The sequence below is a fragment of the Esox lucius genome, chromosome 10 (assembly GCF_011004845.1).
Source record: "Esox lucius isolate fEsoLuc1 chromosome 10, fEsoLuc1.pri, whole genome shotgun sequence".
Taxonomy (NCBI): Eukaryota; Metazoa; Chordata; class Actinopteri; order Esociformes; family Esocidae; genus Esox; species Esox lucius.
The window spans coordinates 10,310,077-10,545,323 of NC_047578.1; the positions used below are offsets into that span (position 1 = coordinate 10,310,077).

General features: G+C 44.1%; 9 protein-coding genes and 2 long non-coding RNA genes across 22 annotated transcripts; 5 read left to right on the forward strand and 6 right to left on the reverse strand.

Moving 5' to 3' along the window:
• Window positions 1-9,908: 9,908 nt before the first annotated feature.
• On the reverse strand, window positions 9,909-15,964 carry fam8a1a (family with sequence similarity 8 member A1a). The gene is made up of 5 exons (XM_013135540.4): window positions 15,423-15,964; window positions 13,346-13,466; window positions 12,815-12,938; window positions 12,185-12,324; window positions 9,909-11,914 (listed from the first exon to the last, which is right to left on the reverse strand). The coding sequence occupies exons 1-5, from the start codon at window positions 15,838-15,840 to the stop codon at window positions 11,770-11,772; spliced, it is 948 nt and encodes a 315-aa protein (XP_012990994.1). The 5' UTR covers window positions 15,841-15,964; the 3' UTR covers window positions 9,909-11,769.
• LOC105012489 lies at window positions 14,963-19,788 on the forward strand. 2 transcript variants are annotated; one of them, XR_828161.4, is made up of 3 exons: window positions 14,963-15,105; window positions 18,464-18,567; window positions 18,785-19,788. It is a non-coding gene; the product is annotated as an uncharacterized LOC105012489 (long non-coding RNA). The 2 variants fall into 2 exon arrangements; XR_002197287.2 differs by lacking the exon at window positions 14,963-15,105 and adding an exon at window positions 17,889-17,941.
• Window positions 19,789-28,573: 8,785 nt separating this feature from the next.
• On the reverse strand, window positions 28,574-30,021 carry fabp4a (fatty acid binding protein 4a). The gene is made up of 4 exons (NM_001303662.1): window positions 29,884-30,021; window positions 29,511-29,686; window positions 29,314-29,418; window positions 28,574-28,827 (listed from the first exon to the last, which is right to left on the reverse strand). Exons 1-4 carry the CDS (start codon window positions 29,954-29,956, stop codon window positions 28,774-28,776), a joined length of 408 nt encoding a protein of 135 aa, NP_001290591.1. The 5' UTR covers window positions 29,957-30,021; the 3' UTR covers window positions 28,574-28,773.
• Window positions 30,022-31,480: 1,459 nt separating this feature from the next.
• mrpl53 (mitochondrial ribosomal protein L53) lies at window positions 31,481-33,080 on the reverse strand. Its single transcript, XM_010873373.5, has 3 exons — window positions 32,946-33,080; window positions 32,171-32,283; window positions 31,481-31,673 (listed from the first exon to the last, which is right to left on the reverse strand). Exons 1-3 carry the CDS (start codon window positions 33,038-33,040, stop codon window positions 31,555-31,557), a joined length of 327 nt encoding a protein of 108 aa, XP_010871675.1. The 5' UTR covers window positions 33,041-33,080; the 3' UTR covers window positions 31,481-31,554.
• Window positions 33,081-42,925: 9,845 nt separating this feature from the next.
• pag1 (phosphoprotein membrane anchor with glycosphingolipid microdomains 1) lies at window positions 42,926-82,484 on the forward strand. 8 transcript variants are annotated; one of them, XM_010873375.5, is made up of 11 exons: window positions 42,926-43,183; window positions 64,998-65,125; window positions 67,850-67,994; window positions 69,304-69,351; window positions 73,206-73,440; window positions 73,653-73,704; window positions 75,566-75,665; window positions 77,622-77,809; window positions 77,957-78,400; window positions 81,551-81,610; window positions 81,916-82,484. In XM_010873375.5, exons 5-11 carry the CDS (start codon window positions 73,274-73,276, stop codon window positions 82,261-82,263), a joined length of 1,359 nt encoding a protein of 452 aa, XP_010871677.1. In that variant the 5' UTR covers window positions 42,926-43,183; window positions 64,998-65,125; window positions 67,850-67,994; window positions 69,304-69,351; window positions 73,206-73,273; the 3' UTR covers window positions 82,264-82,484. The 8 variants fall into 8 exon arrangements, with proteins under 8 accessions (XP_010871677.1, XP_010871678.1, XP_010871680.1 ...); XM_010873374.5 differs by lacking the exon at window positions 42,926-43,183 and adding an exon at window positions 59,662-59,970; XM_010873376.5 differs by lacking the exon at window positions 64,998-65,125.
• Window positions 82,485-87,143: 4,659 nt separating this feature from the next.
• On the reverse strand, window positions 87,144-98,546 carry LOC109616189. The gene is made up of 3 exons (XR_002197288.3): window positions 98,400-98,546; window positions 87,998-88,125; window positions 87,144-87,240 (listed from the first exon to the last, which is right to left on the reverse strand). It is a non-coding gene; the product is annotated as an uncharacterized LOC109616189 (long non-coding RNA).
• znf704 (zinc finger protein 704) lies at window positions 88,736-139,331 on the forward strand. Its single transcript, XM_034294732.1, has 10 exons — window positions 88,736-89,556; window positions 94,619-94,857; window positions 119,873-119,976; window positions 120,505-120,758; window positions 125,837-125,937; window positions 127,595-127,768; window positions 127,806-127,887; window positions 128,231-128,416; window positions 128,614-128,711; window positions 128,920-139,331. Exons 1-10 carry the CDS (start codon window positions 89,296-89,298, stop codon window positions 129,032-129,034), a joined length of 1,614 nt encoding a protein of 537 aa, XP_034150623.1. The 5' UTR covers window positions 88,736-89,295; the 3' UTR covers window positions 129,035-139,331.
• A 2,966-nt stretch (window positions 139,332-142,297) lies between these two features.
• Window positions 142,298-149,952, reverse strand: tpd52 (tumor protein D52). Of its 3 annotated transcripts, XM_010873384.5 has the most exons (8): window positions 149,033-149,952; window positions 146,034-146,152; window positions 145,681-145,829; window positions 145,465-145,566; window positions 144,980-145,006; window positions 144,413-144,454; window positions 143,727-143,775; window positions 142,298-143,635 (listed from the first exon to the last, which is right to left on the reverse strand). In XM_010873384.5, the coding sequence occupies exons 1-8, from the start codon at window positions 149,163-149,165 to the stop codon at window positions 143,501-143,503; spliced, it is 756 nt and encodes a 251-aa protein (XP_010871686.1). In that variant the 5' UTR covers window positions 149,166-149,952; the 3' UTR covers window positions 142,298-143,500. The 3 variants fall into 3 exon arrangements, with proteins under 3 accessions (XP_010871686.1, XP_034150669.1, XP_019905975.1); XM_034294778.1 differs by lacking the exon at window positions 144,980-145,006 and having other exon boundaries at window positions 149,033-149,948; XM_020050416.3 differs by lacking the exons at window positions 144,413-144,454; window positions 144,980-145,006 and having other exon boundaries at window positions 149,033-149,934.
• Window positions 149,953-163,295: 13,343 nt separating this feature from the next.
• Window positions 163,296-182,493, forward strand: zbtb10 (zinc finger and BTB domain containing 10). The gene is made up of 5 exons (XM_010873385.5): window positions 163,296-164,285; window positions 172,674-173,724; window positions 176,728-176,793; window positions 177,888-178,063; window positions 179,371-182,493. Exons 1-5 carry the CDS (start codon window positions 163,557-163,559, stop codon window positions 179,662-179,664), a joined length of 2,316 nt encoding a protein of 771 aa, XP_010871687.1. The 5' UTR covers window positions 163,296-163,556; the 3' UTR covers window positions 179,665-182,493.
• A 33,028-nt stretch (window positions 182,494-215,521) lies between these two features.
• Window positions 215,522-219,048, forward strand: hey1 (hes-related family bHLH transcription factor with YRPW motif 1). The gene is made up of 5 exons (XM_010873386.5): window positions 215,522-215,738; window positions 215,936-216,011; window positions 216,144-216,227; window positions 216,407-216,488; window positions 216,780-219,048. The coding sequence occupies exons 1-5, from the start codon at window positions 215,653-215,655 to the stop codon at window positions 217,520-217,522; spliced, it is 1,071 nt and encodes a 356-aa protein (XP_010871688.2). The 5' UTR covers window positions 215,522-215,652; the 3' UTR covers window positions 217,523-219,048.
• A 3,664-nt stretch (window positions 219,049-222,712) lies between these two features.
• On the reverse strand, window positions 222,713-232,561 carry stmn2b (stathmin 2b). 2 transcript variants are annotated; one of them, XM_010873387.5, is made up of 5 exons: window positions 232,333-232,561; window positions 227,005-227,112; window positions 226,654-226,832; window positions 224,611-224,802; window positions 222,713-224,363 (listed from the first exon to the last, which is right to left on the reverse strand). In XM_010873387.5, the coding sequence occupies exons 1-5, from the start codon at window positions 232,349-232,351 to the stop codon at window positions 224,304-224,306; spliced, it is 558 nt and encodes a 185-aa protein (XP_010871689.1). In that variant the 5' UTR covers window positions 232,352-232,561; the 3' UTR covers window positions 222,713-224,303. The 2 variants fall into 2 exon arrangements, with proteins under 2 accessions (XP_010871689.1, XP_010871690.1); XM_010873388.4 differs by having other exon boundaries at window positions 227,017-227,112; window positions 232,333-232,556.
• Window positions 232,562-235,247: the final 2,686 nt, after the last annotated feature.

A 235,247-nucleotide genomic window follows, 5' to 3' on the forward strand; every position in this document is an offset into this window, starting at 1 on the left:
CAATGGTATTGGCCCTTTAAACAGGAATCGGAGAGAACCTGTGTGAAGAACATGTGTGAAGACAAGCACCAAACAATCAAAAGAAACGCACATACCGAAGCATTGAGCATTTTGAACAACACTTAAATCAGTAGAAACGTTGGGTCAAGGGAGAGTTGTACCCAGGCAAATGTGCTACCACCGTCAATGTGCTTACTTGATTCCTTTCCTTATCTCCTTATCAACTACTACATATTTGATTACCGCTGACATGTACGTTCACATTAATAACAATATCACAAAAAAGGCCTTATTGTGTTGTTCTCTTCCTTTCCCCACTTTGTGTTTGTGTGCATGTGTGTGTGTGTGTGTGTGTGTGTATGACTATACTGACGAGGACCAGATGTCCTCACTTTTTGAATTGCTTTTTTAAGCTTGGTGTTGAAATTAGTGTTCTAATGACATTTAGGGTTAGAATTAGGGATCTGGTTAGGTATTAATGGATACGTTTAGTTTTAGGTTCAAGAGAAAAGTTTACATTTACATTTGTAAAAACCGCCTCATTCTATAAGATTTTTAATGGCAATACATTTTGGTCCCAAGAAAGTCCTCACAAGCCTAGTAAAACAAGAGTGTGTGTATGTAGGGAAGACAAATAAGAACTTTATTTTGCTGTGGAAAAGGAAAGATAGAGAACAACAGAGAAAGGGAGAGATAGAAAAAGAGACAAAGAGGAGAAAGAGAGCGAGGGAGAAAAGAGTGAGACCGAGAGAAAAAGAGAGTGAGAGGTAGAGACAGAAAAAAACGGAAGACAGAGATGTAGCTGAGCTAACAGTAAGATGATATGGCCGGCATGTTCCGGAAAGGTCCCTCCAACATACTGTTACGCTTGAACACACACGAGCACATTCCATCCCTAATCAACTCCCCTCAGTGGTGAAGAATGTCTACGCTGGCAGCCAGCTGTTCTTAACTAGACTCCTACTTGTGTAGTGCCCTACATTTTGTTTGTTTTTTTACCACACATATAGGGGCTGTAGTCATATGTAGCATACTAATACAGGGCATAGGGTGTCATTTCAGACACGACCTGGGAGTTCCAGGGAGTTCACGAACAGCGCCTTCTCTTTGGTTCAGTCGGGGTTCGAGACGAAGTGTGCGCCCGCTATTGAGCCCAGGGCCAGTCACTGGGTGGCAGTAGGAGCACTAGGAGAAGCCGAGAATAAAGTCGGAAACACGCACAACTACAGCTCTGTCATCACCTGCTTAGTGGGTTCCCTCTCTCCCTCTGTCCACTCCTCCTTCCTGCTCTCAACCCGGCCCGACTGGCTGCTGGTACTACACTGACTCTGCAGCTACAGAAGTGGTGCTGACAGCAGCACATGCCGACCCAGCACATTCCAAATTATTACTACTTCAGATGTTTGTGGCCCCTGTGTGCTCTGATTGGCCAGGGAGCCTTTGACTCTAGGGACAGGGACAGCCAATGAGGAGCAGGCTTTGGGGAGCAGCCAGGAAATAAATAGTACACTGCTGGAGAATGACTCCTTCTGCCGAAGCAAAGCAAAGGCAGAAAAGATGCTTCTTCCTCTAGAGTAAAGTACTGGCTAAAGGCAGAAGGAGGCTTGTTGTGCTCATCAAGTTTAACTCTGCTTAAATAAAACCGCCTAATTCTTTCAGCCTACAGTGTGATGTTCTAGTTTTTTGTGGACACTGGGTTTTAAAAGTATTTATTTCAGTGAAGTATACGCTCTGACTCTGTTAATCATTTTGCCTCTCTTGGCTAATGACTGGCTCTCTCTCGGTTCCTTTTTATCTCAGTCAGCTGAGCAAAACCGATGCATACAGTTATACTTACAAACATGTATAACATACAGACAGAAGGACAGACAGACCAAGACAGAAACATAGAACAGAGACAGCCCTCCCACCCCGCTGCAGTCAATAGGAATGCAGCCCGCTCAACACTGTGTTTTGAGGTTGCTCCAGTACTATGGAGAACCTGGTTGCGTGCAGACCTGAGAGCATAGAAATTCCATGCTTTGTTCAAACAGCTCACAGACCAGTCAGATCAAAGTCAACTGCCTAACTCAGCCATTTTAGGTCTGCCACGGAACACAAAAATCAGCTGTTGCTCCATTCAGGCCAGGGTACCTCTTCACCATGGAGAGAAGTTGTATGTATGGGGGGATTGGCATTTGCTGTGGCAATCATTTGTTTAGTAACATGAGCAGTGTTTTCTGTGTTGAAGTTGGTGTCATAGCAAGCTCAAGAGGTTCCTGAAGAAACCTGCACCACACAGCATTAAAACAAGCCTGTCGGATACTGCCGGTTCAAAGGGTTCACAGTAATCAACATGCTTTGTCATCGCAGTTTTAACACCAGTGTCACCACCCACAGGAGGGACCATAAGGGGCCGGTGCGAAGAGGATCGGGCGGCAGTCGAAGGCAGGGGCCTAGACAACCCGATCTCTGGACACGGAAACTAGCTCTAGGGACGTGGAATGTCACCTCGCTGGCGGGGAAGGAGCCTGAGCTAGTGCGTGAGGTTGAGAGGTTCCGATTAGAGGTAGTCGGGATCACCTCTACGCACGGCTTGGGCTCTGGAACCACACTCCTTGAGAGAGGATGGACTCTTCACCACTCTGGAGTTGCCCATGGTGAGAGGCGGCGGGCTGGTGTGGGTTTGCTTATAGCTCCCCAGCTCTGCCGCCATGTGTTGGAGTTTACCCCGGTGAACGAGAGGGTCGTTTCCCTGCGCCTACGGGTCGGGGATAGGTCTCTCACTGTTGTTTGTGCCTACGGGCCGAACGGCAGTGCAGAGTACCCGACCTTCTTGGAGTCTCTGGGAGGGGTGCTGGAAAGTGCTCCGACTGGGGACTCTATTGTTCTACTGGGGGACTTCAACGCCCACGTGGGCAACGACAGTGACACCTGGAGGGGCGTGATTGGGAGGAACGGCCCCCCTGATCTGAACCCGAGTGGTGTTCAGTTATTGGACTTCTGTGCTAGTCACAGTTTGTCCATAACGAACACCATGTTCAAGCATAAGGGTGTCCATCAGTGCACGTGGCACCAGGACACCCTAGGCCGCAGGTCGATGATCGACTTTGTTGTCGTCTCATCTGACCTGCGGCCGTATGTCTTGGACACTCGGGTGAAGAGAGGGGCGGAGCTGTCAACTGATCACCACCTGGTGGTGAGTTGGATCCGATGGCGGGGGAGAAAGCTGGACAGACTCGGCAGGCCCAAGCGTACTGTAAGGGTCTGCTGGGAACGTCTGGCCGAGTCTCCTGTCAGAGAGATCTTTAACTCCCACCTCCGGCAGAGCTTCGACTGGATCCCGAGGGAGGTTGGAGATATTGAGTCCGAGTGGACCATGTTCTCCACCGCCATTGTCGAAGCGGCCGCTCGGAGCTGTGGCCGTAAGGTCTCCGGTGCCTGTCGAGGCGGCAATCCCCGAACCCGGTGGTGGACACCGGAAGTAAGGGATGCCGTCAAGCTGAAGAAGGAGTCCTATCAGGCCTGGTTGGCTTGTGGGACTCCTGACGCAGCTGACGGGTACCGACAGGCCAAGCGGGCTGCAGCCCGGGTGGTTGTGGAGGCAAAAACTCGGGCCTGGGAGGAGTTCGGTGAGGCCATGGAGAAGGACTATCGGCTGGCCTCGAAGAGATTCTGGCAAACCATCCGGCGCCTCAGGAGAGGGAAACAGTGCCCTACCAACGCTGTTTACAGTAGAGGTGGGCAGCTGTTGACCTCAACTGAGGATGTCGTCGGGCGGTGGAAGGAATACTTCGAGGATCTCCTCAATCCCGCCGTCACGTCTTCCATTGAGGAAGCAGAGGATGAGGGCTCAGAGGTGGACTCGTCCATCACCCGGGCTGAAGTCACCGAGGTGGTTAAGAAACTCCTCGGTGGCAAGGCACCGGGGGTGGATGAGATCCGCCCTGAGTACCTCAAGTCTCTGGATGTTGTGGGGCTGTCTTGGCTGACACGCCTGTGCAACATCGCGTGGCAGTCGGGGACAGTGCCTCTGGGATGGCAGACCGGGGTGGTGGTCCCTCTTTATAAGAAGGGGGACCGGAGGGTGTGTTCCAACTATAGGGGGATCACACTTCTCAGCCTCCCCGGGAAAGTCTATGCCAGGGTTCTGGAGAGGAGAATACGGCCGATAGTAGAACCTCGGATTCAGGAGGAACAGTGTGGTTTTCGTCCAGGCCGCGGAACACTGGACCAGCTCTATACCCTCTACAGGGTGATGGAGGGTTCATGGGAGTTTGCCCAACCAGTCCACATGTGTTTTGTGGATTTGGAGAAGGCATTCGACTGTGTCCCTCGTGGCATCCTGTGGAGGGTGCTTCGGGAATATGGGGTCCTGGGTCCTTTGCTAAGGGCTGTCAGGTCCCTGTACGACCGAAGCAGGAGCTTGGTCCGCATTGCCGGCAGTAAGTCAGACTTGTTCCCTGTGCATGTTGGACTCCGGCAGGGCTGCCCTTTGTCACCGGTTCTGTTCGTAATTTTTATGGACAGAATTTCTAGGCGCAGCCAGGGGCCGGAGGGTGTCAGGTTTGGGGACCACACGATTTCGTCTCTGCTCTTTGCGGATGATGTTGTCGTGTTGGCCCCTTCAAGCCAGGACCTTCAGCATGCACTTGGACGGTTTGCAGCCGAGTGTGAAGCGGTGGGGATGAAAATCAGTACCTCCAAATCCGAGGCCATGGTCATCAGTCGGAAAAGGGTGGCTTGCCCACTTCAGGTTGGTGGAGAGTGCCTGCCTCAAGTGGAGGAGTTTAAGTATCTAGGGGTCTTGTTCACGATTGAGGGAAGGATGGAACGGGAGATTGACAGACGGATCGGTGCAGCTTCTGCAGTAATGCGGTCGATGTATCGGTCTGTCGTGGTGAAGAAAGAGCTGAGCCGTAAGGCGAAGCTCTCGATTTACCGGTCAATCTACGTTCCTACTCTCACCTATGGTCATGAGCTTTGGGTCATGACCGAAAGGACAAGATCCCGGATACAGGCGGCCGAAATGAGCTTTCTCCGCAGGGTGGCTGGGCGATCCCTTAGAGATAGGGTGAGAAGCTCGGTCACCCGGGAGGAGCTCAGAGTAGAGCCGCTGCTCCTCCACATCGAGAGGGGTCAGCTGAGGTGGCTTGGGCATCTGTTTCGGATGCCTCCGGGACGCCTTCCTGGGAAGGTGTTCCGGTCCCGTCCCACCGGGAAGAGACCCCGGGGAAGACCTAGGACACGCTGGAGGGACTATGTCTCCCGGCTGGCCTGGGAACGCCTCGGTGTCCCCCCGGAAGAGCTGGAGGAAGTGTCTGGGGAGAGGGAAGTCTGGGCATCCCTGCTTAGACTGCTGCCCCCGCGACCCGGCCCCGGATTAAGCGGAAGATGATGCGATGCGTGTGTTAAGAGTGTTTTCTATTATACCCCAAACCATATTATACACCAGGCGGCTTGCTGAACACAGATTAGCTGAACTCCATAACATGTAAGACAGTATACCGTGGGTACAACGTTACTTTTTATTGTCGTAATTGAGTTGGAAACTGGTTTATAATAGACACAAGGCACCTCCGGAGTTTATGGTAAATGGCCAATATATCACAGCATACTGTAAGTCAGCCTTGTGATGATGAATGAGGCCTCCTACTGGCCTTAGACAGAATGACAGAAAGGTGACCTGCTGATGCAGCCACTGGCTTCTGAGCAGTGGCAAGCTCTCTTGTAAAAACAAATAACATCTGACCTATTACACAAAACCTCAGTTATGGGTCAACCGAGGGGATATGACTCAGCAGTTATGCTTGTTTGGCTTTTCGGATCACCACTGAAATATAGCATAGGAGACAACAGAGAAAAAAAATCTCATGTCTGCATACTTCCTCACAGAACTATACTTATATACTATACTAATAATTGACGAATAGAGCAGTGTGAGTTAGCACCAGCTATAGGAGAGCAGTGAGAGTTAGCACCAGCTATAGGAGAGCAGTGAGAGTTAGCACCAGCTACTGGAGAGCAGTGTGAGTTAGTACCAGCTACTGGAGAGCAGTGTGAGTTAGTACCAGCTACTGGAGAGCATTGAGAGTTAGTACCAGCTACTGGAGAGCAGTGAGAGTTAGCACCAGCTACAGGAGAGCAGTGTGAGTTAGCACCAGCTGTTGATGTGCGGAGTATGATTTAGCACCAGCTATTGAAAAAAATAGCACCTGAACACAGATGTGCTGCTGCAAAACTGTAATAGGCTCATCCAGTATAATAACTAATCCTGAGTGCTGGTAAGACGTGATGAATTTTAATTGAGTTCTGCGGCGTCGTCCACAGCCTCCAGTCCCTCTGGTGAGAGATCTGAAAGAATTTACAAGCAGGGTCTCACTCTCTCACTTTCATTCTCCCCATGTCCCCCTCTCCTCCTAGTTCTCCCTTACCTCTTCCTTTCTTTCCCTATCCCCCCCCCCCCCCCGTACATCTCTCTCCCACCCCCTTGACGCTCTCTCTTTCAACACAATGGATTCGATTCACTCGGGTATAATTATTGCTTAGGCCGTCTCAGTACTTTGGCGTAGAGGACAACTTTCTCTACCCAGCAACACATTTGGAAAGTGAGACAGTACAGCTGTGAACCCTCTCCACCTACCAAGTAGAGCTGTGCCATGTTTGAAAAACATCCCGACTTTGTTTTGTAGAAGTAATTGTGGATAAGTGCATCGAGGCTTGCCCAACTTTTTACTAATTGCTTGAAGGATCCTGTTGTTTAGAGACAATGTATAACTTCTCTGAGTCGTGCTTCTCAGGCATAGCGGATGCTTCTGAAAATAGTTCTGCAGTGGTCAGAGGAAGGCAGTGAAAGAAACACACAGAAACACACACACACACACACACACACACACACACACAATACAAAATCCCTTGATACTGTACTTCAGTCATCATGTCCTACATTATGTCATCACACTCCGCTGTTCTTACCAGTCTTTGGACTCCACACCCAGGAAGTATCAAAATACCACTGTCAGTCAGTCAGACAGAGACACAACCAGTTATATGCTAAGCAAGCAGAGATAATTGGCTTATTTTCAGGGCAGGGAATTAGTTATAATGATGGCAGGAGACCAGTGACAACTGATGCATCAAGCTGAATACAGTTTCAGCTTAGGGAACTGATAGAGTGATACAGAACCATACAAACACAAAGAGGCATCATCAATACTGTGTTCTGGTCAGAGTTGCTTTCATCTCTTGCAGTGTACATAAGGGATTAAGTTGACATAGTTATGAATTATGCAGGTTTAGTTCAATTTACAATTTTCTCAAGAAAGGAAACCTAAAAGTCATTTTGTAACTTGGCAACGTTTATTTTTAAGGCATGCACTTTACCTTAAAAATAAATGTAGTAAATGCTTTTGAGTTTTTTCTTTTTTACTAGAACACAAATGTACTAAAATAAACAGAACAGCAAGTGCTCAAGTGCACGACACATTCCTCACTTTGCCAGCCTAGGGATTTAAACCAGCAACCCTTTCAGTACTGCCTCAACACACTAACCACTACTCAATCTGCTGCCCATGGAAACCAACCAAACGCTGTCCAAAGCGAGATTTTTTCTTCACACCCCCCACCCTCCCCTTCCTAATTTTCTCAGCGTTCCCATTCACACCAACTGTACTGTACATTAGTCTACACATTTCAATTAGCTCAGCATAACAAGGGGGAAAATGCAACGATATCAAGACTAATAGCGCACATTCATAATTTATCATAAGGTGGGGTCATTTCTGCCTAACACTCCGTTGCTTCGAAATTACGGCGCATGTACCAAATGTGCTCCATGTAGACAACCTCACCAGTCCCATTCAGCACATGTAGACAGAACCTCCACGCAGAGTACACGACGGGACTACGACCAGTGCCACCTGGACTGACTCAGCAGAGCAGAGTTCCAAAAGAATAACGGAAGGCCCACGTCGTAGTCAAATGCACATTTTCCAAGACGACGGGGGATGTCTGCGTCGTGGCAGAAGCTATTTGTGTTTGAGTGATGCAGGCTGGAGGGGGAAAAAACTGCTGGTGAACGCGACTGGGCTACAGTCAGACACACTTTGGTCAAAGCAACACAGACAGTAGGCATGTGTCTGCCAGCTCAACGTGAGACGTCCACACGGTTCCTAGGAATCAACAGCCTGAAAACCACACGGTTCCAGCCCTGAATGAGGACGGTCCGAAAGCTTTGGGATATCCTACTGTGTATCACCGTCACGACCCTAAGATAACTAGAAGAGTAAAGTTATGTTGTCACATCAGCTGGTAATTATGTAATACAGCTATTATAAAGCTATAGCAATGGAGTTATGGATGCATCTACATGATTCCACAGCAGCAGGCAACCTACTTGTTATTGACACTTCACACAACATCTAAATATGCTTTCAGTGCTGGTAATGACATCATCAGGAAAACAAGCCAATCAGGTTGGGGTGTTTCTAATCATATTCTGGAGGCTCATTCCCACCCTAATCTAAACTGACCAATAACCCTTACTTAAAACTTACCTTTGGGGGTGGAGGGTAACCTAGCAGTACAGCATCCAACCAACTAAAAGGTTTATAGATGGAATCCCAGAACCAGCAAGACATACTTTATTCTGTTCTTGACCAAGGCAGTTACCTGAAATTGCTTGCCAAGTCATGCAGTAAAAAAATACATGGTCTCAAGCAACTTACCTGCTAAAAAAAAAAGAAAAAAAAAGGATTACATTCTTTATGTATATATTAAAACCTTAACAGGGAGTTATGCCAATATTGATGGTTTTACGATGTTGTGTCACACTTCAATTGGGAGATTTTTGAGTTGGTATGTAAGCCCTTCTGTCATCATGTAGTCAACCAATCACATCATGACTTCAGGGCAGATCATTGTGCACTCAACCAATCACATCATGACTTCAGGGCAGATCTGCCTCCAGAACAAGATGAATTGCAAAAAAATGACAGAGGAAAAATTCCAGTATTGACATTAGCCTGCTTTGTGTCCTGTCAGAAAATAGAAGGGGAAAATAAAAATAAAACCAATAAGGGAGCGAGCGGGAGAGAAAGGGGGAGGGCACCTGCTCAACCAAAGGTGTATAGCTCAACAAAATTCACATGGTCAAGCATCAGACAAAAAAAAATACAGAAAGGACGAAAGAGGAAAGGGCTGATAGATGGCGTAGGTAAATAATTTGTGGCAAATTTTCTTTTACTCAGAGTAAAGTCAAACAAGTCAAGTGAGCAGAGGAATCTGATGAGGATTTGGGTCAGTGTCTCTGAGGTGAAGTGGTCAAGCAGTTGTTTTCAGTTAACTGGTCCATGTGTGTGTCCTCGCTTGACCGTGGGACTCCTGCTCCAGTCACTCATTCACTCCAACCAGCTTTTATTAGAAGGAATTCCACAGGACTGATTGGCTTCCAGAGGGACTCCAGGGGCCAAGGGGAGGGGTAGGATAGGATAGGGGTTGACGGGTTTGGACTGAAGGAGCCAGGACGAGGCTCCTTGAGCCCAAACTTCGAAATGACGTGCTCTCAACCCAATCCCCCCCGATGGATGACTAGGGTTTCCATCTCCCCCCAATGGATAGTTGCTGTAACTGTTTCAAGTCTGAATGATCACTAAAAAAGGATTCTAGGACTCTAGATCCTACAGTGTTTGTGGGGGCAGTTACAAAATATGACAAATGTACATTAGAAACCTTGGTGAATTTACAACATCTTAAGACCAACTCACCAGCTGTAATAAAACCTGTGCAGTATCGGAATGCAGTTTTAGAAAAGGAGGGTGTTTGGAAAGATTGAAATAACTTTAATGACATTCAAGTCATGTTCTAAGCATATTTTAGATGAAAGTAGTGACTATGAATCAAATATAAAATGACACCATTGTCACTTCACATTCCAGTCCATTAGATGGAAAGTTGAACTTTTATTTTGTAACTAGCTGAAAGTACTGAGCGGACAAAAGAAAAGTACTGAAACATTTTCAATACTGTGACGTCTGTAAAAGGCCTATTTTCATACAGAAAACCAAAGACTGTTATGATGAGTCAGGAGTGAGACAGTATAATTTGTAGAGTGAACAATGACATAACTCCCATCACTAGTCACTAGTACACTCACCAGAGAGGTCAGCCTTGGCTGTCAGCCTCTTTAAGGAGAGGGTACATCATCATACACTATACCCTGAATGATGGTATTGGAGGCATGACATTCCTGCACATACATACATGCATGCATTAGTCTACCCAGACACAACCAGCACATCTCATGACGAGGATGAGGGGCCTACCCAGACACAACCAGCACCTCTCATGGCGAGGATGAGGGGCCTACCCAGACACAACCAGCACCTCTCATGGCGAGGATGAGGGGCCTACCCAGACACAACCAGCACCTCTCATGGCGAGGATGAGGGGCCTACCCAGACACAACCAGCACCTCTCATGGCGAGGATGAGGGGCCTACCCAGACACAACCAGCACCTCTCATGGCGAGGATGAGGGGCCTACCCAGACACAACCAGCACCTCTCATGGCGAGGATGAGGGGCCTACCCAGACACAACCAGCACCTCTCATGGCGAGGATGAGGGGCCTACCCAGACACAACCAGCACCTCTCATGGCGAGGATGAGGGGCCTACCCAGACACAACCAGCACCTCTCATGGCGAGGATGAGGGGCCTACCCAGACACAACCAGCACATCTCATGACGAGGAGGAGGAGTCTACCCAGACACAACCAGCACCTCTCATGACGAGGATGAGGAGTCTACCCAGACACAACCAGCACATCTCATGACGAGGATGAGGGGCCTACCCAGACACAACCAGCACCTCTCATGACGAGGATGAGGGGCCTACCCAGACACAACCAGCACCTCTCATGACGAGGATGAGGGGCCTACCCAGACACAACCAGCACCTCTCATGACGAGGATGAGGGGCCTACCCAGACACAACCAGCACCTCTCATGACGAGGATGAGGGGCCTACCCAGACACAACCAGCACCTCTCATGGCGAGGATGAGGGGTCTACCCAGACACAACCAGCACATCTCATGACGAGGATGAGGGGGGACTTTTTGTATGACGGAAATATTCTAATCTGTGTTACTGTGAGACCTTTCTCAGCCTGGTTGCGTGGAACAACAGACTGAGAAGTATTATGAAAACCTGCTGTTGAATGCGGCTCAGACATACACACATCATTGGCTCGACAGGCAGCCTTGACACAGAATCCAGAGTAAATCAGTACAACACATCAAATAGACCCACGTAAAATTTAGTATGCAGAATGGCCATTATGCACACAATCCCATCACGTTTCACCTTTCTTCCTGACCTGCAAAATGACTTCATCCATAAAACTAAACAGAATATAAACTAATACATGTTCCCTAACATTCCTTTCTGCTCTGCTTGACTAGATACAGGGAGCAGTAAGTAATCCTCCCTATGACACTTCTATTTCACCTCGTATCAGGCTTTCTCTGTCCTGACTGGGTTTCAATCCAATCCATATGAATTCACTGGCAGAGTTCTTTAGGGTCTTAAAGGCCTAGTTCTGTACTACAGGCCTTCTGTTCAGTCCAAGAAGCCTGCGGTCTGGGTTGTTTTCAATCAAGATTAAAAGGTTTTCAAACACGATACTAATATCTGAACTTGTCCTATTACAATATAGATTTTAATTTCCTGTAGCAAAGTGTTTTGCTACGATATGCCCTACTCAACATAGCCCGTCCATCAGGGTCATCTGCTATCTGGCTCCTCTGCGTTGAACCACAATGGTTCCAGCTACGATGTCATACACAGTCCTGTTGTGTTGGAAGAAGAGGAGGGTGATGAAGACAGGAAACAGGAATGCGATGGAGAAGTTCTTGTTCAACGCCCGTACTGTTGAACTGGGAGGAAAGAGAAAAGGTTTGATATGAATAGATTGTTACCAAGCATAAACCTAACAGTGTAATACCAAGTAAACACGAGGGGAAACAACGTCATTAGATCATTTGCTAGCAAAACAAGAGCTAAACATCAAATCCCCACTGAATCCCGCCTCAATGACCGCGGTCCTTCCTCTCAGGAGTACCCTGTAACGAAAGATGTCTGTCGCCAACTGAGCCAAGTAATCAAACCAGTCAGGCAGGACCTGAGACATGCGGTCGGTGACTTACGCTGAAAGGGAGACGTTGGATGCTGGTACCACCAGGACCCGGTTGGGTCGGACCAGAACTGAGCTGTCACATGTCACAACCCGGAGGCCCATGAGGAACTTCCCAGGTGTGGCACCGCCAGCCCCCCAGATACAAATGATCTGAGACGAGGAGTAGGAGAACATGTGCAAGCCAAGGGTTACAGTCAGCACGGGGTTACAGTCAGCACGGGGTTACAGTCAGCACGGGGTTACAGTCAGCACGGGGTTACAGTCAGCACAGGGTTACAGTCAGCACGGGGTTACAGTCAGCACGGGGCAAGTGTGACAAAGAGCAAGTGTGACATACATTAGAGCAACAGTAAAGATATTCTTGCAACTCAAAGTTTCCTCCAAAACAATAAAGGTTGATTAACTCCCTATGTATCATCACAGAAGGGAAATTACTTGTGTTTTCTATTGTGAAAACAGGGTTTTGGCCGTAACTCAAAAGCAATGCTGAGCATGGTTAACACATTCACCACATCTTTGTGTCAGCACCTGAAAGGTAAAACACCTCTCTTAACCTTTTCAGTAAGCTGCTCTGAGAATCACAAGTGGAATCCGTAGCCTATTCTCTGAACTGTGAGAAGGGAAAAACTCAAACGCCCACCTCATAAAAACAGACCAGCACCCGGTACAGAAGAGCTACCGCCATCATCTTCTGTAGGTCCTCCAAGGACGTATTCTCATCGATCTCCTCAACTATGAAGTGGGTGACAAACTTAGTGATGTCCCTGTGGGGGTAAACAGAATAGAACATAGAGTAGAACAGAATAATGTAGAATATAATGAAACAGAAGGCAATACAACAGAATAACCATGGCCTACTAGAAACACTCACACAACCACAGTCAACATTGACCCACGGGCATACTTCACAAACTGCTGTCTCTTGTTCAGTGGGTTCACCTGTGCTGAATCCTGGTCACTTTCCATTTGCTTTTTTCTGTTTGAGTTGACTTTAAGTGTTTGTGATAGTGCTTCTTCAAGTTTCATTTGCAATTGAATCAGGATACACAAGTCACAGAGGCTTCGAAGGAATTCTCGCTTGTCAGTTAACTTACAAAAGCGCAACAACAACAGAAATAATAGAATATTGGAATAATATAAAACGGCGAGAGGTCTTGACTGATTGACTCACTTTATGCCACTAAGGTGCATGATCCACAGGACGATGGTCGCCTTGACACAAAACAGGATGAAGAAGTCCACTGTCTCAGCTACGAATCTGTGGAGGGGAGAGGGGATGGTGTATTCCCGGCCTAAACGGACAGAACACAATTTCAGGTAGTATATTTTTAAAAGGTGCCACTCCCATTACATAATCAACCCTCTGAAATTGCCAAGCTACTCCGAAGAAAGAAAAAAAACAGATCCCGGCCAATCGCAGTCCTAACCGAAATGAGGTTCAGTTGAACACTGTGTAGTTTTGCAGAGGGCTGTGCACTGCTGTAGGTTATTAATAGGCTAGAAACAGTTTTCACTCTTGATGTGTCTTCTAAACCAATAATATATTGGCAAGGTGGAATATATAAGCTGCAAAGAGATTTCAGATGGATGATCATGTGCAATAAGTTGGATGTGGAATGGGGCAAATACACTCACCTAAAGGATTATTAGGAACACCACACTAATACTGTGTTGACCCCCTTTTGCCTTCAGAACTGCCTTAATTCTATGTGGCATTGATTCAACAAGATGCTGAAAACATTCTTGAGAAATGTTGGCCCATATTGATAGGATAGCATCTTGCAGTTGATGGAGATTTGTGGGATGCACATCCAGGGCACGAAGCTCCCGTTCCACCACATCCCAAAGATGCTCTATTGGGTTGAGATCTGATGACTGTGGGGGCCATTCCAGTACAGTGAACTCATTGTCATGTTCAGTAACAATGCTCAGGTAGGCCGTGGCATTTAAACTATGCCCAATTGGCACTAAGGGGCCTAAAGTGTGCCAAGAAAACATCCCCCAAACCATTACACCACCACCACCAGCCTGCACAGTGGTAAAAATGCATGATGGATCCATGTTCTCATTCTGTTTATGCCAAATTCTGACTCCACCATCTGAATGTCTCAACAGAAATCGAGACTCATCAGACCAGGCAACATTCTTCCAGTCTTCAACTGTCCAATTTTGGTGAGCTCGTGCAAACTGTAGCCTCTTTTTCCTATTTGTAGTGGAGATGAGTGGTGCCCGGTGGGGTCTTCTGCTGTTGTAGCCCACCCGCCTCAAGGTTGTGCGTGTTGTGGCTTCACAAATGCTTTGCTGCATACCTCGGTTGTAACGAGTGGTTATTTCAGTCAAAGTTGCTCTTCTATCAGCTTGAATCATTCGGCCCATTCTCCTCTGACCTCTAGCATCAACAAGGCATTTTCGCCCACAGAACTGCTGCATACTGGATGTTTTTCCCTTTTCACACCATTCTTTGTAAACCCTAGAAATGGTTGTGTGTGAAAATCCCAGAAACTGAGCAGATTGTGAAATACTCAGACCGGCCCGTCTGGCACCAACAACCATGCCACGCTCAAAATTGCTTAAATCACCTTTCTTTCCCATTCTGACATTCAGTTTGGAGTTCAGGAGATTGTCTTGACCAGGACCACACCCCTAAATGCATTGAAGCAACTGCCATGTGATTGGTTGATTAGATAATTGCATTAATGAGAAATTGAACAGGTGTTCCTAATAATCCTTTACCTGAGTGTATACTGTGGCCTGTTCTCATGTACAACACATCACAGACAGCCTGGATATAGTCTTTTGCAGAGATATGTTGGCCATATACCACAATTGGAACAGTATGAATATTTTCCGCAATACCTGTGGTCATCAGCCTTTAGCCCACACAATTTAGAAAGTACTCACTAACCTAGATTATACAAACTTCAAGAGAAGGTAATGTAAGCATTATGTTAATGTGCTAGGACATGCAAGTGGGTTCAAGATTAAACACCCAATGTTGTATTTAGACCAGGGCCTGACTAAAGATATGCAGGAGCAGGCACACATCATTGTTGGCCTGCTGCTTGCAAAAAAGCTAAATAAACAGTGGAAAGTTGACTTTGTTTGAACACGTTTGAGATTTTTGATTTCATGTAGCTACCTGACTAAGCGGCCATAATGTTGTTGACACAAAAACGACCTACAGTCAGTTGGTGTATGCTGTAATAGGTATTGCAATTGCTGTCATCATCTTGTTGTAATTAGTGTACCTGCTTGAGGTGCGTTTCCGTTCTGTTGTTGCACTGGCCTTGCATCATGAGGCGGTGTCCCAGCTGTCATCTGTTGCCCCATCTGAGCACCTGTAGTCGGTGGCGCAGGGGATGAAAAAGGATACCCCATTCCAGCATAGTTGTACCCATATCTGGAATCTACATTCTGTTGTCCGGCTGGCCATGGAGTTCCAGTCGGTGGTTGAAAGCTTCCAGGTACGGGGAAATTGCACGAAGAAAAGGGAAACGAAGTCATAGTCATCCAGGTTTGCCAACTTGAATAGCCCCAATAATACTGCCACATCCATTCTTGCAACTTTGCGCAATACTCTTTTGTTGCGTTAACGTTTGTTTGCTCTTCTTGGCTCTCCTCAGAACTTGAACTCGGCCTGTTATCTGTAGTAGTAGATGTGGCCATGGTCAAAACACTTTTAATTCTCACTTAAATCCTTTAAAACGTCTTCCCCAGCAGCTAATCTCATGCTACAGTGATCCATGCTAACATACGATGATTTGGAAAGTTCCATAGTGGGTGCAACAAACAGGGATACCCGGAACAATTTATTCACAAATGTATCCAGTATACAAATGCAATGAAGATCTTACTCATGTAAAATAGTTTTTAAATCAATTCAAGTTAAACGAAAGTAAATGTATTATTATATTAATAATAATAGCAAGTACTGTCCAATTATATTTTTATACTAGAAAAATAGTGGTATAGACCATATCCTGTATGTTATTTCTGTCTTAAAGGGACAGTGAAAAATAATTACAGTACATCGCAATGTGGGATTACTTCGATTTATAAACCGGGTACTTTGAATCCTATGCTTATTGTCTGATAGCCTTGTTATATGTAAGCAATAAGGTACAAGGAGTTGTGGTATATGGCCAATATACCACGGCTGAACGCTGTTATTAGGAACCGCGGAAGTCATTAGTTATTTGTGAGAATATTTGTTATTAATTTCAGTAAGGGGAAGAGGAGACGTGTTGTTTAAAATTATAAATTGGCTTGTAAACGGTAGAGGCAGGATTCTACATATTGTCCCTTTTACGTATTACAATGTATATGTATGTGCTATGGTCTTTATATGCAAGCCAATATAAGACCAGAACACGAGAATTACATCTAACTTCTTCATCTCATTTGAATAGGCCCAGTGATCAACAACAAACTACTAGAGAACATACCCTGTACTTTTCAGACATGCTTGGCAGACATGTACCACAAGAGGGCAGCAGTGTCTTTCAAACGTTTGATAAAATTGCAGTTAGCAATCTGCTTTCGCTTCAGCCACAACCATCTCTTGACGTATCTTTAAAAGCTAACCCACAACCATCAGATACAGTTAATTTACCAATACCGGACCTATATTACATTCCACGCATGTGTTTTTAAAGATGCCTAAAAGAATGATGTACATACAATAAGACAACATTCAACGGGCAAACGGGCTAACACTTTGGTTGTGGTTTAGTGTTAACATCAGTGGTGTTAAATGGATGCACCGTGGGTGTCTCATCCTTTGTGATGCTAACCGGATGCTGCAATAAGAAAGATGATGATGTTTTTACACAGGTCAGAGCACCCACCCTCACCGAAGGTGTTTCCGCAAGGATTCTGGGTCTCTGTTCCAGTGCCACTTATATCGGACAGACGGGCCTTGAGGGTCACACACACACACACCGGCCGACAGTATATGTTCCGGAAACGGCTTGAATTCGGGGCTCCCTGGCCAATGGTCAGCTGTTATGGTCAGCTGTTGTCGATGAGCTGTGTTAGTGTATATTTACAGTAGTTCTTTTTACCTTTGCGTCTCTTACCCGACCTCCATCCCACGCTCCCTCTATCTCTCGGCTGTCTAGTGGAGGTTTGTGCTGACTGGGCTGCAGCAGGCTGGCAGGCCTGTGGTTGTGAGTGGGGTCTGGCTGGCCTTAATGACAGTGCTGCTCTCCTGAATGGAGTCAGTCAGGCAGACAGAGATGGCACGGCCGTGACGTTGATCCCCACTGACAGACCCATAGGGTGACTGGTCCAAAAATAATCGACGACAAATAAAAGCCAGGTTCTGCAAACGCTGACCCCCGTGGAACCCAACGACATGGGGATTACAGAATGGAGTTGTGCGCGGCTGTGTGTGTCTCTGTGGGTGTTTGTGGGTGAATAGACTAGTTGGAACTGACTTTAGCACACAGTTAGCAGTCACCAGCACGCCAGTCACTCATTCACCTGCCAGTCTGACCAATCCAAATTGTTATGTGTGCTATGCACGTATAAGGCCCCTTTCTTTAACGACAAAGGTATTTTCCCACCTGACCGAACACTAGAGACCCTGAGGCCCTAACAAACTAGGAAGCCTATCAAAACATATAAGTAGAGTGCAGGACGTGTGTGTGTGTGTGTGTGTGTGTGTGTGTGTGTGTGTGTGAGTGTGTAAACTTTGCACCTTTTTGTGTCAACAGAGGTTACCTGTGCGGGGATATGAACCTGCTGTGATGGTGTATACATATTGGTGGGCGTGGTTCTGTCCGGCAGCTTTCTTTTGCCCTTGGGTGACCACCAGTGGAGTAGTGGGCATAGGACTTGACAGAGGAATTTTAGATTAGACTCAACTTTGTCATTGAACAGTACAAGTGCAGTACAATGAAATGCAGCTAGCAGCTAACCACAAGTGCAAATAGAAGAGAAAATGTACAAGTATTTACAAGTATTAAGTATATGTATATTACAAGCGGAATTAATAGATGTCTAGTGTAGGCAAATGCAGTACAAAGGGCAATACTAAATGTGCAATTAAGGGAAATAGAGGAGTTGAACTTCTATTCTTTTTGCTCAGTGCCAACATGTATGTGCAGTGATTTTCCAAATGTTCCTCTCCCCATGGTCTGATACATTGTATTTGATTCACCATACAACTTTACAGACTGTTCTCTTCCTGAAAAACTGGTATATTCTTTCGGAGACATTCCAACACAATGTTTTTATTGGCTTCAGTCAGACAATGAACAACTTATTCATTTTGCTGAATTTGCAGAAGTAATGGAAAAAAGGCGGACTTACTGCGACTGCCAATCAGAGGTTTATCCAATCGTTGGACCACTGTTGACCTTGTGTCCCATCACTGCCATTGACTGAAAGGTGAGGGGAGATCATGCTGTAGTATCGATTATTATTTTTATTTTTTTGTCATTGTACATCTCTCACATAGTTACTCGAATAAGCACCTCATGTTCTAGGAAAAAAGTAAATCAGTCAACAACATTTATTTTGTTATAATTCTGTTTTTAAATCAGCAGTTGTCACAAAGGGCTTACCCACAATGTTCGTCAATGTATTATTTTATTTTTAAATACAGATGGGGTGTGGTTAGCAGCAGCAGGAGTCTTCAGCAACAAGACCAGTTGGGTTCTGGACAGGGACCGGTGAGAAACGTTTGGCCAAGTATTCTTGAGATGGGGTTCTTTGGCTCATGTTGTTCTGAGATGGGGTTCTTTGGCTCATGTTATTCTGAGATGGGGTTCTTTGGCTCATGTTGTTCTGAGATGGGGTTCTTTGGCTCATGTTGTTCTTGGAACCAACAGGACACCAGAGATATTAGAGGCACTCTACCTAGGAACCAACATTATATACAAGATGGCCACTATCAATGTAAATTAGTTAATGTAAATGTTTTAGAAAACTTTTTATTTTATGTATGCGTTCTTAACAATGTGGGAGATGGTGTGAGTGGATTTTTCCCATGTTTTCCTGTTAAATTCCCACTTGTGAGCTGCCAGTACCTCTTACAGGGACTGATAATGAAGTTATTCTTACAATAAATAATTGTGATAACCCAGTCGAAAAGGTTATACATTATTTTGAATGGCTGAGAATTGTTTCTGTGGTATTTTGTCAAATATAATGAATGCATTATAAATAAGAGGTCTAATGGCTGTCTGCTAAAATGGGGTACTAATTCTGGAATATAGAAGGATAAGTAAAGAATACATATATATATTTTTTTTTTACTCTATTAACATAAATTTTTTACTATATTCACACTCTATTAACATCTATTTTAACAGGTATTTGAATCTTTGAGTCTTTTTTGTGGCATGCTGACTAGTTTTGCTTGATGCAGTGACACCTGACCTTCTAACTCTACTACAGTCAGGCTATTTCCCTATGCTGACCTGGTGCTGAGTCATAACCTAGACACAGGCATACTTCGCGTTATTGGAACTTTGCGTTATTGGAACAGATTCAACTGGAATTTTCTTTTGAAAAAAGGGAACAAAACATTTCTGAATTCAGCCCAAATAGATTTTGATTGGGGGGGGGGGGGGGTTGCTGACTGTTTTCCACCTGAGTCAGATGATGCATTAGAATAATTCAGATCCTTTCTCCCAACAAGAATAAATGTTTTAAATGAATATTAGGAGAATGCTTTATTTTGCTGCATGTTTATATCTTTTATAAAATGTCAGGCTGTACTATTTTTAAGCTGTGTAAACAACATGCATTAAAAAAGATGACTTTTACTTTTCCCATCTGCCAATTGATTGAGTTAACTTTGTAATTTCTCTTCATTTTTTGACTTAAAGGATGTTGTTTCATTAAATATTAAAATGGCAAAAACCACTTTAAGACCTCAAATTAACTTGAGGCTAATTTGATTTAGTTATGTTTATTTGAAACAACTAAGTAGTAAGAAGTATTTTGATACAGTACTCTACTATGGAGTATTTGAAACAATACTGATCAACCGTCTGAGGTCATAAGTAAAGCAGGCACTCTGCTGATTTATCAGAAGTTCATGTGACATGACCAGGAAAGTCTCTGGTCCTGTGTAGTGCAATTATTTTTCCAGCAATGTACATACAGGACTTATAGTTTTTTGTGGTTAGGTCATGTGGTCAGGGATAACTCTGGCCCTCCTCTTTGGGCAGTCTACCTTTAGCCCTTTGAACAAATCCTTCCTGGGAGATCTGGAACCACATCCCAGACAGAGCCCAATTAGCTGAATTATGTCTGCTGTCTTAAATCTCATGGACAGGAACACACATGACTTGATACGAAATTAAAGGAGAATTTAATTTATTTTTTTAACTTGATGTTAGAGGGTTTCCTGCCTTGAAAGAAGTCTATTGAGTAATACTAACTGTATAATGCATGATTACAATCAATGATTCTGTGAACCGCCATTAAACCTAAACATCAGTGAAAGTGTTCATGGCATGTGAGGATGGAATAAAATATGCATTTCAAAATCCACTGAATTAACTATTAATTTAGTCTGATGTTGCTTAAAGGTTAATTTGATTCAAGTTCGGTCAACTTCAATTGATTTATTCCCACAGACAAGCAAGTGTTATGAAGCATTTTAATTAATTTCAAAGTAGGATTTTAATCCCAGGTCTGCAAAAAATAGTAATTTCCACAGTAATCTATAATTTTTCCATCCATGTCCCACCTACCTCATCCAGCTCCAAACACACCCATTTCTTCTTTCACTTTTTATAAATAAAATGAATAAAGATATCAGCTCTTTTAACCACAGTGTTAGATCGACCACACATCATTTGACCTGTCCCATTATGGTGCCTGTGAAAGCATCAGCAGAAAAGTCTCTTTTACCTAAATTCCCAATTTACTGCAGCCCACAGTTATGGGATGTTTTTTAGAATCTGTTCCATCCTTAACCTATAAAAAGTCCTGCCCGGTTCACCACTTTCAAACAGTGAAAGTTCGCAATGGTAAAACTTGCTTTTGTGCTCTGAATTGCTCTATCTATCTCTATATTTTCAGCTCAGTGTGAAGCCTTTTCATCCTCTGAGTCACATGGCTCCCTTCTGCTTTTCTGGATCAAAAGGGCCTCATGAGAAGAAAAGCCAAAGACATACAGTAACCTCAGACCCACTAAGGGTGTTTGTTTGCTTTACGTGCAGCTGTGTAGTAAGGGGAAAGGGAGTGTAGCTGTATGTTGTTTCAGTAAAGGCCGAACAGATGATCAAAAAGCCTTTACAGTCCAGAGAAAGGAAGTTAGCTATAGCTTTGTTTGTATGTACTTGTGTGTGTGTTCAACAAGTTATGGTCATTGTAGACTCAAACATATTGTGACATCTCACTCGGTTCTGTCATGTGGGATAGTGGTCTCCAGCAGTCTAAACCACTTCCTCCAACGCACATGTACCGCTGCAGCATGATTGTAATTCCAGCACACTGCTATTTCACACTGCAAAGTGAACTGTGTCAGGGGTTTTCAAATGTGGCTTTGCACGGAGTTCATTCTTTTTAAAATACATTTTCCTTTGAAACAATTTAATTTTTTAGAAATGCTTTTTCATTTAAATTCCAATTTACTCTCCACCCACAATTTTATAGTACAGTCTACAGCTCTGGAAAAAATTAAGAGACCACTGCACCTTTTTCTTTCCTTTTCCAAAAAAGTTGAAAAAGAAAGTTTTGAATGAGGAACAGAAGCCTTCAATTAGCAGTGGTCTCTTAATTTGCAGTGATCTCTTCTGATCCTCACTCAAAACCTTCCTTTCCAACTTTTTTGGAAAAGGAAAGAAAAAAAGTACAGCGGTCTCTTAATTTTTTCCAGAGCTGTAGACCATACTATAAAATTGGGGGTGGTGACAGTCTGACAGACCAGCGATTGACTTCTCTCACGTATGAAAAGAGTATCAAACAGGGCAAATAGGAAACAGCAACAAACGCCAACAAATTATCTGTTCTTTCACTTAGTCCAGAGAGGGTTAACGCAAGGAGGACTGTTTTGCTTCAGCTGGGTGACGGCAGCTAACCAAGCTACTCAGAGAAAGGTCAGCTAATGACAGATGGTTTCCTTTTTCCTCTGGACTATCAGTGGCTCCGTTAAAGCACCTTGTTATCTTCCCCTCAATGTGGGGAAGTGCATGTAGTGTACAGCGCTTTGTGCTTGAAAGGGAGTTCAGATGCCTATTGTTTTTTTGTTTACGAACAGTCAAGAGAAAACCGTAGGCTGTATGATCAATCAATGACAATATTTAAAGTGTGGCAATATTTAAATCTGTAAAACAAGTTCATGTTGTATGGATTCTGTACTGGAGTTTAACTTCTATTATTTTTGCTCAGTGTCAGCCTGAAAAGATTTGAAGTGATTTTCTGTATGTTCCTCTCTCCATTGATGAATTGTATTTGATTCAACATGTGACTTTACAGTGTTCTCTTCCTGAAGAAGAGGTACATTCTTTCAGAGATATTCCATCACTGTTTTTACTGGCCTCAGTCAAACAATGAACATTTACCTCTTTTTGTCTCTGACATCACAAATCCCCTTCTTTTGGACATTATGGACCGGTTTCACAGATACGGACTAAGCCTAGTCTGCGACAAATAAATCTAGTTCAAGAGAAAACTCCACTGAGCTTGTTGTTTTAATCCTAGACTAGTCTTAATCTGGGTCTGTGAAACTGGCCCTACGTGAGGGAGTAGTTCTGTAGGGTATAGTTTAAGGAAATCAGTAAACACTCCTATAACAGAATCGCCTTACGTGTGACAACACCCATGTTGCCTGCATTAGAGAAGGACGCGGTGGCTTCACGGAGCATAGATGTAAACAAAGTACATCTCCATAATTTTGCATCGCACATCTAAGGGACTCCAGTAATTCCCACTAGGCAGTAATTCCCACTCTTTGCACTTTTGTTGGTGAACAGGAGTCAGGACAGACACAACTTATTACCGTTTACCCAACATAGTCCATCTCACTGGAGACGTGGCACAGACCATTCTGGCTTTATTCTAGACCATTCTGGCTTTATTCTAGACAATAGTCTCCCCGAAATTCCATCCATGGTAAGAACTTCGCAACAAACCCTATATTTCTATAAGGGCCTTTTTTCCCAGACAGGAACTCTACCTCTCGCGTGTAACTGTGAGCAGTTGGCGACAGAAATTTCACAAAATGAGATGGGCAAGGGTAGCAGATGAATGATCCAATCCAAAACACACCAGGTAAACCTTGTGAAGATCGGTGTGAGCGATGTCAAGTGATGAGAATATAGACATGGTCTAGAACACAAACCCAGCGTGGAAAGGCTCAGAGAACTCAGATTCTAACCCGTGCGTGTTAAAAGGGCCCAATGAAATGGGATTCACACATATCTTCAGTGTTAGGTCTCACCTAGATATCACACACATCCATCCTACAGACACCTTTTTCATTCACATTTCTCCCTCTCATTACTTCATAAAGGATTATAGATCACATGCCTTGTTGAGAAGCAACATCCCTCCTGTGGGACTAAGGACTCGCTGAAGTGAGAAACGAGGGCACCTTCTGTGAGAGGTCCCAGCCAAAAATCCTCAAGCATTGTGATTAACCCTCAACCCTAGCTCAAAATGTCTAACCTATATTTTCTAAATTACATGTTTTGTACATTTTGATGCAGTATGTGACTGTTGGCAGATTAGACTATTACTTTCCTCCATCAGTTGTTCAACACTGAATCCTTGATAATTTCCTAGAAATACAACACACTGAAAAACACAAAAGAATCCAAACAAACTTTCTGTGAGGTGTTGCTTCTGCAGTGCATTCATACCAGACCAGACTGTCCTTTTCAGCCTTGCGTAGCATAACATAATGCTTATGTCCAGAGCTGTTGTTGCTGAAATCAGAGAGAGTTCATCCTATCTCTGCTCAGTATAACTGGATTTTGGGAGTTGTTCATTGAAACCCCTGTTGCATGGCAACAAGCCTCCCTGCAGTTCTGCTGGGGCCAGGGCTGACATACCTAACCTTCCTACCCAGCAACCCTCTCTCTACCCAGCAGGCCGCAGGACCAGGCTGATCCCAAGGTCCACTTCACTCCAAAGTAGACCGTGTTCAAATCATATTCAACATTTTTCCGAGGCCTTACATTGGTTTGATTAAACTTTCCTGACACAAATATACCAAAGGGATACTCCCAAAAGTCCAAACTCTGCCCCATCTGGCGCATAAAGAGGGCTCAAGCATATTGTCATGTACTTGATTGATTTTGGACCCAATTTGAAACTGTCAGCTTCAGAGCTCCTGTTACAACATGAGTAGAGCAATAACAAGGCACAGAGGATAAAAGACAAGTATAAAGGAGTCCAGATGATGTTATTGTCACTACTTCTTCCTGAGTGGAGAACATTCATTTTGATAAGGTCACAGTGGAACTGCCAGGGGTACTATGAAGGACCATAAGTATCAGATAGTTATTGTTTCCAGGTAAAAACTATATTTACCAGATCTGATACACATGTTCTCAGAACACAATGGGTGAGGCAGAGGAAAACAAAGTCATTTGACGGACTGCTGTAAACCGCGCTGAACGTGTACATTTGTGCACGGATGTGTGTGTCAGTTGAGCCAGCTTGTCTGCACTGGGCTACCGTGACCTTGGTGGCTGCGGTCGTGCGAGTGTCGAGCGGGACAGCGGAAGGGTGCGAACGGCAGCAGGCTGCTAGTGGAGCTTTCCAGATGTGACACAGAGGATGTGATTTCATTCACTGGAATCAGGCAGTAACTCGATTACATTTAAAATTAGCTGTGGCTTACTTTTGCTTCAATGTTTTTTCACTTGAAGTAAAATGAATATAAGTTCAGTCAAAATATTATTTTTTTTAAACTACAGGTAGAAGCTATTTGAGGAAGATACAGTATTTCTGTATTTCTTTTTTTTACCCGTGATACACACACAGCCTCAAAAATGTCCCTGTGAGTGGTGAATGGAGATGCAATTATGTCCATTGTAAGGGCTGAGGGGGACTTTCCAGACACATATTATGTAAACCTTTAGTGAATTGCTTGATCCAGAACCTAACACCTAACAATTTAACAGATGACACTTTTCTGTACATTTATCTCACTTTTGTATGTGTTACAGCAGTTGTCATGAAGTGTTTCTATTGACACCCCAAAACAACCCAAAACCCTGAAAATCAAGCAACAACAAGACATTGAAGTACAGTGGCTAGTAAAAACAGTTTTAAAGCGAGGAAGGAAGCTAGAAGGGACCCAGACTCTGAGGTGTGTCCAGTCCTTTTCTGTTGTGTAAGGTGGAGATTATAAGGCCACAATGTCAATCAATATACTCACACATTTACGGTATCTCACAGAAGTTACATTTGGTGTCATCGCTCTCACACTCCCTCATACTGGTCACTGGAAGTTCAACATGGCACCTCATGGCAAAGAAATCTCTGAGGATCTGAAAAAAAGAATTGTTGCTCTACATAAAGATGGCCTAGGCTATAGGAAGATTGCCAAGAACCGTGCTGCAGCACGGTGGCCAAGACCATACAGCGGTTTAACAGGACAGGTTACATTCAGAACAGGTCTCGCCATGGTCGACCAAAGAAGTTGAGTGCACGTGTTCAGCGTCATATCCAGAGGTTGTCTTTGGGAAATAGACGTATGAGTGCTGCCAGCATTGCTGCAGAGGTTGAAGGGGTGGGGGGTCAGCCTGTCAGTGCTCAGACCGTACACCGCACACTGCATCAAATTGGTCTGCATGGCTGTTGTCCCAGAAGGAAGCCTCTTCTAAAGATGATGCACAAGAAAGCCTGCAAACAGTTTGCTGAAGACAAGCAGACTAAGGGCATGGATTACTGGAATCATGTCCTGTGGTCTGATGCGATCAAATACACTTATTTGGTTCATATGGTGTCAAGCGTGTCTGGGGGCAACCAGGTTAGGAGTAAAAAGACAAGTGTGTCTTGCCTACAGTCAAGCATGGTGGTGGGAGTGTCATGGTCTGGGGCTGCATGAGTGCTGCCGGCTCTGGGGAGCTACAGTTGATTGAGGGAACCATGAATGCCAACATGTACTGTGGCATAATAAAGCAGAGCATGATCCCCTCCTTTCGGAGACTGGGCCACAGGGCAGTATTCCAACATGATAACAACCCCAAATACACCTCCAAGATGACCACTGCCTTGTTAAAGAATCTGAGGGTAAAGGTGATGGACTGGCCAAGCATGTCTCCAGACCTAAACCCTATTGAGCATCTGTGGAGCATCCTAAAATGGAAGGTGGGGGAGCGCAAGGCCTCTAAAATCCACCAGCTCCGTGATGTCGTCATTCCAGTGGCAAACTGTGAAGCTCTGGTAAACACCATGCCCAACATGGTTAAGGCAGTGCTGGAAAATAATGGTGGCCACACAAAATATTGACAATTTGGGCCCAATTTTGACATTTTCACTTAGGGGTGTACTCACTTTTGTTGCCAGCGGTTAAGACATTAATGGCTGTGTGTTGTGTTATTTTGAGGGGACAGCAAATTACACTGTTATACAAGCTGTACACTCACTACTTCACATTGTAGCAAAGTGTCATTTCTTCAGTGTTGTCACTTGAACAGATATAATCAAATATTTGCAAAAATGCGAGGGGTATACTCACTTTTGTGAGATACTGTAGATGAACAACGCATCAACATGTGGAGTGTTTTTAACGTACTCCTACTTGAGTGTGATCATCAGTTGGTGCACAGATACTAGCCCCACAACACACCGTCCAGCAGAATCTGGCCTCCCATTCAGGGAATGACCAGGGCTGACCCGGATCAGCTTCAGAGACAAGTCAGTGACACACTGCTATCCCTATTGGAATTTAAAGTATTTTCCGATTCATAATCTTAATTTACCCCTACAGTACACATACCCATTAACCTTATGCTAATCCCTAAACAAAAAACCCAATCCTTAGCCCCAATTCTAACCATAGGCCCAATTCAAAATGTTCTTCTATGACCATCACCTTACTGTTGATATCACATAAACCTTCAGCTGTCAACTGTCATCAGTGTAAATATTCAAATATCATGAAAGTTCTCATGAATAGCCACTGATAAGTGCGTTTTACATTTAATTGAACCATTCCCAGATGTGATATATAAAAGTTTGTACGTTGAACTGGGTTGGGTCTACTACAGTGTATCCAACTGTCCATACCTCAGTTAATGTTCTTTACAGTGTTTTATCCTACCAGCATTTACAGCCATGATGAGCTTTGTTTTCCACCCACTGTGCAAACTTCACACAGCGTAGACAGTGGCATTGTCCTGCCTAAATGGGATATTGGTGGAGAGTTGGCCCACAGTTCCACCTGTTTCTGCTGTTTTTCCCATTAACCCCAATCAGTGTTATCAGCTTTCTTTCCTGCAATGGGAAAAGTGGCTCTCGACCGAAAAAAGAATGTCTAACTGTCGCTTGCTGGAACAATCTCAGCTTGAGTCCCACAATGCCCTGGGTTTCCTAAATTACTAATGCTGCAAATATGTGGCCCACAGAACGGGACATGTTTGAAAGAAAAAAAAGAAAAGGAATACACATCCTCTGTGACCTCTATCACTGGTCCCCTCTGACCATCTGAAAGCATCCACATTCCAACAGAGAAGGCCTGGTGGTCCCCCCGCCAACAACGAACGTACATCATGCAGTGTCAGCTACTTGACCCCTCAGAGTTAGCCTGAAGTACATAGCTTCCATGTGTCATATCCTGTCCCATGTTAGGGGAGTTGTGTTATCGGATAAAGGATCAAATTCGTTTAGATTAGCCAGGGTTTAAATGGAAACCCTCTCGAGTGACCCGAACTGTTGACTGGCAGAGACACTCGCTGTACTTGCAGTACCTTTAATCTGTGCAAATGTTTAATACATGAGACATTAATTACATATGAATTTGGCATGCGAAGTATCAAAGGACTGTGACCTATCAGTTTTCCATCCACTCTATCAATGTTTTTTTTTTCAGATGATAGGGCACTTCTATGATAACAACAAAGCCTAACCCTTCTAGGATATTATAAGTAAAGTGTGTTTAAATCTTTATAAACACTTATTATTGGTATAGCCCAAAGAAATGTCAAAAATCCCAAAAATGTATTAATAGATTTGTGAATACCCTAGCTATATTGCAAACAATTAAGAAAAACATATGAATAAATGTAGCTATATGATGTACTGCAAAAGTATACAATTTCACATTCTATGAAAAAGTGACTTTTCTTGTTACGTTATAATTTGGCTATTTAGAAATAAATAGTAAAATATAGCATATTATTTTTTACCTGTTAATATTGTTTACACTGTAAAAACACCTGGAGAATGCAAACAAAACAAATCAATACAGAAGAGAACAGGGGGAATTGTAAGGTTTTTATTCAAATCAAAACAATATTTATAACCAAATGTATCATACTCGAGTAGTACAATGCATACATTTGCTTTGGCAAAACAATGAAGAATATGAGCAATACGTGCTGTAACTTTAGCTTTGTTGCTCATTGAACTGAGCCTGTCGTCATCCAATCCATCCATCGAAAAAAATGGTCTTGAGTCCCATTATGCCTCCTTCACATACGTCCTCACTGCTACCACATCCCCCATTATGCATTTCTGCAAGAATTAAGAGTTATAAGGGGGGGGGGGGGGGAACAGGAGGAGAGGACAAGTGGTGTTAGGTCAGAATTTAGACATTTCTGGTGCAGACAAGGAGCCAATAATAGGGTTCACATTATGACAGATTTCAGGGTTTTGTTGAAGAGAGTAAAACACTTGCACAATCAAAAATCCATGATGTTTTGCATGTGAAATTTAACTTTCCCCACAAGTTTTTGTTGTAATTATCGGAATTTAATTGTGATTATAATATTAAAGAAAATAGCTTTTTTAATAGGATACATAATTTGTGAAGTTCATAGGTTATTAATAAATTAACAAACATTACAAATAACAGAAACTAAAACTATATGCATTATACGTTTTTGGGGAGGTTTCTAAATTTTTTTCCCCAAATCAGAGAGTAATAAGCAGGAATCAGCCCAGTATTCAATCATGACTTTTTTATGGGCAGATACGTTTTAAATTAAAATAATTTCTTACCGCTATCAACTTTCCATCACCAGTCACTTCTCTCTCTATTGTTGTCTCTTTGCCATCCCAGGTCTGTTTTTGCACAAGTTTGCCATTTTCAAGAGTAAAAACAGTCTGAAGATGAAAGGGAAAAAATTGAAAGTTATTTCCAACGACACCGTAACCCAAGTCAAATGACTCTGAAACAGATATTAATCCCAACCAACCATTGTTTTTCTGTCGTCGGCAGTTGTTTCCTCGAAAGGCTCGTTGAGTTTGAATTTAATCTCAACGGTTTTGAATGTACTCTGAGATTTTACGCAGATCATTCCTACATCGTCCAAGTTGATGATCAGACTCGGCTTGGTACGGTTTCCTACCTGCCGGGTCGCGAAGCCAACACCTGGACAACGGAAAACAAATTGTAATTGGGATATTGGCAGTGTGGCGGTTTTTTTCTATAAAAACTTCATCAAATAAAACGGATTAACAGAATATAATATGTTTATTATATTTAGACCACTAAAGTCTATGTAATATATGTTTTTAACATAATTTTTTCAATAAAATCATATATATATATACACATATATATCATACCCAAAGCTTTCATGTAGTCATCAAAATTCTCGCTGGAAATCATTTTCCAGGTCCCCACGAAGTTGTCAACCATCCTCCCAGTTGCTTGTAATAACAATACGATGAACCCTTCCAAACTCGACTACTCCCTCTAATGACAACGATCCTCGGCTTTAAAGGGATTTATCTGGCACGCGCTTTCTAATATTGGCCAATCACAGAAACGAACGTCAAGGCATGTAGGCTAGTTTACCCATTTTCGATGGATGGAATAATGTTGGAATGGGTGAAAGGTTTTGGAGTCCCATATCTACTGTGCCAAGTTATATTTAGCTTACCGTGTCAAAGGCTATGCGTTTCACAATGTCCTTTCAAAAGCAGAAAAGAGTGTATCTGCAAATAGTTGACTGATCAACCAAAACTATGACAGAGCTACTTAATGTGTCATCACGACTGACTTTAAGGCCATGTGATGTCAAAAACCGAATTTTGGCATTTTTTCTTGGAGTCAAGAATCTTGTTCTGGAGGCAGAAATTATCTGATTGGTTTTCTGACTGTTAAAGGCGGAGATTGCATTTGAAACATGCACTCTGAGGCATTTGATTAACCTCCCGAAACCCTGTGTCCACGTATGTGGACATTTTAGGCTTCCTGCACCAAAACACTACTTCTACCACTCCAACCATTTAATTAACGCTTTGACAAACTTACAATGTGCAGATTGTGTATTTGTTTACAGTTGAAGAACTATATAAAACTAAAGTTAAATGCTGTAAACGCTCAATTATTGATGGTTAGTTCTTTTGCAGAAAAAACAGACTGACAGACCCTCTTTGTTCAATCAGATTTGACTGTGCAGTGATCGGGTGGGAAAATGATATTTTCCCAGAACACCCCATTCACCAACTAGTTGTGTTCATTTTTTCTTCTAAGGTTTACAATATCAAAATGGACCAAAGAGACCAAGGTCAATGACCACACAGTGTTAATCCCAAACCAGACACTTGTCCCAACCAACTTACTAAGAGTGTCCTTATGTGTTGCTGACCAAACTGTGTGTGAGAGTGGCAAGGAAATCGGCAAATATCCAGAAATACGTATGACATTCATGTTCCTCACTTGAAATAATCATGACATTCAAATGAACTATTCCCGACGCTCAACTGTAAAAAAAATAAACGTAACACTTGACATTTAAAAGTTCATATTTGGATGTACCCAGTTTCGATATGTACATATCCAATATTTCCACATGCCTGGCCATTATTGTTTGAAATTGTGTGAGCACATAACATGGTGATAAATAGGATTCCAAGTTTGCTTTTGGAGTTTGCATAATTGAACACTCACTAAGAGTCTAATTAGGGTTTTGTGAACCCATGAATGGAGGGAAGAGGGCATTATTTGATTAGTGATAAATCTGAAAACAAAAATAAAAACATTGTAAATGGAAAAACTGCATAGGGTCTTTCAACAAACTTGTCAGAGAATTAAAAAAACCTATTTCACTTTAAATACACATATGCCATCTAACCTACAGTAACTTCAAAATGTGAATGTGAACACAATAGAAAAACCCATTCAGTAGAGAGGAATCTCAATGTCTATGATAACACAGAACTTTCAATAAGGTATTTTATTATACAAATTCACAGATATACATAGCTACATAAATATGACTATAGGACAGGCTAGTTCTTGGCTCCAGGTTTGGCTTGGGGATCCTTGGTTACACAGTGAGACTGCAGTGTGGTCAGCATCTCCTTGCTGGTCAGTCTCGCTCCCTTCATCATTAGCCTTTCCCCATTCACTGTTGGGAAGGAAGGGTGAAACGTGGGCCAGGTTACAACTATGCAAGCTAATTATAGTTTAAGCAAACGTCCTGTCGTTTACAAACAGCACATCAAAAATAGAAGTTAGTCAATCTTACATTCGCCAATACAATATTCTCTAGTCAATGTATCAAAAGGTTTATTTTAAGAACCTCACCTCTGACTGCCCCAGACATTTAACTATTTAGTTTTTAAACCAGCCTGGTCCAGATTTAGCCAATCAAAAGCTTGATAATAAATTGGTATCAGATTATGTAACTCAGAGTAACTCTTAAAGAGATGAAATACACCAAAGAGCCAACAGCTAAGTGTCCCAGAGCAGAGGTTTGATTTAAAAAAAAAATAATCTCAGTCACAATGGTCATTGACCCTAGGCCTGGAGCATGGCAGAGCGTGTGGGGCAGACTATTATCATCAGTGAGTTAAGTCGGCATACTCAACCTCATATGCTCACATTAGACTTTATTGTACTTACTGAATGTGATGTCCACTACTGGTTCAGACTGGTCATGTTTCACTTCTGTTATCACTTCACAGTTCATATTGGTAGATCTGGCCTTCTCAGAGCCAACCATGACCAGGAACTCCCTGCAGGACACAAACATGGTGCATCACATTATTGACCTACAAGGGCTGCATCCGTGTGAATCACCAGAATAAGATCAACTTCGCCCAGCTGAGGAATCAAGAAATCTGTCAAATACATAATGCAAAGAAAGGATTATTTATTGGAATGCACATTTGTGGCTTTAAGAATACTCTGTGTGTGTAAAGGCCAAACAATTAATGACTGCTACAGGCTTGCCAAATCATGTTATGAAGAATTGTATACTTACATGATTTGTTAAATTATTTTTAATAACTGACAAAAATTAAGTAAACACCCGAATGCCAATCTTAATATTGGCCAATTACAACGTTTATTAGGCTAACATTAACTAACTAAAGAATTAAGAAAGTTGACGAGGCATGGTAAACAATATAAAACACTTTACAATAGCCTACGTGTCTCGCTTCAGCACTACCATTTTGCTAAATGAATGACTGCTTGTACAGAAAACATTACACGATAAGATGATCGCATGTATGCACGCATCTCTGTCAGGAATTATTTGGATAAGTTGTCAAACAGGACCAGACATACCCAATATCAATAACGGGGGGGGGCTTCCCTTTCATACTAAATAAAAGCAAATGTTTCCTAGAAAATTAATACCCACAACATGCAGGGAGACATGTAAAGTCCTTACCGTGTGGAACGAACATTAGATTCAAACGGACAAAACTGAACAACAATCTTCTTGACGGCCTTAAGCACTACCGCGGACTTGCTGGAAGTCGCCATTTTTTGCGACTATAACCTTTCAACCAGGGTGACGTATAAGAACGTCTCGAACGCAGATCGGCGCATTCGACTGTGGAGCTTGTGTTCTCTACAAACGCATTAGACCTACTGAAACATGACGGGTGTTATGTTCACCACCAGGGGGAAGTGGAGGATAACAAAAGTCCAAATGATGTCCGTATGCAGCTATTAGGAAGTTCTCATTCTACACAAGCGTAAATAGCAACCGCAACGCGCGACCGATCTGTCCTAGTCCAGTAAGTTTATTTTTGACTGAGTGGGATGTGCAGACGTGATCCTTCCGATGGATGACAGTGAAGAAAAATTCACATTAAGGTTTTGCGCCATAGCTGAAGATCTACATCTTTTGGTTGTGGGAGCCGACAGATTATATGACACTGCGACTTTAAAAGGCGAATTATCAATATATAACTTTTGAAAACTCGTTTATTGTATGAAGCGGAATGGATCTAGTAGGTTTTAAAACTTTGAATGAGGACCACAATATTTTCCGTGTGTTCCAGAGGTTGCATGCCAGAATCAATTAAAAGATTGATTGTTAGTTAATTAAGAAGTTCGTTCGGGTGTGCTAGTTCTGGAATATATTTGCTCCTGTAAGTCAAAGTGAATAAGGTCTGTTCAATTACTAAAATGTCATATGAAATCATTTAGCCCCTAATACATGGCTTTGGCTCCACAGGAAGAGTTTGAGGACCGCTGTACCCGGTATATGTATCTTAGCTCAAGAATTTGATATTTTCATTAATGTAATGCTGGTCTAATTGCATTGGCTAATGACAGATTGGTGGTGTCCAATAAAATGTATATCAGTGTTTTGCATGAATCTAAATTGTCGAAAGACTGACAACCATCATAGACGTTAACGTCACAACAGGTAATTAGCTACTGTAAAAAAACTAATTGTATGGGCTATATTCTAATATTATTTCAGTGTTTATTAATGTTTTTGTTTAACTGGCCATTTGGCATAGGATCCCACAGCTGCAACTTTCAATGAGCATTCAAGTCTTACAGACAACTTTTTGCTATTCACAATAGCTTAACAAATAAATGGCCCATTATATAATAAAAGCTAGTGGTCAGTAGTTCCCAACTCCGATACTCGGGTACCCCCAACAGTACACAGTTTTACTTTAGCCCCACCTATTCACAGCTGATTAAATTTTTTGAGTAATTATCAGGCCCTCGTTGAGTTGAATTGGGTAAGCTTGTCTAGGTTTAAAAATCTTTGCCGTTGGGGGCACTCGAGGACCGGAGCTGGGAGCCACTGGACTCTAATTTACTCATTAACAACACTTTAGCTGTTCATTTATGCAGTGCTGGCAATGATGGGGATGAATGTAGCCTACAATATAATTTTATTTACAATGCCCTGCACAACTGCCCGTATATTCAGCCTTGCAACAAAAAAAAGACTCTAATCAGGCAAAACTCAATTATAATTATACTATCCAGTATTTGCACATATCCTGGCACGCAGGCCAATGAAAGACATTTAAGGAATGTACATTAAACTCAGGAATATATGTAGGCCTGATTAATTAACCATTACAAGGCCTTCACAGTTTGTGAACTCTACAAATACTGTTGACACTATTGCATTTTTTATTAGGGTAGTGAACAGAAATTTCCATAACCAAACAATCTATAAAATAATAGGGAAATAGCAGTACATGACAGTAGGTAACTACACTCAGGAATACATTTTACGGGGGCTATAGAATTATATTGATTGCTCTGTAGCGCCTTGACCATTTTCACATTTTAAAATGATATTTTAAAAATTGAAAAAATGCTTTGGAGGGTGTAGAAATAGTCGCTCTTAGGAAACCTGTAATTGGGAAGCACGTGCCATAAATATCTAAGATAATTTTCCCTAAGCACTGTTTTATTGTTCTGTGCTTTAATTGGTTGCAGTTAAGACCGGATGTTTTATTGATGTTAGTATGACTGACTCCCCTGTCATTTGTCTGTTAGCCTATTAAAAAATGCATTCAGTTGTAAATTAAGAAAATGCTTTTTTCCTTAGACCACAAATATGCAATGCTTAACTTTTTTAATGTATCCCCATCGTCCCTGTAATCCAGGCTAGAGCCCCATATGGTCGGAAACATTCAGAACATGTTTTCTGAAAAATCTTACATTCAGCCCCTTTAAGCGAGCCGTTTGTCAGAAGAGGTAGCTCTAGCTTTTAACTTTTGTCAGTAAAACCATCAGCTTCCCTGGTAGATGTCTGTATTGTTTGTTTGAACACTGGGTCAAAGCATCCTTTGATTTCTGTACCATAAGGGGCCTTGTGTTAGATTTGTACTGTACTATTACATAAATACAATACTAGCAGACATCTACAGTTAATGTTTAAAGATATTGTTTCAAATAGTCTTTCTCAAATAGATATTGTTTCAAATAGTTCAGAGTATTCCTCATTAAACATTTCTCGCCGATCCTCCTATCAGTTTGAATTGACTTGTAGTCTCAGTACTCATACTGGCTTTAGAGACTCCCTGAGACCAAAATAGAACTTTATGGTCACAACCATAAGCGTTATGTTTTGAGAGGGTCTATATTGAACAGAATACCATCCCCACTGTGAGGCATGGTGGTGGCTCACTGATGTTTTTGGGGTGTGTGAGCTCAAAGGCAAAGGGAATCTTGTGAAAATGTATGGCAAGATGAATGCAGCATGTTATCAGAAAATACTGGAATACAATTTGCATTCTCCTGCAGGAAAGCACAGCGACATACTGTGGTTTTAATGCAGTGCTGCCTGAGGGCCCAGAAGATCATGGCCATCCAATATTGGTTTTCGGCCTTGTCCCTTGCATACAGAGATTTCTCTGGATTCTCTGAATCTTTTAATGTTATGTACCATATATGAAGAAATTCCCAAACTCTTTTAAATTTAACATTGAGAAACATTATTTTAAAACTGTTGCACTATTTGCACGTTCAGTCTTTCACAGTGTTGAGCCCCGCCCCATCCTCACTTCTGACAAACCCATCCTCTCTGGAATCTTCTTTTAATACCCAATCATGTTACTGATATGTTGCCAATTGACCTAATCAATTGGGTGATATTCCACCAGGTTTAGTGTTTTAGCATTACACAACTTTTCCAGTCTTTTTTTAAACGTGGGCATATATTTTTCAAGAAACTATAAAATGGCTCAGTATCAACATTTGATATGCTGTCTTGTACTAGTTTCTATTGAATATATGGTTTTAATGATTTGCACATCATTGCATTCTGTTTTATTTATATTTTACGCAGCGTCACAACCTTTTTGGAAACGGGTTTGTATATCTTTAATCAAAACTCGTAAAAAGCTAACAAGCAGATAACATAACAAAAAAAGGTGTAGGAGTGCCCTGGTTCTCATTCATATCTGGGTAAAACATTTAAGAAATGTCTGTTTTGTTTCAAATCCAAATCTCTCACGTATGAGATATGAGATTTTATCATTAAGCTTTTTCCATCTAAGATTATGCCTCTGTCCTTTCCTTAGTTACTGAACAAACCATGTAAATCTGTATATGTCAGTCATTAACCTATATTTTGTATGCACTGTTATGTTTTTCTTTGTCTTTGATGTATAAAAAAAAAGGCTTTATAAAATTGGATTGATTTTTAGTAGGGTACTCGACAGGTTCACCTTTATACACTTTTTGTTTTTGTCATTTAGCTTTAAATATTCCGAGTGTTCAGCCATTTTTACATGAACAGGGTGAAACTGTGATGTAACACCAAGGACAGGAATCTCTTTCGCAAGCTGAACTGGAGGCATAGGTCAGACCATGTAGGAAGTGAATAAACAAGTAAAATACAACACACAAGTTTCAAAAGGATGATATCATTTTGCATGCTATATGACTTTGGAAAAAAATGACCTGCTAAAATGACAACTTTATAAGTGGGTGATTTCAGATGTGAATGGGAGATGCTAATTCTTTCGTTGTTTTAGTATCCTTGTGGAGTTTGTTTTAGTGTTTGGAAAAAAGACTTTTATGTAATTCCTTTTATATCTATTGCACTGCATTATATTAGCTGGCTATAGAGCAATGAACAGTGCTTTCTCCTGGCTGGGTAGAGAACTGCAAACACTCAAGAAGAGCTGCCGCTCCTTCCTCACTCCTAGGCCACACAGGGTTAAATTGGGCTAGAATATCACAACAACAAGGCTACCAAAACATAAAAACGATTGTAGTATTACTACGGCTGTTCGCCAATGGGATAAATGTCAGTATCTATTTGCATTTTACGCAGCGTCCCAACTTTACTGGAAACAGGGTTGTACTTCAGATTCGCAAAAGTAACTAACCCGAACCCTTACTGCGCAGATTGTCGATATGGATAAAACTTTTCAGACACCCAAGCCACCCGAGAGAGTCGCAAGAGCGTGATGTGTTCAGAAAATCCCTGCTTACAATGACTCCCAGTTCCCCATGCTGGCTAATTTGTATGGCCCATGTAGCTTCCCTGCATGTCCTTCAAAACAAGACTGTGGTGGTCTTCTTGGTACATAGAACGAAAGAGCACCTTAGACCTCTGCGTCATAATGGAGATCACGGTTACAGAATTCCCTGAAAACCAGTGTGCAAGGACACACAAATAAAAGTGTGAAAGTATTGCATATAATGAAAAGGTTTTTGAACAACATGACATTGTAGATTTGTGGTAACCGAGAGAAAACCACATCTGACATCCCAGTAATCTAATGACTCATGATATGGGTATGTTAAATCATTTTAGGGTGGAGAGGGCCGACCGACCTGGGCAATCTGTCTGGCGCTCGGGCAAAAGCAGAGCCAACACACATATACACCCTGTCATGCTCAATATTAAAGATGTTTCTCTTAAAAATCTCTCTCACACCCACCCTGTCACGCTGAGTCAATATGGCAGAGGTTTCTCTTTACATTTTCTCTCTCACATACACGCTGAGTACTGAGCATGTACATACACGCTGAGTACATGCTCTGAGTCAGTATAGCAGAGGTGTCTCTTTAAATACACAAAGACACTCACATACACACACACCTGTTATGCTCTAAGTCAATATAGCAAAGGTGCCTTTTTAAACAAACGGACCGACAGGTCACATTATTAATTGGACAGGAATCATGGAAGTATAAGGCAAAGCTACAGCTTGTTGTGTTGGAATACACAAGCAGAATGCAACATTGTGTCAATAATTTGTTTATTATAATTCTACTGAGTTGGCAATTACGTCTTACGGTGAAGCCTCTGTGTCCTCTCGACCATGAGCAGAGCTGCAGGCTTCTTCTGGTCTTGCATGGTGGCTCAAACATCAACGTGTCTATCCTCGAGACAGTGTGCCTGCGCAGTTTCTCTGCAGTGATCGTCAGTGGAACGTGAGGTGTTGCAGTACAACGCACTGAGCTGCGTGGATCGATACCATCAGGTCCGGCCACAGGATGAAATGACCGAGGGGGCCCGATGAAATCAGCAAGGGGGATACATTTTCTTCAGTTCTCGCATTGAAATTGTCTTGAATTATCGTCACCGCTAATCATCACTCTACTCCGAAGAAGAATGGTTCCAATGCTGAGAACATTTAGTGATTTTGAGGTGACACGTTGGTGTAAAACGTATAGCTCTCGGATATGCACCATGGACAGCAAACACACTAATAGGACGTCATTGCCAATATAGGCTACTGTAAAAGATGGTATTCATCTGTTAAAAAGAATGTGAATACAGCTGGCTCAGCTGACTTACCAAACAATAGTTTTACTAAATATGGTATGTTTATATGCAAACAAAAATACTAAATAGCATGTTATGCTGAAGAATGACAAGTGAGCAGAACAACACTGTGAAAACAAAATATTTGATGAATGCAAAAATCTATATTTATATTAGGTTAACAGCAAAGTAACGCAAGTATGAAGTTCTTAATAACCACCACATAATGGCCTACTAAAATGCCTATAAATCCAGCTGTGTTATACTAGAGCACATGCAACACCCTAGTCCCTGCATCACACCAATGGAACTTTGAAGAGAAACCTGGGAAGACAGCATCATGTTCCCTTGTAGCCAGGGCCGGCTATAGCCTTTTGGGGGGCCCTAAGCAAAATTCTATTTGGGGCCCCCTCCCCTAGCTGTCCCTAGTGATGGTGATATAGAACCCTGCCATTCCACTGCATTGCTTGAGTTTTCTCGACAGTGCCCTTTACGCATTCAAACATTACGGCACATACTGTAGTGCAAACACAATGACATATAACTTATTATTCACTGTATTCTATGGCAATGGAAACGCAACCCATAAACACATATGATATCTTAAATCCAATGGAAAGCATGGAAAGTCATGCCACTCACAGTAGCTATAGTAATCTGTGACATGGCACAGTTCACTGAGAGTAAAATTCAACTAGCTACGTAATAAATAAATGAAGCAATAGCAGTGCTTTGAATCAGTTACCATTGGTTGAAACATATGGACAGAAAGCCTGCATCTGTGAGCGGTTTATAGACCAACTTTGTAGGGTACCTGGGCTGGCTACTCTATTACAAGTTTATTAGTAGCATTCAGAGATTGGGGAGCTGTGCAGCCATTATCCCACCAAAGCTTGTAGAAGAGCGGTCGACTGTATGTGGACCTATCTGGAGTTCCTCAACATTATCGCTTGTGGAGTTCCACAACATTATCGCTTGTTGATCAGGCTGCAGCCTCAATCATGGTGGTTTGATGGTGCAGTAGCTGCTCATTGCTCTTCTCTTGACAGGCACTTTGGAAAAGCCAATTTCTGATATCCATCATCATGGAGGCATACTGCCTACCAGAGATCAACACAATTTCTTCCATTTTATTTTTTTCTAAAATTCTGTATAGTTTTTAGTTAGGTTTTTTGGTATCAGATGTCCACTGGCAAACTTCAGACAGGCCTGTACCTGTACTTTCTTGAGCAGGGGGTCATTGCGGGCACTGCAGGATTTCAGTCCTTCACGGCGTAATGTGTTACAAATAGTTTTTTGGGTGAATATAGTACCAGCTGCCTTGAGATCATTGACAAGATCCTCCCGTGTAGTTCTGGGCTGATTCCTCACTGTTCTCATGATCATTGCAACTCCACAAGGTGAGGCCTTGCATGTAGCCCCAGACCGAGGGAGATTGACAGTTCTTTTGTGTTTCTTCCATTTGCGAATAATCGCACCAACTGTTGTCACTTTCTCACCAAGCTGCTTGGCGATGGTCTTGTAGCCCATTCCAGCCTTGTATAGGTCTACAATCTTGTCCCTGACATCCTTGGACAGCTCTTTGTTCTTGGCCTTGGTGGAGAGTTTGGAATCTGATTGATTGATTGCTTCTGTGGACAGGTGTCTTTTATACAGGTAACAAACTGAGATTAGGAGTGTGCTCCTAATCTTAGCTCATTACCTGTATAAAAGACACCTGGGAGCCAGAAATCTTTCTGATTGGGAGGGGATCAAATACTTATTTCACAAATTAAAATGCAAATCAATAAAAAAAAAATTTGACTTGCGTTTATTTGGATTTTTTTTGTTGTTATTCTGTCTCTCACTGTTCAAAGTAACCTACCATTACAATTATAGACTGATAATTTCTTTGTCAGTGGGCTAACGTACAAAATCAGTAGGGGATCAAATAATATTTTCCCTCACTGTATGTGTATTGGAGTGAATAACCAGAGGAAGTCAGATTAAGAAGTCCTTCCGCTCCATATACTGTATTAACAAATCCGAAAGTCGAGCTTTTTCCAACCTAAATAAGAAGCTCCATATCTATGGTTTCAAATGTCCTACTTCATACCAAAAAACTAAAAACTAAACAGAATTATAGAAATGAATAGACCTTGAGGGCTTTTGCAGGACAATAGATTTAGATGAATGTGACTTGATGACATATTTGGGTGGCATATAAATGTTTTTATAATATAAACTGATTAAAATCGCATTTGTGAAAGAAAGTGTGCCCTGCTCCATATTTTGGACTCAGCCAAGATTATGGGAGTTTATTTATGCACTGGGTGAGTTGCGCCACAGACCACATTCCCTTTATCAAGTCGCCGTCACCAAGTGCTCCCCATCTCCTGAGTTAGATCTCTAAAATCTGCAGTTTGAACATGAAAACGGAGTACTGAGGTGTGCAACGTCACCTGTTTATGTGACTCCATAACTATCAGTCAATCACCCAGAGAGGCCAATACTCTGAACGCCTTGCACATCATTGGCTTCCACAACCACATAGGGTGTGAGGAAATAGGCGGTGTGAAAGGGAGAAACTTGCATGTTACAGCCTCAAAATTGAATTTTATAAATGTTGTACTGGGGGAGAATTGGAATTATGTATCTTTCAGATTGATTGTTGTAAACCAACCGTTAAGTCTGTGAGCATCTTGAATTTCTAGACAGAGATACACTTTGAGGGCCAGTAAGTCAAAACGTACTGGCTGTTACCACTTGAACTGCCTCTTTCTGAAGGAAAACCTCCCCGTCAGGGCACCTCTGAAGCCACTGTATTGAGATAGCTGGATCATGATTTCTATGGTTCGAAAAATTATTTTTTTAAATGTGGTATGGGTTTTTCTTAATGTTAAACATATGTTGAACTTATACACCCATGGCATTTAGTTGTTGGGTATCACACCATTCCTACACATTAACTAGCCAACTACTTTTTATGTAAATAAAATTGTTTGGAAGGAAACCTTTAACTTGTGTCGTGAGTAATATTATTATAATTCATATTTCTTAGAAAACTGTCAGGACTGGTCTGTTAACGTCAAATGAACAGTCTGTTAAGCTATTCTGTATCTATTCTGTGAAAACGTTTGTTTTCTCACTTCCTGATGTGGTACTAAACTTAGAACCTCACCTAATGTTCCGTCAGTTTACAAAGTCATCAGCCCTTTTCCTGAGTCGCTGCTGGCGATGCCCTCTGATGGATTATTTGACAGTAGGCTCGAAGAAAGAATGGTCATAATCTATATTTAACCAACAGGCTTAAGGCCAGCATTTCCTGGCCATATCAACCCCCTCTCCCATTCTGCAATCTGGTTCCTTTTTGTCTTCTTTACTCTGACCATGACAATAAGCCCTGTTGGGACTGGTCTCAATAATGTCCAATTTTAGGTACGCAGAGAAAGAGCTTGGCTCGTGGGAACAATGTAGAGGAATTGACCAGGGAGTGGTCAATTCCTAAGAATAAAGGTTAAATAACAGTAAGGGGTGTTTGTATTTTATTTTCCATGTTTAGTTCAATCTCTGACTGGCTTCATATAATCAGTGGCCATGCTGAATCATTCTTTCAATGAGCCTTTGAGGGGATAGGCAGGAAGCCAGAGATGGCAGTCATTGTCTTATTTCATTTTAGCACATTCCCAAAATAACAATTTGGCTCACGAAAACAGTCCCTTTATAGCTATTTGTGTAGGTTACGTGTTGTTCTAAAATAAAGGCGGTGTTTTAAAATGTTGTAGTAAAATTTTATTAATAAACAAATCAAGTCAAACATACTAGCCTATAAAATACATGTAAATACATTGCCTTCAATACTGTACACTATTAAGCATAGTCTAGCTCAATGGAGTTTTCAATTGAACTAGATTTCTTGGTCCTATATTAGGCTTAATAGGCTATGTGTCATGCGAAACCGATCCTATATACATACAAATACATTTTATTATAATTTACACATGTAAATGCACTTTCCATAGCCTATATTTCACATCGATTGAGAAACTGTATTGTTATTGTCTTATAAGCTTATTCACATTCTGAGTGCACTACATGTCCCAGAGACCGTAGCGCCCCTGCTTGATAATCGTTGTGATATGTCACTCCTCCCCAACATTACCGGAGAATAGCAGTAGGCTGGGTCTGGGTGCATAGTCTGAATAGCAGCACCATACTACGTCAGGGAATATTTGTGCCCTGTAGACAACGCGCCTCAAAGCTCCTCTTTGAATAGGGGGGCTTTTCTATAGGGTTGATTAATACTTTGTGGTTTTAATTTTCATTCTTAATTCAATGCGGGATTTTCTGAGGTGTTGGTGCAGCACTGAACAAATCCAACGAGTTTCAATTCAGCAACATCCTAACCGACTGCTATTCATGGATGTTCTTCTCTGGTGAGTGGTCTCCAGACTCCTTCATCTGCAAATCTAGAAAGTTGCATTTTCTTTTCAGACTGCTCCGTCTTTTATAATGCAAACGAGGTCTGAGTTTAGGCTGCTATATGCAAATCAAAACTTCGGGGAATTCTGTTATTAGTATTTTTATGCCGCAGTACCACCCGGTGAGGAATGCGGGCTTCGAACGGTCGCATTGAATAAACCAAATATGTTAGGAATATTGATGAGGGAGATGGGGAACTTCAGTTGCTTGAAGTGTTAAACGTTTTGGATTATAGATGTATGCTGCTTAAACTTTCGAGTTATGAATCAGAGTTTCCGCTAAATAAGTAGCCTTCGACCATTTGATACACTGAGCAATGCTGCAGTTTTCCAAATCATTTTTGGATTAAATTTGAAATTCCTCGTTTGCTGCACTGTCCTCTCATGACTTCTCCGTTTCTAATGATAAATAAATAAATTTGTCTCAACATACACACCTATAAATTCAGGTTCTGCTATTTTGCAAAGCCAGTAATTACATTTCGCATGCTTGGTATACTGTAATTAACCATGTGTAGATATCTGAGCGTTGCCCTCCATTAAATATAATTATTTTCATACTTCATACTCCATACTTCACTTTATATTCAGTCAGATGAACGTTATTTAGTACCTGTCACTCAATCTTCATTAGTGACATCACACCGGTTTTGGAACACAAATGTTCTTGTTGCATGTGCACGGAGATGAACAGGTCGTACTCGCACGCATGCTCGGCCAGCAGGTTACGTTAGCATTACGTCTCATTTTATTTCATATTGCAGCATTTTGGTGGCATTGCGATAGACAGTGTTAGCGTTCACTGGCCTCCGTAACGTAAATATCCGATAACATAAACATAGAAGGAGGATTGCGGTCAGATGGATGACTGAGCCACTAGTTACTGAGCCAGAGACTATGTGTACACTGTAATTAAATGGACAAATAGCATTGTCTGGCTTAGAGTTAGAGGTTTCTTCCCACCATTGACTTGGCAAGCTGGCAGTTTTTCTTTACCGATGCCAAGAGAAACGCCTTCACTTGGTCTGTGTATTTCTTCTGTGTGTGTGTGTGTGTGTGTGTGTGTAGTCAGTGTAGTCAGGATTAAAGAAAGTGTCCCGTCTTCTCTGAACAATTGAGGAGACAAGCACAACCACCGGAACAACAATTATTATTATTGATCCAGTCTAGTTTGCTAATCTGAAAAACGTGTTGTAGACAAGCCCCTGTCAGTCAAGTTTCAACTGGTTACTGACTTAGCAAGATGACGGCATCCACTACTCCATTAATACCAGGGTATTACACATTCAGGCCATTGCGTTGGACTGAATCAGTTTCTTGCTAAATGTAACAGGATGGTGTTTTTGTTTTGACGACATCGAGCGGACAGCTGTGCACACGGCACACGTCTTGGATACATGTGACTCCCGTTAGTGGTATGCCATGTCTGTGTCAGGGATCAGCCATACTTGCAGCTGTTGTTGGGAGAAGTGTAGTTGTTGGGAGAACACCCAGCCATTGTATACATTAAACGCTTGCTTTCACCAACATACCTTACTTGGTGAAGGTGGAGGCTTTATTTCACACACCCTCTGAGTGACACTACACGTTGTGTTGTCTCAGTGTTTGCACAGATGTGACTCGCAACAATTTAAATAATGCTTTGGGCCTGGCAACCCAGACGTTACAGATACCTATGTCTAGATTTTGTGTTATTTGTTTGACATTCCCAATAGGCCGGCCTAATCCGGGCTGCCATAAATCCCTCACACACCTGACTGGAATCCACTTCAGGAAGCATTAAACTGGTTTATTTCCATCCCAGGAATGTGAGCAGTGAGGTGTCTGGTTCTACCCGCTGACTCTCGGGAATAACGCCACCAAACGCTCCCTTTGACACCTGTGATGGTTGAGCCGATTTGAACCCGTTTTCTCTTGGGATTAAATGGTAATTTGCAGTTTTATTACAAGCTTTCTGGTTCATAGTAAACTCATTTAAAAATCAAACATTGTTTGATGAGCATCTTTTGCGGATCACCATATAAAATAAACAGACTTTTGGTTTTGTTGGAACCCATAAACTTAACTTTTATTACAATAGGTCTTTCTTTTTAGCCCCTATCTTTCCCAATCAGATTATCCGTAAAGTCTGAGCCACTTTAGACACGATCTTTGCCTTACAGAAAACAGCAGTTAAGCAGCAGTTTAAAAATACAGAGTGTATTTAGATTTTATAACCTTTAATCCCATTTATTTAATGTTAGACCAGATTGAGCTCTCTATTTATGTTTCTGCAGATGGTACTCACCATTTTCATCAAATGTAGATGAAATTAGAGAGCCAAATGAATAACTTTCTACATTCACCTGAAAAGATCTGGTAAACAAGAGCTGTTCTGTCACAAACAATGTAGTCTATGCAGACTAGTCACTGGCAAATCATCCAGATATTGGTTTCATATCACAGGGCAGTTTAACCATTTTTAATTACTCAATGAAACATTTCCAGGGGATTTGCAAATTCCCTGGAGGAAGGGACATCATGGTCTTCTGACTGGAGCCAAGTATGGCATACTGGATGGGCAGAGAGAAGCATGTTTTCCCTGTCTTTATGACTGGCATATGTGTGTCCTACCAATAGATCACCAATAGAAGATGAATATCATTCCTTCTAGATGGACAGGGCTCATCTTGTTTTTTTATGGGAAATTAAAAAGTAGCCTACATTGCAAATTGTGGCAATCCGAAAATAAATCACTTCCCTTAATGTTTAACTAATATCTGGAACTAAAGCAAGCAAGTTTATTTATACATCGAAGCAATTCAATGTGCTTTACAAAGAAAAATATATGAAAGTACAATAACATAAAGACAAATACTCAAATTAAAACATCAAAACAAATGAATACATCATAATAATAAAAAATACAAAAATATCAAAAATGGGATAAAAACATAGGAAGCTATGAGGTTGAACAGTGTGGTTAAGTTTAAGTGCTCAATCATAGGCACGTGAGAAGAGAAGTGTTTTTAACCTGGATTTAAAAATGGATACGTTTGGGGCATGTCTAAGATCTTCTGGTAGTTTATTCCAGTTTTGTACAGTGTAAGTGCTAAACGCAGCTTCTCCATGTGTAGTTTTGATTCTGGGCTCTACTAGCTGAACTGTTTTCATGGATCTAAGAGCCCTGCTCGGTTTATATTCTTCAAAAATATCAGAAATGTTTTCGGGTCCTAAACCATTCAGAGATTTATAAACTCAAAGCACCACTTTGAAATCTATTCTGTAACTGACTGTAAGCCAATGCAAAGATTTAAGAACCGGAGTGATGTGCTCTGTTCTCTTGGTCCTGGTTAACAGTCTAGCAGCAGTATTCTGAAAAGGGACCCTCAGCTGGGTGTGAATGCTAATGGGTTAAAATAGTTTATTCTGTCAACCACATGGATGTTTACAAGTGATGTAGATATTGACCATGCAGTCTGAAATTCTAGGAAGATCTACGAAAAAGGAAGTACTCTTGAGCCACCTCAAAGCCATTCCCCTCTCTCAGTTGCACTGTCAGCAAGTTTCTGTCAGCAGGTTATCACATTTGGCAGCTATAGTCATAGTGAAAGAGCTTGGTTGGCACTTTAACTTTGTGCTTCTCCTCACCTACTCCATTTCCTGTCTTAAAACCCAAATTATAAATGGTGTATAGCTGTCTACTGATTATTTGTAAAACCTTCTTCTAAGTATTCTCCCTAAGGTTTTAGCGGTGGCGTCCCTGCCTGTCCTGTTACAACCTCAATACTCCCAGTGGTTTACTTTCTGTCAAGATACACACAGTGCTTGCTTATGATTGGGCAATGAAACGAACTGTGATCGGTCTGATTATGTTGAATCATGGTGTCCACATCCTGTTTCTCACGCTACTGTTCACCACAACCAGTACTCCCTGTGGATAGGCCACGTACCCTCAGGGGGTGTAGGACCCCTGGTTGGGAACCGCTGACTTGCATTAATGAAGCCGTACACGGAGATCCGTCTTTACTGACTGCTGACTAGCTTTCGTGTATCGTCGCCCCTCTGCTTGTCACCGTGGAACGTTGGATGACGACTGTGGGAAAGCAGGTGTCGGGCGTGTGTTCACTACAGGCGATTCGTCCTGGGGGTTACTGGGGGTTACTGGGGGTTACTGGGGGTTACTGGGGGTTACTGGGGTCGGTGTTTGTCTGGACTCCTGACACAGATCACTACACGTCTAAACCTGCCCGTGAACATTACCCGCACACTCACGCTGTAATCAACCAGGAGCAATTCTCCCTGGCTAACAAGTTTGTGACTGGTTGTTGGGAGGAGGAGCAGTTAGGGACTGAGACGAGGTGCTGGCTGTGGGTGTGGCTTCTGACTGCAGTATGGTGCGTGATAGGACAGGAGAATGCCGTGTGTGTGTGTGTGTGTCTGGGTGTGTTGTCTGGTTTTGGTCATCCTGCCGCCCTAGGAAAGACCGAAAATTGCCCTCGTCTTCTGTCCCTACAAAAAATAGAATAGTAGCCTTAACAGTGTCAACAGGCAATGTTATGAAGGCCCATAGTTTATGGGTTGGACCTACATTGAGTCAAAGAGCATTTGTGTGATTACAGGTTCTGTTGAATTTATCTCTCTACTGTGTTGTCTGTCATCAGCTGTTGACTTGCGTCAACTAGTCTCAGACCTTCTTCTGAAATTCTCTGTTGCTGAGCAAAGTGTTCAGGTATTTATGATGTTTCCGCACATTGTGGGATTGTCATCATTATATTTTGCTCTTTAACAGTGGAGCTCAGTACTGAGGGGGAGACTGTGGTTCATCATGTTTAAAATGTACCTGAAGTAAGGGCTGTTGGGCTATTGTCATCTGCAAAACTTATGAATTAGTTTTTTGCATACAGACTTTGTTGACGTTCTGTGCAAATGCGAAGAAAAAAGGGCTTTGAGAAGCTCTGCTCATTATGGTGGTGAGTTATTTGTCAGACAGAAATGTTGTCAAACAGAAATTGCAGTGTGGGCAGATTATACAATGAGATGGCTTTAGCTCTCACCCTAACTGTCACCATTATTGTGATTGCGTGAGAGAACCTTTAATTGTTTCAGGGCAGAATAATGTGAGGTGTGTCCAATGATGTGTTGTTGGTCAGTTTAGCTCAGAAAGTGCTGCCATCACCAAATCCTCCTACACTGTCCGTGCCATTCCTGTGTGTGTGTGTGTTTGAGTGCGTTTGAGTGTGTTTGTGTATTTGAGTGTGTGTGCATGTGTGTCTGTGTGTGTGTTTGAGTGTGTGTGTGTGTGTGTGTGTGTATGTGTCTCCCAGTCTCACTGCAGTGATGTTATCCAGTGAAGTGTGAGATGAGGTTCTTCCCTCTGTCTGTGTCCCATTATACAGGGGCAGCATCAACACACTCAAACACACACACACACGCACACATGCACACTGCGGTGATGACTGGGGGCGACACACACACACACACAGACACACTGCATGTCTGACTAGATATCACAGAGAAAAAAGGCTTTCCATACAGGTAGGATTTATCGCTGTTTTAAAATCCGGTATTCGGGTTGTGGATTCAGTTTTCAGTAAACACGTCTTCCCCCACTTTTGCTGTTTAACCCATAGTACTAACCTATCCTTCATTTAGGCCTAAACAGTTTAAAGTCAGGTGTTAGTGTTGTAGGGTTGTTGAGTCAGTTTGAAGTCAGGTGTTAGTGTTGTTGGGTTGTTGAATCAGTTGTTTTTGTCATGTGTTTATTGAAAACAAGACCTCCATTCTACAGTGACAACCCCAACAAGCTGAAGGACGTCACTATCAGACTCATCAAAATAAAAAATAGATAATACAAAAATAGATTATATTTATCTGAAAACAAACAACTGCTTGTCCTTTGTATGTCGAGTTGAGAGTTGTCGATGGCCTTTGGGTACTCGAAGAGCAACGATGGCCTTTATGTAACCTCATCTGTTATTTAGAGACGTTCTGATGCTTCTCATGTTTCACATATGCAGGTTGCCTTAATGTATGTTTAAATCTGGACCAGGGCAAATACCAGGTTGCCTTAATGTATGCATAAATCTGGACCAGGTGTGATTTTTTCATCAACCTGCATTGCAGTGGGGGTTTTGTGTAACGTCTTATTTTTATGATCTTGTGCAATCAGATGAGAATTGTGATGTTAACTGTGAAGTCGCCTGGCGTCGTTGGGAAGGTTGGGTCTTTTGGCAGAGAGAAGTTGGAGGCCTCTGGCAAAGAAAGACCATATCTACCACAGACCCTGGCTTCCAACCTCATCGTTCCCCCTCCCAGAGCTGTGTGTGTGTGTGTGATATATTTACATTTTTCCCCCTAATTTACCCACAGTGCACCACAACACGTACTGTAGCTCTTGTACTTCTCACAATTAAGGGGGACCTCCCTCTTCCTCTTCCTAATGGCTCGTCTGGCTGGGAGTCAGGTCTGTTATCTAGCTGGGACATATTCATAAAAAAACAGTCGAAAATACAACATTTGGGTACATTACAAAGGCCCACTCTCAACTCAGATCACTGTTCAGCGAACAATGGGCACATTAGTCCACCTCTTACTTTTTAAGTAGATTTTTTTTTCAGGGGGGGGGTTGATTTTCTAAGTTTAATCATTTGAAAACAGAAGGGGGGGACAAGGCGGGTGGGAACCCAGCTGGAAGAGACCACCCTGGGTTCGAACCCTGGTCTCCGGTATGGAGCTGTATTGGTGACTTCTGGTGGTTCTTCACATCCACCCCGTGATATAGTTGGACTCAGGCTCAATATCACATACTGAATCAAGAAGCTGGTTATCAGTGGCGGAAAGAAAATCAATGTCATGATATTGACCACATTACAGTATGTCCAGAATCAGATTTGAAGCAAGTCTTGAACAACCAACTGCCTGTATCTGTATCATATATTATTCATTGGTTGTTTCACGTCTTTGTGTGTTCCTGGTTTAGCCTGAGCCGATGCAAGCCTGCGAGAGACAAACAGTCTTGCCTCTTGTGTGAGAACGACAATGAAACTGCAGTACAACGAAATGGTCAGACGGTTTCCCATCCCATAAGAGCAGTGGCTGACGCTGACAAGAAATGGACAGAGAGATGGAGGAAGTGAGCGTCTAATTTGTCAGATCCTCAGTTTCTCTCAGTCACTCCCACCCGGAGGCCAGGCCAGGCTGTTCTTCGCTGTCCATTTGTGGCTAAATGCTGTCCTTCCAATGAGCCCCTGGCCGGCATGGATGATTAGTAATAATATTACTGGTATACAACCGGCTTCCATCTTGATAATGCCCACTATTCCTGTTACTGTCTTGCATAGAGACTGCCTGAGGCCAGATCATGCTGATTAGAAATTACACAAACTGTATTCTGTACGCAGGCAAACAGGCCTTCATAATGATAATGGGTCTGGTAATAGGATGCAGCCCGTCGTTGGTCTCTGTGTTTCCCTGTAACACGATGACTATAGCGGGGAATGGATGATGAATGGATGATGCAATTACGTCCATTATCTGCTGTTAGTGTATTATGGTTGTGTTTGGCTTTCTCTTTTGCCTCCCTCCCTCCCTCCACTGGGCAGATTGTTTACTGACATTAGCCATCCAAGGAATTTACTCCCGACTCTCCCTCGCTCTTCACAGACATTGGGCTCATTGAGTAAATCCTTGGTTGTTCGTTTGCCAATGTCGACAATCAGTCAATATGCTGCACTATCCTAAGCCAGACAATAACCCTCAAAGAGGACAGGGTCACGGGTGTTGACACGGAACGAGGGAGAGAGAAATGGCAGGGACCCCTGAAGGAACGAGTAAATAGTAAGATATTGAAATATCTTGGACATAGGGATATGTAATATTAGGCAGATTATTTTTGTTCACCTGAATACCTCTTTACACAATCCTTCTAGCCTTGCTTTAGGAACTCCAGTTTCCTTGGAAACTTCCGTTAGTTTATTTCAGATAAATCTTGAACCACCCCCGCAATAGCTCTTTGTAGCAGACATTTGGTTGATTTTATTCTTACCCCCTAGTTGAAAAGCACTAGAGAAAAGTATTCCATTGTTGAGCATGAGCTAGGCTCACATTTGTAGAATAAAATGTTTTAACTGTTTTAACAGTAAAAAGGCTTTCATGACAAACCACATGGGAACTTTTGTATCTGTGGAATGTATGTATATCTCTGACCATAACCATGGGGTCAGAGAGGAGAAGATGAATATGGACCAGAAAGGAGGCAGTGGAAGGAAGTTAAATGAAAGATAGCGCGTGTGCGTGTCTGGTGATAATGGTAGTGATCTCTCAAGACTGGATGTGGAGGGAGTGCTGGAACGAGAGAGAGATTGAAATAGAGCCGAGAGGAGGGGATTGAAAAAGAGCAGAGAGGGGGAGAACGAAAAAGAGCAGAGTGGGGGAGAACGAAAAAGGAGACTCGCACAGCGGGGAGGAGTGCTGCAGTGAGCAGCAACAAAAGGTTCTGAACTGAAGCTGGGCCAGACAACCTGTTCAGAATACTGAACGACGGGAGCGGAGGAGAGGCCAGTCCACAGCTGAAGAATAGGGGATTAGTGTGTTCTAATGAATTTTAGTGCATTTCAGAGCGTTCTTTACAAGTTCACTGGCCTTTAGAAGGGAGGAAAAGGGTGGCTGTTCGCTAATCTGTAATGCAATAAAAAACTAAAACACAGTGACAATGGGGATGAATGTACTGTGCTTTATTTCAAGACGCATCCTTGGAATGAAAATGAAATGTGGAACAGAAAGACATTGGAGAAGAGCGTATAGGGAGATGGAATGAGAGTTGGGGTTCAGGAATAGGGATCGGAAGACAAGCATTGGTTTATGGGATAGGAACGTTTTTGTGTTGAAACCCAAGATCTTTCCTGAACAAAGGTTATGATAAAGACAGTGGGAAAGCATCCAATGGGAACTACTCAGACAGGAAGTGAGCCGAGGAAATCCCAGTTGTAATCAAACGTGTGGGATGATGATTGCCCTGAGACTGCCTTGTCTGCAACACATGCTTGGGAATGTGAAACAGAGCTGTACAGTACATTGGTCGCATTAACTTTGACTGCAGCTACTGACCGGTCTCCTTGCTGGTTACCTGATCTTTTTGTGCATCGTTCCCAAAGCTGAGACGAGAGATAAACGTAGTCGGGCTCAGCTAAAACAAGTCCTCATTTACTGTACTTTCCAGTCTTTGGGTTTGAATGTGTCCTTCACTATCAATACACCTATTATACAAATCTGTTTTTCCGCCAGTTTCGCCTCAAATTAATCCAAGTTCCTTTAGAAGGGGCTCAGTGCTGCCCCCCGTGGTCAGGAAAGAAAGGGAGATATTTGAACGCATTTGAGTGCGACTGCCTGAGGGAAAGCAGATGTTTAATATGTTTGCTGATGACGAGGCGCAGATTCAGACCCCCGACTGGTGATTAGCGTCCATAAGGGTTATACATATGACTTCGTTGAGGAGAAGTGTGTTTTTGCCTTGCCAGACTACGTTTCCTTATGCAAACTAAGCTGCCATGTTTTAAAATTACATTAAGAACATGGCAGCTTAGTTTGTTCATTAGGTTGTTGAATGATTGGGGTGTCTTGCCCCTTTTGCCCTTTGGATGTTTGTCTCCCTTCAGATCACCAGATCCCTCTTCGACTCAATGATCCCATCATGTTCGGTCTCTGAATCAGTTTTCCACAGGACCCCTGTGAGTTTTTTTTTACAAGACCAGATGTGTGGGAATCCAGGCCACGTCAGTAATCACATAGTCAGAACAGACCAGGTCTCTCATTAACAAGCCACTAAGCAACTAAAAAAGCTGCTCAACAAATGAGTTGATTCCTCTCTTCTGGACGCTCTACATTAATAAACTCTCCGTCGCTCTTCAGAATGAAACTCTGTGGCGGATAGAAGAGCGAGACGGAGAGAAAGAGAGAGCGAAAATAGGAACTGCATTCCACCCCAGCTGTTTCAGCTGCTCCAGTGCCTTGAACTCTAATTAATTAACACAGAAAACTCCAGAGGGAGTGCCCGTAACCCGTATAGAGGAAGATATGAGGGCTGGGATTGGGTTGTACACTGTGTTGGTGGAAGTGATTCTGAAGGCTGGGTCCCTCACCAACCATTTGCAGTAGAGGCCTGTCGTACTGTTTCGGTACTCTGACTGTTTCTGGGGGTGGGTGGCAATGGCGGTTGGTTTTCTTGGCCAGTGGAGTGTTGAAAACGAGTCAGGGCGTTTCCTTTATGTGTGCGATGCCGATGAGCAGCTCCCCCCATGGTCCGCTGTCCTCTCCTCTCCCCCAGCCAGGCGGCTGACATGGGTGCCATAGGGGGGAGGATGTTTGTGTGTGAACCCCGTGTGCGAAAACGTGTGTAGAGTGATTGTGTGATCAATTGCTTGTGTAACTACATCAGCATCGATCCCGCCATCTTCTCTGTAGCGAGTCGTCTTATTGACTGACTGTCTGCTCGCAACTCTCGACTCGGATAATCACATATGGTATTGGCAGGGCCGTGCGTGTCTGCCTGCCTCTCTGTCTCTCTCTCCTCGCGTGAACCTGGGGTTTACAGTCCTTGGCGGTTTCTTGGCGAGGAGGGGGAGGTTGTGGTCGGCCCCATTTCTACTTCCTCCCGTCTCCGTCTCCAGGGGTGACAGGTTGCTAGGTGATGGACGGGCTAGTTGGCATGGTGGCCCTGTTGAGGAACAGGGCACACGGCATCACTGCATCACGTCTCAGAGAGAGGGAGACGGGGGAGGGAGAGGAAGACAGAGTGAAGGGGAATGACCGAGAGAGGAGAGGAGAAAGAGAGGGATGGAGAGAGGAAGAGAGAGAAAGAGCCTGAGAGGGATGGAGTGTGGCGTTTCCTTTCGCCGTCGTGCAAAATCATTCATTATGCTGGATAGAAGACAGTATCCATAAAACCAGCTATGTTTCTCTTCCTGTTTGAAGATACAAATGTCAGATGATCAGATGATAAATTGACATGATTAGATGCTTCCTGTCTGTTTGGAGTTAAGTGAATATTCCTGAACAGCTCTTTGTATTCCTGTGTACTCCACAGGACATACAGTTCTGTTGATCCTGTAAAGTTTAATAGGGTTGACTTGATTATTTTGTTAAATGTTATGTGAGATCCTTGCTTTTTTATTTGACATACATTTTGCTCTTATGGGAGTTATAGAAACTGAGAGAGAGGGAGGAGAGAGGGAGGAGAGAGAGAGGAGAGAGAGAGGAGAGGGAGAGGAGAGAGGGAGGAGAGAGGGAGGAGAGAGGGAGGAGAGAGAGAGGAGAGAGGGAGGAGAGAGGGAGGAGAGAGAGAGGAGAGGGAGAGGAGAGAGAGAGGAGAGAGAGAGGAGAGGGAGAGGAGAGAGAGAGGAGAGGGAGAGGAGAGGGAGAGGAGAGAGGGAGGAGAGAGGGAGGAGAGAGGGAGGAGAGAGAGAGGAGAGGGAGAGGAGAGAGAGAGGAGAGAGAGAGGAGAGAGAGAGGAGAGAGGGAGGAGAGAGGGAGGTAAAGAGACAGTGCAGTCCAGGACATGTCAGCCCCTGGGATATCCACAGCAGCTGTCGTGTTGACAGAGCAAAGTATTATGGGAGCAGTACCCCAATCCTCCGCTTTCCCAATAGACATTGGGAAGTATGTGTATGTGTGTGTGTGTGTGTGTGTGCGTACGTGCTTGACCACACAGCTGTGGCATCTACAACAGCTGGGGCATGGTTAACCACACAGCCACAGTACAGTACTGTACATACACACACACACACGCACTTACATGCTCACACAAACACTCGCAGTTCACACGTACAAACTGACTGTGATCCGTATGTGACAGCAGATGGCCGGGTGGCTTTTTAAAGCAACAGGATATTACATTTGAGCAATACAACGGCTCCTCTTTGGCTCTGGGAAATGGCCAGCCGCTCTGCCCCATTGGGCTGCGTGTTTCCCCTCCACCCGTGTTAACTGGACACAGCTCGGGGACGGCTGGGCTGGGTGTCCCCCCGCATCGCACCCCGCTGTCCGGGGATACGCAGACTGGTCGCCGTGAGTCCCTCATCAGTGGTTGGTTTTGTCTTCTTCTCTGCTGGCCTTGATGTCATAACGCCCTTCCAAGGCTTCTTTCTGTCTTGACGTCTTTACTGCCAATTACCCTGACAGAATCCTGGCCCACCACACATATTGTTGCAGACTGTGTGTGTGTGAGTGTGTGTGTGTCAGGGACAGTGTTTCTTTGTGTATGTTACCAAGAAGCCTTGATGTTGACGTGTAAAAGCAACATATCATTCCCCCGGAACATGATGCCTGTCTCAGTTTAATGGCTGCCCTACTTCCTTTTTTCTGTGTCTCCAGAGAAACGCATCGGGCAGAGGTATATTCTTTTAAACTAACTACTTGTTAGAGGAAAGCGTTACATAGAGAACAAATAGAAATCACTTGGGGATCGTTCAAAGATCACATAGAGATTAAATTGAGATTATATTAAGAGAAACCAGACATCTGTAGCTCAGTGCAGTCATATTCTGCAGTTTCACATCTGTTATTTTTAATCTTCTGTGCTCTTTGGTTTCCTGTGAAACGCTGCACCAAATCTTGGGGACTAACGGCAGGGGCTCTGGCTGAATCCCTGCCATGTTGAGTAATGTTCCCCTGTCATCTTCTCTCCATTTTAGGAACAGAACAGAAGCAGGCAAAGGGAAGTCCTCATTACGGCAGTGGTATTTTTAGAAAACAAGGCGACAAGATGATGACTTTCTTTGTTTCCCTTTCATTGTTTCCCTCTCTTCCTCCAGTCTTTTCTCCCTATGTCTGCCTTCCATTCCACCTGCTCGATACCACTGTACAGCAGCCTACATCAAACACCAGTGTTGTAGTGTTTTTTTTTTACTGACACTTTGATATCCACCGAGGCTTCCTATACCTGTTGGGTGTCAGACAGTCTTCAAAGCAGCCCAGTTCAGGACTTCATTTTGTTGTTGCATTTGCATTGCAAAGCACCATGGGGATGTAAAAGAAAAAGGAACTAATGTCGTTGAGACTGAAAAGCGGGTTTTGTCAATACAGGGTTAGGGTTAGATTTTCATAAAAATAAAAAAAACAAAGGATTATTCATAGTAATAACCAAAGAGAGAAACAATTTGTCCGGACAGAATGATTCTCTAGGAGATTTTTTGATAATGGATAACTGTGATGAGCCTTCTCTGAAGGAATTAGTCTGATGTCTCTGTGTGGAAAACATTAGGTCTGCTGGCCTGAGTTGAGGGTGAAGTTGTCTGTGTGTGTGTGTGTGTGTGTGTGTATGAGAGAGTGAGAGAGAGAGAGAGAGAGAAGGAAGCTGCTACCCCTGGTTTGGATCCCACCTATTTCAATGGCCTCATAATCTCTGATCTCAAAACAATGGGAAACCAAAAAAACAGCACTAACAAAGGTCCGTGATGGTGCCGGTCACATCAAACAGTGTGTGGGCTCTCTGTGGCGTTGCTGGTCGGCAGAGGATATAGTTACAGTGACTAGGAAAACATGTGGGGACCCAGCTGGGTTGAAAATAAATGTGTCCTCTAAAACAATAGCAGTGACAAGGTCATGAGCGGGGAAACCCCACCACAAGGCCCGTTAAAATGACTCGCTCCACACCAAACCAATGGGCTGCTGGTAAGAATGACACATATACATCCCAGTTATGTAGCCTCGCTCCACACCAAACCAATGGGCTGCTGGTAAGAATGACACATATACATCCCAGTTATGTAGCCTCGCTCCACACCAAACCAATGGGCTGCTGGTAAGAATGACACATATACATCCCAGTTATGTAGCCTCGCTCCACACCAAACCAATGGGCTGCTGGTAAGAATGACACATATACATCCCAGTTATGTAGCCTCGCTCCACACCAAACCAATGGGCTGCTGGTAAGAATGACACATATACATCCCAGTTATGTAGCCTCGCTCCACACCAAACCAATGGGCTGCTGGTAAGAATGACCCATTTGAGCCCCCAAATGAGGCTGACGTGTAGCGATCGTAATCCTTCAGCGACCTAGAAAGGCATGTATCTCATGAGCAGGTGGTGAAATGGGGTGTAATAGTGCCATCACAATGGTGTCATCTGTCGTGTGTCCTCAGAAAGTGTGTCCATGCATGGCTGATGTTTTGGCTTTCTGATAGCAGAAGAGAAGCAGATTGACTAATAGTGTTAGATTACACCAGAGTACCTGACCAGTAGGGTGTTAGATTAGACCAGAGTACCTGACCAGTAGGGTGTTAGATTAGACCAGAGTACCTGACCAGTAGGGTGTTAGATTAGACCAGAGTACCTGACCAGTAGGGTGTTAGATTAGACCAGAGTACCTGACCAGTAGGGTGTTAGATTAGACCAGAGTACCTGACCAGTAGGGTGTTAGATTAGACCAGAGTACCTGACCAGTAGGGTGTTAGATTAGACCAGAGTACCTGACCAGTAGGGTGTTAGATTAGACCAGAGTACCTGACCAGTAGGGTGTTAGATTAGACCAGAGTTTCTGACCAGCAGGGTGTTAGATTAGACCATCGTTTGTGTGCCTCTGTCCTGCTGGATTTCATCTAATATGATGGACAATATGTATCATCCCATCTGACTTTCCTTTTTAATCCATCCAAGCACCTCGAGCTCAACTCACTGTTAATCATTTGGCTCAGAGCTGATTAGTTTTTTACCACCATTGCATAACATGGAGCTCTGTTTACTTTACTTTAGACCTAAGCATGTGTCCAAAGAAACACACACACACCCATGCACACATCCCCAGACCTTCTGTAACTGACTGTCTCAGGGTTGTAGCTGATGTCTTTCTCAGGGCTTGGCTACATTCCTCACCCCCGACCCTGGGGCTTTGGGTTAAAGGAGTAAACGGAGTTCACCCACTGTAAACAGTCCCCCCTCTCTGGGGCATCTTCGTCCAGATGAGCCCCCCACCTCACCCCAACGTCTGGCCCTGACATCTGACATTTGTCCCACATCCCAAAACAAAACCTCTAACACTAGGATTACATAGTCGTCGTCGTCGTCCCCCGACCTCCAGCTTCATCCCCTGGAGGACAATTTACTCTGAGGTTATTTTTAGTATCTTAGGCACGCTGTTGCTGAGCAGTGCATCCCCTGGCCTGTGGCCCCCAGTCCTCTGCCTGGTCTTGCCCTCATCTCGGGCCTTCACCCTGTGGCCCCCAGTCCCTTTCCTGGACCTCCCCCCAACCCTCCTGTTCATTTAATTTCATACCTGTTTCCAAGTCTCCTCGCTCCATGGCTGTAACCCCGGACCGATTCCTTGTTAATACTGTTGTGTGTGTTTTTGTGTGTATCGTGTGAGTGTGTTATATGTGTGTTAGGTGTGTCCACCTCCACCATGCGGAGAACCTGTTGTTCTGTTGGCAGGAAGAGCTAGCGTTGGAATGTATCTATCATCCTGTTTGCCTGTACACATTGAGTCAAGTCGTTTTCCTCAGGGAATCCTAATGGGAATTCTGCAGAACAGCAGCTGGACTCTCTGTGCAGAAGACCTAATCAATATCGTAATGTCACTGGGATTTTGGAGGAATGGATGGTGTTACCAGAGCTCTGCGTTTGTGTGTGTGTGTGTGTATGTGTGTGTGTGTGTGCGCCTTAGTCTGCCTGTGAGTGTGTTTGTCTTCACATGTGTATTGTGTGTCCGTGTTTGTGTTTTCTTTTTAGTCCCTTCTGCAGCACTCTAGATGTTTCTAGGAACTCAGAGAATTCTAAGACGCTTTGTAGTCTAATATGAATCTGTGGATGATTACACATGTTTGCTGGGGGCAAGCAGCTTACCAAGACATGAAATCTCCCTGGCCACCCTGGCCTTAATTCCTCTTCACAGGATAAATCTTTTGCTCCAGTTTGGGCTCAGAATAGAAGCCCCAGCCACAGAGATTATGGCGAATCCAAAAATGCTTTATGATATTTATTTTTATATATTACTTATATTTATAGATTTTTTGAACTCATAAAATGTTCAGCTACGCCTGCTACTAATGCTCCTGTAATCTGTTTTTAATGATCCGTTGAAATCATTAATTATTACAAATGAAATTCAAATTCCTTCCACCACCAGGGGCCTGGTTGAAACTGAGAAATACAGCACCTGCTACTGTTCCGTGAACGGTTGTCCTCTTTCACATGATTTGGATGGCTGAGTGTTTGGCCCGCAAACTGGTATGTGTGTGTAAATAAAGCGATCGGCTTCACTAGCATCGTATGTGATGTCCGTGAGTACAGGTGGAGTACTAACGCATAGCGGTAGTCGTGTAGTGGAGTGAGGATTCCCTCAATTTGGCTGTACAGTAGCACTTTCTGTGTTGGTAGCGACTTCCTGTTTATTTGACAGTGACCACCGCGCTAAAAATAATCTGCTGTTATAAGGCATTTGCACATTGTGTTGGAGGTGTCCGCGATGAACAATGTTCTCTCAGCGAAACTCACATGGTTTAGACAGTTAAATCTATTTTTAAAGCCCTGTTTTAGCGAGCCACATGTAAGTGTGACCTGGTGCATGACGGTTGGGAGTCTAGGGTTCAAGAGGCTGCTGACTTGTGACTTTCGCACACGTTGTGAGATCAGATTTCATTAAGGGACTGCCCTGCCACACGTGGATTCTCACAAAACCAACTGTGACAATACACTGCTACTCCTACTACACTGACCTACTGACACATTTCGGCGAGAAACAGAAGATTCTGAGGAGTCAGTTGAAGGTAGGCACGTCCTTCTGTTTTTTTAAAATGGTCTGAAACAGAGTGAACATATGAATGTTTGAAGATTGATATGTTATATATATATGCCTTTTACAAGTGCCTTCTATAAAATGTTTCAATTGGCAATAGCATTAAAATACCAATTTAAATTGAAGTGATCATTATAATGGACTATGTTAAACCAATTGTATATATTAGCTTAGTGCAAAACAGAAATGAAGGGAAAATACATTTGAGGCTTAAGTGCAGTACGATAGTAAAAGTTTCTAACTTAAACCACCACAGTGTGAAGTGTCAGTGGGATTAATGGCTTAATGACCGAGACGAAGCAGGAGATTGAAAGCTAATTGACTCTAATGGAGGCTGGGGTTTTAAAGAGACACTCTGGTGGTACATGGGACAAGCTGTCCGGCGCGGTGAGTAGATGCTGGAATAACAGAGAGCAGGGACATAACGCTGGGATGAGGAGCCGCTGGAAGCCATATCTAGTGTGTGTATGTGTGGTGGTCTGTTAGCCACTTTGACCTCCAGTCAGGATGCTCAGGTTGAGGGATAACCACCTCCCTTCTCCACACCAATTAGCACTGAGACAATATGGATCTGCCTTTAGTGAGCACATACACGCATGTTCACGTGTTCATACACTCACTCACACACACATACACACACACGCACACACACACGCGCACACACACGCGCACACACACAGAGACACACACGCACATACCCACATCCACACACCACCTCTTTGGCTCATTCCTATTCTGAATCCAGTCGAATCCCTCGGTGATTTTCCACAGATTTGCCAGCGGCTCTACATCGGCTGCTCCGATGCGCACGGTTGGCTCACTCAGACTTGACAGTTATTCTTCCCTGTTGAATATCATTTCCTCTTATCTAATATTATGGGATGCATTTCCCCTGTATCCCGTCTGCATCACAAATGCATTCCCAGGAACCTCCGTCCGTACCCCTCCTTGTAATATTTAAATGTATAACCTTCAGTGGGATCTCGCTGTGCTGCCAACCGTGCCTGTTTCAGATGTACGGGCAGACTGATTTAAACAAGCCCGGCGTCTTCCTGTGTTCCTTTCTTTCCGGCCGAGGCTTCCTCCTGCCTTACGGTCCCTGCCGATCCCTCTCGGGGCGCTGCTCCATAATTTACCATATCTTTATGTCTGACAAAATGGGCTGCATTTGCACCGGTCCAACCTGGAGGTGGGCGAGATGGAGGGGAGGGTGGGGGTGGAAATGGGGAAGACGGGAAGAAAAGGGGCCAGAAACACACACACACACACACACGTACACACAACCACACACACACGTACACACAACCACACACACACACAGAGGAATCCTGACAAAGGACCGGCTGTAGGGGGGACGGACTAGACAAGATATGGGAGAAAGAGGAGACAGGAGAGGAGCGGAAGGAGAGGGATGGGGAGGCAAGGTGAGAAGGGAGGAGAGAGGCTGTGTCCTACACAACCCCGCGGAGCTCCAGCCGGGCTGATAAATGCTGCTATGACAAAGGTCAACCGCAGCGTCGGCAGAGCAGCTCTCCTAATGCGAGGCTTCCTCCACCTGCCTCCACCTCTTACTCCACCTGCCCTCCACCTCTTCGACCCCTTCACGGCGAATCAGACTCGTACCCTTGGGGAGCTCTGCACCGTGCCTCCAGTTTTTATCATCCACCCCCCCCCCCCCCCAGCTCAGTCTCATGCATCAGGTTGGGTGTAGGTGGATGTGTGGAGGGAGGGGAGGGGCACATACAGAGACTCACGGATGTAATAAATCACCCCAGGGATAAGAGCTGAGGGGGTCTGGGAAAGAGGTATCACATTTCCATTTCCACTTGTATTGCCACTCCCTGCGTTTTGTGTGTGTGTGTGTGTCTGTGTGTGTGTGTGTGTGTGTGTGTATATTAATAGAAAATATCTTAGTGGATGGTTTGACCACCAGGCTATTAACAGAGGAGACCTGTGATGAATGGGTTGTCAACTAGAAATGGGGCCCATTGTTTGCCAAATGTGTTTGTTATGATTAAGATGTTGAAGATTTGCTTTGTGTGAGTGAGTGAGTGAGTGAGTGAGTGAGTGAGTGAGAGAGGAAGAGGAGATAATGTCTCAACGGCATTTGTTCCATCTCATTTAAGGGCTGGCATTATGAATCAAACGGCCTTGTGTACAGTCTACCTGAGATTGAAGACGGAAGGATGGGGATTAAAGGGGAACACGACAGACAGACAAAGGGGAAAGCGACTGAGAGACAGAGATAAGCATCAAAAAGGAGAGAGGAGATTAAGCCTTTTCATCTCCCCTCTTCTGCAGCACATCAGAATGGTTCCAGTTGAATAAAGACCTGCTCTGCTCTACTTTAGATACTCCTAATCTGCGTCTCTCGTTTGCAAAAGACACAGGAGCAAGACCCAGCATGTAGCCACAGCGTCTGACTCAGAATCAAAGACGACTCATTGCTTCTGACTCAGAATCAGACACGATTCAGTGCTTTTCAGTGTTGTTTACTGTTGTATCATATTTGGGACTGTTGGGAGTTGTGGTATTTGTGGCTCTAGTGCGGGGGATTTTTTTTTTTAAATGTGGAGGATTGGAAGGCTGGAATTTAATCACATTAATTACATTCCAAACCATTTTTGTACACTGTTAATTGAAAGCCAACAAAGAGAAAACAACGACAATAGTACGAGGCCAAGAGGTGAAATCCATTTGGACAAGTGGGAGTCACACATGGCGTGGTGGAAATTGGCTCAGACCTGCCTGGGGTTGATTTAAGTCCCTGACAATTAGTTACCTGGTATCTAACATGGCGCCCTCTGTGTGACAAGGGCTGTCGCTGGTGAGAGCATAATTGTTTCAGTGCCAGTGGGAGATGTTTTTAGTTGCATTCCAGAAATGATTGTGTTCATGGACACGGGACGGGCCTACAGAACCAGTCTTCATACATCACTGCTTGGTCCGCTGAAACACACACAGAGCGGGCGTCATCTGTGGGGAGTATTTGTTGGAAAATTGACCCGCGTCACCTCGGGAGGTGACATTTTCACCCGTTTACCGTGTCATTGTATCTCCGATGCGAATCTAGCGTCGGTGTAAAAACGACACGGGAGAGCTAAAACTACACCAATGTTTGTCTGAAACCCCTCCCCATCCCTCTCTGTGGGACAGTAGGCCTCTTATTGGGCCATGGGTTTTAAGAGGCTTCGAGATATGATCAGCACGTGTGTGCATTCACCTGAGAGTCTTAGATGTCACAGGAAGACAAACCACGTCCCGAGCCCCGTCAGAAACGCACACAGGATTTGTTTGGAGGCGTTGCGTTGCCATCTATCCCCCAACCTCGGTGCGGTTCACTGAGAAGGTCCCCCCACAATTTGGGACAATTACCAAACTGTGAAAATGTTCATATCCTCTTTCTCTCTATTTAGAGATACATTTTTAGGTTTCCATATTTAAATGACCACTCATTTAAAATATTTAAATGAGCATATTTAAATGACCGCGCATACATTTTGTCACTGGGAAGTAAACATTATCATTTCTCACCATAGTTACCGGGTAAACAACAGCCCTGGTTGCATGGAGAGCACCATAGTTACCGGGTAAACAACAGTCTGGGAGTTTATACTCATTCCAGGTCAGGGTTCTTACGTACCTGTGGCACAGTGAGAGTTTCTCCTTGCTAGTGGGCATAGAAAAGTGTTCTAACATATTATATTAATTCTGTTTAAAAATTTAGGTTGATATTGTTGCAGTCTAAATAAGCTCTTTTACACTTGTTATATTATCTACGAAGCACTACATACACCACATTATATGTGCAGTTTATTTAAGCTACATAAATATATTTCTGTCTTAAATCATACTGTACATGACAAACAAAGCCTCCTCCTTGACTGTGTGAACGGATAGACAGAACAAGAAGGATGGCTGAGAAAAAGAGTGTGAAATAGAGAGAAAAAAAGAAATGGACAGCACAAAAGAAAAGATGAGAAAACTGGAGGGAGAAGTCTCGCTTGACTAGTGTGTTAATGGTTGACACTGACAGCATTGTTTGTCTGCTGGCTGAACCAAGGACACAGTAGACAGAGCAGAGCAACATGCTCTGAATGCCGAGCGAGAGCCCCAGGCCTCAACCCATGAGGAACGTCTGAGCGAAAGCAGAGAGAGTGAGCGGAAGAGAGAGACAAACAAGAAAGGGCAAAATAGCACTCCTTTAGTAACCTGCCAGACATCCAAAGCCCCGTTCTGAGCCCTAGAATGGTTGCTTCAGCTTCTGCTGTGTGAGTGAACTAGAGTTACATGTGGTTTGTTTTACTTCCTCCACTGGTGGCTTTATAGAAAAAGGACGACGAGGCAGGCGTTGCGGTGCCCTCCACATATCCTCTTGTGTTTTCCAAGATGTGGTTCGATGGGTTATTTCTACGGGCAGTTACTGGCATGGCCTGCTAAGCTTCCTGCACTGTTAATCATTATCCCTGTGTAGACTTCCTCGTGGGACATTTCTATACACGGTTTTGCATTTATTTATTTTGAGCAGGTACTGGTCCAGTGGTTAGATGAGGAAGAAGCAACAAGGTGTTTGTTCATTCGTGCAGCACTCTGTGGCACTGCATGTGTGTGGTACTGTGTGTGTTTGTGTGTGTGTGTGTGTGTGTGCTGGCAGGCCTATATGGAACATTGGGGGGACAGTGGGTTTTGCAGTGGCCTGTGGGTTGGATGGATGGACAGTCAGACACAGATGTCTTGTTTTAATCATGGTGACTGGAATGGGTGACATTAACTACAGGCAGAGTTCCACGCTAATCAGTAACACACCTTTATTGCAGGTCAAAGCTGTGTGTGTGTGTGTGTGTGTGTATGGTGGGTGGGGTGGAGCCCTGTCCTCAAGGGACCCATAGGGTTAGATAAGAGTGTTGTGGTCTTCGATTTTCTCATTTCAGAGAAGAATCTCTCAGCGGAAGTGGAAATACATCATCAAGTTTCATTTCTTTAATGCCTTGTTTATAGGAAACTTGAAAAGCGTTAGAAAAATGGAGCGGGGGACTTAAAAGAGAAGCGAGACAAGATATGAAGAGAGAGATCCCTGTAGGGATCTGAAGTCTGAAGAGAAAGACAGATGCCATTCAAACGAAGAGGTAAGAAAGGGTCCCAGCGGCCTTGAGTCCCACCTTTTTATAGGTGAGAAGTAGAGGAAAATGGAAATCCAAACTACCCTCCTAAATTATGCAGTTGTCCTTCAGACTGATTCCCATCTAGGAGAAAAATAAGTCATATATATGTTTCTCCCGGGCCATTAACATTGACCCGCAGGACCTAAATCATCTCCATGGCAACATCACGCGTATTCCATTGATTAACCCTGACAGTTTTAATTGGAAGGTTTCCCTCTCGCAATGTCCCCTTGAGACAGACACTGATTGGTTGGAATTAGACATTTCTCTGAGGTCTGCAGAACATCAGACAGTGACCCATGGTTGACTCTACTGCCTTTCCCTCTGACCGGTCGGGGGAATATTCTAAACTAGATTAGTCACAGTTGGTTTATCAGTGGCGTTAGCTAGCTGATGGTATTGTCTTAGACAGGGCAGTTGGTTTATCAGTGGCGTTAGCTAGCTGATGGTTTTGTCTTAGATAGGGCAGTTGGTTTATCAGTGGCGTTAGCTAGCTGATGGTTTTGTCTTCGATAGGGCAGTTGGTTTATCAGTGGCGTTAGCTAGCTGATGGTTTTGTCTTAGACAGGGCAGTTGGTTTATCTGTGGCGTTAGCTAGCTGATGGTATTGTCTTAGACAGGGCAGTTGGTTTATCAGTGGCATTAGCTAGCTGTTGGTATTGTCTTAGACAGGGCAGTTGGTTTATCTGTGGCGTTAGCTAGCTGATGGTATTGTCTTAGACAGGGCAGTTGGTTTATCAGTGGCATTAGCTAGCTGTTGGTATTGTCTTAGACAGGGCAGTTGGTTTATCTGTGGCGTTAGCTAGCTGATGGTATTGTCTTAGACAGGGCAGTTGGTTTATCAGTGGCATTAGCTAGCTGATGGTATTGTCTTAGACAGGGCAGCGGGGGCCAGTGCAAGCGTGAATGGGGGGCCTTATGGAAAGCTGCTGTATTGTATTAATGACCCTCAGACCATTCTTAAACAGGGATGTGTCTCACTGTGTCAGTGGTTCTCTGTGTGTGTGCCCCATCAAAGGTGGATGTGTTAGTGTGTGCCTGTGTGTGTGTGTCTCTATGTGTGTGTGCGTGTGTCTGTGTGTGCGTGTGTCCGTGTGTGTCTGTGAATTTATTTCCATCAGCAATTGTCATCCCCATTGCGTTTTTTAATTGTGTTTTAAAAGCAGAATCGAGAGTGTCTTTTCTTTCTGTGTTGTGTCCTCTCCTGGCCCCTTAGAGGGCTGTGGCCAGAACACTAGATGGTGAGCGTTGTCAGGAGGAGGCGTGGTCTGGAGGACATGGGACAGAGGTGTGAGCACTTGCCCAGAGGGATCATGGGTTAGAGTGTCATTGAGTATCATTAGGTTTGTCCCACTGGTACTTAGACACACACATTGAGCAACATATGCTGCATGGCGTGAAATCACGACCAGAGGCGGAGATGAATCTGTTGAAAATGTTTTTTCTGCACTCTGTCAGGACAGAGCTTATCGTAGTGTGGCATAGAGGACTGTGTCTCCAATACACAGAACTCTTGAATTGGATAAAACATTTCCTTCCAGAACCAAGAAGGCCGCTCTGCGAAAGAGCAATGAAAGTGGAATGTTGCAAAAGCGCCATAGGATATCTTTCGTTATTACATCAGAATCTTTTTTACTCCCCTTTTTTCTCCCTTTGACATTTTTTCTGTTTTATTTGAAATGCACTTTTGAGGATACTTCCTCTTCCCCCGATCATTCAGTCGCAAAAGCCAAATAGTCTGTGAGTTTGTGCCCCTGCGTGCGTGTGGCTCCTTCTGGTGTATCTCTGATGCAGCGAGATATCATTGCTAGTGTGAATAGATTGTCTTTACATGTTATTTAAATGAAATTGTTGTCACCACAATTGCTGTAGTGTAAATAGGCTCTAACCTACTGACCTAAGGAAATGGAGGCTGTTTACTTGGCTTGACTGAGACCAGAGAATCAAGAGACCTCTACTCGCCAGTCCAAACACACTCCTCCTTCAAATGGCTTTTCCATTTTGTTCTTTTCCATGGCAGGGAATGGAACACTATCCTCAGTCTTCCAATACTGTTTTTCTTTTATTAAGACTGAACTGTGGATTGCTTTCTGGTTTCAGGCAGGCGAGGAGGGCTCTCTCTCTCCCTGTCTTTCTCTGGCTCTGTTTGACTTAGAATATCTGTAGCCGTACACAGAGGAACCAAAGGGGGGGGGGGGGGGGGGGGGGTTCACAGTGGAAAAAGTACTAGAAGAATGTATGTGTGAGTTATTTCTTTCTGGAGGGAAAGGTTTTCTGAGCAGACTGGGAAGTAGGTGAGATGTCGGCTTCGGATTGAGCCTAACATAGGCTGCCTTCTTGATTGCTTTTCTAAACAAGATATGAAAGAATGGATGTCTTTGCTGTTGTGGACTTAAGGTATTGGGGTTCAGGGAACGAGATTAGCTATGATCCCCGGTCTCTACTGATTTATTTAGGTGGAGCAGATGGAGTTGAGTCCTCATTATCATCATTCATCCACCTGTGTCCTTCAACTCATTCCTGCTCAGGGAAGCGCGTCTAAAACATTTCTATAATTGTTGTCGTGGAACCATAAATAATCATGAAGGGGTCGGGGGAGAATGCAGAGTTGCCATGGTGACACGGCGGCGTCCGTGCCAGTCATTCAGTCAGTCTGTAATTATCTGCTGTGTGTCTGTCTGTCAACAGGCTTTCTTACAAGCCGACAGAGAGAGAAGCGTGTTCTGACTGGCAGTTGTAGAGAGTCGTCGACTGGAAGTTCCCCCGGAGACTATGAAATAAGTACAAGTCGTATGGACTACTGTGCCGCTTAGGCCACACCCAGAAAGAAAGGGTAATTTCTTTTGTTGACCAACAAAAAAAACATTTATGAAGGAAGCATTGTGTAACTGACTAAGACCTATAATTCCCTGTAAGTCCCTGGAGAAACCAAACTTCAGCAGCCACAGTACCCTAAATGTTTACTTTATCCAGTTTTTGATGTCTTTCTCCCTGGTTGTGAATGAATTGAGAAGTTGTGTCGTGAGTCACTGAGTATGGAGAAAGTCTGGAGAGAGTTATCAGTCACCACAGCCGACCTCGCCAGGCAGGGTCATGGACAGTTTGCTGGCCTGCGTGTTGTGCTTATAGCTGTCCTCCCCTCAATAATTCCATGTCAACTTATTCCCAGAATCAGAAGCAGGATTTGGGGAATTCTTCAAACATGATTTCCCGAAAAACCAGGAGTTTTTGGCATTGTCGTTTTAATGTTTACCCTGTAAAGAACGCATCTAAAAATGACACACCAAATGCAGCTAGGTGATGCTATGCTGTCATACAGTAATCCTCTCAGTGACTGTGTACATTATCAATATGTCCCACCATAAGGTCGTCCTCTCATTGACTGTGTACATTATCAATACGTCCCACCCTAAGGTCGTCCTCTCAGTGACTGTGTACATTATCAATATGTCCCACCCTAAGGTCGTCCCCTCAGTGACTGTGTACATTATCAATATGTCCCACCATAAGGTCGTCCTCTCATTGACTGTGTACATTATCAATATGTCCCACCCTAAGGTCGTCCTCTCAGTGACTGTGTACATTATCAATATGTCCCACCATAAGGTCGTCCTCTCAGTGACTGTGTACATTATCAATATGTCCCACCATAAGGTCGTCCTCTCAGTGACTGTGTACATTATCAATATTTCCCACCATAAGGTCGTCCTCTCAGTGACTGTGTACATTATCAATATGTCCCACCATAAGGTCGTCTTCTCAGTGACTGTGTACATTATCAATATGTCCCACCCTAAGGTCGTCCTCTCAGGGACTGTGTACATTATCAATATGTCCCACCCTAAGGTCGTCCTCTCAGGGACTGTGTACATTATCAATATGTCCCACACTAAGGTCGTCCTCTCAGGGACTGTGTACATTATCAATATGTCCCACCCTAAGGTTGTCCTCTCAGGGACTGTGTACATTATCAATCTGTCCCACCCTAAGGTTGTCCTCTCAGGGACTGTGTACATTATCAATATGTCCCACTCTAAGGTCGTCCTCTCAGTGACTGTGTCCCACCCTACTGTGCTCTTCGCAGTACTCCAGTCTAATGTCTCACCGCTAGTAACTCCTCTTATCTACTCTCCTCTCTGCAGGCAAGGACGGTCTACTGAATAACCAGTCAGAGGAGACAAGGTATCAAGGTGAGGTTGTGTTTACTCTCTGTCCGTTTACGTCCCGTTGGCAAGTTGACTCACAGGACTGATAAAGGTGTTGCCTGTCTATCTCTGTGGTGTAGCATGTTTAAAGCATGTTACCATAATTCATCCGTGTCACTTTTCAGCACTAGTTTGTCATTCACACCGCTGACAGCGTTTGACGCGTCTCACTGTGCTACAGGGTGGTGTCACCACAGTATTTTTCACATGACTGCATATGCACACACCACTATTACTGTGGTGACAATAGTGGGAGTCTCATGTGTGTTTGTGTGTCTGTGTGTGTGCATATACAGTCATCTACACAAGTAAGTACACTCTCTGAAAAGTAGTTTTTCATATTTTTTTTTTCTTTTTACAAATATGGATGCATGGATATGTAGCCTTCACTGCAATACTACTGACAGATGAAGGTAACCTCATTTATCAAATATCACTTTCAATAATGTATTAATCAAAAGAGACCTTTTTTGTCAACTCTTATACAATACTGCTTCAACTGTGTCATGTTCAGGGTTTTATTTTATGCACAGCCCACTTCAGGTTTCCCCGAGGCGTGTGCAGAGCACATTGCTACACCGTTTTGGTTGTAACCTCCGTATTGTCTGGCAAACGTCATTTGTCTTGATAATTTTTTTTTTTGAGAGCTTGAGACTTTGCCATTAAAGGGGCCTTTAGATCCCTTGATGTTTTAGAGACGTCTATGAGCTCTTGGGCTGAATGTGTAGCGGTCTGAGCGGTGAATTAGCAAGTGTCCATTTCTAAAGTCCATCCAGCTCCATCTATGAACCGAATCGGAAAAACCAACTACAAACATCTCACACTGGCACCTCACTAATAACCAGGAACAGCACTTGTTCGACAAAGAGCGGCATGCTAGTTACCAGGTAAATACATATGCAAATGTGAATGGAAATTAGTTTTGACATATTTTGTAAATGTTCTTTAAATTAATTCATGGTCATGACCATTGTTGTAGTCTTCTTAGGCTTTAAACACACACAGCTACTGAAGACGTCCCTTGTAAACACACACGTCACAATTGTCATTTGTCTGTTTAGCTGAGAATGCAACTCATATATTGTCAGAGTTCCTCTTCCTCTGTTATAGCTGTCAGATTGAATAAGAAGGTTTGAATGCATTCGGACAGTGCTGCTAGTACTGAACTGTCCTGTCTATATTGTCTCCATTGCCCTCCTTCTGTTATCTGTCTATCTGGGTTTTATTTGCATGGGAAACATTTGTTTACGCTACCAAAGCCAGACCTTGTTAGTCTACACAAATATTTATCAAAAGGATTGCTATTGTGGCTATGTGAAGCAGGACAGATAAGTGAACTATGAATGGCAGTAAATAGATAATAGATTAGTCAACAGATATGATGTAATATTGGTTATGCTGGCAATGTTGCTACTCCACTTGTTGGCCTTTTCCCATGCCAACATGTCACATGTCTTGTTGTTAACTATATTAAAAGGATCCTTTTGAATATTACACATTTACTTCCAGAGGTTTGTTTCATACCACTCAACTCTGACATAAACGTGGAGAGAGACAAACAAAATGGAAAGAGAAGGGGGGAGAGATATACAATAGACATAGAATGAGAAGGGGGGAGAGATATACAGTAGACATAGAGTGAGAATGAGGGAGAGATATATGGAGATGGAGGGGGGAGGGAGTGGGGAGGGAGGCTAAGGTGGAGAGATAGAAAGGGCAGAGAGAAAGAGGAGGAAGGGGGGAGGGGGGACGAAGAGGGAAGGCAAAGTGAGATGAGGGGGAGAGAGAGGGGGGTGAGAGGAGAGTGCGAGGAGAGGGAGGAAGTAGGGGTGAGGCGTATAGGAAGAGTGATGCAGGGCCCATAGTAACACTGTGCCGCCATCTGATTGTAATCTCTCCATTCGTTGTCTTGTGGACGGTCACACCCTCCCTCCTAAAATCATTTAACCCCCCTGGGTTCCTCCTGGCCCTCCTGCGCAGCCCTCAGGCAGACACAGCTGACGTGGGGAGGGTACTTAGTACATGCGTAGCACGCAGGTTCTCTGGTATTCTCAGTGCTGAGGGTACTGCAGCATGTCTCTAGTGGATGGATGAGAACCCTGAATGGCTGCATAGCAGTCTGTGTCTGCACTGGCCTGCCCACTAGTGGCTGGTCTGTAATAGCACAACAGTGACAAGATTCGAGGGCTACGAGAGTTTTGTTTTGTAATTAAAAGATTATTTTTAGGAATGTCTATAACTGGTGATTTCTTCTCAGTCCTCAAATAACTAGGCAATGAACAGTTTCATATAAAGCCATAGAACTCCCCGCCTTCTTAAATCACTCATGCAAAAAGTTTAAGTCTTAAAGTAATACGTGAAACAGCTCATCGCAGCACTGTAAGTTGCAGATGAGGTGTGTCTCTGTCTGTGTGTGTTTGAGAGACTGGTAGATACTGCTGGGTGTAAATGTGGTGTAGGGAATATTCAAGGAACTCTGAGGAGATAAGACTAAGTAATACTCTGATTGGTCCGGTACTCTATCAGCTAAAAAGCTTCCCTTTGGTTGTGTGAATAGTTTTATGCTGATTTTAATGCCAACGATACCGGCACCTTACCAGTACAATAACAGCTCCAACCAGTCTGTTCTGACCATGCTACACATTACCAGTCTGCGCTAACACTTTACCAGTCAGCTCCAACCATGTTACACCTTACCAGTGAACTCTATGTTTCACGGACAGAATAACCAAGGAGACATTGTAAGATCTGGTGTTTACAACTGGTGCTGTTAGATAATATAACAGGACCTGCATAGACAAAGAAATTAAAACAGTATCACAATGTACTGCATGAGGGAAATAATGAATTAGTGTCTGCACTTAACATTGATGATTATAACAGAAAATGAATGAAAAGCTGCACCTAACATTGAGGATGATTATCAATGTAATAAAGTGTGCATTCATTTAAAGAATAATGCAGTGTTTTTTATTTTTGTTTTTAAATCATAACATAATGTGCAGTAAATCAGAGGGCGTTTTCGTATTTCTATTTCAAATATATGTTTATTTATGGATTTCCTTGCGCCCAAAATCCTTAGTCTGATCGTGTGGGCATTGAGAAAGATGTTTTCAAGCACAGATTTAATTGACTGATAGGATGGTCTGGAGCCCACCACTTAACCAAGTTAACAGGGATTTGTCAATGATGTCATCAATCCTGGGTGTGACATCAGCCAAAGGTACCAGGCCACCCAAACAGACTGATATTACATTTTTGGAATTTAGAACTATTATTATTATCTGTTTGTTTTTTACAGCTTTTACACTGACATAACCATTCATTATCTACATTTAATATCAGAACATTTCGGGCTGTAAAATTCTCAGAGGATGATGATTTGGAAAGTGGCAACACAACTGTCATCTAGAATGTCTGACACAACTGTACTGTGTATCTGATTAGCATAGATTCGGCGAGTCTTGGCAGAGCACGTTACGTTTATGTCCCCTAGAGAAGTGTGTGTCATTTTAGAATTTAGTGGTTACATATAGTGAATAAATAATAGAGAACCCATACAAATCAAGTGAGAGAATACATTTAGTATTTATTGGAATAATGCAGCAGAGTTGTCCTATTAGTTGAACGCCAGATTGTGACCTACAGAGAGAGTATCTGTTCTTCTCATTATCTAATTCCCCAGGCAGGAGAATGAACCAGTCAGATAAAAATCAGAGGTGGAACATTCATTGTTCTCCTGACTGACCTTGTCCGCTGTTATTTTCTCTCTCCCCCCCCGCCCCCATGTGTCTCTCTCTCTGTCTCTCTCTCTGTGTCTCGGTCTCTCTTTTCTATAGTGGCCTTCCTAGGTTTGTGTGTGTGATGTGTCTTTCGTAGCGGGTCCCCTCCCAGTGTGTGATGCATCATGGCTCCGGTCCTGAGTGCCTTGTGGGGGGCGGGGGTCGCAGGCTCAGGGGTCGCCGCGGCGACGTCTCTAGGCAACGATCACCTGGTTGTAGTTGGCACCTTCACGGCCGTCTCTGCCTTCATCCTGCTGTCACTGCTTCTGCTGCTGTGTACCAGCTGCCAGGGGTGAGTGGAGACACACAAGGACACACACACGGTAACATTAAGGTGAACGTAGAAGTGTATGAAGTGGTCGTCCTGTCAGTCAATTCCATCTCTAGGATTTCCCCTCCTTTCTGTCATCATGGTCTTTAATCGCCATGCTTTAGTTCAGAGTTTGAATCACAGCTTCTTCTTCTTCTGCTTGTTTCTCTTCTACTTCCTCCTCCTACTTCCAGGCAGAAGAAAGCCAATGTCCACCCAGGAGACCAGGAGAACCTCATGAATGGGGTGAGTCTCAGACTGTACAAAACCATATTGTCTTACCTATCTTGAAGATTCTGTCACTTCCTCTGCTTAGTAAGGGATTTTACATAGTGGGAGGGAGCCAGGGAGAGTGTCTGGGGCGGGGGGTTAGCAGGAGGGCGAGAGGGAGGGGTGGCGGGCAAGAAAGAGAAAGGGAGTGAGAGAGTAAGGGAGGGAGGGAGGGAAAGAGAGATAGACAGGGAGTTAACCATATGCAGCCACTCACCCCACTGTCTAAGTGATGTTGTAGGGAGTCTTTTAGAGGAATCGCCTGGGTCACAAGTTCAAAGGTCAAAATTATCCTGAAAGGAATGGACATCAGGGACATGAATTTTACACACAAACATGCACACAAATGGACTCCAGATGTGCAGAATTTCTTTCACTCCGTTGTGCAGTCTTTGTGTATCTATGATGTTCTTAGAAGTAGTATCAGAACCACATTCACTTGTTCCTTTACTGGGTCATGAGTTAACACGTTCATTGAATAGTTTACTTACATAGGATACTGAGTGTGAAATATTAATTATCACCGATGACCAGCCATCCTGATAGGCCCAGAGAAGCTTTAGCTATGGTAAAGACCAAATTATACTTACAATTGGGGGTTTTCTTTTCATTATAATCACATGCTGTCTCACTCTTTCTCTTGCTCTCTCTCACACACACGCACGCACGCCCGCACACACACACACGCACGCATAAACCTCCAGGGACATGGAAACCTTTTAATAGATATCTGGAGAGTAACCTTTGCATGTTAATGTCAGCTTCGTATATGTGAAAATATTGCAGAGGACTTCACTTAAAACAGCTTCAGAGACAGGTTAAACAATGAGGTATCTGTCATAAAGACACGTTAAATGTGTTATCTGTCTTCTCATGGACAGCCTGAGTGATGCTCTGGTAAGCTCTACTCTTACTCAAGACATCTTTCCTCCGTTCCCCACCTCCTAACTCCTTCAGCCTTTTCCCCTTACCCGAAGCGGTCAAATCCCTCACGATGTTAGGGTACTAATTGCTATTACAGCGTGTCTGTGTTGTTAGTTGGTCTCATGACGAGGTTAAATAGTCTCTTTGTCTATGACGTGTCGTCAACTCGCCATCAGATTCAGCCTAGCAACAGTCATTATCAGACACAGCCAGTAGTGGGCGCTGCAGATTCAGCCTAGCAACAGTCATTACCAGACACAGCCAGTAGTGGGCGCTGCAGATTCAGCCTAGCAACAGTCATTACCAGACACAGCCAGTAGTGGGCACTGTAGAGCTGTAGCTCACTGTTTCTTGGTTTTATGTCAGTCAACAGACTGAAAAACAACACAAAGAAAAACCTGCAGTGGCCAGAACACTTCCAGTGACTTCCTTCACATTGTCATGATATTCATATTCATTTAAATACAACACGTTATATTTGAGCGTGAGGAGTTGGGTGACATAAATCCGCAGTAATGAATGTATAATGTATATGATTCCAATTGGCTGACGCTTTTATCCAAGAGTGATTTATAGTACTGTAAGTGCCTGTGTTAGTGTGTGTACTAACTGAGCCTAACAGGACCACACATGTACAGATGCAGTTTCAACAGCAGTAGACTAATCATTCAGCAACCGGAAATGTGAATTGTGAATTGTATATTGTAATAAATAAATACATGTTATGTTTTGTTGCACTAATTTATTTTTCTTGAGGGCAAATCATATCTAACATTTTATAGTATAAATTACAAATATTCAGTGCTTATAAAAAATGAATGCAGCAACAGGATGGACAAATATATATGTGATCTGCAGGTTAGGGGAATCTGATCCTAGAACTGTGCCTAACCCAGGCTGTGTCTGTGTCCAGGTGTCGGAGAGGGAGACAGTTGGGAGTCAGTCTGTGGACAGCCCGGGAACTGACCTGGCAGTCAGCAGTTCACACAATGGGCCACTGACCAGTGGTACAGGTATAACACACAACTTTTCTGGCTGTGATTTTTACTTTTTTGTTGCGGTTCCATTGAACTTAGAGTGCCATATTCATTCAGGATATATAACATTTACATTAAACCTAACTTGATTATTAATTTGGCTTCCACACCTTTGGCCATCTAATGCTCTGTAGTTCATCATGACAAGTTAGTGTTGTGACTCCACTGTTAGCTGTCTTGCCAAACATGTAGAACCTACATCATAACAACCAGACAACATGTCATGAAAACCAGACAATATGTCATAACAACCAGACAACATGTCATAAAAACCAGAGAATATGTCATAACAACCAGACAACATGTCATGAAAACCAGAGAATATGTCATAACAACCAGACAACATGTCATAAAAACCAGAGAATATGTCATAACAACCAGACAACATGTCATAAAAACCAGAGAATATGTCATAACAACCAGACAACATGTCATAAAAACCAGAGAATATGTCATAACAACCAGACAACATGTCATGAAAACCAGACAATATGTCATAACAACCAGACAACATGTCATGAAAACCAGACAATATGTCATAACAACCAGACAACATGTCATAAAAACCAGAGAATATGTCATAACAACCAGACAACATGTCATAAAAACCAGAGAATATGTCATAACAACCAGACAACATGTCATGAAAACCAGACAATATGTCATAACAACCAGACAACATGTCATAACAACCAGACAACATGTCATAAAAACCAGACAATATGTCATAACAACCAGATTATATGTCATTAACAATCAGACAATACGTCATGACAACCAGACTATATGTCATGACAATCCAACAATATGTCATGACAACCAGACTATATGTCATGACAACCAGACTATACATTATGACAACCAGACTATACATCATGACAACCAGACTATACATAATGACAACCAGACTATACGTCATGACAACCAGACTTTACGTCATGGCAACCAGACTATACGTCATGACAACCAGACTATATGTCATGACAACCAGACAATCCGTCATGACAACCAGACTATACGTCATGACAACCAGACAATACGTCATGACAACCAGACATAGCTGTCTTGCCACAAATGTAGAACCTACGTCATAATAACCAGACAACATGTCATAAAAACCTGACAATATGTCATAACAACCAGATTATATGTCATTAACAATCAGACAATACGTCATGACAACCAGACTATATGTCATGACAATCCAACAATATGTCATGACAACCAGACTATACATCATGACAACCAGACTATACATCATGACAACCAGACTATACGTCATGACAACCAGACTTTACGTCATGGCAACCAGACTATACGTCATGACAACCAGACAATCCGTCATGACAACCAGACTATACGTCATGACAACCAGACTTAGCTGTCTTGCCACACATGTAGAACCTACGTCATAATAACCAGACAACATGGCATGACAACCAGAATATACGTCTGCCCAACGGTTGTCTGGTACTTCATGACAACCAGACTATACGTCATATCAACCAGACTATATCGTGACAACCAGACTATACGTCATGACAACCATACTATATGTCATGACAGCCAGACTTTAGGTCATGACAACCAGACTGTACATCATGACAACCAGAATCTATGAAATGACAATCAAGCTCAATTGCACTTGAATCTATTGAATCTAATCAATTTGAATCTATTATATGACAACCAGAAACTATGTAATGGCAACCAGTGACATGGTTGCCATGCATTAGCTAAAGTTTGACAAATTCTGTGAAGAAACAGGCCAGCTAGTCCACTGCTGCTTTCAGCTATGCCATATTGTTAAGTAGAAGACCTTGATACTAAAACGGTCTCTGTTAACTCAGCACAACATACATTTTCACTTTTCTTCTGTCCAATTCAACGGAATTAAAAAGAACACCACTTCACTCATCCATCTTTCCCCAGTGCTGACCGACACCCAGGACAACAGTCCCCAGCCTTCTGAGGAGATGCTGTCCAGCCAGTCAGAGCTGCGGAGCTCCAAGTGTCCCCAGGACCGCGAGCTACCAAGCATCCCACCCAACAGCGCTCTGGACGGGGTGGGAATCTCCAACGGACTCCCTCCCCCTCCCTCTGGAGACGGCACCTATGAGGTACTAGAGACAGTTGTTATATATGTTTGCTGGAATGAGGCGCCTTGTGTCTGTTGTGTCTGTTGCGTTATTGTGTTGTCTGTTTGATATTGACCCAGACAGATTGGTCCTAAAGTGCTTCTAATGCTGTCAACCGAACTCAACTAGGTGGTGAAAGAGAGAGGCGCTGTGTCGACGGCATCCCGGGACGTGAGTGCTGAAGACTCCCTGTACGAGACAGTGAAAGAGCTGAAGGACCACCCGGGGAGCCTGGGTCTGCCCAACGGTACCACGTCGCCCCTCAGCCCCGATGACAGCCACCGCCACCTCAGCCGCCTCCCCCCCGCCCTTCACAACGGCCACCTCAGTCCCGGGACCCCGGAGCGGGGGCCCCTGTGCGCCGGGGTGGAGTACGCCTCGGTGGATCTGAACAAGAAGAGCCGTTTCAGCGCCGACCTGGAGGCCAGGCGCTCGGCCACCGTCGCTGCTGCCGGGGGCCCCGCCGAGGAACACGAAGAGGAGGACAGGCCCCCTCCGGTGCCTGAAAAGGTCCTGGATGAGAATGACAACCACCCGACCATGCTGGACGGAGAGGCACTGCACAACGGCCAGGTGAGTGTGGTTATTAGTGTCTCTGTCAGTGAGGTGGGTCGTACGGTGGACCAGGAGTACCGCAGTACCCAACTACACACCGCACGGAGCATCTTAGTTGATGAGTTCAGGTTGGCTAAATCCAAAGGGAGATTTGTGGAGCTCCTGTACCAAGGTGTCCTACGACTGATCAGTGTTTCCTCACAATATGTAATGATTTGTTCCTGAGCCAGAAGTGAAGGTAGAGGGCGAAAAACTGGAAACAGCTTTTTTCTGTCATTGTCTTTAATCTACATGGAGGGAGAGAAGGGAGGGAGTTGCAGGGGGAGTCAGAGACTGAGGAAGAAAGAGATGCATGAGGAAATCCAGATGAGGCCTCTGTGGAGGAAAAGGGAAAAAACGCAGAGCTCACAGGGCGTTGTTGTGAGGATAGGAGAGGTACTCTACCAGCATGCCTCTTCTACACACAGCCATGTATCAGAGCTGGCTGACACACACACACACACACATACAAACATGTATCAGAGCTGGCTGACACACACACACACACACACACATACAAACATGTATCAGAGCTGGCTGACACACACACACACACACACACAACCATTATCAGAGCTGACAGATATACACACACACACACACACATGCAAACATGTATCAGAGCTGGCTGACACACACACACACAACTATGTATCAGAGCTGGCTGACACACACACACACACACACAGCCATGTATCAGAGCTGGCTGACACACACACACACATCCATGTATCAGAGTTGGCTGACACACAAACACACACACACACAGAACCATGTAACAAAGCTTGATGACACACACACATAGACACCCACACACACACAGCAATGTATCAGAGCTGGCTGACACAGACACCCACACACACACACACGCACACACGCACACACAGCAATGTATCAGAGCCGGCTGACACACACACACACAGACACCCACACACACACACACGCACACACAGCAATGTATCAGAGCCGGCTGACACACCAACACACAGTCTTGTCTGGCTGACCATCCTGTTTTCCTCTTCTAGTGTCCTTCCTCATATCTACTGTCTCTGAATCTCCAGCCAATTAGCTCGTCTTTAATAAAAGTGTAGTGTAGCTGGAACACAAGCGGCGCCTATCCCAGCTTGACCCGCTGACCTCCCGGTTTATGATGAAATATTGAGCTAAGCGCTGGACCGGGCCGGCCTGAACCCCCAGAGCCTGTCCCCCATCCTCAGTGCTCTGTGTTGGAACGCGGACTCGGCATAAATCCCCCTCCACATCTCCAACCCTGTTTTTTAACAATCACCATATTACACACGCATGAACGGAATCATATGGAGACACACACACACACACACACACACACAAGCTCGCCTGCGCACACACCTTCACATGAGCACACACACATTTTGCAGACACCCTGGGGCTGATTTAAGGTTCACGCAGTACATTCTTTATACCCCGTGGTGACACGTTGGTGTGACTAGAGCTGGCTGGTGATCTGTCTTGTCAGGATAGACAGGGTAACGTGTGTGGTAATTTATGCAGAGTGGAGGGGAGGGGAGGCAAATTGTCTTCCTGTTTCTCTTGTAGCCTGACATTTGAGGACGGGAGCTCCAGCTGTCTACCATCAGTATGACAGACAAGGCAGGTGATAGATGATGCTCGGTATGGCTGTTTTAGTGTGCGTAATGTCTCCCTCTGGTCATCCGCCCTCTTTAGCAAACGCACAAACACACGACTCCGTTCAACGTATTGCCATCTCCCTCTCTGTGATGCAACCTGTCTGTCAGTCCGTAACTTCACCTGCCTTCTTATCTAAAACATATCTAAGTCATAATCATTCGAACTGTTCTTCATTTCTCTACAGGTTTTCCTGACCATAAATGGTCTACATAAAATATAACTCTGGGCCCTTGCTTTCATCAGAGCTGCCTGTCCCGGCAGCTACAGTATACACTTCTAACAATTAGTTTTCACATGTGGTTGAGAAACACCACTAGCTTAGACAAACACAACTCGGTACATTTCAAGGACAAGCATTATTTCATGCAAGACAGTGGTGTTAGTTGTTTGTGTGTGTGTGTGTGTGTGTGTGTTGAGGGGGTGGGGCGGGTTCATGACTCTACTTACCTAATTGGACCTGCACTTTAATTTGTAAAGCTTTACGGACAGACACTTTAGGGTCACTAAATTAGAACAAAAATAATATTATAAGAGACACAGAGTTTTGTTTATAATTGGGTCAAGTGCCTGTCTTTATGATTTCACCTCACTGGGCTCCAAGACAATCAAATGAATTGGCTATCTAATTAAGCCAAAATAAAAATGGCAGCTACAAACATAATATTGAATGAATGCTGTGTGAAAATAAAAATAGACTGAATATAGATGTTGGTGTTTCAAATTGTACATTAATTTAGCACACCACCATCCTCCCCAGTCTCTTTACGTTATTGGTTAACCTTGAGTTGTCCAGCCCAAGATAAGTATCTTTTGAGTCCTTTTATGTCCTTGGGAACCCTTTTTAAACAGCCTTCATCCAAGCGTATTTCGTAGTTAGCTACCAGCTCTAGACACCCCGGGAGAACTGTTTTGAGTCTGTCAGCCATGTATTGTTGAATAATGACTCTCCCCAAAGTCTCTCTAGGTCCCTTTCAAAGAGTGCTGCAAAAGGGCTGTGCAGAGGGAGTTGTCAAAGATTGCCAGCAAAACAAAGCCTCCATTTACATGTTGCTTGTGAACACATTTCACAGATCTTTTGGATCATAATTGGATTTTAAGGATTGTATGAATGTCATATAAAAATCACTGCATTATACTTAAAAACAACATCAGCTTCAACTAGTGAAACAGCTCTTTGGCCAGCTTGTGCTAAAGCCCTTAATGACCACTGAAATTGGTGTTTTGTAAAAATGACAACCAACTAAAATCAGTAAATAGTAAACCGATAATAAGTAAACCGACTAGAAAACCGAATTTTTTCAAACAATAATTCAATTAATTAATTAGGAGCATTTATTGAATGGGAAGTGCGTCCAAACGTTTTACTGGTTGTGTATATTGGCCATATAGCACTGAAGATTCGAAGCACCTGGTTTATAATATAGAATAACACATCTGTCACTGGTTTTTATTTTCTTCTAGTTCCGATCTTCGCTGTCTCCCTCACCCGGGCTGAACAACCATCTGCTGTCAGAGAGGGAGGTAGGATGGTGACTTTCTGCTGAACTCACTATACTATTCCCATTGCCCTATTGTTGCCTGGTGTTTTTACAGATTTCACTTGAGAAAGAATTTCATTCCCACTGTGACTTCCTTTGTTAGAATACATAAATAAATGGTAATTTGATGCTCACACTGACCAAATACTTTCCTCCCTAATTCTCTCTCCTTCCTGTATCCCGCTCTACCTTTACTACCTGTACTCTTTCTACCCTTCATATTTCTCTCCTCCTCTTTCTCTCTCTCTCTCTCTCTTTCCTTCTGTCTGTCTTCCCTGTTCTCTGCAGCTGTCAGACTTGTATTCCACAGTGGAAAAGACCAGTGTAGATGTGGATGAGAAGGAGAGTGACTACAGTAGCATTGCTGAGATCAAAGGCTTGGTCCCAGAGTCTTCATCTAGCGACCTGTATGCCACTGTCAGGGAAATCTACCCCCAACCTGAGGAAGAAGAGTCAGACCTCCGGGGACCCCCCAGGGACCTCCAGGAGCCCACGGTGGAGAGCACTGACCCTGGCTACGAGACCATCCGCATCCCAAAGCAAGGAAGCGGAGAGGAGTTGGGGGCGGGGAGTCGGGTTCGGCCGGAGTCAGACTATGAGGAGTTGGGGATGAACGGAGAGAGCTCCCGTCTTTGAGGCCTAAAGCCCCCCTTCAGCCTAAAGCCTGACTCTCTGGGGGCCCACACTCAACCACAGTCATCCCCCTCACTCCATGCTGCCCTCTTGCCCAGCAGCCTTCATGGCAGTGAGAGCACCACAGCGCTCCAAACAGCATCCATAAACCCCATCGTCCATCACCAATTCAGGTTCTCTGTCCATCGCCCCCCCCGTCCGTCCGTCCCCCCCCCCGTCCGTCCCCCCCCATCCGTCCCCCCGTCCGTGAAGTTTGGGTGTGGCCATCGCCCAGCAGTATCTAATTGAGTTATAATGTTATCTCTCCATCATTGATTTACGGTGCCCTTCAATTACATTTTCATATCACAGAAATCCTGAACTATGACCTTTGGTATGGCTCTGGCATCCGTCCTCTTCTGATTCCTAATTCACCCTCTGCAGACATATCTGTCATGTTGGTGCACGGTCAGTGCCGTTGATTATCCATCAGTATCATTTTCACTTTATCAGAAGATGGAAGGATCCCTCGCTGGGCGTTTATAAATCATTAGAAATTGAGTTAATGTTTCAATGCTGGTGACAAGCTGACTGGCCAGTGACACTTTGTCAGTGCCTTGTGATTGAAAACCAATGAGTCTGTGTGCCATAATGTTGTTTTATAAGGCATAAAGGTGTAAGTAGACATGAAGGTTTCCCTACAAGGTTGTGTACCTTTTTTTGTATGCGTTCTCCCTCCGCATTGGCTTGATTCGTTTATAAAATCTAAATAGATGAGAGCTATGGTAGTTATGTTTGTGAAGTGGCAGCAATTCTGGCAGTTTCGATATTTAAACTCAAAATATAACAGCTTTCGTTTTGGTTTCTAAAGCATTGTAAAGCATTTTTACATCAGATGAATTGATCAAAATAATATTTATATTAAGATGGTGAATCGTTGTGCTATTCGAAGGGGAAATCAGGAAGTATGTTTGTTTATCGTGGTAATAAAGTAGCAACAAAGGTACTCAAAAAGAAGTCCCACTTTAAAAAGTATGTATTCGTAAAAAAAAAAAAGGCAAACAGTGATGACACCATATCTATTAATGTTCTTGTAATTTCTTCTTAAATCTTTTGTGATTTTTTTTTTTAATATATATTTCTGCACACAATTCAAAATGTATTTCAAGTACTTGTATTCTGTCAATGTGATAATATGCAACAGCAAAACGGTGTGTTAATGCAGCTGTATATGTCAAGGTGTGTAACGTGTCTTTGTCCGGGGAGTTCATGTTTAGGCTCACCCTTATGTTGGTACACAAATGTTGTTAATATGGTAGAAATGTATTTTAAAGCACAAAGTGTGAACAAATGTTACGGTACGGCTTCTGCACAAAGCTTACAGAGCAAAGATCTCATAGAAACAACATCATCATCCTGCACATAGGCCCCGTTATGCACACGTACGCTTTTAACTGTGAGACTTCTCTGCTAAAATGAATTACTCACCTATTTTAACTAGCACTATTACAGTTGCATGTGCTGACGACATGCCCAGCGTGGCTTGTATATAGTTTTGAAGTACTATTTTAAACAATTGTTACTCAGTTAATGTATGAATTTGCATATGGTAAAGTATATTTTCTATTATGTATGCCTGTGAAGTGAACTGGTTAATGGTGGCTGTGAAAGCACACTAAGCCCATTGTGTCAATTTGAAGGGAATTCCCAAGGAAAAGTGTTGTTATCCAAACTGCAGGTGGTAGCTGTGATACGCTGTTCACTCAAACTGATCCAATGGAAATAGCATGATTTGATTGAATGGTGGCTTTAGAGCAGGGGTATCAACTCTTAACCCACGAGATCCAGAGCCTGCTGGTTTTCTGTTCTAGCTGATCATTAACTGCACCCACCTGGTGTCTTAAATCTGAATAAGCCCCTGATAAGAAGGTGGCGATGGAAAAATGGAACTGGGTTCGAGGTCCAGAGCTGAATACCCCTGTTCTAGAGGTTCTGTATAACAAGACACCACCCCAATAGTCCTTTTGTTCTGTCATTTTATTTGATTACGGTACACTGTGTTGGTACAGGTTTTTTCTACAAGATGAAGGTCAATGCTGGTACTTTTATTTAAAAAGAAAAATAATTATTGTCTGTCTGAAAATGGTTGTGTGGTGTTTATTTTGAAACTGAACACGTAAAATCAGATAAATATTTTTTTATGTATATTTCAGGCATTCGTATGCTTTTTTTTTAGGGACAGTAGGAGCGATGGAGAGCTGAAATAGCAGCAGGCCTGACTGGAACCCATAGGGCAGCAGTATGTGTATTCTGGACACAGCAGCTTAGACTGGTGGACCAACCTAGGCCCCATAACCAAGTGAATCCTGCAAGCTAGTGGAATAATATAAATCAATGGAATTAGCTTATTCTTCCTCCCATTTTTGTGTTCTCCCTGCGTTGCTCAGTATTCGGGTACGTGGAGTGAGTGCATATTTCAAGGCACATGAATGAGATGTGTAAGTTTGTTGACAGTAAATCCAGCCCCCAAGTTGACTGATTGGATTCATAAATGATATCGAATAAGGGAAGAAAGGACAGGTTCCCTTTAATTAGCCACAGTTAATAAACATACAATGAAACCTACACATTTCATTTTCCAAGTTAGCGACAAAAGCACATGAGATCTTGCACAGATTTTATAGAGGGTAATAGATTTTCTGATTAAAATAGAGGAAAACATGACCTTTTTATGACGATTTTTCTTCCCCTCAAGATAAGTTCATAGAGCAATGCTATCATTTTAACCTAACGGTGTCCATGGAAATGCCATAAAAAGCCTTGAACAAATGCTGTGTCAAAGTGGAATGTTAGTGCCAAATCTCATAACCAATGGTACCGCATACAGTCGTGTGTGTACACACACACACACACACATGCTCTCACAGAGGGGAGTAGGGAGGACCAAGCATGAAGGGCAGGTTTATCACAGCACCCTGTCATTTAGTCCATTCTAATATTGAGAAAATATATTCTCAACAACCAGCAGCAGAGAATTCCATACCATTCTCTTTCATTTTAGCACTGTAACCCCATGACTTATGTAGTGCATCACTTAGGCCTCTGGTCAAAAGTAATGCTCTATGTAGATTTAGGGAATGGCATGCCATACTGCAGCCATAGCAATGCTTGTATTGGCAGTTATGTATATATCTGTCATAGGGTTCTATCTGGCTTCCGGTGTATGCATGTAAATATTTGATTACCGTAAATGGAAAATATTAAAAGATATATGACGTGAAAGTGTGTTTTTATTTATGAAGAAAACTTGCTGCAGAAAAAAAGAATTATATGTTTAATATTCTATACATTGACTGTCTCTTTGCTACAACACTTTTTTGAAAGTCAAGTTTGTTAAGTTAAAAGTAAAATATCTAGCATTAGTACATGCTTAATTTGATTTATTGGGGAGAAATGGTATTGGGTATCCCCTCTGACATAAAGCGGAAACATTTTAGGTGGCACTTTAATTTTACAGGGGGTCTACTCATACTAGTGAATTACATACTAAAATAACAAAAGAGACACTTGGTGAATATTCTTTGCAGTTTATTTTTCACATTGAGACCAACAGTAATGTATCTTAGAAATATACAAAAATAATACAAATACAATGAGAATACATTTAAAATAGTAAAGTACAACTACACTGTTTGTTCCTAAAAATCCAGGAACAATGCTTTATCATACTGCCTTCTAGAACTGATCCTAGAACTGTATGTAAGCTAAGCTAAGTGTGCAGAATAATAGAATGCTTAGAATTGCTTTTAGCTATACACATCATGCACAAATATTAACACCAACTTCTACAAGGTCAGTGTGGTTATACTTTTCTTTGCTTTTTATCTTTGTCCCTCTTTCACAACGACTTCCTCCATTAATCCATCAATACTTTGCACAAGAACATTTGCAAAAAAATTGAAATGTACATTTGATAATACATTTAGTACTGACAATTTATCCAAACAATATTCCACAAGGATTGTATGAGATCCTCACAACAATTATTGTGACTCCTTCAGACTGACAATCTTTGCCTGGTTGATCCCCTTCAGGGACAGAGAGGAGGAACCATCACCTTATCTCATCAAATCCTTCAGTCTCTGGAGGGGATAGAAGACCTTGCTCGATATGCACCAAATACAGCCCATGTGCTGCACAGCAGAACAAACACATTAAAAACAAAACACAACAAATCCATAAATGCTTAATCTCTTTAATATTAATTTATTTTGTTTTATTTCCCAAAAGAAAACAGATTGTTATAATTTTGTTTAAAACTTCCTGACAAGCCTTGGAATATGATGAGGTGAACTGATGGATAGCAGGCCAGCAGCAGTCAGTATGTAACCTTTGGGCATTTCTGTAGAGATGTAAGCAAGTGTAGATAATGTATGGAAAATAATGTAGCTAGGATCAGACTAGCCTATAGTCGACTGTACATCATCATTAACATGACCATATCCCTGGCAGTAGCTCAGACAGTTCTGTCCTCTTCACTGTCTTTTCTTTTCAGGGAAGACAAAACTACAGTGGGGAGAACAAGTATTTGATACACTGCCGATTTTGCAGGTTTTCCTACTTGTAGAAGTCTGTAATTTTTATCATAGGTACTCTTCAACTGTGAGTGGCGGAATCTAAAACAAAAATCCAGAAAATCTCATTGTATGATGTTTAAGTAATTAATTAGCATTTTATTGAATGACATAAGTATTTGATAACATCAGGGATGTAAGGACATCAGGGATAAAATTGTCGACCTGTCTCTCACAGTTGAAGTGTACCTATGATAAAAATGACAGACCTCTACATGCTTTGTAAGTAGGAAAACCTGCTAAATTGGCAGTGTATCAAATACTTGTTCTCCCCACTGTATGTGCTACAGACAGGAAGCCCATCATGGAGCCTTCACTGGTGGCCCTTGATGATGTTCTGTGGGCCTCTTGCAGAGGGATCCCTGCACTGAAAAGAGGACAAAAGAGACAGTGAATATATTTAAAATCCTCATGACTTGCCCAAAGACGAATGGCATCCAAAATCATACAGGGGATCTCAAAAGTATTCACCCCCCTTTGGACTAAATCACATTTTATTTAAAACTTGAAATTGAATTGGATTTAATTGGGAGCTTACACCTGTCTCTGGTTGGTCTGAATCAATCAATTAAATGTATTTATAGAGCCCTTTTTACATCAGCAGTTCTCACAAAGTTATTTTACAAAAACCCAGCCTGAAACCCCAAGAAGCAAGCAACAATAATGTTGAAGCACAGTGGCTAGGTAAAACTCCCTAAAAGGGGCCGAAATTTTGGAAGAAACCTAGAGAGGAACCAGGCTCCGAGGGGTTGTTTAAAGTGCCAATTTTACAAAATTAAACATTGAGCATCAGAAGATATCTTGGCTATTTGCCCTCGTCTGCAGACTCAGATTTCCATAGGTAAGTTATATTGACCAATTCCACATTTTTCAGTAGCAGCTCAGACACCCTACAATGACAGTGAGATCACACAGAGCAAATTTTTATAACACTGATAATTCCACTTACTTTCTGAATTTATTGCGAAGCAAAATTTTCAAAGATAAATATGTATTCAGTCAATACAGAACTAAAGCTGACTTAAAGACAGAAAGGCCATATCAGTAATACAGTGTAATAGTCTAACAAATACCAAACTGTAACATGTAGAATATGAAATAGAGAATCTGTTAATTTCACCCACCAGGATCTTAGTACTGATTTTCATCATATTGTTCACCTCAGATCCTCTCTCTGCTCAGCAAAGGTGTTGGAACTTTGTCTGGTGTCCTCAATGGCATGCTGCTACTGTACATTGTAGTCCACTATGATCTGCATGTGACACAAAAAGTGAATACATTTGTCTGTGAGTGAAAGAAAAGGCCTCTAGAATTTATGGAGAAATTATTGGAAAAAATCTAATGTATTTTTTACGTGATAAATAATTAAATGTGTTTGTTTGGGAATTTTTAAAATGTTTTATACATGAGAGATTATACTAGAATGTAATTTTTTTGGGCTGGACTGCAGTAAAGCCCTCTTGCAATGCTTCCACACCGGAAACCCTTGCCCCTTGGTTGAGAACCCCTGATCTAGAGCTTCCTTTGCCTTGTTGAGATCTCAATAAAATCCTCTTTGTGACCTCTCTCCTCGTCTGCTTAAAACGAACTGGATGGTAAGTCTCGCCTCTTTGGAGTTTTCTACCAATAGAACGTAAGAAAGGGACGAGTAGCGAGGACCGCAAGAGTTGAGATATTCCTCTTCAGTTGGAGGGAAACTGACACAGAGAAAAAGAGCGTAGCCAGTGGAGGCGTGTGCTCTGCTGACCAATGAGAGCTTGAGTGGGCGGCGAGACCGCACATGTTTACAGGCAGCACTCCGCCGGTGGAAGCAATGGTTCTAGGATTCGGCTACGGACTGGAGTTATTTCCATTTGGATCCGGAGTCGCTTTCTGCCGCTCTATCATCTTATTTCACATTGTCAGAGAGACAATCGTGTAAAATCTTTGTAAACATGTATTACATTTTTATGCCGGTCACAATAAATCGTTTTGATTGATGTTTGGTGAAGCTCTTTTTGTCTGTTTAAAGATTGCTGTACAAATGTCATTGTCGGTCCGAGAGCGATAAGCATTCCGTTTTTTTTTACTGTCTCGCGAGCTTAGAGAGAACAGTCAGGAAAACAAACAGGTCGACGAAGAAATATCTCTAGCCGGTCTGTTGAAGGGATTGTTTAACGGGAGCGGGGATATTTGGGGAGTTTAATCGGTGCTTGTGTTTTGGATTTTTTAATGTGCATTCGTGCTTTCGAGTATAATTCCTTTTGAACTGTGCAGAGTATGTTGCTGCTTTCTAACATTTGGTTAGGGTTTATGGCGCGTAAAGTCTATCAGCTGCGGTTTCGTGTTTTTCTTGTCAGTGTTTATCAATTGTAATTCGACGTCCAGATTGCTTGATTTTGACCCCATTCCGGTTCACATTTGATGCCAAACATTTGTCGCTATGCATACAAGACGTTTGGTCAAGCGTTCGATCCTGGGGAGCCGAGTGTATGCGCCGAGTCCGACGGGGGACGGAGCTCCGTTGACAGGAGTGGTCCAGGCTGTCAAGCAGCAGGAAAACAGAGATGTTTCAACCGGACCCCGGCGTAATGTCTACACCGTGTTAATGCAAGACGGAAGCTTGAAAGAATTCTCTGAGGACGAGATAGCCGTGGGCTTCAACCAAACTACGGGGAAAGGACCTCTCAAATCGAGCTTAAAGGTGTGTGTGTGATTGTTTATATATATACGTGTGTGTGTGTGGCTGGGAGCCTGTTGTTATTGTTGTGCGGCGGTGTTTTGCAGCGTTTAACCAATTCGTGCACTGATAAGAGAGAGCCCGTACACCCAATGCCAACCGCTGCAACCGGCTTTTGCAAGATATTTCAATGATAGGCAGACAGAAACATTAAGTCTATATATATATATATATTTATACATACATATAATGTATGCTGCAGAAAGTGCGTATTGAATCATAACAATCGCCAAGGACTGTCATGATATTTTGCATCAAATACCGGAGGACAAAGGGGTTCCCGTTGAGTTATTATGATAAGGAGGACCATGCGCAGTGTCTATCAGACCTTGCTAGTGGGTGGGTAGCGGAGGCAGGCAAAACGGTCTGCAGCATTTTGGACAGATAATTAATGTAATAAGCCGGTCAAAGATGGTCGGTGTCATAGTCTGTATGACATAGGCAATTCATGTATATTTACTGGTAGTTGCATTTAATTATGGTCTACGAGAAAGTCATAATGTATTTAATTTAATTACAGGTTGCATACATGTTTGTTTGTTTTTTATACATAGGGGAGGGGACAGTCTATGTAATATTTGTTTAATTAATTTACAGGTATAACACATTTTGTAGGTATTTACCGAGACGTAAAATTGTGACGTTAATGAAGTTACCTAACATATAATAGGAAAAATATTTGTTATATTGTTTAAGCCACAGCGGTACATTGTGTTTCTAAATATTATAGAATGTGTTACTTTCTGTTATAAGAGGGTATGACTGCATTTGAAAGTTCCAGCATGATGGTGTCACATGGTTTCACAACAAAGATGCTCAGATGAAGCTGGCCGCCTGGCGGTCCGTCACGAAAAAAATCTCCTACTGAGAGTAATGCATGTGACTCTTTACGTAACATTATGTTGATTTAATATGTGTGTGTTATTACAATAATCTTGCGTGTTATCCTTAAAAAAGATTTATGGAAAGCAATGTTTCCAATGCCTTGTGTTATTGTACATGTAGCCTAATACGTATTTGGTGGATTTTTCCAAGTGACTGGAATGCGGAGTTAACCGATGAGGCATATGGACACTGTTTTATCTATATCTTCACAAGACAGGAAGTCAAAACGTCATAGCCAGGCCTAGCCATTCCATTTATAGGTACGGTCTTACACTTTAAATGAACTGGTCTAAAACAGCGAATTGCAGATTATGTCGGCAGAGTTCCGAATCTCTGGAAGGCCAAACGTAGATAGAATCTGGGTTGGAGGAAGTAAGAGGGATGTGTAACTAAAGAGGGTCCCATCGGCGCACGAGGCAGCAGCTGGAGCAGCAGTAGCAACAAAGCCCAGCCAGTCCGTTGGAGAGGCATGGCTGGGAGACCAGTCTGGGACTCTGGCAAGGTGTCAAATAAGTGCCATTCTTTCTGGGTGGAGGGTGGAACCTAGGGCTGTGAGAATGCCACTTGTTGTGAGGGAAGGAGGTGTGGTCACGGTGTTGACCAAGCGAATGCGCGCCGCTCCCACACAGACAAAGGCTTGTGTTTTTTTTTTTGCAGTTGTTGTTCAGTTGATTGATATCAGATAAACTAGAGCAAACTGGCTGCCAGGCTGGAGTCACTGACTGTCTTTGTTCGACTGCAGGCTGGTCGTCATTGGTCGGTTGGCCACCGTGTGCCTACACATGGCGGGGCCAAGTTTAAATTCCCTCCTGACGGATGGGTGAGGAATCGGATGGGAGAGAGGCTGGTTTGGTTGAGATTCTGCTTGTGGTCTGCCCAAAGCATCCACCAGGCTCTGCCACCAAGACAAACCCCTGCCCACCCCACCCCCACCTGGGCCAGGGAGCCACAGAAGCATGTGTTGATCAGATTTTAGGCCACCGTCGGAGGCTGGCAGTCCAATCAGTGCACTGTATGGGAGACTGTTGCATTTGAGTGTCGTAAGCCACAGCGATGTGATGGCTTGGAGAACAAGATTAAAATGATTAGGTAACTAGGCTACATCTCCAGACACATTCGGTGTTTTAAATACATCTGTTACTGCTGCATAGTTCCTGCCTTTTTCAGTGTAGGGTACTATGTAGCAATAAATAGCTTTGGAAGTTAAACTCTATTTGTTTTTTTCACTCTGGAGCAGATCTGTCCCCATTAGGTTAATTCATTAAGGTGACTGAATGACTTGTCTTAACAGATACTCCAGCCTAATCCATCATATAAATGTACTATCTACAAATATAGCTTTTTAGAAAGTTTAACTCCATGAATAGCATGCTTCAGGCTATTGGATACAAATACAGTCTGGAAACATTTTAGTAAATAAAATTGTAATTTTTTAACAATAACAGGTTGAATGGGGCAAATTTTAACAATAAAATTGTAAGGTTGAATGGGGCAAAGTTATGGGGGAATGCAGTATACCATGACTCCTGAACTATTGACCATTCATTTTACAGTACATTAAATCATATTTACTTTTGGCATATGCCTGAAGCATTACCGAAGCACGGACATCACTGAAGCACGGACATCGCTGAAGCACGGACATCACTAAAGCGCGGACATTACTAAAGCGCGGACGATACTAAAGCAGGGACGATACTAAAGCACGGACGATACTTTTGTACAAAACTGGATGTCTGGAAAGGAGGCAGTTGCTACACATTCCTGTTATGATATTAGTTTTGGGCTGTATTGTTTTGACAGTATTGCAGTATAATATTTGTGCTAGTTTGCTCTACCTGCACCAAAACTCTGCTATCTCTCCTTCCATGTTCTTTCTGAATCGGCAGCCAATTTGTTTTCAACACTTGTATTCCCATGACTTTTCCTCCTCATGACTCTCGCTCGTTCCTCAGCAGCAGACATATGCTGAGCAATATGTTCAGAATATCAGATTGCAACAGAAAAGCCCAGTATGGAATCTCAGTACATATAGAATGGTGAGAATTGTAGTATGTGTCATATCGGGGAAGCCCCCAGCAGTTTGTGTGCCAGAGTCTGTATTGTGTTAACAGCTTGGTAGCTTGTTACATTTCTTACATAATGAATCTACTGAATATAGGGACTGCGAGAGAGTTGACCTTAACGAAACCCTTATGACACATGCAACACACCTCTCATGGAGGATTTTTGTTCGCTCTGCAATATCCTGCTATCAGGGAGAATCTGTCATACAGCTGTGAAAGTAAGCGATGGGGATTGGTTTGGTTGAAGTATAATAACTGGTCAAAATAACAGTTAACATTTCTCTCCATTCGGATCATCCATCTTGCTATTCGCAAGTTTGATCAGGCAGGTATTTATAGAGAATAATTCATCTTTCACCTCATTAATATAGAAACGGGAAAGTGTTCAAAGGTGTGCGTGTGTGATCAGCTAACTGATGCCTGTATGTTTCTCTTCAACTAATTATCACTCCCTCCCACTCTCACTCCCTCCCGCTCTCACTCCCTCCCACTCTCACTCCTTGGCTCTCACTCCCTTTGGCTCTCACTCCCTCTGACTCCTCGGCTCTGACTCCTCGGCTCTGACTCCTCGGCTCTGACTCCTCAGCTCTGACTCCTCGGCTCTGACTCCTCGGCTCTGACTCCTTGGCTCTCACTCCCTCTGACTCCTTGGCTCTGACTCCTCGGCTCTGACTCCTCAGCTCTGACTCCTCGGCTCTGACTCCTTGGCTCTCACTCCCTCTGACTCCTTGGCTCTCACTCCCTCTGACTCCTCGGCTCTGACTCCTCGGCTCTGACTCCTCGGCTCTGACTCCTCGGCTCTGACTCCTTGGCTCTCACTCCCTCTGACTCCTTGGCTCTGACTCCTTGGCTCTGACTCCTTGGCTCTGACTCCTTGGCTCTCACTCCCTTTGGCTCTCACTCCCTTTGGCTCTCACTCCCTTTGGCTCTCACTCCCTTTGGCACTCACTCCCTTTGGCACTCACTCCCCCTGCCTCTCATCTGCCCTTTCTGGTGTGCTTTTAGATGGTACGAGTGCACAACTAGATCGTTTACGAGTGCACAACTCAGGACTGCACTCTTAACACACACACACACACACTCTGTTGCCGTGCCATATCAAGATGTTGTTTAGGAGGAAGTGTGTGTACCGCTTTGTGCGTCACCTCACATCATTGTTGCCAGGGGTGGTGGTGTCTAGAATAATGTCGGGGATATGCTTGCCTGTGTGAAAAGGGAATGGCTGTCACCACCACCGCCACCGGATAGCAGTGAAGCAGCCAGACAGGAGCCACCTTCAGGGGGCTTAGTCACACAAACGCAGAGAGACCGGATTGACTCGGTCTAGATTTTGTTTACCGCCTCGCGGTGAATAGACCTTCCTCCTAGGCTTTAAGATGTAATCAGTCTCTTCTGACGTAGAGAGTCGACACGTCAGGCAGTGGCCCAGACCCAGGGACCCGTCCTGGGTGGCGCGCTGGTTGTGTAGGAGCATTGCGGCTCCACACCAGTCATTTTGTCCCAAAACGGCACATAGGCATCCTTCCCCACACGGGCCTGTGATTCCAAATAAGCCACACCCACAACCGGCGAGACTGTATGGACGAGGTGATGTTCTGGAGGCTCGCACCCGACACTAAACCCGCAAATGTCACACAGTGTTTTATGACCCTAAACCTGCCCGCACAGTGGATATAACTGGGGACGCAGGGTTATGAGTAGTCCAACCCAGGCAGGTAGACTTGTCGGAGCGAGCTCTCGGTTTCTGGCATATTTTGCGTGAGCCTCCGCACACACCACAACGGCATGGTAAACTTAAACCCCGCGGTTCATGTAGGTCCAACGGTGGGGCGGTTCTGCGTTTTTCCCCACAGAAACGTTATGCAGCGTGTCCCTCACAAAGTTTCACACATCCGTGTCTGTATGTTTTGGTCTCGTTGAATTCGGGATCCTGTGACTGCGTCCGCTGGCGCTCTTAGCTACGCTGAATTTGTCCGGCCCTTCGATTCTGAGGTAATGTCTGTGTTTCTCTCAGGCGACTTGGCACTGTTGGTTTGTCAACGTTGACCCAGTCATATTTTCCCTCTCTGTCACAGAGCTCTTGTAACAGCCGGGGGGACGGCGCTGCCCAGCACGGCCAGACCGTTGAGGCCCAGAAGGGGGAGGCCGACTCTCTGAGCCCAGAGGCGGTAGAGGGGGAGCGGGCAGCAGACGGCAGGAGGACTGGGCGCTCCCTGGAGGGTCCGGAAAGGGAGAGAGACCACACCCGCTCTGTCTCCCTGCTGGAGCAGAAACGCAAGGTGGTGTCCTCCAGCATTGACGTGCCCCATGCCAGGTAACGGTCTGAACCAACGTGTGTGTGTGTGTGTTTGTGTCTGGCGTGTGTGTGCGTGTGTGTTGAGCGTTATGAGATTGTCTTTAAATCTTTTCAACAGGAGCTCATGCCTTCTCTATGTGTGTTGAGTTTCCCTAAGGCTTCTCACAGAACTGACCCAGTGGATGTATGACGCTGGATTGAAATGGGAAATTACATTGCCATCAGTGAAACTGTAAAATCCTTTAAGGTGCTTTTAAACATTAAAGCGTTTGCTGGACTGCGCATGATCTATGTGTATTAGACTATGCAGTAATTCCACAGAGATAATATACATCAAATAGATTTGGAACACTACACTGCACTAATATTTTGTTCTGAATGTCAGTCAATCTGAACTGTCATTATAGGTTATCGATGCATTTTAAATGTCTCTACCACATCTACTGCAGTTGCATGAATCTGCTAGCGATTTAGCAGAGGCCCTGTTGAGTTAGGATCCTTCCGACAGAGAAGGTTCCGGTACAGCTTGAGTAGTGGTGTGTGGGCACTGCTGTGTCTGTAGGTCATAGGATCGGCTTGCTCCAACACACGCGTGCACGTACACACTTGTTTCACTCTACCCGTGAGGATGTTTTCCAACCCTTAACCTTGACCTTTACCCCGCAAACTCCATTAACTCTAACCTTAACCCCAAACCTAAAAAAAAAAGCAATCAGTGGGGACCAGCGAAATGTCCTTACTAGTCAGGGTTTGCCATGGGTTAATATTCTAGTGAGGACATCTGGACCTAACAGGTAAAGTAGCGCACACACATACACACACACACAAACCCACACAATAAGGAATCCCTGTAGACCAACAACATAAGCCTCATCAGCTAGGCTCAGCATTCTAACTCCATTTAGATTATAAAACCATTGAACCCTGAGAGGTGACCTACGCTCCATGGATATGCACAGAATAAGCACTATTACCTTTTCTTAAAGAACGGGGATATACCCAAGGTAAGCTAACCGCTATGTTGATAATATAAAAACTGTGTCCTACTGTACAGGCCCACAGTTACACATTAACCAATTCAACAGACCCTTAACCAATACAACCGTGTCCTACTGTACAGGCCTACAGTTACACATTAACCAATACAACCGTGTCCTACTGTACAGGCCTACAGTTACACATTAACCAATACAACCGTGTCCTACTGTACAGGCCTACAGTTACACATTAACCAATACAACCGTGTCCTACTGTACAGGCCTACAGTTATACATTAACCAATACAACCGTGTCCTACTGTACTGGCCTACAGTTACACATTAACCAATACAACCGTGTCCTACTGTACAGGCCTACAGTTACACATTAACCAATACAACCGTGTCCTACTGTACAGGCCTACAGTTACACATTAACCAATACAACCGTGTCCTACTGTACAGGCCTACAGTTACACATTAACCAATACAACCGTGTCCTACTGTACTGGCCTACAGTTACACATTAACCAATACAACCGTGTCCCAAGTGGAAGCCTGCTCCCTGTGTAGTGTGCTGTGGTTAAACAGGCCACAGGGCTTTATACAGGAAATGGGTGCATTCGGAACTTACTGAATTATTGATTTGATTCTCTCAATACTTGTCTCTTGTCAACCATTAAAGTGAACATATCCCTGTTAGGTTAAATTTATTATGTGGATAAGCCAAGGAAAGTCTACATCTCATGAGATAATTGGCCTTTTGCAGAGGAACAGCAATGATATTCATATTTCTATTGACATCACTGGGTGGCTTGTGAATCATCTGGATGTATCTGCATCTCCTCAGCTCATTATTCTCACTGCTGTATGAGGAGACAGTGGGGAACTCTGTGTATCTACAAAACTATTTAGCATCCTGAATTAGAGCAGAATATTTTACAGATGGGGATTGATCTTTTATTGGTTGACACACAAACTGACAGACACACACACACACGTGGCATCTGCTCTGCCAGCATTAGGTATTTTGTTTTCATCTAGTTTCATTTAGGATTGATTTATTTCTTGACGGGGACAAGGAACAAAGTGGATATAAGAAGATGAAGTGTGAGAGCAGATCCTGACATTCTGGCTCGGAGCTTGGTTGCCCTTCAATAGTCAGAAAGTATTTGAAAGTAAAAGTGTCTGTAAAAATCTCCCTCTTTGTTCTCTGAGTAATTTGACACACAACATTTTGGGTGGACTCTGTAGTGCGCGTAATGTGGCTTTCTGTGGGTCGTGGTTTCGTCAGACAGCTAGACAACCGTAGACAGATCTGGTCAGGTAGGTCTCTGTGCTGTGGTCTCCTTTTCCCACAGAGCACGTTTACTTTTCCAAAGGGAAACCGATCAACAACAGGCTAGTTGGAATACTGCATTTGTTCTAGTTTTCTGTATTCAGGCTCCCATCCACCAGCCGAGGGCCCTACATCCAGTGGTCAACAGTTTCATTTACGAGGGACATTCTAGAGGTCATACTATGAGACCATGCCCCAAAATGTGTAACTCAAAAGAAGAAATTGTCCGCTCCTGCTTCTAGGGTGTAGGCCATAGGGACTCAGACGTAAGCATAAGCACACGCTCAGACTAAAATTAATGAACGTGGAGCCTTATTCTTCTGGGGAACCGGTTTAACTTTGTGTTTCTCTCGCTGGGGCCCCGCGGTGACCTCTCTCCCAATGCACGGTCATTATTGCCTTCAGATTAAGATCCATTGTACTCGGCCACACACCTGTGACTGATTTCTGCTGGGAACGCTGAACGCTTTCTGGAGAATAAATGGTTCTGCCACCGCCACATAGGAGCCACTCCTAACAGTCATCCTGTAATTGGGACTGCAGAGAGGTGGAGAAAGGGAGCGAGAGAATGGGGAAGGAGGAGGCGGGGTGGGGATCAAGAGTGAACGAATGAGAAAAGAGACGTGGATGGGAAGAACCAGAGACGGAGAGACTGCCTGGGGATTTTTGTGAAATCAACTCCCTATAGGAGTATGACCTTGAGGTTTTTAATTGTTTCTTTTGATGCAGAATGGTGGCACTTAGTGATGGTTTACTGAAATCCAAAGTAACCTACATAAGAGAGTAACCTTGACGGAGTATAGAGCTACCTGTGAGTACTGTAGCAGAGTCTTTAAGTTTGTTAAATTAGTGTGGAGATAAACATGTGTGAGCTAGGTTGGGATGACCCAAGGGGCTCGGAAAGGTCTGGGAGTTTTGCAATCACACACTTGCGCCTCAGCTATTCTGTGAATGTCATTATTATATTGAATAGCTTTGCTGGTCATATATCTCGCAGATTGCACCGAAAATCAATACGCTCCTATTTGATGATTGACCGGTTTTACCTCCTCACTACGAAGTGCCCCCCTCTCGATATAGTTCTTCTGTCTGGAGGTTTTAAGTGCTGCGTGTCACTACATACAACTGTTCACAAAGCAGGATTTAGCCGTCCATTTTTGTTTAATTTCACGTGTGCTTTAAATCAACTTCTCTAGCACTCTGTTCCACCGAAGGTGCTGAATGCGTAATGTAAGCCTTCCTACCCGTATGGTTTTCAAGCAGCTGCTCTTTTGTTGGGCTTGTAGTTTCCCTGTTGCAGGAAAAGTCCAGTTGTAATGCAAGCTAGGTGGCGGGTGATGCAAGTGGATGGCCAGTCAAATCTGACAAATAGCCTTCTGGAGACTAATTGCTAGCAGGGGAAGTGGATAATAGTTTTGGGGAAATCAAGAGTGCAATTCCGCTTTTTACTGAAAACAGAAAATATGCATCAGTAAGCCGGTGATCGGGAAGTTCAAGGCATGGTCTCCTGATCTGGGTTCAGCTAGAATGTGAAGTCTTTCAGTTTCTTTAGGTGTTTGCATGAGTCTGCCTGGAACCCGGTTTGCTACTGTTTAGTACATTGCAACAGTCAAGCTTAATTAAACACAGGTAAAGTATTTGATACCATATTTAATATTTTCCTGTTTCGTTATTAAGTTTGGATGAATGTATGTACATCGGTGCATTTTCAGCCATTCGGACTATTGATAAACGCTAGCATGTGCTGAGCACAACCATAGGAGGCTCATCCAAGATCGTGAGAATCAGCCTAGCTTCCAGCAGCTTGTTTCTAAGTCCAAACAAATCTGTTTCTTTAGTTTTGTTGTTTTCTGTCTGTGTTTGTGTAAGTGTGGGTTCTGGAATGGTACCGCATTGCGTTCACAGTGTTCCGCCAGAAGCCATGTGTTCTATCCACAGTACAGGCCCAGTGCTCCAGCTTTCAGCAGGGACCACAGCCAACGCTATCCTTTCAGCAGGGACCATGGCCAACCCTATCCTTTCAGCAGGGACCGGGGCCAATGTTGTTCTTTCCTTCTGAAAAAAGACTGCCTTCAGGGACAGTGGCATTATGGTTTGTTTTGATGAAGTGACTTTGCTTTCTCTTCCTCTTGTAGTTTTCTTTCTCTGGCACATTGATAGAGTTGCCGGATATGTGCGGATTACAAAAAGGCCTGGCTGGATGAAATGGAGAAGGAGTGGTTTGAGGTTTGTTGCATTGGAACAAAATGGTTTCTCAGCCGCAGAGCTGGGCCGCTTCAGCTAGCGTTTGCCAAAGTAAACAGTTTTGCTCCAGCGAGAGTTGATGGTGGTTGGACTGCTAGTTTTTAGGGACCTTGTGATTACAAGGGAGACTCCTCTATTTTCTGTCTCTGCACAAGAGCACTGTACTGACAGGACGGAACCATTCCTAACGGACGCTTGTCCGCAGAGAGAAAGGGATCTTATCTAATTGGACTAGGATAGATTTAATCGGATGACAGAGGTCCTCCAACATACTGTGTGATGATGTAACATTTCTTCAAACCATATCAGTTGGCAGTAGAATCCTCCTAAAAGCACAATTCCAGTCATCTCACAACAACGACTAGTGCCCCTTTGTTTAGTGCACATTCAAACAAACGAGCAAACGAAATAACAACTACACAGCAGCTGAATGTGAACTGGCAAATTCTGTAACCCTGACAGAGTACTGTCATACTGTAGTAATGACACAGCACTGACACAGTGTAGTACTGACACAGCACTGACATACTGTAGTAATAACACAGCACTGACACAGTGTAGTACTGACACAGCACTGACATACTGTAGTAATGACACAGCACTGACACAGTGTAGTACTGACACAGCACTGACATACTGTAGTAATAACACAGCACTGACACAGTGTAGTAATAACACAGCACTGACACAGTGTAGTACTGACACAGCACTGACACAGTGTAGTACTGACACAGCACTGACACAGTGTAGTACTGACACAGCACTGACATTCTGTGTTAATGCTCGAAAGCAACCGTTGAAAAATGGAAGCAACAAAACCTGTTGATGTGTAATGATACCATGAGTGTGTATGGCAGGCTTCTTCTGGAGTTAGATGGATTTTCATGGCGCTCAGGAGAGGCCAGATGAATGTGAGTAGCTTGGGTTAAAGGATTTAGACGAGACGTGGTAAGTCCATGGAGGAATAAGTCAGTGACGCATATGCAGGCCTTCTTGCTAAGGAAATTGATCCCTGTTATAAGGATCATGTGGCCCTTTCTCAGTGTTGAATGTGTACCACTTGTGTGTGTGTGTGTGCTAAGTCTAGCTAATCCATACCAGGACTGATAGCCACACTGCTAGCCAAGCCACAGAGAACACTGATTGATTATATTGACGGAAATGCATTCATCCGCTGTTACCGATCAGTTATTTGGATAAACAAATAAGGTGGTAGACGAACAGTGTCACAAAGTTTCTTTGTTTTCTGACTCTGTTTTTGCTGACTTTAGATCTGTTAGAGCTGTAGAAGCCAGTACCTCTTTCTCCTTTGAAGTCAAACTGAATTCTGATCAGGGAAGTGTAGATGTGTGTTTAGCTGGAATGAAAAAAGAATTACTAACTAAAATGTTTCCATACACAAAGTTAATGTAAGTAATCTTATATGAGAACATATCTGGAATGGAAGATGGAAGTGTCTGGAAAATGTTGTCAATGTAAACTGTTTGTTTGTTCTTTGTGGGATTCTTTTGTGTCGGTAAAATTATTTATATGTGAGAAATGGCAGAGGAAATGCCTTTTATGCAGGAACATTAATTAAAATACTTATGGATTTAAACTTGGAAGTCAAGTTGTAATTATGGTCTGTTCTCCTCAAACTACAAACTGGGAAAGGGTGCCATTTTTTGGCTGCAGATTAAATAACTTATGATGAACTAACATGAGTTCACAGGGTGGTGAAAGTGACTGGTGATCAGCTTAAACCTCTGTGCTTTCAATTTGAAGAATGGAAACCTGGATACTTTCAATTGGATGGAAACCTAGGTACTTTCTATTGGATGGAAACCTAGGTACTTTCAATTAGATGGAAACCTGGGTACTTTCTATTGGATGGAAACCTGGGTACTTTCTATTGGATGGAAACCTGGGTACTTTTATTGGATGGAAACCTGGGTACTTTAATTAGATGGAAACCTGGGTACTTTCTATTGGATGGAAACCTGGGTACTTTTATTGGATGGAAACCTGGGTACTTTAATTAGATGGAAACCTGGGTACTTTCTATTGGATGGAAACCTGGGTACTTTAATTAGATGGAAACCTGGGTACTTTCTATTGGATGGAAACCTTCTTCTTCTTCTCCTTCTTCTGCCCTCCGTGGCCTGTCTCTGACAACAAGGTAGTAGTCAGCGTCCTGGTTAAGGGCAAAGGCACGCGTGTGTGTCCTCGTCAAGTGTGTCCCATTGAAACAACTCCTGTGTCACATTTCCGTTTCACGTTTTCTCTAATCACACCCTCAAATTGACTACGCGTGTGTGTGTGTGTGTGTGTGTGTGCGTGCGTGTGTGCGCGTGCGTGCGTGTGTGTGCGAGGCACCGTCGGATATTTAAATTATTGATCTGTGTGACGATGACAGCGTTTGTCAATTAAAATGGAGATGTACTAATTAGGAGCCCAGCGTGCGGGTGTCATAATTGTCCCTGATTTAATTTGGGACACCAAAGCTCATCGCTTTTATCACGGTTTAGCAGAGCGGGCTCGGCGAGAGTGTTATGACTGTGACAAGGCCGGGGGGATTCTTTCAGGGGGGGAAACATCTACACACATCCAAATGGTATCATTCTAATGCAAGCTGTTTAGTCACTTGTCCTTCTTTCACCAAAACGTGCAGAAAGAAGATATGGAAGCTCCCCAGACTCACCAGTCGCTCTCAACATTTCACTCGAGACACTTAGTTGCAACCATTGCAAATTTTGCAGACCCACAAATAGTGTAGAGCGAAAGCATGCACTGCAGAACCAATGACTTTGGGGTGAACCTTCTTAGTTAGCTTGTAATTTTGGCCCACAAGTAAAGGGTGTATCTTTCCACTGCAGTGAGCATAGGTTCATGGGCACTTTTTGGAAAATAGCTGGCAATCTCAATAGTTTAGTAGTGCCTGCTTCCTAACGTCTAACTAATTTCAGCCTACTCCAGGGCACAACAGTTCTCTGAGCAGTAGGATCTGTTTGACCTTTTAAATAACATTCAGTGGATGGGAAATACCTGAACCTTGATCAGCTTTATGAAATAGGCTTCTGAATATTCTTTTTCATAATTAGGAGGAGGAAGTGGGATTGATTGAAGATGACAGTTGATTCTGGAAGAACTCCCAAAGACTCTCATCCATATTTCAAAATGAAATGGGGGTCTTTATACTCTCCTCCTCCACATCTTTCCCAAAAGATAAAGCTCAGCTGGCTTGATGACAGAATGAAGGGAATCTGGATGACAGACTATGGCAAGTGGACAGAGAGAGTCGGTATTTGTGACTAACTAGTTATAAGACACAACAGGACTGGATCTGGTGTGTTTGACTCTCTCTGTCTTGGTGTGTTACTGTACTTGTGACAGTCTGTCCCCATGATAATCCATGTCAAATCTGGAAATGTGAGGAACCTTTTCTAAAACAACATTTTAGTCTTGGTTAAGTTTAGGGTTATATGCTTAAATATGGAAGTGAATGCATTAAAGTAAAATGCCCGTAGAGCATTTTATGGGATAAAACAGAAATTATTTCAAATCAAATTCTACCAATACCAATAGCCAAGGAAGTGAGGTTTGGGGACCGCTCAAAAGACTGGACTTTAAAAAGTGGGACAATCATCCAGTTGAAGCCCTACATGCAGAATTCTATAGAATTACCTTACAAGTCCCAAGGAAAACCCCAACAAAGGCATGTAGGGCAGAATGAGGCCGTGTCCCAATGCTAGTGAAGATACAAAAAAGAGGATTACAATTCTGGATTCACCTAAAACAAAGCCCAAATTCAAGTCTCCAATTCAAAGCACTTCAAACCCAAGAGCTGAAACCCGAAAAGAGTTCCCTGAGTCAGCTGGTTCTGGAACAATCAAACTGTTACCAGCACTGGTTCAAAAGAAGAAACAAAAATATGAACACGATCATTAAACAATCTATGGACTTTCATCTACAACATTGGATAATGAAACAAAAACATAAAGCAGACTGAACTCTCACCCTAAACAGAGCATATGCATTTGTAGAATATCTCCACTCTGTCAGAGAGCTGCAGCAGAGAACAATACAGGCTGAGTGAACACCACTTGGCAATACAAACCGGCAGACATAAAAACATAAAATGTGGCTACCCAAACAGGATGTTAATGTGGTCAGTGTTTGACTGGGGGAGATAGAGGCAGAGATGCACTTTTTGCTTTACTGTTAGAAATATCCTTCACCAAAAAACTCAATATTTTAAAAAACGGTCCAAATGTATTCCAGATTTTAGATCATTACAGCCACCGAAAAAAAATAAAAATGCTAATCTGGGAAGGACCAACTGCTATTGCAACTGCTATTTCAGCCAAATTAGTATTTTCCTGCCATGGCCTGAGGGACACTCACTACACCTTTATCCCTTAGAAATAACCTCTGATTACAATAGATTTAGTAGGAGGGTTGGGATTGACAGTGGTTGTGGGTTAATGATGATGATAGTGTGTTATTATTGATTGTTGTCTTTCCTGATTATTCAGTCAAATGTATTTATTTGCATTGGTATTAACAGCTATCATTCTATTATTCTTATTTCTACTATGACATATTTTGTTAGTATTTGTTATTATCTCAGAAGAGTATTGGTTTATTTTAGATTTTTTTTTATAGTGTACATTGATGCTTTGGCAATACTTACGCAATGTTCTTCCTGCCAATAAAGCAATTGGATTGAATTTAAATTGTTATATTGAGGTTTCTGGTTAAAGTTTGGATCCTTGTCTGACTTGGGCATGAAGAACTCCGTTGAGGATGATTTTTTTTGGGGGGGGGCTTACATTAGGCTTAATCTGTGTCTGGGAAAATTGTCTGTGTGGGTTTAGAAGTTAGGGTCAGGTTTAGTTTTTTGGATCAAGGTTAGGTTTTGAGATAGGGTTTAGGGAAAATAGGATTTTTAATGGGAATAGTTTAGTCTCAAAAGAAACGTCATCACAAGTAAAGTAAAATGTGTGTTAGAGTGACATCAGTGTGTAAAGTGCTCACCTGGGTTTCTCATAACAAAAAACTGTTCAGTTCAGTGCAGTCGGTTTTAACCACCTGTAACAGTGATCTGTATTATTCCAAAGCGCCTAGGTTAGTATCACTCACATCTCACATTCCAAGAAGGACAATAAAAAATGACAGCCATTAGCTGTTGAAATTGGAAGACGCGTGAAGTGTGTAAATGAGCATACAATGGTCAGTAATCAAGGCCAGGTTTTTTTAAGTGTCGACCACAGCCTAGTAACTGTGTAGCCAATTAGTGGTGTGTATACTTGTACGCTACGAGTGTCTCTGTGGACAGCAGCATGAACGTGTTTTACACACACACACACATACAGTGAAATGATGTAAAGGCAAGATCATGTGATCCAACCTTATTAAATAAATACCGTTTTAAAACAAACTGCCTGCAGACTAGTCCCAAACACCGATGTTGCCTAAGGACCTACAGACATACGTTTGTTTTTCTGTCCTTGTTGGTGCCCCGTAACATTATTCCCTATTTTCCTTGGCCCCTAATCCTAACCCTAATGCCTAAACCTAATCCTAACCCTAATGCCTAAACCTAATCCTAACCCTAATGCCTAAACCTAATCCTAACCCTAATGCCTAAACCTAATCCTAACCCCACACTATATTAAAATTAAACCCTAAACCAAACCGTCAATGTCTACATTTAAATGTAACCCATATTATGCCGAATTCAATCTAAAACTAGCCCCTTACACACTACTAACGAAAATTTGGAAACCAACGCTAGCATCACCCAGAGTGCCTCACTTGTGTCAGGTCCTGGCTGGGGGCATCTTTATGCGCCTGGGGGTCACAGCCAGGGCCTGACCACAGAGGTACCTCTAGGCATCTCTGCGCTGCTGTTTTTGATTGTCCCCAGTTAGAGGCAGTTGCTCCACGTTGCCTCTAATTCAGGACCCTTTTTAAGTTGGTCTTGTTGGCCTTCGTTTGTGGATCATTGTTTGTGCCAGTTGTGTTTGTGCCTCAGTTTGCAGTTGTGCCTTTCCTTGTGTTGGTTTGGTTTACGAAAAACTTTAAAAGGATGTCACTCAACTCTCGCCTTGCACCTCGTGTCCTGCCTGCCCTAAACTGCTTGTGGGTGTGTTTGTGGGCATGCTAGCATCATAACATCAGTTACATTTTGTATCAAGGCGTGATAGAAAACCAGCTAGCTAGAATCAGCTAACATAGCTAGCTAGCTAATATTGACATTCTATTTAATACAAGTGAAGAAGGAATTTATTACATTTCAATGCATCATGATCGCATGAGGCGTCTTTTTTGGGAGCTCTCATCTCAGGATTCCATGTCAACAAGTGACATTTTGTGATCACACCAAATCAGTTTTTTTTCTCTCACAGCATGTTGCTCATACAGATCAGTGATCAGTGGGATCCAACCAGATGAAGGAAAACACTTTATCACGTTTCAGTTGCCCACTAATGCCGTATCTTTTCCACCACATGTGTTTTAGGTATATGACACATCAACCGTGGGACTACCTACACCTGTCTGAACTGAGCCCCACAGAGCCACATGAACTACCCCTGCTGTGTCCAAACTAAGCATCAGTCCCAATCATGAAGAACAGTGTCTGTTTAAGTAGGCCAAAAGCGGCTCTACAACCCATAGATCCTGTGTTTTCTGACGAGTATCTACACACTCGCACCTAATATTCAGCTTAACGTGAAGTGGCAAACTTGACAGCATGTTTTTCTTTGCTAATCCTCAGGTCAGACAGAAAGTTGAAGAGGAAAAGGTTAACGCACAGTTGAAACCCTGCTGTGTCACAAGTTCAGTTCTCCCCAAAGCCGATTATGTGCAGGCTTCTATAACGTGCAGTTGCACCCGTGCGCGCGCACACACAGCCCTGTCTGGCGGTAACAACAACAAAAACTTGCAGCGTTAAAGCGTGGACTCAGCAGAGTGGGCCATTAGTGTCCCAGTCAGATGGAGGTTTCTTCCAGGGAAGTGGTGACAGTGGTGTTATGTGGGCCTGGCAGGACTGGGTCTTCCCCCTTCTTCTTGCCTTTAAACAAATGAAAATCAGGGCTGTGTACTGTACATACCTTGAAAAACTGTTTCTACACTCACACGTCACAGGGATCACCATTCATGATTCTGTGAAAAAAAACTCCAACATCTGTGAAGAAAATGAAATATCAACCAAAATACCCAGAGACTTATTATTTTACTAGGAGCCAGAGATCAAGATGAGAAGACCTGACCTTTCACAGAACATGAACACGCATACACACACGCATACACAAAAACGGCTAAAATATAGCCTGTAATTTGGCTGCCCATAAAAGGTAATGTGTTTGTAGTATCGTTGGCATTACTTTACTCTGCACATTGAGGCCTTGTTGGTTGCCAACTGGGTAGGCCCCCTTTGCTTTCTACGAATTATGAAAGACGTTCCCCAGAAGATGTAACAGATTTCTCCGTCCCTTATTGCTGAACACAGTGCATCATCGACACAGCGAGAAAAATCCATTAAATCGAATCACCTATTATTGTTCTGGCAAAGAGACGTCTTGATATTCATATTCTGAATTTTATATGCATAACATAAATGTATTTATAATTTAAAAAATTGTCAAGCCAGACCGGGGAAATGACACTGGTGGTTCTGTTCTCTAGTCTGGATATCGCTGATGACTGGTCAAGACACGCAACATTTCCATTCTGAACAGGCACATAGACAATATACAGTATTTGAGATAGATAGCCTATTGAATTATGTATGACATTATTCTATTTTAATTAATAGTGTCACAGAAAACTGTCTTGCAAGCCCCTTACAGCGAATGGCTGAAAGGTGCTGTACAGTGCAGGCCAGACTTTCTCAAAGATCTCAACTGTTGAGTCAAACCGCTGAAGTTTTATGCTGAGCTCCTCATGATCAGTTCTGCTGACCCGAAACTGAAACAAAACATGTAAAGCAGCGGCGAAGCCATTTAATACTGAAACATAGCGCATATTGTTCACGTTCAAAAGGAGTGAAATAAAATAGGCTACGTATGTAAAAGGTTTGTAATATTTTTATATCAAATACAGCAATTTTGATAGCACCCTCTGACCAAAAGGCCCAGTGTACTGAATTCTTGAGCCCTGAGAAGAGACAGATATGAAATATCAGTTTGTTTACGAAGTCAAATGTTGAAAATGTAAAACATATGGACTTTTGAAAGCTAATGCAACCCCTACAATCAGTGGCAAAGAAGGCTCGGTTTTATTTTTGTCCCAAGGTAAACACCCACTTAGATTTTTCAGATAATCACAAAGACTGCATGCGGCCTTTAAGACTACATTCAGAAGGAGCAAAACGTTTGCAACACGCTGCTTTTCCTCTTGCAAAAAAACATGTTGGTCATGTGACTTAGCCAGCGCTAGCAGCCTGGCAGCATCTGATGAGGAGGTTGTTCTTAAATGCTCTGAACTTTGTTCCCTGTTGAAAGAGAGTTGAGTGGAGAGGAGATGGGAGTGGTTGTGGCTGGGGCGCTTTTTGCCACACTCACGGCAGCCTGCCACGGCCTGCTGTTCTCCATGAAGACTACAGTAAAAACTGGTGAGAGGAGGAGGAGGGATGAGGAGGGAAAGTGGATGGATTTGTCATTACCTCATTGCAAGCTGCTTATGAAAGTGTTTACTAGTCTGAGCTGCTATGATGTGTCTCGCTCTCTCTCCCCCTCTCTCTCTCTATCTCTGTCTATCTCTCTCTGTCTCTCTCTGTCTCTCTCTCGTCAGCACCATTTCTCCTGGTTGGCTCCACCTCCCCTCACTCCTATAGACTTTTGTCTCCTTCTCTCTTTCAGACAGCTGTGTCTACCTAGCGCTTTTGCCACAGGAAATCCGTCGTTCCTTCTCCCAAAACTCTGACGGATTATTACAGTACATACAGCCCCGTAAAAAATTAAGAGTCCACTGCACCTTTTTCTTTCCTTTCCAAAAAAAGTTGAAAAGGAAGGTTTTGAGTGAGGAACAGAAGGGTTAAAATTAAGAGACCACTGCAAATTGAACGCTTCTGTTCCTCACTCAATACTTTCCTTTTCAACTTTTTTGGAAAAAGGTGCAGTGGGCTCTTAATTTTTTCCGGGGCTGTATATCCATGTCTTCCCCGTCCTTCTGGAACTTTCATATGGAGTGTGTGTGTGGTAGAAGAGCACAGCTGCCTTGTTGTTTAGGCCGGGCCCGGGGTTAACACAGTGATTTAACCATGCTGGGTCCTTCCCCTTAGGGAATCGCCTCCGTCCCCAAATAACCCCCTCGTACCGCACACACACGCACACTAATACACACAAACTAAAACACACACAAACATGCTGACTCTCATCCTTGTAGACGAAGGGGTCAGGACCTGCTGCTTGTGAACAACACTGCTGGTCCTCTGGAAAACCACAGGAGATGCACCATCTTTCCCCTTCCCTCCCCTGTCCCTGCCTTCCCCTTTTCCTTACTGCCCCCCCCCCCCCCACTCTTTTCTTCTCTATCCCGCTTTTGTCTTCCTGTTTTCCTCCCTCTCTCGATTCACTCCTCTTCCCTGAGTTTTCTGTGTTTGTCTTGTCACATGTTTCTGCCCTGTAACAGTGGTGGCTCTGCCACTGTGGTGGACTCACGAGAAGCGAAGACCACTTTGTGTTTCCCTTCCTGTCTGGGCTGGAGGCATTATCCTACAATGTCATTATCACCAGGAGGCCAGTGAAGACCACTCTCTGTTTCCCTTCCTGCCTGGGCTGGAGGCATTATCCTACAGTGTCATTATCACGAGGAGGCCAGTGAAGACCACTCTCTGTTTCCCTTCCTGCCTGGGCTGGAGGCATCTGGTGTTGTTTGCCATCTGAAGAAACGTGCTGAGCATCTGACAACACACACACCAAAAACAACCTCCCACCTGTTCAAACACATCATGCTCACACACACGCACCCGCACAGTCACACACAAGCACACAGTCGCGCACAAACACACAGTCACACGTGAATTGTCTTTTTAAGCGGGTATAATAAGAAGTAAGGACAGTTTAATCATAGTATGTTGAGAGGTAAAATAATTTGGTTTTATCCAGATAAAACCAAGACAAGATAACCATTCCAGGCAGTAATTTACTCACACAGTCTTTCAGCAGATGGAGACAGGAAGGAATCCTGGGATAAAGAATCAACAGTGACAAATGACAGACTAATTAGCTTCTGGAATCTGTCGATCATTTTTCCATCCGTTGCATGCAGTCCGCGGAGAGTTGGCTCAATGGATGTGAAAAACATACAGATGCAGAAGGGGATGGTTTTAGCCCCAGGCTATTATTGTTTTTCGTGTCTGTATCTGTCAATGGTAGCTTTCATTTGTTGAAAGTTTTTATTATTAACAGCTGAATTGACGTGTTTTTGGAGCAGTTGGGGGGCTTTGTCTGCCTGTGGTGTTTTAATGAGAGATCTCGTTGTGGTCTTCGAGACCAACTCTCCCAAAGGTCTTGCGGGTCTTTCTGTGTGCGTGTGTCTGTGGGTCTCCATAGGCCCGCAGGCTTTGTTGATCACTGATGGGCTCCTATATAACACCCCTCCGTCACCTCCCTCTGCAGGGAGTGACAAGCACCTCCATCCCCCTCCGAGGTGGAGCAAGGGAAAAGCCCCCCATCTCTGTTTGTCGGTCTGTAGCTCTCCCCTGGGAGAGTCTGTCAGCCTGCATATGTGTGTTCTTATTTTGTAAGTACGTCCACACTGTTTTGATCAGTATACGTATGCGTGTGTGTGTTCTTATTTTGTAAGTACGTCCTCACTGTTTTGATCAGTATACGTATGCGTGTGTGTGGTTTTTGTGTTTATCAGATCTGTGGTTATAGTTTCATCATCTTTCAGTACCTCAGAACCTGGCAGGCACGGCTGGTTCCAGGCATAAGAGACCGTAACGGTCTGACCATTAGGGGAGAGGGGGCCCCAAATAAAATGTTGCTTAGTGCCCCCAAAAGGCTGGAACCGGCACTGCTGGAGGGTCCAGGGTAACTGGGTCAGATAGTCCAGGGTAACTGGGCCAGATAGTCCAGGGTAACAGGGTCAGAGAGTCCAGGGTAACTGGGCCAGATAGTCCAGGGTAACAGGGTCAGAGGGTCCAGGGTAACTGGGCCAGATAGTCCAGGGTAACTGGGCCAGATAGTCCAGGGTAACTGGGTCAGAGATTCTGATCTATAGGCTTTGCATTAGAAGATTATTTTAGTGATAATCTCAGCAACTCTGAACAAACATTGTAGCCTTATTTGAATCCATCTAAAAAGGTATTTAAGCCTAATAAGAAGTGATTTCAGGCTCTTGTGCACTTGTAGAACCTGTAGCCAACTAGCAATGGGTTTTTTCCCTCTGTGACCAAACTACTTTTAGTTGATTGGAGTGAATATCAAATTGGGATCAGTTAATACAACAATCCTAATATTTCTTCATAATGAATCTGATGATTTACCATGGGGATGCCTGAAGCGACAAAGGATAGCTCAATTAGCTAGCTATGTCACGCTAGAAAAGGTTGTTTTGCTTTCACAACAAACGAGAAATTAAAATCCAACAAACTCTGCGTTCTGCCCTGGTAAAGGGGAGGGGAGCCCGCAGCGGTTATTACACCACCAATGGTTCTGTGCCTGGTGAACTCTGAGGCCTTCAGGGAGTCTACATTCTTCTCCTTCACCACCCGGAGCCCAACAGCGTCATTTTACTCCCTGTTCCTGCCCAGCCGCAGCCAGCGAGTAGCATGTCTGACCTCAAGACAGCCGCTGCTCTTTAACTGGCTCTGTTGGCCCTCATAATGGGCATGAATTCACTCTGTTATTGTTATCTGGGGTCAGGGGTCATGAGGGTGTGGGGGGGGGGTGAGCGCGTGGTCCTTCAAGCTATATGCCGCATAGGTCATTATGACTCGCTCAGACGCTGCCTTTGTTCGCCCCACCCACCCCCAGCTCCCCTCTCCCCTGCTCTCTCCCGCAACCCTCCCCCCTCCCTCCCTCACCTCCCCCCTCCCTCACCTCGTCACGATTGCTGTCTGCAGCCGGCTCCTGTGTTCCCCGTGCTCATTAGACGGAACAGGACCATCCGTTCAGTCAGAGGCCTTCACAACGCAGGAGACGGCACGAGAGACTACCGCACGTACGCACGCACATGCACACGCACACACGCACACACACACACGCCTCTACCTCCCATCCTACTGTACCAGGGGAATGCTTTGTTCACCCTCCTCAGGTGCTTTGTCATTAGCCGGGCCGGTGATCGTCCTTCTCCGGGCCCGGGGGCCAACCTATAGACCAGACAGTGGGGGGGAGCTCTGACTGGGTGCCAGGCTCTATACTGTGATGACATGCTGTGCAGACCTACAGGCAGAATCTGGGACAGTTGGACGTGAAGGCCCTCGGTGGCGCGACTGAGTGGCTGTGGGATGATTGTATCTACTGCAGTGGGAGGGGCTGTGTAGCCGCGGTGGTTGGAGGGTGTAGCGGTGTGGGGGCCGAGGCAGGGTGAAGGAGGGTACACTTCAGCCTGAGGGGAAGCATTTAACCCCCCCTTCCCTGTCCCTGAACGGCTGATCACCCATGTATACTGAGATCAGGATTCATGTGCATTAATCTATCTATCTCTCTCTCTCGCTCTCTCTCTCTCTCTCTCTCTCGCTCTCTCTCTCTCTCGCTCTCTCTCTCTCTAAATCTCTCTCGCTCTCTTTTTGTCTTGCTTTCTTTCCCCTCCATCCTTCCTGACCCTTAACATTCCATGTGCTCTCGCTGGCTCTTTATTCTCTTGGGTTTCTGTGGTACTTGTGATGATGTCATCGCCTACTTCCTGCCCACAGAACAGACACGGCCTTCACAACATTCACTCTTCAGGGGAAGATGTATTATCACATTTTCATTAATGCGCGCTCTCACGTAGTGACTCGAGATTATTTTCCTTTTAGTCTGTAAATGCATCTTTAATTCTGCGGAACTTTCGAACTGTGTTAGTTTGTCTTTAACTCTCTTAGTTTTGTGTTTAACTGTCTTAGTCTGTCATTAACTGTATTAGTTGGCCTTTAAACTTATTAGTCTGATATCACGTCACAGTCCTGCCTGTCCCCCTGCAACAGCAGTCTGGTCTAGTGGGATTAATCAGTGGAATTTGTATTTTCTGTTTTTCTTTCTTGATCTCTCTGTGCGTCCCCTCTCTCCCTCAGAGTTGGAATATTTGGGTCAAAGAGCACAGTTGGCTTGTGTGGTGCCTTGGCCCAATTTTCCGTGGTTTCTGTGGCGTAGAGGCTGTAAAGAAACACAGAAAGAAAATCCATCCAGAGAGACGGGTGAATGGCAAGAGACTGAAACACACACACAGAAAAATAGACAGCTAGAGAGAGAACTATATAGGCCAGAGAAAAAGAACAACATATGGGTTAGCAGGCAGTCACGTGTTCTATATATAGCCTAGCCTTGCACCAGACAGACAAACTCAGGCTACTATACCTCAGTGTGGCTGTACTGCCTAATCTCTCGTCTAGTCAGCGCTTTATAATAACTACAAATAATGAAGCATTTGTAAATGGCTCATAGTTTGTTAATCCTCCCTTAGTACTACTCCCACTTTTGTAAATGTTAATAACCTTGTCATCCACTCACAAACAACTTGTGAAGTGTATTGAGGTTTTTAAAAGATCTCCCCATAAACCATCTACTAATAGAGTGTGAGGCCTCAAAGACAATTGTGGGCTATTTATACTTCATGTTTGCCCAGTGTGACAAAAAGGTGATTAGTATACACTTGAATGTTCCCTCAGAACGATCCGTTGGACATATCAACAGACAATGTCTTACGATACAGAGAATGTTGAAGAAAACGCATTAAAAAGTCTAACGCAAATGAGTTACACTGTTGTAACTGTGCGATGTGGCACTATGCAGAATAAAAGGAAAATGCTCTAAACCTCTAAGATTCTAAAGTCGGGGGCTTTTTTAAACCACTGTGGATTGCACTCACAAATGATGATTGTTCTTTGGTGTGCTGTGTGATTGTGTTCTGGCCGTGTAAGTGTTAGATGTGGGGAGTTTCAGTTTCTGAAGCCTTTATACAGACTACGTAGCCCACACTTTGTGACGAGGCTACACAAGGCTTCACTAATGGTTTATAAGGACCTTTATTAAACTTAATGATTTATAACGTATCAATAAGTGATTTACCATCCCTAAACATGCTTTCTTGGCTTAGTTATTTTTAAGGGTTGCATCCCAAATCGTTCACTACATTGGAGGCTGCGTGTGGACCAGGACAGGGCACTGTTTAGGGGAGAGTGTTCCATTTGAAGTGCGCTGTGGGTAGATTAGTACATAAATAAGGTGATCCAGTGTTGGAGTAGAATCACTGTTGGACTCTACAGCCTCACCATGCCTGTCCTGCTTTCTGCACAGAGCCGTCTACAGCTGGGTGTGTTGACTGTGTGTGTATGCGTGTGTTAACTGTATCAGTATTGTGTGTGTGTGTGTGTGCCTGGAAGCGCATGCTCGAGGGGTTCGAGGGCGGGAAGCCGGAGGACCTGGCTGGCTGACAGCGTTTCTGTGTGTGGTGGTCGGGCCTCCTGCTGATCCGAAGCAAACCTTCAGGTCTGAGCCCCAGTGGTGCTGAGAGGCAGTGGGCTTCCTGTGTGGAGAGCAGCCCAACACCACTACACACACACACACACACACACACACACACACACACCCCAGACTAGGAGGACACCGACAGACCAGTCAGGGGAGCGGAGAGGTACAAGTTCTGAACATAGAACATGCGTGTGTTCACGTGAAGGGACAGAGAGCACTGAGAAGAGGCAGTGATTGGCCGAGAGGGGCGGGAAGGCGGGGCCTGGTTTGGTTTTAATCGTGTGGGTTCAAAGGTAATGAGTTGATTCATCTTTTAGTGAACGGACCTGACAGAGGTGGGACACGCCAGATCAGAACTTTAATAATACAGCCCCTGGGTGTCAGACCGTAGACACACAAACAGACACGGCTGCTTTTCCGTCCTAGCGGGGACATACATCCTAGAAATCCATTTTCACAGACATGGGTCACACACACAGTGATTAGTTATTCCACTACTAAAACAGCGATTTGTACGTTTGCGTAATCTCTCAGTTGTCCTCTCTTGGAAAAGGAAATGTACTCATGTTAATTCTTTGATTAGATTTCCCAGCCAGAGTATAAATGACGCATTACCATGGCATTAATCGCTCTAGACTGCAGTCATTTCATTGAGGAGGAAAGGGCTTAACATACTTACGGTGAGTTTCTTTGGGACATCATTAAAGCAGGATTTCTGCCCGCTAGTTGTAAATGTGGCGCTATGGAGAAAAAACTGATCCCAGTTGTACTGTACTTTAGTGAACCTGTCACCAAAAACACTCGCTTTCAAACTTGGAATTTCATTGCTGTCTGAAGTATGAAAGGGATTCGACACAAATAAACAACATATAACAAACAACCAATAACATATTCAGCCTGTGAGATTTCTGTTTTTTCTTTTAGTTATTCACCAAAGTCCTATATGTATGATTAACAGCAGTTACAGAACCCCCCCCCCCTCTCTTACAAAGTGTGTTTAAATGTAATAGTGGCACTGAGGCTCACATTTCAGCCAGCCATGAATACACACGTCAGGGATGTTGGGAGAAAGACTGGGAGGCCTAAAAGATGCCTTGCTACTCTGGGATTTGCATAGTCTTTATGGCTGGTCGACGGGACCACGTGTGTCTGTGTGTGTGTGAGTGAGCGCATGTGTGTGTTCCTGTTGTGTGTACGTGTGTGTTTACGTGTGTGTGATATTGTTCCTTGGGGACAGGGAAGCATAGGAACAGACTGATGATATTGTTGAGTTGTGACACCTAAACCACACACACACACAAACACGCACATTGTGTGCTTATACATTCCGTGTCAGCTCAGTTGGGCTGTATGTCATTTTGTGGTGTGCTAGCTAGCCAGGAGTCTTCCAGTAGGAATGACCCTTGACAGGATGTTTTGAGACTTACATTATTGGACATGAAAGATATTTAAGTCAAACCTCCTGTGACATAAGATTCACTTCTATTCTGAGGTTTATGTGTGGGCTGGGAAAGTGTTCGGTCCACTACGTGCAGCACAGATCATTACACTTCTGTAAACACTAGTGTGTAAGTACACACACAAACACACACACACACACACACACACAAACGCATTCTTGAGACTCAGCCAAACACTCTCTATAAATTAAAGGAAAAGATCTGATGTGGAAATCACACAGTAACTTCTAGTTTAAAACATGGCCAATGTTTCTTCTGGGCGACTCAGAATGCACCACTGTCTTTGTCTCCCCCTCTCTCTCTCTCTCTCTCTCTCTCACCTGTTTGTCTGTCTGTCTGCATTTCTCCGTCGTTCTGTGTCTCACTCTCCCTTTCACTCTCCCAATCACTATCTCTGTCTCTTTTCATTTTCCATGGTCTCCTGTGAGATGAACGCATGGTTTTATCTGGAGCACACATCTCTGCCACTCTCTAGAGAGAAAAAATGTGTGTGTGTGTGTGTGTGTGCGTGCGTGCGTGCCCCACTGTCACTAGTATCCCCGGGATCAGGGTTTGTGTGTGTGTGTGTGTGTGTGTGCGCGAACAGTGTCTTTGGAGTAGAGAGAGGCAGGGAATTGTGGATTGGAGGGTGCTTAGCATTTAGCCTGCCAGGCACGAGGTGTCAGGTTTCTAGTTCATTATTCAGGAGGAAATGAGCGTCACAGCCCAGTGACTGTAATAAACGATGAGCCATCCCGCGGGGGCGCCCCCTCTTCCCCATTAATACAGCCCCCTACTCTGCTCCCCTGTCCATTTTACTACCAGCTCAAAACAGACGCCACAGAGAGGGAAAACAACTGACTCTCAGAGTTCAAGGGGAGGAGGGAAGGAAGCTGTGCTCCCTCAGCAGAGTTTTGGGGGAATTCCAGGCAGATGGTTCTTTTGCCTGATTGGTCTGGTGAAGTTTCCACATATTACTACTGTGTTTAAGTAGGATGGGATGAAGGACATTTATTTGTTTTATGTAATTTCCTAAGAATTGTGTGTGTGTGAAGTGTGTGTACTACAACAAACCTGGAATGTCTGTTGCATATCAAATTTCCCACGTAATGTCTTTATCTACGATGTGACATTTTTGTTTGTTCTTGATTAAAACCTGTTTTCTAACTGTGATGATTAGTTGGCAGAACTACTTTAGTAAGGTTCACTGTTGAAACATTGTCAAAATGAATCCAAATATTAATTATTGAGTTAGCAGTCATTTTAGAGTATGTGCTTTGAATGAAGGTTAAAATATTCTCTGGGAAGAGACCTTTTATTTGCTGAGGACATACGCAGTACCATAAACTACTGCTCGCATACCATCAAACTTTATCATCTCTCTCACTCTGTCTGTTTGGGATTCCTGAGGTAAAAACTCACCTCATCACCCATAAATATTGTGTCGCCCACAAAAGATTCAGAAACAGGGCATTGAAACAGTTCATTGAAACAGTTCATTGAAACGGCATTGAAACAGTTCACTGAAACAGGGCATTGAAACAGGGCATTGAAACAGTTCATTGAAACAGTTCATTGAAACAGTTCACTGAAACAGTTCATTGAAACAGTTCATTGAAACAGCATTGAAACAGTTCACTGAAACAGGGCATTGAAAAGTTCATTGAAACAGGGCATTGAAATGTTCATTGAAACAGGGCGTATGAAACAGTTCACTGAAACAGGGCGTATGAAACAGTTCACTGAAACAGGGCATTGGCCAACGACAGCTGTCAAGATAAATCTTCTGTAATTCAGTCCATCAGTTCTTTTACACCCGGCATTGTTGTTACAAACTTGAAACATCACTGGCTTGGACAGGTGGCCGAGTATGAATGAGGGGGATGAGCTGGGTCTGGGGGATGAGTAGAATGTGGTGGATGAGCAGGGTTTGGGCGATGAGGGGATGATCAGGGTGTGGTGGATGAGCTGGGTGTGGTGGATGAGCATGGTGTGGGAGATGAGGGGATGAGCAGGGTGTGGTGGATGAGCAGGGTGCGGGAGATGAGGGGATGAGCAGGGTGTGGTGGATGAGCAGGGTGTGGGAGGTGGGGGATGAGGGGGACGAGCAGGGTGTGGTGGATGAGCAGGGTGTGGTGAATGAGGGGATGAGCAGGGTGTGGTGGATGAGCAGGGTGTGGGAGATGAGGGGATGAGCAGGGTGTGGGGGATGAGCAGGTTGTGGTGGATGAGCAGGGTGTGGGAGATGAGGGGACAAGCATGGTGTGGGGGATGAGGGTGGCGCGAAGGGTGTTGGTTGCCAGATGATTCCTCAAGAGGCTGGTTAATTGTTTTGCAACAAAACCCCTGTGTGGTTGGCTAAGACTGTTGACGACATCAGTAGTTTTGCAAAGTTACCACCTGTTGTCCGTCAAATATACTGATACCATTGTTGGTTAGCTAGTTATTTCATTTTATACCTCAGAACAAGACAAGGTTTCACTAACAAGTTAGAACCAGCTGAAATGAGACGCCAACAATTCTCCCCGTCCCAGCTCCTTGTCATTGTTGCCTTAGCTGTCCGACCGTTTAGTGTACTCAGCCTTCTGACCCCTCCATGCGCACAAATCATCTTCATGACATAGTCAGCAAACCGGTCTATAGGGTCATTAAAGACAAAGGAACAGATGTCTGGGTGTGAGGGGGAACCGTGTCAGTCTTTCTTTCTCTCTCGCTCTCTCGCTCTTTCCCTTCTCTCTCTCTCTCCTCAGATTGCCTTTCTCTCACCACTTCTTTGTTGCCACTTAAGCCATTTGTCTTTCTGAGTTTGGTCAGTCAGCCACAGGAATGGCTAGCACGCCTGTCTGCCTGCCTGTCTGCCTGCCTGTCTGTCTGTCTGGTGCAGTACAGTCAGCAGACAAAAGACAGACGGCTTCTTTCTAGTTGACATCCTTCTCCCATGTACCCTCCTGCTGGTAAACCCTTACTGGTCCTTCATTGATCCAGCTGAGGCCAGAAACAAGGAAATGATCAGAAGATGTTTTGGCAGAGCCTCCATGTCAACAACACATGCTAGTTACAGTACAAGGCTGGCTAGCTAACACACCTCTCAAAACAGTAAAGGGCCCGGAAGCTACTTTAAGCCCTGCTCTACCTTCAGAGAAAAATCTTTTTAATCTCTCTCCCACCCTCTGTCTCCACTCTCCCACCCTCTCTCTCCCCTTCCCCACCTCCTCCTCGGTCTCCTCGCTTCCATCTCCTCCCCTCTTCTTAATTTAAATGAACAAGGTGTAAGCACTGAAGGATCAGTATGAAGTGTCCTATCATACAGTTGCTCATATTCTGTAGAAGTTTAACTTGTATGTTCATGAGTCTTCATCGTATTAGTACAGTAACATCCATACCATATTAAACCAGGCTATTTCATCCGCTTGGCAGTCACTCATAGTCTACGCTGTCATGTGCATCATGTTAACCCTGTCATCCCTCCTTCTCATCCATCTCATCCCCTAATCCTCTCCTCAGCCTTCCCATTGCTTGTATTACCTATCTATGTATATGATAACCACTGGAGTGTGTGTCTGTGTCTGTGCGTCTGTGCGTGCGTGCTTGTGCGTCAAAGCATGCTCCAGTTCTTCTGGCATGATCAGGCTGCTAATGACCAATGTGATTTGAGGCTGTTCTTCTGTTCTCTCTCTCTCGCTCTCTGTGAACGTGTGTGGCTGTACGTGCCTGTAATAATGTATTTTCACCAAATCTACAATATATCGTCCATGTAAAGAGATGAGGGATCGCAATTATGAGCTGTCAAGTGAGAAGCAGGCATTTTTTATGTATTTACACACACACACACACACACACACACACACAAACACACGTACTCCAAGGTGAACAGAGAGCTGGGGATCTAGAAAAGCAGAGGCTGGGTAGTTCCCTGTGACATCTGGGGAACCCGAATCAGTGATTTATTTGTAATCCAGTAATGACATCATATTAACTGTCATCGGGATAATAAATCTGGATCTGCTTAATTGATCCTGAGGTACTTTCCATCAACCTCCATGCGCCCTCTACCTTAAGGGATTCCCTGTTTCTCTCCATCTAACTCTGGCTCTTTTTTTAAACCACTCCCCTGTTAGCCCTCAGAACTAAGTCCTATCCCTTCACCGCAGTGGGCTCACAGTCCAAGCGGACCTGAGTTTGTTGTCTGGGAGGGGGGGAGGGGGGGGGGGTTGGGGTGTTTGCACAGCCAGGCAGATTAAGACATTCCTATGCCTATTAAAAGAGACAAATACCTACCGGGCTGACCGCTGTCTCACAGTCACACGGGCCAAGTTTGAGGCCGGCACGATGAATGGTGCCGGAGATGCGAAGCCGACACACAGCCTCAGTGTCTGTCACCCGTGTCAAGCCCGTTCCTAGCGTCTGTTGGTTCTGCTCTTACAGGAAGTCTGAGGAGGAAGTGGATATGGACAAGGTGACGGCCGCCATGGTTCTGACGAGCCTGTCCACCAGCCCGCTGGTTAGGAGTCCACCCGTCAAAGGCACTGGTGAGTTCAACTCAAACGCTTTCTTTCTTTACTCATCTTCTTTTTATAAAGGTTATCACCTTGCCATTGAGAGTCTCTCTTACAAAGGGGATTTAAGGTGCACGACGGAAACAACTCTCACTGAGTGGTGGTCGTGACAGCAACTATCTGTACGTGTCGCTTTTGCTGCGCACCGAACGAACTGACAGAGGAACTGTACCATTTCCTGTTTGCTATACATCTCCCTTGGCTGAGGTCAGGTCACGGTGAGGTTGTAGACCAGCCGGAGAGAGCTCTGCTGTAGTGTACATTATATGGGTACTGCATCACAAGGCCCCCAAGCTAAGTCCCTGGGGGTGAAAACCTGGACCTGAGGTGTTGTTTGTCTACTGCGTACAGTCAAAGTCTGTGTCACTGGATGGCAACACAGTGTCTGTCATTGGGGTCAATGAAACATACACAGTTGTTGCTCCAAATTTTTTTTGTAATTTATACAAATGCATTTGTGTTTCTTGTATGACATTGTCTGTGCCCCCCCCCTTCCTCCAGAGGGTCTGAATGGATGGTGGAAGGACAGCGGCGGGGGCTGCTTCACCCCCTCCAGTTACAGCAGTAGTGGTTACTGGAGCTGGAGCGGCCCCAGTGACCAGTCCAACCCGTCCACACCCTCCCCGCCCCTCTCAGCGGACAGCTTCAAGCCCTTCCGCACGCCCGGCGCCAACGGCCCCGCCCCCGACGACGCCATCGACGACCAGGACGGCAGCAGCCTGCTCTTCGACGAGCCCATCCCGCGCAAGCGCAAGGTGGGCGGCCCCCCCGGATTTAACAGAAAACACAGTTCCTCGTACAGGCAGTCGGGCCCCCCGGATTTAACAGAGATGACAGGAATTAGCTCGACAATGTCACCGTTGATTGTGGTCTTTTTCCGAGGAACCGCGCAAACATTTCATTTCGATCTGGGTTTTTTTTTTTTTTTTTTCGGTTCATTTGGAAATGGTACTGAATTGATTTAGATGCTAGCTAGCTACTGTAACTCCTGTGTTCCACTGACCTCCATGACACTGGGCGGTGACGTGCTGACCAAGGTAGTGTTGGAGACGACGCGCGTCAGGTCGCCACACACAGTGGCCGGACGTCATTGTCACAGGAACGCGATGAGGTAAAAGGCCAGCGGAGGAACCACACGACTTAAGGGGGCGAAAACGGGATGATGCAACACGTCATCCCCACTTACAGCAGCCGAAATGCTTGCCCCCGCCCAGTGTTTCATCTCTCCATTATTCACGCTGTTGACAGCCGCCGTTCTGCCGTCAAATGAATAGATAGTCGCTGCTTTATCTGTCCGACTCAAGCCCTCATCCCTGTTATATGAGAGAGCATAAATTCCATGCAGGCTAGGCGAGGGCTAAGACTCTGTTTTGTGGTGTTTAGCTGTCAATGCGCACACTTCTGCCTCTCAACATGCTAAACACACACACACATGCCCATGAGTCTCTAGCCATTTGTCCTGCTTAATTACTGTACAGCCACACATAGTCCCACCTGGCATTGGAATGAAGGAATTTAAATATCATCACCGGCAAACATGAAGGGGAAGCAGCCGGCCTTTTGTCCCATCAGATCAATAGGATCTCTCAGCTGAGACGCGCCTGGCACCGCTCATCTCTTAATGGGATAGGGATTCTAAATGAGAAGATGGATGGGGGGGGGTAAAGGAAGTGTACAGAGAGATGAAGACGGACAAAGAGAGAGAACGGTTGAGGGGAGATATACAGAGAAAGAGATGAGGACTGGAGGAGTTTACATCTGGGTCGTCCCACAAATAGATTCAGTTGTATCCCTTTGAAATTTTTACTAGAAAGTATGGACTAGCATTTTAGAAGCCTATTACTTTAAATGTAGTTAGTTCACTATATCTGTGTAATATGAATAAAGACATACTCAAGTGCATAAAATTGACATTTTTACTACTTCTACTTCTAGGAATAGTTTAACCCACTCAACCACAAAGTCTTTTCTCATCATTGTAAAGCTCTAGCTTCAAATAATGCCAATTTATTTTTGATTTGACATTATTTCAATAAATTATCTTTTCATTGACATGCACCAGAACCAAGTTAGTTTGAAAGTGCTAGTGTAGTTTTTAAAGTGTAAAATCGTTTTTAAAATAAACATCTGACATAATATTGTTCTGTAGTGAAACACTTCAACTAGTTCTGGCCATTTTATGGTGGAGCAACTGAATAATAAGTCAACCCTATTACCCATAGATACTTAAGCTGTGGCCATTTGTATAGTCCCTATAAAATCAGTTTATGTTTAGAGCGATTCCGTTACATTTTTTTTGTAAATTCAGTGATATCCAATTAATTTTTTTGTGATTCCGTTCTTAATATCACACCTCCATATAAACACCCAAGGCAATAGTGGCGCGCGGGGCCGTTTTTTTCTTCATCCACACAGGCTCGTAATTCCAAATATGCCATCCGCAACCAGACAGATTTTATAGATGAAATTAAATAGTGAGGCTCGCACCCGACACTAAACCAGTAAATATAGAAATTGCTGCAGTAACATGTAGTTTGCGTAGCGTTGTTTGATCATGGGTTTGAGTGACGAAGGCGCGGGCTGGAAGCTGAAATGAATAATATGGCCTAGTTCACTCACAGGTTATTGCAAAAATGTTAGGCTTATCAATGTTTTTCAACATTCAGTCTGGCCGCAACCCTTACGCCCTTAATCTAAACAATGTTTATTTATTTATTTTTTACCTTAAACATGCCTGCACAGTGGATATTACCTACCGCCTCTCTACTGTGCATGTAGACCTGTTCGAGCGAGCTCTCGGTTTCTGACAGCGCGCTTCTGTGCCTTCAGTGCGTGAGCATATTTTGTGTGGAATGAGCTTCTGCAAACACTGCAACGAAATAATACACCTAAACATAAACTCGGTTAATGTAGATTGAATAGCGAGGGCGAATCGGCGTTTTTCACGCCGATAAGTTCCACGTAGTGTTCCACGTGACTCTGAGCGACACAACTGCAAGCAGATACCCAGTGTTCTTTCAGAATCGGTGCACTTTTAGAGTTTACAAAATATGGTGTTAATTATTATTAATATTACGGGACTGTATTGGAATTATATTTTCTTATGACAAGATATTTAAAAACATATATTTTGTTGAATTCCCTGTTTATGTTCCGTAATTCCGTACGCGTTCCCCTCAGCGTGGAAATTATAGGGCCCTAATGTGGAGGTCCTTTGGAGGCTGGCTTCACCCGGATTGCAAGTCTGATTCCAACACTGGGCAGAAGTACAAAAACGTATTCACTCAGTACTGCATGTCGCGATGATAAATGTAATACTATAAATTTTTTTACTTTAAAAAATTTTTTTTGAATCAACCATTACCCTGTCACAACCAGATTTACAGCTGAAGATATTCTTTTATTTTTCATTTTTTAAATCCAAATTAGAAAACACATTTCTTTGAATTAAGTAAAACATGTGTCCTTTCACATAATGTGAAAAAGTGAATGTTTAATTTGATTTTATTGAAAGTAATACATTCAGCTTGATTACATTTATTAAAATATCTCATTCGTGTTTTTTTCAGTTGTCAAGTCTCAAACTCTCAATATTGGCTTTAGGGACAAGTCAGCCTTTTTCAAGGTCCCCCATCTTTTCAAAACAGGTCCCCCAAGCCAACTAATGGTGCCGGGTTGCAAATGAAATCCTCACCCACGCCAACCTGAGCCTAGGGCTGCTTGTCTTCCTCCTCTGAGCCAAACATGATGCCGCCTGCTTTCCAGCCTATTTTAATTAACTGTGTGCAGCCTTCATGGAGTACTGCACCGGGATTTTGTTACCTCAGAACCAACACACACACACATTCAAAAGCAGTGGATAGCGACTAATGCTTGATAGGATTAAATTGGGATTTATTAGTCTTAGTTTGGTCATCGCCATTTAATAAAATAAGAATGAAGTCTTCTAAGAGTATACTTATTTAAAATGCTTAAGCTGCATATGTGTGCAATAGTGCAATAGTCTAATACATAGTTATCCATCATTTTAGGTGTGTCTGACCTTAATTGTTTGCTACAAAGACGATTTCTCAGCTGTGGTGAGATGGATAATTAGCTTCGTAATTGTTCTCATAATATTGTCTAATGAACAAAGTAGAGGTGAGCTACGTTAATGTACAATCTCATTGGTTAATATCATTACGGGTGGGTTTTAAGGATGAATGTGTGCATGTTTTTCACCTTCTTTAAACTGGCTCCATAGAAGTTTGCACAGAAAGATGATGTGATCTCTGCTAGACTCTTTAGTTCTGGTAACTGGGTGAGCTCAGTTTGGATGAAAGTTAGAAAAGGGTAAAATCCCTAGATGTCCTGTTTAGCATTTAGACCTAGTGTTTGTTGCAGTAGGAAGCCTAATTGATAAGCTGAGGTTTTGGTTCAAAGTCGTTAGTCATTTGTGAGTCCTTGCCTCCTGAATGGTGCTGTTATTTCAGATTGTTTTTCAGACCAGACATATTTGCTGAACATCCTTCAATAAATCAGGCAGTAAATTATGGACTATTTTACAGTTATGGGACCTCATCCTTTTTACTCTTGGTGTGCTACTTTTTTTTTATCTACTGATTTGACATTGTGGGGCAAATAGTTGTATGCTCCGAAGAAAGTTGGATTGACTCAATCGTTTATGACGCTAGCCAGCTTCATAAAATGTTCAGTAAAATATTGAATTAGCCCCCTTCCTCAAATGAAGGGGATGATGACTAAATCTCCAAGAGGGTGAGAGTCTGATTTCATTGGTCCTCAAGTCAAAAACTCTGTGCAGTTGACCATGCCCGGAGCACAAAGTTAATTAAAGAGAGTCTGATGAACGAACAGCATTGCCTTTGGCTAAGGAGATGAGCCCCATCCGTACGGTGTGCTACAAAACAAGGGCAGTAGATGGCCTTGTGGTTAAGAGCGCTGGTCCGAATCCCAGAGCTGACAAGGTGAAACATCTGTTGTTCTTCCCCGGAGCAAGACACTTACTCCCAATTAGCCCCGAAATTACTCTGAATCAGAAAATAAAAAAAAGGTTGTGGGTTAACTTAACCTGTTAACCTGTTATCTTTTAGCCAGGTAAATCACAATAGCAACCTATCTGTAAAAAGGAACCTGCTCAACATTTACCCTTAATTAAACAATGTTGAATGTAATGACTTTGTTACAAGGACTGAGTTGTGGGGCAAATAGGTGCACATGACATCCATAATATAGGACTCTGATGAGGGAGCAGAACATTAAGATACTGGTCTTCTCATAAAGCTTTCAACTGGAGACACACACACACACACACACACAAACTATCTGAAAGGCTGTTGCTTGGAAGTAATTGCTCTCGTAGGGCCGTGCTGTAATTAGAGGACAGATTGTGTGAGAAATGGCACAGTGTGTGTGTGTGTGTACATATGTGTGAAAAATAACACTGCAGATTGCAGGACTCTTGAAGGAATCCTTGTAGAGCGTCGCTCTCCTCTTTCCACCCTCCTCTTTCACAATCCACCAGCCTTTACACTGACTCAGTGAGACAGACAGCTGGTCAGGTCAGTGAGTCAGTCATACAGCCAGGTCAGTCAGTGAGTGAGTTAGCCAGCCAGCCAGCCAGGTCAGTCAGTGAGTCAGACAGCCAGCCAGGTCAGTCAGTGAGTCAGACAGCCAGCCAGGTTAGTCAGTGAGTGAGTCAGACAGCCAGGTCAGTGAGGGAGTCAGCCAGCCAGCCAGGTCAGTCAGTGAGTCAGACAGCCAGCCAGGTCAGTCAGTGAGTGAATTGATGATGTGCCTGATGTTAAACAGGTCTTCTCTCCCTTCTGACATACAGAACTCAATGAAGGTAATGTTCAAATGTCTGTGGAAGAACTGCGGGAAGGTTCTGAGCACGGCTGCCGGGATCCAGAGGCACATCCGGACCATCCACCTGGGGTAACACACTGTTATATATATACACATCCGGACCATCCACTTGGGGTAACACACTGTTATATATATACATCTGGACCATCCACCTGGGGTAACACACTGTTATATATACACATCCGGACCATTCACCTGGAGTAACACACTGTTATATATACACATCCAGACCATTCACCTGGGGTAACACACTGTTATATATACACATCCGGACCATTCACCTGGGGTAACACACTGTTATATATACACATCCAGACCATTCACCTGGGGTAACACACTGTTATATATACACATCCGGACCATTCACCTGGGGTAACACACTGTTATATATACACATCCGGACCATTCACCTGGAGTAACACACTGTTATATATACACATCCAGACCATTCACCTGGGGTAACACACTGTTATATATACACATCCGGACCATTCACCTGGGGTAACACACTGTTATATATACACATCCGGACCATTCACCTGGGGTAACACACTGTTATATATACACATCCGGACCATTCACCTGGGGTAACACACTGTTATATATACACATCCGGACCATTCACCTGGAGTAACACACTGTTATATATACACATCCAGACCATTCACCTGGGGTAGCACACTGTTATATATACACATCCGGACCATTCACCTGGGGTAACACACTGTTATATATACACATCCAGACCATTCACCTGGGGTAACACACTGTTATATATACACATCCGGACCATTCACCTGGGGTAACACACTGTTATATATACACATCCGGACCATTCACCTGGAGTAACACACTGTTATATATACACATCCAGACCATTCACCTGGGGTAAGACACTGTTATATATACACATCCGGACCATTCACCTGGGGTAACACACTGTTATATATACACATCCGGACCATTCACCTGGGGTAACACACTGTTATATATACACATCCAGACCATTCACCTGGGGTAACACACTGTTATATATACACATCCGGACCATTCACCTGGGGTAACACACTGTTATATATACACATCCGGACCATTCACCTGGGGTAACACACTGTTATATATACACATCCGGACCATTCACCTGGGGTAAACACCACCACCTTGTGCCAGTTAATCAACTAACAAGTGCAGCCAGTTAGAAGAAATGAAGGGTTCATATCACAATGGAAATTTAGGGGTTTTTGTTAAAACTGGAACCTTTTATTTATTATTTCCCTTTGCATTTTAAACAGATAGAAAATATTAAATTTCTATCATTTAAAGACCCCACTAGCATTTAATATTAAATATTAAAGACCCCACTAGCTTTGTATTTAGGGGGGCTCATGTCTCATCCGTGCCCCCACCCACCCCCAAGTTGAACCTCACAACAGAGACACAATGCCGGACTGGACCTTCTCTGACAGAACAGAGGGGTTTCTGACGATTGAATGCCGGGCCTGCCACCAGAAACCCCCCGGTCTGTGCTGAGGATGAGGGTGACCGAAGCCAGCCCCGCCCGGTCGATCCATGACGGAGCTGACTTTGGTTTCTCTGTCAGCCACTGAATGGATATGATCGGATTGGGGCGGGGCGACTGTCATTTCCCTGCGATGAAAGCAGGCCTCATCTAATTCAGCAGCAGGCTGATGTCGGGCCATCATTTGAACCCCCTCCTGTCCCTCAGGCGAAACTGGGACTCTGACTGCAGTGACGGAGAGGAGGACTTCTACTACTCTGAGATCAAGCTGAACACCGATTCCGTGGCCGACGGCTTGAGCAGCCTCTCCCCTGTCTCCCCCTCTGTGCTCTCCCCTGTCGCCCCCCCCCCACGATCACCACCGACGACCCCCGGCAGAAGGCGGAAACAGGACCAATGGGAACAAAGAGAACCACAGCCACGCCCACTCCAACACCACGCCCCTCAGTCGCTCTGCGCCCAGTGCCCTCTACCTCATCCACTCTGACCACGCCTACCAGGTGAGAGACACGCCCACAAAAACAACGTAATCCCAGACATTCCCGTGAATGCTCTGGATTATGCCAGTGTAATCAAGGAGGGATGTTAAGTCATTTCGAAATCCAGTTTTCAACCACTGGTTTGGAGTATTTACTAAAGACCGTGCACGTACATGAACTGAGTGCTTGGTTGTTATTCACATAGTTCATTCACTGACAGATTGATTTATCTGACTGACCAGTCGACTGGTTCTTTGGTGAATTGATTGATTTGTTAATTGACTGTGTGTGATGTACGTGAGCCTCCTGGGCGCCGATTGTCTGAGGTGTGTGACTGACCCATACTCCTCTTTCCCCATCATAGGCAACGGCTCCAGTCACCATCCCCTCCAACGGGTCCGCCTCTGGGTCCGCCTCTGGGTCCGCCTCAGGGTCCGCCTCTGGGTCCGCCTCTGCGTCCGCCTCTGGGTCCGCCTCCTTCACCCCCAGCAGCAACAGCAACTTCAGCATCTCCTGGCAGTCGCCGCCTGTCACCTTCACCGGCAACGCTGTGAGTGGAAACCCAAAATAAACACACACACACATACACACACACACACACGCACAAAACAATACAACCCCACGCAATGTCTGCCTGTCTGTGCAATGTCTGCCTGTCAGGAATACCTGAGGTTTTCTGTTGTTTTCTGTCTGAATCGACATTCCTGTTTACTGTCTGCATGTGTGTGTTGTTTCTGCTGCTCCCAGGCATCGCCCACACAGAGTCAGACACAGAGCTGTGGGGAGCAGCGCTCCCAGACCTTAGCCGTCCTCTCCTCCCCTCCCAGAGCCTCTGGCTCACTCAGGTACTGACCACATCCGTTAGCTGACCACCTCCTGAAGTCAGAGCACACCCATGGTGACTTCATGCCTGGAGACAGTGACCCTGGTCCCTTTTTTGCCGTTGCTTTCGCCCCTGTTAATTCTGGATTCATTGTAATGCGTGGTTATTTTCTCTGGCGTTGTAAAACCTGGTGCTGACCAGCTCATGTATCCTCCTATGTCCCTCCTCAGCCGCAAGTCCCGTGGGGAGGGCAGGAAGTGCCGTAAAGTGTACGGGATGGAGAACAGGGACATGTGGTGCACGGCCTGCCGGTGGAAGAAAGCCTGCCAGAGATTTACCGACTGATTTTACCAACCTGACGCTTGGCCGAGCGAGCGTCGAGGAGGTCTGCCGTGGAAAAAGGTGGGGGTGTTGTTTCCGTCATGCGCGTGTGCGTTAACGCCACCCCAGAACCAACATTCGCACCGCTCTACGGTCCTGGGTCCGCCCCGTGCTGACACAGGCTGTGTCCTGAGTGTGTCCTGGACCCCCAACCGTCCTGGGAAGCAAGAGCCGCTGCCTTTCCCTGTGTTGATTTGGTTGTCTCTACTCTTTCCCGTTTTCCGGTTCTTTTCTGTTTGGTAAAGCGTCTCTGTGATTTTAACGGGTCCGGGGGTGAGGGGATCAGAGACCTTTCTCTTTTTTATGAGGAGAATGGGCCGCCTGGGGAGAACACTGTGGTGAAATGAGAGGAGGAGAAATGTCCTTGTTTATTCCATGTGGACTCCTCTCTCCCCCTTTTCTTCCCTCTGTTCCCTCTCACTGCCTGGTTCTTCTACTGGACAGTATTGGGTCTTCTGGTTCCCTACAATCACACACCCTGTCCTCCCATTCCTCAACCAAGGGAATGTCTTGGGTCTGGACCCAGCTGGGGTAGACTGAGAGGTTAATAGCACCCCCTAGTGGTGGGAATTATATTGATGCAAAACAAATACAATATACATTAATTCCGTAAGGAAGACAAACCTTGCCAGCAGCTACGAACCCCACACCGCAACGCTGCATCACAACAAGCAATTCAAATCACTTAAACACAGGACAACAGGATCCTATCAACATTTTATAGTTATCTATATATCCAGTCGACGGAAGCTAAAAAAGGGTTATTTTCTTTCAGGGAGTGTTAATCAACAGAAAGCAAAACCAGCAGCTAACATTTTAATACTGTGGGGTTTTGGTCACATGATATCTACCTTCAACCAAAAAGTTTGTTCTGTTTAAATTGTGTTAATTGTGCCATTTTCCCTATTGCTGATCTTTGTCTGTATTTGTTCTTGGTGTATTGAAACCACAACAGACTAAGAACTTAAAATGTGCTGGGTAAAGTGACACTGCTCGTACGCACTTTCAGGCCAAACCAACTGCCAACGTCTAGTCCAGACACAAACCGGCATCCAAACAACTGTCCTGCTTCTGTTCCCCATCTTCCACCAGGGGTACAGATGTGAACGTTTTGTTTATGGCCACTATACCTTAGGTCACCTACAAGATGGAGGGTCCCCTCAATGCCAAAAGTGAGTCAACAACTTGTTCTGAATGTGCACTTGTCAAGGCAGTGTCTTTGGTTGGTCTTGTTTTGGGGGCGGGGCAACATCTCTGTCTCAACCCAGCCCTCTAAAAACACGGCACTGTTGGCAGGCCGGACCTGAAAGGTTGACTTTGAGTTAAACCTAGAATTGGGAAAGGACATTGGGAAAGTGTTTTGGAAGTTTCTTTTCAGTGTCATTCCCTGCGCTCCCTTCCAGACTTATTCCACCTGGGCAGGTGCAGCCCTTTTCTCATTGGACTCAATAAATAGAAAGAGACTTTTCAATAGGCTTTGGTTTTTACCCGGTGGCTGAGTTCAAACCACTTATGCATCTAGCTGATTGGTTTGTGGACTAGTCTATCCCCGCCCACTCCACTTCCCTGTGCTGAGATAGGCCACCTGGTTGACTGGGATGCGGCAGACTTGTCATGATTTTTTAGTTACTTTGAAAGTGATATTAATGTTTGTGGTTAATCATGAAATCAGTCCGGGAGGCTGTCTCTGTCAGACCGGGAGGCTGTCTCTGTCAGACCGGGAGGCTGTCTCTGTCAGACCGGGAGGCTGTCTCTGTCAGACCGGGAGGCTGTCTCTGTCAGTCCGGGAGGCTGTCTCTGTCAGACCGGGAGGCTGTCTCTGTCAGACCGGGAGGCTGTCTCTGTCAGACCGGGAGGCTGTCTCTGTCAGACCGGGAGGCTGTCTCTGTCAGACCGGGAGGCTGTCTCTGTCAGACCGGGAGGCTGTCTCTGTCAGACCGGGAGGCTGTCTCTGTCAGACCGGGAGGCTGTCTCTGTCTGACCGGGAGGCTGTCTCTGTCTGACCGGGAGGCTGTCTCTGTCAGACCGGGAGGCTGTCTCTGTCAGACCGGGAGGCTGTCTCTGTCAGACCGGGAGGCTGTCTCTGTCAGACCGGGAGGCTGTCTCTGTCAGACCGGGAGGCTGTCTCTGTCAGACCGGGAGGCTGTCTCTGTCAGACCGGGAGGCTGTCTCTGTCAGATCGGGAGGATGTCTCAATTCAAAGGTGTTGTACCACATCACAATTCTCCACCCTTCAGCCAAAGTGCACATTATCAGTCATGGATTTTACAGTGGTGAACTCTTCAGCCAATGTTTACAGCATGCTTCTAAATTCGTAATGGGGAGAATGCAGGTGCTCATGTTGGCACTCAAGTGCGGAGAATTTGGACTCGGTCTAATACTCTTATAAGAAGGTCACACTGGTCAAAGATGAAAGTTCCACAGTTACTATTAAAGCTACTTTCTGTTCATCACTCATCTCTGCATACCTTCATTATGTTGCACCCTGAACACAATGCTTTACTTTTTTTGTGTTTTATCGGTATGTTTATGTAGGTACAGCTCTGACTTGACCATTTATTAAGCTAAGTTTTCTCCATTTTAAACCTCAGCCAACACACAATGAACAGGAGATTCCATGTGTCATTCACCTGTAGGTTGGAAACATGGGTGGCTCATTTAATGTCCTGCTTATATCATGTTGTTTCTTTATAAAATACAATATTCATGTAGGTTATCTAAAACCATGCAGTTGTATATGTGAACGTACTGTTGTTTAAAATGAAAACGTTTTATATACGTAAAGCAAGTATATGTTTAAATCTAAAGCAAAAGAGATGGATCTGGCTGTTGTTATTTTTTATTTTTTACTATTTTGCATTTCTGAATTGCTATAATGGGTTTATTTTCATTTTCTGCTGACAGAATGCTGTGGTTATTGTTACTTTGGAACTGTTGAGGAGTATTCTCTCATTCTGAAATCAAGGCGAAACATTTCGTTACATAGCGTCAGTATGTGAACCCCACAACCTAATGCCCAAATGCTTACACACACTCACAGTAACCTTTATAACATTTATCTGCCTGTGACGTTTAGTGGTTGGAGAGATTTAAAGACCTGTGTATTTTCTCCAGTTCTTTTCTCACCAACCTCATTAAGTAGTCAGATTGGCATTTAGCTTGACTGACACCCCTGTGTTGTGTGTGTTAGCCCCTTTAAGCTAACATTTGGGCCCCTACTGTTGCTGGTGCTGTTTCCACAATGCAGGCCCTTCCCTCTTACCGGGGTCATCTCAGGTCAAAGGCCTGTTGGTGAGTCCACTTGATTGGGCATTCCTCACCTCCTTGCTTTAAAATATACTTTGAAATGACCGAACAGACAACATTTCAGCTACAGGAGTCCACCCCTGAGAATCTGTTGTTGCAACGCGGTCGGGTGATTTATTGTCAATCTTGTTTTTGTTATCTGATGCCCTACTGCTATCACTCTGGTGCTTCTCTTACTGTTTTTAAGAAGTGGTATCCCAACAGAAATAGAATTCTAAAAGCAAAATTGTGTTTTCCATTTCCATGTCCCCGTCGTGGTGGAGATTGTGACAGCTTCTGGAGGGCTGCGCCTGGGTCATTTACTGGTGCTGTGCACTGAGGTGGAAGAAAAACACACATGGGGAGGTGCTACTATTGTCCAATGCTATTTCACTATAATGTCCTTTCTATCTTCTATATATCTATGGCCTCTGTTACACTGTGGTAGAAGATGAAAATAAAAACACCTGCCTAAAGACAAGTCCAACTCTCCACAGAGAACTAGGTGTGTTAACTCTGACGCTGTCCTTTTTTTTGGTCATTGGCGGTAATTTCAGTGGATATCATCTGACCGGTTTCCAATTCCACCAAGTAGAGCTGTATATTAAGTATGAAATGCAAGATAAATAGTTGATTGTGTGTTATGGGTAATGACATCTTCAGATGTAGCAACATTAATTGTCAAGACTGGAGGAAATCAATTTCTTGTATATAATGAACATCCACCATGTACGCCTACATGACCTTGTCTTTAAGAAATTTAAATAACATTCAATTAGCTGTGGGTGACTGTTTTAACATAGGCTACCAAAGTAACTAGGGTATTGTGTGATATGTAGTAAATTAGGGTTCATCTGATTTCCCAAAGGTGACAGGTTCAATAATGTCACGTGTTATTTACAGCAGTCAGCGCTGGCTGGGTGGAACCTGAGGGAATAATAGTTTGTTTGAATTACAGGTTTGCTTTATTTACAGGGACCTGTAAAATGGCTTCCCACAATGAACAAGTGTTAGAGAAGCCTGGATGAAACACCTGCATCAAAGCAGCTCTTTTGGAGTTCCCTGTAGGAGCTGGTATAAGTGGCTGGTATGAATACATACGACAGGCATTTTGATGGGGATGTGGAGCACGGCATCATAGGTCTAGCTAGTCTTTTGTTGTCTTGCACGTATACGCTGCTGCTGCCTGTGAAATGCTTGGTTTTCCTGTTGATTTAGAAGACGGATAAAACAAGGCAGCGTTATTTAAAGGGGGATTTCACCCGTTTTTACATTTGGGCTTATTTTCACTCTTTCTGTGCTTTGTGTTAATAACCAAAACATTTTATATATTCTTTGTTCTATAGAATGGATATCACATTTACTGACATCTTTTACAACTAAAATGTACAATGAGCTTGTGTCAATGTTGTCGAACAATCCAGAGCACTTGAATTCACTCCAAAACCAGGTTGTGTATGACAAAGGGATACAAATTTGAGTTGGTTTGGAGTACGTAAATAATTTTGTTACCAGCTTAAAAAATTTGATGTTTTATAATGCGTTGTAGTCAACCGTAAGTGACGACAAGGCAAAATGTGGCAACCAATTGTAAGTAAAAAAAAAAAAGAATGTTTTGGGAAGAAACATCTATACAAGCGCTGAAAGAGTATTAACAAATGTAAAACTAGGTAAACTCCACCCTTATCTTATGGAGCTGTGACCTCAAGCTAGCATGAGTTGAGGACAATTTGCACTACATACACACACAAATACATACACTGACTTTCTACCAGCCGTTTCCTGCCAGTGCAGGTGTAAGTGTAATGGATTCTGAGGCCATGTTGCTGTGATAAACCAGGGCTGAAGTGTTGTCATAAAAGTATAAAAGAGAAGCTAAGTTTATCTGAGCAGTCTTTCCAATGCCCCTGTCTTCTGTTATGTTCCAGAGCTGCCCAGAGCTGACCTTTACTTCCCTTCGCTGGATTACCCAGCTAGCTACAGTAACGCAAATGTCCGGCAGGTGCAGTCCAAAGGCTTTCAAACCTGGTCACGCTTTTGTATCTGCCCCTCCTCATCCCCTGTGCTCCTGCAACAGTGGAATCCTCACTCCATGATTGACTAGCAGCAGGTGGGATGGGTGAAGCTGGGCTGAGCAGAGACATGTGAACGGGCACATTACTTTCTGACTACTGTGTGTGTGGATTCAAGCAGTGAGGAGAGGATTTACTGGTCACACACACACACAGCAGGACTTTATGGTAAAGGATTTCATAGAAAAATGATCTGATGTACAGTACCATTCAAAAGTTAGAACTTGTGACTGGTACTGTATTTCTCATTAAGGACATGTTTGTTTTCAAAAGAGAATTTAAATCACATGTTGCTTGTTGTATGGACAGTCATGGGAATATGGCTGCTGAATTAACTCTTTAAAGAAGCTCACGAGAAGCAGACATTGAAGCAGCCAGCAGGGCTTCCAGCAACTTCCCAGTGTTTCCATGCTGCTGGCACTTTTCGGGCAGGTTATGTCTGGTCCCTCCCACTCTGTGCGTTGGGTTGGACAGTACTGTTGTGTTCTCGGATTTAAGGAGTAAGGGGCGGTGTCTATGACTGCGTTCAGGAATGTTATTTCATTGTGAAACGTGAAGTAAAGGATGTTGTTTTTCTTGGCAACCTTGAGTTTGTGCCTTGGGATGGTGAGTCTGGGTGTGTAGAAACACAGCTAATGGAATGTAGGCTTCTTAATCCCATCTTAGATAAAATGAACACGTTTAACTCCCTGTTTGGCCCCCATGGATATACAAGGCTGGTAATTTATGCCCTAGATGGAGATTTGGTTGGACATTTTGATGACCCAGGAAGGCGTGACTTTTCTTATATTCACAGATGTTCTTTATAAACAGTTTTTTGATACATGTACTTTTTTGCCTATACTGTTCTTTTTTCTGCTTTTCCAAACATGTATTTCTCTGTGTTTGAGGGCTTGTACATAAAATGCATTCATGTGAGATTTAAGAATAACAGTCATAATGATAACGGTTGACTACAACATGTTTGGGAAATCAGGGAAGTGTTTTTTTTTTTTTTTATATATTGAAGCGGTGAGGTAACCCATTTCATTCAGAGACTGGGCGCAACTAGAAGTCTGCAGGCACAGTACCTGTGTTCTCTCATTGGTGGACCTCTTTCGAATGATGGCACTACATCATCCTGTGACCTCCAATCAAATTAAAGTTGCTTGCGGCCACCATCCATTTGCTGGCCCCTTGTTCAGAACAAGCAGGAGGCAGCTTTTTGAACAGACGACTTATGTTGCCTGAAATTGATACCTCAGCCCCTTCAGCTTGCACTTCCTCACAAGGAGCATTTACAAGTGAAAGGAGCTGGGTCAACTGTTTTATTAAGTGCCCAAATTCTAGTTGTCTTCCCGTAAAAGGCCAAACGCAGCCTCTGGAAATGGATCATCTCACTGTCCCGTCATTCATCTACAATGACCATATTAACCTCAACAAAAATCGATGACTGTCGCACTGGATTTTTACACTTTTCCAATAGGCCTCTGTACTCTTATCTAGGATCGTCTATAACTGTATTTTGTAATACTGCACGTGCATGCAACGCTTTAGAGGAATAACTTTACAAATGTGTGTGTCATTGTGTCGTGGTTGCCCACGTAGGAAGCAGAGGGCCTTCAGGAGGGCGGAGAGACCTCCAAACACTAGCGGCAGGGTTAGCGATCTGTGGCCTCTGGCCTGGTTGTCCTCCTGCCCTGCCGTTCCCTGGTCCGTTCCAGTTGTAGCTCTTTCCCTACGGGAATTTACGCTGAACCCTCAGTCACGTTTCAGAGGTGGTCCTGCCATTCTGTGGGCATCCCTCCATCCAATATGTTTCCCTCAGGATGTGTCCTCTTCTCTCCACCCCCCTCCTCCTCTGTCTCCTCCCCTGTCTCCTCCTCTGTCTCCGCCCCTGTCTCCACCTCTGTCTCCACCTCTGTCTCCTCCCCTGTCATAATGTGTGCACTGGGTTGGTTAGTCCTCGGTTAGAGCATCTTGGCCAAGGCAACCAGGACCGGGCTTGAAGCCAGCCAGGGTGTTCTTCTGGTGCCGTCTATCTCTCGCTGTCTCTCTGGCACCGTAATAACTACGGCAGTGTGTGTACATAGCCGATCGTCTTTTATAGTTCACGGCCAAGTGACTCCAATAATACAAATATGGATACAGTAGAAAATGCAGAGTTGATGCCAATGGAATTGGTTAATCTACGCTGGAATGTGTGAAATTGGCCATTACTCTGCTCCAAGGCTTCTCTAGGAGGACAAAACCACCTGAGCCAACACAGACAAAGGCATTTTCCTGCTCTCCACTCACAATAGGCCCAATGTGTGTTTTGTAAAACTTTTTAAAATGTTGTATGTAAAAATGTTGTATGGAGAATAGGAATATGTGTCCGGTTAGAAGCAATGCATCTTGGGACATAGTGAAAGGTTCTACATTGCAGTTACTCGGTTGCAACTTTTAAAAAATGTATTCTTTGTCTTCAGTTGCCAACCTGAACACATATGGCCATATAAGAAAACATAAGCTGTGTGGACCAGACCTGGGTCAGGTATATTATTTCGACGTGCCTGAGCATCAGGCTATGGCTGGAAATATGGAGGGAAACCTATTTGACCCAGGTCTGTGTGTGAACTCAGGATGTGTCCTTAATAATTCTGAACAGGGGTTGCTGGTGCGCTCTGAATCTGACGCTCTGGAAACAGACCCTAGCCGCTGCTCGGCCTCAGAATCTCCACCACCAGAGCGGGTGAATGATATCCAACCGCGTACAGTGTGGTAGAATTGTAATGTAGGCTACGAAAGGTCCGTTTTAAGGTGGTCTGTCAGGCACATGAATAGGGAGGTGATGACCTCATTTTAGTTCTGTCAGGATATGGAAATATGTCACTCTGTGGGGTCAACGTCTCACAATGTCAGCCATACAGGGCTCTGACGTCGTTCCGACCTCCAACCGACCTCTCATTGACTACGTCGTTATGGCACCACACGCTGCATATCATCCATGCCATATCAGATAGCTTACACTGTGTGTTTTACGGAGAGGCAACGCTGCGAATTCCAGTCATGCCGTCAGCTAGCCAGAGAATAGGCTCCACAGAACAGACTCTGGGTGCTCTGCCTTTCCCGGGCGGAGGCGATTCTAGGCGCACTGTACCCAGTTTTCATTTCCCACATCCCCACCTACTCCTGAGCCAGGCCAAAGCCAACGAGCCCATCACGATGAAGACGAGCAGTCGGAACCCCGATCCCTCGTTTATCCACGGAACACAGCAGAGGCCGCGAGGCGGACGGGGGTCACACGTCTTTCAAACCTGCGGATTGGGCCGGCTGTGGCGGATGCATTCAACATCCAGCTTATCGAGTCATGGACTTTAGGATGCGTGCACCTCGGCGCAGCGTGGCAGCGTCGCAGCGTCGCAGCAGCTTGTGTGTTTCTCCGCAGCTACGGGTCCTTCCTAGTATCTGGCTCCTTTACGTCCTGGGGACACGTCCGCTGGCGCCTAAGGAGAGAAGCTGCTGGTTGCGCATGTCTGAGGCTCTCCAACAGGGAGACCGCAGAGCGACAACAGGTTGGGGGGAGCGGCGTGGAGGTGCACGGGGGAGGTGCAAGAGTAGTGTACTGGTTAGGTTTCACTGTCGGGGAGAGAACAACGCTAAGAGAGGTCTGGCAGTGTAGTGTGTGTTTGTGTGCTTTTACACATGCTGCGCAATGTATACACCCCCCCCCCCCCCCCCAATGCACACACACACAACACATACAACACATACACAGACCCCTTCTTTTTCAAAAGATTGAGTTAGGCACAGTACAGGTCTGCATAAATGGGCCATCTGGTTGTGTAATGGTAGATAAGAAGCATTGTGGTCCATAAAATCAATAGCTTCCCCACAACAGGACCACAGTTCTGACTGTTTAATGGTGGGAGACAGACAGAGAGACAGACAGGCAGACGGGGGAGGCAGGATGACAGGCAGGGGGTGACATCGGATCTTATTTTTTCACTCACTGTTTATTTTTGATCAGAAACAGCAATAGTGTTTGTGTGTCCCCTGATCGTTCATGATCTCCATCAAAACCATTTTCTCAAATACAGATCTCCGTCAATCTCATCATGCCTTATCATGCTGACTCCATTAGTGTCTTGTTCACAAACATGAACGTTTGAGTGTTGTTAGAATTTTCAGGCTCTGAACATTTAGTAAACCGTCAAACACGGTTGAATGTTGAATGAACATTATGACTGCACACTGGGTTTGAGAGACCATAAGCTACAGAGATTGATTTTATTATGCAACACACTGGGTGACACACACATCACATGGCTGTAGGTAAGATAATAGCATATACAGAGTGGGGCAATTGACAGCGCACAAGTCGCTGTTTTTATTATTATAACTGGGATTTTATATATTATTGCAATACAATACACAGAAAGCACTTACCGTACATGTGTTTAGGTGATGTACAGTATGTCTAAGAAATGGTATCCTACTGCACCAATGATGTTTGTATATCACTATTGTCCAATAGCTTAACATAAGTATAACGTTGATAACCTTCCCTCTTTGGGAAGATCTACTCATGCTGACTGTTAACTCTTCTTGTACTGCAGTATGTTTATACTCTGTGTGTAAATATAATCTGCCATTGTTATTATTGTGATTGTCACCATATTGTCGTCCATTGAGCTTTTGCTCTCGCCATTCCTTGGTGTTCCTATCTAGGGTTATGTTCAATAGGTATCAACTGGATATAGAAGGAATGACCGGGCTTATTGAATGACTAATGGTCATTTTTTTTTTACGTTGCAACATTCTTTGAAACACTTTCCGTTGTGTGCCCTAATGAACATGGCCCATGCTTCTACGTGATATAAGCTACAGATGATTATTCAACTGAGAAATAAAGATACTTTTTGGCAGCTGTTTTACTACTACCTAATGTCCGCTTGTCTTCTTCTAAGGGTTTGCGTGTGCACGTTGCGTACAGGTGTGCGTGCAATCTGGCGCGCGTGCGTGCATGCATGCGTGCGTGCGTGTGTGATCTGTAGCCTAATTATATTTAAAAATACACACAGTGACGCTAATTTGCTCTCTAGCATGAAGTAGTATTTTGATCCCACCATTAGTGTTCTGAATGATGGATGTGTACTCCCCCAAACTGTTGGGCCAGATTACTTTGATTTCATTGTATAATTTATATTGAATGTAATTCTCCTAATCTTGACAATACAGTCTCACCATTCTGTTGATCTAGATAAAACCAGCTCTGTGTCAATTAATACTTAGTTACCATCACGGCGGAATCAACCAAAGATGTGTTGAATGAGATGAAGTCATTGGGGTAAATTCTGAGGCTTTTGTCACACTCCGCCATCTGGTGGTCTTGGACGATAATACACGTTGAACCGCTAGTAGACGATGGCCCAGTGTCACATAAAGGGATTGAGGCCTCTAGTGGACAAAAGCATGTTTTAGCATGAGCAGCACCGCACCCACTGTTAACTCACAATAACATCCGTCACCAGCGGTGTTTCTCAGCCCTGCTCCTGGGCGCCGCCCTGCCCTGCATGTTTTCGATCTCTGCCTGCTCATTCAAATGATCAGCTCATCATTAAGTCCTTCATGAGCTACATCAGGTATGCCAGGGCAGCGCTGAGAAACACTGGGCTACGTAGCAAGCGTCACATTTATTTCAGGTTGCTTGCCAACTAATAGAAATTGCAGAAAATAATTGATAAGTAGAAAATAGATTTCCTCAATGGCCCTTAAGTGCTCACGTTTCCCATAGAAACCATGTAAGGAAGCATCCTCTATGCATCTTTGTTGCCCAAACACATAATAGGTGACTTATAAAGCTTTATTCTGCAACAGACATACAAATAAAGTATATAAGCAACTTGTGCAGACAAAACACCCTCTTCATTGTTATTACCCTCATAATGACACTAAATCTCAAACTGTGAAGGGGAGATAATTACAGCGAACCTAAAACATAATAATGATGTTAACATAGCCACATATTCATAAAAAAATTATATTTTAAAACATTTGTTTATATGACCCACCCAACTGTAATATTGAGTCAGGAAAATCTATAGAGATACACAGTGCATTTTTATAGCAACAAGCATAAACAGTGCAATATAAAGTGCAAACATAATAAAGGGACATTACCAAATGTTTTGCCCTCAACAGTGACAAAGATTCACTACCCTGCTGAGACCAAGAGTTCTCTAGCAAAGAGTGTGATCAAATGGCCCTCTGCCATTTCGATCCAATGCCCCAGAGTGAACCTCCTGGCCCAGAGCTGCAAAATGAGGCCCTTGCCTGATACCCAGCTACCACCTGACCCTAATCAAGCCTCGTCAGGGGAATCATAAAAGGGCCAAGAAGAACAGCTCAGGAAAGGAGTGTGATGCCGGATCTTGCGGCGGTGCGGACCCTGCCAAGAAGGTGCAGAGGAAAACCGAGGAGAAGTTGCTGAGGTTGCAGAGGCTTTGCCTGCCTGCACCCATACTCCGGAACGGCCACTGTGAAGCTGCCTGGAGGGAAGCCGCCATGTTCATGTTAATCTCCCACGTTCTACGTGGAAGCCATCGAAGAACATTCTAGCACATGTAGCAACAGGGATCTGTGAAATCCCCATTGGGCATTTAGTCTGTCTGCAAAACCGGCCCATAATCTGTAAATTTAACTGTCAGGTATCAACCAAGGAAATTAAATATGGTATTAATGAACTATAAGTACATATACAGGTGCATCTCAAACATTTAGAATAATGTGGAAAAGTACATTTTTTACTGTAATTCAAATCAAAATGTACTTTCATCTGAAGAGAGATGTGACACTTGTAGCCTATTTCCTGGAAACGTGTTTGTGTGGTGGCTCTTGATGCACTGACTCCAGCCTCAGTCCACTCCTTGTGAAGCTCCCCCAAGCTCTTGAATCGTCTCTGCTTGACAATCCTCTCAAGGCTGCGGTCCTCCCTGTTGCTTGTGCACAGTTTCCCTTCCAGTCAACTTTCCATGAATATGCTTTGATACAGAACTATGTGAACAGCCAGCCCTTTCAGCAATGACCTTCTGTGGCTTACCCTCCTCGTGGAGGGTGTCAACGAGTGTCTTCTGGACAACTGTCAAGTCAGTAGTCTTCCCCATGATTCGGGGTGTGTACAAACAACAAATGGAGTTAATTCGCCGATTAGAGCTCTTTTCAGGTCGACATTTCTGTATAACATTTATATTCTAATATTTTGATACGAAATGTTTCACTTTGTATAATTAATCTAGAATATATGAAGGTGTCACTTTAACTTATCCACAATATATATATATTTTTTTAGATGCAGCTATATGTCGTTACTGGCACTGAGTGGGTAGGGAATCCCTGTAATGCTTTGGTAGACAGAAAATGAATTAATAAATTGATGAAACATTTAATATCATGCTAAGAAAACTGAGAAACAAGGTGTTGTAATGGTCTAAAATAAGGTTTAGCAAGAACGCACTTGAACAGTGGTCATTGTTTGTCTTGAAAATCTCTCAGAACCATTCAAATGAGACAACAGCATTCGGATTTCATCTGAAACTAGTTGTGCCCAGAATACATTTGTGCCACTTTCTTCAGAGGCATTTCTGTGAAATAGGTCTTGACTAGACACAAAAGGGAACACCTCGTGTCCTTAAGAGACCTTCATGTACTCACTGGAATACATTTCATTAGCCACAATACATTCTTATAGATGGAATCCAAGGCTTTCCTTATGGAACGGTTTACTTCCTCAATGCATCTATACGATGTGGCCAGTCCATATCAGTACAGGACTCAGGCATTTACAATATATGTACTAGTCTGATAGGCAATGTGTCATAATGGTTTTCAGGAGTAAACATTTACAACATGATTTTGCAAGCTCACTATTTATTTCCAAAATTGTTTTGGTTACATCCTTTGAATCAGAAGAGAAAACCCTCTCGTATTAAGATTTCACTGCAAAGAATGTATAATTTGTCACACCACATTCAACAAACCCTTGATAAATGAAATCAAATGTGTGTGGGGGGTGCAGTAACTAACCCACCTATTTGAGGGACATTCTAAAATATTTGTTAAAAGGGAAAAAAATGGACATCAGGGTAAAAACAACCTACACATTATTGTGTAACATTCAACAGCAGAAACGTACAAAGCATCCAGTGAATATCCGGATGTGTCTCTGCATAGTAAGCAGAGAAAGTAGCCATTTTAAACACCCTCACAGAAACAAATGACTGGCGCTCAAATATTGACTTTGGCCCAGCCTGCGTAGGGCTGTAAGGGATGAACATTGGACTGACCTGGGGGGGTCAAAGCTAGCCGACCGACCATATTAACAAAGCATTACTCACTGATCTGGATGCGTCGGCACGCCCCCTTTCATGTCAGAGTTTAGCTTTATAAACTGCTCTGAGAGCAGATTTAGTCCAGTGCCTGTGGTTTTCACTGTCAGAGGAGTATTGGAGCTATAAAGATCTGGGATTAACTCAGCTGGGCTCAATACCACATTACTAGTGTTATTCAGATAGACAGGGACAGTTGAATGGAGATACTGGTGAGAGTGACATGCCTTTACCCAGTAAACTGTGTGAGACCAAAACAGACACTTCAGTGTTAGACTAGAAATCGTCAAAGCAAAATAGGAAATTGAAAAACATACCAAATGAAAAAAATAAAAAGCCTGATACTGCTCAAATGCCTTGTGTGAATTAACTGGCTTTGTGCCGTTACAACTTTATAACCCACCCCTTACTGTTACAGGTGCTCATCTCACGTGTAATATATACTGACACATTTACAGGTTCCTTAACCCACGGACATTCTAATAAAAACTTAGTCAAACAAACACACAAACGTTAAGGTGTCACAAGAATCTTAAAAATGTATCAAAAATAAAAAAAAGTCACAGGGGAACCACATTTGTTTGCTTTTCTTATTGGCTGTGTTGTGCTTGGGGGTTGCGGAGCAGCGGAGGTGACAGGGAGAGCAGAAAGAAGGGACACAGAACTTTATGTTTCCACTGGAAGTCAGGCTGGCTGGGGGTCTGGGGTGAATGATCACACTGGTCTCAGTGGGGCTGTTCATTCTGGATGTCCATGGGCGTGGCCTCCGGTTGTTTCTCCACAGGAACAGCGGGGTCAGAGGTCGCTGTAGAGCTCATACCATCAAAGTCACCCGGAGACGCCGCTGGGTTAATCTTGACCTGTAGGACCAGACACCCATTTTGAAGACATAACTGAAGTGCGTTTTGACGAAGTGATTCTAAGTTCAGACTCGTTTTTATCAGCCATTACCTTTAAAGTCTCTACTTTCTCCTCGAACGACTTAAAGGTGGGAGTGTTCCTGTGGAGAGAGGGACAGGTGACGAGGAGTGATTTGAACAAGACCAACATACGGCATCTAAATGCAGTTCACTACTCCAGCCTCACGATTGTCCTAATTATTTTACAATTTCTGAATTGTACGTCATACGTCTGATTAACCACTTTCTCAATATTTCAGATTGTATAACTTATATAATTTAACATAAAATCTTATTGAACTGTGCTCAAATACACTCCATGAACACTCAACAGTAGAATAAGTCATTTGCTTTGCAAAGTGTGCAAACTACCAGTTTCACTAGTGGCTGTTTCAAAAGTAAATACCAGACTGCGGACACTGTGGTTTTTGATGACTTCACAAGACATAGCCCAAGTTTCCAGTCTGGCCGTCATCAACAGCTCGTGTTTAATGCACAAAGCAATAATCGGTTTTGTGGCATCGGGTCATTACACAGGCTCTTGGTCAGCGGTACCCGGTCCCACATGTTTTAGCCCGTATCGGATCGGTACACCCCTGACCCAGGGTGTGAGAATATATTAATACAAGGATAAGGACTATTACAGAGCCATCTGACTGCCTGTGGCAGCAGCAGGAGTCCCTCTAGACCAGCTCATGGGGGAGTGGAAGGTTCCAGACTGGCTTGGTTCCCCCTTACCTCATCACAGGCATGCTAGCGGAGTGCTGGAGGGAGCGTATGCTATCCGACAGCATTAAAGCAAAAGGAGAGAGGGGGGGGTTAACGAAGGTCGAGAAGTCAGCCATTCTTAGTGTGGAGGTAGAGTCATACGTATCCATGTCATATTCCTTCCATTCACCCTATAGTTCATTCATTCATTCATTCATTCATTCATTCAATGTCCCCAGTTAAAGTGATGAGAGACTGTAAGAGCGTGCTAACATGGAAACATGCGGTTACTGCCGTTGCGTGTGAAAACATAGGCCTACATAGACAATCATGCAATGACGGGGAGCACTGGAATGAATCCTAGCCGAGCTCACACCATTCCAATGACTGCAGCACAAGAACACCCATGTATTACAGACAGAGAAGACAGTCACCACCACCGCTAGCAGACACAGGCTAACGTTAGCAGACAACGCTAGCCTACACAGGCAAACACTAACAGACGCAGGCTAACACCTAGCTAGTAATGGGTGCCGAGGCATCCAAAATGATTTTGTATGGCCTGACTGACTGATAGCACTAAGGGGACCATCTTACCCAAAGGAATTAGAAAGAGACTGCAATCTGTAAAAGCCAGGTATTGTGTTAAAGACGTGTACAATAACAAGACATAAGATATTATTACGTAACGATCCCCTGCAACAAGCATAGACCTCTAGTGTCATTCTAATACGGTCTAAATAACAACACTTAGTATTAAGAGTACAGGGACGTTAGTAGTAAACATGTCCACCATTCATTCCAATGTGTCTCACTGGTGATGAAGACAACAGGGCTTCGGCAGGGAGAGTGGGGTGAGTGGAGCGCTTCCCTCATGGTTATAACAGAGTCTTTCCCTGGGTCCAAAATGGCACCCTACTCACTACATAGACCCCTGTCATAAGTAGTGCACCCTACTCACTACATAGACCCCTGTCATAAGTAGTGCACCCTACTCACTACATAGACCCCTGTCATAAGTAGTGCACCACATACGTAGGAATAGGGTGCCTTCTGAGATAGAGGCTACGCGCGAGCCTCACCTGACGTCCTCCAGCTTCCTGGTGATGGCTGAGCCCATGGTGGTGAAGGCGGCTGTGGCCTTCTGACCGGCCACCGACAGGCCCTCAGACGTCTTCTTAAACCTTCATGGGGAGGGGGGAGGGAGGTGAGAAAAGAGGGAGAGGTGGATGACAGAAGTATGGTAGACATTCCTCCTCTGATTACTCAGCAAGTTAGAGTAGAACAGTGTCACATACGCTGTAGAGGTGGTGACCTCCTGCCAGCTCTTGCTGATATTCTGTTTGAGCTCGTTGAGTGGAGTGATGCCCAGCTTCCTCTTGATGTCTGCCATCTGCTTCTCCTTAGACGCCAGCACCTGAGATAGAGTCACAATCTCATCCTCCACCTGAGAAAAAATTTAACAAATAAATAAATAAACAGACAAACTGAGTGCTGAAGAGATCTGAAGTTCTGGGAGAAAAATAGTGGGCCTTCGCAGAGTCTATAGTCTGATCCTGGAATTACGGTTTGCCAGAAGAACACATTTGCCCACTAAGCCAAAGCCTAGGCATTCGTTCTGTGACAAAACTCAATAAGTAACTGTGGTTACCTTGAGTAGCTGCTCTCGTAGCTCCTCCTGTTCCTCCTCTGTCATGGGGGGGACGGATGGAGACACTGACGTCACGGCATCCTCCCCCACCTCGGGGACAGACTCCGCCCTAACAGCACCTGGAAGTAAGCAAGATGTCCTCAGACTAAAAACGATCGTGACAGGACAGTTAGTGGGACCCATGTAACCCTCATCTCGCCGTCTGGAGGATGAGGAGGTCACAGATACCGGCCAGACAGATCCTCCACAGGCCTTGAATGATGGGAGCTGAGGGAGGAGCTGGATTGAGAGATGATCCTTTGAAGACAGACAACTGCTCAATGGCAGGTACCTGGGCTCACACACATTGTGTGTGTTCTCACCAACACTCGGATGTGTGACAGTGAGCTTCACACAGGCCAGTCAGTCCGGGCTTCACCCTGGAGGGAAAATGACTAACCAACAGAAGAACTTTCTGGATGGAGCCCGAAGATTGGACAGCAGGGAAGAAAAAATGAGAGCAGGCTCCAGACGTTGTCAATAAACAAGCTGTGAGGAAAAGTCTGGAACTGGACAGAACTCAATTGAATTAACTATGGTACAGTGAATATCCCAGGCTGCTGCTAAACTGTCCTAACATTCCCTAACTGGAGAATTCTGGTGTGTCTCTGTTCAGTGTGAATCATGGGTTCAATATTTGGATCTACTGACTGGTCGCTTATCAGGGTTAGATGACTGTATGCAGTGGTAACCGCACATTATCTGACTAAACATTACAGTTTTCTTGCCTGCCTCTACATGTATTTGACATTTACCTTCTGATAAACGACTTATACATTTTAAGTCATTTAGCAGACACTTATCCAGAGCGACTACAGTGGTACAGTGTATACATCTGGGTACTGGCCGTCCAAGGGAATCGAAACTGGAGAATGAATGCCACCTAAAACCCAGTCACAATATTTTTTTTGCCCAGACCATATAAGCATCCTATAGGTGTTAGGTTTGTATGAATGGTTCTCCACTTTTTGCATGTACATTAATGAACAATTCCAAACATGCACCAGAGTTTTTACAACACCGGGCAAGACAATGCAGGAACACTGAGGACTGGTCTCAAGGGGAATTATTATGGACAAGTAGAGGCAGGCTCTGCATTGTTGCTCAAAGTAGCATCAATCAAACAAATATAATTATATTTCTAAGGCCTGACTTGTGTGTAGACCTGTGCTGATTAAAATACACAACACATATTTAATACCATTTCCCCTTTGACCTCCAACACTCCAGTCTCCAGCTCTCGTTGTCCTCTTTGTTTTCCTCTAGATGACGAGGCCCTGTGGGGTTTCAGGTGTCCGTACTACTGACACAGTGACTGGTCTAACCTACCGCATTGTCCCGGACCACCAGGGTTTCTGTTATGACCCAGAGTAATGTGGATCTGTGCGGACCCCGGGGACACACAAACTGAACTAAAATGTGTACCGTTGGGGCTACCGGAGGACTGGAGTTGGGAGACAATGACACACCCCAACTGGCGATGTGGGTCATTGTATTCCAAAGTATCAGGTCAGGAAACCGGTTCTGTTGGCTCACTTCTTGTTCTCCCACTGCTCGTTGATGCATTGTTGCAGCATAGCCTAGATGTAATCAAGCAACTGGTCTGTGTTGGGTACAGTGGAACAGTGGTACCAACCAGGTTATTGTGAGTTTTACATTTTCCCCCCTCAAAGAGTTCAGTTTGTTTTTCAACTCAATTGTTCATGTTATAGGTGTCATTCACATTAAAAGTGGAAAACGTTCTGTCTTCATCTCTGGCATTTTAACAGAGGTGTGTAGACTTTATATACACAGTATGTAGGGCAGTGCTCCAACACTATCTCCTAACGAGAGTATAAACCAGTTTTCAATCCCTATCACCTAACAAGAATACAGGCCAGTATTCTGCAACCCTACCCCCAACAATTTCTGGGCAGTGAAATTATTACACTAAAACATTGTGTGCATGTACAACAGTGTATTAAACCATTATAAGCATAATCATTATTGGAAAAACAAAACTCCTGTAATGAGTCTCTATAAAACAAGGGAATAGTATAATAATGGCCAGGTAGCATCAATTATTACTTATTATAAGAAGCCACAATAGTCTTTACATTGTTAATATTACTTAACTGTCATTTGCACTGTAATTTTATTTCAGTAGCCAGTGTATGCTAATTACAGGGTATTGCTTTAAGCAAGCTGTACAACTAAGGATTGCCAGCATTGTTAAAGAGTAACTATGTAACTATTTGTTATTCTCAGACAAATATTTGTTTAAAGGGCTTTTCCTGTGATACTTTATAGATTATTTCCCATGGCTTGTCAGAGCTTAACCCCCAGCAGATGACCAAACCCCAGCAGTCTATGCAGTTTGCAGTCACTGCGGATCATGTTGCAGAATCCTCCTTATGACAGCAAGTGATAATACAGCCTAGAATTGAAACCACTGCTCTGTTCAGATCCATAGACTAACTTACTTAAATTGTTTGGGCCTATGCTATTTATTTAGCACTACATTAGATTCATTAAGCAGTAATAAAATAAAGACAGCACTCCGCTTGAATGTTTTTAGGGAGAATTTGTTTAACAGCCTTATGAATATATTATAATAGTAATTTGTAAGTGATTCCAGCAGGGGCACAGGCATTTGATTAAATGTTGGGATGGTTGTATGGACAGACTGCCTGTGTCAGCTGGAAATTGTAAATGACAACACTGTAGTACAACTGAAAGAAATGAGCTTTGAAACTAAGAACTCCCAATCGCCCAGGAAGGGGTGGAGTCACTCCAATCAAAGATGTCAGCCCTGCTCGTCTTGTCATCTGTTACAGAAAGCCTCATCTTATTCAACACGTCAGGATGTGCCAGCAACAGAGCACTAAAACCAAGACATACAGACAATCCTGTTCTCCTGTCAGTATCATAGTACAAACCCAAACACATTGACTCCCCACACACACTCTGTCTCTAGTTACCTTTGGCTCTGACCGTCCCCTGTGGTGAGCCTGGTGGTGTTACGTTGAAGCTGGGAGACAGATAGAGGTATCGGGTATTCACCCCCTGTTCAAAGTCAAATGGGGACTTGTATTCCTGCTCCAAAGGGTCCATGTCTGTTTTCTGGGTGTAGCTTGCTCCAGGCTAGGTGTAGCCTGCCGCAGGCTGGGTGTAGTTTGCCGCAGGCTGGGTGTAGCTTGCCGCAGGCTGGGTGGCTCCAGGCTGGGTGGCTCCAGGCTAGGCTAGGTGGCTGGCTAGCTTGCCGGTTTCCAACCACAGCAGCTCACAGGCCACTGTGGATGTTGCAGCTGATTGCCTGCATGTGACAGGGCGCGTGCCACTGGGCCAGTTTCCTCACTAGTCTGATTGTCCTCAGTGGGTTGGGTCGAAGCACAATCGTGCGCGTCTCATGCCAGCATGTTTGTGTGTGTTGTGTGTATATGTGTGCGCGTGTCTTATGTCAGCGTGTTTGGGTGTGTTATGGCCCGACACACACAGCTCTAGCCCAGGCTAGCCTCCTAGCCTGTCCGTCCGTCCGTCGCCTGGGTCCTTCTGTCGGCGGCAGACTCACATGACAGGCAGCTTGCCCGGCAGCGTCACCACACCCCTTCAGTGGTGTTAATGAGTTACCTCTTCCCAACACGGAAATCCCCCAGTCCCACCCTGTCCCTGGGTGGCCACACTCCTCTGAATAATCCCAAAAGGTCAGAGGCGGATTCCTGCCGACTCCCACACACCCACAGTCTCCTGTTCTGCACAAACAGGAGGATTTGTTTAAAGGAGAACCCAGACGGAAGGCATGCTGGCGTTTATGGCATGCAGGAGGTCCTCTGTGTTGATCAAACCAGCATGCAGGTCTGGTCCTCTCCCTGTCTCCTCCCTCTGGAGGGCCACCTCCCCGCCTCATCCATCTTGTCATCTTAGGGAAAAGCGGGTTCCATTTGTTAGCTGGACATGTGACGCACCCAGAGCCAGGATAGGGCAGGCCTGTGAGATGGAAGCAGGCGTAATCTGCAGTGTCCCAGATTAATGTGAGCCACTAATCCAGTTCAGACTGTCATACTTGGAGCACTGCACAGCTACAGAGGGAAGAGTAGAAGCCTCGCCGTTTAAACAGGGCTGTGATGTAGTATGGAGAGAGTAGAAGCCTCGCCGTTTAAACAGGGCTGTGATGTAGTATGGAGAGAGTAGAAGCCTCGCCGTTTAAACAGGGCTGTGATGTAGTATGGAGAGAGTAGAAGCCTCGCCGTTTAAACAGGGCTGTGATGTAGTATGGAGAGAGTAGAAGCCTCGCCGTTTAAACAGAGCTGTGATGTAGTATGGAGAGAGTAGAAGCCTCGCCGTTTAAACAGAGCTGTGATGTAGTATGGAGAGAGTAGAAGCCTCGCCGTTTAAACAGAGCTGTGATGTAGTATGGAGAGAGTAGAAGCCTCGCCGTTTAAACAGAGCTGTGATGATTAATCACAAAAATAAGTTCAGGTGTTTTTCTTAGTTGCATCACAGAGCAAAAGCCATGGTGCGCAAAGAATTTCCAAAGCATTAGATATACCATGGAACACAGGGAAGACAGTAATCATCAAGTGGAGAAAATATGGCACAACATAGACATTACCAAGAAACTGGACTTCCCTCCAAGATTGATGAAAAGACGAGAAGAAAACCTGTCAAGGAGGCTTCCAAGGGGCCTACAGCAACATTAAAGGAACTGCAGGGATTTCTGGCAAGTACTGGCTGTGTGCTACATGTGACAACAATCATATGAATGGGCTCTGGGGTAGGGTGGCAAGTCAGAAGCCTTTTATTACAAAGAAAAACATCCAAGCGTGGCTGAAGTTTACAAAAACAAACATACCATAAACAGTGTTATGGTCTGATGAAACCAAGGTTGAACTTTTTGGCCATAATTCCAAAAGGCATATTTGGCGCAAAAACAACACCATCAATCAAAGAACACCATACCCAAAGTGAAGCATGGTGGTGGCATCATCATGCATTGGGGCTGTTTTTCTTCAGGTGGATCCGGGGCCATATTCAGGGTGGAGGGAATTATGAACAGTTCCAAATACCCGGCAATTTTGGCACAAAACCCTTAGGGGTCCGTTAGAAAGCTGAAGACGAAGAGGAAGTTCACTTTTCAGCATGACAATGACCGAAAGCACACATCCAAATCCACAAAAGCGTGGATTCACTAGAAGATTAACGTTTTGGAATGGCCCACCCAGAGCCCAGACCTGAATCCAATTGAACATCTGAGGGGTGATCTGAAGAGGGCTGTGCACAGGAGATGTCCTCGCAATCTGACAGATTTGGAGCGCTTTTGCAAAGAAGAGTGGGCAAATATTGCCACGTCAAGATGTGCCATGCTAATAGACTCCTACCCAAAAAGACTGTGCGCTGTAATAAAATAAAAAGGTGCTTCAACAAAATATTAGTTTAAGGGTGTGCACAGTTATTTTGTGAGTTTTTTTGTTTTTCAATTGAATTGTTCATTTTATAGGTCACATTAAAAGGTGGAAAAAGTTCTGACATAATCTTTGTCTCATTCTTTTACATCACAAGAACCTAACAGGGGTGTGTAGACTTTATATACACTGTAGCCTGGTGCCCTTTTTCCATTTCATGGGGCAGCAGCGCTGTCCATCTGCGATGCCACATTAAAGTTCTGTTTTCAACCACTATTGTACAGGGCTACATTGCCAGTGGTGAGGAAGAAGGTACTTTGGATTGGGTAGGGCTTGGCCATTGTTGTAGGAACGTAGCAAGTCCAAGACTTTCAATCATGGTAAGTTCAATGTGTGTCCTAGCAACAGTCTTTGTTGGATTGCAAATTTAGGTAAAACCAGTGTTGATGGATTCCCTGTCAACAATAGAGACCAGGAATACAGTGCTGTAAAAGGTATTTGCCACCAGTCAGATTTTTGCATATTTTTCACACTGCACTTGGTCAGGTCTTTATCTGGTTTATAATAGTATAAACATTCAGGGTCAAATGTAAAAGTAAATCAGGGGCTCAAATTATTTTTCACAGGACTGAGAGACCAGTCTGTCTGTGTCTGTGACCCAGATCGGCAGCTGGGTCACAGACTTTACAGTGCTTCCATTCAACAGGTTCCACACCAGCACACAGGCATTGTACGAAGGACAGGTGAATCTTTGCTCCTCTTCATTCTGTCTGCCGTCACTAAGAGCTCTACCACTCCCGGATGTTTGTCTTTCTGACTGGCCCTTGTTGGCTGCAGGCCAAAGCAGGCATCACTCAATAAGGTGACATTAGAGAACAGAGACGCCCAGCGGCCCACGCGGACGTATAAACAAGCCTACTTTCAATGCACATATGCATGTACATATGTAGCAAATGTCAGCGACAACTCATTAAGGGAAACCACCCTGTAGGCCCTGAGGTACATATTTAAAACACTTCCTAACCACCGAGTAGAAGTGTACAGTTTATCTTTACAGGAAATTGAGAAATAACAGGTTTCTTTTTTACAATGTATGCTGCTTCTCCATTTAATACTCTTTTCAATCCTAGTTTGGGATTTTGCTTCAGAATAAATGATATGCAGAGCAGACAGCCATCTTCCCTCTGACAGAAATGCTAAAAAGCTGAATCTTGCCAGCTATACATAGAATCCCCTAAAACAATAATGTTGAAAGCATGTTGGGTTGAACTGACAAAGAAAGGCATTCGACTGTTATTAGATTATGTGCTTCTCTCTTGTTTCATGTTCCTGTTTCTGTCCTTCCCTATATATAGGGTCTGTCTGTGGCCTGACTTCCATTTAACCACAGTCCAGCAGATTGGGAACCTAATGTCCAAATCACAAAAATGTCCCTTTAAGTGGTTAATACACCACAGCACAGAGACTAGTCAAGTTGTATATTATTTCCTGCGCCGTGTCACATGGTGGAGGGATCAAAAGTGGAATCATGGGACACTGACTGGTCAGGGGCAGGACGGGAGCCAGACAGTGTGGAGACAAAGAGGCCAAGGACTTCTCCACACCTAACGATGGGGGCGGGGGGTGGGTCGGGAGGGTAATTTAGGTCTCTTGCCCATGACACAGCCTGGGGCACCATGGGAGACCGTGGGGAGGGGAGTGGCCTGCCATTTGTAGTGTTTTATGATAGTGGCCCCATTGAAGACAAGGGTGTTCTATCTAGGCCTTCAGGGAGAAGAGGGAAGCTTTCATCTGATAGTGGCTGAAACCTTTTCAGGCTCTCACAAATCACTCAGAGATGGTAAGAGGACATAGATGCATATTCTATAACGGACAATGCCATATAACGTTTTCTTGTGTAATATAGTCAAAGGTTGGGACGTCCAAGTTCATTAAGAGCAAGGATAAACAAATCTTTCCATCCTTCTGGCCCTCATAAGACTAACAGCAACTGCACAGCACAGACTTGCCCTATCTCACGTTTTGATGGGGGGAAAAAAATAGCAACGCAACACGCACGCGCACACACGCAACCAGTTATTATTTCCGCCTACCCCTGTAGAATGCTTTTGGTAGGGCTCGTACATAGACGAGCTGGGACATCTGTTACTTAAGCCAAATGATCTAAAATCAACAAAATAATTTAAATACATATGTGTTATACTTAAAGTAAGCCGAGATGACGTTTCCCTATCCAGATATGGATGAAATCCACGTGCCCTTTGAGCTGTGTCCTAAACCACAGAAAATGACAGCTGATTGGTTAATTTAGGCCATTTACAAATACCAATTTTCTGAGATGGAGCTCAGTCATGGCTATAGATTTATTACATGATTGATAGAATGACACAAGTAAGTGGCAAAAACAGGTTAGGATGATCTGGCATTAGGCCCAGCATGCTTTGGTGCTGTCCCCTCCTTCTACCATCTACATACGCAATTATTGAAATAGTGGATTACAATAAGGGATAGGCCACCTAGCATGTTATACTGCCGATCAGGTAAAGTTCAATAACACAGACAGTTTGTGACAGTGATGTCGACAACATCAACCACAGGTGTCAACCATAGGTGTCAACCATCATCTGTAGTCTCAGTTGGCTTTGGCAGGTGCCAGGCTAGTCTGAAGGAGATGCTGGAGCGTGATGAGACGAGGAAATCCCTGCTTACGTAACCTTGATTCTATTCATACTTAAATACAGCGAAACCAAGTGCTAGATGATGGTTCCAGAACTTTGCTTTCTGGGGAAGGACCACTGTCCATGGTTCTGAAAATGCCACAAGCATATCAAATCCCAGAGGAAAAAAAAGAAAAATCCATTCAGCTGACTCAACAAGGAATGTGAAATAGTCCCATTCTTTTGTGATGCAATAAATAGGCTAAGCATTACGCTACAACTATCAAGCAGAAGGTGCTGATATATTAGATTAGACAGGTTTTGAATGGGAGGAAAAGTGATGTCCAGCTGGAGTTTTCAATGGAAAAAACAAAACCCATCTAGTTTAGTGATTCTTTAACTATGTGTCTTGACCAGAAGTAAACTCACGGTTTGATCAATAATAATTTTTCCTTAAATTAACGATGGATATGTACAATTTGTGTAACTTGGCTTGTGCAGTAAGCCCAAGAGTCGTCTTTGGAGATGTTAGAAAAGGTAAAAATCTAAAACCCAAGACAGAAATAAAATCACAAAATATTTATGGCATGAACCACAATTTATTTGGGGTTCTTCAATAGTGTTTCCACTGTAACCAAACATTGGTGTTTCACTTAGATAATCGTTTGGACAAAGTTCTATTAAATTGAGTGAGAGTTGTGTGCATAAAGAGAGAAAGTCCAACAATTACTTTAAGCAATTCAGATATTTGTTGTCATTCCCCTTTAATTTGAGTCCCAGGAGAACGGTCCATTTTTTATTTCGGGTCTTGGGCCTACAATGTTTAAAAACCCATGTTCTAGAAAGGCCTCTCTAATTTGGTGTCAGTACAGTTCAGCTCGGCAGTTGAAGCCTAATGTGTTGCCTATTTGTAGACCAGTTGTTGCGTAAGCCAATAAGTTGCAACAACAGTCAGCAGAACCCTACGTTTTCTAAACCTAATTTAAGCCAGTAGCAGTGTTTCAAGAAGTCAGGTGAAGACGCAAGGGCAGTCTGAATGCTCCTCTGTGTAGTGCCTATGTCAACAGCAGCACATCATCTGTCATAGAGTGAGTATTTGTTTGAGTTGCGGAACGCCAGGTTCCCAACACTAACTTTGGACTCCTGAGGCACTGGGGAAGAAGCTGTAATAGAAGCTTAGACAGAATATTTATTTGGCTTTGTCACAAACAGTTATTTGTCACATAGTCAACACACTTGGATTTCAAGCAATCCACTTGCAGAACAGGCTTAATGTCAATAAGCCCAAAGTAAACATGCTTTCTGTTTTGATTACAAATCTAAAATTAAGCTATAATTTATAGCTACATACTTGTATGTCATTTTTTAACACCAAAGTTGATAAGATCCACCAGCAACTGACAACTACTACCTTTCAGGTCTCTCAGCCCCTCTTTCTCGTGCATTTAAGTTTCACGGTTCCTTCTGTTGCTGAAATATCTGACCTTATTCAAAAGTCAAAGCCAACTACCTGTCAGCTAGACCCTCTACCTACCACCCTGGTAAAAGCCTGCTTACCCTCTCTCTCCTCCCTAATAACTACCATTACATATTCTTCTCTCATCTCTGGCACTGTTCCTTCACCTCTAAAATCTGCTGCAACAACTCCTATACTTAAGAAACCTGGTGCAGACCCCAACAATTAAAATAAACCCCAACATCTCAGGTTCATGCACAATAACCTCTATGAAGAATTCCACTGAAACAGCACCGGTATAAATCACTAATGATCTTCTCATGGCAGCTGACTCTAGACTAGTAACCATTCTCATCCTCCTTGATCTGAGTGCAGCCTTTGACACCATCTCTCATAACATCCTCCTTGACAGACTAGTCTCTATTGGTATAACTGACACACCTTTGGACTGGTTTAAATCCTGGCTCTCTGGCCTCACTTAATTCATCCAACTCAGAACATTCAAATCACAGCCATCTCCCGTCACTACTGGTGTTCGCCAGGGCTCTGTCCTGGGGCCCCTTCTGTTTATCATCTACTTCCTCTTGGTCATATCTTTCGTAAATTAAAATATCCATTTCCACTGCTATGCGGATGACACCCAGTTATACCGGTCAACTAAACCTAACTCAACCCTCCCACCCACCTCCCTCTCTGAATGCTTAACGGAAATCAAATACTGGTTTTCCTGCAACTTCCTCAAACTTAATGTCTCCTCATTGGCACCAAATCCACGCTGACATGACACTTTCTCGCCTTCCATGATAGCACTGTACCTCCAGCCCATTTGACCAATATGGGGTTTAGAGCCTTCAGCCGCTCTGCCCCTCGCCTCTGTAATTCTCTTCCACCAGACATCCGTAACATCAACTCGCTTTCCATTTTCAAAATCTGTCTGCAAACTCATCTTTTCACACTAGCATATCTAACGATCACTTTTCATCTGCTTATAGCAAAGTTCATCACGATTCATTCTGCTTTTAACAATGTTCTGTTTGTTTTTATCTTTATTGTGATTTGTGTCTTGTATGGTGACCTTGAGTGCTTAGAAAGACACCTAAAAATAAAATGTATTATTATTATTATGCTTGATGAAAAGTTTGCTTTTTAAAGCAGCATAATTTACAGACAGCTGCAGTCTGATCTAGAGCTGGGAAATGCATTTGTGATAAATAGCCAGATTTTGATTTGAGAAACAGAATGAGACTCTATAACATTAACGTGCTCTAAAGTTTCTTATTTTATTTCAATTGGCCTACACTTTAAATACCACAACATATGCCCACATTAGCAAACTTCAGACTTCCTATTTCTCTGCTAGGCCTGTGGGCGGTCATTGTAATAAATGATACACAGTGAAATCAGCTATAATTTTTATGTAGGAAAACTTTACTTTTGAAGAAGACAGCTTCTGGAAGGGGGCAACCGCAGGCTTACAGAGTTCACCATGACTCAGAGTCAGCAGAGTGTTCACCTCAGATGGAAGGGCTGAGAATGCTGCCAGCTCACACCCAAAGACCAGAGCCAGGTCTCTCAATGAAGCTACTTGTGTACAATATTTAATTAGCTTAACCTTGCCATAACCCACATCCTTTTGTGGTATCATTAGATTAGGTCACTTTACTGAGAAAAACACGTTTTGTAGCATACTGGAAGAATAATATATAACAAGCATCCAGTCGTACTTTGATTGCGGTCATGCTACCTTACAAAAGGAGATTGTCATAATGGATTTTTGTACAAAGTTCCAAAAGTCGAAGTGGATTATCTTAGGTGCTTCAATAAGCACAAAGATAAATTATAAGGTTGTCAAAAGCTCTAACACACAGACAGCATTAGGCCCTATATTGCCATTAATTCGATGACCATGTCACATTTCATTGTCTGTAATAAATAGATATGTAGCCCTAAACCTAGTCCTACACAAAGAAGCAGCAGGTCAAAAATGTTATGTCATAATGGAGGGGAAAAAACATCAGCCCTTTCACATCACGCTAGTAGCCAATTTTGAGGTCCATCTCTGCTCACACATTTCACTACACACACCTCCATAAAAAAGAGAGAGGAGCGCTCATCTTAAATGTTTGTAGTAAAAATATTATCTCTGGGTGCCAGTCTCAAATGTAGATTCTGGAGAAAAAGTATATATTTTGGTACACACAACCCACATTAAACACATCAAAGCAGAGAGCAATATTTAAAAAGAGTTAAATAACATCTAGCCATATTTTACAGACAAACATTCCCACACACTTAAACTGAGGGAAAGAAAATCCCAGACAGCACACTGTAGGTAGGTAATTGATGGTAACAATTGCACCAAAGAGTTTAAAAAAAAAAAAGGTGTCATCTAGAGTATGCTTATCTAAAATATATATAATTTTTTAACAAAGTGGAGATATATTTAAAGACTCATCGCTCATTTTAAGTTTTATGACTTATGGACTGGGCTTAATGGGTACCAAATGTACCCTTTCATTTCAAAAATTTAATCAGTTATCCAAAACACAGATTAAGCCTAGTCCTGAAAATATTTTTTTTAATCAGATCCAATCCATCATCCATATAGCTTACAGTCTGCACTTTAAAACTATACTCATTTTGCAATTTCAAATGCAAAATACATGAATACACACACAATGAAAACCTTTGTCACTGCCCAGATACTTAAAGTTCACTGTTTTATATAATAAGATATTTATACCATTAGTGTTTTTTAACAAGTAATGTGTGTTAATAATTCCCCCCCTGTGGGCACAACACCAACACCCCTTCCCAGGGATTAAAAAAGATGATTACATTATCTATCGACAATGTCTGGACAGGTCGTTTCTGACGATGTGTAAATGCAGCCATTGCCCAGTCCTAGTTCACTGTGTATGGTTGCTGAACTGGAGCCGTTTCATACGTTAGGATACTCTTCTCAGTGACACCTGCCAACCACAACGTAAAGGCATTTAGCTGTTGCTAAAACTGTTTTATTTTCAGAACAATGTTTGAATGAACCTGGAATGCTTACGACAGAGACAACACTTTATACTGTTATATTATAATAGGGGTATGTTTCAAAAATGGGTCTTCAGAAAGTCATATCTCAGGCCTAACATATAAAAGGAATATGGTCAATTAGGCTACAGATCTAGATCAAGGCACAGTAAGATACTGACTCTGTTACTGCATTTACCTGAAGCTCTGACAGCAATATTAACAACAATCTGTTGCCAGGACAGCTGCCTGAGAACAACAAACCTGTGAATTAGAGCAGGAGTTTTCAAACCTCTCCTGGGGAACCCCCAACGTTCCACGTTTTAGCTGTAGACCTGAACTAGCACAGCAGATTCACTAATAACAACAAGTAGAATCAGGTGTTCTAGCTTAGGAGTGATTCAAACACCCGGACCGGCTGGGGTTTCCTGAGGAGAGGTTTGAAAACCCCAGAGAACTCATAGCAATGAAGTCACTTAATATACTGACAAACAGCAGCCTACAGTGGGACAAAATTGTGCATTTGAACAGATAAATAGTGGCATTTCAGGAATGCTGCCTTTTGAAGGATATTAAATGCGTGCTCTGCTATTGGGGAAAATGACTAATATGCGTATGTTTTTAAAAACAACCAACAGCAATATTTTGGTTTCTGTTGCAGGTTTCTGAACATTCAGACACAGCACACAAGCAGGGGAGCTTGAGGAAATTGCATAGCAGACTAACATTTCAGATCAAAGACATGCCAAGCAGGTCACAGAGTTCTTTCAATCTGCCAGCCTGTCCTGCAGAGCACACAAACAAGATAGTGTCTCTGGCATCATGTTGTATTCTGCTGTTTGAACAACACACAGCTTGCTGGCCTGCATGCCAGCTGCAGTGAGACGTGAGAGGTAGGCCCACAGACATGCTGGGTGAAGAGGGAGAGAGAGGCAACAGGCAGATGGGCGCTATGCAGGAGAGGAGAAAGAGGCAGTGGGGAGGAGGAGGAGAGGGGGAGAGGGAGAGAGTGCAAAAGAGCAGAAGCGGAAACTGATGCTTCGCCTTAAAATTGAAATGCTCAAGTGGAACAGGCTACTACCTGGATTGCTATTGCACAAGGTGTAGCCTAGGCTAGTTTTGGGCGTAACTAAAAGCTAAACCTGTAGAGACATGAAGTGTTTTCCTTCTTTCAGAGAAACATGAGAGATTTTGATAGGCTACCAAAAAATATCCTGTAAACAGCACATGATTAACACAACAACAGTGCCAATCAAAGCCACCATAATACAGTAGAGAACGTCAACCAAATCCATACCATAACATACATGTATATCCAACATCTGACAACTTAGTTATAACATTGAAGATAGTCTACATTGAACCAGGCAAATTGTATAATCAAAAAACTTTAAAAAGCACAAACGTGATGAGGTTAACTGTCATAGGGGGACTATAAAACGCTAATTATCAATAGCCAGAACAATCTAGCACGTGACACATCTAAACAGAGGTGTGGTGCGTGTGCGTTTCAAGAGCAAACATATGGTAAAACTTATTTTCACCCCCCTTCACTGAAATATAACTGCAGAGCAACGGGCATAAATGTATTTTTGTAAAAAGCATAGTTTTCCTTAAACAATATTGTTGAACTTTTCTTTAATTCCTGTTTCAAAAGCGTTCAACAAGTAGCCGGGAAGAACCAGTGTGAAAACTTCTTTGAACTGTTTGCCCTAGTTCCATACTCAGGAACATGAGCATTGTAGAGGATTGTACATATTATAATACTCCTATTTTACTGGCATTACTTGAGCTAAAATGCCGATATATTACCTTTACGGGTATAACGAACACACACAAAAAATCTAGTTTATGTTCTTGGGTTAGGTAGCATATGCTGTGATTAGCTAGCCTACACAGCTAGCTCGCAAACTTTGGTAAGAAATTAACTAAGCAGTGTTTTAAATTATGTCAATAATATTACTATAATACTGCCAGTACATTACCTTGATCTGCTTCTTCCATCCTCACAATATATGGTGTTTCTGGAATAATGTTATGGTCCAAATGCTTGCAGTTTCCTCAGTTCGCTCCTGCAATCTTGCGCGCTTACATGCTGCTAGGCAGCTTGCAAATGGGGTGGGGTCCGGGGTCCTCAGTGACGTCAAGCCGCAGAAAGAGTACGTAGAAGTGTAAACAAAGTCAGGCACGTGGTAAATTTTTTTGCTGAACACATGGATGGACTTAATTTGTGGTTTACTTTAATTATGATTTGTAACCTAAAAACTAGATATGGGTAGATGTTTCCCACTATGAGACTTCACTCATAACCCAAAGTCTATAGCCCTGACACACCAGCCATCATTCACCCTCGATTTCAGTTCAAACAAATCAAAAGCAAGCAACCTAAAAATGTATTGCCTGAAAATAATCTAAGTAAAAGCAGAATTACAAATGAACACTCCCCTCGGCCCTTCATCAGCATGTTCGTTCTTGCCCCTGCAATTTGTCGCTAAGGTGAAGGAATTCAAATGTTGAGGGTATAGGAGCTAATTAGAACCTCCAGTGACCCCTTTAAGGAAATCTGCAAAGATACAGCCTTGATAAGCAAAGTGGAATCGAAAAAGGCTTACCCACTATGTAATTTCCTATTCTGTGCTGTACAATATCTTGAAAGATTATATATATCACCTACAAGCGTATCTTCTCATTATAGTACATTCCATGTAGATACCGATATAGAAAACACATGTATTTCAGCAATTAAAGAAAATACTGTCAGCACTACAATAATGCCTGTAGTACAACAAGCATATTTAGCAATGGAAACACATTGTTTTCATGCATATTTTATTACCCTGCCTCCCTTACTCCATCTACATCTCACAGAGCTTTACATACACATGCCATTACCAGAAACAGAATTGGTCACACTCTATGCCCGTCATTTGTACATGCTATGCCCTGGTCCTTAATTAACTGGCCCAGAAACAGGACACTGAACACCAGGCAGACAACACCAGTCACTACTGTGACAGAGCTGTCAGTTAGAAGCCTCAGGACATCATGAAAGGCTTCCACCTGCTGGACTAAAGTAGTAGGAGCAAGCTGTCATGGGATTACATTTTTAGGGGCTGGAATAGATACATATACATTCCCAAATACTCTTCAATAATCAAAAGGAGAAAAGGTTCTGACAGACATTTTTTTTATGAACTATAAAAACATGTTAAATGTTTGTTGAAGTTGTTGACAGAAACATGCATATTTCTATATAATTACACCATGGTGTCCAGTGCTGCCACATACACAACGAACCTTAACAAACCTTAACAAACCTTAGCACTAGTTTCAGCCTCTCTATACAGACACATTTCCAAAACTAGTGACATCAGTCTACCCCTTAAATCTCTTTAGAACATTTCTCTTCCCATTCCTCACTTCCCTTATCAACTCATCTCTGACTATCGGCTGCTTCTCATTTGACTAACCCAAAGACTCTACGCTTCTCAAGCAACCAAAGTTTGACTCCTTTTAACATAGAAAATGACAGACAAGTCTCCATCTGTCTCTTGACCCTGACCCACCAGGCTTCAAGACTGCTCTCTTTGGTGTCACAAAGACTCTCTGCACAGCCAAAGCTCACTTTCTCCCCAGTGTTCTCATCATCTTAGGTATATCTGCCATTTTTGACTCTTGTTGGATTGCATCTTACATGGCAGGCTGTTTCTCCCAGTTGGTTTGGAAATGCTCCGTGCCTGCAACCTTTTGCTTTGGCTAAGCGCAGACAAAACCCTTCTCTGTGCTTCCAACCCAATGAAGCACTGAGCCTCTACTTACACTAGAACAGTAGAAGACCTGCCCATCTTCTGAATATGTCTTCAACCAACCATTTCTCTTCAAAGATGATCTTAAGGAATGTGAGTCTTACACCTCCCCTCCAATAAATATATTAAAAGATATGTAATCAATAATCATTTAACTTTTTATCTACTAGCACTGAGGTAAAATGTACCCCTACAGCTGTCACATGTTGTTGTCTCTCAATTGCACTGATTTAAGTCAAGGTGGCTTCATTAAAAAAGTATATGTGCATTTTAGTTAATTCACATATAAAATCAAATTCCAATAGAAAACATGTTCAATTTGGTCTTGTTTGACTGTGAACATCCCAAAGGAATTATGTTGTTATTTTATTGTTATTAATTTATTATTACATTATTTCTGATATTGCTTTGTTTTTCAACATAAAATCTATTTTAACAAAATATTTAGTAAACATTTGGACAGAAATAGTATATTTTACTATAGTGCTAAAATAAACAAAACGCATGTTGGATTACATAAGAAATAACAAAATGGAAGTGGGGGGAAAGTCGGAATGTAAAAAGAACCATTAAAATGTTAATAATTCAACTGGTAGCTATGCCAACACATGCTATGGGTTTGATCGCTTTTTGTACCAATACACATAAATTAATGTAAAACATACACGGTAGGTGCACGAGATCTATTCCATGCAGTTAATACAAGAAGACTGTCACCCCGCTTGGCAGGAGGTCTGAATGACTACAATGATTTATTGGTTGAAGACAAGCAAAACCTAAGATGAAAAACACGCGGATAATGGGTGCAACCACTCACACAAAAGACCCCTTGCTGTTAACAGCACCCCCATCTTCCTTTAAATGAGCCCCCACGACCCCCCTTTCTCTAGTCGAGGTGCATTATGGGGAAAGTCGTTGCCATTCGACCTCTGCAGGGCCTGCGCGGACGCAGCTAGAACCCTGAAATTCATTATGCGTTTAAAAGCTTTATTTATTTCCGCATAACCTACATACTCTCACCAGGAGGCCAAAGCGCAAAAACGACAACCAGACATTTCATTTTGACCCGTAACATAGAATCGTTAAATAAATCGAAATTAGTAGGTAGGAATATTAGTAAGGAAGTGGTAGATTATATATATATATATATATAAAGAAAAATGTCCGGAGATAGAAGCCGCAGGTCGCTTGCGTTCCGAGGAGGTGGATTAGCCGTAACCGGCTCCAGTGGTGTCGGTGGTGGCAACAGTAACAGCTGTGAGGCCCAGGCCTGTCAAGACCGACATTTGAACGGGAACAGGCCAGATCAAGAGGAGGAGAGAGACCTAGGAGCAAAAAGACCATCGCAAGGGAGAATGGAAGGTGGGGGGTCTATCAGCGATAGCACAGAACCAGAGGCTGAGGAGGAAGAGGACCCGGAAGGGGGCAATTGGGCAGCGGGGAACGGAGAGAATCGTGTGGGTTGTGTGGCAGTAACTGTCGGAAAAGACGAGTCCAGGGAAAGGAGTAGCTGGACAGCAGGTAACGGCCTGAACAGCGAAGACGGCACTGGCTTGGGCAGTGGTGGCACGGGATCTGAGGACGACCGAAGCAAAGCGGGGAGCGGGGGAGACGGGGAGCAGGAAACGGGTGCTGCCAGGAAATCTTGGGTAGAAATGAAACCGCAGACGCTGCTCCAGAAACATTCGTTATTCCAAGCTTCATGGCTACAAGAGTTTCCATGGCTAAACTTTTCCCAAGAGACGGGACTTATGTCTTGCTCCTGGTGTCATAACATTGCCACTAAAAACAACGACGAACTGGTCAGAGGCAGTCGAAATTACAAGAGGGCCTTGCTTCTGAGACATCACCTGTCTTCGGAGCACGGGAGAAATGACCCGACCAAGCAGGTAAAGTGTCAACCGCATATTATATTTTTGATTTTGGTTTGATTCTGTAAGTCCGACCATAGTATCTACGAATGTAAATGGTTATACCTAGAGTTACCAAGTTGCTGCCTTTTATAAGTTTGCTAACTACTTAGCTGGCTATATTCTGTTTTACACACAGCTGACTAGTAAGAAACTACTAGCTGGGCTAGTTCCCTGGCAGTTGCATTTCCCCGCGAGAGGCTAGCTAACTGGTTTCCTAGTTAGCTTATGTTAGCCTGCTAGCGTAGTAATACTAATTGTTATTACAAAACTGACGTTAACGTTTGATACAAAACGAATGTTCCCATGTCAATTTAAACCATTACATTTTGCGTCATTAAAATGTGCTTAATTGTGACATTGATTCGATTTTACGTTATTAAAATAGGCTGTACGTTAATAATACTACAGAATCCAATTAGCTAACAGTAGTTAGCTAAACAAATCTGTCTAGTTCGTGCTTGAATGTACATGTAGCCCATGACTTCCATTACATTAGCTTGATATTCCAGTAAAAGTAATGGGAGTCACATTGGTGGCTAGCTAGCTTAGCTTGTTATTTTACATTTTCGTCGCCCCAAGGACAGTACATACTAAGCTAACCACCGTTAACATTTGGCTTCCTATGCTAGAGTAATGTGCTGTGTAACCATTAAACAAACGCCTTTGTTGCCCCCAGCAACTACCTTAGTTGATTGCTAGCTAGAGGTCACACAATAGCAAGGGCTTGACCCTAACAGCCTTTGGGGAACCGCACCCCTGCCTCTCCAACCCCTTCCTCTGTTCTGCTTTGCATGTAATTTTGCCTGCTCACAGTGGATAACAGAATGACCTCTGGCGCATATCTTCCCTCCTCCCCTTTGGGAAGATAAATTAGAGTCATTGTGCTAGATGACTCCCCAAAATCCATAGATGGTGTGTCACAGGCTAGGTTGGACAGGAGAGGTAAATCAAATCCCAGCAGCTTGACAGCTAGCTACCCGTCTGTACCCTCCCTTCCGGCCTCACATGCATTTCTTTCTGTGAATAGGTTACAATAGGTTTGTATGTGTGCGGGCGGTAGGTTGTCATGGCACCATCTGACTGTATCACCCTTTACATTTATGGACCCTAACCCTAGTCTTAGTGCTTATCGTATAATTATATAGCGTGCATTGTCAGAGCACATGTAGGGGAAGACTGAAACCAAATGTGCCACCTTTGAAAGACCATCACCAATCCTGCTTCTTATCAAAGATTGATCAGCCTACTGGGTGAAATTAATAATGGGAAAAGGATCTATGGGTATGGCTGCCAGTAAATAAATTGCATATTTGGATTAGCAGTCGTCATAGTACATGCAGCTCCTTACGAACGGCGTGAAGTGTTCCACTTGTGTTTACCAAAACTGCCCAACAATTGCAAAGCAATTACAGAAATCCTATCCAGCGTTGTTGTTACTTTAGTAATGAGCCTAGGGTTAAAGAGAAGCAAAAACTACACATCCCAGTGACTTCTAGCCTATCACCTCCTATCCTGACTTTGATTCAGGCTGTCAGGAAAATTAAGAGCATGCAGCTATAATTTGACTCTAATTTGTGAGTGAAATGCAAGAGGATTGGATCCCACTTCATGGACCACCACGGTTAGTTCCTTCCGTCCGATACTCACAATCACTAATCAGAATGACTTAAAGTGAAGGGATCCATTTGCTGGGGCACATCACTAATTAGGAAGGAAAGCAGTGGGAGGAGGGATTAGAGACAGTGCTCCCTAGCAACAAGACAACCCTGGCTGGTTGGCAACCGGACCCTAGCTTTGGTTTAGAGGTTTGGGGTGGACAGACCCTAGCTTGGATGTAGAGGTTAGGGGTGGGCAGACCCTAGCTTTGGTTTAGAGGTTTGGGGTGGGCAGACCCTAGCTTGGGATTAGAGGTTACAGGTGGCATAGTGAGGGACAGGATAGGTACTGCCATGCAGCAGTACCTTATTTAATTTCCAAGCATAATGTGATATGCATTAAGATCCAGTATAAATGTTGGGGATTTCTCTGCTTTAATTAAGGTAAATGTTAAATATGTATGTAAAGTATTTTTTCCCTATTGTTATGTTTTCGCTCATATATTGTCCTACTGCTGTTTAATATCAATACTTTGTGAAACTGCATTGTGGCAGCCTGTCATTTCATTCTCCTAATTCCAGACCAAAATGTGTCCCAGCTGCCTGGCTAACTTAACTCTATTAGTATTGCTATAGCAAGGACCCAGACTGGACCTAGCTGTGGCTGATTGTCTGTGGGTCTGGTTTGGACTGTACTGCCCTGGTATTGTGGGTCTCTTTACAGCACAGCCTTCAGCCCTGTGTTGGGGTGGAGTGTATGGTTTCGGTCTAGGAGAGGGCTCCTCCCGTCTTGTCTACAGACACAGACTGCACCCTGTAAAATGGTGTATTGGCTCTTGGGGGGGGGGGGGGGGGGAGAAAAAGAGAGAATTATTCCCAGGAATCCTTCAACCCGACGAGGAGCCCTTTGCATTGTTGAGAGGCCTGGAGCCCCACGGCCCTCCCACACCTTAGGGCCAGACACACTGCCGCATTGTTCCAGAATCTGGGAGACGGCTGTGTCGGGTGAGGGTTGAGTATGGAGTAGGCTGGCCTCAGGGTAGGGATGGGATGGAAGATAGACCCAGGGGGGTGGAGGGTTGTGGCTATATGGGGCGGGTGCATTGAGTAGGGGCAATGGTAAACAAAAACGGACCATGTTCCTCTATGGTCTGTGTTGTTTCTGAGGACAAGGTTATATCACTGTGTGGCTGGAGGTGTCTGTAACGTAGGTAGGGCTGTCATTACCCGCAGGGCTGTTGTTTTGTTATGGTGTTGTGGGATATTTTCCCCAGAATTATGCTGTGACGGTTTTAAGAGGAAGTGTTTTATATTTGTACTCCTCGACAGTGAGAGACGGCCTACATAACATTGTGTAGGATATTTATTATTATTATCATTATTCTTTAAGTCTTAAGGCAAAACATGGATTGCCATTGCAAAGAGATGGCTATGAAAATATATTATGACACATTTGTTTGTCATTTGGAATGGTTTTAAAAGGTCAGCAGATGGCGTAGTAATTTACGATTGCATAATTACAATTAGTCTACAAGACCAGGAACCACACCCCTAACACACAACATTTAACTTTAAATATAAAATGTCCAAATTACCCATAACCAGTTAATTGTAAATGCAAATAATGTTTTTGATTTGAACACATTGATATCTGTACTGCCAATCCACATTTCAGTGTCAGTGAAACAGTCAGTGAAACTGAAGATATTACTTTCACATATGGAAATGTATTTGAGCAGTAATCTTGAGAGAACATTGTACATTAGGTAATCTTCCAAGATATCAATCTTATTTTTTTTTAAAAGGTATGTTTATACAAAATGTTGCTTTATTATCCGTCACTTCCCCAACCATTATACACTCACCTGAAGGATTATTAGGAACACCTGTTCAATTTCTCATTAATGCAATTATCTAATCAACCAATCACATGGCAGTAGCTTCAATGCATTTAGGGGTGTGGTCCTGGTCAAGACAATCTCCTGAACTTTTGAGCGTGGCATGGTTGTTGGTGCCAGACGGGCCCGTCTGAGTATTTCACAATCTGCTCTGTTACTGGGATTTTCACGCACAACCATTTCTAGGGTTTACAAAGAATGGTGGGAAAAGGGAAAAACATCCAGTATGTGGCAGTCCTGTGGGCGAAAATGCCTTGTTGATGCAAGAGGTCAGAGGAGAATGGGCCGACTAATTCAAGCTGATAGAAGAGCAACTTTGACTGAAATAACCACTCGTTATTTCAGTCAAGGTATGCAGCAAAGCATTTTTGAAGCCACAACATGCACAACCTTGAGGCGGATGGGCTTAAACAGCAGAAGACCCCACCGGGTACCACTCATCTCCACTACAAATAGGAAAAAGAGGCTACAATTTGCACGAGCTCACCAAAATTGGACAGTTGAAGACTGGATGAATATTGCCTGGTCTGATGAGTCTCGATTTCTGTTGAGACATTCAGATGGTAGAGTCAGAATTTGGCGTAAACAGAATGAGAACATGGATCCATCATGCCTTGTTACCACTGTGCAGGCTGGTGGTGGTGGTGTAATGGTGTGGGGGATGTTTTCCTGGCACACTTTAGGCCCCTTAGTGCCAATTGGGCATCGTTTAAATGCCACAGCTTACCTGAGCATGGTTTCTGACCATGTCCATCCCTTTATGACCACCATGTACCCATCCTCTGATGGCTACTTCCAGCTGGATAATGCACCATGTCACAAAGCTCAAATCATTTCAAATTGGTTTCTTGAATATGACAATGAGTTTACTGTACTGAAATGGCCCCGACAGTCACCAGATCTCAACCCAATAGAGCATCTTTGGGATGTGGTGGAACGGGAGCTTCGTGCCCTCCATCAACTGCAAGATGCTATCCTATCAATATGGGCCAACATTTCTAAAGAATGCTTTCAGCACCTTGTTGAATCAATGCCATGTAGAATTAAGGCAGTTCTGAAGGCGAAAGGGGGTCAAACACAGTATTAGTATGGTGTTCCTAATAATCCTTTAGGTGAGTGTAGATGTTATGCTAAAAAAGTAAACGGGCAGTTAGTCAAAAATTAATAATGTAGTTACACTACAGGCTGGTTTCACAGACACAGATCGAGCCTAGCCTAGGACAAAAAAATCAAGTTCAGTAGAAAACTCCACTGAGTTTGTTGTTTTAGTCCTAGACTAGGCTTAATCTGTGTCTGTGAAACCAGCCCTAGTAGTTTCAAAAGATAAATCTATATAAGGTCCATGAGGTACGAAAACTGAGGAGCTCAGCTTGGAAATTATTAAATACAGTTTTGGACGCTGAGGTTGACTTTAGCATGGAATTGCTCTAAATAAATGTGCAGTCATCATTGTAATAACTCAACAGAAGTAGCCTAAGCATACATAGATGGAATTGAATTTTAGGTTATAAACGACTTTGTCAACGACCCTGGCCAGTTCTCTAGACAATACTTTCCACCGTAGCATCTCGCAGCTTGGCTCAGTGAAAACCGCCACGTCACAGTGGAGGTTGATACTGTCACCATGACATTCTGTCTTGGACTCGGCCAGCCAGAGCAGTGTGGGAGCCCTGCTGATCTAGAAGCATCTGGTCTCCAGCAGCACCAACACAGTAACACGTGGCACATCTGGAGAAAGGATGAACCGAGCTGGACTTGGACCAGGAGAGAGGAGGGTCTCGTGGCGTGGCGTGGCTTGCCATTCCTCACACAGCCTGTTTTAGTGTGGCAGGCGTGGACCCAAAGCAGTCTGAGTTATTGGGTCAATTAACTGACTCTGTGCCAGGGTGTCTCCTCGTTAATAATGGGCATGGGTGTACCAGTGGTTATACCTGTGTTCCTCTTCATAGGTTGTTGTCCCTCCACTTCTTAAAACTGCTGAGTAATAATTGACAATATATGTCCATGACCGATCATATGTTGTTTTTTCATGGCTCTCTTGTCCCTCTGCGGCAGACATTTTGAAGAATATGAACATTGTCTTGAAATAACTTTTTTTTTTGTGCATGCTGTGCCTTGAAATGCATTCAGACCTTTCACTTTCTCCACATGTTGTTGTAATATAGACTTGATTTATAATTAATTAAATATAATCAAATCCATGGAAAATGGAAAAACTGAAAGATCTCTTACATACAGCCATTCAATTACTTTTCTTAATGTATATATTATATTTTTCATTTTGTATTTAATATTTCTGTGTTTTTTTTTTTAATTATTGATATAACTGGGTTCAACTGCAAAAGATACCTAGGTCCGCTTTATTTCCCTGTATAAATAAAGGTAAAAAATGTGAACAAGCAAATTCACCCTTGGAAAGTTGTTTTTATTTTTGCGTATTGGAACACATGGACATTTCCGCTAAATTCATTCCATAAATCAGGCCTTATGGTAGAGTGGCCAGATGGCAGCCTATCCTGAGTAAAAGGCATATGACATGCCACCTGAAGGACTCTTGACAACATGATGAAAAATATTCTCTCGTCAAATGAGACCAAAATCGCAATAGGCCTGAATGCCAAGTGCTACGTCTTAAAACAAGGTACCACTTATCACCTGCATAATACCATCCCTATGTTGAAGCATGGTGGTGGGAGCGCCATGCTGTGGCGATGCTTTTAGGTGACAGGGACTGGGAGACTGGTCAGGATTGAGGAAAAGATCAATGGAACAAAATACAGAGATTCAGAGCACAAATCTTTCGGCATGACCGCAACCTGACGCACACAGCTAAAACCATGCTGGAGTTGCTTTGGGATGAGTCTGTTAATGTCTTCGCATTGGTCCAGCCAAAGAACTGGCCCAGCCCCAGACTAAACATCTGTGGGTAGACCTGAACATTGCAGTTCACTCACGTTCTCCATCCAATCTGACAGAGTTTGAGATGATGTACAAGGAAAAATGGGAGAAACTGCCCAATTCATCACGTGTACAAAGCTGATAGAGAGATACCTAATTAGACTCAAAGGTTGTTGTCAAAGGCACTTCTACAGCATACTGAGTAAAGGGTCTAAATACTTGGGTACATGAGCCATTTCATTATTTAATTTTTTCTAGAAGCATGATTTTGTTTTGTCATTATGGAGTAATGTGTGTAGATTTATAGCAAACATAATAAATGTAATCAATTATTAATTAAGAAAATTAAAAAAACAAAATGTGTAGAAAGTGAAGTAGTCAGAATAGTTTTCGAGGGCACTGTCTACTGTAGAATCTAATGTTCTTAAGAATTGTGATGGATAATGTTGTATTGAGAGATCTCTGGCAATTCCCTGCTCTAATCCCCATTAATATGACGTGTTGACTGTCAGTTACCAGGGAGCCCGTGAACATTACAGGGTTAAAGATGGTAATTACTCCTCTTTTTCAAACCAGGAAGTAGTCCCGTCTCTGTGATTTTCTGTCGGGTAATCCGCCTGCCCTTCCTCCTCCCTAATGTACACATCAGTCAAGGTGTCACGGCCACGCCTCTTCAAATACTCCCCACCCTGTTAGGGGACAAAATGAGGTGACTGACTCTGACATCCAGTCAGTTGGGTGGTGGTGTGTACGCGGATGATTTATTGTGGGACGGGTGATGGCGGAGTCGTCCTGCCGCTTCTATCCTTCCTGTTATATCTTATTCAGGGATTAGCCCCTCTTAGAGAGAGAGAGAGTTAGAGGGAGGGGGAGAGAGAGAGAGAGAGAGAGAGAGAGGGAGACAGAGAGAGTGTATGAGAGGCACACGCACGCACACAGTGTCAGGTCAGGCCAGGCCTTTATGGTTAAGTGGGAGAGGAGGCAGAGGAGCCAGGCTTTAGCTGCTGTGTGTAATAAGAGTGTGTTAGTGTAGGGCCACACAAAGACCCCAGTGAGGCACAAAGCCGCACTGAACAATGAGTCTGAAGGAGAGGAGAGGGCCTGGTATTGTGAGGGGTAAATGGGGTGCCCTGCCCCCCCTCCCCTCAGTCACTCCCTCTCTCCACTTCCCTCTAGCCCTGGCCCTTCCTAGCATTAGCTAGCATTAAGAGAAAGCGTGCCGCTCCTGATAATGTCCCCCATCCTGCCTGCTCGGACAAGGGCTTCCAGTCAGTTGGAGTAGGGGGGTGGGGACCTGGGAGGGCTGGAAAATGGATTTAATCTGAATTACTTGAGCTGAAAACCCAGCTGTGGGAGTGGAGTGGAGTGGATGGGAGGGGTGAGGGGGGGCTCCAGCAATGTAAATTACTCAGGATTAGGACATCTGCTATGAAATTCCAAAACCGGGCTGAAATGTATGCAAGCAGTGTGTTAGTGTAATGTTCCCAGTTCAGTCGGTGCTGTGCACTCCCCCTCATGATGGACTTCTTGGATGCGTCAGTCCCGACTGGCAGGGATGGCAGACGTCTCCTTTACGGCCCCTAATTAAATGCTTACACCACAGAAAGAGACGGACAGGAGAAAAGCATGCTGGGTAGAGAATGGCAGGCTCCACGTGGGTAATTCGCTGTAACGTTGGGATAAACGCCCCCCCCCCCCCCCCCCCCCCCCCCAGAGTATTTGTCTACTTTGTTGTAGTGGTGTTTTTTCCCCCCTAGGTTCCCACCAGGTTAAGCAACCCCACACCTCCGCCACCCTGTTCCTCCACTTCCCCTATCTCAGCTCCCCTATTATGGAGCCAGTCAGACCAGTTTCTCCCCTGCCAGGTGCACCCCTGTCCCTGCCACTGCCCTTTGTGTGTCCCTAGACATTAATCCAGCTCTTGTGTGTGTGTGTGTGTGTGTGTGTGTGTGTGTGTGTGTGTTCTTTTCCAGGAGCTGGAGCGGCCAGGTTGTGAAGACTCCCCTCAGGGGACCGACATGGAGACTGAGGATTACTACAGGAGCAACAAGCCCAACCAGGACTCCTACTGCTACCAGCTGCTACAGGAGCTCAACAGGCAGCGCAAGGGAGGTGTGCTCTGTGACGTCAACATTGTGGTGAGCGGGGAGGTGTTCAGAGCGCACAAGAACATCCTCGTAGCCGGGAGCCGCTACTTCAAGACCCTCTACTGCCTGACCAAGAGCGAGAACTACTCGTCCTCCTCATCCTCGTCGTGTGACCAGACGCCGGCGGTCACCGTGACCCACCTGGACGTGGCGGCCGTGGCGGGGTTCTCCGTCATCCTGGACTTCCTGTACAGCGGCAACCTCCTGCTCAACAGTCAGAATGCCATCGAGGTGATGTCCGTGGCCTCCTACCTCCAGATGACCGAGGTGGTGGGGTCTTGTCGGGCGTTCATCAAGGACGCCCTCAACATCAGCATCAAGCAGGAGGCCCCGGACTCCGTGGTCGTGGACTACAACAAGAGGAGGACGGTTGCCAAAGATGGACGCGGAGAGGCGGGCCCTGACGGTAGTACCAACAAGAAGTCCGGGAGTAACTTCTGGGCTACCAGCATCCTGTCCAAGCTGTCCATAAAAGCCAGTGGTCACGTGAAGGACGGGGACCAGGCGGGGACGGGCAGCGTGAAGGAGGAGCCCAGTGACGTGGAGGTGTCTGCTGGGGAGGGCTGTGCCCTGGGGAGCTCTGGCTGGGGCTGTGAGAACTCGTCCGAGTCGGCTGAGAACGAGCCTCCCATCGCCCCGGGACCGGTGTTCGTCTGGAACGAGCCGGCGCCCGGGGCGGCAGCTGGCGCAGCGGTGGCGGTGAAGAGGGAGGCTCAGCGGGCCGAGCCGGGGAGCGGGCGCAGGAAAAAGCAGACCACCAGGCGGTTCGTCTACAACATCCCGCCAGAGCCTGAGGAAGGGTTTGACCAGGGGATGTTCCTCCAGCCGTCAGCGTCCTATCCCAGGGATGACTTCTCCTTCCTGTCAGAGAACGCAGGTACAGAACGTCACCTCGCCCTGCCCTCAACAGTTCAGTAGGAAGCCAGCAGTGTTGGGCTGTACAAATGACCCAGTACGGCTGCTTGGGAAAATTAATTAGTTACCCTGCTAGTTCTATTGCTTTAACTTTCCATTTCAAAATGTTGCTCATTCTTACTTGTAAACAATGTCAATCTGACAGTTCTGGTTGACAGCCCCCCCCTCCCCTGACACTCTGACTGAATGCTTAACTTAGATACCTCGCAAATGTTTTCCTACTGGCTGGTGGCCTTCATTGCCTGTCGTCGATGGTAAGCAGTCTGAAAGAAGAGCATTTTGTCGTGGATTAGGGTGGTCTTGACCAACGAACAAAGGGAATCCCTGAGCGGAAAAAGTGTCCTTGAGTCAGACCGCTAACCAATATTACTCCTGTAAGTGGCTCTGGATGACAAATGTAACTGCAGCTCCAAGCTTGTTTCCCTCTCCCTCAGTTACAGTCCATCTTCCCAGGCCATTAACATTAGGTAGGCCTATCGTCCTCTTCGGCAGTAGTGTTCTGTTTTCTAAACAAAAAGAGCCTGTTTCCATATAGAAGTTACCCTGCAAGCATAAACAGGAAGTTGATCAAATGAACCATATCTGGCAACAGATTAAAACCAGGGTCTGGGTCTGGGGATTTTTGAATTGCGCAAATAGAAGGTGTGGCAATTATCGGTAATTTTTGTGGATCAGTTGCTGTAAGAGGAAGGGAATTCTACAAGTAGTGCAATGGGTGCAGTACCCAGTGACTGTCATGGTGTTACTCACGTCTGCCAGTCCTCTTGCATGAGTTAACATTTGTCCTTACAGCGTTACTTGGTGACGCGTATACAATGCAACTGAGTTGAAGTCATTTTGGCCAGAGACAACGCAGAGACTAGTATCTGCTTGATACGTGGCCAGTACGCTGGCACAATAGTGTCACCACGCCGCTGGTCAAAACGTTTAGAGGTCAGAGGTCAGGCCGGTCCACGGTCATGGAGAGAGGACAATAGCCTTCTCTTGCTAGCTGACTGCCCTATCGCTCTGCTGGACATGGCACCCTGGTAGTTCAGGTCAGTCTCTCTCTCTCTCCCTGTCCCTCTCTCTCTCTCCCTGTTCCTCTCTCGTGCTTTCAGGCGATGGATGGCAAAGAGGCTGACTAGAGAGAGACACAGCCCAGAGCAGACCTGGGTTCAAAAATGTTCGGAAATAAATAAGTGCTTTGTCTGTGCTTGGTTGCGCTTTCATGGAATATTCCCCGGAGTGCTAAACCCACCCATCTGGAACTGCAGGCAGGCTTGAGGAAACGTCAGTGTTTGAAAGATATCGAATAGCGTTTGAAGTGTTTACCCCAGGTCTCATCCAGAGTGGAGGCCCTCTCCCGTCACTAGCTATATTTCTTTTTAATTAGCAGCTAGCCTGGTGTGAGTATCGTTTGGTTGGCAAGTGTTCCCTTTTTAAGCCGGTCCAGTCCCCTCAGCCCGTGCCCCATACCATAGACACCCTGGGTAATCTCTAAGTCTGTGAGCTTGTCAGAGCCCCGCGCCAGCTCTGCTCCCTTTAAGCACAGCGCTGTATGGAATGATATCACGTATTAAGTGGTGTGGTTTGCCGGGGGGGGTGGGGTGGGGGGTTCACTGCTAATGCAGGGTAATGAAGTAAAGCCAGAGAAACATTCTTCCCTCAGGCTCCTGTTTGCACTACCCTAACACTCCTAGCTCGTGGTCCTCGGGGGGCTCCGGCGTTGCAGTGGCGTGTATGTATGTATGTACGTACGTGAGTGCGCCTACGCTCATCATTAATGCAGCAGCACGATTCCCTAATTTGGCGCTCCGACGTCTCCCTCTGTCTCCCTCTCCTCAGCCCATCTATATGTATTAGTCATGCTCCAGTTTTCCAGAATTCCTGGAGACCAATCCCTTGTAGAGGGTTACTAAACCCTAGTAGTTGGGCGGCTGTGAGGAGATGCTGCCGTTCAGCGGGGCTGGCCACTGGAGCAGTCTGGGTTGTGTTCATTGGGGCACGATGTTTGGGAACATTATCGCTACGCAGAAACGCGTAAACATGAGCGTTCGCTATTTTGATGGCCAAGTGTCAGTGTGTTTGTTTCTGCCTGAGTTTGGAGGTGAATAAACTCTGGAGGTGAACCAGAGGAGCGTCCCTCTCGCCACCCCCAACCCCTGCTTTACCGTTGCATGGCGGCTCAATCCATAGCTATAAATTCTTGGTTCTTGTCCAAACAAGGGTGTTGGATTGTTTGAAAGAGCCGGCTGCCTGGTTGCTGCCTCTTTAAACACACCCACACTATAAATAACCGCCCGCTCCCCCAATCCCTCGGAGGTGCAAAGCTGTCAGGGTTGCCCCTCCCTCCCTCCCTCCCTAATCCCCCCTAATGCACTGGGCATGTCCTCACCATTCCAATATTGACCCAGGCAGGCCGTCAAAAGCAGGGAGGATAGAGAATGGGACTGGAGAACCAGGTACTTAACAATAGGCTCTGAAGGCCCGGCCCAGACCTAGGGCCAATTAAGCTGGTTTAGTGTAAGAAGATCCACAGTGAGAGCTCCATCCTGCCCGTCTGCCCAGTGGGAGCGCCTGCTGGCTAAAGGAAGTCTTCTACATACAGCAATAGACCAGCTGACCCGCCGATTGACATGCAGGGAGGCAGAAAGACAGAGGGCCACTAAGACAAGCCGACAAAACAAAAGGTGACCTAAAAAAAAAGAAGGGTCTCCAAAAAGAGATGCTCGTTTACGTTTTTGACTTTTAAAACACTTCTGCTACGATGCGCCCTGCTGAACACGACCACTGGGGCATGTCCATTGGGATGGGCTCGCTAGGCGAGATTGTGGGCCGTTGGGTCTTTATGTACGTAAGGTAGTGTCCCTCCCCCGCCCACAAAGCTTCAGTCCCTTTTATCACCTTATCATCTTTCTCTCCTCTCAACTCCACTGAACTCCTCTCCCCACTCCTCTCCCCACTCCTCTCCCTCTCCTCGCAGAGCTGGCCAACCAGATCCAGTACAGTCTTCTACAAGACTCCCAGCAAGGAGAGTCTTGGGAGAACGGTAAGAGATGTGCTCTCCTTGTACAAAGCCGCATGTAAACACCTGTTAAACTGCGTAGAAGTTCAGTTCAGACCTGAGTGCTTATTGATCAGAGTTTACTAAACACATGCTAATCCCAGATGTTTGCAAACCGCATGCCGTGATACCAAATTCGCCGGATGGTTGATGTGATGACAACAAATTACTGAAATATTTCTAATTGAAGAATCTCTGGATCGGAGCTAAATTACAGTGATCTTCAATGTTGAGTATATTGGCACTGTAACCAGTTGAACACAACACAGCACAGGTGACCTGCTTTTCCTCAGCCTATTGGCAGCCTGGGCTGCCTGACTACGCCTTTGTTTTGGACGTCTAGTCTCAAACAGAGACAAAGGCTCAATCCTACCGTTCATCTGTCTGCGCTGTGGCACGTGACCCTACTCTGGGCCCGGCCAAATCAATACGCTGGCTCTAGTCTGCACATCTGTAGGCCTCCCCTGGCTCCTTTACTGGTCAGCGGGGGATGTTAGGATTCTACTGCACATTTCTAGCCTTAGATTTATTGCACAGCTTTCTTCAGTTTTATTTTAGTCGCTTACTGTTATTTACTAATATTTTACTAATATTTGCACACTTGAACCTCAGCCATGTTGAAATCTTGGGAAGTGTGTTAGCTGCAGCTGAGGCACTTCTTTTTTTTGAAACATTTCTTAGACATTCTATCCTTGCCGAAATAGAAACGTTTTGTCTCTGTGGATTAATGGTGACACAATTATGTTAAGGGAATCACATTCATGGAATTTAGTTAGGCCCTCCTGGCCGTAGTGTTGCCATGGGAATCGGAACACAACTAGTATTTAACTTGAGTTGAGTGTTTTTCCTTCCCTTAAACACCCGGGTAAATATAATGTCCTCACAGGGGGGCCCCCACCCTAAACACGGGGGACCCCCCTCTGTTGGGAAGTGATGAACAAAGGGGCTCCACCATTAGACATTGGGCTGTATCTACGGACTGCCCCAGATTCCACACTTCATTGTGGGTAAAATGTGTGTGCGAGTAAGTGATTAGAAAGCAACCCCGTGACTGATAACCTGTCTGTGTTTCCCCTCAGGCGAGTCGTCCGACACAGCCCTGAATAAGCTCAAGTGTCCCCACTGCAACTACATAGCCAAGCATCGGAGAACACTAAAGAGGCACCTCATTATCCACTCTGGCGTGCGCTCCTTCAGCTGTGACATCTGCGGCAAGCTGTTCACCCGCAGAGAACACGTTAAGAGACATTCCCTGGTAAGACCCTCCGCTCTTCAATTGAAACGGCCCCTCCTTGCTGTTCAACAATATAGAGCCGGTCCAGAGACGTTCCCTGATGTGGGCCTTAAATGAGCGCTCCTCCTCCACATCCTCAACGTCCCCCAGATAACTGACCATCTCCCTGGGTACTCACATTCCCGGGCTAGTACCAAGCACCTCCCCTGCCTCTAAACACCAATCACCATGTCTTCTCCTCTAAACACACATCACCATGTCTTCTCCTCTAAACACACATCACCATGTCTTCTCCTCTAAACACACATCTCCATTGATTTTCCCACTTATAAACATCATCCCACAGATATCCTCCCTCAGTCTTTATACCCCTGCACTCCCACTCTATCACTGCCACAACAAAAAAATAACTTACTGCCGAATTAGGTTCTGAATTATCCTGTCGTACCCAAAATACAAGCCTGGTTTATTCCAATGTTTGAAACTCTGTTTACCTACATAGACAAAAGGATGATTTTATGAAAAGGATGTATTTTATAAAACTTAATGTATTTTCACCCAATGTTGGATATTTGTGATATCCAATTTGCGATAATTGTCCTGCCTCATCCCAACAACTCCAAAGTAGATTTGAGAGAGTCGAAGGTCAAGAATTGTCCATCTGACACACATCTCGCTAACCTGATCGGCTTCATATCACAATGCTTAATTATCCAGGATGTTTACACTGGCGCTCGAGTGCTAGAGGTGAATGCATTCTCTGGCCAACCACCACAATTTAGTTTGTAGGTGCCTGACCTATCACCAGGATTCGCTAGATTTGATTGCTGGATGAGCTCTGTTTATTCACTTTGACAGGATAAGATCCACTTGAACTAGTACGTAGCAGGTTTGGTTCAGAGCATTGGTTGATATGGTTCAGACGACACTGCACTTTCTCATGTTCTGGTTTGACAGAGCTTGTTAAGCTACTAATCTAACTTTAAGGAATACCCCTCTGGTTGTATTCTGAGGCAGTGAGTTAGACCAATTAATAATTACCACTTGGGGGGAGGGGTCCCATAACATGATAATGTTATGGATAGTCGTTCCATTCCATTTATAACTCTGCATTGGAAAGTGTTTAAATGTCTCCATGCCTCATCTGTTTACTAAAACATAGATGGGTTGATTTCCTTGTCATTGGTTCAATTAACAATTCCATATTGAAAGTATGTTTTCTAGCTTTTGTGTTTCTGACAGTTCCAGAAGTCTTTGTTATGCAGTTTCTGATTTCTGAAAGGACATGAACACAGTGTTAAACCTAGTCCCTCCCCTTCACCATACAGGTGCACAAGAAGGACAAAAAGTACAAATGCATGGTGTGTAAGAAGATCTTCATGCTGGCGGCCAGCGTGGGGATCCGGCACGGCTCACGGCGCTACGGTGTGTGTGTGGATTGTGCTGACTCCCACCAGGCCACGCAGGGCCTGGAGTCCCTGGAGGGTTTTGTCCGTGAAGATGATGACTTTGAGGGGGAGGAGCCTGACGAGGACATGGCTGAGGAGGGGGAGGAGCCTAACGATAATGACCAATCCAACTGGGAGGAGGGCGACACAGGTGTCGCTCCCGAGGACGACTAGCTCAGATCGAATCAAATGAAAAAATTAACGATTTATAAATAAAAAAAGCTGGTAAACAATCAACAACTCCAAAGTGCTATCAAACCTTGAGGTTAGTTACAATGGTTTTAGTGTATGAGACACAGAAAGAAGCTTTGGTAGAGGGACTAAGATATGTGCTTTGTGTCAGACTCTGGGTCTACTGCTCATTAGAGAAAGAGATAACAAATTTAATATTAAAATCAGGTTTATGGTGATGTATTTTTATTTTATTTTGGGGTGGGGGGATGGGGGTGGTGTACATTGTTGTTTAAGTTACGATAGGCCAATCATCTTAAAATTGTTTAATTATTTAATTTATGAAAGAGAAGTTATGAGCTTATTAATGATATAATTTTTTCTGTTGTTTTGTTGTAAATTGCTATCAGAGAAGTTCACTTTTGCATTTTGACCCTATTTTCTGTCAGATTTGAAAGTGTGCAGGTAGGTGCGACTTTGAGAAGAAAGTATGTTTAAAAAAATTGAAATGCATTATTTGCAGACAGGAAGATTTTATGTTTAGATGGCCTGAAAATTATTATAATTTTTTTTTATTATTATCTTTTCCCTGCACAAATCTTGGAACCAAAAAATCTGTTTTGTGACTCTAATTTATCACAGCCATATTTATGTGTTTAATTTAAGTGGGCTGTGCTGTTGTGCCAAGCAGAACGCACACCAAGATTTTGCAGGAAACAAAAAACTACTGAAAAATGCTGAAAAAAGTAAAGCTGAGAAAAAGACAAAAAAAAAATTAGAAAAATAGAAGCGAAAGTATAAGGGGAAATGTTATTTGCTAGCTTTATACGAATCACAGCACCACACAGTAACACTTTATAAAGCATTTTGACATTCACTTAAAGCTTGAATTTTGCCAAATGACGGAAACGTTTGGTGCTGTAATGCTTATGTCGCGAAATACTGGACCTACAGCTGTATATGATGTTTATAATCATAAAGCTTAAACTGACTCAGTTATATATATATATAAATATATATATATATATATATATAATATTAATCAGCTATCTATAGAACACTGTTGTGCTACGGCGCCTATCAGGTATGCTTTGCCATTGTCTTTTTTTATTTAATGCACACACACTCACATACCATTTTGTAGAACTACCGGCAGTACTTGTAAAAATGACTTAAGGACCTAAGTTGAGAAGCTACCTTTATATACAGTATGTGGTTTATATTAGGTACTGATTATATATAGCTATATACTTTCAATCACTTGAACGTTGGGTGTAAGAGGGTGTTTTAAGAGTGCAGATGGATCATAATATGTGATGTAAGTCCAAACGATAAACTCCATTTTAAAATGTTATTACATTTTTACAATCAGTTTTTTTTTATTTAATTTGATATAATTCTTTTTATTTTTGTCTGCCAGGTAGGAACACTTTGTTCAATATAAAGTGAAGCTCTGTGGCGCATCATAGACATGCACTTACTTTTTTTGCATTAATGAAAATCATTTATTTTCAATGTCTTTTCTTGCTTCCCCAAAGCGGGTCTGAATGGAACTATATGAAAACTGTCTTTTCTCTTCCATGCGGAAACCTTTTTTTTTTTTTTACGATTTGTTATTTAATAATATTATATTGACTCAAATGCAATCAAGACTGTTAATTTCTGTCTATTTGTCCAACCAAATTGTTGTTAATGAATTCTTGTTGAGATAATGAGAAAGCCAGGTAAACGCTGTAGTGTGTAGATCCTTGCTTGTGTATGTAATTGTCAGATTTAAATGTTTTTATTCACACACAAAAATAATCATTCACTTTACCCTAGATGCATATATTGTTTTATTTGTCCTTTATAAAGATGTATTTACGTTTCCTTTTTTATTTTATTTCATTAAGCACATATTTGATAAATGTATGTTGTTTGCAGGTTAAAACCTAGGAGCAGCAGTATCTGTTCATATGCAGTGGATATATTGAAGTGCTATAATGATACAGAGAAGTTTTATCTCCCATAACTCGAAATGCAAATGTATTTTAAAGAAAGCTCCTAGAATGATCCTCATCCATGTTCGTAAAATATAATTTACCTTCAAATCACTGTGGGAAGGATTATATATATATATGAGAATATATGAGAAAATATATATATATATATGAAAAAAATATATTATTTAAGTAGTTGATTTTACTTAATAGAACACAGTCAGCTGCAGTTAGCTTGTTCAAAACCTTGGCCTGGCTTTGTGTCATGTCCTACTTTGTTTGCGTTCAGACAAGCACCAAAAGAAAGTTAAACAGGGAGGTGCTACGCTTTCTGTACTTGTCCAATAAAATAAGAATGTGTTTTTTTTCCCATTGCTTAATGTATTGCTACGGTGTGCCCTAATGAACATTACCCTAACCTTCCACTCTATTTGTTCACACCTGTGCTCGTCCATCAAACCAAACCCTGTTTCTTGTTTTTATACCATAATTTGACTCATTTACTGTACAGCAGATAAACTCAAGATGATGTATTGCTTTAGATTTGTTTATGCTGTAGTTTAATGGACAAAACAAACAAAACACTACTAGAGAAACAGGTTTTTTTCTGGCTGTATTTTTTTTAAAGCTCTTTTCAAAGGTGTATTTTTCAACTCTTTTCAAACTACAGTGATGCAAAACCAATGGGTCTTTCTAGGCTCTACCCCCAACATTAAACAAGTCAGGTTACTCTTTTTACGTTTTTCAAGGTTTTCAAAATGAATACATTCTCCTTTTTTCTGTTCCAATTGTACTACTACTGTTCCTCTATAATACATTTTCGAAATAAAACTTTGATATTACTTAAACTTGATCTCGGTTTCATTTCTTTACAGATGTTATATCTCTTTCTAGTCTTCTCCACCTAGATGAAACTTGGGCCTCTGATGAAAATAAATATATTTCAAGGAACTCTGTTGTGTAGATGTAGTTTCACAATGTTTTAGTGCAGGTTGTCCAGTTATGTGAAGTTCTCTTGCTGTCTCCTGGCTACTGGCAAAATTAAGTACTGGTGTTTGAATTTCAGCTTACTCAACTTCACTATTCATTCCAATATGAAGCAGCAAAATCAACAAGCGAGATCTTTGATAACCTCTTGTGCATGGCTATAACCTCTTACCCTATGAGGTCCAGAGCCGGCTGGTTTTCTGTTCTACCTCAATTGCACGCACCTGGTGTCCCAGGGTTAAATATGTCCCTGATTAGAGGGTTGCAATAAAGAAATGGTGTGGAATCTGGCTTCGTGGTCCAGATTTGAATACCACTGCTAGTTAATATGCCTTGGAAATATGTATGTTAGTACACTACTATTTCAAGTGTTTCATTCTGTGCTGTTTCATGCTGTATCCTAGGATGGCCCAGCTGTCTAAGCTGATACCTACGGTTCCGTGGGTTCAAATCCGACCCAGCTCCTCCAACAAAACCATCTCCTCCATCTTTCGCCATGCTCTTGACAAACAAATCATAACATGCCTGAAATACAACATTAACATTTTGAAAACCAAATAAAATAATGCCTTTGCATGGGGATGGCTGGTGATCAAATCTGGTGGGCCTTGGACTTCTTTGACTCGTTTCTGGAATTGTATCGAAACAGGCCAAGAAGACAACATTGGAAATCCCACTGACTTCAAGGAGACATCTCTGATTGACTGCCACCCTGTGGAAATGAGCTGAATTACAGCAACAGCAGTTCACATTCAAGGCAACTTTCTCCTTAAAGCACACTCGCAATACTAAGTATCACTTCTGGTTGATCAGCTTATAAAATATATTTTGTAAGCCGGCATTTTACGATGCGCCTTTGTATGCACCCCAAATCATTCAAGGTTAATGAATGTTGTGAAACACTGTTGTTCTGCTAATGCATTCAGTATATTGCAGTAAATAAGGGAAATGTTCTGATATTACATATAAAAGGGAAGGAACATATTGGGAACTTTCTCAAAATGTCCAGGTTTTCCAGAAATCCTGGTTGCTGGTTTCAGAATGTACAGCTTTTTCCGACCTGATTTTGTTAATTATTAATCTGGGATTTTTGGGAATGTTACGGAGACTCTAGTCAATATACTCTGATTGTAGTAGTTAAGAAAATGTAAGCTCCCTATATTTTAAATGTATTTTTCCGCAAAAGAGAAAATCTGGTATTTAAGTGTGCAGCCCTGTCATCCATTAAGAAACAATACTGCCATCTAGAGGCTGGGTTGGAAGAAACATCTTTCTTATCCCCACCACAAGATAGCAGCACTTCCCTTCGTATTCTGCAAGACAAAGCACGTAGATGGAGAGGGCGAACTACAGCTCATTGGTTACTGTAAGTCAACAAATCTCTAGCACAGTCTTTTCAGCATTGATTACAGCCATACAGTAGATACAGGTCTTCAGGGTGTGTATTTCAACATTGACACTGAACAGCATTCAGTGTCAATGTTGTGGATAGAGAAACACTGGCATGCTATGATTTTATTGTACTGTTGTTTAACCAGACTGGGGGAAATGGTACAGGGTCAAGGAGGAACAATAAGGGTTAACCATTTTGGAAAGTGACAGAACGACAAAGCTTTCACCTTGGGAGTTATGGAATAAGAACCAGGGACCTTTCAGTCCATACTCAAATGACATAAACCCCACACCTTGCAAACACCACACCTTGAAAACACCACACCTTGAAAACACAACACCTTGAAAACACTACACCTTAAAAACACAACACCTTGCAAACACCACACCTTGAAAACACTACACATTAAAAACACTACACCTTAAAAACACCACACCTTGAAAACACAACACCTTAAAAACACTACACCTTAAAAACACCACACCTTGAAAACTCTACACCTTAAAAACACTACACCTTAAAAACACCACACCTTAAAACACAACACCTTAAAAACACAACACCTTGAAGACACCACACCTTGAAAACACAACACCTTAAAAACACTACACCTTGAAAACACTACACATTGAAAACACCACACCTTGAAAACACTACACCTTAAAAACACTACACCTTGAAAACACTACACCTTGAAAACACTACACCTTGAAAACACCACACCTTGAAAACACTACACCTTGAAAACACCACACCTTGAAAACACTACACCTTAAAAACACTACACCCTGAAAACACTACACCTTGAAAACACAACACCTTGAAAACACCACACCTTGAAAACACCACGCCTTGAAAACATCACACCTTGTAAGCACGACACCATGTGTGGGGTACACCCACACACACACCAACTCACACGCATGCACACACACTTACAGACACACACACCTACCCACACACACACGCATGACCACACACGCACATACACGCATGCATCCACACACACACACGTACACACAGGCGCGCACGCACACACACACACACACACGCACGCACATACACGCACGCACGCACCCACACACACACGCATGCATTCATGCACACAAACACTCATCAAACAGTTAGCAGCCCACAGCCACACACTGGCCCATTCTTCGGTGTGTGTGAGAATGGCGGGGGAGTCTGTCCGGGCTCTTTGTGTGGGTGTCTGTCAGCGGTGTTGTCCAAGGCAACCCCATTGTGACCCACCACTGTTCCTTATTGACATAAGACCCTCTCTCAGCGTGTTCCCAGGCTCCGACCCACCGCCCCGGCGGTGAGCGTGGACAGGGTTGCGCGCGCGTGTCTGTGTGTGCGTGCATCTGCACGTGAACGGCTGAAACCGAAACTGGAACCTGAGGCCACGGTGGGAGTTTGTTTTCTATCTCTTCAACACATTGTCTGGTGGCTTTCGGCCGGGCCCTCGTATTTCAATCTAAACTGGGGGGGTGGGGGGGGGGTTACATTAAAGGGACACAGGTGATCATGTGGTCACAGCTGCAGTTACTGACAGCCCCCGGACACACACACACACACACACACTCTCTCCCTCGCTGACGCTCTGCCCCACCACCCAGAGAGCAGATATCTTAATGGGGACACCTACGTTGACTGCCCTTAAGAAATCATACCTTTACTAATCCTAAATCCTACCATAAACCTTAGGCTAAACTTAACCTCAGTGTCAACAACCCAACGATTATGTGTAATCTTAATGTAGCCCTTGTGCCTAACCCAAAACTTACCTGGATATGTCTAACCCGAACCCCAACCCTAAACCCAGTTGCAACTTATGCCGTAAACTTAACCTTTTAAGACAAAAAATATCCTATTAAAAAACGGGGATAGGAAAATGTCCCTGTTCGTTAGCTTTTTCTGATGTCCTCACAGTTTTGGATAAATTAGATGAGTGAGGAGAACCATCTACCTGGAAGAGCCTCCTGGTTTTCCCACAGTAACGAGTCAGTGTCCAGTTTACAGGACTAAGACAGTCTGGATACACATCCAGCATAGTGGCTGGAACTGTGCTGGACGAGGACACCGTGAAAAGAACATGTCCAAGTCGGCACAGCAATGTTTGAGCTGGCCCTATTGTATGAATCAGACTTATGTGCTCCTCAAGGGGGACAAAAAGAAAATCTCAGTTCTGCTCCAGTCAACATTTTTCTTTTTAATGAATACCACTGCCCCGTTTAAATCTCAGCCCCGGTCAACGGTGACTTTTGAAACTGCTCTGACGTTTTACATGAACGCCTGCACATCTGTCACTTAGGCAGAGGGGAGGACCAATGGTGAATGCCACCAGAGAATGAGAGAGCGTGCAAGAGAGACGAAAGTAGGAAGACAGTGAAAAAAGAAAAAAAAAGGCTGTGAAAGGAATCTCTATATGGTTGGAACGTTTTGTCCATTAGTGGAGCAGTGGTCCATGGGAAATGGCGGTTGATGAACAGAAAACAGGGGTTTTGTTGGGCTTGGTGCATCCGGCCAGGCTGGGCTGGAGGAGGCTGTGTTGGGGGAGAACGCAGGGGCCAAACTGAGCTGGATAGCAGGCTAGTTTAGGGGAGGCAGCACTGCATAGAGTGGAGGGGGAGACTAGACTGGAGCAGACTGGGTGGGGAGACGCAGGAAGGGGAGACTGGACTGGACTGGGCCAGGTTGGGTTGGGAAGGCAGGAGTGGGGGGAGGTGATAGTGGGGGAGGCAGGAGTGGGGGAGGCGGAAGTGGGGAGGCAGGAGTGGCCAAGCTGGGTGAAAGTGGATGCAACTAGGTAAATGCTGGGGGAGACACTCACTGACTGGTAGGCAGTTTGGCTTTGAATCCGGCAAAGGTTTATGGGTCTCCACTGCTCTCAGAGCAGACACATACAGATCAGACAGGACATTAGCATGAGAAAGCTGGAGGGATATTTAGTTGTTGAGAGTTTGCCTGCTTGTTTTGCTGTTTTCTTTCTGCTCTTCTTTTCTCTGGCTGAAAGTCAAGGCCAGAGCTTGCTGCCCACCTGACAACCAACCCCCGACACAACTCACACTCTTGAGGACTCCTCCACCCGCCCCAATTCCACCTCTTCACCACCACCTCTCTGTACCAGTCACTGCCAGAGAGCTGACATCAAAATCAACCATCTGCCTTCCACACACGGGCATCTACTGACTGCTCTTGTGTGGGGAGGGTGGGTGGGGGGGGTCGTCCATTGAAACTGCGGTTTTCCAGTGTTTACACTATCAAGTCTTTACCAGCTTTGCACATCTGGACATTCTTCTTGCTCAAAATTGCTAAAGCTCCGTCACGTTGGATGGGGACCTTTGGCGAGCAGCAGCTTGCAACTCTTTACACGTTATCTCAATTGAATTGAGGTCCTAGCTTTGACCGGGTCACTCCAGGACATGACCATGCATAGCGCTAGGTGTTGAGTCACCGAAAGTATATGAATCTGAAAACCCTTCACTGTTTTAGCGTTGATCCAGTATGATCACAGTCCTCAGCTCACAGAGTCAGCCCTAGCCACTCCAATTGCCAAAAACCCATTGTCCAATGAAATCACAGAAGAAAAATATAAAAAGGTTGCGTCAACCAATCAAATTGCAGGTGCTCACAGATACATTCTGGGCATTTTGCGAATGACAAACTATTTTATCAGAGGGTCTCATGAAATGGCAATGAAATATTTGCGCTTTCGTCTAAGTTAATGCACCAACATTACATAATTGCGTGCTGTTTCTCACATTTCCCATTCTTCGCTCCATCCATACGTATATTCTGCACTGACCCTTTAAAGTGCCAACACAACATAGAACGTCATTGAAACCTATGCCCCAAGTCCATTGGCCACGGCTGGCAAATGGGGATGCTTGGGCGGCTGGTGGATGTTTGGGTAGACCAGTGCTATGTACACTTTGAAATGTTTTTGTTTATGAATACCTGAAGTCAGCCAGAGAAGTGTTCAGGTTTCACAGCAATGTTTCGTTGCAGTTTTGCACCGTCAATAAACAGTGTGTCACTGCAACTACTACTGCACCGTAAACATTTACGTCAAGAAACACCTGTGTTCGAACGTCGGAACTGAAGTCATTTTATGATATCACGTTGCTGTGCGCTCAGGCATGAAGGTGTGTATGTGTGTATGTGTCTGTGATTTATGTATGCGTGTGTGTATCCTGTGTGTGTATATACCGTGTTTTTTCAGTCTGAGTAATGTTTATACATAGCTTGTGTGTGTGTGTGTGTCTGTGTCTGTTTATGTGTACTGCTGGAGAGAATAATGTGAGCATGTGTGTAGGTGTGTGAATGAACAGTGTGTGTGTGTGTGTGTGTATGTATGTTTGTGTGCACGGCAGTGTGCATCTGTTGAAGAGCGTGTGTGTGCATTGTGTGTGAGCGTGTGGATACGTACGCGAGTGTCTGAGTGTGTGTGTGTGTGTGTGTGTGGATAAGCATGTGTATATGTAAGCAAGTGTGTGTGTGTGTGGGAGAAGGTGCTGGTTCCCACAGCTCAGATCTAATTCAGCAGTAACTCAATCTCCGTGTGAGCGGCGTTCCGCCAGCACTCTCCCTCCCGCCGGAGTGTGTGTGTGTGTGTGTGTGTGTGAGTGTGTGTCAGACATTTCCCCTGTCAGTCCCACAGTCGGACCCCCGGATCGGTTTACCGTGTCGACGGTGGGAGCCGGCAGCCGTGTTCACATTGCCCGTGGCCTCCTGTAAGCATGCCATCCAGACACCCTATACCTGCCATTCAGACAACTGCAGGGGGGAGGCGAGGTGGGGGAGGAGTATGAGGTTGGGTGTGTGTGTGTGTGTGTGTGTGGGTCTTGGGGCCGTCAGGTTTCATGACATTTTTGCCTACTGGGAGCAGTAAGGAGATAGAATGGGACGGGCCGTGGGTGTGTGGGGACGGCGGGTGGGGACGGGGTGTGGGGTTGGGGGTGTGGGGGAGGAGGGGGTGGGTCAGACGTAAAAGAAATCAAAACAGATGTGAGTGTGGGAGAGCTATGCTGAAAGTGTGTGTGCCTGTGTTTGTGTGTTTGTAGAAAGAAAGAAAAAAACTGACAGAGATAGGGGGTGGGGGGGGGGGCTGTGTGTGTCTGTGTGTGTGTGTGTGTCCGCCTGTTTGTTTGTGTGTAACCAACCACCAGGAACTGAATACCAGGAGCCCTTGAGAATGCTTGTAAAGTGTGTTCTCCGAGCCCAGGGGGCTGGGATGATAGGGCTGCTGTTCTTGTTAACCAACTCTGACTTGCTCTCACTCTCTCATACCTTCTCGTTCTCTAACTTAACGCTCTGTCTTTCTCTCACTTTTTATCACTCTCCGACTAAACTTCTTTTTCACAGCCTTTGTCTCGTTTCTCAGGATTATTGTTACGGTATATCCCTCTGCCTGGATCAAATTGTGTAATCCAACTGACGGTGGAAGCAGCAGTTAAACAAGCTGCTTTATCTTCCTCAACAGGCAGCGGAGTTATCCAGGAATTAAAATCCGAATGGTTTTAGTTACTACTCTGTTCAGATTAATGTGCTTAGGGCTTGAATCAAAATCACTAACAATAGCGGATCAATACTTTGTGACAATTGCTGATGTGAAAAGGGCATTCATTTTTACATTCAAAAGTGTTTTAATTTGATTCAGTGATGACGCAGTATAAACACATGATGATGCTTTTGCTGTGCAACAACTAAAAGCCAGCAATGCATCAGATTAAAACAGAGTCAAGAATATTCTGTACTATTCTTCTAATGTGTATACATAGAATTACAAATAGAATCATAAAATAGAATTACAAAAATACATTTAGAGAAGTAAATGTGGGGTGCTTGCCAGCTTGTTTACATAATAAAAAGGTTTATAACCAGTTGAGAAAGCAAACTGAAACTCTGCTTTCCCAAAATGTTGGTTTGGTCACATTGGCTTGGACAGTTTAAAGGGTACTGTTTTAATGTTAATTAATGCTAATTATTCAAACTTTGCCAACTTGTTTAGACATAGTCAATCATTGTTTTATGTTGGAATAGCGAGACAGGTGAAACAAATCTGCTTTGATCTCTCGAGCTTGAACTGTTTTAAGGTTAATAAATGCTTACTATGCAAATAACATTGATTAACATAGTCATAACTGATACAAACTTAAAAATCCTGAATATATTATAATAACTTGTTTTGGTCTCTACCTGGAACCATTCAAGAGATACAATTTAAGGATTTATTAATGCTAATTATGCAAATTAGAATGAATGTAGTCATAGACAACACGTACATTGATGTAGTCATAATCATGTTTCAGAAATGTTCGCTGGGATAGCCTAAACATGCTAAATAATGTTGGTTTGGTCTCCCTCGTGTAACGATTCAAGAGATACTGAGTGAAATCTTTTTGTTTTTATTTAGCTTCTATTGTGCTTTTCATTACAAAATGATCAACCTAAATCCCATTAGAGTCATGTCCACCTAATAAGAATACAAGAGAAATCTAGTCTTGCTTTGCCTTTGGCAAGGAAATCTAACTATGTTACTGTTTCCTTTCCAACAGCTTTATACTTCCTGAGCGGTAGAACCTCAGGGACCTGTTCTCATTTTTATATACATAGACTCTCGGTCCAGGGGAACTAGCAGCATTCAATGACAAAAGCCTAGATGTCCCTCTGATTTGATGTGTGGCCATCGGACACACCCTGGGTCCTGGGTCCAAACTTGGTCCGCACAATGCTCCCCAGACTCGGACCTGGGTATAGAAGTGGGGGAGAGAGACGCCTGTCGCCTGCCTCCACCCTCCAGCCCCATAGTTCTCTTGTCCTTCATCCAGACCAGTGTTATCCCAGCACAGCAGTACTTCCTGAGGCTGGCTCAAACTGCACATTACCTCACAACTCAGCATCAAGGCTGTCTGGGCGCTGACCGCACGCCGGCCATACCCAGACCACACCACTGTGATACAACCTCATCACCAATACATTTGAGATGATCACATTCCCGAGTCCATGGGGGACTACAGGAATCGGACTACAGGACCCATGCCCCATGCACATCATCAGGGCTGGAGTGAGTATTGCTTCAAGTTTCTCTGAATGTGGTCCACACATACACAAACAAACAAACAAACACACACATACTCAAACAAACAAACAAACACACACACATACACAAACAAACAAACACACACAAACACACACATACTCAAACAAACAAACACACACATTCACAAACAAACACACACATACACAAACAAACAAACATACACACACAAATAAACACACACACACACACATACACAAATAAACACACACATACACAAACAAACATACCCAAACAAACACACACATACAGAAACAAACACATGCATACACAAACAAACACACACATGCATATTGTCTGTCCCTACATTTTTCTCCACCTTTGAAGTTAGGAAACAAATCAGAACTCAAATCCTAAATAGCCCCTCTGGAACTAGTCCCTGACTCACACCAGTCTACTGGTCTGGGTACAGTCCTACAGTCCATCACTCTGACCCTGATCATACCAGTCAACTGGCCTGGGTACAGTCCTACAGTCCATCACCCTGGTCGAGTAGCTCACAGTAGAATTTGCACAGACTAACGTATCTGGGATCAGCTCCAAAATCAGAAGTTTACAGCGAAACAGACCTTGTATCAGCATGTCGTTATACAGCTAAGCCCCTTTGGCAAACGTTGCCTGATGTAAAAGCACTGTTTCTGTTCTCTACTAAGTCAACACCCCCACCTTACAGACACTTATCCCCCCCAAAAAACTTTCCCCACCCCATAGTGTCAAAATCTCTGAACAAAAAGACCCACCATCCAAAATAAAGCATCCGCCCCCCTCCCCTTTCTCACCAAACAGCCTCTCCTTCTCTTATACCTCTGTAGGTAAATAATCAGCACAATGTCCTCCTCTTTCTTATGACTTATGATGGGGTCTAAAAGCCGAGACAGACTTACAGTTTTTTTGGATTGCTTACACACTAAAATTAAAAGTAGTACACTATTAGCAAAACCTTACACTCAAGAAGCAAAACATCAGCCCATATTTGCACAACTATAAGCACATTGTCAACCTCACACTTGTTGTAAAACTCTACACACAGTGATTTGCAAAACACTAAACACACTTAACATACATTACACTCAAAAATCTATTATGAAGTCACTTCCTTGCAATACCAAAGCACTGACTGTCAAATTACCACACCGTCCAACCAATTGGTTCCACACAGTCATCAGGTGTGCAAACACTTGTTTGCTTAATTGTAGACACACCAATCAGGTGTATAAGCACTATAAAAAGCAGCAGGTGAGTTCATCGGTCTTCAAGCACAATGGAAAGAGTCAGAAAAAGAGTAAGACGAGGAGGAGAACCAGGAGAACGAGAACGAGGAGGAGGACAAGGAGGAGGAGGAATGGGAGGAAGAGGAATCAACAGGAGGAATCAACAGAGGAAGAGGAAGAGATGGAGGCCATGCTGGAGGTAGAGGAAGAGGAAGACAAGAAGGTGCTCAAAGTGGACCAAATCTGACAAATGAGATCCGCGCAACACTGGTTGACCACGTTGTCAACCACGGCCTGACGCTGAGGGAGGCTGGACTGTACAGACAAATCTAAGCCCATACACAGTGGCAAGTGTGATAAGAACATTTCGACTGGAAAATAGGTATTGTAAAAATATCATCATTTCAAAAACATCTGCATGGTTTCAGTAACTGCTTACAGTACTGTATTCTATGAACAATCAGCACTTCTGTTACCTTTTCCTGTGAAATTACTGTACTATTGTATACTGTTTTTTTTTCTACATAGGATTGAGGGTCAGGAACGACAAGGGGGAAGGCCTCCTATGTTCACAGAACAGCAAGAGAGGGAGATAGTAAACATGGTTTTGGCCAACAATGCTATAACACTCAATCAGCTCCAAACTAACATTGTCAATAACCACGCCAGTTTCAACGATATCCATCAGGTCTCAACATCAACACTGGCACGCATCCTAAATAAAACCCCTATTCAAATGAAGCAAATTTATCGAATGCCTTTCTAGCGCAATTCCGAAAGGGTAAAACGACTGCGGCATGATTATGCAGAGGTATGTATTCACTTTAGCAGTGTGATCTTGCATACTGTCTCATTATCTTTTACTGTACTGTAATATGTATACTACATATACACTGAACTACACAATTTTGCCTGACACTGTTCTTCAGAGAGTTTTACGAATGGATGGAGAGGAGATCCAGCATGATTACACAGAATGGGGTCCTCCACCGCCATGCCCATACGGGCCCTTACAACACAGCACTCATACTTACATTCTTGGACCAATTGCACACCATAACAGCAGCAAATCAAATCGATCATATGCAATACATTGTTGTCTGGGACAATGTGTCTTTCTACCGCTCTGCTCTGGTTCAGAACTGGTTTCAGCAACATCCACATTTCACCGTCCTATATCTTCATACTCTCCATTCCTCAACCCTATAGAAGAGTTTTTCTCGGCATGGCGGTGGAAGGTATATGACCTCCGTCTCCAGGCTGAGGTAGCCCTCATCCAAGGCCTGTGACCAGATGGAGGTAGCAGCGATGCAAGGATGGATTCATCATTCAAGACGTTTCTTTCCAAGGTGTCTTGCTAATGACAACATTGCCTGCGATGTTGATGAAATTCTCTGGCCAGATCCAACAAGGCGAAGAGACAATGTCTAGTTTCTTTTCTTTTTTTTACAGTAAACTTACAGTACAATACGTAAAGTGACATTTTGTTACAGTATTATGAATCTACATGTCAACATTTTGGGCGTGTTGAGAAATGAATGAGTTTCTTCAGTCTGCAACATTGGTCTTGTGTAGTGTTTGGTGTATTTCATTATATTTGTACTTTGTTGATGGTAGCCTACTCTAATCATAGGGAAGTAGAAGTGCTAAAAGTGTTTTAGGTTTATCACAGCAGAGTGTAACTCGTGCAAACAGAGTATAGTAATGTGAAACGTGTGTGTTTCATATGTTAACAAAGTGTGGTTTTTAAACAGAAGTGTATAGTTTTTACAAGAGTGTTTAATTATGCAAAGGACGTGTTTTGCTAATTGGGTGTGTGGTTGTGCTAATTGTGTGTAGTGTTTTAAAAACACGGGCCCTGTTTTGAAAATCGTGCTTAAGCAATCCAAAAAAACTGTAATAGAGTTGCAAGATTTGGAACTTTATGCAATGTTTCAACGTTCAATTAGCCTCAGCACCCCCTGACGTAGCCTCAGTCCCCCCTGACGTAGCCTCAGTCCCCTCAGACGTAGCCTCAGCACCCCCTGATGTAGCCTCAGTCCCCCCTGACGTAGCCTCAGTCCCCTCAGACGTAGCCTCAGCACCCCCTGACGTAGCCTCAGCACCCCCTGACGTAGCCTCAGTCCCCCCTGATGTAGCCTCAGTCCCCTCAGACGTAACATCAGTCCCCCCGACGTAGCCTCAGCACCCCCTGACGTAGCCTCAGTCCCCTCCGACGTAACATCAGTCCCCCCGACGTAGCCTCAGCACCCCCTGACGTAGCCTCAGTCCCCTCCTACGTAACATCAGTCCCCCCGACGTAGCCTCAGCACCCCCTGATGTAGCCTCAGTCCCCCCTGATGTAGCGTCAGTCCCCCCTGATGTAGCCTCAGCACCCCCTGACGTAGCCTCAGCACCCCCTGACCTAGCCTCAGTCCCCCCTGATGTAGCCTCAGCACCCCCGGACGTAGCCTCAGCTATGCTGCCCCCTTTTGCTGTTATAACTTCATGTAGACGTTTATTGTAACTGTTTATCAGTTTCTTACATCGACCAGGAGTAGTTTTTGTCGTCTGGCATTGTGACCAAAACAATCCTTCTTTGACTCTGTGCTGAGCACATTGTACAAGTAGGTTATCCAGGCGTTGTGTCCGTTCTCCGTTCCTCTCCCCATTCCAACTCACACACGGCAGGAAGTGAGCACAGTGCCAGCGGAGGCCCAGGACCATTGAGTGAGCGCACCAGGAGAGAGAAGGTTCCAGATCAGAGTGGGAAGATTGTGGAGGCAGGTGTGAGGAGGTGGGCTAGGCCCCTCCTAGTCTTCAAGACTAATCAGGGCAGCTACAAAGGACAGAAAGCAGCCACACAATGATACGCTCCCGCACTAACAAACCGACAGCCTGTTCTGATGTGTGTGCCCCCTATGGACTGTATGGACGAGGAGCCGTAGCCGCCTGAAGAGCCTGGAGGCAAAACCCAGCCAGGGTCGAATCAGCCCACGTTTATTTACTGTTCTCCTTCGTCTTGGGATTGTGTGTGTAATAAAGCGCCACCAGGACTTGTACTCAAACACGTCTACCTATCCTCGCTCTGCCTTTTGCGTTACAATGTGTTCAGGTACAACGGTATGTACTGTAAAACTACTGTTACTGTTTCATGGGTGTACTGCAATAACAGTAGCCTGTTGTCAAATGATTACAGTAACCAATATCTTTTCTAGAGGGTGATGGAGCTCGGTGCTATGAACCACGACGAAACAAACTTCTAACTTTCCAAAACTCACCACTCTTGAAGCAATTTAACCAACTGACTCGTTAGGTCCTACAAGGATACACACCAAATTGATTTCGTCAATGGAATTGAGCCGGTCTGTCGAGGTGAAGGGGTCATTTGTGATATTGTCTGGAACATTGTTGGGTAGAGGTGGTCAAGGGATGGTTTTGGGGAAATCCCAGCTTCCTGAAATATCATCCTATTCTTCTTTCGTCAACCTATTGAGGAATTATTTTCAGCCTGATATGCCAGCATTCTTTCAGGCCATAGATACACCACACAGAAACATTTTTCCTGCAGTGCATGAACATTTTAAATATTAGTTGTGACGTGGATGAGAACTCATGACCAAATGTTGAAGACCCAATTGATGCCAATTAGTGTAATGTATGCTAAAAAATGTAATGTTGACTTTGTGAGTATATTTTCACATATTAATACACACAAGACCCAAATTGGGAAAACTGTAGAACTTTAAATTGTCATATAGAAAGATGAATCTTGTATTGTCTGTTTTTGGATTACTTGGTTGTTACAATGACTAAACTAAAGTATTGTTATTATTATTATGTTGTACGCTAATAACTTACTGCACTCATTATATTTCACAAAAAATGCAGTTGTTGTGTCAATGATCTTCTGCTGAACGTTAACACAAAGGAAATAAAAGCACAACCAAGTGTTATCCGTTTGGGGTTTTGTGCTAAGAGTTGTAAAAAAATCACCCCACCAAAAAAACTTTCAGCGAGTCCTCAACTTTCCACTTGAGGACGTACTGAAAGAGGAAACTAACAAGTATAATCAGTCAGTCAGAAGTTTATCAGTAAATCTCTCGGTGTCTGTTTGTCTGTCTGTCCATCCGTTGGCCTGTGTGTCTGTCGGTCAGTCCGGCCGTCTGTATGTGTCCTTTCCCAGTGTCAGGGCCATGGTGGTGTGGTGACTGTGGAAGTGCCAGCTGTCTTGGCCTGAGGAGGGAGCGCTCCTGTGTTCCCAAGCTCCAGCCTGTGGGAAAATCCTCCCTGGCTAGTAATTGATTCCGCCCTGCCAGCTCCATTAGCCCACAACACAGTCAAACGGACAGTCCCCAGCCCACCCTTCCTCTCCCTCTCGCTTTCTACGGCCCCCCCCCCCCCCCACACATTTTTTCTCTCTCTTTCTCTTTGAGCCTCCTCTCTCTCTGCCAACTCAATAGTACCCAGCACCGCTCTCTGACCCCCCCCCCCCCCCCTGCCCTCTGTTTATAACAGTCAAATGGACTGTTTGCCTGTACTATGGAGGGCAAGGCCTAAAAGCTCTGTCACCCACCACCTCCCCTCCCTGTCTGACCCCCCTATCCTTTTCTCTCTCTGTCTCTCTCTCTCTGAGCCCCCCCTCTCTCCCTTGCCAGCTCTTTAGTCCACAGCACAGTTGTGCTGCTACAGCAGGACTGGTCTAAAGGCCTGTTCCCCCACCCCCTCCCTGTTCTCAGTGACTCCCCTCTTAACTCTCTCTGTCTCTCACAGTCCAACTGGCAGTCCTCCCCCACCACTCCTCTCTCTCTCTATCCCTCACAGCCCCTCCATCTCCCTAGCTACTCCGCTCTTATCCATCTCTTACTCACTAAATCATTTCCCCCCTAAATGTATCTTCTTCAATTCAAAGGTATTTATCACTTCCAAACAAACTTATTGACATCAGAATTGGGCTAATCTTGGAATGCAAGTGAACACAATTGAAGAAAAACTGAGAAGATAATCTACATTTTCAAATTATGTATTTTATTGAACTATGCACAGTGTCTATGCACACTATTTGAAATTTGTTGAATTATGAAAGGAAATGTTATGTTTACAGTGCTGTTGTGCTCCACAGGTTGGCCTTTTCTCCTGGCAACAGGTCACAAATCGTGTTATTTAAATGCACATCACAATAATTCATGTATCAGATATGGGAGATAGTTTTTTTGGGGAATTCTTTGTTGGTCTGAATGATCTGTGGGAAATATCAGTCTCTAATGTTGTCCAACAGTTTCAGGAGGTTTACGTATTACAGCTCTATTTCCATCTCAGAGAATGTGTGTGCTTTTCTTCTCTCAAGGGTCAGGCCTGAATATGGCCACTTCTCTTGATGGCAAGGCCATGCTCACTGAATCTGAACATAGCCAAGAATTTATTTTGTTTTGGGTCAGTTATAGTCGTCAAGTGTACATTCTGCCACTGTGTGTTCTATTTTTATTATCAACCTCCTCTCATCCACATCATCCTCATATTCAACCTCAGCCCATCCCCATTATCTTCACAAACAAACTCATCCCATCCCATCATCCTCATTATCAACCTGATCCCAGGGATATTTTTATGTGTGTGGCTGTGATACTGTGTTATTGTTCAATTCAAAATATAAAAATATATTTTTTATTATTTTATTTGTATTTCTTTTATTTTTAGTATTATTATTTATATATATATATTTTTTTTTTAATGATTTTTATTTTAGATAATAAGTATGAAATCTAGTGTAACACCATTGCTCAATTAAATATGGATTATATTACAAGACAAGACAATTTTATTTGAACCTTCAAACATAAACTGATACACTGATCTTCTCAGCAACCTAAAGACACACGGTAAAGACGCGTGCTAAAGACACGCACGCTAAAGACACGCGCGCTAAAGACATTCACGCTAAAGACACGCACACTAAAGACATTCACGCTAAAGACACGCACGCTAAAGGTGACCTAGCGGTGTTCCTGCTGGTCTGTGGAGTGTCAAGTATCTAACCCACAACACCAGACTAATTGGTGTAATTGCCCCCTTTAAACACCATACCCCCTTTAATTCTCTCTCCCTCTCTCACACAAATACACACACAAACACACACACCCACACACACAAACACACACACACACACACATACACACACCACTTCTTAAGAGGGGTGAAGGTGCCCCCGATTTGCTGGTAATGAAATATTAACTGCAGTCAGCTGCCGACATGAGAGTGCCCACCTCGCTCCACGGTCTGCCACATGTCTGATGGAAGCTAACCCATCCCCCCGTGGTGTAACAGGTCCCTTCCTCTCATATCTTCCTCTGTCTTTCCCTGCTTGTGCATCTGTGTGTCTCAGTCAGTTGACGTCTGGGAGCCTGGGGGTAAGGGGCACGGGGGAGGAGGGGTGGAAGAAAAGAGTTAACAGGGGATTAAATGCAGTATGTGGGTTGCTGGAGGGTCGTACGGTGGATGTGAGTCTCACAGTGTTGTACGGTGGATGTGAGTCTCACAGTGTTGTACGGTGGATGTGAGTCTCACAGTGTTGTACGGTGGATGTGAGTCACACAGTGTTGTACGCTGGATGTGAGTCTCACAGTGTTGTACGGTGGATGTGAGTCTCACAGTGTTGTACGGTGGATGTGAGTCTCACAGTGTTGTACGCTGGATGTGAGTCTCACAGTGTTGTACGGTGGATGTGAGTCTCACAGTGTTGTACGGTGGATGTGAGTCTCACAGTGTTGAACGGTGGATGTGAGTCTCACAGTGTTGTACGGTGGATGTGAGTCTCACAGTGTTGTACGGTGGATGTGAGTCTCACAGTGTTGTACGGTGGATGTGAGTCTCACAGTGTTGAACGGTGGATGTGAGTCTCACAGTGTTGTATGGTGGATGTGAGTCTCACAGTGTTATACGGTGGATGTGAGTCTCACAGTGTTGTACGGTGGATGTGAGTCTCACTGTGTTGTACGGTGGATGTGAGTCTCACAGTGTTGTACGGTGGATGTGAGTCTCACAGTGTTGTACGGTGGATGTGAGTCTCACAGTGTCGAACGGTGGATGTGAGTCTCACAGTGTTGTACGGTGGATGTGAGTCTCACAGTGTTGTACGGTGGATGTGAGTCTCACAGTGTTGTACGGTGGATGTGAGTCTCACAGTGTCGTACGGTGGATGTGAGTCTCACAGTGTTGTGCGGTGGATGTGAGTCACACAGTGTTGTACATGCATTATTAAACAAATGCAAGTGTAGACATTCATACTCAACATTGTGAGTCTGGTTACCAAATGATGAAAGACTAGACAACATCCCTGTTTTCTGGACCATGTGTCCATGCGCAGTGTAATGAGTGAAGAGGACACGGACAGGGGTGTAGCTGACGTGGACGGCTTCAACATGCCTGCAGATATGCCCCCTGTCAACCAGTGACATGGGAACAGCACAGCCTGCTCTAAATCACCACCCTAACCACTCCCCCGACCTCTGAGGTCCCACATAGTTCACATTCCTACTGACTGTGAGAACCAAATGATGGGCAGAAATATACTGTATCCTTATACAGAGGGATGTGAGTGTGAGTGCTGAGTAGAGTGTGTGCTGAGTAGTGTGTGTGCTGAGTAGTGTGTGTGCTGAGTAGTGTGTGTGCTGAGTAGTGTGTGTGCTGAGTAGTGTGTATGCTGAGTAGGGGTCACTCCTGTCTAGATGAGACGATGACAGTGGATGGATTAACACACATACAGACCCAGTCAGGAGTTTGTTCCCACTGTAGATCTGATGTCCCTCCTTGTACCTCAATTCCACCTCTGTGGTCCCCCTACCTCTCCTATCTGGCTCCTCTACCTCTCCTCTGTGGCCCCTCTACCCCTCCTCTGAGGTCCCTCTGCCTCTCCTCTGTGGCTCTCTCTAGCTCTCCTTTGTGGTCCCTCTACCTCTTCTCTGTGGTGCATTTATCTCCCCCTCTGTGGTTCCCCCATGGCCAACAGGCCCTCTGTAGTCCCTTTACCTTCAAAGTATCGTATTGCCCCACCCTGCATGAAGTTAACGATGGACTGTTTGTGATAGAGGGCTGGTCTGAGGGCGTGTGTGCTAGGCTGCCTGGCTAACATGGTGCCACCAACCAGGGACAGCAACTGGGCGGCAGGTTGATTCACCGCGGCAGAGTGGGGGCAGAGGCCACAGGCTGAACAACAGCTGAGCGCCGTGGTGCACTTTCCCATGCCACCAGGGTTCGGGAGGTCACTGTGCAGGCCCAAGCTCCTGCTTTGCCACAGTTGTTTTCCCTCTCGACACAAGGATCCTCCTGTCATCCGGGACCACATGGCTGGGAGGGAAGCTGAAAGACGAGAGCGGGTCAGAGTGAGAGAGCGGCAACCCTGCCCATACAGTGTTTATTAGTGTGTTTGTGTGTGTGCATGTGCCCTTATTGAAAGCACACTGTGACCCCTAGCCAGGCTTAGCCCATTTAGGAAAACGACAACAGTAATGTGTGGGTGGGTGGGCAGGACCATGTGAATGTATGTTTGAAAGAGGGTCTGTGTCGGAACTGCCTGTGTGTATGTAAGGGAAGGTATGTTTGGCCATTGGACCATGTGTGTGTGTATGCTGAGCAAATGCCAACCAAAACACTGAGCCTTGTCATTCAAACTCGCATCAGCTGTTCACTTGACAACCAATGTATAGTCACACTGGCCCTCATTTATCATTCTTGCGTAGAAACGGGCGTATATGTTGGCGTAAGATTTTGCTTACACTCCTCTCACCGCCTGATTTATGAAGCTGAGCGTACCTTTAAAATCCAGGTGTACGCAATACCTGCCCTTGACAAATGCCGCGGCTGAAAACGATCGTCATTAGAATAACACGCCCCTATATATTCAAGTCTCCGCTTCCCCCACGCCCTCACTTTACGCCATGGACACACGGAAGACGGCAAAAAAGAGAAACTTCTCTGACGTGGAGATTGAGACGATCACCAGGGAGGTAGAAAGAAATAAAATTGTTTTATTTGGCAGTTTAAAAAGCAGAATAAAAGATGATGATGTGATGTAAAGTACCATTCATTCACATTAATAATTGCATGACAATTTGTAATATTCGTCTTATTATTTTATGATATTTATTATTAATGATGTTTATTGTTATTTAGAAGAAGAATGTTGTCATTATTATTATTTCTATTATTATTATTATTATTTAAAAGAAGAAGAATGTCATTTTTATTATTTTGTCAGTCTGAATTATATTTTGGTCATTAAAAGCCTTTTATTACTGAACCCAGTCCGTGCGCAACTGTCGGGCCTAACCCTCAAACGTCATGTAAAGCGCACAGGCTCGCATCTGAAGGAATACATATAAATCAAATGCTTTGGTAAAGTCACACAAATTAAACATTGAAGTCCATGTTGCTCAAAAATAAACACTGAAGTTTGTAATTATGTTGCTGTTTTTTTTACAGTGGGTCATAATATATCATATCTTTTAGTTTGTCAGTGCATTAGGATTTTTTTTTCTGCGCATTTCCGCAGTAACTCAAAACGTGCGTACACCACCTCCTGAGCTGGCGTAGGATTTGAGAGTGCCGTACGCCAACGTCCATATTGATAAATCTCAAAGTCACCGTGGTTTTGGGTGTACGCCAGGTGTACGCTGGAAATTTGGTGTACGCACTTTTGATAAATGAGGGCCACTGTGTTTCAGAAGGAGACCCGGAGTGGGAGATGTGTTTAGCGTGTCATGGTGTTAACTAAAACCATTGCTCTTTCACTTTTAGTCTCTACCTTAGGAGTTAGGATTAGGAAGACTCATCCTTTGTAAAGATCAAAACATTCCTCCATGTTATCTTCACCAGCCTGGTTAAAGATGAGAGTGATGTGTCTGTTGGGGGAGGAAATCTACCCTGCTAGAATGAACGCCTTAAGCGCCAGAACTTCCAAATCATGTCAAGGTCCTGGACAGGGTGTCCTTCGTTCCATTCAGATCAGTCAGAAATGTCTTTAAAGGAGGCTTGGACGAGCTCGAGGTGAGTGTAACCACAGGCGCATGTGTGTCACCCACTTCACCCCCCCCAACCTCCCACCCCAAACCTTTAAACCAATCTGTGGCTGATTACATCACTCACCCCTCCACAGGTGAAGTCATCCAGAGATGGCTGCACATTCATTCCCTCTGTATACAGATACTAGCTTTTGGAGACATGCTAGTGAGGAGATCTGTTAGAAGGGGTATGGAGGCCAAAAACAACACCTCAGTGTTAAAACCCCTTCTGTAATCCCTTCTGATGGGCCTCTGATCCACCGGTATTGCTGGGGAAGGGGGAGGGAAGGGAAGGGAAGGGAGGAGATGGGGAAAGAGGCAGCACAGATAAAGCGGGAGTGAGAAGGGGAAATGAAGAGAGCAGAAGATAATGGAAAAAGTCATAGAATACCTGTCTGGTTTTGTGACATTGATGTGTATATCCCCTCCCTCCTGCTTCCTGCTTCCCATTGGGACAAACAGGTTGAGAGGATGAGTCAGTCCCACCAGGGAAACAAAGAGACAGGCAGAAACCTGTAAGGGATTATACAGCCACCACCTGACATGCTACACCAACCCAGAGATGGAGCAAGGCTACAGGAGCCATTCAATCACCGGTTCACTTTTACTGTTGTGGACCTGGTTCACTACTGTTACTGCTACTTACCTTGGTCACTGCTGTTACTGTTATGGACGTGCTTCACTTTGGTTACTGTAACGGAGCTGGTTCACTACTGTTACTGTTACTTACCTTGGTCACTGCTGCTTAGCAGCAGCACATTCAAGTGCAGCAATGTGCCAAAATATCTCCAAAAGCCCAAATCGCCATTTATCTATCTAGCTGAGCTGGACATTCAAAATGAATTTGAAATGAAAGGGATGTGGCCAACCACAGCAGCACATAAAAGAAAGGTGTCTTTTTGCTCCAGTAAGCAGTATTTCAGAAGTTTAATACCAACATCAACTGAGCTAGTCAGTGTATCCAACACAGTACACATGAAGTTGATATACACGGGCAAAGCAATGTATCTACACTACACTGACTGGTGTGTCTGTGACAGAAGGGAAAAGTTAGATGTCACAAATTCACATTGTAAATTAATGTTTTGCTGGTCGATTGAAAATCTCAACTCAGATTGACAACTCTTGTTAATCTGATGATAAGAATAAGACCATTGTCAAGCTATCCCAGTCACAGTGCTGATCTGCATGTTCTAAAATGGGTATGGGTTGGGGACCAGGCTATCCCGCTCACACTACTGATCTGCATGGTCTGAGATCTATATGGGTTGGGGACCAGGCTATTGTCAAAGCTACAGCAGCCTTTGCACATTAACATTGTAGCAGATGGTGCTACACAGTCCAGAATATTACAGTCAGTGTATTCATCATAAGACAGCTAGGTTGGACAAACCTAGGTCAGTGCTTGAAGGGGGGGAGAAATCCCTTGTGTGTGTGTGTGTGCGTGTGTGTGTGTGCGTGTGTGGCTAACAACGCAACCCCTGAAAGACCAATTTAAAAGGAGCCAGACCAGGGGGTTTCCAGAGCCCAGCTGGGAGAGGTTATGTTTACAGTTGTCCAGCCTGGAGCTAGCTGTCCCATAGTTCACGTGGATTCTGCCCAGCCTAGCTCCACCACTGTCCCCCTCCACACATCAGACACTGGAAATTATGTCAGACCGGGGGCCCTGTTCTTTGTAGTGGCCCAGGATTGTGGTGTGGTGTGGTACAATGTGTGTGTGTGTCAGTGTGTGTGTCAGAGAAGCGGTGGCGACGGAGTGTAGACAATGATCATTTAGACCAGAGGGGCCTGGGATTCCCACACATACAACCTAACCCAATCAGAATATACAGGACTGTACCCTCAGTCTCTCTGTCTGGGACTTGGTACTGTCATCGGGAAGCCTGGGGTTTGACCGCCGTCTGGTGTGCATGTGTGTCTCTGTTCCCGCGTGTGCATGCGTGTGCATGCGTGTGCATGCGTGGCTGTGTGTGTGTGTGTGTGTGTGTGTGTGTGTGATTCTCTGTATCCATTTGCCTCAACCTCCTACCCTGAGCCAGTGAGTCTGGGACCATGAAATCCCTCTCCACATCTTAGTTCTCCAGGCACAATCTTTAAACACTCAGGTTTTGTTTCCACTCTTTTTATTTTCGTTTTCATTCGTTTTAGTTTTTTTTTTCTTAAATTCCTTGGCGTCCCATCCATCCTCCCAAAACCTCATTACTTTCTTGGCATGGACCAAGATGCCCATTTTTACGAAATCCTAAAATAGACCTCTAGCTTCCTGACCCTTCATCAGAGGCCTATCTAATTATTCTTTTGGGATCACGAGAGGGAATGGGACAACAGGCCTATTGCTATAGTAACCACGTTGTAACTAGGTTTTCTCAGTTTTGAATATGGGTACAGGTTTTCTAGACTTCCTCTCTGTAGAAATACTTTATTATGCTTGTTGTTGATATCAAAAAAATGTGGGTAGTTGATTTGTAGATTCTGGTGTGGCGCTTCTCGACCACACTCCTCAGAAAGATAACTATAACCCATCAGCAATGCATCACCCCGGAACTCTGCATCATTCCAGGGCTCTGCATAATCTCAAAGCATTGCATCATCCCAGAGCTCTGCATCGTCCCAGAGCTCTGCATCGTCCCAGAGGACCATGCGAAGTAAGGTTAGTGGATGTGGTAGCAGGACCTCCTGGCAGGGTGTCTGATAGGGTAGCAGGCCCTCTAGGCTGAGCCAGAACCAGGCTTGTCCCAGTGCCTAGGCAACAGGCAAGGACAGGGCTTATCACCATGACCTCTGGGAGGCTGAGAGAGTGTGGGGTCTGTGACACATACACTAACTGTGGGTAAAGCCTGTGAATGTGTTATATATAAGCAATTCATGTATCATGAAGGCCATATGCATTACTAGAGCTTGTCTGTACCGAAGGCCCAGTTCCAGGTCTCTGACTTCATCCCTGTGGGGGAAGATCAGTTATCAGCCACAGCTGTCAATGGATGACGTTGCCTGATGTGTCCCCTATGTTTTTCACTAACTGTCGTCATGCTTCCTGTGTTATGTCCACGAGTGTTCAGTGTCACTTCCTGTGTGGGGCGGTGTGGGGGCGGTGTGGGGGCGTCGGCCACAGCTGAATGTATGGCCGCCACAGGTTTCGGTCACCAGCTGAACATGCAAGGAAACACCCATCCAGAGGGCTGCTGTAACTCCCATCAGTCCACTGTAGTGTTTGGACTTAGCACATCGGAATGTCAGGTTTGATCGACCTAATTCGTTTTGCAATTAGCAACACATTTTTGTAACTACATGATTCTTTGGATATACTGAATGTGTTTCAAGATATGATACAGTCGACTTTACTATGATGGCTTTGATGTTTGTGACTGTCGGGCTGTTGGAGACCTACTCAAAGAGTATCCGGAGAGGTTACATTGACTGACTCCTTTATCAGGCGCTCAATAGTTCCTGTTGTGTTTACAATCAGACACACACACACACACACAGTCTCACAGGGTTCCCAGCGGATCAGATTGCCACCACAACAGTCACACACTGCCTAGACAGAACTCTATTCAGACCAAGTCTGAGGTCTCTCTGTCATTCTCTCTCTGTCTTTGTCTCTCAGCACACACAAACACACACACACACACACACACACACACACACAAACAGACAATCACACACAAACTCTCTCTCACATGAGCTGGAAAGACTGGTGATCACTCACACACATGACAGCATGCATGTCAAACACACACCCACACAAACACACACACACACAGACACACTCACACACACTAGCCTACTTACTCCTGCCTTTCCCCGACACAACCATTTGAAAACAATGCATCATTACCTATCATCAGTAGTTGTACAGAGAGAAAGCCACCCCCCATGGGAATCACTTTCCCAGCCCCCAAACAACAAAGCAATTATGTGTGGTCAACACCAGGCATTACAACTGTGGTTTGGGGCAGAACTTCTATAGAATATGGGCAGACTGAAAGGGGATGTCATAACTGTGTTGTTTTCTGTTCCTTTGCTGCTCACATTCAACCAGTCTGGGGTGAGGGATCTGCACACCATATTGACTGCTGTGAATGTGGCATGTTCTGCATTCTCTGTTCTGCATGCTCTGTTCTGCATGCTCTGCTCTGCATGCCATATTCACAGCTACAGGAATGTTCTGGGAACCATATTCACAGCTACAGGAATGTTCTGGGAACCATATTCACAGCTACAGGAATGTTCAGGGAACTCTATTCCCAGCTACATTAATGTTCTGAGAACTCTATTCACAGCAATAGGAATGTTCTGAGATCCCTATTCACAGCAAAATGAATGTTCTGAGAACCCTATTCACAGCTGCAGAGAACGTTCTGAGAAACACATTTTCCGTAAGCTACCAATGACAAGAGACAGAGAGCAAGGTCTTGACCTCATTGTCTTCGTTTACTTGGGTGTATTACTAAATAATTGCCGAGAGCAAAGCCCAGACCGGCGCTCTACACACACACACACACACACACACACACACCACATGCCACACCAGTACACACACACCTCCCGGCTATGGCCAACAATTACTTTTCTGTCCCTGTGAACCTCTCTGAAACTCTCTACCCCTCTCTTCTCTCACAGCAAGGAAAAATAAATAGGGACAAACGCAAGTTCAATATACATTGGGAATGTGTTGGAATGGTGGCTCCTCTGTTTTCCTATGGCATTACCAAAAATTGTCTCTGGCTTTGATAAATAATCACATTAAAAAACAAACAAATGTGACCAATGAAAAAAAAATTATGACTTTGCTTTTATTTACAATAACTCACACCCACATCGTCTAAGAAAATAGATTTTTTTCTAACCAAATTCTTGAAATGAGGGAACAAGAGCAAAACTAACAAGAGCAAAACTAACTGTAGACTTTCATTACCCAAGAAAGAGCTCATAGCCTTTTGGTTTCACCCAAAAGTGACTGCCACTCAGGCTGCCCACCATATCCTGTTGTTACAAAAACAAGACTAGCCTGGTTTCAGATGTGTTTGTGCCTTTTTACCGTGGTTGGTTTGTCAGTGACCATAGGAATCGGCAAGAAAGCACCAGCATGTCTGGCACCAGACCGAGTAAAGACCACTTCCTGTTGAAGCTGCAAACCAAACACTTTTCTTTTGACAGAGACTGAGAGTTCTTACCCTCTTTTCTATGGAACTGTTATTCTGTGAAAAACATTCCCAATGGAACGTTGTCTAGGAATAGCACTCCATATAGACACGTGGAGGCACTGCAGCAGCTAGCCGAATCCAATCGTCACAAACACACACACACACACACACACACTTTCTATTAATCTGAACACAGGGCGGCCTTAGCAGCCGGTTGGGGGTGAGGTGGGGGGGTGAGGTAAGGTCTACATGTCCTCAGTTGTAATCCTCTCCCCTCCTCCCTCCTCTCAAGGCCTGGGAAGCGGCGGAGGGGGGATCCCAGGCAGGGCTAACTAATGTGGACAGACAGCTGCGGATCCGGCGGTAAGCAGCCGTTACTGCAAGGCCCTGTCTCACCCCCAGACCGGCCCACCTCCCTGCCCCACACAGGGTCATTCCATGACCGTGCTGCCTGCTGGTGAACCAACATGCTGACTGACAGACACAAGGCAGGCAGGGGGACCTCAAGAGGGCAGGAGACACAGGGAGGAGAAGGCTGAGGAGGGGGCAGGGGGGTAGAGGAGGACATGGAGGAGAGGACAGGGAAGGGGTGGTGCTGAGAGAGGAGAGACGGGTGACAGAAGAGAGATGGTTAGGGAAGCGTCTGGGTGTGTGATCAGCAGACGTGACAAGGCTGACCTAAAGCGAATCGTGTATGTGTGTGTGTGTGTCAGTGTGTGTGTGTGTGTGTGTGTGTGTGTGTTTGTTTGTGTGTGTGTGTCAGTGTGTGTGTGTGTGTGTGTTTGTTTGTGTGTGTGTGTGTGTCAGTGTGTGTGTGTGTGTCAGTGTGTGTGTCAGTGTGTGTGTTTGTGTGTGTGTGTGTGTGTGTCAGTGTGTATGTGTGTGTGTGTGTGTCAGTGTGTGTGTGTGTGTATGTGTGTGTGTGTGTGTGTCAGTGTGTGTGTGTGTGTGTGTGTGTGTTTGTTTGTGTGTGTAAGGTTCCTTGGACCAACGGAAGGAGGGGTGAGGAGGGAGAGGGCATGACCTGCATATGGGCACTATGCAGGATGTCATAGGGGACTGAGTGCGTGTGGGCGTGTCTGCATGCATTTATGTATGGATGCGTCTGTGAATTAATGTGTTAGCCGGGGAACATGTGACTGTACAAATGTCTGCATTTATACGTGGGTCGTAGCTTACTCGGAAGTGTGTGTGCTCATCCACGTAATGTACTTCAGGATATGTGTGTGTGTGTGTGTGTGTGTTTGTGTGTGTTTGATTGTGTCTCACACATGTGGTGTTTTAATTTTATTTAAACATGTGGTGTTTTGAGTTTATTTGAACATGTGGTGTTTTCAAGACTGTTCGACGTGTGTATCTGGGACCGTCTTATTATTTATAAAAGAAATAAGAAAAAAATGTATCCTGCATTATTTAATTAATGCGGGATCAACAGAATTAATTCTGTGAGAAAACATATGTAGAATGTATCTGGTACCACAAAAGACGAGCAGAATTAATTCTGTGAGAAAACACATGTAGAATGTATCTGGTACCACAAAAGACAAACAAATAACATTAATATGTGGCTATGCATTTATTAAGTTGGTGTGGTCGGACAGTGCCGCATTAGTCCCAGGGCTGCAGGGAGATGTGGTCAAAGTTCAAACCCTGTGTATTTGTATTAGTGCTGCCACGGGACCTTCTGAAAACAGCCTGTCACTGCTGTATGTGTGTGTGAGTTTGCGTGTGTGTCTGTAATATGTGTGTGTGTGTGTTACCACTGAGTTCCTTGTCAGACTAACAGCCAAATAAACAGTAATCAGGCTTAAGACACACCTCACAGTCAGGCTCTCCATATCGTCTCACATCACTCCTGACCCATACTGGCACCAACTGAGCCTCTGGGCCCCGACACAAACACAACGGACCAGGCTTCACCGCTCTAATGGATGTTTAGTGACCAAACCTTCTGAATTTGTGGCAATACTGACTACATGCGCCGGGCCTCAGCCCCGGTCGAGCTTGTAAAGCAGGTTCCAGAGAACTGTGAGAAATGTCAGGGTTAACCTGCTTGTCATCTGTCATCTGCGTTTCCCATACTGTTAAAGCCATGTTTACATATGATTGTGAATTCTCCTGCTTCTGATGTGATTTTCTTGTTTTCTTTTACCTCTTTCTGAAGTATCCGTTGAACTGCTTCGGAGACCCAGGGTGCAGACACCGCTACAGCCGTTCCACTCTCATAACTCAGTAAGCAGATAGTAGCTTGTAAATGTGCCTAACGAGAGTCATGCTTGGAAAAGACATTACCGTCGGCAGAAGACCGGGCCCCAGTCCAAATGTTACACACATAGCAGGGGCAGAGGTGGATACGGGGGGAGGAAAAGGGGGTAGAGGGACATGGTGGAGGGGTGTTGACTGTGCTGACGGCAGGGGTTTGGGTACGGTGTAGTGGGGGGGGGGGGGGGGGGTCATTTATGGTAGACAGGTTTAGGAGCCCTCTGGTAGATTTTCTTGTAATCTGTTGATAGCCCTGAGACATGCAGAGTTGAATGGGTGAGTGCAGTTACTCTGCCTCATCAAATCCCTGTAACATTCTGTGTCTCCACTCTCTCCAGTGGAGAGGGAAAGGTTCAACCAGATCAACAAAGCAACAAGCAGTGAAGGCAGTTGTCATTCTCACAATGCTTATGCATCTAGATAAAGAAAACAGTCCTTTGATATACTATACAAGTCTGCATGAGACAAATAGGCATTTGATTAACATCAAAACCAGCTACTTTGAACAGTGATTGTCCCAGAGCAGTTCCTATGAATGGTCTTAGAAGAGTCGGCAGACAAAGTAGCGTCTTTGAGATTCCAGAGTGTGTAAGTAGACGTTCTGGTCTGAAGCTACAGTAATTAGGGTCAGTGTAGCGCCGTTGATGTGGTCAAATCAGAACCAGCCGAACAGACAGTCACAGGTTACGGAGGAGAGCACCAGACAGACACAACAAGATGAAAGAAGAATGAGCATGGTCTCCCTCCAGGCTTCCTCTGTCTTCCTCTGTAATTCTCCCCGTCCCTCCGTCTCTTTTTCCCTACGATTCCACTCCATCTCCTTGGCATTCCTGCCTTCCTCCCCTCCCCCCCGTCGGCATTTACTCGGTCACAGACGGACAGACAGTCCCCTCCTGGTCACGGCGGCAGACCACAACATGCAGGGAGCCTTGCACTTTTCCGGTTGCGTCTGCTGCCCCGCTCCTGGCCCCCGAAGGGATCGATTTCACGGGATCACACAGGCAGCGCTGGTTCCCAGCCGCACAAGAGCCTTGGAAGATGCGGAGGGGCTTTCCGACAACCTGGCTTCTGACCCCCACATCATTACCAGGGTCAGGGGCTGCCGCGGGGGTGCTCTCCCAGGCCGTCCCAGGCCACCACGCCTCAAAAGGCCATTTAGTCAGGCCAAATGTCAAACACTACCATGTTTTGATCTTGGCTGTCGTTATCAAATTAGCGGATGCAGGAGAACGTGTGGAAAAGTGGGAGTGTGTGGATATGTGTGTGTTGGTGGGTTTTTCCTGGATGGGCGTGTGTGGGACGTTTAGCTTATGTGTGTGTGGGTGTGTGTGTTCCCATGGGTAATAATGCTAAGACATTTAGGACCAAGTCTACAACTGACAAATCAGAAACGGTAATGTATTCACGTGGTAAAACGACAACAATGACGACACCACGAATACATGTAAAACTATTCTAAAATGTATCCTACATCACATCAGCCTTTCAACAATCTATTGATAACAATTAGGCAACGAACCAGCACAAACCAGTCATTTGTTGACCTCTGGTGTCCTTAACCAGACGTGAGATGAAAGCCCCCACCCCAGGGTGAGTCTGTCACGGCCACCCACGACGAGTCAGACTCAACTTTGTCCCAACCAGAAAATCCCTCTGTGTCTAGGAAATGACATCAGCAGTGTGTCATATTTACAAGTCTTTCTAAAATCAACAAGCACAGTCTGACATTGGCTGGAAATAATGACAATAGAAAAAGTAAAGCACAGTTTGAACTTTGGTATTATTCAACAACTTGACGAGTATTGATGGTGAGTTCCAGAACAGGGTCAGCCCAACAGCTGCTATCGTCTGTTTCTGACATACAGTGGTTTCATGCTTGAAGTAGATCCAATGAGTGGGCTTTATGATTGTGCAATGAATATGCATGGAAATAGGATGTGACCCTTTTGACTTCAGTCAATCAAATTCAGGCTGAGATAAAGAAGGGGTGTGGCCGGTTGGTCGGGACAGAGAGGGGCCCCTAATATACTTCCCTTGGGGGAATGGCAAGAATGTGACAATAGGCATGGCTTTCAATGGGTTACCTATACATATCCTCTGTATGCACACGCGCGGCCACACACAAACACACATGTGCACGCCCACACACAAACACACGCGTGCACCCACGTGTAGTGTGTAATCACTATGGGCCGGGAAGAAGAATGGAGTCAAGAGGGGTGAGAGAGAGAACCCAGAAAATAAAAACCCAGGGACTCTATGAAAAGGCATTGTGTTAGTGTAGACCACCAAACACCAAACAAACAATGACACAGCCACCACCCCCACCCCCCACTGCAAACACACACACACACATAGACGCACACAATGAGCGGGTGTCACACACATCTCAGGGAGAATTAGCAAGTACTTCCTCTCTTAGTGAGTGGAGACAAAGCTAGCCAAAGCTGGTGAGTAAAACTAAATGCACATAGGCTATTTTTAAACAATAACATTTTGTCTCTGTTGGTTCTTATTGGCTGGAGAACAACACGTCGGTCGGCTAATTGTTTAGAGGGATTGTTTCCATTAGGGAAATGTCTGGGGTCAGGGCTAGCCATAGTCTCTGAGGTGATGTTTCCATTAGGGAAATGTCTGGGGTCAGGGCTAGCCATAGTCTCTGAGGTGATGTTTCCATTAGGAACATGTCTGGGGTCAGGGCTAGCCATAGTCTCTGAGGTGATGTTTCCATTGGGAACATGTCTGGGGTCAGGGCTAGCCATAGTCTCTGAGGTGATGTTTCCATTGGGAACATGTCTGGGGTCAGGGCTAGCCATAGTCACTGAGGTGATGTTTCCATTGGGAACATGTCTGGGGTCAGGGCTAGCCATAGTCACTGAGGTGATGTTTCCATTGGGAACATGTCTGGGGTCAGGGCTAGCCATAGTCTCTGAGGTGATGTTTCCATTGGGAACATGTCTGGGGTCAGGGCTAGCCATAGTCTCTGAGGTGATGTTTGCATTGGGAACATGTCTGGGGTCAGTGCTAGCCATAGTCACTGAGGTGATGTTTCCATTGGGAACATGTCTGGGGTCAGCCTAAGTGTCAGACGGTTAGACAGCCTGTGTGTGTGGAAGAGACAGAAACTTCAGATGGGGAAGACAACAGTGTACAACATGAACTTAAGAACCTCTGGAGACCTGGCCTCTGTCCTTCTTTTTAGAGGTCAGCGATAGTCCAGTGCCCTCCATTTATTTGGAACCAGAGCACCTGTGGCTTGTAAATCCATTTGAATGTTTGCTTGATTAGCTCAGTTCTTAACAAACGCAAGTGAAACAGTATAGCTGAGAAGAGAAATAAGAGGGGTTCAATTTTAACTGATCCTCCAGATCTCTGCTTTCATGAATCGATCAATAGGGCCTTTTACTTGGCAGGGAAATAAAGAGTTGGAATAGCAAAATTGGGTACAAGTGAGTTTAACTTAGTGCACACCGTGTACGTCTGTCAGACCGATTTGACAACACTGCCTGAGCTTCAGTCTGATTGGCTAGCAGAAGGGGGGGGCTGGACAAATTATGTTGTGTCGCACTCAGACAGGAACCTAGCTGGATGCGTGTATGTATGTTTTGTGTGCGCGTGTTTGTGTGTGCATGGGTATTTGTGTGCTTTCTCTGTGTGTGTGTGTGTGTGTGTTTGTGGGTGCATGGGTGTTTGTGTGCTTTCTGTGTGCGTGTGTGTGTGCGCATGTGCGTGCGTTCCTGCCTCCACCACCTTCAAAGGCACCGCTCTGAAAGGCACTAATCACAACATGTGATGAGTCTGGAGAACAAAGACAAGCGGGCAGAAAATAACAGCGGCGTGGGAACCCTCTGTGAACCTAAAATACAACGCACCTCCCCACCCCATCCGCCCTCCGACTCACAGCCCGCCAAACCTGCTTGCCTGTCGCCTTGCTGACAATCAGCGGCAGAATGTGAGTGTGCATGTTTGCGCGCGTATTTGTACATGGCGCCCGGCCACATCGACAATCAGTAGCCAGGGGAGAGGTAGGCGTGCGTCTGTCTGTGTCATGTTCGAGCCCGAGGCTAGCTGGTGGCAGGCAGCAATAACAACAGCATGAAAACAGCTTCCTCTCATTCATGTTTCTGGACAAGGCAGCTCCTCGTCTGGCCCAGGCTTGATGACTATCACAGATGCTGCTGCCGCAGGATAAGCACGGACACACAGACATGCACTACGATCGGGGGCATCTCACTGCGTCAGAGCAGGAGCGCTGATCTAGGATCAGTTTTGTCTTTCAAACCGTGACTAAGATTACAAAGACTGGGGGCCCACACTTCTGATATATGATCCTCTCATCCAACCTGCTCATCTCATAAACTCTACAGGGCAGCAGCCAGTCAGAGTACGGTCACAGGGGGAGGTCGCTTTGGAAGAAGGCGTCTGCTACTATGCAGCCAATATATTGCCAATAGAAGCAGAAAACATGATAATAATAGAGAGCCCTACATCCCAAACAGTTTCCAGATAAATAATAATAATAATTGAATTGTCTCACTGACTGAATGGAACCAATTCACTTAATGTAGGCATACATACACTTTTTAAGATGTCAAATACTTTGGTTTGACAATGAATGTCCTAAAAAAAAAATATATCAATTAACATTTGGCTACATCCAGTCCATAATCTAAGCCTCGTCCCGTAAAATAACATCCTGACAGGCGACATTTCACCAAAAACAAATAAGTTGTGTGTGTGTGTGTCTGACCTACATGACAAAAACACTTCAAAAGGCAAGCATCTGCTTGTCTTATGGAGCGGGGAGATACACAAAACAATGACCGTTTTTACACTATGATCGTTTTATGTAGCTAAACGAGACTGCCACATTTGCATCAGAATGTTTTTTATGATAGTGTTAATTAATAGGTGAAAATGTCAATCTTCTGACAGATGTTTCGCGAATGTTTTTACTCTGCAAGCTGTTTTAGGTGCAGAACCTGACTAACTATGTCACAGCCCATTCCACTGATACACACTGAGCGAGACCTCAGTAGCTGCGAGGAGTATCTTTTGGAAATGTATACAATAATGTTGTAGTCTAAATATGCTCAATGTCTTTCAAATTATTAGGGAGTGTGGCTATTATTGGGACCCAGTAGGGGATGTTGGTGGTGACACACGGGAGAAGCTGGCCTGCTTTAATTCCATTATGCCTTTTGTTGTGGCTCAGTCCCCTTGTCCTCCAGTCCCTAAAACATCTTTACCATGCATGATGTAGCTCCCTCTTCTCCGTCTTGGGTGATTTAGACTTCATAGCTTCCTCTTGTACACTGACTCTCCTTTGGATGAGTTAGTATTGGATTACAGGTTCACACGCTCGGCTCTAGACCGCCCGTCGCCCGGACCAATTGCCCCATTCATTCCGAACGCCGGAGACGGCCGTCGCCGCTGATTGGTTATCAGCGTTGGTCTAAAAAACTTTCCCACGGCCAGCGCGTGCTGACAGCCGTCAGCCCAGCCACTCCTCACAAACCGGACAGACAGCCACTCAGAGCTCGCGCGAGTGTGGGGGAGTGTTGCAGTCAGGAACTAGAAAGCTATTGGATCCGTGTCAAAATTATTCATGAAGAGGGGCGTGTCTCGGCCATAGAGCTCCCTTGCAACTGGCCTGTCACTCAACCCAATGTCTGCCTGATAATTCGCTAGTTATGTTGCCATGTCCCGCCCTTACTGGCTGGCAGTGGTGTAGAAATGATACCGTGGGAAAGCTTGGTCCTTCAAACGGATGAGCTCGAGGCGTACCTGTCAGAAGCACGGAGAGTCTGACAACTTAAGGGCTTGGACTATATTATATTGTACTTTGAACGAAGAAAACACGGGAGCGGATAAAAATGAAAAGAAATCACGATTTTAGCTCTTCGGACAGCGAGCTTGACGAGAACATTGAGGTTGAGAAGGAGAGTGTCGATGAAAATGGGTAAGTACTGTAGTCATTCTTCATTTGTGTTAGGTAATATTTGTTCCGAGGGTCCTGCTGCTTTATTGATTTGATGTTGTTTGTAAGAAAATGTATTTGAACAAAATGTGAATATGGGCTGAAATGTGAAAGTTGGTACTGTGTTTGGGAGATGAAAAATAATGTACCTAAATAAATGTTTTATCTTTTTGCTTTAGGAACATTAGTTCTCCGCTCGGGCCAATGTCTCCATCAACAAAAACCCAAGTGAATGCGAGAAAGCGGCGCCGAGGAGTGAGTACTCTTTCTCAATTATTTCCCCAATAAATTGCATGCGTAAAAGTGTGTAATAATAGGCACGTTTTTACAGAAACTAAGTACCCTCTTTCTATAGTAAATAAATGTATTTTATTTTTATTTTGACAGATCATTGAAAAACGTCGCCGTGACAGAATCAACAACAGTCTCACCGAACTACGTAGGCTGGTCCCCAGCGCCTTCGAGAAGCAGGTAAAAACGTTACAGGCGACCTAAAGTTGATCGGAACTCTTAAAGAAAATTTAAGTTGATAAACTTTACACACGTTTTCTCTTGAAATGTATATATTTTCCACTTATTACAACGATCGACATGTCCTATGTTTTTAGTATTTTTACTTAATTTGCCTTTTCTGATTCGCAATCCTGCAGGGTTCAGCTAAACTGGAGAAAGCAGAGATTCTGCAGATGACGGTGGATCATTTGAAGATGCTCCATGCTGCTGGAGGCAAAGGTACATTAGATTATTTTTTTAGATTAAAAATATATTGCTTTCTTAAACATAATATAATATTGATTGACATTAAGGTTGCCGACCTGAATTATTACTTGTTTTGATAATGCAAGCTATGTGCATGTCAATAGATATTTTTACAAATTAATTTGATGTCGAAGAGAACGAATAGGTCTGCCATATTCAAACATGGAACAGGGCGTCTGCTTTAGTTTCTTTGCTTCCTGCTCTACTTGTTTCGTGATTGGCTGAAAACACCCGGTCAACCCTGCCCCTCTGCTCTCCCTCCAGGTTACTATGACGCCCATGCTCTGGCCATGGACTACCGGGGTCTGGGTTTCAGGGAGTGTCTGGCAGAAACGGCCCGCTACCTGAGCATCATCGAGGGCCTGGACAACACTGACCCCCTGCGGGTCCGCCTGGTGTCCCACCTTAACAGTTATGCCTCCCAGAGGGAGGCGCACTCTGTCTCCGTGTCCGGGCTGGGGCACCTGGCCTGGGGCTCGGCCTTTGGGTCCCCCTCCACCCACCTGGCCCACCACCTCCTTCTCCAGCAGCAGCACCATCAACACCAGCCGGGGGCAACGCTATCGCTGACACGCAGCCCCTCCGCCAGCCCTCCGTCCTCCTCTTCTTCTCCTTCTTCATCTTCTTCCTCCTCCTCCTCCTCTCCGATAGAGAGAGAGCCCCGCTCTTCGCCTCATGGCCACGGTCCCAGCAGGCTTAGCGGTGCCACCCCCCTATCTGAGCACGGCCACGCCAAGGGCGGTCCCCTCCGCGTCCTGCCCAGCACCGCCTCCCTCCCCCCGGGGCTGAATCTCGCAGTGAGCTCCGCAGCTGCTGTGGCCTCCAAGCACTCCCCTTCCCTCTCCCTGTCCTCCCTCTCCACACTGTCGGCATTCACCTTCCCCTTCAGTGCCTTCCCCCTGTTGTCCCCCGGCACGCTCAGCCCCCCTAGCCACAACCCATCCAATCAGGCCGGCTTGGGAAAGCATCCTTACCGGCCCTGGGGCATGGAGATTGGGGCTTTCTGAACTCTCTAACCACAACCCCCCCCCCCCACCTCCACCCCTCCTCCGCCCCACATGGACTGAACTCGACCATACGGATGGGCCCGAGGACTCGCCCCTCGTTATGAACTGAACTCGCCAGCCGAGCTGGGCCTTTCTACGGACAAGACAAGATGATGTCCAAAAAAAAGATGTCCTTCTGTCTGTAATATTATATCGACCTTCTATAGAGGAGATAGCTATAGGATCCCACTTTGTATATTTCAACTTTCTTAGAATTTATGTTTTTCTACGATGATAAAGAGAAAACAGTCGTGATAGAGCAGGAAAAGTGATTGTTTTACGGTGTTGAGTTATCTGTTAGTCATTTATCAGAGGACTTGGCTCCTCCCTCTTTCGCGTGCAGCCTATAGGGCGGGGGATTTCACAGATGGTCAGGCAGTCAATCAGTCGCCCATCAACTTCTCAGTGAAACTGTGGCCCTTTGTGTTTTCCCCACTGTACTGTTATCTCGCCTGACCACTATATGAAAGACTGTGTGAATGAGAGAGGCGTGGAGGGAGAGGCTGAGGAGCGGCCCTTTTTTACCGCATTTTATGGACTGGAATAACCGAAACCAGGTGTCTGTTTGACTGTTAATGTTGGGAACATACGTGAACAATCTGAATGAGTCTAAATATAATTTATCCCGAACCCCCTTGTCTTCCATTGTTTTGATTTGCGTCCTCGGTGTGAGTTTCTTTGGCAGCGAAATCTCCTGAAAGTAGTGTATTTACAGTCATGAGTGAAGGGTGAGGAGAACAAAGAGTTAATATCCTTTGGTGGAGCATCTACAGAGGTCCTAAGCCCCTATATTTCTGATTGTTAGCAGATGGCAGTTTAAGAGTGTTCTTTAACATTAAACACCCTACTGTCAAGGCCAGCTGAACAGGCTGCTTTTGACTCAATATGGAACCAATGGGAATCTTAGTAAAGTATTTATTTACTGGTTGTTAGAATTGTAACATTTTCTTTAAACTCCTTTACATTCTACTTTATATGTTTTAGACAAAATACTGTAGGCGGGACACTTCCAAATATAAAAAAAAAAAAGAAAGATTTTATAATATATTTGTCATGTGTTGATAAAACATCCTATTACCTTCAACGTAAGTAGATGCGAATTGGAACAATTTCCCACCCCAGACCGACTGCTCTTTCCTCTAAATGATTTCTGCTCAGAGATATACCGTTGACCTGGTTTGTCTGCTCCAGTTTCCTTCCCCCTGACAATGTGTTGGTGGCAGAAATATATCATCCCATTGATCAGATTTGCTGGTCACTTCAAAGGTTTTTATCAAACCTCTAAGGTGATGCTGTACATATGTGATTTCTGTGGAAAAGTGCTGACAAATCAGATTTCTCAGATGATATTGACATCCTGTTTGTACTCGTGTGCTATCTGTAGAGATGGGCTGTGTAGAAAGGTGGGAAGGCCACTGTGAAACTATTCCATCCTTTACTTATGTGACTGCTTTGTAATAAAAGAAGAAGCTATACAAAAATGAATCCACCTTTTCCTCATCCTGTGTCTAGAACTATGGTGTGATAGAGGCTGTGGAAACACATTGAAAGAGGATATCTGACGGAAAATTCACTGATCTTGATTCATTATTATAAAAGAATAGTAAACACAACTCTTTACATAATACACTAATCTCAGGTGAGTAAATCAAGTCATACAAAATGAACACAACTGGCCACAGTGGATGCAAACTACTGCCCTTCGATATTAACCTCTTCTGCATGTACATGTTTGTTCAATCAGCAATCCCTCCTAATTCATGCATAAAATCTCAAATGTTATCTGCAAGACGGGTCAAAGCCAGGGGAAAGGAAGTGGGATTTAAATGTGTGGCGTAATAGCAGCTGAAAGGGGAATAGAAATTACTTTGTTTTTCTTTTATTTAGATTCAATCAGATCTACAATGATTCACCTTGTTGTCAATCATGGGCTTCCAGTCCAGTGTCAGTAGATAAACTGTGGCATCAAGTAAAACATACTGAATGACAAAGTCGCAATAGTATACCACACCATATTTCAGTATTCATGTGCAAAATACATTTTTATATTTATTTGCTTTTGCAGTGATTTCTTAGCTTGTATTCTATTTTTATTACCTGTGTATATGAAATCATGGAAGGACAAATAGAAAGGGTAAAACAAATCATTTTGTTTCTGTGCATTCATACTCTTCAGTAACATTGGTCATCTTTATTGCAATTATTTAATGAAAAATGAGTGGGTGTTTCGCAACAGTTTTGTTTTAGAATTTTAAGCATTATCCAAACTATGGTAGGCGTGCCCCTAAGAGTTTTACTAATGTGAAACTCGTAGGTGTTAGACTCATGCTGTGATAATAACACTAACAAGCATAATTCGTCAACAATCAGGATGTTGGCATGAATAAAAAGGCAATAGATAAGCTCACCTGTGTTGGGAAAAATGAATGACAATATCAGATAAAGAGGGAGAGGAAGAGGAGGTGGACAAAGGAGAGGAATAAGGACAATAATCTCCAATGACTTTCTTTTTTACACTTTACGGGAAACTGGGCTAGGTCCGGAACCACGTGTTTTCAGAAATTAAGATAAGTAAGTTACTGTATCTGACCACTGTATTGACAGTAAGTTACTGTATCTGACCACTGTGTTGACAGTAAGTTATTGTATCTGACCACTGTGTTGACAGTATTGATTAGGACACGCTGAACAGTACAGCAACATTACATGAACGTGAGACTGTTGGGTAAAATACAAATGTTCTTCTATTTGTAGAAATGAGAGACACCAGTTGATGGTGGTAGAAAATTAATCCCAACAGCAAAAAACTGAGAATATGGTTAAACAACCGTCTACAATTTCAAAAATCGGGAAAGTAGAAAAATTCTAGAATATTTAAAAATACATACTTCTTGGGCTAAATGTGATGGTGAATTGCAGTGCCAAACCCCCCACAATATTAATATTAATGGTATTTGTGTATTTTGTGTACGGTTCATGGTCTCTAGACATCATTTATCTGTAATATCCTCCAAAATCCAAAATTCAACAAATGACACACATAAAAACGTTAACCATGTCAGGTATATTGATAGTTGTAGTTATTATTTACTGGGCCATTGTGTAATAATTGATTGAAATAACGTTTCAGTAGACCAAGTAATACATTTTTATTTCAGTTGATGATTTTGTTTTGTATTTTTTGAGAGTCTTAGTGCTATTTACAAATTACATTTGTAATTTTGGTCAACAATGTTTCAGTTTTGCCAGGCATGTTTACTGTTTTGTCAATTGTGGTTGGACAGAAGTACTCAAACAATTGACACAACCAGTTCCATTTTGAACCCACAGTGCCCCCTGTAGGTAACAGTGTGAGGTATTACACATTCTTTTCACTTATATTGCTTAAGTCATTAAGCAGATGCTCTTGTTCAGAAATAATAGATTTAAGACAGCTTTTCTCTTTTTTTCTTTCTGTACCACTTTCAATCTCCCTGTCACGCTCTGCGATTCTTCAACTGTCTCAGTCCCTGTCCAACTCATTGTCTCTGTCCCCCTCTCTCTCTCTACCTGTCTCTGTCTCTGTCCAACTCATTGTCTCTGTCCTTCTCTCTGTCTCTCTGACTGTCTCCGTCCCTGTCCTTCTCATGTCTGTATCCTTCTCTCTGTTGCTCTCCCTTTCTTTGTCACTCTACCTTCCTCTCTTCCTTTCTCTGTCTCTCAATCTCTCTGTCCTTCTCTCTGCCTGTCTCTGTCCCTCTCTCTGCCTCTTTACCTGTCTCTGCCCCTGTACTGCTCTCTGCTGCGATGTTTGACAGGGGAACGGTACCCGTCACAGCATCTGGTCTCTTTCTGAGGCCTCTCTGTGTGTACAGGAAGCGATTAACAACAAGGGGATATCCTGGACAATGGCAGCCTGGCTGGCCATACTGCATGGGAAGAGAGGGAGAGATGGAGGGGTGTAGAGAGAGAGAGAGAGAGAGAGAGGAGGAAGAGAGGGACGTGGTGTGGGAGAAGGGGAGAGCAGCGTGGGAAGAGAAAACACAGGGAGAGAAAAAGAGGGACAGAGGGAATAGAGATGGAGAGAGAGCAGTGTGGGAGGGGAGAGAGAGCAGTGTGGGAGGGGAGAGAGAGCAGTGTGGGAGGGATAGGAGAGGTAGGAGAGAGAGAAGCACAGTGCTGCTTTGTCCTAGAGCCATGGTTGCAACTCACTCTCCTCCCAGAGTGCTTAACTCCCACGCTTGCCTGGTTGCTGCTGCTGCCCGTCAGAGGAGCGGTAAAGCAGTGCCTCCTCCGTATTTCGTCCACACACTGCCAAATGATCCTCTTCAATGTCTGCCTATCCTCTTCTATGTCTATGTCTATCCCTCTTTCTTTCACACTGTCTCTGTCCACTCTCCTTCTCCCTTCTTTGACATTCTGCCAAATGTGCTCTTCTCTATCTCTCCCACACCCTTTCCCTTCGTTTTCCCCTCTCACTCTAACTTCATCATTCTTCATTATTGGTCCCCTTGCTTTTCATTTCCAAGACTCATAAAGTGATTCTCATCAGCAACTAACAAAGGAAAGTTCGATACTGGGTCTAGTGTTTTGTCATGTAAGACTTCCAAGCACTGCTGGAGTTTTTTTCACAGCAAGGGGTCAAGATGTTACAGCACTGCCAACTGCAATCTTCTGTCACCACCTCGTGGCCATATTAGATACTACATCTGTGATTGATTATTAATGCCTCTCCTTGTCCTTTTCCATTTCATTTCCTACTTTGTCTAATTCAGAGAAAAAATTAACAAAATATGCAACATGGGGCTGGATATATTTAAGCAATAGTTCACCAGTAGGTGTGGTATCTGGTCAATGTACCATGGCAAAGGACTGTTCTTAGGCACAATGCAATGCGGAGTGCCTGGATATAATCCGTAGTTGCAGTATATAGGAAATATATCACAAACGCTGCAGTGCTTTGTTGTTATTATTAACTGTATGGCAACAGAATTAGAACTGTACAAATAAAGGTTTTGTCATACCAGTGGTATATGATCTGATAAACCCCAGCTTTCAGCCAATCAGCATTCAGTATGCAAACCACCCAGTTTCATAATAAAGAATAATACAGATCACAAATATGTATGCAAACAAATACATCCAAAATAAAATGACGACACAGAAAGCCGATATCATTCACAGAACCCCAATCCTTTATTTACCACAGCTTGCTCACAAAGATATATGCGGAGCGGGAAACACACAAACAGGAAGAAATAGAGGCAGGCAGGCAGGCAGATACATCACCACGGGTAGGATGCTCTGATGTCACAGGCAGGATGCTGTGATGTCATCAGCATGTGACCGAGGGTCAGACATAACTTCCTGGCTGTGTTCCCTCTAATTAGACACCTCTTCTGGCACGCACACACACACACACACACACACACACACACACAAACCTGGCCTGTATACAATTGCATGCACCCTTTGCAGATGGCCCTCAACTTCCATTGTCATGTCAACGCTACTAAGATCTTCTAGCTATTATTTAAAGTATATGTGTTGGTTGTTTTTCTATGGCACTACATGTCGCCTACATATGCAGCTTCTCCTATGCCATAGTCTGCTGTTTAAATACTGGGAAAAAGATACAAGGACTCATTCTGGGCAGTGAGAAGGTAAAACTATGACTTTCAACTGTGAAACCTCCCCAGTAGCATGTGGTTCCTCATTGGTACAACATGAAATAAATGAGGGTCTGATTAACAGATAGAGCCATGTGAATGTTAAGGATTTACACTTGCCTCTACATTAGCCTCTATATGAGCTGGTAGCATTCCAGGCACGATTACAGAATCTAAACATCTAAGATGGTTCACACATGCTGACAGAGTGATTGACAGGCCGTGACGCAGGGGTTCTTGAGAAGCAGGAAAGGACCATAACACCCCTCTGTGACATTGCTATGAGCCAAGGATGTCGTGTGACATCTGCAATATTCAACAGACAGAATTCAGCAAGCTCCTCTTGAGGGGCATGTCTTGTTTGCCAAATTCCTAGGAGTGTGTGTTCATATGTGTGTGCATGTGAGAGAGAGAGAGAGAGAGTGCATGTGGCCTGCTTGAATGTGTGTGAATGAACTACTGTATGTTAGAGGGTGGAGGGACAGAGAGACAGACATGAGAGAATCGGGTTATAAATGCTATATTAAGTCTCCTGTAGACTAGCAAATCTCTCTTGCAGGAGTCAATGTGCAGTGACAGCTTGGCTAGCATTCTCCTCATCTCCACACTGACCTACACAGAAACACACATGGTCAGAAAGCAACCAGACAGAGCCAACGCACGTCTGCTGGCAAACTCACGACAACACTGAAGCCTGATAGTACGAGAGAAACTGCAAAGGTGTTTTGTTCAAGAAAAAAAACCAAAAAGTACATCCATAAGTACATCCATAAATTAGAAAATGGCACACTGCAATACTTCTGCTGTATTAACATACTGTATATAACAAAAAAGGAAGTATTTACAAAAAACAATATTCACTTTCACTTGGTGGGTTTCTCATTTTCCTTTTTTTTTTCATCATTTCAAATCTAGCGAAAACATTCTTTTATAGGGAGAGCGGGAGAAATGTGTACTTTTTTCATTTTTCCCCATTTGCTAATGCTGTTGGTGTGGGGTGGTGGTGGACAGGCTGCTCCTCCTCTCCCTGGGGTTGAAGGGGGTGGCGGGGGGGGAGGGGGGGTGTACGACGGTGAGTGGCTTCCCACACCTGTTCACGCTGTCAGCTCTTCCCTCAGCTCTTTGTTCCTGCGCACCACCTGGGCATGTCTCTCCTGAGGACAGAACAGCGTGAGGAGAGGCGGACATTTTTGACACATCCAAAAACCCCTCACTAATAAACCTCCCCTGAGAGTCACTTATAAAAGCCTGTGAACTGAATTCCCCCCCCCTTCTCCTGACATGTTTGACTCTAACGGCCGGCTTCCATATGAAAGCCTTCTGTCGTCCCACTCCCGTCCTTCCACCGCCCTGGTGCTGTTGTCTCACACCACCATCTTTCCTACAAAACCGTATTCTCACCTTCTTCTGCAGGCGTTCCATAATGGAGGCCAGATAGGCCTCGCGGTTCTCCTTGAACTGCTCCATCTTCATGGTGAGCTTCTCCTCTGCCATCTTGCTGAAGTTGTTGTTCTCCTCCATGGCCTTGATCAGAACCTCCCTCTCGTGCTCCCTCTTCTCACATAGGGCTCTGAGGACCAAGGCCTCCTGAGTCTGAACGGGACACGTAGAGTTCATTAGAATGGACCAAAATAGGACACAATAGAACTCAGGAGGAGGTCGGTATACAAGGTACGAGGAAGAGGTTTCAATTCGTTTTAGTACTGTCCCAAGGTACAGACACGGAAACTCAAAGGGGGATTTAGTAGGAGTCTGTGATTCAGTAATAGAACTAACGGGAGACATACAGTATCTCACAAAGGTGATTATATCTTTTCATGTGACGACACTGAAGAAATGACACTTTGCTACAATGTAAAGTAGTGAGTGTACAGCTTGTATAACAGTGTACATTTGCTGTCCCCTCAAAATAACACAACACACAGCCATTAATGTCTAAACCGCGGGCAACATAAGTGAGTACACCCCTAAGTGAAAATGTCCGAATAGGGCCCAATTAGCTATTTTCCCTCCCCAGTGTCATGTGACTCGTTAGTGTTACAAGGTCTGAGGTGTGAATGGGGAGCAGGTGTGTTAAATTTGGTGTTATCGCTCTCACACTCCCTCATACTGGTCACTTGAAGTTCAATATGGCACCTCATGGCAAAAAAAAGAATTGTTGCTCTACATAAAGATGGCCTAGGCTGTAAGAAGATTGCCAAGAGCCTGAAACTTAGCTGCAGCACAGTGGCCAAGACCATACAGCGGTTTAGCAGGACAGGTTCCACTCAGAACAAGTCTAGTCATGGTCGACCAAAGAAGTTGAGTGCAGGTGCTCAGCGTCATATCCAGAGGTTGTCTTCAGGAAATAGACGTATGAGTGCTGCCAGCATTGCTGCAGAGGTTGAAGGGATGAGGTGGTCAGCCTGTCTGTGCTCAGACCATATGTCGCACACTGCATCAAATTGGTCTGCATGGCTGTCGTCCCAAAACGAAGCCTCTTCTAAAGGTGATGCACAAGAAAACCTGCAAACAATTTGCTGAAGACAAGCAGACTAAGGACATGGATTACTGGAACCATGTCCTGTAGTCTAATGAGACCAAGATAAACGTATTTGGTTCAGATGGTGTCAAGCGTGTGTGGCGGCAACCAGGTGAGGAGTACAAAGTCAAGTGTGTCTTGCCTACAGTCAAGCATGGTGGTGGGAGTGTCATGGTCTGGGGCTGCATGAGTGCTGCTGGCACTGGGGAGCTACAGTTGATTGAGGGAACCATGAATGCCAACATGTACTGTGACATCCTGAAGCAGAGCATAATCCCCTCCCTTCGGAGACTGGGCCGCAGGACTGTATTCCAACATGATAACGACCCCAAACACACCTCCAAGACGACCACTGCTTTGCTAAAGAAGCTGAGGGTAATGGAGATGGACTGGCCAAGCATGTCTCCAGACCTAAACCCTATTGAGCATATGTGGGGCATCCTCAAATGGAAGGTGGAGGAGCGCAAATCTCTAACATCCACCAGCTCCGTGATGTTGTCATGGAGGAGTGGAATAGGACTCCAGTGGCAACCTGTGAAGCTCTCGTGAGCTCCATGCCCAAGGTGGTTAAGGCAGTGCTGGAAAATAATGGTGGCCACACAAAATATTGACACAATTTGGACATTTTCACTTCGGGGTGTACTCACTTTTGTTGCCAGCGGTTTATGGCTGTGTGTTGTGTTATTTTGAGGGGACAGCCAAATGCTTTACATTGTAGCAATGTAATTTCTTCAGTGTTGTCACATGAAAAGATTTAATCAAATATTTACAAAAATGTGAGGGAATGTACTCACTTTTGTGAGATACTGTATGTTCCGCCTAGTCAAGGACAAACATCTGATCTCCAATGACGTTTATTTTATTACCCCTAGACACACCCGTATTTGGGTTATGTTAAGGGCAATGGTTACATGGTTACTCACTCTCCTCCGGTCCTCAGCTGCCTCCAGCTTCTTCTGGATGTCCTCCAGTGAGACATCTTTCTTAGGAGGCGAGGTGACGCAGTGGGCTGCGTCTGACACTGGGGAGGGGGGCTTCAGGATCACCTCGAAGGCCTGGCCAGAGGCACGTTTGTTGATGGGCTTCACCTCCATGCCTGCCTCTGAAAAACGGAAATGCGTGTAAGACGATTTGGGTGTGGGTGTTGAAATAGCAGGGACGGGGGTATAATTCCAATCAAACATTTCAGTGATAATAATCCATAAAAACGAATCCATTCATGTAGATGAAATAATTTCAGTATGTTGAAAGCAAGATTTAAAAACTCTGTTTACCTTTCTTCTTACCTTCAAACTCTCCAATAAGGTTTTTACGTGCCTCTGGATACAGGCAGGAGCAGATAAGAGACAGGACAGAAATCTCCTTCATCTTCTCTTTGTACGCTTTGGGGAACAGACACAGACACACACACACACATGTAGTTAACCCACTTCCTCTCCCTAATAAATGATAATTTCCCTTAGCATCGCTGTCGTTAGATGTTCAGGAAAATAAATATTCAGCAAATCCTTAAAAAGAAAAGCATGATCATCAAAGGCGGTCTAGTCTGGCAAGATGAATCACCTTGGGGTTTGTAAGCCCCATTTTGTGTAGCTTTGTTTATGCAGACGATGTGTGATTGTGTTTGTGCGTGTGCGTCTTCGCAAGTGCTGTGTCCTTATATGCTCCGACTTCCACAACGTTCGACCACCTCCCCACAGGATTCGTTAAGGCACGCATCATTAGCTATGCATTTCATTTCAGCCTATTATTTATTTAAAGAGCTAGCAGGCTAGGCTCCCATCTGACCTAGTCTTTAGCTAACTGGTAACATCCATCAGGCAGCATGGACTCCATCCACAGGCAGACTGATGTATTCCCCCATCAGGTCTTTGATGTAACAACAGTTGGATTCCAGACTGGAAATCTACTGAGATATTATTGGCACCCAGGCAGGGATGAGAACCGACTGTAGCCAGCAGAAAAAAGAAAACTACTGCAACATCTTGTACTGCAACATCCTGGTGTTGCCCTGCCTTGGCTCCGCCCTGTACTGTCTCCGCCCTTCGTTTCTCACGGCTGCCGTTCTGCTGGGTACTTTGCAGTGTATCTGAAGTCCCGCCGGGCACCTCGATGTGCCAAGCAGCCACTAGCGCCTGCGACCCATCATTCAACACAAGCGGTAGTGGGCTGCAGGGCTGAAATGCGCTACATTGATCCTTGACATAATTTTCCTGGCCGGGAGTCAGCACTATATAATGCGTGGCTCAGGGATTTATGGTTAAACAAATATTTTATGGGTGAAGTGTAACTAGCACATATGCTTGTTCTGCTCGCTCCCTGCACAGCCAACCTCACACCCTGTCTGTCTGTCTCCCCATCAGCCTCCATCCCTGCCTGTCTGTCTGTTTGTCTCCCCATCAGCCTCCCTCCCTCCCTGCCTGTCTGTCTCCCCATCAGCCTTCCTCCCTCCCTCCCTCCCTGTCTGTCTGTCTGTCTCCCCATCAGCCTCCCTCCCTCCCTGCCTGTCTGTCTCCCCATCAGCCTCCCTCCCTGCCTGTCTGTCTTCCCATCAGCCTTCCTCCCTCCCTCCCTCCCTCCCTGTCTGTCTGTCTCCCCATCGGCCCTCTCTCCCTGTTTGTCTGTCTGCCTCCCTCCCTCCCCATCTGCCTTTGTGTCTGTCTGTCTGTCTGTCTCCCCATCAGCCTCCCTGTCTGTCTGTCTGCCTCCCTGTCTGTCTGTTTGACTGAATGGTAACTTTTCCCACCTATGGCTGTGATGCTACACAACCAGATGACCAGACAGCCAACAAACCCTCTTCTCTCTCTGTATGTCTTTCCCTGTCTCTGTCTGTCTGTTTCTGTCTGTCTTTCACTGTCTCTCCCTCATCCCTGTCTGTCTCTCCCTGTCTCTGTCTGACTCTCCATGTCTTTATCTCCGTCTGTGTCTCTCCCTGTCTCTGTCTATCTCTCCCTTTCTCTGTCTGCTTGTCTCTGTCTGTCTCTCCCTGTCAGTTTCCCCCTATCTGTGTCTGTCTGTCTTTATCTGTCTTTACCTGTATCTGTCTGTCGATCTGCCCGGACAAGCAGCTATCATCCTAGCAGCAAGCCATGGTTAATAAGATACAACCTCAAATGCGATATTATCTCATTTTCAGGAGAGGAGGGGGTAAGGGAATGTTGGTGAATTGTGTACTAGCCTGACCCTTCCTGTATAGGAGGTAGGAGATCAAACATGAAGATGAGAGGGGGGCTGTTTTAGAATGGCTGAATCCCACTGGGATAGAAGGCCCTTAGCCAAATAGAGGCTACTGCTTTTGCTGGAGTGGTGGATGGGATTTAAATTTGCAATTACCAGACCAGAACATTTCTACTGGTGAGATGTGAATGTGTGTGGTGTGTGTGTGTGGTGGGGGGTGGGTTGGGCAGTCATGTCCTCATTAAGACAGCAGTGTGTTTTGCCAGGAGCCATTTACAGCGCATTTCCTTCAGGACAACTGTCATTAACGTATACAGTGAGAGCAACTGGTGATTCAGTAGATCAGAAAATGTAGGTTAAGCGCTTATTGAGCAGATTGGAAGAAAACTACCACTTGTGTTAACAACTTGTCTTCACCCTGGCCTAATGTGTGTTTAGATGTCTGGAATGTTTTCACTGTCACTGATTGGTCCACAGAAATGATGCAGGGTATATTTACGTGAAATTATACCGATCAACTATTTAAAACATTCTAAGGAGCAAGGGTCAGGTTATACTCTCCTATCCCGAAGGAGGTATCCTTCTCACCAGGCAAACAGAGCCATCAGTATGTCGCCAAAGATCATCAATAACCCCACCCTCATCCAAGGTCTCCACATTTCTTCCTTCCTGCTCCTGCAACCCCCCCCCCCCTCCTCCCCCCCCCCACCCCCAACAGGAGCCTGACTGGAATGTGTGTGTGCATTTATGCGGGGGGAAAAAGCTAAACATTTAGTTTAACAGCCAGACTCCTGGCTGTAATATAATGTGCAGAGTAATTAGAGCCTTACTGTGGGAGTTACAGTGAAAATGGGAATGGGATGGGCAATGGAGGTTATTACCAGCATGGGAAGGTTCACGCACCACTACGCATTATTGAACATCATAAAGCAGACAATTGGTCTTTAGGCCCTTTTTATTCCATACCATCAGCTGGATTCATGATCTCTATTTGTGCATTTTCATCAAGGCTTATATTAGGATACAGTGACTATACCTGAGGGACATTCATCAAGTTGCTACAACCTCCCCCGCTGCCTGGGATATTCTGATTCCTGAATTTGCTTCAGGCCTCCACATTTTCTTGTCAAACCATCAATTTTTCTAGAAAAGTGATGACCACTGCTCTACGGCAATATAAGTCAACAGAGTTAGGCGGAACCGTCTTGAGGGTTGCACTCATTGACACTGCAGAGGTTATGATGGCCCCAGGGGGGCGCCATTGTCCCAGAAAGCTTTGGCTCCTAAACACAAAGACAGCAACAGAGGTATATCTGACGGCCACACCTAACTCATGGACTTATCCGAGACAGAACGCCCCAACTTTGTTTGGTAACCAACACCTTGCTCCGTCCAAAATAAACACTTTTTTCTGCCTGGAGTTTGGATCTGAACTCCTCAAAGACACACAAAAAAACAACTAAACATCTGATTATTACCAGAAGCTGATTGTTTAATTAAAAAATGTAATAAGTAATTAAGTGATCAGCAAGTGCATCATCTCTAACCAATCACAGTATGAAATTCAATAAAGAATATTCAAAATATTGGTTTACCCATGTAAGTCTCAGACTGAAATACTGTATGGAGTGCAGGTTAGTGCAGTGAAAGATTTAATCTTGAGTTGTCAGGAAAGCAATACACATGTAAAACCTAATAATAATGACTTGAGAATACAAACGCTACATAATGTGTGTAATAAATTAATAAAGATAATAATAAATGTTAAGGAGGCATGTTTTCTGTCTACTAACCAAGCGGACTGAAAGTTAGCCTCATAATAACCAGATTGATATTGTAGTAGAAAATGTTAGTGTACGTTTGAGAAATAAAGCTGCTTGTGATGAAAAGCAGAACGACTGTAAACTTGAATTCTAAGAGCCTATTATATGCAGTTGTGACAAAGCTGTATAAGCCACAACTGTCAATAATCCTTCGTGACTGTCTTTCTGATTCTCTGTAGAAAACAGGTGGCTACTACTGCAGCAAAAGTCACTGTCATAGCAAACATGATAGGCCTACGCGACCCGTCACAGCTGATCCGGCCTGCCTTCCCGACTGCCCGTGCCCCCCCCCTGACGATGAGATGTCTGGTCCGTCCCACTCAGCCACTGTCTGCCTACGACTCAATCGCAACAAAAAAAAAGAATCCTCGGCCGAGACATGACGAACCAATCCCAACGCAGGTGCAGAGCGCTATCAGGACCTGACACCGTTCCATGTACCGCTGTCTGTCTCTGCATCCATCCATCCATCACTGACCCATTCAGCCGGAATAAAAGTAGCCCCTTGACCGTTGCCATAGAGACAGATCTCCTCACTCAAAAGGGCCTCAAATCCACATGAATATATTAAGACAATCTAAGATAGGCCTATAGACTGTTAATCAATATTTGCACTACCAAATGTCTTCAAAAATATGTAATTTGAATAGTATGGCAATATGAAAGATTCAGCCTATACCTACATAATGTAGAAGCAAAACAGGAACAGCTCATGCAATAAAAATGACTAAACTGATAGAAAATTATGACACATTATAACTTCCATCCATCTTTTCCAGAACCGAATAGTCCAGATAATAAATAAAATGACAGGGCAATCATTGGCTACTAGAATAGCCTACATTTAAATGTGAATAAAATCGATAGACTATGGATTTGGGTGAAGAAAATATCACATTTTAGCAAACGACGATTTTATGTCCATCACAAATGTAGTTCTTCCCCTGATAGCTTCAACTCGGATATAAAGACACATTTATTTTAATTGTAGATGGAAATCCTGCAAACTGATCAAGCACAAAAGTATAGCAAATGGAAGCCCATTAATTGCGAAGATCCATTCACACCCTCGAAGCAGGCGCTCGTGATAAAAGAGACACCGTGATGTTGGGTGCGGTCCTTCTGCATTATGCTGTATGAGCATGTGTCGGGCTAAAGCGGCAGGTGCGGCAGCCAGCATCCATAAGAGCATTTAACCTACTCGAATGATGTAAGGCAAATTTGTCAATCAGATTTAGTGAATCATGGCTAAGTATTTGCTTTACTCACACGGTAAATTATGTTGAATATAACACGTTATCTGGGTGTTTTATAATATAGTCCATACCACGCGCCCCCCTTAATTAAGAATGAGAGGAGAATAGAAGCTGTCAATGCTCAAGGTTGTATGAAAACGTAAAATGATATTAGCTTGCAGGTATACAATAAAAATATTTGTTGACATGCGACATACTTTGACCGCTCCCTTGGACCATTCGCAATCTTTTGTGCCAAGGGTGTCGCCGCTGCATTCTCACGCATGCCATCCTTATTAACCAACGCTCCTTGAGTGTCATCCCGTCCCTAAAAACATAGATGAATAACAGTAAACCCTTAGCTTACCAATTGCTGTTTTAGCCATGTCTGCCGGTTTGTGCGGCGTTGGTTGTCCGGAAGAGGTTTAAGCTATTGAAGACAGCGTGCGTCGCAGTTTCTGGTCGGTGCTTTTCGAGAACAGGGAGCACTGCTGTTAAGGCACTGAGTCAGCAGGAACTGCTATGTGGGGAAAGAGAGCACTGCGCGAGACAGCAAAGGGGGCTCGTGAATAACGAGCGTCTATACGTGCTCAAGCAGATTGGCTACGGTGGTCCTCTGACGCGCATCTCCAAGAACGTAGCTTGCTCTGATATCCCTGAGTTCAGTCGGCCCTATATTAAAGGTGACTGGTGGGTGTCACCATCCTTTGTTTGTCATAATGAAAAAGGCTTGGTAGAGCTGAAACTGTTCATTATGGTTCTTGTCCATGGTGCTGAAAAGGCATCAAAGCGAAAACTGATAGTCTAAACGTATTACAAATATATAATGGTAAATAAAACCTAATTTGACCTCAGTAGTCGACAGGGTTTGAATCAATTCGGAATTGAGTTGCGAATTTCTCAATTCAGTGCTCCAAGATAATACTTGAAGGTGCATTTGAATTGGCCACAACAAACAGGAAACAGAATTTAAGAAGGCCCTGTTGTTGGTTGTCTACGAAGACTGCATTCGATTAAATACTGCAGTCAACTGGGAAGCAAACATCTCATGACAAAGAATAATACTTTTAAGATAGTCAAATTCATTAATGGTTTGTTTATTCTTTGAGTTAAGGGGCTGGCACATCCATTTTATAAAATATTTGTTATATGAATGAGACTTTCCTGTTTCACCTCTTACATGCATTGTTTTGAATTCAATTATACCTACAATTAAATTGATACTATATTTGTCATATGAATGGAACTTTCCTGTTTCACCTCTTAAATTATTTGTTTTGAATTCAATTATACCTCCAGTTAACTTGAAAATTAAATTCAAAATCATTAATTGATTAAGAATTTCCAAACACACCGAAAACCCTGTCAGGATGATGTTCTGTACGTGACAGAACAACAGTGATTTGAAAATAAACATTTGTAGGTCTCAATAGCCTATTTTATTGATAGCCTATGCAATGTTTTAATGTGTGGTGGCTAAATGGTTTGTTCTTTTGTCTTTCTGATTGATACAAAGCAGAATGGATATTTGCAATGGATTTGCCATGCCCACAATAATACCCGAGAGCACACGTGAGGTGTGTGTGTATTTACAATCTACTGCCATTAACTACATACATGTACTACGAAGACAGTTATCTACTATAATTAATCTAAAATTGGTTGATGAACAGAAATCTTAACAGGATACTCCATTAAAGTGGAAGCCATTAATTGCCATGTCCATGCTAAACAACTTTTTTACGACTAGAGGCATTTATCATTTTATTTGACCAGCAGTGGATGTCATATCTGTTTCCTCTACAACCACAAGATGGCGGCAGACGTTTACTTGAGTAGTCACCAAACCATAATTAATGGACGTGATCTTGTTTACTTTTTGGGAAAAGTCACTGGTGAACACATTTAAATTTCCCAGCCTATTTCATAAAAGCCGTCTATTATCGTCCATGTGTCAGTGAGAAGAGGAACGAGGAGGGTAAATCTGCAGACCGCACGTCGGGGGCATAACATAATATTGGGATTCCTTAATATTAAGTTACGCCCACTGACAGTTTCCATAGGTGTGGTGTTTTTTATTTAGTGTATGCGTTTATGAAGGAAGGATTACAGGGTCAATTACGATGATTTTGGTAAGTGCTTCCATATGACAACCTCTAGCTATATATTTAGGGATAGTGAACGTGTTCACTAAGGTCGCAAATCTACTAAATTATTTGAATCTGATATTGGAATAGCTTGCCAGTGACAGAACACAGAAACCACGACAAACATTATAGCTACGTTTAAAGATAGCTAGTTACGCGACGAGGTAGGCTACTTGTTAACCAGCTCTAGTCAATTAGGGTAAGTTATGTAGCTAATGATGCATGATGCACCTGTCGCCAGTGGCGTTGTTAGCCCTTTTATGAATAGCCCTGGATCTAAAATGGACCAAAATAGCCCCGAATGTATTGTGATGCTAGCGACGCCTCTGCCTGTCACCATATGCAAGCATGCAAGATCCATTTATTTTTTAGCTTCATATACACGATGTTGTCATTATTTAGAAATGTAAACTAAATAATTTGTCATGGCCATTTTCTATGCAGTGGTGTAAAAATAAAAAGTAGAAGTATTTGGCTGTGTTCACCAGTTATGGGAAGTTGCTAAGGATGAGCTAAATTACCTAAACAGAGTTCATAACTAACCAATGACCATAAATTATCATTTACACTCTTCCTTTTTATTTTATTGATCACTGGTTTGTTTTGAACTCCCTTTACCTGGTTATTTATATCTTAATTGGATACTTCCCCAAAGTGGTAAACGCAGCCAAATCCATTTGAGTACTTGTGCTTTGTACTTTCTATACCTCTACTTCTATGTGATTGTTGTGATCTTTCATTTCAGTTGCCAAGGTGCGTTGTTGACCTGGGGGATGCTGTTGCCTGGGTAAATGCCAACACAGGCTTCTTCTGAGACCGGGTACAAGTCCTCACCCCTGAATGATGAGGAAATACAGAGTGCTGTGCAGATGCTCAGAGAGGCCTCAACTCTAGAGGAAGAACAAGAAGCTCTCTCCCCATTCATGTTTCTTTTTAATAATTTTGAAGACACTGAAACATTCATGGATGAAATAGAAAAAAGAGGAATTAGTGATAATTTTGAGCTTCTCTGTTAATAATTTTTGTTGATGAGGATACCTATTAGCTGTCTTTAAACCATCAGCTAATGCTGGTTTCCACACAACAAAAATGACAAGATCCAGAAAACACAATATAGTTTGATGAGATAAAGAGA

Coding starts and splice junctions, on each gene's coding strand:
- fam8a1a (XM_013135540.4), bottom strand. CDS start 15,840: ATGGCCACATCTACTACTACAGATAACAGGCCGAGTTCAAGTTCTGAG. Junction 13,467..15,422: donor CGGAAACGCACCTCAAGCAG/GTACACTAATTA, acceptor CTGTCCGTTTAG/GCCGGGAATACACCATCCCC. Junction 12,939..13,345: donor ATGCACCTTAGTGGCATAAA/GTGAGTCAATCA, acceptor TTACCCCCACAG/GGACATCACTAAGTTTGTCA.
- fabp4a (NM_001303662.1), bottom strand. CDS start 29,956: ATGGTTGACAACTTCGTGGGGACCTGGAAAATGATTTCCAGCGAGAAT. Junction 29,419..29,510: donor CCGACGACAGAAAAACAATG/GTTGGTTGGGAT, acceptor TTTCATCTTCAG/ACTGTTTTTACTCTTGAAAA. Junction 28,828..29,313: donor GTGATGGAAAGTTGATAGCG/GTAAGAAATTAT, acceptor TAATTCTTGCAG/AAATGCATAATGGGGGATGT.
- mrpl53 (XM_010873373.5), bottom strand. CDS start 33,040: ATGGCGACTTCCAGCAAGTCCGCGGTAGTGCTTAAGGCCGTCAAGAAG. Junction 32,284..32,945: donor TCTAATGTTCGTTCCACACG/GTAAGGACTTTA, acceptor TGTGTCCTGCAG/GGAGTTCCTGGTCATGGTTG. Junction 31,674..32,170: donor AGTAGTGGACATCACATTCA/GTAAGTACAATA, acceptor CCTTCCCAACAG/TGAATGGGGAAAGGCTAATG.
- pag1 (XM_010873375.5), top strand. CDS start 73,274: ATGGCTCCGGTCCTGAGTGCCTTGTGGGGGGCGGGGGTCGCAGGCTCA. Junction 73,705..75,565: donor AGGAGAACCTCATGAATGGG/GTGAGTCTCAGA, acceptor GTCTGTGTCCAG/GTGTCGGAGAGGGAGACAGT. Junction 75,666..77,621: donor GCCACTGACCAGTGGTACAG/GTATAACACACA, acceptor ATCTTTCCCCAG/TGCTGACCGACACCCAGGAC.
- znf704 (XM_034294732.1), top strand. CDS start 89,296: ATGCATACAAGACGTTTGGTCAAGCGTTCGATCCTGGGGAGCCGAGTG. Junction 127,888..128,230: donor ACTCTGACCACGCCTACCAG/GTGAGAGACACG, acceptor TCCCCATCATAG/GCAACGGCTCCAGTCACCAT. Junction 128,417..128,613: donor TCACCTTCACCGGCAACGCT/GTGAGTGGAAAC, acceptor TGCTGCTCCCAG/GCATCGCCCACACAGAGTCA.
- tpd52 (XM_010873384.5), bottom strand. CDS start 149,165: ATGGACCCTTTGGAGCAGGAATACAAGTCCCCATTTGACTTTGAACAG. Junction 145,007..145,464: donor AGGAAGCTGGAGGACGTCAG/GTGAGGCTCGCG, acceptor TGGCTTTTACAG/ATTGCAGTCTCTTTCTAATT. Junction 143,776..144,412: donor GCTAGCATGCCTGTGATGAG/GTAAGGGGGAAC, acceptor CTCTCTCCACAG/GAACACTCCCACCTTTAAGT.
- zbtb10 (XM_010873385.5), top strand. CDS start 163,557: ATGTCCGGAGATAGAAGCCGCAGGTCGCTTGCGTTCCGAGGAGGTGGA. Junction 164,286..172,673: donor GAAATGACCCGACCAAGCAG/GTAAAGTGTCAA, acceptor GTTCTTTTCCAG/GAGCTGGAGCGGCCAGGTTG. Junction 176,794..177,887: donor AGGAGAGTCTTGGGAGAACG/GTAAGAGATGTG, acceptor GTTTCCCCTCAG/GCGAGTCGTCCGACACAGCC.
- hey1 (XM_010873386.5), top strand. CDS start 215,653: ATGAAAAGAAATCACGATTTTAGCTCTTCGGACAGCGAGCTTGACGAG. Junction 215,739..215,935: donor GAGAGTGTCGATGAAAATGG/GTAAGTACTGTA, acceptor TTTTTGCTTTAG/GAACATTAGTTCTCCGCTCG. Junction 216,228..216,406: donor CCAGCGCCTTCGAGAAGCAG/GTAAAAACGTTA, acceptor GCAATCCTGCAG/GGTTCAGCTAAACTGGAGAA.
- stmn2b (XM_010873387.5), bottom strand. Junction 226,833..227,004: donor GTTTGAAGGTAAGAAGAAAG/GTAAACAGAGTT, acceptor TCCGTTTTTCAG/AGGCAGGCATGGAGGTGAAG. Junction 224,803..226,653: donor CAGCTGAGGACCGGAGGAGA/GTGAGTAACCAT, acceptor TGTCCCGTTCAG/ACTCAGGAGGCCTTGGTCCT.